Source organism: Pseudopipra pipra, chromosome 7 (assembly GCF_036250125.1).
Source record: "Pseudopipra pipra isolate bDixPip1 chromosome 7, bDixPip1.hap1, whole genome shotgun sequence".
Lineage (NCBI taxonomy): Eukaryota > Metazoa > Chordata > Aves > Passeriformes > Pipridae > Pseudopipra > Pseudopipra pipra.
The window spans coordinates 11,341,276-11,629,633 of NC_087555.1; the positions used below are offsets into that span (position 1 = coordinate 11,341,276).

Below are 288,358 nucleotides of genomic sequence, written 5' to 3' on the forward strand. Positions count from 1 at the left end.
TCAGCACGCTCCCCAGCTGGCAAAGCTCCCCATTGCCTGCACCACAGCCAAGGAGTGAGCCCACAGGTTTCCTGCCATCACAGAGAGATGGGGCTTTCACACTCCTGAGCTGTCTGTGTGTGAGCAAAAATGAAAGGGGTCTTGGCAGGGATGCCAGAGCCACCTCTTTCCACCCTTGCTTCTGTGAACTTTTCCAAAGGTTTCAAGGGAGGTCTGCATTTGCTGTTCCCTGTTGGCTTTGTCACATTGCCTGCTCCTCAAGTCTCAGGCTGCCAGTGTCTCTCCCCTGGATGACTTGGCTTGTGTTATTTTGTGTTAAAACCAGTATGTTTTTTTAATGGCTATAAATAAGTTAAAAGTGCATCTTTAATTAATCACTGCACTTTATATTGTAAGTAGAGATTTTTTGTAATTACTCGTTTATGATTTTAAGATGCCATTTGCTCACTGTCAAATGTATCCAGCCTTTATCCCTCCATGTTTAACGGGTTCAGGATAGAAATAAAATTTCATCAATGAGGATTCTAATCCCTTTAGTCTAAAACAAATAATTGGTTACTAAGTAAATGGGGAGAGATTGATGGATACTTTTATCAAAGCAATAATGAACTTGAGGCAATAGTCAATATGTTCATAATCTTAAAACATTTTAAACTAATCTTAACATGTTTATTTTTCACTCACACAGGTTTGAAATTGGAAATACATATGTCTGGATGACTAAAACATGAACAACAAATAGGAGCAGCAGCATGTAAAGTATAGAGAAGTAGAAGCATTAATAGAAATATTTCTGCTTTAGCAGCTATTAAATGTTGGGGTTTTTTTACGGTTTGGAAGAAGAACCCATATGTTTATAGGATTTTTACCCCCCAATTAAAATATGTGTGTGTGTGTGTCTTTTTTTAAATCTTATTTAGCTTCACACACACAGAGTGCATGTATAAAATTCTCTACCAGTGAAGTTGAGAGCTGCTTCTCCTTTTGTTTCTTGCCCTACTGGCAGGCAGAAAGGACACCCAGTGCAACACCATCAGCACCTCCACAGCATCTGTCTGGAGTGCAGGTGTGGTTTTGAAGGCCAGTTCATGCCCTCTGTCACCTCCCACGCCCATGAAGACCAGTGGACCCCCAGGCTGACCAGCCTGCCTCGTGCATCAGGACTGTGCCCACCGGTCAGAGCAGAGGCAGCACCACAGCCAGGCACCAGATGTGCCTGTGCCAGCTGACTGTCCCCGTGGAAGGGGCACAGGCAGCCCAGGACCCTCTCAGAGGTGAGCATAGGGAGAGCAGTTGTGCATCCCAGCAAACAGCACTCGACTAAATGCTGTTGTGCACAGCTTCCAGGTGCCCTGAGCAGACAGAAAGATGCTTGGTTTTATGTGGTCTCAAATCAAATACAAGTGGCGAGCAGGTGGCTGGGTACCCAAAGATGTGGTTATTCCCCCCTCTTCCTTATTTTTTTCTCGAGAGAGCACATAGATATTTTATATAGGATATAAATAAGCCACAAAAAAGGGAGGAACTATTGCATTGGAACTATAGAAAAAATAATAAATGCTTTTAAAAATTGCTCTACCTCGATTCCTAGACAACTCAAGTCTGATGTGCAGTATATGATTTGTCTGCTAGGATTGAATCCAGACACTTACCACTTTGTTAGCTTAAGAATTTTGAGCAATTTTTTCCATTTATCTGTATTCTCCCCAAAAACATTTCACACATTTCTCAGATACATCAATCCTTCCGGCATTCCTCTACACACTCAGTAGGATGCCCTGCTATAAATATAATAAAGCCTTTTATTATGTCCATTAACCATGGACATGTGTGCTCCAAAAGTTTCCTGACACGCAGTCATTTGTGGCTTTTTAATTATAAACAGAAAAAAAATCTACGAGCAAAAGAAGACAGCAGACTGGAAGTGGATCTTTGTGTGTGTGTTTTGAGTATATTCTCCTAAGGGCTGATGGCACCCACACCCTCCTCCTGATCCCATCAGAGACTCCCTATGTGTGCACATACATGTACACAGAAAGCCAGTAACACAACAGATCAGTCCTGGGGGGTACAGATTTGTCAGCTGTGCTGACCCCAGGGGCCTTATGCAGGTTTTCAAACCCCAATAACACCGGTCAACTCTTATTTCAACAGGCAAACACGCCCCCTCCATTTTGCAGATCTTGCTCCGCTTGAACTCGGCAGAAAAGAAAAAAGGCCCAGTAAATTACTTGACAAATTAAGTCATATTTATTGAATGCGTTTTATTTCAACAACCAAAAAATTCTAACAGCCTAACAATGCACATAAGTTAAAAATTAATTATCACTTAGTGATAACGAAGATAAAGTTGATTTACATGGAAAAAAGAACATTTACAATATGTTAATCCTTATTCACATTGTTGATACCGCAATAAAACACAATTTGTTTTTTTTATTTTTTATTTCACAAAAAAGGCGGAAAATTGTGCTTTGTTAAGAGGCACTACAAGAAAATTTTCTTTCTCCAAATAGATATTATATGATGGATATTGAATAAATAGACATATATGCATTGTAATTCGCAAAGTTCTGGCAAGACCACAGGCTAAAATGCCCACAGATTCACTTAGAACCACTGCAAAATTGGCAGTGAAATTAAAAATAAAAAGGCAAGACTCAGCATTGAAAAAATACCTAATAAAATTTTTGGTTGAAGTGTAAAAGATACCAAATGTTGATGCCATCATCAGATGAACAACCTTACTTAGCTTGGCAAAATTCAGTTTCCTTTCAAATGTATGGAGTGATTTCAGCTACAGGTTAAGAAGACAGTTTTGAAAGCGTAGCTCTGAGAGAAACATAAAGCAGCAACCACTGAAATTCTGATTAAAGCTGCAGCATACTACAGAACTAAAGGATGAAGAGCAAAAGGGGCATTAAGTAAGCAACCCACCATAATTTGCAAAGGTATATGAAATTTATGCAGAGATACTCATGTTTCAAACATTAGCTCTGAAAAAATCTCATAAAAACTCCAGAGGTTACTGAGCAGCTAGAATTAGCTTGTATTGCAACGTCTTCTCCCTGTATATTGTCTGTTCTGAGTAAATATCTACACGTAGAGGTTTGTTTTTCGTTTTTAACTCCTACCTTTTATACCTTTCAAATATATAAATAGTATTAACAGTTATATTACATTGCCTGGTGTAGTAAACAGAAAGTAACTTTCAAAGGTATATTGCATGAGGTCTTTGTCAAGGTTACGTGAAAAGCCCATGTGAAAAAAAAAAAAAGGAAGAAAAAAGCCAGAAGCCTCGTTTGTAGTGTTACGGCTGCAGTTTGAACAGGCGTCTGAAATCAATCCAGCTGCAAGGTGAGGTCTCCGTCTCGGAAATCATTGCACAGAAGTGAAAAGTAAATGCTACTTGGTGTCTCTTTCGACATGATGCCTCAGAGCGGGTGGATGCTATAGTAGATTGCAGCTTTAGTGCTCACGCCACTGGAGAGTCAGTCAGTGTTAGCTCTGCTTTATGTAACGTGGCTGCTACCGGGGCACTGCGGGACCCTTCGCCCGGGAGGTGGGCGGGGGGGTGTGCAGGGCCTGGCGGGAGGCTGGGAAGTGCCCGTGCCTCGGGAGGCTGGGAAGTGCCCGTGCCGTGGGGAGGTGGGACCTGCGGCTGAAAACACTTCATTTCACTGGCACAAAACACGCGACACAGAGGAAGCCCAGCTAAAACAGAAACACGGGGGAGGCTGGCGAGGAGGGCGAATGGGGTGTCAGCAACAGGGTGTCAGCACTGTAAACCCTCGGTCTGTCTGCAATTTACCTGGACAGGATTCTCGGGATTGTGGCATTTTGTGTCGCAATGTAACTTAACGTGTGTGTTTTTCACTTCAGTATAAACAAAAAGCATTGACAAGAAGGAAGCTTATAAATTTCAAGATCTGAAACAGAGAACAGGTAAATAAAATCCGCTGTAAAATGTGGTTGATAGTATGAATTCCATACATGAAATCTCAACACATTTATCTCTTTTCTCTTTCTATAAAGACTTCGTTAATGGACAAGTCTTCTATGCACTGAATTTCAGTTTCAGCTATTCTGAATCCCATGAAAACTCATCTGTTCACTACAGAAAGGACTATCTGGAGAGTGGAACATGCTGTATCCTTTTAAGTGTGCATTGTGTTCAAAGTACTTTTAACTTACTAGTTTTCTCTTTAAGGTGCCCTGATTTGTTTTTCCATTTTCTCTCTTTTTTTTCCTCTTTTCTTTTTTTGGCAGTGTTGATTTATGTCTTTAAATACCTCAAAAATTACCCATCAAGTTGCCAGATAGGAAGCCATATAATAATGAAAAAAAAAATCAGGGATAAACATAGAAAATAAATAGGAATTCAAAAATAGTCACCACACCCTGAGAGCAGGCGGCAGTTTATCAAAAAGCCAAAGCAACTCATTGTGAAGTGGTTTTAATACATAAACAAGTCTCATCTTTAAAGAACTCATTTCACAGTCTATACTTTTAGGTTGTAAAGTTCCGTCCCATGCAATTTTAATATATATATATTTTATGTAAATATATATATACACACACAAAGTTGTAAATTTTCCTTCATTAATTTCATAGGACTTTTTCTTCCCATTTACTTGCTAGATGTCCCTTTCATAAGTGCAAGATTGATGAAGGCATAATCCTATGTGACTACAACAATTGCTTCAGTCAAATGTAGGAAGTGTAACACTCGAGTGTCTGTGTCAAGGCAATGTCTGATCGGGCAATGCTGAATTCATTCGGTTTGCACATGGATCATGCGCAACGGAAACAAACAAACAAAAGGTAAAAAGAGAAAAAAAAAATCAAAAATAAAACCAGAAAATCCTTGGATCAATGTATTGCTTTCTGCGCCCCTATCTCACATTATCTCTGGTCGATGTCTGCTGGAGCCGCCTTGCTTTTGTCGGGGTTCTCCTCCTCAGGCTCTACTTTGTACATTTCCTCAGAGCCTTCCTCACTGTCGTTCTCCTCTGACTCTGTCAGCAGCTCCTCATCCTTGTACTCTGCCACGTCAACCACTGTTCCCAAATGCTCTTTTAGCTTCCCGTGGTGCTTTACGTGGTAACGTTGGTTCTGGAAGAATTTGATGATGGTGTGTTTGGGGAGATCCAGCTGAGCAGAGAGGGTGTGGATGGCTTCCTGATCAGGGTAGAGACCCACGTCATGAATAAAGCTTTGAAGGATACCTAGAGCTTCCAAGGAGATCTTGGTGCGGGATCTTGGCTTTTTGGCACAACTGTCCTCGGCAGGTGGAGGAGGAGCCTCTTCTCTAGGTGGGGAATTCTCCTTTGCAGGCTGGGACTGCTGTCTGTGCAGCACCTATAAGATCAAACAGACACAGACTTCACGTACATGCTGACCCCCTTGGTGCTCGAGATAAGGACACTTGTACAGGCCTTTACACAGGGTCTATTTTGTTTTGGTGAGGAAAAGCACAATTAATATCCTTTCTCCACTGCCTTTCTACCTTTGAAGACAGCTGCACCGGTAACTATAGACTGAAAGGAGAAAGTGATATAAAAGGCAAAAGATATCAAATAAATATAAAGCCACAAAATAAATAAGAAATACAAAATGCAAGTAATAAAAAGAAATATAAAATATCCAAAATAAAAGTTAAGTCAAAAGGTGTTACAGTCTCATGGTCAGGATGACTGGCCAGTTGTCCCATCTCAGACAAGTCATTCTCCTGCTTTGTTCCTCTTCTCCCCCTCCTTGATTCCTCTTGTCTTTTTAGGCTAGAAACTCTCATCATTTCTTCAAAATGCCAAGTACCACAAAGGCCTAGACACACATGGGATTGTCAGGTGCTACTTTATCATGAATAATGACTTGGCATTAAAATCCATCACAGCTGCTTTATGGAAAAAAAAATAATGGAAGTGCAGAGATTTGTTAACATTTCCCATCTATGAAGAGTGACAGCATAGTAGCTTCACATAGGTGGCTTTAATGTGTCTCCTGAACAGATTTCTCTGTATTACATCTGTAGCAATTTCACCAGTTGAGGAGTTCTGAGTTCAAATAATTATAGCCCTCCATTCTGAGAAACCCTCTGGGCAAACATGCTTTGCAGTCTTATAACAGATTTTCACCAGCAGTATCTCCTTTTCGGCAAGTTTAAAGAAAGCATATGTAGCTCTTAATCTTCCTAACAGCCACTTAAAATGACTAAAAAGGTCCTTGTGCAGCCCTTATTCCAAGGAAAAAAAATACCTGCTCTGAATTGTGCAAAACACAGAGGAGTTCCACATGCTTTCTTTAAAACCAAATCTATACAAGAGAGATTAACGGAAAAAATCCCCTACAGGATTGAGGGCTGGATTTGCCCAGAGGTTTTTTCAGATGCGGGGAAATAATTATTAGAACTCAACACTCAGAGCTAACAAAATCAATATGGATAACTATTTTCTTCCACAAATAAGAGGGAATTCTGGCTCTTCAACCAAGAAGAAAATGTCTTTGCTGCAAAGTGTACCATCCAGAAAATCAACCCTACATTAAAGCTCTCTAAAGGGAAAAAATAAGGATAAACAATGGAAACATGCTGAGAACTTGCACTGAATTTTACACACGCACTGAGCCACCAGTAAAATGCTACACTAGTCAAGTTATTACTGCAAGAGGGAAGTCCGCTGTGGAATATCAGCCCGTTATGCAAATAAATAAAAAGGCTCAATGGCAAAGAGCCCCTGATTAATTTCCTTCATCAATGCTGGTGCCACAGTAATTTGTAACATCAGTGACCTCCAGGCATGGTTTCTGAAGAGCAGCTCACAGTCCCCAGCCACTGCCCACCGCACATGTGGCCAGGGAGCTGAGCCTGGAGGAGAGGCTGTGATAGCCTGGCCAGGGCACTGCCCTTCCCCTGCTGCACCTGGTGGCACTCGGCCAGCCCTGGGGGGCTGCAGCTCCACCGAGCACAGAGGCAGGACACAGCACCACATCCCTCATTGGTGCCTCAATGAGCAGCTAAGAGCAGGTGTCCCACTGGTGACAGGCAGGGCTTGCCACACTGCAGGCAAGAGCTGCTCGTGGGCAGAAACACTGCAAACCTGTTTCAGTGCCAATACATACATTTTCCTCCCAAGCACATAAATGCTCAGGGTGTCATAGAAATGGGGCTAACCAAGGAGCGGGGGAAAGGAGAGACTCAAATGGAAATGACAGATAATCTGGTTTATGTTTTATTACATCTCTTGTAATAAAAGAGCATAATGTTCCAATGCATGGAATCACTCAGCTGGCTCTTTGAGGATTTCTTTTTTGTCTATGGATTGTTTTCAAAGAGAAGGACTGATGTTCCCAAATAGAGAGGTTACAGACAAGGGTGGGATCCATACCTATGTCAGCAGGGAGCACTGAAAGCAGCGCAGCCAGGATTGCTGACACTAGCCAAGGACCCAGCCTCATAAATTTGTCACACAGACTCTACCTACTTATCTCCCCTGTAGTGCCTTCTGGCCCTGGCCTCTGATACTGTAAGACCCAGAGCAGCCAAAAATCAAAAGGATTTAGCACTACAAATAAACTGCCAGGGAACTTACAGACAGCGTCACACAAAAAGCTGCAAAGGAGCACTGCTAATCAGAAGCTGGATTCAAGTAGCAGTAACAGAGATAGAAACACATCCAGAAAGGGTGAGAATTACTCAGTTCGTTCTTGTTGGACTTGGAAGGGGGCTTTTTTCTCTTTTCAGTTGACAAATAGCATGAGAAACAATCCAGCTTGAAAAATGTTACAAGACTTCCAATCAAATATAATGATGAAAAAATCCAACAATACAGGATCAGCAGCAGTAAAATGTTTAATTTGAAGGAGATGAAGAGATGCCTACAGCATCTATAAAGCAATCAACCAAAGAGAGGGCTGAGAGCAGGAGGAAAAGAATTATTTCAATTAACCCTTCCTTTTCTGGAGTGACCTCTCTACCCTCTCCAGAAGAGAAAACACATAACCCAGGGGTTATCAGTGCAAAATATTAGAAAAAGGTTGGATTTTATTTCACTTACTGTTATCCTAAGTAATGAAAAAGCCTAAAGATGCTCGATGTTCTTGTAACAGATAAATCTCATTATTTTGCTAGTTTCTGGGGGCTTTGCTATGGATTGCCAGTGGCATTAACAAAGGATTTCAGCCACGCTACATTTTTCAGTGACACAAGTTTACCCATATACAGAGAGGTGGATAAATGCACAGAATTTCCTTCAGGTTTAGGCTGTGGTCAGTTTTGCAATTCCTTCTCACAATATGGACTATTTAACACAAAAGAGAATGCTTTTCTATGCAAACCAGATCAACTGCTGGGGCACACAGTACAATATGAAATCTAAATTACCTTTTTGTTAAATATTTGTTTTAAACTGCATTTGTAAAGCATGCTGAAAAATTTGGGTGATTTGCTTACTTCATGTCTGGCTCTGCACGTCACAGCCTCACTGAGGAAATGGACCATTTTTGGCAGTTCCAGATTTTCAGATCTTGGGTCATTATTAAGCTCTTAAACCCACAGGTAAAATTTCAACTGGCTTCACGCACTGCTGTGCAGACCCTGCTGTAACACTTTGGTGTTTGGGTTGGTGCTGCTCTGAAGAAGGAACCATCACTGATCTTTTGTGACAAAGTACAGGGTGCAGTGCATTTTCCAGTGCAGGTAAACCCCCAACAGTGGTCTGACCTACCACCATGTATATGCTGGGCTTCTGAGAGAAGGGACAAAAACAATGGCCATGCTCAGCTTTCCTTTTCCCAGGAAAGGAAATCCCCCATGCCCTTCCCCACCTTTCCCCAGCCACAAGTGGGGCAGCCTCCTCCTCCTCCACATCCACTACCATCTGGAGCTGACTTCCCTTCCCCATCTACTTTCAAATCAAATGTGAAGATACAGATTTCCTTCCATGCCCACAGGACTTATTTTTTCCATCCCTACAACAGATTTGATTTTTAAACTCTATAGGTGCGGCTGCCAACTCAGCATTTCAGAACAGAGCAGCTTTGGAAGATGCTGCTTCATGAAGGTTCATTCAGGTAGACTTTCACCTCACACACAAACCCATTTTTTTCTAACAAATTAACCTGTCCTGGTAAAAAACTTGTAAGAAAATGACTGTGATGGAAGTTGACTTTAAATGATAAAGTGACTGGTCTTAGATCGCACTGCACTGAAATATGATTTGAAGGCCACAATGAAAACCAGCTGGAAGCCATGTGTAAAATATAATAGTACATGCCTACAGGGAAGGAAGTGAGATATTGAATGATTAAATTTAGGAGAGTATATAATGTAGTGTATCATTACGGGAGTGATCAGGATTATTTGTAATAAGCTAAGGGTTTGTGGTCTATCTAAAATCCAAAGCCAAGAATTATTTGGGGGAAGAGATCGCTGAACTGTTTTACACGAATCCATTCCCCATGTCTCAAGGATGCTTCTGCAGGAGAAACCTGACTTCAGCGTTCCCACAGAAAAGAGAGGTGAGCAAACCCAAACTGAAAGATGAATGTCATGCAATTGCAGCCTGTGTCTGTACTGCATTTAATTTTGGCTGGATTCACTATGCCACTGATGTTTGTTTCCATTTCCACCCACTTTCTGGCTAGAACTAGACATGTAAAATTGGTGAGTTGCTAAGGGGAGCCAAGCAGGATATGCTTGAGCGGGGTACGCACACGCACTCGGGCAACAACAGCAGCAAGGCACCAGCTGGCAACACTCACTCCATGACAGGCCACCTTCCATTGCCTGAGCAGCCTTTGCAGCACATCGGAATCAGGAACTGCATTTCTATGGGAAAAACCCTCGCTCTTCTGTTTCGTAGTGTGGTTCTGCCCCTCCCTTTGCAGATAGGATTACTCATGTGAGCTCCTTTCTGCTAGGATTTGCTGAGATGAAGAGCTGCCCCCTTACTAAGAGAACCACCAAAAATGTCACACTCTTGAAACACTGCATTTGCAACAGAGACTGCCCTTGTTGAACAGCCACCACCTTCCTCTGTGCACAGAGTGAGCACCAACAGGTACCTCAAGTGGCATGTGTTGGCCAATATCAATTTTCATAACCCAAACCCACAAGGAGCAAAGTTGAATGGATTTGCCTTCTCTTTGCCAGAGGAAGTTTAAATAGGATGTTGGAAAAGATTTCTTCGCTGAAAGAGTTGTCAAGCACTGGAACAGGCTACCAAGGGAAGTGGTGGAGTCACCATCCCTGGAGGTATTTAAAAGATGTATAGATGTGGCACTTAGGGACCTGGTTTAGTGGTGGGCTCGGCAGTGCTGGGTTAATGGTTGGACTCGATCTTAAAGGTCTTTGCCAAGCGAAATGGTTCTATGAATCTATTCTGCATGGTGCGAAGGGGTCTTGCCTTTTAGCTTTCCTTCACGTTTACGCTGCTCTCATAGCCAGCCATAACACTGTATCACACCAAGGATTTTTATGCCAAAGATGGCAGATTTTTAGCCTGCTTAAGGAGCCCAAAATAAAAGCCAGAGAGAACATGCACATGTTACAAACGTAGGTCCAGTACCTGCACTTGGTACACCCAACACCAGTCCTCTATTACATCCCTTAAAGCATTCACAGCTAGTCAGCAGGAGTCGCCACCAATTTGACTCCACACAAAAACAAGTCACTACATACCTCATGTAAAGGAGCCTGTTGGAAAAGTTCATTCCCAAAAGATAGCTGAAGTCAAAGGGAGGGTGGAGGACAGGCCTAAACAAGGTGTTCAGCTGCACTTTACTGAGCAACATGTGACTTCTGCAAGCTGAGAGCCCACAGGCAGTGCCTAGCTATCATGTTAAGAGTTTACTTAAGAGATAAACTTCATCACCTTGCAACAAAATCTTATACCTAGAAGGAGGCACTGTCCTTCTTAGCAGATCTTACAGGAATAATCTGGAGAAGATAATCCATTCAAATAAACAGCCTTACACTCCTTAGCTATGGTCTCACTTTCTTCATATATAGAAATGTGCAAGAAGAGAACAGAGCAAGCTGCTGCCATAAACAGGCTTGCACCCTGACAGCCTCCCAGGCCAGGGCTCACAGGGGTAAGAACATTAATTAGACACAATCACTGTGCCAAGACTCTTTATAGGTTTTTAGGAATGTCTGTCCAAGAAACTGTAGCAGAAGTTACAATTTGCACCTGTGTTCATTTCTTTCCTATTCAAAATGTGGCTCTTAGACTACTCTTTTTTTTTTTCCCCTTGCAAAAATACATTCATTTGGGTAAACACTGCAGTACTAGTTGCAGTTCCAAAGGAAGTATTTTCTCTGGACTCATTCTCAGAGTGATTTCACACCTTGACACCATAAAGCTGTGTTAAAGACTGTGGTTTAGTTTCCTTGCTTTTCTTGGATTATACAGTATCCTAAGGTCAAAACTCAGGGAAATCTAAAACTGTTATTAAAAAAGAAAAAGTATCTATGAAGTGATGACAAATTGCAGACTACAGGTGTTAGATTACATTTTGACTCCAGGCAGGTTTAATATACTTTAGTTTCCTTTTACAATTGCCCTTAGCAGGTACTGTTATCGGTAAGGGATTTAAAAAAATATATGGTACTCAATAAAAGAAGACCGTGTCAAAAGAAATCAATATGAGCGTGCAAAATGGTAGGAAGTCTGACATGGATAAATATGTTCACTTTCATCTAACTTCAATCTGAGCTTCTTTTAATTTTGTAGCTCAAATGCTGGCGCACATCTTGTGCATTTTCCAATGCACCTTAGTAATTGCTTCACAAGAGTAAACACCCTTATTAGAGATAATTATAATATATGTCTGTGATATGATGTGCCCCGTCTTGTGCAAGCCAGACCAAACCAGCCAACCAGAACTGGTGGCTACAACAGCTTTTAAGCCAGCAGCCCTGGGTCCCATTCAGCTGCAAAGACAAAGCAGTCACACAGTAAAAAAATCCCCCAAATATTCAGGCCTTTCCTATCAGCCTTCATCTGCTCCTGACCACCACTGGAGCCAGAATATTGGATCAGACAAGCCATGTGTCCTAATCTCTCAGCTCTGAGGTACAAGTCACTCTCTGAGCCACACAAAAGGGGACTGAGAGAGAACTCTGAAGAGAGAAATGTGTCCCATGAGGAACCTGAAGTCAAAGGCAAGTTTGGTTTTGAGGCCGGAATGCACGCTGGTTGAAGTAATACATTTCAACATCTTTGGAGCACACTTGCCACATGCTTCCCTTTGCTTTACGGTGGTTGCCTTGCTTAAGGGCAGGAAACAGGCAGTGATCTGAAAGCATGGCAAGACACTGAACAAACACTCAACCTCTGAAATAGCAGCCCCATCCTCCAATTCTTCTCTAGGACGAAACTGTCAAAAATGGTCAAAAAGGTGACAAAAAAGACAACAAGAATTAAAAAAATCCAAAACAACCAAACAAAACCAACCAAACAAAAAAACCAAAATCAACAAAACTTTCAGCTGTACATTGCTTTTGCCATCTCATGCAAAGTGATAAGTATAAGCAAAACACAATTAATCTTCACTTGAAGGCAGGGGGAAGGTGTCTCTCCCCCTCCCTGGCACACACTGCTCCCATTAATGCTAACAGGAGCTTAGCATGCATCAAAGAGCAAATACACCACAAAACATTTTTAAGAGCTATCATCACTGAAGATAAAATATAAATTACAGCCTGATTACACTGCACTGCAAAGAGGCCACATGTGCAGCATAGCTCACAATGACAACTGGAGATGACCAGATAACTTTGGGACAGGTCTAAGGTTACTGTAAAACATCTGTGCAGTGGAATCTTTCCTTGTCTTTGCTTTCCTTTCAAGAAGCTGTGGCACTGCTGTCTGCACAGTTGTTTGAAGAATGTTTACAAATCAGCTTGACAAAGAGAAAAAAAATTTCTGCCATCACTTGACCACAATCATGATCTTATTCTTCAGTAATGCGTGGTTTATTTCCCTTTCCTGATCTCTGTTAATAGACAGCACGTGCCTACACAATAGCCACTATTTTGTCTGTATAATGTTAAAAAAATAAATCACAAAACTCTGACAATGCAGAACAGTGTCCCGGTGTTTCCTGGGGTAACTGCTCCCCCTCGAATGCTAACTCAACTCTTCCCACAAAAGCACAGGCACAACTTTCATTGCTGTGCAAGTGCCTGAGAACTAGCTGATTTTATGGGGCAGCATAAATGAGCTCATGCTGACGAGCATTCATGTATTAGCTCTGAATTTCCCATCTTGGGCTGGTTTAAGCCAGATCCTTAGGTTTACTGCAGAGTAACTGTGGCCAGCAGTGGGCATCTCTCGAATACCTGGCTGCAGCCTGAGAGGGTTGTCAACAACTAGTCTTCAGCCCACAGGTGGAGCTGGCACATACCTACTGTGTAAATACACAACAGGCCAGATTCATTCCGGCTTCTGCTGGCACAAACCAGGGTGCTGGTGACAGAGCAGCCGATGCAGTCAGGAAGTGTTGCACAATGTCGCTGCAGACTCTCTCCTGAAGGCATCGGTGATGGATGGCTCCATTGTCTGGGGATGGGGCACAGCCAGCACAGCTGGCACGGGGGCCAGTTTGCTGCATCCCTGGCAGGCAGGCAGGACTCTGCCACCCTTGAAGAAGCCAAGCAAGCCTCTCTTGCTTGTAACCTGTGGTGGCAAGGCAGCCTCCCCCACAAGGGAAAAAACGACAGCCTTATAAAGGTTCACGCTGCCCTTCTGCATGGTGATGCTAACTGCAGTCCCACTCAAGTGGGGCTTTCAGCATCTGTGTATGCACTGAGGGCCACAAACCTTCTAGTTAAAATTTACCTTCTTCAAAACAAGACCATGAGCTTTGTGGGCCTCTGACTTTTCTCTTCTGTGCTTTCTCTCACAGCCCTAGCAAGGCTCTCCAGGGTGCTATGGCATGCAGGCTCTGCTTAGCAGTTTCCAAATAGAGCCTGACCTTGGTTGAGGCTGGATGGAGGGTTTGTCGAAGATTTCAGGTCGATTCTGAGTTTCCCCATCCCAACTCTGTTATTCCTAATGAGGAGCTGGCAGAATGCCACAAGAACTAAGGAAGCAACAAAAGGCTTTTTTTATTTGCTTTTCTGCAGACAAAATACTTCTGGTATCCTCTACACTTTTTTGTTTAATTAACACTACACATGTTCTCTGTTTCTTTTGAAAATCAGAAGAGTATTTGTGGGCAGTGTGAGCAAGATCTTCCCTGACAAGCCCCAACCTAGAGGTCAAGCTCTAAACCCCTAACTATGGTGGCACAAATGGCGCCACTATAATCATGTTGTTTTCCCGTTACTCAGACCAGGAGTAGGCACTGCATTATTTCAGGAAGAATATGTTTGGATTAGACACTGGATTCTGGTGGGGGGTAATTATTTGTCCCATCAAACTGTTTTAGGTCCTTACAGTTGGCTATTTGGGGTTTCAGGAATACCCAACTGTACTGCTAATTTTTACAATGGAAGCAGTTAGAAGTCAGGAGAACCTGACTGTTATGGTTAGTGAAAATAGCAGATTTGTGCTGATAAAACACTACTCAGCATGTTTTATGGCTTTCAAGATGTAACCACCAATGCACTTAATAACAGGACTTGTGCAAACTATACTGTGTGAATCAAACACATAAAAGTATAAATATTCCCTTTTTTAGAAAGCAAGTCTTAAAAAGTGCATTATAATCAACTACCATGGTAAAAGCAAAATATCCAGCATTACCACACATGCAACTGGCATAATGTGCTTTATTATACCCTTAGCTAGAAGCTGGGTAAATAAAAATCAAATGACCAAAGTACAGTCTCCTGCACAGATTAGGTCACTGAAGACAAGATGCCGTAGAGAATTAGATCTGAAATCCTTCATCTTCCTGATTAAGCTCTAGAAAAGGTGGCCATGTCCAGAAGAGAGAGGACGAAGCTAGACCGGCATCTCACTTTCACGCTGTTGAGCTCCATGTCTCACTACTCTGATCTGTATCTATTTTACAGATTCTGGATACTGGAAGAAAATGGCTTTATGGAAAGTAAACAGCATGTGCAGTTTATACTCAGAGGTTTTTGTTCATTTTTAATAAAATGGTTTAATATACGGCTAGTGAGGCAGCATTAGGACAAAGCAGAAGATGACACTGTTATGGCCCTGGGATCCATCCCTGGCTTTGCTGCTGGCTGCTGTGGGGAGCTCTGTGGACTGCTCAGCCCATGGCTGGCTACACACACATAATTGCTGGAGAAAAGCTCACTCTTAACACTAGCCTGCAACTACTGTATGTCTGTGTGCAAGAAGCCTCAGGGTTTTGCTAGAAATGCAAAACACCATTCTTTGCTTCCGTAAGATTAGGATTGTGTGGCATTTTTCAGTCAAAAACGTCAACTGAGTGACATCAAAGTATTGCTTAAGTGAAGTCTATCTACTTTGCCAAGATGTTTGCCTGGGGTGGCAGGGGAGTGGTGGTGAATATTCTGACAAAGTTCAAGCAGTTGTTTAGGCATTTTTCATGAAACAGCATATTCTGGTTGCTTTTATTCAGAGCAACTTTTGCTCTTCAAATTCTTCCTGTTTTCCTTCAAAGCATTATGTTGCTTGTTGCTCTAAACTGCCACAAACCTTTATTTTTTTTTTAATTTGAGCTGCGAATAATAATTTAGAAAGGACCAACATATTTTTTCTTTCAGTATTTCAGAAATGTCAGCAACCCCTTAAACTCAGCTCCAGCATTTCTATAGCTCTAGGCTGTACCACCCAAGGAGCAGCAACTCATAGCCATCTCTCTACCCACCTACCTCCTTCACCGTTGTATTTACAAAGGGTTGTACTGATGGAAGCTCTGAAAGCATGAAATGTAATGTGGTTTATAAAACAAGATAGACGTGAATCTTTTCTATCTCAAAATCCAATAAAGCTTATGATTTTTATTGCATGTGGGAGTCCTTTGGTCAATGTAATACTGATTAGCAGCTTGGCCAGTAAGTCTGATAAAACCAGAAAGTACTTTCGAATATATTCTGGCCAGAGACATCTGGGAGTGAAGCATATGTGTTGCCGCTGATGGCCCCAGGCTTACATACATACCTTGGGATTTCTTCCTTGGTTCTGTTCTGTCTCGCCTGGTTTTGTTCTATTCCCTCCAGAAAGAACTACTCCAAGCCTCTCTTACCCTCAAATCTTCACAGAAAGGGGGCATCATCTTAAAGCTATTCCCCCTCATCTTTCCAGCATGCATGAAGCCAAAAAATTTACAACCTGATTGAGCCAGGGCTCTGGGTTGGACTTTAATGGATCCCAAACAGAGTAATGCAGCATTCTTACTCCTGATCTCATTTGAACAAGGAAACATCAGGAATAACATTACTCCAAGTCAGCAGTGCTTCCCTGGTGCTAATCAGGCCATTAAAAAGGCATAAGCAGTTTGTGTGATGCAAAGGGACAAAGAGAACCACAGAAATGAATCAAAACCAGGGAAAAATTAGAGATTAAAAGTAATAATACTCCTTTCAGCAAACCACAGTCTGAATGCATGATAAGTGGCTAAAAGACATAATCACTGCAAGATCTAGAGACAAAAAAATGTCTCCTGACTGCATGAAATGTAAATTAAACTCGCCCTGGTACAGAAGCATTTCCTTCACAGAGCAGTTACTCACTTACTGGGTTTGCCGTTGGGAAATCCAGAGTTGGTGCTGCAAATGAGAGCTGCAATAGCTCACCCTCCCTGATCTCACCTATGGAAAACACACATGCTCAAAGTCAACAGCTGGAGGGAAAGGAAGAGAAACCCAAATGCAGCACACTTGTTAGAAGAGATTTCCATGGAGGTTCCCTCCCCAGATAAGCAGATGGCTTTCAGTTAGTCAGGGTTAGGGACTGCCCATGTGGTTTCCTGCCTGCTTGCCTTTTTAGCTTATCTAGACCTCATCAAGATATTCAGTCCAAAAAAATTAGAATGGCTAAGTACAGGAATTAGGGAAACTAAATAGAAATGAGCCCTGGTCTGCCCTTGTGCAGAGGAGTAGGGGAATCTGTGCCTATGGGTGGGATGGAGGCAGCGGTGCCGACCCTTCTGCCAGGGCAGCCACGTGTGGCTGCGGCACATCACATCTGCAAAGGCTGGGTCAGGTCTCCTTAATGCCACGGTGCCTTCTCCAGGCACCAAAGCCATGCCTAACTCCATCCAAAACACCCTAGGCAACAGCCCATCTGCTTGGAAAATCTCCCCTGATGTCAGTTTACAACCCTGCCTGCTTTATCCGTGGTGCTGGTGCCCGCCAGCAGCCCAGCTCTGTGGCATATTCCCAGCCCCACTGGCAGCCCAGCGTACGGCTACAAGATTTGCAAAGCTCTGGGCAGACACTGGCTTCTGCAATGCTGTGCATGGGAGCAAAGCAAAAATCCACCAGGAACGTATGCACAAGCTGCCATATGGAAAGGGCATTCTCAAATTAAACCCTGAAACCCAGATGAGATCTGAGCGAAGGACAGTTTCACTTAAAGGAAATGTCTGAGGTCAACCAGCAATTAACTGAAAGGTTCTGATTGAATACGCTATTGACTGCGCTCACATCAGACAGCTTCCTGTTTATTATACCTTATGGGCTGTCTAGGTGCCAAGACATTAAGCTGTCAATAATCTATTAATACTAAACAGCTCCTCCCTCCTTACTCCCCCCATGCAAATACTCTTAGGCTAAGAAACTGCACTAAAAAGATGGAAATTTTTGAAGTGAGATGGAAATGAGCTTTTTAGGGTATTTCTTTGCTTGCTTCCAGCTGCAAGTACAGCAACATTCTTAAACAATATAACACGCAGCCTATAACTACATGGAAAAAATTGTGTTAAAAAAAAATCAGCCATGATTGAGACCATATCCTGAAATCTGGCTTTCTTTTCCAAGCCATCTTTAAACAGTCTAAGTTAAATTTAATTAACAATTTACAACAAGGAGAGAGAAGTTATTTAAAGAGAGGCCTACAGGTCCTTAACATTCAGTGTCTGGGAAACAGTTGTATATAAAAAAAAAGTTTTAATGAATTTAATAGAGAAAAGCACTTTAATTAAATGCTGTCAAAGAGGATTGTATTAATGACTGCACACAAAGGAATTTAAAGCAAGCCAAGTATATTTAGCAAATAGGAAGTAGGCTTTCAGAGGCTGCAACTATTTATGTTTCTGCCATTGCAATGCATCTAGGAGATCGCGTTGCCAATTGAAAGCAGTTATGTTATTAGATATGATTTTATTTATTATGGATTATTAAAATTTCAAATGCTGCAGGGAATACATTTATTTCACTTCTAAAATGAAAGAACAAAGATATTTCCTGCTTGTTCGGTAAGAGGAAAAATAGAAGAGGAAATAAATAATAAATAATAATAATAACTTAGCACTTAACTAGTGAAGCGCTGTCCAGACAGATCTTTTTATGGGGCTTGTTGAGTCCTGGAATTTTAGTGTGTCTCTTTCTTTCTGCTACAACTGGATGGATTCACAGTTGCTACCCAGTTTCCCTCAACAGAGCATGGAAAGAGGAGGCAGCTCTTACTCCTTGAGGATATAAGAGACTTCTGTGATACTCTGCATGTTTCAACTCTAAAAACCACGAAAATCTCACAAAAAGAAATCTTGGTTGCCAAGCCTTCTGCAAGCAAGATTGAGGACACACAGGTTTTCCAGATCTAACCATGAGACTTAGCCACAGAACTCTCTTAAAAGCCCAGAACAATTTTAGGTCTGCATTAAGCCTTTTTGCAGAATGTGCTTACCTTCTTCAATACCCATATGATAGGACTTGTGCCAGGAATGAAGGAGGCTCTTCACAACTCTCCCTGCTCACGTGCCTTGGATTCAAGTGTGGCACATTAAATGAGCATGGCCTAATAAGTGCATAATGTAGAGGTCCAAACCATAAATTTGAGAAAAAGCAACTAGAAAATTCAAGGGTGTCAACATTGTCTTGTACTATGATGGCACAAATAGCATAAAACTAAATTTAGCCCCAACTGGAAACCAAGGAATGTTTTTTGACACAAAGTTAATGAGATGGCTGGGTCTGTAATATCCAGGATGCGTTCTGTGATTTACCACATCCTTTTTGCCATATGCAACGCTAAGTGGTTAATAATGATTTTAGATGTTTCAAAGTTCTGAATGTTCCACCAGGGGCACCTTAGGTATGCTTGTATTCCTTGGTTTCTGAACACCAAGTCTTTTTTAAGTTAGGCACCACAATGGGAGTTAGTCCCAAATTATTGGGTTTAAAATGTTTTTGTTTGTACTGAAGATTTTCACCTTCTAATTTGAAACATGAAGAAATGAGTAGAAATGGGGAAAAAAAACATTGGAAAAGAGGCACAAGGGGATACCTACTTCCTTTCACAATGTGAGTAGCATTGTAAATGGCGAAGTTCAATTCTCTAAATACATTATCTGATTTTTGTTTAAGACTTTAATAAAAGTCATGTGTGATGTGTGTTGAGAATGTAGCCTTTGTTGTTCCACAGCTAGGGATCTTGCAAACAGCTTCGCTTTGTCTGTGCCAAGATATTTTGGAATATTCTTTGAAACACTGTAAGCATAGATGACTGTGAGAAAAAATATGTGCTACTGTACTTCTGGATACTTGATGCGTGAGAATAGTGCATACACACAAAAACACTTCCCCTTTCAATCTGCAGTGCCTGTAGAAGTCCATACAAACATGGAACAACATACTAATCCTGAAAAAAACCCCATATCCCCACACATGTTACAGTCTCTGAGTATTTCCAGCTATTCGGGGGGGGGGGGAAAGAAAAAATAGAAAAAAAAGGAAAAGAAAAGAAAAAATAAAAAAAGAGCAAAAAAGGAAACTGCACACCAAAGACTCTCCAAAGACTGGCTCTGGGCAAGGAGACTGACCATCTACATCCTGCTTTGTCATAGCCTAACTCCCAGCACTGCCCAGAAGCTGCACCATTTCCTTGGGGGACACTGTGCAACATGGGAGGAAGAACAGCACACTTGGTCTCATAGATCTTTAGGGGAAAAACAGTGCAATGTGCTCTGGTAGCACAATACACAATGGTTTTCCTCCCCATGTAATTTTTACAATTGTCTATCTGCAGAGAAAGGCCAGCTGCAATGATCCAGGACTCTGACTTTATCCTAAGATTTCTGTAAGGAGCCTGAGAATAAAATGCTGCATACAACCAATAGCCTATAAACATTTACACATCTCTAAAGCCTGATATTATAATTTATGAACAAGTGTGAGGGACACAGAGTATTTAGGGAGCATTAAAATGAAATTAAAAAGAGCAATATTTTTAACTGCAAAAATTCTCAAACATAAATGGAACTCATCTAGTGGTGTTTCAGTCTTCAAGGTTTGCCTGCTGCTGGCAAGCTTCAAAGGTTATGTGAATTTAAAGAGCTTTATTTAGTGATCTTGCTCTAGATGTTTGCTCATCCTCAACCTACTATGACTTCTTACAACACTGGCAGCTTAGCATTTACAACAGGGCCAGGGCTGTAAGAAATGTGGGCTAAATCTGGTCAAATTGTGTGTGAAAGGCAAAAGGGTGAGACAACAGGGGCCAGAGCTACAGTGATGTCATTTGCTAAAATGACAACTTGTCAGAGCAACACCAACACAAACCACCACCCTGCTGCTTATTGCCAAGTCTCCACGGGGCTAAATCTACACATTCAGATTTTAAGGGAAGTTTCTGCCTGGAGCATCCTACCATGAGAGCCACAGCAGCCCAAACAGAGCTGCTCTGGGGCAGCCTCACGCAAGATGTAGCCTCAGAGACATCTTTGTTGTAAGAAGCTGCAGAAGAAAAACATCAGCCATACTCGCAGGGCTCCCTCACTTCAGTCCCACCTCATCCCTGCCCTGTCCTCACTTGATCCTGGATCAAAGGAAATCTGTCCAGGAGCAGGTGGCACTGAGGTGGCCTCACAGTTTCAGGAGTCTGAACAAATACAGAAAGGGTATTCTACTCTGAAAAGACTAAACTTGCCACCACAGAAAAACCCAAAACTATGCAGTTTACTTGATCTCCCATTTCTAGGGTTAAATGGAACAATACTAAACCTAAACTAATTTCAGAACAGAAGCAATTTGGTTTTAATTGCAAGTACACTCCCCACTATCATTCAAGGGGAATAGCAGGCCTAATGTTAAAAAAAATCAGCAGCACTTTTCAGCCACATTAGATATCCACACTAAACAGAAACAGCTGAGATGGCACAGCCACAGGTTTGGCTATAGCAGTCACACCTCAGTGGCTTTCCACTGCAATTGTGGTAGCTATCAATCAGCAGAAGATCTATTGGACACCTCAGAGTCAAATGTAAGGGGTTCATTGTCTGAGATGTGCTTCTATTTCCTTTGTCAAACTTGTGCAAGGCTCCTGAGCTACTGTGATGCATCAGAAAAATGGTGCACCAAAAGGATGGAAAACCAGAGCACACAGACACAGCTTGTGTTTCAAAATGCAGCTTCTCTGACTACAGGGCACAGGTACTGGAGCAACATGAGAAAGCAGCTCAGAAGCAGAAGCTTTCTGAGGATTTTGCCTGTACTGCTTGCTTTGAAGAGAGTCCCTTACCGTCACCCAAAAGCAGTCACACACACAATAGAGATAAATGCAGAGTAAGTGGCATTTGTAATACATATTGCCTTAAGCTTTCATGCTGCACAGAAATAGCAGTTTCATAGTTTGAGATTTTTTTCAGTGGTTTTTTAAGTTTAGACTGAAAGGAGATACCGAACTTGACTGTTATTATCTAATTTTAATAAGAGAGGATGAAACTCCAGATAACATAGCAACTAGGAAGACAGATATTCTCCACTTACAAAATTCACAGACCTCGTTCTGACATGCATTTCCCTCTGTAGTTCTAAATCAAAGAAAAAAAAATACTCCAGCTGCAGCCCTCTCAAACCAAAGCACTGAGATTTTGAGTGGAATGAATAAATCTGCAATACAAATCTCTCTTAAAGTCCATCTGGGTTTGCTGAGTACAAATTGTCTCACCAGTCTTGACCATCCCTGTTTGAGTGGACACCACACTCAGCCACGGATTAAGGAGCTCAGAAAGTCAAAAAGAAGTGGATATCCATCTACAACCTGTCTGTTGGGTGCAGAGAAATGATCAAAAAGCAAAACTATCAGGGTGTAGCCATTAAGAATGAATCACAGGGCACACCATCCCCACAAAAAATTGCCTCAATAAAACAGTAAGCACCACCGTCAGAGAGCTAGCATAGTTTGGGAAAGTAATTTTTGCCCAGTCTCACAGACAACTCAGTCCTAATTTCCAGTATGCAAAATCCTCAGCTGTAACTCACACAAACATGGCAAAACCTCACTCTGCACATCATCCTATAGATCATTAAGCACATTGTGTACCCCTGTGGAATAACACAGTTTTGCTTCACTCATCATCTATGATTTCCTAAATATTATTAATTAATATTATTTTTTAAGAAAAGAAAATTTAAGTCTCACTGTTTTTTCCATCTGCATGCTATGCATTGTGTGACCCATGAACTCCAAGACATTGTTTAGAATCCGATATTTCATTAGAAAGCACTACTGTGGTGTTCATTCCCCTTTTATTACTTCTAGAAAGAGAATATGAAATTAGTTTCATTGGACTGCCATCGCCACTTGCCTTGACCCATTTTTATGAGGGCTCCATGTTCTGTTCTTTTGTATTTCATTGTCATTTCTAAAATACTTGTTTCCTTCCATCTCTCACAAAATGACAAAATTAGTATTTAATTTACTTCTGTGGTATGTTATTTTCTGCATATTTAAAGAGAGACCACAATGTTTGCAGTGAACTCCAATACAAAAGAGCTTTCCTAGAGCTTTCTACTGTGCCTTCTTTTATTTACTAATGTTCCCCCATGATTTATGATCTGAACTATTATAAATTGCCAGATTTGTCTAAATCAAAGCTTCTGACAAAAAAAAAGGGTGGGTGGAGGGATGTTATTTTAAAAAAGTGACAAAAGTAACAGTGTATCAGAAAGCAACATTTGATTGATCTTAAAACAATATGTAGCTACCAGCTTCAGCAGACCTATCTGTCAACTCATGCAGGAAATGAAAGGTGAGGTTTCCCTGTTCTCTGAAAAGTAGATACTTTGCTGCAGTGGTGGCTCATTACTCCAAAGAACTGGCTTATACACCCCGACACTCCAGAGACAACTGTCTGATTCATACTCTTCCCAACGGAGTCAGGTTTCTCTGCCCCAGCAATTAACAATGAATTAGCACTACATTAAAGTGCCAGGCAAGATGGTTACTCTCTGGAGTGGTCACCTTGGACACAGCAGACAAATAGTGGGAGAAGGAGAGAAATTAGATTTACTGTGTCCCAGCATGTCTGTAACAAACACGGAATCCCTGGTTGGCAACGGGAAGCAGCTGTAGGCACTTGTCAGCATTAACACCCCAGAAAGGTCCAATGCCAGCAAACAGCCCAGGATCGGTGGGATTTAGCAAGGGATAGAAAGTAAGACAGGGTACCCTCACCTCCGCAGAGCAGGGAGCTAAACACAGAAGCATGAAGACTGCTTGCTGCAAAGAGAGTACTTTGCACACAGTTATAAGCCAGGCCAAGCCAGATCAAAGGCCCAGCCAGGATCCCACACCTGGTGGTGAGGGAAGAGGATAAGAACAGGGCAAAAATACAGTAATGCTTTCCAGCGTGGCCTCCCACTCTCCAGGAAATTGTGGCTCAGGCACTCCATAAATGCGAGGTGGTGTCCTTGTGGTAGCCCAGCTAGCACAACCTCACAGGTCTTCTCCTTGGTCCTACCGCAGCACTTTGCAGTTACACCACATTGAAATGGAGGGAGAGCCACTCAGCACACCTGAATTTCCTTGAAGACCAAGTGAGAGACTGTGGTGAGCTCAGCCTGCATGCACAGCAACATGTAGGTGTAGCATGAATGCTCTGCAACCAGCATGTGAAGGAAAATCCACACTCTGACACATCCATATGGTCCCACCCAGTGCTGCCAGAGAACACAGCCATGTCACAGAGCTCCACAGGGCTCACATTTTATGACTCCTCAGCACAATAACAAATAAATCAAGTGTGCAGGCAGGAATTTCTTGTGCACTAAGCTTCCATTGTAGACGTTTTGCATTTTAGAAACAGGAAAATAATTGATTAAATGGTTTAATATATGGCTGATGGGAAAAATCTAATGGAAGAGAGAAAAAATAAAAATGTTTCTTTTTTAAAACCCTGAACTTAAAGCTAAACAGTGAGGTGTAGGCTAGTAATACCAAACAGAGGGCAAGAACCTCTCACACAAAACACAACTATCCCTTAAACATCAAGAGCCAACTTGCATGCAGCTGATTTTCTAGAGCACTATAACAACTGCCCCACTGTGCACACCCCGCCTTTAGAGGACAGAAACCATACCGGGCCTTGGGGTGATTCCCTCACTGAACTGTCCTTAACCCTGTAATCAGCAAGTGAACTGCACAAAACCCATCACAATGAAATATTCACTATTTCCAAGAAGCCATACCAAGGAAAAGACTGAAATTTATCCATTATCTTTTGCCTAGTCATGTCTCTTGTGATGATAGCCAGGATCATCTTCCAAGTCTGACAGAGGGACACGCCCAGAATGTCTGAGCCCAGAGAGGGCTCACAGTGGCAGGGAGCTCTGGCAGCAGTGTGGGGCAGCTCGTTTTCAGGCTTTCCCAGTCTCACAGCTGCAGGAGCAGGAGGCTCAAGCACCAGACAGAAGTTACTGTATGCACGTCAAATCCATCAGAGCAAAGAGAAAGATGGGGTGGACAGAGAGAGAGCAGAGGTAAGAGCATCCTGCCTGCTTCGGTGCTACAGTACTGCACCTGCTGTTATTCACAGTGCTGGTGTTGTCTCTTCTTCAAAGGACTGTTGTTTTGACATCAAGGTTGCAGGTAAGGGCTCAACTTACAGCACACTTTTCACTAGCAAAGCCTGCAAAGCAAAGTAGGTCGGTGACTGCAGCTCTTGGATGTTTCCACCTGCTGCTAGAGTGTAGCCAGGAACTGAGGCAGACATTCTGCACCCGCCACTGCTTTGAGAAGGAAATGAGGGTTGCTTTCCCACTTGACTCTACAGGGGGAATTTCAGATAGGCAGAATGTAATTACTCGGCCTGGACTTCGGCCAGGAGCGGGGCCCAAGACCCCTACCCTTATGTAAAGTGTCACAAAATCTCCAGTGACTGCAAGTGCGAGGACCTCAGCTTTACATCTCTGGCCGCTGTCATTGATTCTTCATGGCTAATTACCTAATAGTGACCCTTGCAGCAAAGCCAAAAAAACAAACCTTGCTGCTTGAAACAATTCAAGTCCCAGAGACCGAAAACTACACAAAAAAATTGCTTGATGCTGAGTATCTTTTGAGTAGGGAGCAGGTGGGCAGCAAGCCTCCTGTGCCTGGCACTGCTAGTGTGTCACTCAGAAACCTACGGGGGTTTTTGGATGGGCAAGCATAACTTTAAAATGCAGCACCCCCAAAACACAAGCCTACTGTATCAACTGCCTACCAGGGTCTCCAGAGTTTTGTTGTACGTAGTTGCCAGCTGGTTCCATTTATTTTTCTTCATTTTTCATATTTTGACTGTAATAAAAAATTAATCCATGGCTTTGTAACTTGCTGACAAATACAAATGCACAGCATTCCAACACAGTGTAACATGTCACTCACAAGAGCTGACCTGCTCGATGCAGAAAAGTGATGTGCAGAAGGTTTTAGAAAGTAGGCTAATCATCAAGGTCACCCACGAGAGCCCAGGGAAACTTTTTCTTCTAACTTCCCTTAGAGGATATTCCCACTTGCTGTGAGCATCAGAACTGGGCTAATATGTTCAAATCTATGCAGGTCTAGTTGTCTTCCCACCTTAGTTTGGCTCTTTACCCTTTTGTAGCTCCTTACCTCCAAGATCCCACAAACATTTTGCAATGTTAATTATTTAGAACGCTTCCCCTACTTTATAGCTCTGAGAATCCAAACCCCAGGACACTTATTTTTTTCTTCCAGGCAAAGACCAAAATGAAAGCAAGGAGGAAGTTGTTAGCAGAAGAGACAAAGCACTAACTAGGCAATAATTAATCTGAGTGAGACCTACATGTTTCAGGTGGGGCAGGACAACAGGACAGAAAAACCTCTCGCTTTGAAAAAGAGGTAACTAGATGGCTGGCAGCAGTGATAGCAGCAGCAGCACATGAGCAACAACAAAGAATAGAGGCTCAATGCCAAGGTTCACAGCAAGAGTAGTGAAGCAGTGCAATCCACCATCAAACAACATTGAGGAGAGTGAAGGTGGGAGGAGGAACTGAGATGATCAGAGAAGAGCAGTACAGATGATACTCAGAGTGGTCACACAATGGGATCAGGTGAATGGAACCAAGCATCAGTGGCAATTCAAAGTGGAAGGTCTGATGTGGGAGGTGTCACCTCAGCTTTTTAGACTGAAAAAAAACATCTCCTGAGCCTCCCTTGACCATCTGCAGATGTTTGGTTTTGTAGCATGTGTTACTAGTTATTAGGAATACACATAAGACTGATTTTCTCTTCTGACTGAAGCTGGAACTGCAAAGATGAGAAGTCTTGCAGTATTTTCATTTTATTTTCTCTACGCATATTTGTATCTATTTATTTCTCATTCTATTAACACCCGAGACAAAGATAGGACAAGGGTGTACAAACCAAAAATTCATACTAGTCACAAATATTGTATAGAGGAGCACAACGATCCTAAGGAGGCTGTGAAATGAAGGCCCATTTCCCACAAAATGCTCACCATGGTCATTTTGGAAGTACTTTTAAGTTCCAGTCAATACAAAAAAAGCACTTCTCCATGTTACACTCTTCAAACCCCCTGTGTTACCTCCCGCACAGACACCCTGAGGAGGCAGTTGTTGCTCTGACCTGCACGGGCTCAGGAGTGAGCTGGACAACATGCTGCATACGCTCGCTGTGGTGATGTCTGGATTCTTCCTCATAGATCACATCCCTCTCGTGTTGGGGGAGGTTCAGGAAGCGACGAATGGTGCAGAGGTTCTCCCAAAGGGTGCGGTTTTCCGGACTTGGGTTTTCTTTCCAGCGAAGCAGCTCGCACAGCCAGCCCTGCAATGGTAGGGTCAGCGCAGTCAATTCACTGAACACCAAGGAACCAGGTGTGAGTGGAAGGTCAGCTACATTCTACCACTCTGTGGTGCAAGTTTTACTGGTCTCATCTCACACACAGAATTCCCCCCCCCCAGTCCTCAGCTGCCCTTTGGTCTTGACAAATCCTTGACATATTCTATTTCCTGCAGGTTGGAGAAACTGAAACAAGTAGCAGTGCTTAGCAGGAGCCAGGCAGCACAGCATCTTGTGCCCATTGTATTCACACCATGTTTAAAATGCTAGGATATAAATATTTTTCCTATAGAAACCAGAGTTGAAACATTTGGTTTCAGAGCCCCTTTATTCCTTCATTTAAGCAAGAGAAAAGGAGATATATCTCCTGAGACTTGCTAACAGCCCTCAATGCAACCTGCAGCTGCAGAACCAGAAATTCAACCACTACAGAAAATGTTTAGTAGAAGATACTATCAAGTAAAGACTTCTGATTTGCTGTCACTCTGTTGCATTGCCTACCCCAGCTCTGAGCCCCACTGAAATTTGAAAGCTTTAAATAATCAAATCTTAGAGAAGACATAGCCTCACAGAAAGGGAATCCTCTGGTATTTAGCACAAAAGCAGCAAACAGAGTCCTGCAGAAGTTACTAGAGAAATGAAGATACTAGGCAGAGGTAATTCTAAACCCAACTACAGATCATCATAATAGTAGATTTTAATCCTGCTCAATTGTTTTAAGGTTAGTTTGAAATGCCCTTAAAACATTCCTGCTGTGTGTAAGGAGCTGTAGGACCTCTTCACAGGGACTGACTGCTCAGACCCCTGAGGGGAAAGCGCCAGTGCTCCAGGAAGAAGAAAACACCCTGAATGCTAAAAGCAAGGAGACAGCCCAATGGCAAGAGCTGTTCAGGTGAGAGCAGCGATGACCCGGTGTCCCCAGAAGCTTACCCAGGGCTGGTGGCTGCTGCTGCACCTGCCCAGAGTGGGGGCACAGCCAGCCTGTCCTGCCTGCCAGCAGCCAGCCCACTTGGGGCTGGAGACAGTGACTCCCCTCCTGTGCCTGTGCAGGAGATGTGATGCAAACGACAGAAGATGAGAAGATAATGCTGAGGATGCTGTCAACGCGCCTTACTGACTCCTGTCAAAATATTTTACCTAGTAGCTTTATAACCCATCATTTTTGAGCTACAGCTCAGCATATTGACACCATTTTGACAGGCACCTTACAGTACCTACAAGATAGCTTGATCAATGTTAAAAATGTTTGGTACAGGAAGTAGCCAAAACTGTGTTTTTCTGAACAGCGACCGGAGCAAGCTGAACAGCCAGGTTCATTACCAGCCCATGGGGGGGCTTTTTGGTATTGCTTTTTTGTGTAACAACTTGTAAGCCATTGAAAACTTCTACCGTGCACTCTAAACCCCGTGTATAATATCATAAGCCCTTGTTTGTCTTACTCTCCACTGTGTCTTCTGCCTTCACCCCCCCAAAAAAGGCAAGATTTGATTATCTCCGCTGCATCAGCCAAGACAGCAACACCAGCTGTTCTCATTGTGCAGCCTCTTCCTCACGGCCTACATGTTAATAACCTGATCATTCCATTTTCTCCTTCAACTGCCGGCTGCAGCACAGCGAAGAGACAAAAACCCAGGCCCATCTGCAGCAGCTGTAGGCACTGAACTGTGAAGCCACCAGGGATTTATAAACTAATCTGTAACACAACACTGCCTTGTTTTTACAAGTGAGAGGCCACATTTGTGCAGACCTGATCTTTTCTTGCAATAAACTAGGAGGGCTGGGGGGGGCCAAGGATGAAAACAAGATATCTAGTCATTTACTTAGGGAAAGAAAACCTGTATTATATTTTCAAAGTGTTTTGATTGGTATTTGGGCAATCTTTTGGCCAGGTGAAGTCTGCATTTTAATGTGGTATGACCATAACCCCTACCCTCAGTTCTTCTCTGTCCCCTTCCACTGCTCAAAAATCCATCAAAAACTTTCTCTCTTTTAGAGAAAAGACGGGAACAAAATCTCGCCACTCCACGGTGGTTTCTCAGGGGTTCCTCCATACAAAGGAAATAATTGTTGAAATGGAAAATAAACCATCTGTGGAAAAAATAAGCTCCCGTTTCTCCCTGTTTTCAGTGAGCTGAATAAGTCTCCAACTGAATTCTTTCAAATGTCTCAAGCAGGTATGTTTAACATCTCCTGGGGGATGCTGCAGCATGAAGACTCACTGTGTAACAGAAAATACACACAAAACCCTGCACCTGGTGGAGCAGGAGCCCATGCCAGGCAGGCCCTGGGGAAGGACAGCTCCTGGGGCTCCCCGAGGGCTGCAAGGCACTGCACAGTGCCTGGCTCTGGCAGAGCCCAGGGACGGCTCAGCAGGGCCACCTCCCCTTCCCGAGGCTGGACCGGGTAGCCCGATGGCAACTGCTGCACTTTGATTTATCTGTCCCGTTATAATCAGCACTCATTACAATCACTTAGAGCAACACTACAGGCCTCATTATGGACTAGGCACTCTCTGCCATTAGTCTTTAAGAAGGATAGCGCTCAATTTGCCTGGCAACATTTGAGGTCCTGACCTTGGAGCTATTAGGGAAAAGATTAGACCGCAGTGTGACCATGTGTGCAGACATGAGCAAACCAAATTAATTTCTGGCAAAGGGAGGCACCAGGCAAAGACCCCGTCATCCTGAGGACACCTGAGAACTTCTCCATTCCCCAGAGGAGATAAGCTAATGGCACGTTTAAAGGAGCCTGGTTCTGAAGGTGAAGCACATCCGTGGTATTTAGAGAGATATTAATCCAGTTTCCCCACAAAGTATTTGCTTGGCTGATCAGATTAAGGGATCTAGCCTTCAACAGCACACCCCCACCACAGCAGGCCCCAAGAAATCTGTGATACTTCACAGCCTCAGACATATTGCACCATGTGTACCCAGCTGCTACAATAATTAGCTTATGAATGTATCAGCTGGTTCTGTGATTTTTATAAATAATAACTAACCTACAGAGCAGAAAGATTTCCATGAGCCTAATATTAGCAAGAAATTGCAAGGTGCACCTAACTGAATTGTCATTGTGCTAAATGCCCTGTCTTCTCTCACGTTGTGTGGGACTGGATCTCCCCCAACACCCATTTATAAATATTTATTTTTGCACCAGCGGCGGCGATGTATTTGTGGCAGCTTTCTTCACAACAGCCATTATTCGCTCGCCCCCGCACATACACACGCGTACCCGCTGCGTGCACGCGTACACTTATCTGCATCAAATCTGGCCTTTCATTGCTCTTTTTCTACCCTTCCCTTTCTTTATTCGGGCACTCATTCAAGACCCTATCTATCCATCTATGGGGCTGTTTATTAGGCAATAGCTTTGACTAATACGTGAGAAAACACAGCGCCGCAGCTTACTCGCACGTTCCTTATGATTGCAAGTAACCGCCTTCCCCATGCACAGATGAAAAGTCTGCATGGGCTTTTTTTAATTATTTATTTAAATAATCTTAGCACGCCATCCAAGAAAGTTTTGCAGTACCAGGCAAAAAAAAAAAAAAAAAGTGTAAATGTCAAATAAAACAGTGACAGATGACAGTATTCTCTATTGAATAGCACCGTTTCTTCGTGCATGTTCAATGAGAACTCATGAATTATTAATACACAAAATCTCCTTTTACTGTTAAAAATCTCAACTTAGGGTTTTTTGGTTACAATTTTTTTATTTTCTTTTATTTATTTCTTTGGGGTCTGTGTATGTTACACAGAGCTTTCCAGGAGAATTATTTCATTTAAGAAATGCTAACATACAGAAGTTCTTGGCGCTACAGCCATTCACAGTGAATTTTCATCTATAGCTACATTTATTGGCATGAAGAACGAGAAGTGAAGGAGACACTATCTCACCACCTTTTCTCCCACTCATCCACAGTATCTGACTCACTGTATTACAAGTAAATACAACTTCTGTGAACGTATTCTGAAAATCTAAGAAATAACACACCCTTCCTCAGACCCATAATATGCCGTGGTTTTGATCCTGCCTCCCCTGCACATCACAGGTCTTGCTCCACCGCACAAACAGCCCCCTTGGCTGTCACAGCGTTACCAGGAGAGTTTGATACACACTGGTGTCAATATGGGTGGCAGAATCCAGCCCTTAATGTCAGCTTCTAAGGTTCTCAAATGGGAATGTCTTCCATTAAAAATAAGAGGAGAAAAAACAGCACAATTAAAGGATGCTTTTGGCTCTACATTCAGGCACACCCAGTGCTTGTGGTTACAAGGAATTCTGCTCAGAACTTCCTTCATTTCACCCCAAAACTTCTAGAGGCATCGAGAATGCAGCCCAATTTAGCTCATTAAAGAGAGCTGCAGAGAAGTGCTGGCCTCTATTTTTGTTGTTCTCATGAGACAAGATAAACATTTTCTAAGCATTTTATTTGATAAAACAAATAATATCATATTAATGTCCTATTTTTAACCTCTCTCTCTGTCTTCTAATCAAATACATTTCCACATAGCTAAGCAAACAACAACAAAAATCTGCAGGAAGCCAGTCATTCACATTGTGCTTTTATGCTGTTAAAGAAACAGCATGCTTACTACACCAAAGCACGAGCCTTGGCGCACTCGAACCCCCCCGAGGACAGCTAGCTGGTGTAGCAATCCTGAACCATATTCTCTGTCACTTATCCCCGAGCCCTTTCTAGCAGCTTGACCCTTTCACTTTAGCCAGGCTTACTCTGGAGCAGGGGAGGCTGCTCCGGCAGCCGGAGGTACCAGGCTACAATAAGGTCAGTTTTTCCAGCACTCAATGAAGGTATGCACAAATATACCGGCCACAAAAACTGCCTCCTGCAGATCTGCTGACCTGCAGTCTGCCAAGGACCAAATTTCTGATTAAGGACAAGAAGGCACATGGGAAGGGTTGAGGCTCACAGCTGTGCTGGAGTGCAGGCCAGTGCTTGAGCTTTGAGCAGCATCTCTGCCAAAAGCCACCGCAGGAGGTGGCAGTTGGGTGTCCACAGTGAGTTAGTCACAGGCAGCCGTTCTGCTTTGAGCATGGATAACACTGCAGCTAAACTGACCTTGTGCTTCCCTGCATTTACATTAAAATTAACAGCACTATTAATAATAGTAATAATACAGTTAGTTTTCTGTGTTGACATTTTCTAGGGTCTCCAGTGAAAGCATGAGTAGGCAAATGAAGAGTTTTTAGTAAGAGTGATTCAGGAATAAATCTCAAAAATAAATGTAAAAGGCCATTTCCTCACCCACATCATCAGTGCAGAAAATGTCAACATATGTGACAAAAGGAAAAAAAGCAGCAATGATTGACGCAAGTCTTGAAAGATTAGTAAAGTAATGCTGCATTCCCTAGAGAAGTCTCCCTTTCTACATGGGATCGCAGGAGTCCTCTGGACAAACTTCCTCAGCCTCTCTTCCCTCTGCTCAGTTTGGGACTCTGCAGTGCAAAATGAGCCAGATAATATTCAGCTCTTGTTTCTCAGTCGCCAAACTCTCTTTCCATGAATCCAATAAGTGTCTATTAAAATAAATAAACCCCCTAATGATTCAAGATAACCTAATCAAGAAAGCTGGAATGGATAAAAGACTAACTGTAATGGAGAGTTCTGTCATGGCTTCAATGAATTCTTGATGAGGGCCGGGGGAGGGGGACTGAACCTGAGAAGCTTTACTTGGAGCATTTTGATACAGTTCAAGGTTAATCACTCAATAGCCTGGATTTTTGAAACACTTGGTACCTTTCCTCCCCCAAAAATTCAAGGCAAAATGCGAAGCACTTTCATGAGGGCCAGTTTCTCACTAGCTTTATAAAACACGAATATACCAAAGAAAAGAATGAGATACATGAGCCCTGGTGTACCTTAGATTCACGGGAACACCAAGTTTGCTTACAGCTCTTGGCCTCAGAGGGAAGGATGCTGTGCACTGAGGGTATTTCCAGCATGCCAAGTTCAAACTAGCTTCTCCCCACGCTAGAGAGGAAGTGTGGGTTTGTGGTTAGGGCAAGCATCCCACCATCAGCTCCCAGGTCTGCCAAGGACTTCCTGAGCAAAGCCCCAGATCCACAACTGTCCCTTATTCACTCAGCTGCAGAGGCAGATGCACTGCTGCAGATGCTGTCACAAAATCACAGAATAGTTTAGATTGGAAGACACCTTTAAAGGTCTCTTGTCCAACCCCTCTTCAATAAGCAGGGACATCTCCAATAGATGAGGCTGTTCAGAGCCCCGTCCAACTTGACCTTTAATGTTTCAAGGGATGGGGCATCTGCCCTCTCTGTGGGCTGCCTGTTCCAGTGTTTCACCAACAGTGCTTCTTCCTTATATCTTGTCTGAATCTACCCTATTTTAGTTTAAAACCATTACCTCTTGCCCTATCACAAGAGGCCCTGCTAAAAAGTTCATTCCCATCTTTCTTATAAGCCCTATTTTAAAGTACTGAAAAACTGCAATGAGGTCTCCCTGGAGCCTGCTCTTCTCCAGAATGAATAGCCCTAATTCTCTCTTCCTGTCTTCACAGGAAAGGTGCTCCAGCCTTCTGATCATTTTTGTGGGCCTCTTCTGGACCAACTCCATCAGGTCCATAAGTGTTGGGGACCCCAGAGCTGGATGCAGTACTCCAGGTGGGGTCTCACCACAGTGAAGCAGAGGGTCAGAATCACCTCCCTCGACCTGCATCCCATGCTGCTGCTTCTGATGCAGCTCAGGATAGAGTTGGCCTTTTGGGCTGAGAGCACACTTTCATCACTTTTGTCCAGCTTTTCATCCACCAGCACCCCCAAGTCCTTCTTGGCATGGCTGCTCTCAATCCCTTCATCCCACAGCCTGAGTTGACAGTGGGGGTTGCCCTGACTCAGATACTAGACCCTCCACTTGGCTTTGTTGAACGTCATGAGGTTCACAGGAGCCCAATTCTCGAGCTTGTCATGGATGAGAGTCACACTGTGACTTCATATAGAAGTCTGTACAGGAGAAACTTAAGTCTAAAGGTACTTCAAAGAAATTCCAAGTTCAGTCAAGGAGAGAAATGTCTTTCTGTATTTCCTCAATATGTAACAAGAATATCAGAATATCAGCACAACAGATATGCCCCAGCTGTAGAGATTCACAGCATCATAAAGGCAGTGAGATGCTACAGCAGTAAGAAGTGCCCTGTACACACACACTAGGTACACTACACATCTTCATCACCAGCTGCTTTTTCTAGCTGCTATTCATCATCACTAGAAGCTAATTAGTTTAAGGGCACAGAAAATACCCATTATAACCTAGAAAAAGGAGAGAAGGCATCCCATCACATCGAATGAATACAAGGGAATCTAAGTTGGGAAGGAAGGAGAGGGAAGGATGAAATAAAAGTTTTCTAGAGTTAACACTTCTTCGAAGTGACGCTGCTCATTCCTCTCACAGTACCTGCACTTTCTTCTTGTAGGACTGGTGGGAGGTAAGGGCATGGGAAGATGGCTATGGTGCTGAGTCCCATCTGGCATGGAGCCCTACTGTGGGCTAACACCCTCCTGGGCCAGAGAAGTGGCTCCCAGACAATCCTGGCAATGAGGCACGGATCTCAACATGAAAAGGCGAGGAGCTGTCACAGCGGTTTCCATCCATAGGCCTAGGTTTCTCTTTACCTGAAGGGCCTCAAATGAAGGGCTTTTCTACTCCCAGCTTCCAACCCTCACTCAAGTTTATTCTGTGTTTGCCCACATTTAAACAGGGCAAAGATACAAACCAGAGACTGAGCTTTGCCAGCTTAATGTTTTTTCAAATGTTGCTCCATGGGGTCTCTCTTGCTTTACTGTGGTATAACTGGAACAAATTCCAGTCCCTTGCGAAAAATTTCAGTTTCAAGGCTATAGTTTTTGTTTCACCAGACTGGTGAAGGTTCCATTTGCCCTGCCCAGGGTAGACACCCAGCAGCATGCACCCCACTTCCCCATGCTGCCCCAGCCTGATTAAGAAGAGTCTCTTGCCGTGGTAGAACTGTGGGGAGTTTGGTCTCCACGTTCATACCAGCTCTTCCCTCACTCAGACTGTCAACAAGCACTCCAGCCAGCTGTGCCCACTATTTATTTTGATAGTGACTGTTTATTACGAACAGAACTACATTCCTAAACTCATTTTGCACATACTAAGAAACAAAGGTCTGCTGAGCACAACACAGCCTCTGATGTAGCCTCTCACTAGCAGAAGTCAAAGGGGTGATGCCGCTGCACAGTATTGCAGAAGGGCTGGCACATGGTCATGGGGGAAATGGTTGTGCTATTGAGCAGTTGCAGAGCCGAATGCAGAAGCCAGCTTTGACAACCAACAGTCCAAATGTGCAGCAATCCAAGTCTCTGACTGTCCCACTGCACAGCTCTGCAGACACACAGGCCACCCAAACCTCTCTGAAATGGCACACCAAAAATCCATCTTCTTGTGAATTAAATATAACCAGGAGAGCCCAAAGTGTAGACTGGAAACCAAATCTTGTTGTTCTGGCCACACTCAGAAACACTCCCAATGGGCTGATACAGGTTCCAGGTTTAGCCACTAAAAGGACAAAGGGCACAAGCAGGCAGCAACCCCAGAGAAGCATGCTGTCCAGTGAGTACCTCCTAACAGCTGGCAACTATAATAGCAGGACAGCTTTGGAGGCTGTCCTGTGGCACTGAGCTCTCAGCTCCTGCTGGCTTCAAAAATACAAAGGGACGCACATCACTTCACAAACAAGGCTAAAAATGCCTATATACAAGTTGTAAGGAATAAAATGCATATTAAGGTAAATATGTGATGATTGAATAAGTCAATGTCTAAAATAAATGGCTTGAAATCTTTATGAAGGTGGATTCCCTTAAAGAATTCTCCCTATACTACCTTGGTACCTCCATGAGGCCCCGACATGTTGACTTGCGAGCTCTGTGATTTGCAACCTCAGTTTGTAGAAGCTGTCCTTCTCTTTAGTTGCTAGACTGAGACTCCACCATGACTTAAGAATGAAGATGGTTGCTTGTTAAATTAGAGGTCAATTAACTCCACCAGTAGATGATGCCACTTGCAATAACTGCTCTCAGTGGGTACCACTCTTCCTGTATGGAGACAGAAGATGAAATGAGGCCTCCATTGCCTCTGGATGTTCTCTGGGGTACATGACATACAGCCCTGTATATAAAATGTCAAAACAGCCCTGCTGGAGCCTCACTGCCTGCTAAAACTGTGAAGATCTCACAGCACCGTGGATTGTTGTTGACAGGACAGCAGCGCCCAACATAACACATGCCTTGTTAGCAAACTGGAAGCCTCTCAGTAGTCTGGGGTGAGGGAATAATAGAGGAAGCCAATGCAACACAAGCCAGGCCTGTGGAGAATAGCAAGTGAACGAACCTTGGCGGAGAGTCCAAGCAAAGCCTCAGACTCGCTCTTTTTTTCCCTCTCTTTCAAACTTTCTCTTCTGCAAACATGGGCAGTTTTCAATGAGTGCTTCCCACCATGTAACTCAGCTGCTGAAATCAGCAGCATCTTCACCAGCAGTAGTCATGACTGGCACAACTGGACTGTGCAAACACTGGGAACAACCAACTGCTATTTTTCAGACAAGCTAGACCTAAGGAGACATGCTGACCATGACACCATGGCTCTGCCCTACACAAGCAGATGAGTCCTTGCTTTTGGCATTTCTGTGGGCCACAGAGCACCCCATTCTGCAGCAGGGACACCAAGCCACCCAGAGAAGGCACACAGGTGGGCTTTGGGGCAGGGGAGGCCCCACACCACTATGGTTCTTGGCTATGGCTTCCCTTCCTTGCCTTCCAGTGCCCCCATAAACCACTTTCATGCTCCAGCAGAGTGCTATGACATCTCAGCATGGCAAATGCTGGGTCATCCCAGGGAGCCAGTATTGCTTTGGCAGGGCTGTGAAACAAAAGAAACATCAGCCCCAAAAACACTTCTTTATTTGCTGCTGCTGAGGAAACAAAACCTTTATGTGCAGTAACTTTGCTTTAAACAATAACATTTGTGGATCCTGTTCTTAACCTTTTGCATCTGGTGTTCAAAATCTGCCCTGTTCTTTTTCCATGTGAAAGACTACGGATCTTATTTTTGTTTTGGCGCTGGTGTGCAATGCTGCCAGAGAAGTGCACTCAAGCTGGCACAGACCAAAGCTGGTGAGCCACCCAAATTATTGTTGGGTGGTTCAGTCCCTCTCTATTTCAAGAAGCCTCTGGGTATAATGACAGGAAGCTTGCAGGCAATTTTAAGCCAAACCTCAGAGAGGCTGGCATTCGGTCTGTGTTAAACACTCCTTATTAAAAGCTGTCCAGTCCGGATTCTGGGTGGAACTTTGATATCTGCATGGAGTAAAGAATAAGGGGCACGTTTGCAAAATCAATTGTGCAGTTTTTATATTTACTGCACGTTTACCACATATGTCATTTATTACACAGTGGAAAACCGTTAAATGCACAGTAGTTGTGCCAAGTGGCATTATGCTTTTAACAGCTTTATTCGTTTAACAGCTCCAGTTCTCATTATATTTTGCCATGTGGTACATGAGATTTTTATGCATTTAACAGTTTAAGAGGGTTCCATGGTATTTTCCTTTTATGTATTTCATACTGAGCCCAGGATTTGGTTGGGGGGTAGAGGGATTGTAACCCCTGTACCCTGACAAGAGAAAGCAAAAGGCAAGGAAAATTAATGATTAAATGAGGAAGGAAAAATTATTCAGATCTCCATGTGTCAGGGCACAAATACCTGTAACAAGGACAAAGCTCCACCACGTGCTTTGATAGCCTTTGATGCTTTGTTTATAAGCCCTTCAACCACTTATTTTATATCTACTTTAATGACTACAATGTTGTTTTCCTGCACAGAGGAAAAGAATGTATCTTTCAGAGTGCATGCACCTAGATACTTCTATCCCACTCTCTCATTGTCATATACACATTTGTGCATTTCTGTGTGCATATTGATGCCCTCTCCTCAACTGAGTAATTTCATCCAGGATCAGAAGCAGCTCTTTTCACTGAGTAAACAATTCCTTCCAACAATCTCCAATCCACTTGCTGCCCTTCAAAAAAATCTGTCTGCCCGCCTTTCCATAAAATCCCTTCTGGTGCATTATATTTTTATAAAGAGTTGGATGAAATTTTTAAATTAATGGATTCTCTTCAAGAATTTCACCCAGACCTAGGTTTGCCCGCATGTATTTTTTACACCCAAGGTAGAAATTAATCCAGGAGAACTTACTGCAGTGTCTCCTCATGCCTTTTCGTAAAAATGATTGGATCTGATGTGAATTATTCACATGGCAATACTGTATGCAGCACATACAACATGCAAAAAAGGAAACACCTGCCTAATATGCCGTTTCCCATTGCCTTCCCTCAGTTAATAACTTGAGAAAACAATTTCATTACCTACCAAATGAGTAGGATACCAGCGTTTTAAAAGTTCCTTGTCCTACTAGCAGAGGTGTAAGTTATATACCACACAAGGGAAAAGACATACATGTTTGTACCAAAGGGGAGAAAAAGCTCGGTTGTGAGCTGACCCTTCCCTCAGCCTCTTTTAAAAGGGAAAAGGAAACCACTTAAGCAGGCAAAAGCCAAACACGACAGGTTCCCCAGAGATGAAGATTATTATTATTGTAGGAACAGATGTAATTTTATTGGTGTGAGGAGGAGGTGGGCCTAGTCCCAACCCCAGAGTTTGCTTTAAAAACAAAACCCCAAAAAGCCCCGCGACAATGAAATCCTCTATACCACTCACCTGACTTTTATTGGCAGCCACTTTGGCAAACAGAGCTTGAGATACCTTGGCCCTTTTCATCTCCTGTTGGATCTCGTCATAAATGGCAGCTGTGATGTTGACGTTGGCACTGTCCGCCTTAATGGGGAGGTCTGTTGTTGGTGTCGAGGTTTTGGCCTACCAAGAGACCATGAAAATAATAATTAAAAAAGTGCTGCTTTCAGCCCAGCCATCTGTGCAGAAATTATCAAAGGATTTCAGTCAGCTGATGCCAAACTGCATTAGCTACAGAGGGACACTTCCTGTCCATTATTCTAATCAGGTTAATTGTGATTGGAAATAATTGCAGTGCATTCCTATAGGAAATGCAAGGCCCTGTCAACTCTCCCCCTCTCCCTCTCCCAGCGTGTTTATTGAGCAGCTCAACAACAGGATAGGTAGCCAGGGCACTCGGCTGCAGGCAGTCGCTGAAGTTGGCTTTGCCAGCGAGCTACTGCGGCCCAGCCGCCAGGCTCTACCTTCTCCCCCCTCTCTAAAAGTGGCCTACACCTAGGAGGAAGAGCCAATTCTCCCAGAAAAAATGAGTAAATGGGTAGAGGTCTCTAAATAATAAATTATTACTCAATTTAATGCACTCCCTCAAGTCTCCCTCATCCTTTATTAAAACTATATGTATGTCACTTGAGTATGTATGGTTTCCCAGCCTTATCATCATTATGCTAGCCAGACAGTCACCTAATTTCACCTAGGAAATCAGTGAAAATGAAAAAAAAAATCATTTCATAAAGCTGGGCTTTGGCATGCCTTTGATGTGCTGCCCTCATTCTCCTAAACTCATATTGAGATTTTGCGTATTCCGCTGCACTCCTTTTAATTGAATGATTTCCCATCAGCTTCTGTGACAAATGAAGGACAATAACAGACACTGCCAGAACTTTCCCTGGGCTGGACTACCCCTACAAGGCTTCTATCAACACAGTTCAGCAGAATGCTACAAGACATTGATTTTAAAGCCCCTCGGCAGTGGGGGTGCCCAGAATGCACTGTCAGGTGAGGCAGCGAGGGCAGCGCGATGCTCACTGAGAGCTCCTGACACTAGCAGCCCCATGGAGACAGATCTCATTTGCTTTCCTGAGCTCAAAGAGGAGAGATACCAGGGCTGATCACTGTACCCCTTATGCATTTTAAAGGAAACGTGATTTACTGATATAAAATCTCTGTTTTCTCCTGAGATGTAAAGGTCTTAAGAAACAACACAACCTATGTGGCAAAGCTCACACTTCCCAATAGATCCAACCCACACAAACACCCTGGTGACACTCATATTTGGGCCCATTATGAACATTTTCAGCTGGCTTCTGTTTCTGTGTCACAGTTGAAGCCTACTAGAGCACATCCAATAATCATTTTTAACTAAGCAGACATGCCCAAATACTGGGAAGGTTAACTAGGAAAAACCAAACCTTCTGAACTTCTCTTTCTGTTTTATTGTCCCCCAAATCTTCCTCTCCCTAACATCTTTTTTTACCAAAGGCCACATAAATAATAGAGCCAAAATTCAATCAAGGCAATAAGCTAGACTAATCATTCCTTCTTACTCCTTCCAGATAAAGCTTTAACGAACCTGTATCTTCTCCCTGTCCTACTCCCCAGGCTCAGTAGGCACAGCTCTGGGCTTGTTCCCTGCCTGTCGTAGGCAGGACACACGTAGAAAGGGCGTAAGAACTTCCTGCTCCTGCTAAGTCCACCCCCCTGTGTTCAGGCAGGGGCAGCTGGGGCAGCCCACAGCCACCGGTGCCCGGGGAGCCCAGAGCTAAACTCAGTGCCATCCACAGGCCATAAGCACATGCCGGATACAGACCGATGGATGGACTGACAGGGACACCACACTCTGAAATTCAATGTTTACAGATACATGAGAGTTAGGGCAATTGTGGGAAACATAAGAAAACAACAAAGGGATCATGGGAAGGAAGGGGACTGTCCAAGTCTGTCAGGACTCATTTAATGGAGATTTGTCGGGTATAAAAAAAACCTTCCCAGACGCTGGAGCCTTTGGCTAGCGCAGCAGCCGAGGTCACCACGGCCTCAAAGGCCATTACAGTGGTCTGAGATCCTGAGAAGAACAAAATTAGCATGCAAAAGAAAGATTTAAAATATAGCTCCATCTTGCATGGGTCTCCTAAGCTTCTAGCTCCACATCTGAAAAACACAATCTCCTGCACATTCTGAAAGCTGCACCGTTTTTTATTTAACCACTGAAGTAGGCAGGGCAAGTACCAAACCAAAGTATCACAGTCACTAAAATAAAGTATTTTATGTTAGAGGTCTAGATTCAAAATTGGCCTTGATATTAAGAAGGAGTTTGTCACTATTGAAACATCTTGTTGCAAACAGTTGGGGAAAAAGAAAGAGAAGTGTTTGCAGCCACAGCACCAGAGCACCAAAATTCAGCCCTCAGTGCTGGTGTTCCACATGGACACGACAACCCCCAACAGCTTGGAGCCTCTTCCCCATGGCACTCGTACCCATTTGCTGGATCAATCTGCTGTTCTCACCTTGAGGCAAGTCCTGAGCCAGGGACATCCCATGAGGGTGGCCTGAGGCTGGCTCAGAGTCAGGGAGAGCTGAGCCAGGTTACTCTGTGTGCCCTTACACCTTCTGCATGACTTCCCCAGCACCAGCACTTCCACAGGTATCTGCCATTGCTCTCCTCCTACCCAGCACACTCAATCCCAAAAGCACTGCTGCAGGAGATCAGTATCTATGGAAACCATGTTTCCAAATGCCATTCCATCACCTTCTCCAGCTCCCTAACACAGTTCCTGAAAGGATGGTACTGCTCCAGGGTAGCTTCCTGGGGAGGTGACGCTGCTGGGAATCGCTGTGCTGCCGGCAAGGATGGCATTTGTATCACAGAACTAATACCGGGCATATGGGGAAGCACAGTAGCCGTGCTGCCTGCCCGGGATCTGGGAAGCAGCCTCATTTGCAGAGGTGTCCAAATTGTCAAAACAGCACCTGTGCTGATGGGTGCTGGCCCTCTGAGGGCTGGGGAAATGTTATCCAGCGGGCACAAGGCAATCATTGGGTACGCAAACCTTTGTGTGTTGCTTCTGCTGATTAAAAACCTCACAATATTCTGTGGGATTCTTCAAGCCGAAATAAGGCAAGGGTGGGCTGTTTTATACATCTAGAGTATGGTTTCTTGCAAAACTTAGCTCTTACAAATGCAGGCAAGATTTCCATTATTTTAAATTACATTCTAGCTGTGCCTACAGCATGGGAAAATGGCATATTTCAACACAGGGATGAGATGGGGCAACAGAACCAATTTTTTATTCTCACTGGATTGCATCTAAATGCTGAATTTTGTTTCAGTACTTGGTTCTAGTTGCAAAACCTATTGCGATAAATATAAGTAGGAGTAAGCTAATTCTTAATTGAATAAACACATGCAGAAAGTGGGTACATTATTTAAATAATAAAATAGTTCCCTGTATATTTTTATTTTCACTTAAAGGTAATTAAAAAAGATAAGGAGCATGCAATGAGTTTCCCATGTAATAAAAATTCAGCGTCAAATTTGGGTTGGCAGGATACACTTGCTTTCAGTGAGAACAGTTCTTTACATCATGTACTGATGATGTACTACTGATGGTGGTGAAGTGCACCCAAATGCCTGGGTTAAAATGAACAAGTTCAACAGTTTCTACAGAATCAACACATCTTTCTTAGGGATGATCAGTTTGCATGTGAAACCTGGCTCTCTCCACATTGCTTACTTACTTCTAGCAGCTGTGGCTACAGAATTCAAGCCCTCAGTCATACTATTTATAAGGGTTGTACGGGCTCATTTACTAAAGAACAGAGAAGTGCTAGAACTGACCCGTCATGTCTGCACTGTTAGAAAGTTCAAACTCAAGTTAGGCAAAATGTCATGACAGGGATTAATCATCATCCTTGTGCAACCACTCTCACTTTCCAAAGTATATGTCTGGGACCACAAGCAGCCTGGTACAAGAGGGGATGACTATTACAGCGTAGTATGTGGATGCTCTTTCTTAGTGCAAAGGAATAACCTACCCAGGGAAGAGTGGGCGGCAACAGCACGTTAATAAACATGTGCAATGAGATGACAGCTGCTTTGGAGCTCTAAAGCATCATCTTCCTTGCCAGCACCCTGCCCATCTCCACTTTCTGTACGTCAAATAATTACTCATGAAAACCTCTAACTCAAAGACTGTGACTTCCTATGCAGAATACGGAGAACTCTGATTTCTAACAATTTCTATCTAATCCACTATCGACCTCTGTTCCCTACACAGTTTTTATTGCAACATACATGAATCCCTCCACAAGCCCAGAAATTTTCTATGTATTCTGAAAAATGTAAAAGACATGGGTAAAAAGCTACATACACTGTTTTTCTATAATATATTCTATAATAGTCATTTAATGGACATATATCAAGAGCCTGTATGTAACGCTCATATGTACTCTTTCAGGCACTAATGTTACATACTCTTTTGCATTTATGGCATTGATTAAAGCTTGAATGATCCTCACAGTCTCTTGCTGTAATCACTAAATGTCTCTTAACAGCCACTCCAAAACCTTACAAAAATTTTCCACAACTCATCTGGGCGAGGGGAATGACAGACAGGGGAAGGGTGGAGAGAAACTCCTTCCCTGGAGTAATCCACACAACAAACAGGTAAAAAGGGATTGCATCTTACCTGGGGGGTTCTGGAGGAGCTTGGGCTGCTGGCAGCTGAAGACACCATGCTCACATTTGGGTTCATACTTCTCTCTCTCTCATCCTGATAGATACGATCCCGCTCCGAGTCAGGCAAGTTGAGGAAATTCTGCATTGCCCTCAAGTTTACCAGAAGGGACTGGGAAGCTGTCCTAGGGTCTTCTTCTTTACGCAGGATCTCTGACAACAAGCCCTGTTTTAAAAAAAAAAAAAAAAAATTAAAAAAAAAAAAGCCAGTCATGTGTTGGTGGGTTCCTTTGGTTTTTTTAAAATTTGTTTAGTGTAACCAGCTGGGTTGCAATACTGAGAACCTACATCAGAATCTCATGGGCTCTCCCTGAGGGGATATTTTGTAGGAAAATGTTTGTCTTCTGGGGGCTGAGGTTTATTTTGGGACTGTCCTATTCTGGCACTGTAATAAGCTTCTGAGTATGGAGATGCTGGATAAGAAGGTAGGTGCATTGGGTAGAAGAAATTGCAGTTATCACCAGGTGCTTGCTGCAAATATTTTAGGAGCTGTTAGATATCTCTCTTTTTACTTGAAGCTGGGAACACTTGGCAATCCTGTTCATCTTTGACAAATCTGCCAAGGTTGGTAAATTTAGTTTCGACATTTAAACAGTACAGGAGGTTTATAAAGAAAAATGTTCGGCTGGGTTTTGGTGTTACAATCCGTTCATTTCTGTTTGGACAGTCATTTCTGAAAGGAGAAAAATGGAGCAATAATAAAACCTTAGAATCTAACTTTAGGGATTTAACCCATTCTTTCATTCCTCATTTTAAAATACCACAGGCTTCACATTGCAATCATGAATGAACATATTAATCTAGTTTTTACAAAAGCCATTACACAACATTTCCAAAAAATAAGGAGAAAAAAAAAAGAGTTGGAGAGATGAAAATATCATTAAATGAGGCTTAAATATAATGATAGGATTAAATTTATGCATAACTGTATGCACTCAACAGTCCCACAGATTACCTAGACATTAAAGGCACGGCACACAAGTCTGAATTAGGGCCTACAGAAAGTAGGGGGGGACAGAGTGTGTGCCACCAGCTTCCCCCAGGCACCCCCTCATATCAGACACTTAAAAGGCTATTCTGTCAATATGTTTCCCTGAGCAATCCCACACCCTTCCTGCTTCCCTCCTGTCACAACCCAAAGGCTGTCTGCACCACTGCTCCCAGGAATGCCGGCCACAGAAGCCCTGTGAAATCCCAGTGAGAGCTTGGAGGGCTCACCTTGCCCTGCTGCTGGGAGAGGAGCAGCGTTCAGCAGCTGTGCACAGGGACCCCGCAGTACCCCGGACACGACTTCGCTGTCGCTGTTGACACGAGCATTTTGCAGTTACTTTACAGCCTCAACCAAGGCAAGCTGCCTCGCAAGTAAAGTCAAGGCTTACTCCTCTCTTGTAAGAAAAATGTTGCTAGAAAACAACCATGCACTCAGAGCCCTGTAACATTAGTTTATTTTCTTAGTTTATTTTCTTCCATGTCAGAGAGTCTCCTCCAAAAACCCTTATTAAAACACTTTCACTGCAGCTGGCCCGTTAAACAAATGCCAACATGTTTAGTATATATTGATCTTATTTACCAGGCTTCCTGACAAAACCATCTGACCAGCAAATGATATATCTGTATCTGCATTTATCTGTTTTCTGCTATTAAACACCTACACTAAAATACATACATGAAAGCTCTACCTCAGCAGCGTTTACACCAGCAGTGCTCAAAACAAGCTCCATACACAACTTGAAGATAGGCTGCACACAGCTCCATTTTTTCAGCTCCTCATCTACATAATCAAGCTAAGACACTCCCAATTACATTCTTCTGCAATTATCAGAGTGGGCACCAGAAGGACTGGAGCTGGGAATAGAACCATGGTGAGCTCCATTCAGAAATGGGATGGGAGAGAGAAGCTGGCTGTTGAAAAAGGTCTGCACTGGGAAAAAGTCTGAAGAAATTGCAGTGCTGGGCTGCTCTCTGGTATTCTGTGTGACCTCAACACAACTGCATGTTCATACTTGGCTTCTTCCTCAGGGTTTACCAGCCCTCAGAAAAGCTAAGGACATTTTGAAAACCTTTCTAGCATTTGACAGGCTTACAGGCTGGGGGAGATTAAGCAAAATAAGGACATACAGGAGATTGAAGCCATGACCTGCATGATTCCAAGATCGATACAGCAAGTCCCTATTAAAATTTTCCCTTAAAGGCATTGAAAAGTTCTCCAAATGGAGTAAATAAATGAAGCATCGGTCCAACCAATTCTCTAAATTCCTAATTCCCTGTGTCTTTTAAAGGATATATATCTTTTTTTTTTTTTTTTAAGATAATATCAACTTCAAAAAATCATGAGTTCAGGTTGAAAGAAAGGGTCCTGAAAGTTACTGGAGCTAACTCTAAGACAGCTTTTTCTCCCTCCCATCTTAGCCTGGCTAAATTTATGGTCCAATTTCAAAAATGGAGAGCAGAAACATATGTGAAAGCATGCCAGCAATTACTTTTCTGTGCAGTCATTGACTCTGTATGTAAATCAGAGGCTCACAGGTACAAGAGGCTTGGTCATGGCACTAAGAGGTATCTCACTGCCTGAGATACCAACTCTTATGCTTGAAGGCTCTGATTCATCACCAGAAACATCTTATCATGGAGTTCACTCAGTGCCTGTGCCTCTTGCTTCTATAAGGGTCTCATCTTGACCTGCTACAAGGATGTAGCAACATTTTGCAGTGCTGCTGTTCAACCAGCAGGCTGAGGGAGCCTCATGTCCTAATGCAGGCACCTGCTCCAGGGACAGGGAGCTGCTCGCTCCAGTTCCCCATGCCCTGCTCGCTATGCCCTGCTGCAGGTAGGAAAACCTGCTTGCAAAGAGAGTTTTTCTGCAGCTCCTCTAAGTGCTTTGGCAGCTTAGGAACCATGTAAACAGCAGGAGAGCTAATAAGAAAACTGATTCACAGGGGAAAAATCTTATGTCCTCCTGCAACTGGAGAAAAACAACGCCAGTAAACAGAAGCAGCTAGATAGCTAAGTGATAGGGTAGGACGATAAAATAAAGTATCTTGAGAGCCATAACGTTTGCAATAATATAATTCTGAGCTACTGAAGTATATGCAAACTAACCAGTGAGCAACATTATAAAAAATAAAGTGATATTAAATAATCTGTTCAGCCTTTTTGTCACCTGCAACAAATTAGGCTTTCAATATGCAAAACATCTTCCTTCCAGAAAAACAAATGATCATGATTTCATTTAATTGTAATTTAATGAGGCATAATGTATTTTTTAAAGTGATATACTCCAGGTGTGTGGTGAGGAAACTGGCCCAGCCAGACAAACTCTACTGTTTCTATTTTTGAGAAAACCCTAAAGCCAGCCAGAGACTGTTTTCATTTCTGCAAATTATGTTTCTGCTGGAGGGGGTGAGGGAGGGAAACCCGCAGCATTCATACATTTGTTATAAAATTCCATTGGCTAAATTAGCTCATTCTGACTTACTTACATCTTGCATATTAAAAAATAAAAATAAAAAATTGGCAGTTTGCAGCGTAACCAACTCTGCAAACCTAAAAGAAGATCTTCAGGGACTAGAAAGTCTCAATATGATTTTAAATAGCCAAACAGATCTTCTACACTGAACACAGCTCCCAGGATGCATTTTAGGACATGTAGCTTGATAATATCTTTGCTTTTCCACTCCTCTGAATCATTTTTAAACAGGCTGCTGAAGAGGCAACTGATGAAGCTTAATGTTCACACAGGCTGTGCTTGCAAACGAGGTGTGTGCTCACCCCGAGACAAGGGCTCTGCACAGTCTGGTTTACCCTTGGAACTTGCACAATTTTTAAAATTACACACTGGATCCATAATTGACTTTAAAAAAATAATACCTGTGGTGGAGAAAGAAGCACATGTCCAATCAAAATAAAAAAGTTACTGAATCTATTTAAGGTAGGAGTAATTTTGACAGTGTTTTTTCAAACTAGCTGAAATGTAGTCCCTTCAAGACAGCAAAGTCACAGCCATGGGGGTTTGCTTTGCATTATTTCTATGAAACCCCATTTATGAACTTCTTTTATTTTTATTAACTACGGGATTTCCAGGACAAACAACCCACACCTCATTAGTAAAAAAAAAAAAAATTTAAGCAAATTCTGAAAGATGATGCAGTACAACATAGAGAGAATGTTATTCAAACTAACTCCGACATCCAGTGGACCAACTGACCAGCCCTTGAGGTAAACAAAGGCTTGACCAAAGCCCACAGAAGGTGAGTGAAGCCTTTCTGCCCTTCTCCCAAAGGGCTCCTGTTCAGGCCTGGAAAGGGTGTAAACGAGATCTCAGTGGGGCAGCAGACTGCACTACCAGAGACTGAACACAGGACAATTTTGCAACCAGAACTTTTGAAAAGCAATCCGGATGGAGGCGAGGCAGTGATGCTGGAGTGCAGCCCAGACACCAGTGTCATGGGGACAGAGGAGGATGAGGGCCATCAGGCAGCAGGAGACTCCCAAGCACTGGCCAAGACCTCACACACATCAGGTCCGACAACTTGGATAGGAGCTGTGCTCCCTCTTGTACAGACCTAAGCCATTTGACTACAAAAGCAGACACTGGGGTTAAAGAGGTTCAGAACAGACTATGGACAACCAAAATACTGGCCAAGACAAAAACTTAAATAAACCCAACTAATGCGCTAAACCTCAGTTTTTATGTTCTGTATAAGGAGATTATATATATGAAGGACTAAAAAAGCATAAACACTTTTTTCAGACTTTTGGTTTGTTTGTGCCTCTCCATACTTCAGCTATGGCCAAGAGCAACAGAGAAAATGCTGAAATACTAGAAAAATGTTGTTTCTGTAGTACTTAAAGTTCCAAGTATTTCCAAGTACTGTACTTGTAACTGACAGTCTCAATAGAAAAGCTATTCTGCTTTCTATCCGAGATAGATGCTACTCTGAGCAGGATCAGAAAATGTAGGGATTTATTCAAATTCAACATCTGAATCTTAAAGGTCAATAATGTCAAACTGTCCCCCCTCAGCACACAAGGCCTATTTCCAGCATGGAAGGCAGCACTCAGGGAATCCTTTGGTGGCTATTCATTGCTACTGAACTACACTGTACCTTCAGCATACAACAACAAACTTGATTTTGCCCAGCTAAAACGACCACTTACGTTTACAGTTGTCTGCTACTGCAACTGAAAGCTGGAGGCAGCAGGTCAGCCCAGGAAGCTCTGCAGCAGAAACACCAACTTCTCATAACCCTTCAAGGAATAAAGCACCTGCTGTGTTTTTCTCACATCAAGACAGGCTTTTACCATGACATCTCTTTGACTCTCTGCATTTACTCCAGGTCCCACCTTCAATATTGTCTTCTGGGCTGAACAAGATACACTTAACAACCCTGAAAATACTTCTCTTTGCCTTTAAGTATACAGCATTCAACAAGAAGCTCTATATGAAGTACTTCAGTAGGCTTTTTAGGACTCAAGCTCATTTTCAAATGCTCACTGCTTTGTTTCCATTCCCTTGCATCTCTTTCTAATTCCAACTAGGATATGAAGCAGAAGTGCTGGAAGTCTCTCAGAAATGCTTATCCTGGCAATGTGTCCAGTCCAATTTTGCTGAGCAAAATTGCTTTAGATAATCAGTGGAAATTTTCAAGTGGTTAGCCAAACCAAGCACCTTCATATCCATTCTGTCACAGTTTCCATCAGACAAAACTGTGTTTATACCCTGTTCCCTGACCAACTCTTCTGTCTCAATGGGTAAAATCTGTGGTGCCACGTTTGTGTCAGTTCATATGAACTTCAGAACTTAAAGGACTCTGACTGACTCCACAAATGGGAGACCAGCAGTCTCCCAGTACCCTTCAGTGTAGCTGAACACATCATACCAGTCCTTCATTTAGAAGAAATCTCCTGATCTCTAGATTCATTGCCTACAGCCTGAGTATGAGCCTTGTTCTTAAACTCATTTAGCTAATGCTAAAATACATACATCTCAGGAGAGAGCTGCTTAGGCACAAAGCATTTAGAGCCTGATTTGAATAAAACTTATACAGGGTGCAACAATGACAATTTGATTTTTATTATTAAAAATGAAGTGTTTAAATCCTCAAAGAAAACGCCTTTATTGCATTAGTTTAATAAAGCCTCTTTTTTATTATGGTATCTCTTTTTATGAGGGAAGACAGGATGTGCATGTGGAGCTGAATAGGGATGCGTGGGGAAAAGCAGGCAGAGAAAGACCGACCAACTGCAGCCACAAAGTGCCACTGTTTATATGACACACATGTCAGACCTTTATACTGAAATATGCTGGAAAATGAGCAAAGACACACAGCTCGTGCACACTCTGTACATCCGTGCCTTTGCTTCCAAGGCTCAGGACTCCTGTGCATCAGCTGAGCAGGCAGCAGCCGTCTCCTACAAGCACACATTCTGAAAGCCTGACTCACATGCTACTTAAGATTTTTCATTCAGCCTATTGAATACAATTAAGTTAATTGAAACTGAAATTTTGGGCAGTGCAAAACCCACTGTTGGAACAAATATCCCATGTACCAAAAATCTGCAATTTATTAAATTAAGCACTTCCCTTAGAGACTGCCTTCTTTCCTGTGAGTACAACAGAACGCTGCTTGTGCCACATTACACCCAAGAATAAAACAAGCAGGAAGCATGAAAGGGTTTCATGCAATAAGAGAGAGTTCTCTACGAGGGTAAAAACCAACAAAAAATTCCCCCCCAAAACCAAACCAGAAGCCTTGCTAATTGAAAATCTGTGCACAATGGGGCAGACACCATAGCGATGAATGCAGCATGACTGTCTCACTAGATACCAGGCAGAGAATTAAAGCTCCTTGTGTTCGTCTCGTGTGAGTTAAAGAGAAAATTATTTGCAAAAGGAATTCTGTCCAGGATTTGGCTCACAAGCAAATAGAGGTGGAAGAGTTAACTATTTCAACAAACCATATTTCTGATCTTAATGCCTCTTAGAGAACTCTTTTCTGAACCCACTTCATTTTGGGGAATTTTGCCAAAGAAAGCAGAATTAGACATAAATGAGGAGTCACCGCCCACCTCCCTCCTTGCCTGCCTCCATAGCCTTTATCTGGAGCTTCCTTACTAGCCACATTCCTGCTCTGAGGGTCCTCAACCCTTCTTTAGGTGACTGGTGACACCTTTGCATGCCACAGAAGTGTTATTTCCCTCTTTCTTATTGCAGAATCCTGGACTTGCTTGAAGTTGCACCAGAAGTTGGGGCCTCATCCAGCATCAATCCTATGTTTCCCTATGCTTCAACTCACTTCTGCAGCCAAGGGGCAACCAAATCCCTTGAAAAAGAAGGATCAGTTTAGTTCATTTCTTCATAAATTTCACTGCCTCTGAGGCTGGTGGAGTTTTCTCCTCCTTGGGCTGTTACTTCCTTTAATCCAAAAAGACGCGGTTGGCACCAGCTGAGCTGGGTAAGCGCTGCTTTTCCATCTGTGGGCTGGGAAGCCAGTGCTCTCACACAGAGCTACTCAGGGCAGCAGGAAGGGAGCAGTGCTCTTTGGGAAGAAAGTTACAAGCAGCCTGAACATGCCGGGTGTTTTTACCCAGCTCTCTTTGTATCTGGCACCACAATGGTTTCATTTACAACGCCTCAGGTTCAGGGATATTTCCAGTTTTGGAGGCTGTTCAGGGAAACAAGCACTGGCCACTCGCCCAAACATTTTACTAGTTTTGGCTATTATGTCAAAACATTGGCAAAAAAGGATACTTAAAAAAAAAAGAGGAAGATAGAAATACTCCTTCAGTCTATAGGGCTTGCAGTCCACTGGGCACTCCCAAGGAGGGAAGTGCCCATTGATCCAGTGATTGAGACTGTCTGGACTCTTACAAAGAGCCTCATAAACTGTCCTGACTGCAACTCCATGAGCCTGCAGCAAAGAGGGATGCTGCAAGTGGGGAGAGGAGGAAGAGTATGTTAATTTTCCTTATGCAGAACAGGATTCAAATGACCTATTTTTCAGCTTGGATTTTTGAAAAGCACAGATCACTTCAGCAACTCCAGATTTGCTAAAAAAACTTTACAGAGGAGTACAAGGTAAATCCAAGAGAGCATTTTCATGCATTTCCTTTAAAATACTTTTCTTAGTCCTATTTTTTCTGTAACCACCCATACCTAACCATTTATCAAAACACTACAACCTGTAATAAGTAAGCTCTGGTTCTTACAACTTTTTGGTTGCAATCTGAATGCTGTATTAGTAGACATCATACTGCAAGAGGGATATAGTACAAGGACACTGCCCTGCAGAGAGCCTAAGAGGGTGTTATTCCAACAGACACCATTCTTATCATCACTGAGCAAGTTGTAGGCAACACCATCTCAGACAAACATGGTAATGTGCACCACCATTTCAAATATTTTGAAGGTTGTGCAGGAATTTCTTACTCATTGGAAAGTGTCATTAAAACCACCTTCAATAACTATATTGGCTCTGTGGGTGTGCTTCTACCTGTCCCCTATGCTGAATAAATAGGCATTTAGATTCCACAGTAGCATGAGTCAAAATTACGACACTGAATCTCTAAAGATAAAATAAGAAGAGGCAGAGATTAGCCCTGGGCACTTACTAAAAATCAGGTGTATACACTTTGAGGGTCCTTCAGACCAAGTTTCAAATAAATAGGAAAATGTTCACTTTGGAACTTTCTGTTTCAAAGAAACCCTCTTCATGGCTAACACGGCCTGGGCCAGCTCCTAGCCAAGCACCCCATGCAGCTCTCCTGTGCACACAGCAGGTACTAAACCGCCTGATGTTCAGTCCCCATCTCAGAGTGGGACCTCAGTGGGAGCACTGTGCCCCAGGAAGTGCACAGAACTTGTCACAGAGCCTGGAGTGCTTTGTTTCCTTGTGTGCAGAGCACCTGGCCACAGGTATAAGCTGATATGTGGTGTAGTCTTCAGTTATATATTTCCATCTTGAAGAGAAAGATTTGGATGTTTCACGAACCATACAATTGGCTCTCTCTTTCTTCTGATCCTCCTCACATTCTCCTTCCCACACACACGTGCATACATACAAGTGTCAGCCATTTGTTCCAATGGATTTAGCCTAGTTTGGATCAAAGCGTCCTCTACTTCATTTAACAGATTTGCTCAGATGGAAGGTCTCAGGGGAGAAATAATGTTAGTAAGAGGGGTTTTTTCAGCATTGAGTATGTAGGTCATTGGACTTTAAAATAAATTAGAGAATAGTTTATCTATTAAACAAGCCTCACAGTACATATTTCATGAAGCTATACTTAATTATAGGCTAATGTGCACCACAGAGCTACCACGAAGAGAGATTAAGCAGTGGCCCATAATGTGGTGATTAATACAATTATTAGCTGGCTGGCATACAGCATCTATTATTTGGTACCATCACGAGAAACAACAGACCTCCAGTTCCTAATGCTGGCACTTCTGTGAAATGCAACAAACCCAAACATTTCCAGGGAGAAACACACACCTCCCTGTACCTCGCAGGCAGCAGGAGGGATGCAGGAAGGTGAGAGCAGACTTGAACTTCCACTTCAAGTGCATTTTACAGAGTTTGCTTCTCCACCATGGATGCGTGGGAATATCCCACACCTTCTATGCTGCAGTGCAACACTGATTGTCTGAGCACCTTTTCTTAATACCCTGAACAGCCCCTGATGTGAGGGGAGCTTGTTCTGAGTTGGAATTAAAAGCTGTGGACAAGGAAACATAAGCTAGTATCTATACTCTCTTGCTACAGTGGTGGCTGCTAAGGACATGATGAACTCACTGTATGTAAGATCATTGGTCTTCTATATTAAAGCCCTGTAGACTAACGAAACACAGTTGTGAGATGAGCAAATCTTTTATGATGCTGTAAGACTTGCCTGCTCTGGAATCAGTGTCGTGAACCGTTCAGTACATCATATTACTTACGACTGAGGGCTAAGAAGCAGGTAATTTCTTTCTTGTTGGGGAATGAGCTTTTGGTTTAACAGCAGACTTGGGCATTACCAACCTGGCTCTCCCAGTCTGAGTGAAGGAGAGCTTCATGTTCAGTGACAGTGGCAAAACCCTCAACGGCAATGTTACTGTTGACCTCTCACTCAAGTTCAGAATATGTCATTCTGTCAATACCATCTACCTTGATTATACCAGGCTTTATATACAATGGGTTATGATCCCAGAGGGATGAAAAGCTTTTCCAAATTAAAAGCAGCATTTTAAAGAGGAAATACTCATACATTCCTATGTAGTTTTCATTTGATATCCTCAAGGCTAACCCCAGAACTCAAAGTCACGTTGATTGGAAGTGAATGTTTTTTCTGACTGCAGCCATCTTATGATTTTAATGGAAGAAGGGAAGTCATAAAATGTGCTCCATACTTTAATTAGTTCCCTCATAACATGGCATTTCCAAAATGGCAGTGCCAAAGAAAATCATTAATCTAGCAGAACAGACAAAGGCACTGTATGGGGCAAGGGACAGACCTCCAAGAGACACACACACACACTTTTTTTTTTCTTGCTGGTAATTCTTACCTCAAAGAACAACTCCAACTAAACAAAAGGAATTTGTACCAACATTAAATATTAAGTCACTTTCCATTTCTTAAGCCCTGCTACAGAGTATCACAACTGAGAGATCATGTGTTGTATGCCTTGAACAGCAGCAGGATAAATGTAAATGGCCTGTCTTTCTGAACACACACCCTGGGTACTCCAGATGCCAGGCTTAAGCTCATGTTATCATGCAATCTCTTCAACATCTGCATTTCACTAGGCAAGTGAGAAAACCTGTGTCAGATGCATGGAAGCAAACAAATGGCAGATACCTTTCCCAGCAGTCAGTCTTTAGGCCTATGCACACTTGCCTTACAGGCTTCTTATGGGAGCAGCCTCTGGCACTAGTTGTGGCATCAGTTGTACCACAGGAAGGAATTGAGGAAGTGACAGAAGCCCAAAGACACCTCTGACTCTCAGAGTCTCTTGTTACCTCTTCCTGACCATCAGGCAGGGGCAGATGTGGAAGTTTATAACCGCAGAGAGGAACTCGGGGAAGAACTCACATGAGCGGAATGACTGCTAGAGAACAAAGCTCAGGTAACAGCACAGGAGTGGCCAAACGCAAACAAACAGCTGCTCCAGGAAGAAACAGCCTTGTTCGATACCGACAAAGAGACTGGGGGAAAAAAAGGAGAGTGGTTTGATCTGTTTCTATGGCACAACCCCTGCCTTGATCTGCAACAACCATACAGCCCCACAAGAGCCACAATTTTGCCCCTTCAGCACTTCTTGGTTATAGAATAGAAATTGATACCTGTGTGCGGTTGAATGCTACTCTTGCAAAGACAGCTTGAGACACACTGGCTCTCTTCAGCTCATCTCTGACTTGCTGGTAAATATCTGGAGAGACTTCCACCGATGAATTTGATGGCTCTGGTTTGACAGCTCTAGGGATGGGCGGATGATTCAAGAACTGCTGGTTGATAGCCTGTGGGTGCTGGTGAGCCAACAGCCGGCTGACAGCAATCTGTTGGTTTATCAGATGGGCCATTGCTATCTGCTGCCTCACCAGTTGTGGACTGAGCTGAGGAGACAGGAGCCCAGGATTTATCATTGTTTGCATCGTTGGCACTTGGTTTCGTATTGGAGTACTGTGGTGAATTTGGCCATGAGGAGATTGTTCGTTAGTTTTTCCCAAAGTTGCCAGCTGGTTGATATTTGGTAAGTGCATGGGACGTTGACCAAGAACACAATAGTCTGAAAGGTTTTCTCTTTCCACTCTTTCCACTGTTAAAAGAGAAAAATTTGCTTGCTGTCATTTCAGTTTGCACTTAGGGCAAGGATTATTGCAGGTGACTACACAACAGCACCTGCTTTACTTTGTAAGTCTACACTTGCACAGAAGTTTCACAGAAACATAAGCAAAGGCAACACAAAGTAAAAGTCACAACATTAATTAACATTCTTTTGGACTTCTCAGGCTTCATTAACTCCTCAGGAAGCCTCCTTATAAATCAGTAGCAGGTATCCTCTCCAGCCTCATTTCCTAAAGAAGCAAGCTTGGACGCTTCCACTGATACTGTCACTAACATTTGAATCTGTCACAGAAAATTGAGTAACTTTTAAAAGTGATCAATGTTTCAGAATCACTGGCATCTAGGTAAAGGAAAGAAACTCAAATTAGCATCCACTCACACAAACCCCATGGAAACTGGCCATTCCCTGAGCAGATCATGGAACAGCTTCTCATTATAAACTCTGCAACTTTTATCTTTTCCAACAAAAACTCGACGTTGCACTGTGTGTGGATAAAGCTATCTGGTAGTCTCAGTTCACCCAGGTGCACTACATCAGACTCATGTTGGTTAGGTGAAAGCATATTACAAAACCTTGCAATTCACACATGAGAAATATCTAAAGCAATGGTTCCTAGAGCCAAAGCTTCATCACTGTGAGTCTGTCCAGAAACCTTAAGGCACCTTTGCATGAATGCCCACTCAAGAGGAAGCGGCTTCACTCTCTTCAAAAAAACTTTGTTTAGCACAACAGAGACCTGCAATCCCTAAGTGGCACAACGATAAAACAAATGAAACAGTACACACAAAATGCATATACTGTAATGTTATATACTGATATGTATTGTCTCTGTTAAATGTGTTATGTCCGCAATATCACAGTATCTTTTCATGTTACTGCAAAACTAAATGCACATATTACAAACACAAATTTCCTCTAGAAGTACTATTTAAAATAGGAAACGAAGATTATAAAGTACATAACTCCTACTTAGATAATTTTAAGTAATCAGAAGTCATTTTACAGTTGGTTGCAGATTCCATGAGCCTCACTACATGCAATTGGATAGGCACTTACATATTGATGTGATATAAAAGTGTTCAGGGATGTATATCATACAACTAGAAAACAGTTACCTCATCTCTGTATTGCTCTCAGCAAATAATAAGATAGGATTTTCTTCCATAAATGCCATAATACTATTATGACTTGTGTAATTATTAACAACTGTACCAAGCTTTGAACCCTTTTAAAAAACTTAATCTATATAAAGCTTTGAAGCTTTACACAGTTAATACTGAGAACAACAGTTTACTGATGACTTGCTCTGTTTCCTTCTAAATAGAAAGACAGCTCTTTTCACGATCCAGAGTTAATCTGAGACAGAGAGGGAGTAATGCCTTGAGCACACACAAACACACAGTTACTATCTTTAGAACCGTCACTCCGGAACATCACAAGTACTGAATTTTACAACTAGGTGAATTATGCCCAGGATTTCCTTGTAAGAAATTTTAGCTCACTCGTCTCATTCTGTTAAAGGAAAACCCCATAACATCTTTAATCTTCTATAAAATAATTGCTTTTAAAAAACTTCTAAAATAAAAATTAATTTGTAAGAAAACTATTAATTCAATTTTTTCACAAAAGCCAATGCTTCAAGCTGACTAAATTTCTAAGTGCGTGCTTACTTGTGCAGTGTATTTCAACTATGAAATGCAATGCAATACGTGTGATACACAAACACTATAGTCAGCAAATGACTATTTTGCTGTGTTACTCACAGGCTGTCAGATACATAATGCAGTATTTCAGTTTGCTGAAAATACTGAAAATCCCTATTCAGAAGCTGCTCCTCTCGATATTCTGTAGGCATCCCTGCAATCAGGTACAGAAAGCTCTATACCTCTAGTCTCTGGCATCAGGAACAGACATGAACTCAATGTCAAGTATGAAATACAAGCAGTGCTAATTCCTGGGATCGTCATTGACCCGGCGTCGATACAGAGATGTCACGTGTGGGCAGGGGAGTGGGGTAGAGGGCTGCTTTTTCACAGCCCCAGACCACATTCTGTGACACAGACAACTCAGAACCCACATGGCCATACTATTGTCTCCTCAGCCTCTCTGTAGTAAGCCTGCACCTGAGTAATTACATACATTACATACACACAGTTCACAGCAAAACCAAATGTAACTATTCCAAAGGTGTACTTGGCAGGTGTAAGTACAATAAAGATGTTGCTCAGTGTACATGAAATAGTTGGAGCACCATGCTATATCACTTACACCTCTAGAAATCTAGAGTCCTTCCGCTAGGAGTTTTAGAAGAGCTGAAATAAATTCTGAACTATTTGTAGTTTAAGAAGCACACAGAGGACAAGTTACCGAAACCAACAAATTACTACTTGTTAGAACACAAAAACAGTAACCAAGTGTTTTTGAAAACTTGGTGAGAAATAAATATAAATAACATTCACTTTCTGGGCTGAACCATATTTGCCAAGTTTCCACCCACTCCTGACTTCAGTGCCAAGTTATAAACCCCTAAAAAATAAAGTTTAAGATGAAAAGGCTGCCAGGCTGTTAATCTCTGAAGTGCTACTTGGAATTACACAGAGATATCACCTGACTTGCTTCCATTTTTCCCTTATTATCAGTTTCCTTTTTTGATCACATTAGACTATGCAGCCATGCATGTACTCCCTATAAACAAACCAGATTCTAGTCACTCCAACCACTTCAATAATAAAAGGTTACCATTAGCAGTTACGCTGGACGGAAAAAATGTGCATTACTCAATTCCTCAAGACTCTTTCCTTCTCTAACACATTGCCCATATCTGATTCCCTGTTGTTCTTTGGTAACTATGGATTGGTAGGGTTCTACAGAGCTGAACAGGAGCAAGACTGAGACAACCTCAAGATGAAGACTGGCACTGTCCTGTGAGACAGGCCAGCTTGACAGCAACACTCTAAGAAAAAAGGGATGTAGGGGCCACAAAGCTGCTGTGACATCAACATTCTGCCTCAGATCTTCCTGAGACAGGACTTTTCCATTTGCATCCTCCATTTTCCAATTCATACCTGATTAGAGCCTTTTCCTTCCCTTGTTTACTATTGTTCCACTTAAACTAGGGATATATTTATAGCTCTTGTAGTCCTGCATGAACTGGCTGGTACTTGAATATATTGATTGGAATATAAAGCAGTGAGAACAGACCAAAAGGACCTTAAACTGGGAAGGTAGACATCCATGGATGTCTACATTCAAGTACTGCTGATAAACTACTTCTGCTAGTGATGCCTGTGCTAGTTAAACAAAAGCTGGTTCAGGAGGCTGTTACCTACCTCCATCTGTGGTGTGACCACAGCAAAAGACATTGCAGTGTTTTCTCATTGCATCGCATGCTTGGTATACAGTTCTGCAGTTCTTTGCTTGAAGAGCTCATGTACACCAAGTACAACAGTACTGTCATATTGCAGAGCCCCCCACCCTTCTGAAGCAAATCATTGGGTAGGCAGAGACCTGTGTCTGAATAACAGGTACTGTGCTAAGCTCAGCAATCAGCTCCCAGAGCACCCCAGGATAGCATCTGCCCTTCATTTTTCTATACCTCCCTGCAACGTCACTACCTCTACAAGACAGTCAGAAACCAACATAATCCCCAGAATGGGAGCAGCAAATTGTTGTATTTCAATGTTCCGTTCTGGTCCTGTAATGATTACCATGTGCGTCAATGTATTTCAACTCCATACTGAGTTAAAACTTCCTGAATACAGCACAAAAGGAATTCAGTACACCCTTCCCCTGTGTGATGCTCTTAACCTCTACCCCAATCTTCCTTGCATAGTCAAGCAGCTGACGCAGTCCACAGCACAATAGCTTGGGGTGGTCTGCATGCAACTTTCCATTTAAAATAAAACCAGCTCAAAAGATTTAAAATAAGATTTATTTCTCCACCTTCCCTTCCCCTCACACTTTATTTGCACTGAGTTGTTAATAGGAACATTCTGACAAACAGCCCGTGGGGCATTTAGGGCTTAAGAGTGGCACTGAATTGACTGACAGCACTGGAAACCAAATTCCTGTGCACAATAAGGGATGCAGCAGGGAGAGCAAGAGCGTAACGTGTCTCCCAGTACTGCACTGCAGAGGCGACACAGAGGACCCGCCAGCGTTCATGACCCAGCACGGCCGGAACTTTTCAGTCCTGCAGGCATACAGGCACTTTGCCCCAGAGTAGGAAGAAGCTGGTAAAGAAACATTTTGTAATAAGTTACTAGCCGGCAGAATTGCCATGCCTCAATTGTGACAGGATGTCACCACCCAGGGCTGTTCTCCAGTGCTTCAGAGTCTGCTTCTTTGTTTTATTTATTATTTAAAACCTGGTGATCATAAAAGCCATTTCTAGTAGTGGTCATGGCTGAGCTGGGAGAGCTCTGTGAACTCTGGTATACCCTACTAAGTCTGAGACAAAAAGGTTCTCACAATTTCTTCTGGCTTAGCATCATCCTGCTCACTGGAGCAAGACCTGGACTTTGGAGCCGTGCCTGGGGGGCGAAGCGTTCTCCAGCACAGTACCACCCTCTGCCTTGGAGAGACAGGGCTCTGCACTATACCCAGAGGGTGCCCTCTTGCTTATGCTACACAATAATGAACTACCACTTTGTAAATAACAGAAACACTCCAGAGCACAGGAGGTGCTTTTAAAGTCGTAATTCTGTATCTTTTCATCTATAATTAGGATAATTACTTATTTCTTTTAATCACAGCTCACTTAACCACTTCAGTGCAGAGGGCTGGTCTGAGGAGTCTCATTTTCATTCAACATCTAATCTTCATATTTACCCGAAGTCATTCACTGACTTCACTGCCTGATCCCTGCCCGGGCCGTTTGTTCCTGCAGTCAAAACTGGAGAAAAAGCAGGTTGACGGGAGAGGCAGACTTGACAAGAAGTTGTAACTTTTAAAACCTTTCCCTTCCTCTACTCCTGAGGGATAGCACATAACCTCAAAATAGCTATAGAGCACATACAGAAATTGTTTGGCTGCTGGCTGTGGGTAGCAAAGGCCTTTATCCAAGCCTAATGGAAAACAGACAGGAAAGGCCATTGTCTGTTCTTTGTTCTGTTGCAAATTGTTCAGTTCCCACCAAAGCACAAATCACTATTTTTTTACTTAGAACTATCATTAAAAGTGGGCCTTTAACTAGCACCAGTCTCAGGTGAATGGAGCAGAGCATGCTAACATTGCTGACTCTCTCTTTGCAGCTGATCTTCTCATTCCTTTATCCTCAAGACTAGATCCAAGTCACCCTTTGGGACATAGAGATGCTAAGATGTCTTCTGTCACTTATGCTTAAACATAATAAGTCACACTCTTCCCATGGGCTGTCCCTGGACTGCACTGCTTCCAAAGATGCTTGTCAGAAGACAAGCATCATCATCTTATTTTTAGATTTATTTTGGGGTTACTGTGCAGGCTCAAGAGGGCACACCGAAGTATGAACTTCTTCATAATTCTTCATACTCACATTAACATTGTTTGTCAATAGGACATGCCAGATCCATCTAGCAGAGAAAAGAAGTACTTTGAAGGTGCTTTAGTGACCACCGAGTCTAATGCAAGAATATTGGCCAGGTGAAATGGAAAATGAGAAGCAGGGAAAACATTACTTAGAGCTGTCTGACAGAAACACAGGCAGTACTGGTTACATGGATTGAAGTTCTCATCTGATATAAAAATATCTCCTTTCCTGTTAAACTGCTGCAACAGAAGTACTCACCTTTTGTGGGCATCCCAAAAGGGGGGTGCAAACCTCCTAGAATACCCAGTCATTTGTGCAATCCCTATGGGAAATATATATACATGTCTTCCTGACTCATAATATCAGAGATGGTGAAAGGAAGGAAACAGAAAGCAAATGTCACTAAGGCAGAGATACAAACTCTTCAGATACTTCAAGTGAAGAGAATGCAATTCTGCTCTCAGTGTTATATACTCTATGAAATCCATGGGAACATAGACAGCCACACTGCAGCTTTCCCACAAGGAAAGTTTATGCCTGTACCTAAACTTCAAGTTATCTTCCTGTTTCAAACTAATCTCCACTTAAGCTTACTTTGTAAAAATTTCTTTACCTTTGAGCTACCATGTTTGGAAGCACACAAATAATTTTTTAAAATACGAAATAAAATGAATTTTGAGATTCTGCAGATTAAAACCAAAACATGTTTGCTTTTTAGAAAATGAAGATGACCATTCTTGCTACCATGTCACTGTTTGGAAGCACACAAATAATTGTTTTTAAATATGAAATAAAATGAATTTTGAGATTCTGCAGATTAAAACCAAAACATGTTTGCTTTTTAGAAAATGAATATGAGCATTCTTTACTAAGCTGTGGGCAGAAGACCCAGGCTCTGCACACAACTGGTCCTCACTGAGAAAATCACTGTACTGGTAACAGGAGACATTTTAAAAACATAAAGTTGAGTGACATTTTTTGAGCAGGTTTGGTCAGCATGGCATGGACAAGACACAGGACAAGTGGCTAGGCAGTTTCTCCACAGAAGGGTTTCCAACCTTTATTGTCTCACCTATGTTCCCTAAAGCAGCACTGGCTGAGGCTCCAGTCACACACAGGCAAGGGAGAAGGCATTCAGCTAACTGCACATATCCCTCTGCCACAGCACAGACACTGCTCCAAAACAGCCAGAAGCCATGAAAGACATTCTGCAAAGTTGAAATTCATATATGCATTTACTTTAGATAAAAGTTATGCCTAACTAAAAAAAAATAAACCCAAAGGGTGTGTTTTAATTCTCTTTACAGAGAGGAATAGCCAAGAGGGCCACAACTCATACACCCCTGGAATGCACGGCAGCGGGTAAATTGTTTCTTAACAATGCACATGCACAAATCCCCCAAACTGGCACTTAACATCAGGGACACTGCTGAAATCCAAAATGCTCTTGTGGGTGGGAAAAACAGCAGTCAAGGGGTCTGTAATTCTTGCTGAATCTTGACACTGTTAACTTATATTTAAAGACAGATGCCACTTTTTCCTCATCATCAGTGCTAACTGATGAACTATTCTTCTTATAAAATAGCACAGCAGGCCATAGACTAAGAGGATGTCTCTGAGTCAGAAATGATCCTCAGGTCATGTGTGTTACCTAGATGCTGACAACCTTGCCTGGGATTGATGTTATTTTCCTCCTTTTTATTTAAGAAAGTGTGGAAAGTCGTATTTTTAGTGAAATGAATACACAGACAGAAGTGTAAAAGCAAGCAAAGGAAAAATTACAGTAATGTCAAGAGCCTCACAGCTGACCTGAATGACCCTAACAGGTTTAGTGCCACAGCCACAGCTAATATCCAAACAAGTCATGAAATGTATTCTCTTAAAAAACTCAACATTTTTCCAAAAGGTAAAGGTCTATATATGCATGCATCTATCTATCTATCTATCTATCTATCTATCTATCTATCTATCTATCTATCTATCTATCTATCTATCTATCTATCTATCTATCTATCTATCTATATCATACATATAAACCACTCTGTATACACACAGAGAGAGAAATAAATGCACATGTATCAATAAAGAGGATCTTTTTAAAAGTCAAAAACACTGTTTGGGAAAGATCTGGTGTGCCTTTTCATGAAGCTTCCACAACATCTGCTTCAGAGGAACAATTAAAAACTATTCCTCAAAGCATATAATGACAGTTTTCCCCAGACTCGCACTGGCATTATCACTGTGCCACAATCCTCAGTTCCTTCAGCCTGGAAATAAGAAAGCTGGGAGCCCTTCTGAATCCTGTTTCTAACCTCTCTCAACCCACAATGGCCTCTAGGAACACATTAAAAGAGAAACAGATTGCTCTGTCTATCCATTATGGGAAGTAAGCAAACATACTTTCAAGAATAAAACAGCACACAAACAACAAATCAGTATCGGAAAAATCAAAGAGCAGCCAAAGCAGATTCTCAATTTAAGGAAGCTATGAAAGCTTTTTCTTAAGTTCTTGGTCTGTTGGATAGAAATAATTGAGCCCTCCTCCTTCAAACTGAAAAGCCTCATCATTCCACAAAAATTTTGAGACATCCACAGCCTCAAAACTCACATCCACAGAAAGCTATATTTTGACAGACATTGATGGCAGGAGCAAAGATGAAATGTTCTTCAAATGCAGACAAAAAAAATATGTCTTTTTATTTTTAAGTTCACAATGTATTTATTTCTTCCCGCTGCCTTCCTAACTTCCTCCCACCAAGCTAAGTTGTGTCATCAGGCAAAAACAAAATATTCACACCAGCTAAGATTTTCAGTTGTGAAAAAATTCTGATACAGTGATAGTCCTTCTGGTAAAAATAGAAAGCATGACACTTAAAAGTGAAATATCTATTGAGAAATACAGCTAAAAAATATTCTAAATGCTACAGACCCAAAACACTGGGCAACAAGTAGGGTAACTGGTACAAGTTTGATCCCTTGACAATTATCTGAATTGCACAGCTAAGTTCTGAAAATCATCTTTTCATACATACATATATAAACATGTATATAGCTACTTACAAAGTGTTATTTTTATTTCTGTATCTATCTGTTAATCAAACTTAGAAGCGATGCAAGCCTTTTAAGCAGTTATTAAAATCGTGCATTTCTAGGTTTAAACATACTTAAAACCTGTCATGTATGCACAACTCTGTACTAAAAGGCCTTGTATTCCACAAAAAGAAGAATGAAATAAAGAGTTTTAAAAAGGCTTCACATAGTAATATTAAATTAATACACAGTGCATATTCTGAACAAGATTACAATACAAACTAGATAGCTTAATTACCACCTCAAGTGATTACAGACATCCATGAGGGAAAGAGAAAATCCACAGAAGCTTTTTGATTCCCACCTACTGTCCATGTTCCATTAGAACCGTGTTAATATAAGCTCTCCTTCAAATATATATGTGTATCCCAAGGAGACTAGAAAGAGTGGACATCCTGTTATAAACTCCAACATGCCCTCACACATATCCCAAGTGGTAGACTCAGAGCCAGGAGGAGACAAAAAGCCTCCATCCTCACACCAGCCAATTCCCAAGTGTGTCTGTGCACTAACCCTCGTGCTGCTGAGTAAACTGTGAATGTCTTAAAACCTTAAGGGGCTGAGGCAGGGTGGGAGAAAAATATTCCAGCAGAATTTTGTTCTAGCATCATCCTGACACAAGACAAAATTGCCATGCTGAGCTGAACTAACTGAAAACTTTTTTAAAATTACAAGCATAAATAGTTTAGCTGTCTTTTTGGTGAGTTCAATGGAATGCACACTGAGAATGTTTACTTGAGATTTGATACAATTACATTTGTGTACAGCTTTTACATCTGTTGCTAATGATATCAAATTATTGATTATTCACTTTCTTATATTTATTTAAACATTAACTATACACTCAGCAACTTGATGCTTTTCTTTTTTTTCTTTTTTTTTTTTTCTTATTTTCCAGAGAACTTTTTATTTTTGCCTGGCTTCGGTTGTAATTACTTTGATCTTCCAGAGAGTATAATTAATTTACTGTTTATTTATTTCTATGAGAAAGGAAAAAAGTTTGACCTAGGAGATCTATATGTGGCAATTTGTAACAGAATCACATAGCTTATGTTTAGGAAATCATGGTTTTGATTAAGAAGCAACCATTTAGTTCCCACTGTTTTATTAAAACAGACATTAGCAGATAATAGGAAACACATTTAACACTGTAGGCTGCATTTAGTTTGAAACGTCAATAATGTTATTTTGAAGCCCCTTCCTATTTTGTATTTACCACAGCTCATGTGAATTGTTTTTTGTTTTTACTTTCTAATAACCAGCTCTAGAGTTACACAAGGATATGGGTGCTGGTTCCAAAGACACCAAATTATAGTTTTACCCAATCTATCCAGATACAACCCAAAAAACAGACTGCTGCATCATCCATTCACCTTCATGGAAGTCCTTTTTAAAAATTATTATTAAAGGAATATATGATGACTGAAGCATGTCAACTCAAGTCACTGATTTTGCACACTTACTGAGCTGTCCTGCAGGAATATCTGGCTACAGAAATGAAACAAAACATCATGAAAACAGAGATTAAGAGAAATTGAAACCACACGAAGAAGTGCAAAAGTCTTCCTGTTTGCAAGGTGTTTAGATTACTGCTCTGAAGTTGCATGACTGTTTATTCTCCATGCACCACTGTACCTGCCACAGACTCTTTGTTTTCTCTCCCACTCATATGGTTGATGAATCAACACTACTTGAACTGCTTTATAGCAGCTTGTGTTTACTTCACACATACCTTAACCTTCCTTTTTCTCCTCCTACTAACACACACATACACTTCCAAACAGCAACGCCTGGCTGTGCCTCTGAATAGCACAGATACAGAGTTATCTTGAAAACTCTTCAGGTTTGGATCCTTGACCTTTTGATTGAGGTTTCATTCTGCTTTTACTGCACTTAACAATTTAACTGTGCACTTACTAAGTAAAAAAAAAAGTAAGAGCATAAAGAATTCAATGCTCTAAGAATGAAAGAAAGTGGAAGACAGCACTGTGCTAGAAACACTCAGAAGCTGTAGTAGCATCTCCGCAGTTAAGAACACTACAGTTAAGGGCTTCCAGTGCCTCTGCAACTGGCACCCTTGCCCAGTTTTGAAAAAAAAAAAAAAAAAAAAGAAAAAAGGGAAAGAAAAGCCCATTTCTGTTCTTCCAGCACAGCAAGTAAAAGTGAATGGTGATGACCTCGAAGTTGTTTGATTCCTTTGACTGTTTTTTAACCAAGAGGATATGTTAAAACACTTGGAATAAATTCTTTTATTAAGAGACACCATTTAGAGAAAAGAAACACTTCTGAGTCACACAATGGCAATTTAGAGAGAAAAGAAACTATCCAGTTTATTTGGCATGAGGGTAACCACACACTAAAATATCCAATCAACATTTTTACTTCTAGTCTAAACCTTTTAGGAGGTGAAAAACAACATCTCCATTTCCTTGCCTGCATTGTTACTCCACTTCTGCCTGAACAAACTTCCTTCTAGACACAAATAATTTTTCCATAGAACATTCCTTTTTTGTTCCCCCTAGTGAAAATCTAATCACTGCACAGCCCAGTCAAGAGCATCTTACAGGTATGCTCTGCACAAGCCAGATGTGCAGAGGAAAACCAGATGCCTCAGAACTTGTTCTGATGTTTTATGCAATTTTGTTTCATGTGTTCCTAACTCAAGCAGCAGACTCTTTATGGTATTATTATGCAGATTTCTAGTCTGTCCTAAGGAAACTAAACAAGTAACCCTTCATAGCTCATGTATGCCAGCCTTTTAAGAGAAAAGACAGCAGACTCTTTTTGAAAGATGCTAATCTTCATGCAACTAAAAATACAATGGTTTCTCAAGAAGGACATGACATTACCCCATTTCTGCATAATGTTTGTGAATTCTGTTATGATTTTCCTGGCTACTGAAAGCATCACAGACAGAAACAACAATAACAGTCTATGCCTTCTTTCAGACAATGAATCTTCCTTCAGTGGTGTAACAGAGAGAAAAACTGTGAAAAAACCTATCACAAGACACAGCTAATTTCCAAGGCTGATGGACATTTAGGGAGAGAGGAGCCAGTTGGAATTATGGAAAAGCTTCTGACTATCCTCAAACTCCTGCTCAAAGCACATGAGTGTTTAGAAAAAATCCTACTAAAATAAATGGTCCAGTGCACACCTAAGTCCCTTCCCAAAGGAAAGAAAGAATAAAAGAACGAACTACACATGACAGAAACTTGTCACATCATTTCTTACACTATTAGAAGGTGATCAGACAGTTCAGTGGTGAGAATGGGATGAACTTAGAACAATTTTGCTGCCCAGGCATTTGCTATTAAACAACTAATACAATCTCACTGTAGAAAAAAAACAAACAATGGGCCATTTTTATCTTAACTTCAGTGGGTGCAGCACCTTGTTATTTAGAGGTGTCTCCTAACAATCAGGTATTAAATCCTCCACTGGTAATCCAGATTCCACATGATAAAACACGGCAGGAATGCCAGTACACTTTGTGGTATTGAAAACAGAGAACAAGGGCACACGTACCTTAGAAAGTCAGTTTTTTAACTTTCAGGAATCACACGCAATTAAGGTAACTTACATTGCAATTTAACTTTTAAATCCTGAGATACTAGAACTTTTTTTTTGCCAAAATGTTTTAGCTTAATTCAAAACACAGTTCATCTTTCAGCACAGCTAAATAGGATATTTTAAGCACGTTTTAAGTGGCCTGTGTTTTCATGCCAGGCTTGTTTGTAAACTATCAGATTTAATTTCAAATGTGCTGTGACTGTGCCCGCTTTGTAGACAAATTCACTAATATTATTATAGCTTATTATCACTTTCACTTAAAGCACATAATCTCAAACAGTCAGAAGAAGTTCAAGAACTTGGAAAGTAACAAAAAATTCAATTTACCTTTAATCTTCTTGTACTTTTTGTACCATCTTCCAAATTCCTGGCACTTGGTTGCTGACACATTGGCATAGTATGTACTATTTACAATGGATGAAATCATACTCTGGAAGTACAGAAAGAAAAACAAAAAGTGATTTAAAATATCTTCCACAATTAGAAATCTTTTCCAGGGAAAGTGAATGACATGAAAGTGCACAATGATTACCCATTTGTGACTTCAAAACCAAAATAACAGTTTGGTAAGTAAAAAAAAAAATTGGTTTTATTCTCTACTCTATATTCCAAGCCATAAATAAAATTACAAAATAATAGTTATTATTTTGCGTTACGTAAAAATTATGTAAAAATTAGTACGGACCTAGACTGAGACCTGCAGCTCAGGCTGGGGGAGGGAAGTTCTATTTTACTTTGTACTTGTGATATTAGAATATCTAAACTTTAGTTGCATAATAACAGGCAGTGCCATGCTGGGGAACACATGCTCACTGCACCCGGGTGAGAACAAGCGTGATTTAGGAACCAGATCCTAAAGGTAAGATTAGATGCTCCAGCATGCATAATCCCAATAATGCTTTTCAGATGTCTCTGTTCTGCTTCCAAATGCAGCAAGACCACATAGCCAAGAATTGGAGAACATCCGTGCTACTCGCTGCAGAACAACAGTTAGGCAAATAAGTTAAATTAATATAATTTATAGAAACGTGTGATTAGCCCTCATGTGAAAAATCACCCAGAAGAGAAATTAGCAGTGCCATTCAGAGTGAAGGGAACTACACATATTACAACATAGAGTAGTCAAAACCCACAAAAAAGTTCAACAAAAATGAAGTATCACTTGCCTAACCAGCACTCCTCCCTCCTCTGCAAATTCCCCCGAGCGACTCAGTACAAGCAACTGAAGCAGAGAGGTGCAGACTGGTTTTGCAGAACCCAGTGCCAATAAAAAGCATATTTTATATCTAGGATGCTTCTGCCCATCAGTGGCAAACAGCCTGAGGACTAGCAATTCTTCCTTTCTCTTTTTTCCCTCCCTTCATCCATGCTATAGAGGAGGCATCTTTTTGACAACATTTTGCTCTCCTTTTCCCCCCTCTGAACTCTTCCAGGGTTAAATCATTCCCAGCACAAGTATGCTGCCAGCAAGGAAATGCAATCTAACACCACTAACACATAGCAGCCAATGCACCTTCCCCAGAAAACACATTTTCCTTCTGCCCTCCTTCCTCACGTCAAAGCTCAGAAAAAGCCCTGGCACATTGCATGACCTTTCTGCTTGGAGATGAAAGAGCAAGGATGATCTCACAGCTCCAACAAGCTATTTACCATAGGTTCAACCTCTGGCCCATGAGCTGCTGGAGGCTCCTGTGCAAAATGGGATCTTGGCCATCTCTGGAAAGCTACAAGGCTTACACATTGGCTTACAATTTTAACAATGCTCTAAAAGCAAAAACATCCCTGCCCTCTTCCAGATTTATCCAGCCTTCTGCCCAATTCAGTGCAATATCACAGGACTCTGGCTCTTCCTAACTCCTGAGTTTTAAGGACTTAAAAATGTAAACAAAACTGAGAGACTGTAGATAACTGGATAGTACAGATTACTTTCAGTCTTCAACAGGTAATTTCACTTTCAGTAAAGAGGCTCTTTCGGCTTTTCACTTTTAACTTGTCCACTCAAAGAGTGCTATGGTGCACTGCAGTAAAGTCTGAAGGCTATGAAGTAAGAGCCTTGTTAAGTAGCAGCTTCAATTTCTAAAACTGAGGCTCAATTTTCTAATTAAAATCAATATTTTGAGACATAAACCTAGCATTGTGGCAGTCAGCAGCAATTCCCTGCCCATAAATCCTCCCTTGCTCTACAGCATTTTAACAAGCAGTAGAATTCTGAAAGCCTGACATGGTGATAGCCTCTGCTGAGGAAGGATTTTGAACAAAGTCGAGCTTGAGATAATGTGGGGTTTTTTAACAACACTTTAGTTAAATTTCCAGTCACTAAGGAAGGGTGAGGAAATTGTTTAACTCTGTCTACATATCAGTTTGGGGTTTCCTGGTTTTTTTTCTTTCCCTCAAATCCTCTGGTTCTACAAGAAATCAACATTCCTGACATAGTGGGCCTATTAAATATCATAGATTATATTAACCCATTAACCTTTATTTGAGAAAGCAAAGCTTAAACTAAACAGTAAAATCAAACGGTAAATCAACCATTGGTGAAAAATCCCAGAACAGATTCTCTTCAACTACTTGAAAGCAGAGCAGGCAAAAGAACCATAACAACTTCAAACCACATATCCTCACTATTAAATGCAAAGCAACCCTAGGGGTATTTCTGCTAGGAATCTTGATAAGTCTGCATAAAGGAAATATCCATTTAGAAGAGAATGGCAAAAACCACCACTGACTAATTGCAAATTTCTAAATAATGCACATTATACCTGGGAAAATCCTTAAGGAAGAAACCGATTGTATTAAACAGCAGATACACTAGGTATGTGTGTGGCCGTGACAGCCATGTGGAATGAAAACTGCTTAGACCAGGAGCTAAGAAATATCCACACAAAGAAAATCCAGTGCAGTAAGTTCAAGGAGAAAAACACGGGACGTGCTCACATCCCAAGAAAGCTTGCTCCAGCAGAGACAAAATGCATGGTCAGCGCTGAAATGAGTTATATGATACACAGGAAAGACAGAAATCTCTATGAAAAGATGGAAATGCTGAAATAATTGGATTTCTTTCTGCCACACGCACTCCCCCCACTGAACCCTCCTTCCCCCCAGCTTGGTTAACTGGGATTTATTTGTTTGAACAGGAGCTGTATGCTACGGGTAGCTAAACTGCAGACATGTAATACACCTATCAGAAAAAAAACAGAACAATTTTAAATCAAAGTGAATGATTACATTTCCCATTAGCAGCAATCAGAATCCCCGTCTGGGCTTCATGGAGAGCTTGGGCACCGAGAACCAGAGACGGAGCACCATCGCTGGTGGGAGTGGGGGCTCCCCATGCTGCCCCTCTCCACTTCTGTACCTGAGACACTGTGAACACATTAATAAACAGCAGCATTTACTCTGCAGTTTGACTCCTAAGAGACCACTCTGCAATTTGCTGCTGTCAATAATATATTAACCACAAGGGGGTTGTAATGACATTTCACATTTGGCACGATATTTTTTTAAAACTGATTTGGGAGAAGTAATTGTATTAGAGGCATATTCAGATGATGGTAATAGACAGATCCTATACAACCTTCCATTGTATATTCCGCATTTTGTGAGCCAAACCAAAAGAGACTGAAATTTCTTATGGCAATAATAATAATAATAATAATAGTAATAATATTAGCTGCATTCTGCAGTCTCAGTTCAAGGGTTAGTCACTACCCAAGGTCACTTAGATCTGTGCTTAAAAGAAAGCAAGCTCAATTTTCTACAGAAGGATCTCCTTTCAGTTTTGTCCGCTAAATAAATAATTGGGCAAGGATTTTTGCTGCTACAGTTCTGCCATCAGTAATTTTGTAAATACCTTTCAGACTGAGGCTATAGAAGGAGTAAATCAACTGCAGCATTTCCACCTGGTAGGTTTTGAAACTGAAGTGGGAGGAAAAGGACCCAGAAAACAAATGAATTCTGCATATGAAATGATGCATAGTTCAGTTATATGGGATACTCAGGAAGACTGGGCAGAGACAACCATATGCTGCAATCATCATTAGCTCACCAGATTCCACAGATAATTCTATTTCAAGAAATTAAACTTAAACTATGTGAAAAAAAAACAACTTTCATATTCAATGCGTATTCAGTGGTCTGTGCATATCTGGAGTCAGTTACTCCTTTGGTAAATAAGGCAAGTTACATGGCTTTTCCTTATACAGCCTTTCCCCCCCTGTTACTTCTGCAGATCCCACATGGCTAAGGAAGATGAGGAATGTAATTCCTGGCAATTGCAGAGATCTAAATTCTGCTCTGTATCTCACCTCTACGCTTTCCCTGGAGTTGTAACCATAACACAGCAAGGCAAATTTGTGGGGAATAAAAGGAATTCTCTTGGTTCATGCAGACTTTGAATCATGAATCACAGGATGAACACAGAGTGCAATGAAAGACAGGCAACCACGGGAGGAAAAACGTTGGATGCAGTTTAGCAAAGCAACAGATTTTTAGCAAGCAGGGATTACTGATGTTTTGACTTTTGAAAGATACAATCAACAGATTAACCTATGATTTTAATACAGGTTTTAGAAGGCAATGTATTTTTCACACCTAGCAAAGTTACCTGGTCTGGGTGCTGAAGTGTTATTCTGTTTTTTCTGAGAGGCAAGGAGGACTTGGTCATGAAAATTTTATGAATCTCTCATTATGACAATCTGAAGTACAAATAGAGCTCACGACATCTGTAAGAACCTGTGTCTTAGTGTCTTAGACATGACATCACTGCTGATTATAAAGCAGTCATGGAGAATGAGACTGAGTTTTTGTTCTTTTTTTAACATAATTACATATACATTTTTTTGTTGCTGTTTCCTAGAAATTGGGGCACAACTGTTAAAACTGCATACTTTTTGTCGTGGTTGGAGGCTGATGAGAGCTACCTATGGGTTAGTGGGGAAGGCAAGCCTCTGCTAGTGGGAAGAAGCCACTCAAATCTTGCACTTGAGGATCATTAGCCCTATTACAAAAGGTTCAGATAAAAATCTAAATAAAGAATTTACATCTCTCTGAAAACCAACCAATTCATTCACGATTTTCACCTGGCAACCCACTGAGAAAACATGGTATAAAGATACTCTTTATCATATTAATTAGAATTTCTCCTTTCTAAAAAACACAAGGAATTTATTTGGTACTTATGAAACTGTTTAGTCTAGGCTCTTTACTGAACAAATATGAGCTTCAGTTCTTGCAAGTCTTTCTTTTCCTAAGCCTGTTAAAAGCACTGACCTGTGAGAGAGGGCATTCTTTGGCTAATGTGCTCTGATTCATCTCTTTGAGCAGTTCCTTTAAGGCATTGCGAACTGTGGCATGGTTCCACTGCTCTGCTGGCAAGTCTTCCAACTTTGAACAACTGTTAAAACAGAAAGCAAAAGTAGATAGAGACATCACCTTCACAGATGCTTACTTTTTGCATACAAGCGCTATAGAACTTTAAGCAACAAACACAACCTTGCAATTTCCTGCTTGGCCAGCCCACCAAGGTGTTTCTCCCCTCTATCACCTTCCCATCAAGCATGGCTACCCAAAGATGTGCAGTTCAACATACAGCAGCTAATCTTCCTACAGTATTATATGTGTGTATAAGCATTCCCTCTGGGGCCTGACGGAGAGCAAAGAAACTGCATAAAGCAAGCCCCAGAAATGGCTGGATAAAGCCATACTGTCCAGACAAAGGTCCTCCTGCTGGAGTAGAAAAATAAACATATATGCTGTGCTGCCACTAACAAAATCCCTAAACAGTATGGGCCCTCATTGTATGGAAGCGAGACTTCGAAAAATTAGTTTAATTTCATACAGGTTCTTATACTGCCCTTATCACTGAAGTATCCAAGAGCCTTTCAGAAACACATAAACCATATGTCCAACATCTGTCACGTGTAGTTGATTCTCACTTTCATTCTACAAGAACTGCATATGTAGTGAAGCTTTTGTCTTCGTGCGACTTGTGCCTCTTTTAATTTAACAAGCTTATGGTTTGTGTCTACATGCACAGGGACAGACCCGAGAAGCACATCAAAAAGCTGGGAGAAGGTTGTCACTGCCATTTCTACCAAAGAGAATTAATGGATGTTCTCCAATCAACCTCTGAGGGGGTTCTGCCTTCTGCCCTTACAGCCTGGTTTGTCCCTCAGAGCTGGATGTTCAGTTGTGCTTGAGGAGTTCAAGTAGTCAGTGATCATCTTTATCTCAAAGTCATGGGCTATCTTTTACTTACATTGCATCCAGGCATTCAGGCATTTTGAAGAAAAAGAATGAGATCCTAATCTTGGATTGATACCCTTTGCTAATACAGAAGTGACAATAGGCTAGATGGACTCCTGGTAGCTCACACTTCTGACAAAATGCGTTACTGCACTCCAGTTTCATAGCAGCTATAGAGTCTAGATGCTCTTTTACAAATATGTAGCAGAGATGCAGTCTAGCTGAAAAATGATAACAGTATATAAAACTGAGGAAAGACCTGTTCATGGGAATTGAAAACCTCAAGCACCATCAGAGACATAACAGGAAAGAAATGTTCTTGTCTGGGAGTTTAATGTCAGTGAGGCACCAACTGCTTGCAAATTCTAAATTGAATTGAACAGTTGGAGGGTATGTACCTGCCACCAAAAGGACACACATGTGTCCCTGTGGACCCTTCTTCTGTTCAAGCCAGACCTTCAAAGAACTGTTGGCAATTTATTCCAGACTTATTTTTTACTCTTCCCTCTGGCATGTCCTGGCCATACAGCTCCAGCAGGCTGTACAATGTAGGCTTACCAGCATGACCAGAGTACGCCATGCACTGCAAGGGACCTGTCACACCTCCTTACATCAGTAACTGTTTGAGAACTCTTCTGAAGGCCAACAGAAAGAAAGGGGAAGAAGAAAGGGGGGGTGGGGGGAAAGCAGGAAGAAGGGAGGGCAAATAAGTGTAAAAGTGGAGTGAGCTTTTGCTTTGCTAATCAGCACTAGTATTCAGGGAAGGAAAATATTTGCCAAATGCCAAATGCAGCTGCAGTGACATTTTCCTTCCTTGTCTTCTTTTTGCTGGGAAGACCACTGGAGAAAAAAAAGAAAAGTCAAAAAAGCTCCCCTCCTCCCCATCTCAGCAACTGGCAGTAGAAGGCTTGGATTCTCACAATGTAGCCCCTAGAAAAAGGCAAGGAGTTTATTATTTGATACAATTAGACCTTAAGAATCCATTAAATTAGGGACTGTCGAAAGGTCTGCCTTTAAAAGCCCCATAAACTTGATTGAGTTTCTGCCCTTCCCCTCTCTGCTACCATATTGCTACTTCAGAACATATACAATATCAGTTGGAACATGCACCAAAAAGCTGCCAGGTGACCCACCCTTCTCTTCATTTTCTTTTCATTTCATCAAAAGACCCGAAATTAATGAAGACAGGATGTGCTAATCTCTGTAGTAATGCTGTAACCGACAGAGCAGCTCAGAGAATAGAGAAGGACAGATGTTCAGAAACACCCACCTTTGTAATTGGATTTTCAATGTCACAACATGATAGACATCTTGTAGCATGTCGGCTACTGTCGCATCTGGTGCATCAGTCACATAACTGAGAGGCAGGGGATTCCACCTCCCAAGCTTGATTATTCCTGAAAAGAAAACAAAAAATTCATACTTTATATTTTACCAGCCATTTACTAAACCCTTTGATAACATTGCTTGTTCCCAAGATTCAAGATCTGCCTTGAGATTTATTGCACTCTTGCCCAGAAAGAAGCGTTCTGCTGAATCCTGAAACAAACAATGGAGAAGAGCAGGAATAGATTTTAAATTCTTAACAGACAGTGGTTGACATGGTCCTGGCTCTTAAATTACTTTAAGGAAGCACAGGAAACTTCCTCCCTTCACATCTTCCATCATCCCACTAGAGCCTAGTTCTCTAATTTAGAATAAGCTTTAAATACTCTCTAGCCCTGATTTTTCAGTCTAGAAAAACCTTTCAGTAAATAAATGCATTACTTTTGACTTGGACAGGAAAATTCCTATGTGTGGGCTTTCAGCACACAGTTACAATCTAAGCATGGTACAATTCCCAGTGGATGGATGCCACTGCAAACCCACCAAGTAGGAAGAGTTCACTCCCAGATACAAGTTGCACTATGCAGACAGTTGCTTTTTTTTGTGAAAAAAAAAACCACCCAAAACCAAATGACTGCGAGCTGCTGACCGCAGATCTAAAATAGAATTTTGGGGGCGAGGGAGAATGCTGTAAGTTCTATTTCTACTTCTGCTCATTCTTTAATAGGGATCATCACCTCTTTTGGATGAGCTTGTCACAAAGACTGTAAACTTGGATGGTAAACCATTTGGTGCAGAGGTATTATTTCTGTTTAGACAATTGCAGAGGGCCCACCCACACCAAAAACAATGACTAACACCCAGGAATGACTTCCAGGAAGACACCAAACAAAGAAAGCCACAGTGCCATTTTACATGACAGCAAAGCAGTTCAACCTTGTTCTGCACTATTGCCACTACTGCTTTTATTCCCTCCTTCATCATGTTCCCATTGCCCTGTCGTTCTGCTCACTTAATTTTCCTCAGCTCAGCCCTACAAGACACCATTCTCCCACTTAAACTGATGCCTTTTGAGGTTTCCTTATATACTGTTGGATTTTGGAAAAGACATCCATAAACTCAACTGCCAGAAAGACACTAACACCCTAATACAGGAGAAAACTACTTCTTCTGCAATAACAGGTGCACCAAGAGCTCTTCTTGAGTATCTAGAAGGATGCTGTGATGCCAAGAAACTTCAGCTTTCTCCTCCTCACTTTCTACTCCCAGTTCTTCACCATCTCTGGAACTATCAAACCGAAATAAATGACAACAGCTTTTTATCCTGATCTCCCAAACACGATCATAAAATAAATACCACACTGAAACAATGAAACAAAGCTTCTTGCACAGAGACAATAACAGAACAAAATGAGCCCGTGGAGTACCTGCAGTGGAATATTTTTTCCCCATTCCTACGCAGATCGAAGAGGAAATAATTTTAGTACAACTCCTTTTCCATAGCACTTAAATCTTTGCATTTACCACTGATGTACTGCTTTGCAAGGCATTCTGTCAGCACATACTGAAAGAAGCTGGAAGTGACCTAGTTCATCCTCAGTGGTACAAAGTTTCACTGTAACATATTGGTACAGACAGGCTAATATTTTGAGAGCAGATTAGAAAGCTTTTGTCAAGGAGAGATATTGTCCAAATGAAACAAAAAGTTACTAAGTGTTGCTTGATATCCAATGCTTGAAAATGGGACATAAACAGAACAAAAACATTTAAATGATGCACTGTTTCAGTATTAAGATTTAACAATCTGGTGCTGAATATGCTGCAGTATAAATAGTGCCTGGACTCAGATCCAGTAGAGTAACACACAGCACTCATTCACAGCACCGTATGTCTCCATTGCTGGTTCCTTGAGTCACATTCCACTTGCCAAGAAAAGCTGTTTTTCTTAAGGGGATAGTTTACTTAATGTTATCTCTGGTGACAACAAGAAATGCATATAGTACAGCATATATTAGTCATGAAATGAGCATCAAGGGTCCACTGAGTGAAATACATGCTGGGAAAACACAGTTTAGCTGCTGACTTCCTTCACCCCCTTCTGCTATATAATAATTTAAAGCAAAATCACCTAAAAATCCAGAAATCTATACTGGCTTCACAGAACACTTGGCTTCCTATGTTTAACCACGCCAAGTTTTCATGTAATTGAAAAAATAAGCATCATATGTGCCCCATAAGTCACATCTAAATTGTTAATATTTTACAAGAGGCTTTATTTTTCATTCAATTAAGGAAAGCACTCAGAGAGCACACCATCTGCAACTGCTCAGGCCTGGCAACGCTGGCAAGGGACAAAGAGATGGCTGGGGGGGCACTGAAGCAACTAAAGGTGTCCCCAGACAAAAAAAGTTTAAAGAGAAAAACCCCAGCGCATCCAGAGCGCACCACGGGAAATACTATGCAAATTGCTTTACAGGAATGTCTGCTACTACTGGAAGGTAGGTAGTTTCGTTTTTTTTTTTTTTCTTAATCCTCCTCTACAACTGGAGAGGAAATTGTTTTGGCTGGATTTAAGCAAACACAGGTGTTACCATAATGCTCGGTGCCTCTGCACGTTAACACCTGCTGCGAGTCCTTCACTCTGTGTTACAGCGCTGCTGATGTCCGCTGTTTTTTCAGCCGGTGTGATGTGACGTGTGAAATATTTTTTCCAGAGCACATTAAGCTGGTCCAAACCATAGCCAGAAGCCATGGTTTCCATTCAGCTCCTCAGCAGACTTCACAGGTGCATATTTCATGGCACCAACCCTGTACTTAAGGAAACTCTTGGGCTGTGATTGGGAAGATGATGCCAGCTTGTTGAGTAAATGTCTTCTCTGCATGCTAGAACACATCTCTGAATGACTCCTCAGCAAAAACTGAGTGGACCAAAATTTGCTCCCTAAAAAGGTCTCTTCTCATCCAGGACTGAGTGTTTTCAGTATAACAGCAACTCCAGAATGAAAACAGCCTGGTAGAAAGAGGTTACTTTGACATACACATTTTTTATTGTTCCTCACATTGACTCCAAACAGTACAGCTCAGGACTTTAAAGAAACCACTTTAACTGGCCTGGTTGAGCTTTTGTCCTACCACAACTGAGACTTGGGAGTGGGGACAGGAACGAGCAAAGATCACTGTGTTATTAATGAATATACTACTGCTCTGGGAGTATCACTCTTCTGTCAGCTCCAGACCTTCTCAAAATTATGTGTGGATAATGCAGAGCAGATCAGACTGCTCAGGAAATCCAAAAACACATCTTCCCTGAGTTTCCAAAACTTGTCTGTTAATGAATTTCATTCTCTTTCCTGTATCAGTAGGGACTTTTTCCTGTGAGAGTTGTTTGAAGGGGAAGTTCAACAAATTTCAATGCTTGCACACACTCAAAAAATGGCCATACACTAGAACAGCTCCCAAGAACTCATCTAGAAGTGGCTCAATGCAGCCCAGGCCAGTTAGGCAATTAGAGACAATAAAGAGACCAGTTTTTTCAATAGATTTTTTTTCAAAGCTATTTTAGAAGAAATTTTTTTTTATTGACACTGGCTGTTGGTTCTTGAACAGCATGTACTTCTGTAGTTAGGTCTTTTATTAAGTTTAAGCCTCAGTTTCATTAAAATGGAGGCAGGGACAAAGGGCAGAGTAACTTAGTTTGAAATTTGCAAAGTCCCTTTACCCGCAAGAAGAGCAGTGGGCAAACTTCTACAAGTTCGAGTGTCAGGTTTGCATGTAACAACCACTGCAATTCACTGCTGTCATTCCACTTAGGCCAGTGATGTGGCACCCTGACATGATGCTTTTAATTTAGTTTCATTCAAAATGCAGCTCCTTTGGAGAAGAAAGTGATAACTATGCAAGTGAGAGCAGAACAACACATTGAACAGAAGCCTTGACCTGCTACAACATGGCTGATCTCTCTACTGAGCAGAACTCAGAGCTTTTTTACAGTATCACCTGAAAGAGTGATGCATCTAAAGCAGTGGGATTATTCCTGGAACTTCATCCTAATAAGATGGGAACTGAATGGATGCAAGGCTGAGGCTAAAGAAGACTTCCAGAATAACTACTTTCATCAGGAGCATAAACATCAAAAGACAAAAAGCTGCTTTCTAGAAAAATACAGCTAAGCTGGCAATCCCTTTTCATTATTATGTAGCTTATACTGTCCCACAAAAATTATTTATCTATCTGGGCTAGAAGCCTCATTTGTCTTTGCAAACAGAAAGATAGCCACACAGTTCACTCATTCTAAGAATGCCACATCTGGAGTTTAGAACATATCATAGTCTAGCTATGACACTTGGTCATAAACACCATGGGGGCTGGGTCCTGCATCTCCCAGTCACCTGCACAGGTAACTTTTAATCTGATAGCCCCATAGTAATTACTGAGGCACCTCAGGTATCCTTCAATGCATCACTGCTGTAAAATCAAACTGTTAAAATGGGGCATTTTCCAAATTCCTTTTTGCGGCTACACAGAGCAAACAGGATGAGAACGTGCCTCATCCTGTCACTGGCTCCCTTCAAACTATTCCCTGCTCCCACCATGATTATACTCCTGATTTCACCTTTCACAAGTTATGAGCCTACCTGAGTTACATCTTAAATGGATACTTGTAGTATTAATGCAAATGCATACACAGGATTAATGCAATTTATTTAAAATGCTAATCTGCCAGGGTTAAAATTAAGTCATGGGATCAAATGAAGGACATTTGGGAAGTTCCTATTAGCATCACCATGTCCTCCTCAACATTTTTTCTGGAGACAGAAAATGAATCATGAGTAATACATGCTCAAATACATACAGAGAGGGAAAGAGAAGGAATTTTGTGTTCTTTGGCTAAAGGGGAAAAAAAAAGGATAGCAGAGAATACTGATTCCTTACCAAATATTGTTAAGAAAAACACTTATTAACACTAAACAGACAGACTATTTGAATCCCTGATGCACCACACCAAAAACTTCCATTTTCTACAGCCTAAGCAAATATAACCTGCTGAAACTCATAGAGGGTGAGGTGTTCAAGCAGGTGATTGCTCTCCTTGTGGACTGACTGACACAGGCTGGAAGCTGGGGAAGTGCAAATCCTGTTTCTTACATTACAGCTCCACGTTCACTAACGTTGCAGGCTGTAACAGAACTGCTACATCCAGCTCAGACAAGAACATGTGCCTGTACAGCCAGACTCGGCACAGCACGGTCTCTGTGCGATCTTCGGAAAGGCAGAGGGAGCAGGCAGTGCCCAACCCGGCATGAGATCTCCTGGGCTATATTTACTACTCCAAAATATACTGAGCAAGTTTGAATCTCAAGTGTTATACCAGACCACAGCCATGGTTCACGTTGCTGTGGCGTTCCAGAGCTGTACTAGGTATCCTAGAATTTGCTTCCTTGCATTCCAGGGACTCCAGGATCACAGCCCAAGAGTGCTGGACTGCAAACACAGGGCTGGATGAAGAACACAACCAACATTTCCTGCTGCCTTGTGAATTCAATCAAGTAGTTTTGACCACATCTTACTTTTTAACAACTCTTATCAAATCAACACAAAAGAAACTGCAGACTAACATTAGCACCCAAATACTTTTCATTCCTTTTACAACTCCAAATGAAAGACCTCAATGAGACATGCAATAAAAGCTCCACTTCTGGGACCATCAAGCCATTTCTGTATCAGCCAATACTGCAGGGCTTCCTACGAGATGGGAAGGCTCTTGTGACATTGATTGCATCTGGTTATCCTCTTCAGAGGCATCTTGTCCCTATGTTTTAGCATGTAATTTTCCTTTGTTCAGCTGTGCTTTGTTACAGAAATTAAAAACTGGCTGTCCTATGTAATAAGTACATAGAATTATTTATCCATAAATCAGTTTGCAGGAAATCACTACCCTGCAGTACATAATAACTCAGCCTGTGTTTCTAACCTCTACCCTGGCTGTAGTATATCATCAAACTGTAACAACATAAAGCCATAATTTGTGGTTATTATTGTTAATCCAGCAAAGGGAATGACTTTTCAAGCAGAAAGGATAAAAAAGTAACAGGAAAAATTTAAAAAAAAACCCTGACCATATTAATTTTTGTATTATATTATTGAGCTGCCTTTTCCATCTCTTTGGGAAATTTAAAAAAATATTATGCTGCCTTTGCCCATCATTATAAGGGTGCCCATATTATCGTACTGAATTTCAGTCAGTGATATATGGGGGCAATAGATGGGAAAAATAATCAGCATAACCCTCCCCTGTACTTCTAAAGCGCCTCACATCAAAGGGTCCCAACACACTTTAAAAACATTAATTAATTGAACTTTGCACATCCCTGTGAGGTAGACTGTATTATGTCAATTGACATATCGGTGATTTAGTGATTGAAAGCACACAATGCACATAATCCTGTGTTTACATCAATACAAAAGAATCCCCCTCCTTCCTCGTTTCAGTCCATAATAAATAATTCAGTGAGAGAACAGGAATAAACTATGTGATTACACTGTGATGTACACATCCACAAATCAACAGGAACACCCACACTCCCTGAATGACGAACACTCCACCCCAGCTCATGAGGCTTGTGCAACTTCAGGGCTCTGCACAAAAGGGTGACTTTCACCCAAGGGGAACGCAGAGCCCAGCTACTCGAAGCTCTGGTAGCACAAAGCCCCTTGTACTGTTGTTGCTGGAAGTCTTCACTTTTGCTGTTTTAAAATGCTGTCACAAACCCTGTGTACCATAGTTTACAGAACGAAATTTTGTGCTGCAACAACATGTCCAAGAGCTGGGCAATTCAAACACTCATATCTAGCCTTTTTGGCTTGCACAGCTGTATCAATACACAGACTTGAACACAGACATTTTCATTATTATGTATGATATTTGTATGATTATATATCAAAATGTTTATAGAAACATGGGTGTGACTATCAAGAGAAATACTGTTAGTGTTACAAGGTTTATGTATTTCAGAGTACATTCACAGATGAAAATCTCTTTGATACATGAAGCTTGGTTTGAGTTTCCAATTTTTTGAATGCTAGTATTGCCCATTCCTTTCCTCCAGCATGACTGTACTCAAGTATTTGACTTAAATAACATACACTAAACAGTTTGATGCCTTGTAATTCTACATATCAAGTTTACATTTTACAGTGAAAAGATTGTGCCTCATGTAATAGATGCTGCTTCACATTTGGGAAACGTTATGTGAGGACCCTGACTTTTATTAGATTAATTTAATATAAGCACTAAGTTACTAGACTAAATTAATAAAGATCTTCTTAAAAAAAAAAAAAAAGAGGGGAAGAGAGCAAGAGCGAACAGAATGAACCCACAAATTAAATAAAATTTTCTGGAGCTTGTTATTTTGGAAGTCTTTATTTAATTTTCCAACCCCCTATTCTGTTTGAAAAAAAAAAGTAAATAATTAGTAAGGAAACAGGAAAAAAAAAGGTTGATGTTATTTACTTCAGGGGATTATTTTTAAAATATGATAGAACAGGAATACCACAAATAAATAGAAGGGTGAGGAAGCAAAGGAAGTACTAACTATTAAAAAAAACAAAACAACAGGCCATTCATTTCAGGGTTGGACTCGATGATCCTTGTGAGTCCCTTCCAACTAAGAAAATATCCTGTGATTCTGAAGGTTTTTTTACATTTTCTGTGTTACTTTTAAAACTATCGCCTCCATTGAAGAAAACCACATTTAGTCCGGCATCACATCTCTCTTTTGTCATTTTTGGGATAAGTCTGCACTTACCTTGGACAGTAAGAATATGAATAAAGAGAGAAAAGTCCTCTTCTTTCTTTTGTCTGAGAAAGAGAACCACTCCCCTGAACATCACTTCCATGGCACGAATACAAAGTCTTTTCAGTCATGACAACTCATGACAGAAAGGCTACTGGATCCAGGATATTAAGCAGCTCTTAGGAGGTGTCTTTCATAACTCTGTAAGCTTGGACCTCAGCCTCACCCTCCACCAGGCTGCCCTCTCCTGAGAGGCACTGTCACAATGGGGCTACTGTTCTCAGCAGTACTATTCAGCAGCCCCAGCGCCCATAGGATTGCAGCACCTGCTCCGTCACTAACATCAGCCCCACATAACACCCAAAGCGTGGCACTCTCCCATTTTTGCATGAAATTACTGTCTTTTGGGCAACCTGTACTGTTATATTAAGATCATTCTCAGCTCAGTGCTGGGGCACCTGAGCTTTCTCAGCTGCACAGGAGCACAGGCTGTGTCTCCTCCCAGGGAGCAGTGGCTGCTGAATGCCTTTGAAATCCAGACCAAGAGTGTCACAACTCAGCTTATTCCCTGATCAAAGTGTTTCCTTAGCTGCTACCATGCCTGGATGTTTGCTTTTTTATCTTAAAACCATGAATGTTCCTTTTCCTTTGGACAACAGCTGTCTCTCCTCCAGTCTCAGGCTCCCTGTCAAAACATGCGGCTTCTCTGCCATCCCAGCCTGGCACCAGGACCTGTCTATAATTTAGTGCCTCCCAGAGGGCCAATATAGGCAGATACTCCTAGTGGAGACCTGTAACGTGCTTCCACCTCAGCCTTACAGACTGAGAAGTCTGTAGGGGCTTCAGTGTATTTGCCTCAGTTGCTAAGGAACATGAATGCAAGTGTACTCAACAGGTGGTGCTTTTCTCCACTGCACATGCTCTTCAACAGCCACAAACAATGCCTGAATCAGCTTGTCCCAAATTTTGGACCCAGTGACCATATTGCCACCTCACTACTTACAAGGGGCTGCACAGGAGTAAAAGGACCAGAACTTTACACCAACATTTGCTGTCCAATCTTTTTTGTCAGCTTTCTGCCAGCCCAGTGTCACCAACACAACCTGCTCCACAACACCTCCAGCAAGAAAAGGGCATTTGGGCAGACAGCCTTTGGTCTCCACCCTCCAGAAGCCTTTATCAGATTTTATAAGATGTTTTTGAATGGATAAGAGGAAAGGTAGAAGATGTTTTCCTTCTTTGGGGAAGGAAAAAAACTGGCATCTGTTTTTACAAAGATGCCAGTGCCCCAAACTCCGTCATTTCACCCAGCTTCAGTGCTTGCCTATAAGCTTCACATGGAAAGACAGTCCACTGAGCAGGAAAAACAGCACAATAACATGGAATTGCAGATGAATACATAAAACACATTTTAAAGGTTATAAAAGAGCACTGCTAACAGGACATTGTGGAGGATAATAGGCTTAGAATTAAGCCTACAGACATTGTTTGGCCTTGTATGAATCTGAATATCCTGCCTACTCACAGCAACAGTTACAGAGAGCACAGAAAGTCTGGCTCAGACTGCAGACATACAGTAGCCAACTATCTTTGTGTTGAGTCAACTACAAGTAGATTTGAAAATTCATGGGTCTCAAGTCCAAAGAAAAATAAGGGCACACAGCATGCTGTGCTGCACAAACAAACCCCTAAACTGAATGCAGATTCAGATTCTGGCCTATGTAGTTTAACAGTTTAATCTCTTTAGTTTAAGATTTGTGTCTTGGGGCTTTCCTTATGCTGTATAAAGACTAGCAGAATGTTTTTTTCTCTAAATTACTACTTTTGGCTTGCCTTCTGTCTTTTCTTTCCTCCCACCAGACATTCAGTTCTTGACTTCCATGAGAAAAAAACAACATGAACAACTGAAAAACTAGTAGGACAGCATCTAACTAGCAGGATAGAAAAGTATGTATTGCTGAAGAAACAGAGGGATTGAAGACTTTGCTGATAACCTCGAACAACTGCTTCCACTAATTCAACATGAATACAGCATGTGAAGATCCAGTTGCTGTTACCTTTGCAATTTGACTCAGTAGTCCTCTGCTCTCTGTAGCTGCATTACTACAAGAATATGTCCAGATCCCTACAATAGCCATAGGCTTGATCACAGTATCTTTAATTACATTCATTTAAGAAGTAGATTCACCATGAAGCAGTGAACAAGGGAGGTAACACTTGCATTCTAGCATTTTTATATTAAAAAATTTTATGGAAGCAAAATTATCCTTGTAAATGTGTATGCACACATATATTTAAGAATATACAATAGACCTAAGATTGAGGGTTTGTTGATATCTAGGCTCAGGTCTCACTCATAGCTCACAAACAGGTAAAAGGTAACTTTAACCTTCCCTTACAAATTGATAGACTCAAGAGAGACAGAGAATAGTATCTTTAAGGTTTCAGAATTTCTTTTCAAAATACATTTTAATAACCCTAGTTCCTAATTTGGACAGCATTGCAAATTCAGATACATTTGATTAAATTAAATGAGAAATTCTCCTTCACTGACACTTATTTCAGTTGATAATCTGATCTCAAATTTCCCATCTCCCTCTTTTCTTCCCAGGAAGAGCAAAAAAATTCTGCATTTCTGACAAGTCTAAATAAAGCTTTGCTGGTTACTGAACTATGCTACATTTCCTATCAAGAGAAAACAAAAGCGGGAAAAAAAAAGACTAGTTCACCACTAGAGGAGATGACTCAGAGCAAGCAGGAACTGTTACCAGATTCAGAAAAAAATAGTTTTCCCTTGTACTGTTGAGCCCACACTAATGCTGAGATGAACCTAGATTTGCTTTCTTAGCCCACATCTTCCTAGAACTGCACCTATTTTCTTACGAAGCCACCAGATCCTTTTTGGATCCTGCCAGCATTTTCAACTTCACGTTAGTCACTTTGTGAACAAGAGATCAAAAGACAGAAAGAACTATTTTTTTAATTTAAATGATAAATTTCTGTGAACATGGCAAAGACTGGAAAGAGTTATTCGTGTTTTGGATCTGGAGGTTTGCAGCACACACACATAATGCTTTGAAACCTTTCCAGTTTACCGCTTCTTTAGTAGCAGCTAAAAGATTCTCATGTAATCACAGCATATAGAAATTGTGGAGCTGCTACAAAGGAAAAGAAATCTATCCCAGCCAAAACCAGCAAGAGAGTTTAAGGGACACCCTCAGAGACTACAAGATTCAATAGCCTTAAGCACTGCTGGCACTGCAAACACCCTTGTGAGATGAGGGAGAGCTCTAGGACCTCCTGAGATTCATCCTCCAGAAAGCAGCTCACACTGTTTCACCACCCACCAAGCTGGAAGACAGCACACCAGCACCCTCAGGCCTCTTTTCTTTTTTGTTTTTTTTTGGTTGTGGCACTGCAGACACCTTAAGAGATAGGTTATCCCAACAGTCCCAGTGATGGGTCTTCTGGTGAAAGAAACTGTTGTTTAATACTAGTAATTGCGTACTAAATCAATTTCTGTTCCAGAACTCTATTCCTCCAGAGCTCAGCGCTCTCACCACTTCTTTCTCTTTCCTAAACTCTACCTCATGTTCAAATCAAAGAGATCAAAAATGCTGTATGGTGGTATTTCAAGAAAAAAAAGGGAGGACTCACTGTCATTTCTAATCATCTCTCAAGCCCCGGGTGTCTTGGGCCCACTAGTGCATGGCTTCTACATGTGTGTAAGCAGAAAAGGAAGCCAGAGGCCAATTCACAGTTCCAGGAAATATAATTAAATAAAGATACACTGGGATGATGCCTTACTCAGAACATGGCACCAATATTGGAAAATCTCTGGAATCTACCAGAGATGCCATTTCACCGTAAGGTACAACCTATACTGCTGCCAGCATTCTCTTCAGTATCACAAATATATAATACCTGACTGGGGATTTCAACTAATAATACTGTGATAAAGGAGAAAATAAGATATAAATAACTACTTTCACAAAGTGTTATGTTAGGAAGACAAAGATCCTGCATGCATGTGTATTCCTGAAAGAATAGGCCAAATGACCACCCAATAAATCCAGATGTATTTTCTCATCCTTACTTGCACAGTGAAGTAGAGCAGACCTCGACACTGAGAGAGCATTACTAGCACAACACAGCAAGGCAGCTTTGGGAAGTTTATCGTTTTCACAATCTGATTGATTTCAAAGGTCACCCTGGAGGAAAAGCCTCAATCTGGTTTCTGCCGACACAGTCAGTTCCCACAGCCAATAACTATTCTCTGCTCTTGGCACTCACTCAGGTGGTGGGACGTGGGTTGCACTGTGGGTATCTGCATCTTAATGAAAGTCTATTTTACTCCCCCAAAGTCTATTGTTCATTTGGAAACATGGAGTATTATTGGTTGTTTCATACTGCAGGTCTTAAGACAGGTATAAACTGCAAAGAAATACAAAGCCTTTCTGAGTAAGTAGAAACTTTATAACTAAAGTATTATCCTAAAAGTCTGAGATGCCTAAAGTAATAAAATAATTCAGACTTTAAACCATTTTAAATTTCTTCTTTTTCTAATCAGCAAAAAAACCCACAACACCCTCCTCTCTTCATTTGACACCTGAGTGTATGATGGATGAAAATCCAATCAGGGGAGCCTATCAGCACTAAAACAGCTCTTATCTTCCCCAGGTGATGGCCCTGGTTTACAGTTTACTGCAGAACAACTCATTTGAAAAGCTCACGCAACAAAGGTCCCAGTCAGTGTGACCTGTCCTCACTACAGTGCAGATGAAAAAGGTCAAAGCCACAACATTAAAATTGTAGTCTAGGAGAATAAAAATAAATATTAAATAAAATGGATAAATTATAGATTAATCTAAAAGTTTTTGTGAGAAATGGCTTCCTCTAGATACACTATTCTAGACTAAACATGTTGTTCTCATAAAATTTGAGAAGTTGTTCAATCAAGACATGCTTAAAATTAAGTTCTACCCAATCTTCCCAATCAGGAATAATTTTATTGCTGGAGGCTCAAAATAGTGGCCTCTGTTACCTCCTTCACCTACTCTGAGGTGAAATGTTTTTCATTGCATATTCAAAGAAGAGAACTGAAGATTTGGAGGCCTCTCATCTGGAGATGTCTAAAGAACACTGTTAATTTAGAGAAACTAAGATAACAGTTTGAAATGAAAATACTCTGTCTTTAGCCTAAGCTAACAAGCTCTTTACAAATTAAATGGAGGTATCAATTTCAAGACATTAAGGCCTTAAGCCAGCTTTCATCCTGGTATGTAGTGCACAAAAGGCTTCATATTCCATTAGCAGTGTCACGTGCCTGCATGTGCCCTGTATAAATAAAAGGAATGTCATACCTGAAGCATCTTCAGAGTAATTTTTACCTTGAAGGAAAATATTCGCAAATGTAACTAAATATCACAACCAAAACGTTAGAGCCATCTTGGCAGAACTACAGAATTATGCCATTATCATGGCTGAGGAGTTTTCTGCCAGTAGGGGAAAGGGAATTGGCAGTACCGTATCTCACGAGAGACAGGAAGACTTGACAGGTCGATGGGCAAGGCTGATGCAGGCTCTCCCTCGGCCTGAGTGAGACAGCAGAGTCCTCCAACAACAACTGCCCCCAGCCAGAAAATGGTCTCAACCTTGTTGCCAGCCCTTTAGGCCCTCCTTGTGTACAAAGAAAATAGTTTTGATTTTTAGCTTGCAAATCAATGAATAGGTTTTATTTCCTGCTAAAAGAGAGCTCAGATTCATCACAGCCAGTAAAATGCTTTCAGCCCTGGCTGAGTATCTCTCATGGCAAGCAGCTCTGCTGGTCAGTGCCTGCTCACCTACCCACCCAGGGCCACATCACTGTCACCTTCCTCCTCCCGCTCACGCCTCACTGCTCCCATCTCTGAATGACGGCCAGCACCTTTCAGCTCTACAGGAATAAATCTCCAGACCGCAAACCTCTAATATCCCTTCCTCCTCCTACCCCCAAGGCAACGAATTACACTCTATTTAGCTTGAGTCATGACTTTTCTTCCCATTTATAAACCATAAGAAGGGAGCACTAGAGGTGTCGTGAATCTAATCTGCTGCGATGAGCAAGGGATGTCTGCTCCACAAGAGCCATGCCCAAGGGTACCCACCCACCACCAGGCACGCTCGCTCAGCCCAGAAAACACAAAGGTGCAGGGTCCCAGGGCAGGCCAAAGCTACCATTGTAGATAAGAAAGGGACATGTTAGGTGGGCGTGACAATCACTGCCAGTCACATTCACACCTCAGCATCAGCTTCCCTCGCTGTGCACATATGGGCTGCACATCGCGCCGGCCGGCTGCACAGACCCATCTCTCACCGCAGCCAAGGAGAGAAAAAGGTTTCATTTCTCCACTAAAATGACCCACTGTACTGCCAGAACAAATCTTTTTTCATATACTCTCTTCTGGATCGGTTTTCATGTATACATTATTAAATATTCAATGAAATAACTGCTTCTAAACAACGTGTGACACCTTTTAAATGGCTGCAAATATCATGTGCATAGACACATAAAGGGAGAGGGCAGAGCAGTCAGCTTAAATCCTGCTTACCTTACTGATTTTCATGGTGAAAGTAAAATGTATTTATAAGGAACTGATACAATAAAGGCAAAGTCAATTTAAATTATAAGGAAAAAAATAAAAAAACTACTTAAGGGACTAACACTTTTCCTCCTTCCTGCATATAAAGATATGTGTATCTATACTAACTCTGGACACTACACATTTGATATGTATGTGTGTAAATTTAGACATAGGTACACAGCATGTTGTTATAACTCAGAAATAAAAACAAGAAGAAGTAAAAAAAAAAATTGAAAAAAAAAAATCAGCCAATTTTGTTCAGCTACTTTCTCCTAGCAATTGACAGAAAATTCTTTATATTTCATCTTGGGGTATTAACACTAGTCATCATTCTCTGACAATATTTATATGAGAAAACTTCAAGTTACACAAAGTTGGTAAAGTCATTATTTCTATTGCAGAAAAGTATCTTCCGTCCTTTTCTTCACTAAATAACTGCCAAAAGATGACATTATTTCAGAATATTCCCCATGTAACACAGTTCAGCAGACTGTGGACGTAACAAATATTTTGCTTTGGTGGAATAAAAATCAGGGGAGAAAAAGAGAGAGAATCAGTTCATAAAACCACAACTTGCGTAACTGGTTTTGCTTAAATGAAAAACAAATCAACTGATCATTTCCTGGCAGATGAAGCATTACATTCAAACAGAATTTAAGAATTTTATTCTTTAATTATTTAGCCATATCCTTACTCCCTATCACTCTATTCTCTTTTTATTTAAAAACTTCTTTTTAAAGCAGATGTATTTTGAGGGAGAAACTTTGTCTCAAACTAGTACAAGTTTAAAAGGGAAAACATCAAAACCGGGTACAACATATTTTTAAAACTTATGTCCATGCCTCCTCTGCTGCTTAACTTTCTCTTTTGGCAAAACTATTCAAAGAATTTGATAAAACTACTAATATATTTGCTTAATCCCGCAGTCCCAGCCCTCCACAGATGGCTTTTATATGGATTTGTTAATAAATTGTTAATAATTTGTTAATAGGCAGCGGCACAGCTCTGGCAAGAGAGTTTCCTAGGTGAGAGCTGAGCCCTCATGAATCCAAGTTCATCACTCGCCACATTGCTAATGAGACAAGTGCAGCCCAACACGAGGTTAATTGTCAGAAGCAATAATCTAAATTAAACTGGCCAACATTCAAGTAAAAAGGTACCATTTAAAATGTCCTTTTCCAATGAAAGCAATCTCAGGAGTTTATTTGCCTACTCAATATAGAATTCCAGGTTTTAAAAAAACCCTTCTTCTCCCCCTCTAAGGAACCAAAGTAATTATTTTTAATACAGTGACATATGTTAGACAAAAGTATTAAGGAGGGGGTTTCATTCCACTCCAAGTCTCCACGGAATTTTCCCTTATGTGATCACACATCTGAGCTCAGATTTTAACCAACCAATGAAGATTTTTTGTTACACAATCACTATTAGCTGACGAGAAATCTTTTCACAAACAATCCCAAAACATGGAAGATCTGCTGTGATGTTCCCAGCACTGAGAAATATAATCAAAACAACATGGGGAATTAAAGAAAAAAGCGAGAGTTCACAAAAACATTTGAGAAATGGCTCAAGTCAACTCAAAGCTCACTTGGTTTTGGCTGGGAATCCGGGCTCACAACAGCTTCAGCCTGCCAAAACAAATACAGCCACCCGTTTCTTCCTGATGCTTTCACCCAGGGAGGAACCTGCTCCTTTGCTTTCCCCTGCTACGATAATGACATGCCTGCTAGGATTTGATTGGGTTTCATATCCCTGCCTGCTTTTGAAACAATTATTATTTTGTTAATCATGAGAAGAAAAGGACTTAAGTGGCACCTCAGACTGACATAATAACCAATACCTTCCAGATAATTATTATGTGATGTAATTAAAATAATGCACATCATTTAGGCGAAAAGTTTAAAAATACCTTGGGGGAAAGTAGTTTGGGATATAATTTCACACAGGGAATCTGTTTAATTTTGGTTGTAACCATAGAGGAAAAATGTAGAATTTAACATAGATACTATTCACTTACCATACAGAGTTAGTATAAAAAAGCATATTCATCTAATAAAAATGAATGTTGTGGGTGCAGCTACAATGTTTTATACATATGTTTACCCATAAGAAATGACTGCAAGATGTATGGTAAAGTAGTTTTCAACTACTCTTTTTTGTATTTTTAAAATTATTTAATTCTTCATTTTTATTTAAAAAAGCTGATAAGTGGATACAAAACTCCTTTTCAAAGCACTCAGTCATCTATACCTAATCTCTGCCCTAGTGACAATCAGAATAACTCGGTTTTCAAAACTTCTTAATTTTAGCCTTGAACGTGAGATCATTTTAAGGCGGGTAAAGCAGTGAAAAACCTCTCAACTGAATAATGATAAATGCGACAAAAAAGAATAATGCCACACAAAATACTAGGCAAAACAGTGGATTCAAGTAAGTAGTATTAAACAAATTAAAAAAAAATGGATCAGCTTTTAATGATATTGCACAAATGCCTTTCTTTTTCTAATACAGAGTTGAACTCTTGAATCACTACAAATGCCTTAGCCTAAGAGGTAGCTGGTAAACATGTCATGAAAAGCATCTTGCATTAGACTTGGCCAGTTCCAGATGAGGATGCTGACATGACCTATTTATAAACATTTTTACATTTCTCCTTTTTTTAAATTCCCATTTGGGAAGCTGCTGGTGCCTCTTCCAAACATATAAAATTCAATCTGCAACACAGAAGCTTTGTTACATTCCATTCCTTGGATGCATTGAACAGTCTACTTGCCTACTCAGGAACCCAAAGGGGACATCCAAAACGACACTCTCAGTGTACTAAAATGAACTCTGGAAGTTCATTTACACGTATTTACCTTTGTTAACCAGCACGACCAACTGCAGCAAGCTGTACTAGTAGCACAGTTAAAGATGGCTTTTTGAAGACAAAGAGGCAGTGGCAAAACTGAGAAGATTCAAGGGCTCCTGAACTTTGATGTAGGTACTAATACCAGCCTAGTGCCATGTTCCTCCTGCCTGATTCTTAAGTGCCCACAAAAGCAAACAGCAGATGGTCAATTCATAAGACCGGCAATATTGGCATAATCAAAGCAGACTCACTGACCTGTGCCCACATTCAGACAACCAAAGGCTGATTGATCAACTGAGATCAACTGAGCAAAGACCAGAGATGTTTGAAGAGCACCTAAAGAAAGGACTTCACACACAAGGTCCCCTTAACTAAGGCTCTTCATGGTCCAAGCTAACATACTTACAAGAAAGATTTTCATTTCTCTTCCTATGGAGGGGTTTGTTCTCTTTCTCCTTTTACCTCTGAATTTCCTCTTTCAGATGCGAGGAGTGAGCATTTTAGTCTTCATTTCTCCTCAAATATTATCAAATAACACAGTCCCACTTGAAAATACTTTAATGAATAACTATCATAGATATAAAGAGATAGAACCGTTTGTTTTCAGCATTTAAAGAAAAAAAAAAGTCCAAGCAGCTTTTCTAATTGCACTAAAAAGGTGCTAGGCAGCATCCAGTTTATCAGTTCTGTTTCTGAAGCTTACTCTTCATTCTTTCATTGGAGATTTGAAGAAAGACACAACTACAGTAAGGCCGGACTGTTAAGTAGTCAGGGGACTCGAATAAGACAACCAACATAGAACAGCCTTGGCTTTTTCCTTTTTGTCTCAAATGAAGAAATGTACCATAAAAGTCTCCTACCTGCCTGACACTTTGCACCACCAGCAGCCAAGGAGCAAAAGGCCCATTAGACAGCTGTAGAACTCTTATCTGGAAGAAGTGTCACATTTCCTGCCCAAATCCAAAGACACTGATCACAAGCCAGCAAGCTATCCAGCAGTTACGTGGGCCAGATTTGTGAGGTTATAATTATTTATTTCTGTCAATTTAAAGCTTAAACTGCAAATGCTTATTCAGTCTTATTACAGCATTAAAAACTCAACCACATTGGATGATGACCACCTTTGCAAGGCTAGGCTGCTATTTATCACTAGTTAGAATTAAAGAAAAGCACAAAAACAGATTTTGAAAACCTAAAGCACGTTCAAAAAATTACACTCTGCTTCAAGACCTAACACAGTAATAGACTCTCACAGGAATAGCTATTTCCCTGGCAAGATAGTGCAATAATGCAATTACTGCCATTTAATTAATTTATATTCTCAAAATCTGTCTCCTTACACTTTTTAAGTATTTTGCTTTAACATCAAGACAGGATTTTCTGCTCTGGTTTGCCATAGCAACCCCTGCAACAAATGGCAGTTGTCTATAAAAAGGGGGGACTCTTTGAGCATGCATGCATGGTTTAGTATGGTTTGTTTTAAAGCAGGTCAGAGTACAATGGACCTTTTCTACCGTGTGGGATTGAACACCAACAAATCTCACTTCAAGGGCTGCCACGCTCCTCTGCAAAATGAAATGACACTGCTGCTAAATCTGGATGTAATTACAGATATGAAAGGATGGCTGTGAAAGTTGCTTGTATCTTCCTCTCCCTCCTCTACTATAGATGAATTTGCCATACAGCTGTTAACATCCTGAACGAGTAACATGCAGCAGGCTTAATATTTCCTTTCATTTTGTTTTAAGTGTCAGTCTACAGCGGTGGCTGTTAAAGCACATTTACCACTAAAGAATGAGACCTTTGTCTGTCTATTGCAGGCAGAGCTCTCCCCTGCCTGCCTGTGCAGCCCAGGGCAAAAGCTATACCGGGAAGCCTTGACCTCTGGCCTAACAAGGACACTTAGTAGGGCTAAGGGTAATGCTGACTCCTCCTTGCTCATTCAGTTCCTTGAGCTGTTTGGAGCAATCATTACCAACGCAGCTACATTTTGCGGTCGTATTATAAAATGAATCATTGTTCAACAGTCCAAGACTGCTAAACTTATTTTATGTGTGGTTTAGAGTCGAGTCACTGGTCGCTCATATCCCTCCGAGTTGTACTCCCTCCAGTCCAGTCGCAGTGGGGAAAGCGCTCGTCTTTGGCGCTAGTCCAACCGTAGGATGGTGTAACAGAGCAGCACTTGGCCTCTAGTACTTGTTCTCACAAGCTCCCCATGAGCTAGCCAAGATTTTTTTTCAGCCACTTCCATCTGAAGAGCCTTTACCTCAGAGAATCTCTAGCTTTTGTGCAGTTTTAACACGACGACTTCTGGGAACTGAAATATCTACCACTCCTTTTGAGGTACTCCAATTACACCCTCACAAACGTCACTTCTCACTACATGTTCCTACAGGCACAATTTCTGTTTTAAGAGTGCTTGTGGAACATTTGATGTTGGGATTTGGTAGGAGTGAATGAATGCTCCATTATTCACCCTGGTGGTGCAGCAGTGGCTGCTCTGAAGTTTTACAATGCAGCATATTGCTGTAATGACATCATATGACATCATAAATCTCCTACAATATCTAAAGCTTCTGATGAATGTTCCTACATAAGCACCTTGTTAATAAATGAAGAAAAAGGAGTTAATCAAATAAAAATCTTTTGCATTTGTACACTATTTAGAAGTTTACAGACAAGTACTAACCACTTTATGCTTTAAAATTAAAACTCTTTGCCTTTAAGTTCCACAGGAAAGAAGGCACCATCTTGATTAATGGATGCAGTTAGACAGGTTACCGTGCTTTTCACCCTATGTGAAAACCTCACAAAGGAAGCTTCTCTGCAAAATATATGAATCTTAACTTGAATTAATATTTCTAAAAAGTCCTCTGGAAACAAAAAGTTACTGTATTTCTCTTATTACACCCAAGTGTTTATGATATTTTGACCACAAGTAGTCTAAATTAACAAATATTTTCCCCTTCTTTTAAAACCTTCCTACATACACACATATATTAGTCAAGTTAAACACCAGCTTCTCAGCCCTTGCCAAAAAGGTGGATATTTGCCATCTCTACCTTCAATTAAACACACACAACTAAAGCAACACCATAGCCTACTTGTAAGGCTCTTAACCCCAGGCTTCATGTCTTCCTACTTTCTACAGCTTTCTCCTTCCTCCAGCCTTAAGAAAATTACTTGAAAACAAGTCAAATCTTTTATATATTAAAACAAACGTGCCTCCCTACTTTCAGTCTTAGAGCTCCCATACTTCTGTCCTCTGAGGACATAGTTGTCTTTCTCCATGATTCTGCAGAGGCAGGAGGATTCCTACAGGTAATTCCTCTTTTGTTTTCCCAGTCTAAGTCACTGTGTCTCAGGTATTTGCACAAGCAAGCAAGAACCTAAACCCAAGCTTCTATGATATATTATAAATAACAATGAAATTACTCTGAAGATCATTAAACAAAAAATATCCTGCAAATGGATGCTTTCATATAAGGAAAAATATTCTGTAGTGAAATGGCTTTGGCCTATCCCTCCTGTAGCTAAACAGCTCACTCTAGAATACCTGTATTGAGTTTGGCCTTCTGTATCAGGACATAGTTGAAAAATTATATGGATGAAACACCCCAAACAAGCTCTTTGCAAAGCTTCAAGTATAGGATCAGGAACCACAGACATATATAAATTTACCTGAACCTATGTTACCTATGCTCCTAAAATGCCTCCCAACATACTACTTCTTCATACAAATTTCAAATATAGCTTGAGATACATCTGGAAAAAAAAAATCACGTTTCAAACTCTGCCCTCAATTGCATCAGTGGAAATCAAAAACTCCACTGACTTCAGAAGCATTTGACTTTATTTACAGTGCTGTAACTGAAAACATGACTTAATTTTCTTGCAAAGAATTCCTTATTGAAACTACAGCACAAGCAATTATGAACACTAACAGCATTGTGTGAGCTGATTTTGGACCCTACATCACAGCATTGGATGCCTGTCTAATTTTTCTATTTCATTTAGCCTTCGCACCAAGACAAACCTTTCTAGTTCCATTTCTGGCCTTACTACAGCAGTACCAGAACATTGCATTTCAGTTTCCACCATTGCAAGGAATATTTGACTCTGAGATATGCACCATGTTAAAGTTTTAAGATTCAGGACATTTCTCTACTACTACCAGTTTTTTCATTTCTGTTCATAACTCTTCCTACTGGGGATGCAAAGTCCCAAATGAAAATTGTCAGCTTGGACTTGTCCTGTCTGAAAAAAATTATGTTCATGGCGAGGAGTTCTCACTTTGGGTCCTTTCCCATCTCTTTCTTTATCGGACATCTGATTGAAAGCACTGCTTTTCATAACCTTTGCTAAGCTCCATTAGCTCCCTTAAGTCACTTCCAGCCCCAGTCTCTCTCAATCCCTACACTGTTCTGCCAGAACATCAGTAAGATGCTAAATAGTACATGTAGTTTCAGGGAAATATCTAATCTCCTATTTCTGAAAGTTCAAATTGCTGTGCTACCAACAGTAAGAATAGGCTAACAAGGTATTATTCAGTACTGAAATCCTCTTTTTTTCTGGGAAGAATTAGAAAACGTATGAACTGTCCTATAACATTCAGTGATTTGCTGAGTGTGACTACAGTCCAGCCACACGCCATAGTGTACTACAGCCTTACGAGTTTGTAACGTACTGAGGTTTCTGCTTAATTTAAATCTGCTACCGAATTCTAATATCTACTCTCATTTCCCCATCTCCACACATCCCCCACTGGCACTCAGTGCCAAAGGCTGAGAAATAACAAAAGGGCTGGGGGGAGGCCCCGGGTGTGTTTGAAACCAACACAGACCCACGTACGGTCACAACGTCGCGTGACTGCGCGCCCGCCAAGCAGTGTGCCTCAGAGAGCAGCGCTGCATCCCAAAGTTACCAACCAGCTTCTTTTTGTTCCCAGCAAATTAAAATGCTTGGATTCTGTTCTGTTCCATGTTCTCGTGCCAAAGACAGGATCATGCTAACAAGCTCGTGATGGAACCCTCTAAGAATTTTTTTTATCTCTACGAATTAAATTTTTATAGAGAAGTTGAAGCTCCCCTCGTCAAGAGCCTCAGAAGTATGGGAAACAAAATGTCAAGAATTAATGTTAGATACTACACTCCCACATAGGGTTAATTTTTTTTCCAAACAGCACGCAGAAATCTGTCCCACCCATCAGATGAGCTACTATACTTCTATTAGTGTTCTGGCACCTCCTTCTGTACAAACATAGCCCTTTTTCTATAAAGCATGTTATATAAAAGACTTAATCCGGCAAGCACGGAAATAAGGGATTTTTTTTGCTTCCAGACTTGAACTGATTACTCCTTGCATCAGACAGCATCTTCTTTCTCCTAAATACTACATCACACAACCAGCTGGATCTAAAAAGACATTTAGTAGGTGTATGAGATAGGGGAAACCAGGACCAGCCTCCCTTTATAAAGAAATTGCTACAACACAAGATCTGACTCAATGGGCCAGTGATCCACAACAAAACTAGAACATATTCCATCTTTCTTCCTGTTTATCTACAAACTGCACCTTGCAACTGCTCTGGGAAAATAACTGCACGTTTTGTAAAAGACAATTGCTATGCTGATATAAGAAGTTATTTTGTCATAAACTGATTAAATTTTGTATCTAAAAATACCTAGATTAGGGGCTGCCCACCTACTACAGGACACACATACTGTGGCTACATTACTGCAAATGTAAATTTAGATACATGTCTTGCCATACTGCACATACCATGGTTTACATAGTTCTAAATACAGTTCAATTAACAGCAGCTTGCATCCATTCCCAGTTCCTGGATACGTGGCCAGATAAAATCTTGACAAAATGCTAAGCAAAGGAAAACAAAGTACACACTGTCTATTAATTGCACTGGAGTTAGCACTGCCATCATGTAATCCTTGCTGAAAACATGATTTTTTTTTAATTTATTTTTTTAATTTATTGCGATCTGTTAAAAGCCATTCCGTTTAAACAGCATTGCACAATTTCCAGACAACCGAATCTGTGAAAAAAGCCTTATGGCTTTGTCAGGACTTGCCATATTATTATGGAGCAAAGGCTACATAAATTTATCTCCTTCTAATTCTGTAATTTTTTACATATGAAGACACTGGGGTTTTTTTTCCATCTGCAGCTAAGATTTCTCCATCTCCCTTACATTTACGTGCAAAACAAGAGCTTATGCACAGGAGACACATATAAAAAAAAAAGAAAAGGATTCAGGAGAATCCTTGAAGATGTTTGATGGTAATTTTGTTCTGTAACAGCCACTCCTTCCGCAAAATCCACATTGTGACCATGGGGCATCACAGTGCCACATCAGTACTACAGCTGTACCTGCAAATACATCCCAACCTTGTTCAACAAGTAGGAGGACAGGAGGTGACAAGGGATTTGCTGTACCTCAATGAGACAGTGTAGGTGCTTACTAGACTACCAAAAATCACACTGCTGTTCCTCACAAAGTCATGACATTGCTATTGCAAACGGCATAGAAATGCTTGGCTGACTCTCTTCTCTTTTGCTTTCCCTCTCCCTACTTTCCTGTACAGACACACACTCAACATTGTGAAGCATAAGAAGTTCTTGCAAAAAAAAATTTTAAAACAGAGCTACAGAAAGCTGAGGGAAAACAAATCTCATGTTTTTATAGTAACAAAAGTATTCCTTAACCTTGTTATTGAAATGACTTTGGATTATTAGGCATATCATTTTTTAAAAGGGTAATCCACATTTTACCATAAATGCTGAAATTTTTGTCTCATATCACTCAAACCAGACCATGGAAGCTCTGTAGCTAAAAATCATTACTTTTCTTTCCTACTTGCCTTTGTGAAGTGCCATACTACCTTTTGGTCCCCTTCTAGAAAAATTCATAAATGCATACAATACATTGAGATTTAAACAATTTGGCATCGGTATTTTAGTATCTGGAAATAACAATCAGCTTACCAGAAGCAGCTTTGTATCAGTAAACTTCATAATAAAAGTACTTCTGGATAAATAAATAAAAGAACATCTCTATTATACAATACCAAATTAATCCTTGTGATAAATTTATTAATTCAACCCTCCAAAGGTCAATAGAATATTAATTTGTTCCTTGCACTATATAATGTATTAGGGTTTAATCTAATCTGGTTAAGCAGATGTTCAGCAACATTCAAACAGCCTTGGCACCAACACTGACACAGTTCAGCACAAAGTGGTAAATTTACTATAAAATATTTCAAACTTTCAATGCCAGCGTACAATTCCTTAAGGAGTTACAAAATACAAATTTTTAATAATTGCCAGTTTCTACTGAATTCTGCCATAAAGTCAATATTCAATTCTCAGATTACTATGTCTCTTTGCAGTGACAAACACCCAGTTGTTTCTGAAGGAGAATGCCTACTGGTTGTGCTTTCAGGGCAGGGAGGCAGATTTGTTCAAGATTCCACCAGAAGTCCCCGAGAGGGCAGGAACCCCTAACTCTGCAGCAGCAGGGCACCCCCTTGGGTTATGCAGCACTAATCGGGCCACAGCAGGACCTACATTTCCCTTTACCTGAGGGAAATGCCCACATCCAGTACACTGTACTATACATCATCCCCGACAGAAACCAGCCCTGAAATCCCTCGCTGTGTGCCCCAGTCTGTACTGCAGCACCTCTTACCTAGCTGGAAACTACCATTTTACATGCAGCAAGTCACCTTTCTTCTGAGCTAAAGCACACTTCTGGAATCAACAGGTCTTTCCTCTATGAATAAAAGAAAAGTTGCATGTTTGATCCAAGAGGCAGTTCCTGCTGCTTCTATGAATGCACATAAAGCATATTTCCCTTGGAACAGATTTATCCCATTCTGCATAAGGTTTTATTTGATGGGTGGGGCTGGTTTTTGTTGATCTGGGTTTCTTCATTTCATGGCAATTAGTTGCAAAACACCTTAAGATGCATTGCTAGAATGACTGCTCCACAAAGAGCACTTTGTATCTTATTGTAAAATATTCAGACACTCAACCCAAACAAATGGTGTCTGTAATAAAAATACTGCCATATATCTTCATTTGTACTAGAACAAATCAGTTTTATTTGTTCATTCTGTGGTTTAGTGTCACAGGTCTCTTAGAAAAGATAATTTATAATTCCTTATGCAATTAGATATGAAATTAAGTTGTCTTTACTCTGGAGAAGAATTTATAATAAAGAGACCAGGTTCAACCAGTTCCATGGAAAATATTTTGATAGCATCAAAAAAGACAGCATAAAGATCTTTAGGGTTTTAACAAATTAACACATGCCTTTTGGGTAAATTACTGTACATGCTGTTAATCCTTTAATTAGGTTCTCAATTTCACATACACATTTGTGGTAGGGGAGATTTTTAGTGATCAGAAAATGCAAATGTATGGTGTTGCTATGCTCTTTGTTAAAAGAGATTTCAGAAAAGTTTGAAAAACCAAACCCCTCCCCCCCAAAAAAAACATTATGTGTGATCCTTTATTTAAAAGCTCCACAATAAAATATTAATAAATCTTTATAACTATTACTAACAAAATACCACTCTCCATTTTTTTATTCAAACAAATACAGCTTTCAAACTGAGAAAAATAAGACTTGTTCTCCACAGTTAAGCCACAGCAAAGGAAACTTTTATGTTCGTAATGCATGTAGTTTTTAGACCCATCATGTCAACATTTAAAAATATGTAATTGATGCTATCTATACAAATGGATACATAAATAGTGATGTTTGAAACACATTCTACGGTACCATTTCACAAAATGACAATTTTCTCATGCTGACTGCCGCACAATACTGCCTAAACATCTCCTTCCAGGATCTTGAAAAGATGCAGTATTATCTATAGCTCATTATTTGATACTTTTTTTTTTTCCCCTCAAGCATTTGGTGCATCCTCAGTTTCAACACAATATAAACACTTTTTCCCCCCACAGACTATTTCATAGATTCTGTAGCTGGTGCCGAAGAAAAACCTACTCAGAAAGGCAGACAAATTGCCATCAGTTAACGATCCCTATGCCAAGGGACATTTTTAGCATGGAGTTGTCGCTGTGAAAGTAGGAACTATCTACTAGCTATCCCACATAATGATTTTTGTTAGAAAAAGGAAAAAGGCCAAAATGTGGCTAAGCAGCAAATATATTGTAAAAACAAAGTATGAAAGCAATTTAGCTAAGAATCCTGACTGGCACACACATCCTCCTCCCAGCCTGCTTGTATAAATTTAACTCTTTGTTGGTAATGTGGAAACAGCTAGGTGAAGACAAAGATGCTGCACCTACAAAACTGGCGAATAAAAACAGAGCAAAATACAGACCCCCACATCTCAGGACTACTTTAGCTTTATTGTTTAATTGACAGTTACTTCATTCTAGAAGAATTATTTTTCAGCTGGAATAAAGTTGAAAGCAAAATTGCCTATAAATACACTTAAAATGCCCCGACCTCATGTCATTCAGTCTGATGAAATGCCTTTTTTTAATCACACCTGTATAAACATATATTATTTTAAGTTGTCTGGATAAATCAAAGGTATTCACTGGCTGAAAGGAAGACAGAGTATGAGCAATTCTCCACAAGCCCTCCACCGGTACGGAGAGGAAGAGAGAGACACCCAGCCAGAATAACCAAGTAGCTCAGTGGATAGGAGCAGGACACATAGACCCACTTCTCTCAAACACAGCTTGAATTTGAACCTTCACTGGTACTCTCTGAGTGGGTTTCCAGTGAGCAGGATAGTAGGCAAAAGGAGGTCACTAATAGCATTGTCTTTTGCTCATCCTTTTCCATTCCATTTCATTAAATGTAGCCATTTAATCTGCTGCAGACCCCCGATGACAAACAATGCAGGAGGGCAGATTGCCCTTGTAAAATTCAACCAGTAGGAAAGGACGCAAACATCAAATGCAGTTGCTGATTGACAGCTTCATTTTTATTCCAATAAGGACCAGGAGAATTAAAGCCAGGTCCCTTCTAAAATGCTCACGTACAGCACTGAAAAACCCTCTGAACTGATCCTTTGCTGTCACTGGCAGAAGGATCTTACCTGAAGAGATGATCAGACACAGAACAGGGATCAGTGTGTTTGCCTCTCTCTTTTGTTTTTTAAAACCAGGGAACACTTTCTGTTTAACCCCTTTAGATTTTCTACCCTTACTTTGTTAGGTTCTCAGTTTAAAAACAAACCGGTTTTCATGCTTAGCTTGTCTACGTGGTTAAAGGGGACTGAGAACTACTGCCTTACACCATGAGCCTGCAAGAGTTCCTGCAGCCAGCACCTTTGCTCTCCACATGCTCAAACCAATTCCCGGTCACACGTGCAGCAAGATCCGGATAAACAGATTTCAGGCAGATCGACCAGCAGAAAGAGCTCTGCTTTCTCCCCAGCAGCACATCCATTATAAATGCTGCACAGGGAACCTACACTCAAGGCAAAACACAGATTCTAAAGGTTGTGCTTCCTAAGAAGCAGAAGCCAATCTGAGGGATGTGCCCTACCTCTGTCAGGTTAAAGAAAGAAGCAGCTGGGGGTGGGCTCAGCTTTGTGCCCCAGTGGGGAACACAGATGGGGCAAGGCAATCTGCAGCTGGAACAAAAAGCCAAGCTCCTTATGCCACTGGGTTAAAACGTAGCTTCCCTTATCTAGAGTAGGGAATGGAAAAAAAAAAAATTCAGCAGACAAGAATGTCTAAAAAACTTAAAAAAAAAAAAGGAAAAAAAATGGGGAAAAAAAAAGCTACGCTAACATGTTTACCAGCACCAGGTTTCTCTCTGCTCATACTACTGAATGCTTAAATATTAGCTTGTTAGCTAAGAGACTGTTACCTGCACCTCTTTTTCCTTCTCTGGACAAGGAAGACCTACTCTAATCTAATTTATTCCCATTTTAAAATACTGCACTGCTTCATTATCAGATTCATTAAAAAAAAAAAAAGACAACAAATTTTTATTTTTAATTAAACTAATAAATAATAATTTCTCAATTTTCCTTCAAGAATACCAGTAGTTCTTGGGCTTGTGAGTTTACCTGAAAAGTTGGGAAGGGAGACAAGAAACATCTGAATTTATCATATGCTGATGCTGGTCTGCGTTTTTAATTGAGTACACACAGGCCTTTCAGAGTGAACTTGTTTTTTACTTTACCCCAAACTGCTGTAACGGTTGCAGTGACATAAAAGAGCCTGTGGCTCCATTTCCCCAGCATTTTTTCATTAGTTTATACAACTGGCAGAATATATGAAAATCTTTCCCTGAAGAGTGCAAAGCTTCAAGAAACTTCTGTCCTGCGGTGTTACCTTTCTGCACACAGCCTGCGACATAAAGTGGATGGACGGCACTAAAGAATGTGGCCCTCCTCAAACTAAAGCACAGATTTGCTGTTACAGCCTGAGCAATACTGCTCAGCAACAAAGAGGGAGACGGGAACAAAAGATTCAATGATTTCTACCCATAGCACAGTCCGAGTGTGATCCATTATGACCGAGGAACAATCAAATGACACACACGCCACTGCAACAAGTTCATTGGAGCCCGCGGAGCTGTCATCAAAACATAAAACATCTCAAAGCACTTGAGCTCGAAGTCCCACTGCAGGTATGTGGGGTCTCACAGAGGGAAGGACAACAAGGTGCCTCACTGGGACAGCCAAAGCCTGCTCTGTCCACTCTGCTCCCCCCTTTCCCCTCTGCCTCCTCTCCTGCTTACAAGCCGTGCTCAGTCACACACCACAAATGAGATGGAAAGCGGCTGTCAGAAGTGCTGAGCTGTTCAGGACTACCTTTACTTACCCTCCTTTAAGCTGTTCAAACACTAATAAATTACCCATTTACTTATACTACCCAGATGTTTGCCATCTAGAAAAATAGATTGTTATTTGTAGAAGGTTTTCTCCCATCACAAGAATCCTGTAAATAATATATTGGGATCAGAACGCCAATACCACATGCTAACTTTTACACGCCAGCATGGGGAGGTGGCAAGGAAGATAAGGAAAGAGAGACACTTCCTGACCACTGGTCAGAAGTTAAGAACTTTCACAGTGAGCTTATCAAAATATAAAGTATTCGTTAGAAATCATGTTGTTGGGCTAACAAGGTTAATTAAAATAACAGCACAAATGAAGAACTGGGATGACAAATAACGTGAAAGATTAATCTCTTAACTGAATTTTGAGATTTTGTTTCCATATATATATACCTTTATATAAATATATATTTGTATGCATGTATATGTATAATATGTGTGTTTCTATACTAAACTATAAATATATTTCATATATATAAACCAAAGTAAAACTTAAAATATATTCAATTTATATATATATAAATATGACTTTCTAACATTTCTTTACATGCCACATTTGCCATAAAAAAAGCCACACTAATTTTAGCAAACCCTACAAATATAAGGAGCCTCATTCTCTGCTTCTTCTTTTATTTTTTTATGTAAGATTTCTTAAGAGTTCCAAGGAACGCTTAAAGAGAACTCTAGGGCTTTAATTGAAATGGCATGAGATGCTGAACCTTTAACAACAGTGTCTTTCAAACCCTGTGTCCATTATGCACTGAAATGCCTATCAAAAACCACAAAGAACGAAGAGGTTTTCAATATTCTCATTAAATTCTGACTTTCTCTCATGGTTCTGTTAATTGAATTTCATTTACAGTTGTCTGAAGTTTTGTAGGGTAGACAAAACAGTGATTTGCTGGTAAATGTCTGTAAACAGGGAGGGAAATAAATATTTGAGAAGTACTCAGTCCTCTTTCTTGAAACATGAGGGAGAAAGACAAAGAATACAACTCAAGCAACGAACAGTTCAAGAAGGAGCAGATTTTACAAGGAGAACTTTGATCTGGATGGCTGAGTATCGCTGCAAGAAATCCAGCCTGCTTAGCAATCCCAGACAAGTTGTCATGGAATTGCATGTCAGAGTTTACTGTAAGATGTCGGTTTTAGTCGTACCCCTCACACTTATTACTGTTAAATGATTTGATTTGGGCCATTTACAATGGCACCCGCAAAACTGGAGAGAAGAAAGCCTAATTTACCCATTTAAAGTGTCCCCAGTAGAAGCAAGGAGGATAAAGGGGATTATTACTCAAGGTAAGGAGATGTTAATTAGAGATGGAGTAAGACCAAACTGCTGAAAAGAGGTGCGAAGAGGGCTGGGTGAGTTTCTTTCATTTGTTTTGGGGTGTTTTGTTTTAAGAGGCATTGGTTTAGCAGGCTGAGAATACTCCTGGCAAAGGAGTTTGAGCACAGAGAAATACAGCAGCTTTACATGGACTGACAACTCTGTTAGGTGAGACCACTACACTGCCTCTGTGAAAATGAAAAAAGTAGCAGCAAAGAGTGACAGAGTCAGGAAGTGACCCAACATTTAGCTTGTTGATCGCTGCATTGTCTTGTTATTTAAATCATTATATTACTAGTGCCTCTCCTATTCATTAAAGTCACTATAATACTTACTAGGAGGCCTTTGATCACATAAAAAGGGAGCCACGACTCAGGTATACAAATGACACTGGCACTTGGCTGAGGGGTCAGATGAACCCAGATTATAGCACCCTTGTAATTTATTGTATATTATTCACAGGAAAAACCTGAGCTTAGGTTTCCTCTCATTTTTTCCATACTGCTACCTTGCACTTGAGTTGAAAATAGCATACCTGATCTTCCCAGCTACAGTAAACTTGACTGTATACATCAAGCACAGTTCAGCAGGGTTTCACCACACTTTTACTGTACCTTTCTTGTAAACAAATATAAAACCAGCTTGTGCGTGTGTGTTCAATACAGCCCCCAGCTGGTATGTTCTGCCTTTACCTTCAGTTGGAAGCTATTGTGGTTCTGGAGTCAGCACAGATGGGAATATTTCACAGGATCTTTCCCTACTAATCATCTGCTCAGGTCCTTCCAGTTGTCCCAGAGCCCTACCCTCTTGTACCAGCTTAGGCAAATCCATTCCCTCATCGGTATTTACACCCTTCAAATATTTGTACACATGGTTATAATCCCCTAAGGGGCAAGATGGCCATGCTGCTCTCACGAAGGCTAGTCTGAGTGGAGCCCAGCATTCCAGCTGCTGCATTCTTACACACAGCACCCTGGAGTTCGGACTGATTTGCTAAACAGCATCATATCACACAGATCTGGTCCATGCTTTGAAATAACACTAAAACTCAGGCTACAAGTCCAAGGAGCTTCCAGTTAACAGCAGAGAGCTGGGTTGAGCTCACATATTTAAGCCCTTGAAGAAAATGAACATACTTGCAGTCTGGGTTGCTTCCTGCCCCAGCCATGTGCACTATGGATCCAAAGCTCTTATGTGTCTGTGCTTTGGTTTCCTTCCTCTACAGTCAGGAGAGCCACCTTTCTCTCTTGCTGCAGCTCACTGCAAGGACACTTCCACCACTGCTGCAGAACACAGTGCTCTGCAGAAGCACCAAAACCAAGCTGTCCCCTGACTGCAAGCAATATCAGAGCTTCACAAGCAAGGTAGCTGAAGTAGGACCATTAGTCCTGAGATACATTTCTGGGTGTCATGAAATTTGGGCAGAGGTACCCCCTCAGCTACTCTGGCCAGGCACCGACCAGCAGCAACAAAATTCTCCTCTTTCCCACTCCAGTGATGCAAGGCTGACGGGGCTGAGCTGTCTGATCTGAGCTTACTAAACCACAATCCCCACAGAGTATGACTCTCGTCCCTGTGCACTATCGCAATTCCACATGGCAAGGCAAGATACTTAAACTTTTGTCATTTCTTGTTCTTCTACACCTTCCCCACCAACCACTGCCAGCCTCTCCTTCCAGCCCTCCACTCTGACCCACAGCTGTTTGCAGCCACAAGTCTTCCCTCTCTGTAGTCCGTACACAGCACTAGAAGAAACTGGGCACATGAAGAGAGGCCTCCAAGACGCTGCCTTGGAGCAGTGACAATAACAGACACTGCCTCTTGCAATGGCTCTGCTCAAGGCAATACATTGCTTAAGAACCCTGGCTTGGCAATCTCTACAGTGGCAGGGATGGGAAAGATCTAATGTTTCCCTTGCTCTGTGTTAACTTCCCTCCGCTGTTTTCTCCTTCCTTCTGCTCCACTTGGCATCTGAGCACCATTTCACTCTCCTCTAGGCCCCTTTCCTTGTTGTGGCTACACACAGCAACTAACCCAAGCAACTATCTTGTCAGTACCCCACTAAAGCTGCCCCCAGGCAGCAGTCAGGGCAGGCACCCCATGCTGCCATGCCAACACATCCAGCTGAAGGACCTGGGGGAAGGCAATCCACATTTCAACAGTCCATTCACCTTGGATAACTTCTGCAGACAACGCATACCAGTCTGTGTACACACTCACAACAGCTAACAAGGAACTGGTCAAAAGAAAAAACATGTATCCACAAGAAAGCACACTATTTTCTTTGTCATGTGGGTTTTAAGAAAGTAGACACTAAAAGCATCAAACTAGCTCTGCCCTTCTTCCACCCCGCACTGAGGAGGGAATCAGCTTTCACAGCAGGTCCCAAAGCTGCAGGACTGTACACAGGGTACACTAGATTTTGGTTACTTTCATACTACTTTTCTCCTAGCACTCAGCACTCTGTACCTCCTACGAGTTCCCTTCTCTTGCACAGACCAGTTAGAATAGCTCACTCATGGGAAAAAAAAAAATTCATCCAGGCATGGAAATTTTAATAAACTACATATAGAACAGGTGCCCCTTTAAAGCATGACTCTTTTCCTCTCTGAAAGGCACATGTAGCAGGTTCCCTACTGTCAGGTGTAGACTCAAGTGATGAAAGAAAAATACATAAATGTTTATTAAACCTTTGTTGCCATTCACACCACCAACTTTCACACCCCAGTGCCAAGCTGTTAACGAATTCCCATGCTGTTCCACAAGATATTTCACAGCTCCTGTCAGAAAAGGGAAGTTTCACGAGGGCAGCACTCGCTGGAAAAGTCTCTGCTCCCACCACCATCAACAAAAAACATTCACAACCAGCTGTTTGTGGAATAAATGTGTCCTGGCCAAACTGTGTGGGAATAAAGAGCTTCTTACAGTGAGGCATGGGCCACCTTCATGTAAACCTCGTGATACATATTTGTCTCAAGATTGTTTATGCTAAAGCTTATGTATTCACCTAATGACCAGGAATAAAAATTATCCATGGTCAGCCAAGTGACCACAAGCCAGTACATGAAGCTCAGGCCAGGTGGCAGCTGTGTGTGTGCAGATTACAGCTCATATGTTCAGACACAGCGTCACCTCCTCGGAGAACTCTGCAGCTCCAGGCTGCAGCCCTGGCTAGCAGCCCCATGGCAGTGCCCCTTTGGGTACACAGACCCCTCAGGGAGGCAACATGCCACCTACCACTCTGTGCCATGTTCCCTTTCTAGCAGCCAGGCTCTGCCGTGCAGCCAGGCATCGCGAGGCACGGCCCTGCACGCCGGGCACGCACCGCCTGCTCGAGCCTCGGTAGCTCTGCAGGACTGCCATGGGGAACCACAGCAAAGGCAGCGTGAACTTGTACAGCAGTTCTCTCTACTGCCACAGCTCCTCTTTCCCCCCAGCCTGGAAGACTCTGTTCTAAAAAGAACAGGTGAAAGCACGCTGTTTCTCACAAGATGAAATGAAATTGCTGCTCCTCTCGGAGTCATCCAAAAGAAGAGGGGGGCGAAATGAAACACTTTCCCAACTCAAAAGGTGATAATTACGACATACTATGTTACAGCTTTCACAATACCAAAGCTTTGATAAACTCATTTATTTTGTCTCTGGAGGACATGGGGACACCTACTCACATCACCATTTTGCACAGCATGTTGCTCAAAGCTTTGAAAAACGCACCTGAGGATCTTCAGCTTCTCATGCAGATCCTGTAATTCAGCTGATCATGAAGAAGAACTAAGTGACCGTTTATTAATGTGTATTGCTAATGGAAATCAATCCCAAGCACTAGAATAGAAGCAGACTTTTCTTCCTACAGCCAGAATGAATAAAGCAAACAGCTTTATTTTTCTTCCGTTTTTAATATCAGAAAATTGTGTTCCCTTAATAAGTCCTTATAGCAGCAATTTAGCAGCATGCTTCTGTCAACTCTAGTTAACAGATTAGAACCCAATATTCCATTAATTTTCAAATTAAACAAAACAATCTCAGAAATCTATTGGCACTCTGTCTCTGTCTGTACCTCATCCCTCAGCTTACAGACAGCTAGCAAAGAGGCAAGATGCTACAGAACATGCTGCATACTTCAGCTTCATATAATAAAATCAGCATGGCCAGCAGTATTTGCTCAGGATGTCTAAAAGACTTTGGTGGATTGGTCCTTCCGTGTGAAGGTAAATAACCTGATCAAGAGATTTGTTAGCTATGGATCTTTAAGACATTTATATATATTTGTATACATATATGCCATCTGATATTGTCTAGTGGAAGGTAATTGCTGCCTCAAAGATGAAAATATTGAAGTATTTTCTTTTAGACTAATTACAACAATTAGATATTTTATTTTCTAGTCAATACATCAAGCGAGAGATCAGTAGCTGAACCTGCTCATTGTCAAAGCCTGTAGTTCAAAAACGCAGTGGCCATTTCCTCCCTGCACAGTGACTAATTTCCTTCGTGAGTCAATCTGTCTCTCCTCCTCACTATTCTCACAACAGAGAGATGCTGCAAAAGCAAGGTTCCCCCCAGTGAGATGCTGAGCCAGTGTGGATCACTGCACTGCATGGCATGCCTCCGTGGAGCAGGTTTTCTGCAATGCCCATTCCCCTCCGTAAGTGCCAAGAATCAAATTTTGGCCACCTAATGCAGCATGTTCCACATGTTAGCTCGCAACATGTTGAGCAACTGTGTTAACTGAGATGGATAGTGCTGTCAAACAGAAAGCTGGCTCACCAGGATGGAAACAGTGGGATACGCTGACCTTTTACATTCAGAAAAAAAAGAGTTCCTAAGATGACATGAAACATTTAATATTAAAACCCAAAACAACTACCTTCTTGCAGAGCTTTTATTACCATATTATGTAAATAAACACATGTTCACGAGCTTTGCCTGTATAAAGAACCTGAGCCTCTCTCACAGAGCAGAGTCTGACAGAGGAAATGAATCACTATCACCCCGTTTGGAAAGAAGTTTGTACAAGGAGTCCATGCTATTAACCACTGCCTGGAACTCCTGGATTCAACACCACCAATGTTCCCTCTGTTCCCACGTTCAAATACCCAGCTATACAAAATAACTAAAACCAACAGACAAAATCCAAATCCCCAGGCAAAGTTGCTATTAAACTACTCTAAATGTGCACAGGTTTTATTGCTGATATGGAGATGAAACAAACCTAAAGGCTTCTCATCCAAAAGAATAAGCACTGAAATAACCTGTTTAGTATAAAAAAGCCTCTTGAAATGCAAGGTTCATTCTGGAAAGATTTCTCCCAGCCCACCACCTCCTGCCCATCTCCCTCAAGATTAGGATTTTCAGTTTGTTTTTCTTCAAGCTGATATTTTGGGTAGGGAAGGAAAGCTTTGTTTATTTTAGGATTTTGCTGCTAACAGAGAATCATCTCTAAGTGGAAGGAACTGTAGAGCTTTACACAGAGCTTTGTAGCAATATAGTAGGTAAGTGAAAAAAGAGAAATTAGCCTGCACATTTAGCCCTACAACTATTTGCCATAAAGAAAGCATGTATACATATGTAACCATTCTCTACAATGTATAATTTAAAAAATGAAAGGCTACAATACTCTGTTCAAAATAGCCCTGAGACAAAGAAGAACACTAGATACCATCTAGCTGTACACCTACAGGTTCTACCCAGTTCTTCTGGGCTGACTTCCTGGGAGCAGCAACCTGCCTTGTGGTACAGAACAAGTGTGACATGAATATGCTGACGATCATTATCACCATGTTGCACACTTCAGCAAGACCTACCTAGTGCTTTCTAGGCAGGTTAACAAGGTAGGGCTTGTTGTACACCTAGTTTAAGATTAAACAATTAACACACTGATATAACCACTTCCAAGATTTGCCACTAATTTTCTTGCTTTCTCCTTACATTGAACAACCTCAGGTGCTGTCTTCTGCAGTGCAGAGAAGGGGGGAAAAGAACTTTACTGAATACCTTGTGCCTGAGCTGCAGAACTGTGGGAATACCCCAGAGCCAGGAGCGCTGTCTCCACCAGCTGGCTAAAGAGCACATCTTTGCGAACCAGAACGAACTCGGCATGCTCTTCTCGATTATCGTATTCAAGAGAGGCGTCCGACTGCTCCACCACACAAAAGACGGGAATCATCAAACCTGGATGGGAAAAAAACCCCAAAAACAACAAAGCATCAATAAGAGAGGAACAAGAAGTGTGTCATACATCTCTGATTAAAGCTGTAAACTAAAACACCTCCTAGAAGGCTCATCATAAGTGGAAATCTGCCTTTCTTCCCTGTGGAATAGCTTTTGTTTTCTTTCCAAGGGAAATACTGAAGTCTCATCACTTGACTCATTTAAAAACCACACTAAAAGCTCAAGAGAATACAGTTCAGGAACAGAATCAGAGTCAGCATTAGGATGAACACGATTTCCTAATAAGATTTTTTCAACATAGCAGAAGTTTTCTACAGTTCCATGGATGTCTCTATTCTTTCAGGTCAGAGCTTCTCCACTTTCAGCTATACAAAAACCCAACACACAAATGCCACTTCTGCTTCTCTCTACACAGCGAACGCATGGAGGAATCAGCAGAGGCAGGTCCCCTTGGGGGACACTGAGGTCTATGTGCATTTTTAGACCATGGCCAGTCTTCTCACTGTACATGGAAAATATTCTTCCATTTATTTTGCTGAAAATTATAACCTTGTGTTGGCAGCTGATGGTCACACAGACCTGGAGAGACCTGTGGCTGTCCTCTTGCTGCATGCATGAAGAGAGTGAGAACGGCTCTCTTCGAAAGAGCATCAAGGATGAGGAGGAACCACAGAAGTGGAAAACTCAGGGGGTGGTCTGGATTTAATTTTGTTCTGGTTTATTGTAAATTTACTTTTGTGGTTACAGGATCAAGTCATCTATGGCAAAAAATTGTGGGGCACGAACTTAAAGGGATTCAATACAACAGGCAGTAGAGAAATATGCCAATTTGCAGGGAACAACCCTACAGTGCATGCACAGAGGGAAGAGAGAACAGACAGAAAACCTACAGAACTGCACAACCATTTCCATCACCTGCTACAGGCCTGGCTGTAGTCAGGGTGCCAAAGGAAAAACCATTACTTGCAGTCACAGAAATTTATTAATCGGTTACAACTTCTTAGTCCCTAGATAAACTAGGAAATACTGGGGCAGAGACCAACCTCAGCCTATAGCAGTTTTCCAGATGTGTCACCCAAGGCTTGTAATACCACCAGAAAGCTCTCCTCTAAATCTTATTTTTCAGAATGAAACATAACCATTTCCAGTAGAAAATAACTACAAAAAAATATATGTTTATGAAAGACCGAACACAAATCACTGCATTCTTGGACCAGGCATTTCTTTAAGGGAAAAAGAAGAGAAAGCCACATTTCAGGTCTCCTGCATGAAGTCCATTAAATATCTTCGAGATATTCTACTATCTGTAGCGTCAGTATCTACAAACCAATAGTTACATACCCCTTCAGAGGAGTCATCCTGCCCTGAAATAAATACAGTCACACCAACAACTGCTAAGGGACTTAAATACTCCTTGTCTTGAATTTCCAGAGACTAAATTACTTTAAAAGATATTTTAGATATACAATTCTCACTTTGTGAGAGGCCCACAACAGGAGTTACAGGCTATGATATCCAGTTGATGTGTTTTAGTTATTTGTTTTGAAACACATCCTGAAGTAATTTGCAAGAAGGTTACAGCATCACACAGATACTGCTCCCTCTTCACTGCTTGATTCTGAGTTAAATTGATGCATTTTGCAAGTTCGAGCAGCCAAATTCTAACACACCGTGCTAAAAAAAGTCTCAGTGAAAAAAATCTCCAGGTGCTTTCCTGAAAAGACAGCACATGGCTGATCACGTTCCACTGAAATCAGTGACAAAATTTCTCTTCCTATCAAAGGTTAAAACTTGAATTCTATTTGTTCATAAACCATTTAACTAGCTAAAATGAAACTAAGTCTCTTTAAGTGACAAACTTCCAGTCCTGTCGAACATACAGGCTGTCACAGCACTTTTGATGGGGCTATTAATGTCTTGGCAAAAGATTAGGATAATTGGCCAAATGCTGAGGCTGTAATATCAGTTGTGTAAATTACAATTTGGCAAGACAGGAAAAGTGATGAAGCAAACTGATGAGAGGGAGGCCATAGTGTTTTTTATCCTCCTGCTGGATGCTTTCCTTGTCAAACAACAGTCTCTCCTTTTCAGCACAGAAGTTGCACCTGTTCTCCACTCTCGTCCCTTGCTGTCTGAGTACAAACAGGATCTCAAAAGCTAGAAGTGATGCCATTCACGATATCACTTTATGGATGGCACAAAGGACCCTCAGGACCCCTGCCCATGATGATTTTCCTGCCCCATCCTGCTGTCCGTGCTTGCAGGGACCCTGCTACAGAAACAGCTTATGAAAAAGAAATCTCTGAACTCAGGGACTCAGTGACCCAGTGTAACTGATGATAAACTGCTATTAGTATCTTAAAAGCAGAGAGCAAAGGGCAGGTTACCACATCTGTCATTGCTAACCTATTCTCATGCCTCTCACTATGGCATCTGGAATCTTAATACCAATTTTATTTTAGTAAAAAACAACAGTAATCCAACCTATTTCCAAGTAAATATTACTCCAAGGAAGTTTCAACCGCTTTGCCCTCTATTTTGCATTGGAGAGTTAAACTGTCATATCTCCAATGGATTTTTTACCCCAAGCTTCTCAGTTACCTGATGTTATCTGAAAATAAATTAACATACTTTCAGTATGTTGGAATTAGAAGGAAAAATACCTGCAGTCAGAGGCCAACATGCTCTTTACACACTGATACACACCATGCCTCACTCCTACATGCATATGTTACACCTCCAGCTCACTACAGGGCCCTTAGAGAAGAGCTATACAAGTTAGTCATTGCTCACTGTCATTCCAGTTGAAGAACCTAGAGCAATACTCAGAGAGCAGGAGACCGAGCATCCACAATGAAGTCTCACATGCAGTGCTACTGCAGTGCAAGCCAGCCTTACTCAGAAATCCTGAAACTCCTCAGCTCTTTCCCTAACCACCGATCAGCCAGAGCTCCTGTCATGCTCTCTTGCCCATGCACATGCACGGAAAGGGCTGAGGCTCCCTCGGCACTGGAACTGTGTGCACTCGCTCTCCCAGCTCCAGAAAGATGCTGCAGTGAGTGATGCTGTACAGCTCATGGTGGATGACACACGGCATGGATTTTCACACATGGAGAAAAACGGGGGTAATCGGAGGGCTAAAAAAGGAAACAGTTTGTTTCCTTAAAGGATGAACACAACGTTGGTATGCACACAAAACATTAACAGCAATCTCAAATCATAAAAAAGACTTTTTCTCCTTGATTTTGATTCACTTAACTGACTTAGAAGCAGCTCTTTCATACTTCTCACAGAGCTTTGACCCCATGTAGATGGCATCTGCATAAAATGTCAGGGGAGCGTAAACTAAGACCTACATAAAGGCTTTTATAAGGACATCCATACACAGTAAGAATTACATATAACCCATGAAAGAGACCCCTGAAAAACTGTTCCCACTATTACCCGGAAGATCAGAATGGTTAGTAGTGACCAGTACATTTATATAACATATATATTTAAAACAAATCAGAGATGAAATTTAAGCTCCACTGCTGCTTTCATGGAAAAGTTGCAATGTACAGAAAAGACTTTGTAAACACAGTTGCATTTTTTACTGAGACTCTTCTAAGGGTCAGAGAAATCAAGAAGAAATTAAATATGTATCAGAGACCAGCATCCAAATACACATTTTCTCCTCCTTGCCCATTTTAATCTATAGTTTTATTTCACTGGGGAGCAATCAATTCTTTAAAACGAAGGAAAGAGAAATAGGTATTTCATTCAAGAAGTGAAAACCTGGGAGACTCTGCTGCATAAAGCATTCATTTTTCCAAAAACAACCTTAAAGCCAGTTAAAAGTATTATCAAACTGCAGTCATACAGCTCCCTGGAAAACATTTTCATTTTTAAGACTTCCGAGTAAAAGCTGCGAATTTCTAATGACCAACTAGAAGGATGAGAGAGAACAGATATTAAGAAGTCCTGCACTGTTTCTTTTGTTCATTTGCAAATCATACTTTGTGCAGTACATGCTTTAAACAAGTAATAAATGTGATATTATTGGCACTAAACTTCTATGTATTGTCCACTTCCACATAACCATCATAGACTTGGCAATCACAACAAAGAAGAAAAGGACACAGAAAGCTGAGGAGCAGGTTGCTCTTTCAGCCACCCACCTCTCCGGGCATTAAACAGAGAGCAGTGCTTGCATGTCCTAATAAGTGTAAAATTAAGATCAACCAACAAGAAGAGACACCAATAAAATTTGTCTTTTTAGATTAAAATCTCTTTCCATCAGCACAGTTTTGAGGCCCATCTAGGTGTTATTTAATTTAATATAATTTGAACAATTTCCAAACATCAGTTTGATTAATTTCAACAGCATGGTGTTACAGTAAGATTTACTGTACAGGGGTTGTCTAGCAGGGAATTAATAAAGAAGCCAGTTCTTTGCCCTGAGTAACAGGAGGTTTTAAGACTTCCCAGCTTTCTAGTGGGAATACTTCACAGCACAAGCATGTTTTCTTCTGGGAGCAAAACCCACCAAAATTATTAAAAACTGAGATCAAATGGTAGTGTCAAACCCAAAGGAAATCATTCTACAGTGGAGAGATTTTTATCAAATGAAGAAAGTGGAAAATAAAGTTTTTGTTGTTGCTGTTGTGCTTTGGATTTTTAGATTTTGTTTGTTGGCTGGGTTTTTGTTGTTTTGGGTTTTTTTTTTTAAACAGAACACAGACACACACACACAGAGTAATCTCCCATGAAGACAAAGCAAATTTCTATGGTTTGTCATTCAGAAAACAGGACATCTTCTTTAAAATTCATAAACTACTGAAAACTCTTCATTAGGGTATGCAGAAAACATTTTCCCTAACAGAGATTGTAACATGGGCCGTTCTCTAAGCTGGTCTTTCCAATACAGAGAAGAGAAGAGAAAAGAAAAAAGAAGAAATCTAGACAACAGCAAGAGCAGAATTCACAAATATTTATTCCCATGCACATCTCAAAACACTGAATTACAAGCAACTTCAGCTGGACTTCTAAGATCAGACCCTTACCCTGTGACAGAGACAAGGAAGCCCAAATAGCAAAGCATGGATTGTCTAGAGGAAATTATCTAGATAAAGATCCCATATATTTAACAATAAAGCATGCTTTCACAACTGGCAGTAACCACAGGAAGGAATCACACTACAAGCATTTCCTAAACCTGCTTCTGTTTTTTTCTTTAGGAGAGAGACCTTTATCCAGCAAAGGCAGTGAAGGGAAAGCAGCCCACTTATTTATTTCTCTTTGCATTGCAATAGAGTTGACCTTACATAAACCAGTCTGGTATTTAACTGTCTTTCCCTTTCTTTTAAACAAATTCGAAAAATGAACCTAAACTGAGAAAACAGCTTTAAAAGGCAGGAATCAGCATCCATGAGGCACGGGAGAGGTTTGCCAGTTCTCCTTTTCACATACTACAGCTCTAATTGAAAAGGCAGAAACCAATTAAGTTTGAGAGCTTTCAGTTACAGAAATACCTGAATTTCTGCAGCAAAGACGCCATCCTGCATCCTAGCGCAACATAAATCCATAATTTCCTTTCTGAAAAACTTAACACTATCACCAAGTTAAAAAAAAAAAAAGAAAAAAAAAGGAAAGAAAATTAAAAGGGAAGCTTTAAAGCTCAGTGTGTCACTTCAGAACGATGCAAACTGCAAATACTGAAGTGATCAGAAGTTAAAACCTAGTGCTCATGCTAATAACCAGGAGTTTTCTATTCAAGACTCAACTAGCTGAACAAACATTGAATCACAGAATCATTGTAGTTGAAAAAGACCTTTGAGATCACATGTAACAAGAGAAGATAAATTCATAATTGGAAAAGATGAACTGCATTCCAAAATGAGCTTTTTTGTTCGGTTGGTTGGGTTTTTTTCTAAGAGGAAAGGCATCAAATAGTATTGGAAAAAAAGGGGGTTGTTCTGGTCTCACCACCACTTTTACTTAAATCACAGCGTAGCTGTAGCTGGTGGTGATGTGAGATCTTCCCCAGAAAATCCTGCAGAGTCCAGTTGAGGGCTGCAGATGCAGGAGACAGGCTGAACAGGCACAACCGTACCATTTCCACAGTGCCACACGCATTCACACTCAGGAAGGATCTGGCTTGAAGTAGATCCCAAGTTCAGCCCATGCCAGTGCAATTCAGTGATGAGGTGGAAGAGACAGAGCTCACACATTTCAGCAAGTGTTAGGAATGTCCATTAAGGCTCACTTTCAAGTTACCCCATAAATTATGAATATAATTAAATCGGACAGAATATAAGCTGTTGGCACTTAACTTATTTACAATAAATGCTTGGTTTGGGTAAATGGACTGTGTTTCAGCCTTTTATGCATCAAGCACCAGCTTACAACAGTCTCATTATGAGGCTGAGAATTCTCTCACTGTAAATCTTTTTTAATGGGGACTGGAGGAATGACTTTGCAGTTGTTTGTCACTAACCACTCGGAACCACGTGAAGAAAGCTGTGTGCACACACTGACAGTCGGCCAGCAGGACATCTCTGTCACATACAGGAGATCGTATCAGGATCTTTGCAACTGTACAATCCTATGCAAAACAAAAGCGCCAAATACCTCCTTACAGCAAAAGGTTTTGTTTAAAAACTTTCTGCTAATCCTCTGCTCTCCAGTGTGTTCCAGACAAAATGAGAGATATCTGATTTTGCATATAACCAGTAACGCGATGCTGTTAAACTCCTACTCTTCATGGGTTTATAAGCCCGCTGCAAATAATTTGTTCCAGGATGCAATTTGGTAAAGAAAAGCTCAGTCCACAGATGATTTTAATACAATGTTTGCCAAAGAAACAAAATCACGTTAAATAACATTACATTGTAGAATTTTTCTTCTTAGGAGGGCCAGAGGAAGTAAAACTAAGGACAATATCTTTCTCCTTGTCCTCAGTTATTTTTTCTGGCTTTACATATTCAATAAATCTGCAGGCAGGAAATGCATTTCTACATAATATATTTTAGCCAATGGCGAATGCAAACCACAAGATATTATTTACATCCTTCTTCAGCTTCCAGACCTTTCTGTGGCTTCCGTCTCCCAGCCATCACAGCTATCCCAAATCTCAGGAAGTCTTATAAATAAGTCACTACCGTCTCTGCAGATGTCCCCTGTTTCTGACAGCTTAACTAGCCAGACAACCCTTCTCCTAGCTGAAATAACAGCCTTACTTGTTTAACACAAAATATTTCAGGCCACTATCCCACCACAGAAACATATTATGAAACTCATAACTTGATTTGATAATACTTGAATTTCTCAAAAGACAAAATAAAAGAAAAGCCGTATTCAGAGCATGAGAAACAGAAGGATACAAAGCGTTTACCTCTAGCACAGCCTCTCCTGCTGCGTGCCTGGGACAGAAATGTCACTCATGGGAGATGAGGCCTTTTGTTAGTTCAAGTGGATCAGCTGCTTCTGGTAACTAACCCCCCTTACTAAACTAGTTGCACTGACTCAACCCAACCTTCAAATCTGTGGCACCGGTTGGGTTCAAAGGGCAAGAATGGGAGCAGCTCCACTGGGGTTAGCCCAGGGACAGCCACGGATGGGGCAGCCAGGAGGCTGGAGGAATTAAACAGCACAACAAAGCACTTCCACCTCTCCACCTAAGTGAGCGAAACATGAGAGCGATGATAAGCCAGACCTCAAAACACGGTTTTGAGGGAGGCTGAGTCAGAAGGCAGCACAAACAGCTCAGCTCCCCGGAGCCAGCCAGCACCCCCCAGCATGCCTGAATGCCTGTGGGGTACCACCAGTGCCACACACTCCACCAGAACCACACACAGGCCTTCCAACACATAGAACAGAATCATAGAATCAGTTAGATTGGAAAAAAAACTTAAAATCATCAAGTCCAACATCAAAAAGGGCAGAGGTGAAGACACTGTAGCTACGCTTTTCCTAAATAAAACGGTTCAGTTTTTTCAACTTGTTTCCCAGTTAAAAAAGAAGAAAAAATACCCCACAGCCATGCATCATAATATGAACTCATGGAAAGTATACTCATTTCACACAAAACCAGTGGAGTAAACACTTCTAAATCAAACTCACTTTAAAAAAAAAAAATTCATCTTAAGCCATTAGTTTCCCATAAAGTTTTAGGTTTTGGTTTCTGTAAGTTAAAAATGAGTTTAGGGTTTGTGAGGGGTTTTTAGTTTGGAGGACTACTTTCTGTTGTTTTTCTCTTGACAATATAGCAAAATTCGCCTAAGGGGCTAAGACTCTCTATGCCAAGTTCCACCCAAAATTAATTTTAATGACCGACATTTTTAAACACTGAAAACTGGAACCGTTAATAAGCCCTTAAATTTGGTGGTGCTAGTAGATGCCACCATATTATGTAATTTTTAAAGCAAAAAAACATCTTCTAGCAAAAGCATTTTAATGAAGGTTGTATTAACTAGTCTGCTGGTACTGGGGTAAATCCCCTGGAATGCAACAGAAAAGCTTTCGTAGCTGGTTTGAGGTTTTATTTCTGAAAAAGTGCTGCATACCGCACTCGGGCCTATTTTGGGGTCTCCACTGGGACCCACCAGCAAGTTCTTTTCTCCTTTAGGTCCAACCCTCTGTGAACCATCCCCTGCCAAAAAGAAATTGTATCACCCCTCCTTCATGTTACCAGATAATTGTCTGACAGAGAATCTAATGTAACTACTGCACCTACACCTCTGCCTTCGAACCCAAGTGCAGGCTCCAGCAGGGGGACGAGATGAATCGATCTGCAACTGCTGTAATCACTGCCTCCTTCCCTCGTGTCTAACAGATACTGGCAGCATTATAAAACCTCATTTCTAAGTGACAATTTCAACAGATATGGTAGAACTGGTTAGGGACAAAAGTCACGAGTACACATGCAAGAGGATGAGCCTCATTAAACTCTCTCTCTGAATAAATACCATCAAACTCATGGTTACTGACGGAGTTATTCATCCTGCTGCACTTTCAGCAAGGGTAAGGCTACTGCTGCAGCAATATCATTACTAGATGGTATTTTTCTGGTAGAAGGAGACCACAGAAATCTTCATCAGATCTTCAACAGGAAATTCAACAGAGGTGATAGTCACCATCAAGAAAGAGCAGAAGCCGCTCCACCATTCTGTTCTCTAGAAAGCAGCCAACTTCCCCCTGTGCCTCCCTTTTCACCAGTCAACAACACAGAGTCTTCAGCCAGCCTGCACCTACTGCCCATTCCGGGTCAGGAACCAGCATCTGGGGCTTGGCCTTTACTTACAACTCCAATCTTTCACACCCCAACTTACAACCCACACTTACAACCACCCACACTTACAACTCCAATCTTTGCCCTGCGGAGAGAGGGCAACTTCTGAGTGGCATTCTCTTGTTTTCTTTCTTTTTTGAGAAAAGAAGACCAAGAGTTGCAGGGGGAACACTCTACATTTCACAAAGATGAGATCACACATTTGACAACTATGGGTTTGAATACTGCTCTTTTAGGAATATTTACTTTTATCAGCCAGAAGGTCACATTAATCTAACAGTTTTTAATAACTACCAGATCTTTATCAAACAGGTCATGAGGTCAAGGAACAAGAGTTAACAGGTACATTCTCCTCCTCAGGTGTGCCCAGTACAATTCATCCAGTTAGTGATATTTTCAGGCAAGGGTAGAAAAGACCTACCTAGAGGCTGACATACTGTGTATGGATTCAGTCAGCAACCCATGCTTTTGGGGCTCAACAAGCTGAATTGCTACATTATTACGCACACAGAGGTACAGCGGAGAATCAGATACTTCTGTTAGTGCAAATGCATGTGCACACCGAGAGGTGTTAGCCAAAGAAAGCAGATTACATCTGCACTCCAAAGGCTGAACTGGCTCCTAGTTCACTTTCGGATGCCATTCCAAATGTTGATTTATAAAGCTGTATGATACAAGGCTAGAGCCAAGGCTACTGTAGAGAGGATATCTCTTTCCATCTATGGTACAGCAGAAAGGACATGTCTGCTCAACAGCTCTAGGATTCACCTTCAGAGAAAATGGAGAGTCAGGATCCCTCAGTCTCAGGCCTTCAGCCACAGTCAAACTCCTCTGCCAGAGACACAAAGGTACATGGTCACCCAGCAAGGGGCCTTTCTGCCTGTTGGGTTTTAGTCTGAAGGCTGAGGTGGTGAGGTAACTAAAGGACCATAGAAGAGCCGGTCCCAGGTGGCAATGGCCTAAGAGACCAAGTACTCTCAGGGGCATTTATGTCCACAAAAACAATATGAAAAAAAGAGAGAGGCAAAAACAATATGAAAAAACCCCACCAACTCCCCCCTCAACCCACAAAACAAACAAACGAGAGAAAACCATTATAAAGTAGTACAGCTTTTTATTTTGAAAGACAAAGAAGTAATTTTTACTGCTTTCTACCTGTCCATGACATTCTCCAAGCTCATCTAAATGGCAGGTCAGTACGACACTGTGATCATATTGATGTAATCAGGAAGGCTCAATACATTCATCACTATGCCAGATCCAGATACTCAGATAATGCCTAACTTGAGCATTACTGTCAAGCAATACACCTACTTACTGCATACTTGCTCATAGGAGCCTGTATGAAATCTACTACCCAGACTTCTAGCTTGAGTAACAAACTCTACTTTAAAAAAAAGGAAAATAAAAAAGAAACCATACTTCTGTTACTCTGCATTTTCTCTAAGTCTAAAAATTGGTAGAGTGTATGACAGGTCCACCTCATTTTTCTTAATGATGTTTTTATTATTCTTTCACTCAATTAAAACAGAAATGGATATTGCATCTTCTGACTGTATAATTGTTATTGTAATCTGTTTTCGATCACTGCTTGGGAAATGGGTCCAAAACAACATAAACTATCCACAGCCTCAGAATACAAGCCATTTTCTTTTACTACGATACTTAAAGACACATCTATCATGTTGCTCTGCTAACATGTTTGCGTTATGGCAAAGAAGTTATTTGTAAGTTGGGAAAAGACATTATGAAAATCACCTTTTACTCCAAAGTATTGTATAACTCATATTTTATAACTACATTTCTTAATAACCATTCAAAATAATAAGGCTGGAAATTGTGCACATCTAATTTTAATATATAAATAATGGAAATGCATATAAACTAAAATATGCTCAAAATATGAATATATATTACTCTCAAAAAATAGTCTGGTTATAGTTTTGAAAATGACATGCTTCATTTCCAATATATGCCTGTCAGTTAAATTTATGACAAAATACTCTTTGTGAGTTTAGATTACCAGAATGGTAAATACTTCTATGTGAGTTTCCTCACTTATTTGAAGTTTCTGTCCAAACGCTGACAGTGTCAGCAACTTCTCAAGAATGAAGTGGTATTGGTGATACACAAGTAGAGACAGACTAATCCAGCCGCTTCTCAACATTATACAAATAGAATGATACAACTGAGAAAGAGAAAAAGTAACCTTGTGGCTATATGCAGCAATACAAATCATGCTTCTGATATAAGAAACTCCCCTTGCAACATTTCTTGCCAGATTTAGTATCTTTGAAAAGATTTGCTGTCAATAGTGTGCCTTTTCATCTCTGTGTGTCTTTGGGGAACAAATAAGGAGGGAGCATATTTAAGTGGGAGACATTTCTACTGCACTCTGAAAATGGTTATCTCAAGAGATGCTGCAGCTTCATATAAAATATAGTCTGATGGATTATTTTTATTAAGCTTTTTCTTAGCTTCTTTACCTTGCTGTCGTTGCTATTAACAAGGTACCATTGTGCTCAAATTTTTTAATATTGCATGTCCCTCTGATACAAGGACATCACTTAGAGCAAAATGCCTGAACGTTTTTACTATTAGCCAGATAATTTTCTATTTAGAACACAACTCATATGCTTAAACTCTTATCTAGAGCTACCTGTCTCTTTTCTTCAAATTCTTTCTGTTCCCTTCATACAGCTTCTACAAATAGTGACAATCTTCTCTTTTTCCTAACATTGCTGCATGAAACATTTGATAAGAAATTTAAAATATATCTTGAGTTCAGGCAGTATTTCTGCCCTAGCATCCAGTTTAGGATAGCAGCAATGCAGGGTTCACACTTCATTTTTTAATCAATCTGTAAATTATTTGTGTAGCCTTATTGCAAGTAGAAGTGCCTCCTGGAAGGAGGTTTTATGTAAGTCCTCAGATACTAGCAACATCGGCGTTCACATCTTTAAAAATCAGATTAAGACTTACGCTTTAAAAAAAACCAAAGCAAAATAAAAACTAACCAAACAAACAATCCCCCCCACCTTTGAAATATTTTTATAAGGGTTTCTCAATGTCAGCAACCTTAAATTGCTAGTAGACAAATGCCAACATCTTGTCTATTCGTAAATCTCCAGGGGATACCAGCAGAGCTACTACATATGTTTAAAAAGAAAAAAAAATCAACTAAAAATACCATTTCAAGTTTTTTTAAAAGTTCCCTAAAATAAAGGAAATAGCACTGGAAATATGAAATATTTTTCCCCTTACCAATATCTGGATCAATGCAAACGAATATGGGGACAAAGTACACTCAACAGCTGCAGTACATGCTTTTCGTATAAAGCACATGAACTCTGGATTAAAAAAAAAATTCCTAACTGCAGAACTGTGGCAATATTGACAACATGACTTGATGGCTGCAAACGCACCACACATTTAAGGAGCCAACACTCGTGAATGGCCACCAGAGCCTCAGCTAGACGGGCTAACAACTGCCCCCAAATTAAACGGCAGAGAGTATTTTCTGTCTCCCGTACCACTAATCAATGTAAACTCATTTGTGTGTAGCCCCGCAGCAGAGAAGCTGCCGCGGAACATTCTGCAACAAGTACAAAGCTTGTTGGAGGGCAATTTTTTTTTAGTATGGCTAGAGGCTAGAAAACATTTCTCAAAAGCTATCACTCAGCTGCCTTTTGTCTGCCGTGACTGTTTCTTACATCTGCATTAGTGACACATGCCACCGTGGGGACCAGTGCATCTGACCCAGGACATTTCGTACAGTAGGAACCAATTACAACAAGGCAATTTTTTTTTCCAAAGCTAGAGAGGGCATCGGTTCCTTGTTCAGCACAGCGGGCTTGTTTCAAAACCACTTTGAGCTTCAAAAGGAGAGCACACTTGTTCAGTAGTTACAGAGCCTGAATCAAGCACAGGTTATCTTGAACAAATCCCCATCATATCAATTCAAAGGGACTTGGTAATACTTTATACCTTGAAAAACTGGGCCTTTAATCCTAAAAACACAGCAGTAGTTACTAATTTAACTAAATTATGAGGGGCAGTAATTAAAGGCCTAACTTAGCTATGCCTTCCAATTTGGGATTCAAAAGAAAGTCTTCTCAAGTTTTACAGATTTTCAGTTATTTTGAAAAGTTTAAAAATAAGATTTAAAAGCAGGTTAGGGACTGCTCAACCACAGAAATAAAAATTTTCCTAAACAGGTCACACAGATGTTTGGTAAATATAAAGACATGACTGCAATAACTCTCTTCATTTTACAACATCATAGATGCCATATTGTATTACCATGTTCTGTGTCAACGGGAGTGACAAAAATCGTACCGGTTCAAGTATTTTTCATAAGCTCCAAATGACTGTTGTGACCCTTTTTCTCCCCATTCCAAACAGACAGTTTTAAAGAAAACAGTAGTAATAGAAAGTAACTGCAAAAATAAATATTTAGGCTAGCATCTCCATCAAGAGTACTAAATTCAAATACTTTTAAAGAAATTTTAAAGTAAATTATATCATCTGAATGTCTATGCTACAAACTAGAAAGTTTCAATATAATGTAGCTGTCTGCTGAAATGATGACCTGATAACAATTACATTATGCCAGATTTTTTCTACTTTTAAATCTAGATAAAATATTCAGCTCAGTAAAAGTATTTAAATAGAACATAAAGACTCCACAAAATTAATTATTTGGGAAAAGAGTCTTCAAACTTCACCTTTACATGTTTATTCATAACAATGAAAGTCTAATACTGTTTGTCTTCCTTCAATGTCCGAATTCTTCATTTAAATTCTGAGTGGGAAATATGTCGCTATTTAATTTCTTGAGAATATGTTTCCTGATTGGCATCTTTATAGTTTTTAATATGATTTTGTCATCTTCCTTAGGCATAAGAATAATTCTGGGGAGCAACTGACAAACTCACCTTAGCAGGAGTTTTCAAAGGATTGCTCTATAAATAAATGACAATAAATATACTATGTTCTATACCAGTGAAACTAAGAAAAGGTAGGACTCAACTTGTAAAGGGAGGGAGAAACAGAGAATTAACATGGACTATTTCAAAGATGTTGGTTTCTTTTCCTTTCCTTTGGTTCATGATAAGAATAACAGCATGCAGTTAACTAACATGGCCATGGGTGTGGGGCGGGGAGGAAGTGGGGAGATGACTTGAAACATTTAGGAACTGTTGCAGGGCAAAAAAAAAGGTTTACTACCACTAATCTTAAATCTTGAATTCAAAATTGTCAGTGGCTTTCTGCAGATGCAACTTAAGAGTTCCAAAATTACTCTAAACATCAAATTATGTCTAGGTCACTGAATGGGTGGATACCCTATATTCTGTTTAATGCATATGTTCAATTGCACATATTTTAACCAACTGTGTCTTTATTTTAATAACAGACCAAGTACTGAAAACACATAAAGAAAGACTATTTTTCTACCTCAGCAAAAATACAGCTGATACACTGCATGACCCTTCAGGAGTGACTGCTCTGTTTATTCTATTTACATGACATGATCTGATTGGAAAAGGGAGAGAGGGGTGGAAATCAGCAAAAAGACCAGAAATTCATTTTTAACTATCAATCCTGAAAAAAAAATCACCATCTTGCTTTTCTTGCTGTTCCTGTTAAATTAGAGGTCTCTTCATCATTATGTATCAGAAACACGTAAAATCCAAGATTTCGCATTTCTTCCTAATCTCTACTGAACTATATCAAAATACAAAGCAACATTTTCCAACTATTCTGCCATGGATAAAACAAAATGTATACACACACTGCTGGTTCCTGAACTAACAAGGATTTGCGGCTTTCAAGCTTCCGTATCTCAGTGCGCTTAATTCTTTCAAATAGCTACATACTTCTTTCAGGCAGCAGGAAGATATTCTTCATCTAGGATCTGGGCAGGAATCTAAAACTTAACCTTTCACTTCACTCAGTTCCTAAGGACAAGAGAAACATGCTTCCTTACTCTGTTCAGGGTGCCATTTAGAGCTCAATGTCAACTAACCATTTAGAACAGAGGAGCAAATTTGATCAAGCTGTACTCTTCTGTTGGCACAGAAGTGGATTTTCTCTCTAGTAAAGTACTTTAAATCCTTCTAAAAAATATAAAAGGTAGCACAAACCCTACGATATTTTTGCAGAAATCTGCAGAATGGATTTTGACAAGCAGCTCTTTAGCCATTCTCAGTCGGTGTTTCTGTCACTCCAGAGATATATTAAAACTGATTTCTGACTCCACCTAAGCACACACGACCATGATATATCACAACTTCAGGGGGCTTACAGCAATTAGTAGCAGCACTCCGAAGAGTCACTGCATCCACATTTCTGGTACATCTGACTTTGTACAAGCACAGCAACCACAGCTACTGATTAACAACCCAATCATACACTTTGGTTTGAATTGCCTGAAAGCTTTCCCCTCATTAATATTCTGTAAATTGAATCACAGTTTTTAACAGTTAAATGAATAAGAACATATTACTATCAGACTGCGTCAAACTAATTTAACCAGAAAATGTTTTGCAATCATTTCCTGCTCCAAATTTGAACATGTTCCCTTGGCTGTATTTTGGTTCTACATTTCTATTTCAGCAAAACCAAACTTCAGAACAGCTCATTCTGCATACTGGCATTTTAAGTTGCATTCAGAGGCTTTTGATGCTTATTTTCTACACTCTTCAAAATCAGCATATACGTATATACATGCACATCCACTCTTACACAAACAGGTTCATGAACTGCAATCAACAATTTTGTAAATATAAGTTTCCTCGTCATTAATCATCCCTTTTTTTTTTAATCCTTATGGAGTGAATTACCAACTGAGAGGAGACGCCAATTCTAGTAAGTGAATGTTACCCAACAGGGATATAAAGCTGTCAACACCATAGTGCTCTTGCTTGCTCTAAACTCTCTCCCAGACTTCATATGTTTTTTAAAGCGATATTAGCCTTTTTTCCCAGGGACCTTTCTAAAACCTGCCTCTCCTGAAAATTTGAGCACTTGTGCTTTATTACATACAGCTTTTAAAACAGACAGGTTAGGTAACTGTTGGAAACATTTTAGAAAGCACTGGGTTAGTCAAGCAAACCAAAACCGGACTCTAACACATTGGACTGACGCTAACAACATTGTAAACAGCACCAAAACTTTTAAATCCTCAATTAAACACAACCTTTAAGACCTCGTTTATCTTTTTAGTGACCTTCACTAGTTTATTATAGCTGCTGTAATGGCCCTTGGAATTAAGTACATTCATGTTAGGAATAAAAAAAAAAACAAAACAGGAGAGTCATAAGGCAAAATTTCTCATGAGAACAATTGATTTTCTGTCTGCACTACAAAAGCTTATTTGAAAACACTTTTTCACTCATAAAACCAGAGAGAAAGCTAAAAACACCTACAGCACTATAGTATTTCTCTATTTCTCAGGGAAGTCACTAGAAAAATAATTGCAGCAAATACTACGATTATAAAACTGGTTACCAAAGGTCATCAGGCTCATCTTAGCACCAGTTAGTTTAGAGCTTATTGCTCTGCTCTCAGGAATTAACTTCAGAAACAGATATTATTACACCAAAAAGCCACCTGACAAATAAGAAGGAATTTCAGCATTTACAAATCTAAGGCCCAAAATGAGACGAAAAACAGAATTGCTAGCATTTGTCTTTGCTTTCAAAACCTTTAGATACACTTTATAGAATTAAAAATAAAACAAAAACTAAAGTGGTCTCTAGTTTTCAGTAAAGTATTTCCACTTTTGTCCCAAGCGAAATTCACATTCAATAAATATTAGCACTTTTTAAAGCTTGAGAAATAAGAATAAACTGAAAGTCTGACAACTGAAGTCTTAGACGTCATTTCACTATGACTTTCAATAGTTTCCTTTTTGTCAAATTCTACACACAATACTAGGAGAGCCTTCATTAATATTTATTTGAAAGAAGTTTTATACTAATTTGCCAGTATATTAAAAGTAAGCCTTTCCACAAACGTCTACAGCTACATTTTACAACTCAAGTGAAAAAATTACTAACACCACAGCGATCACTGCAAAGATACAGACTTCCAAAAATACCCAAAACAGGTGAGATCTGCATTCAGGAAAAGATCACTTGGTCACACCAGTTCTTAAACATCAAACTTGAAAAACAGCAGAAGACAAAATATCTGGAAATTAGCTATGTTGATTTATTGTGAGAGTATTTCCAGGAGAAAAAAAAAAATTAAATCAATTTTAAACAGCACCATTATCTTATTAAAAAAGTCTGCCTTAACTAATTTAGTATTGAGTATTATAGAACCTAGATAGGTATTCAGACAAGAATAATTTTCTTCTTGCTTTCAGTATCAATAAAGAATAATGAATAATCTTTATTATGAACAGCCTAAATGCAAAGAGATTGAGACCGTTTAAAGAACACCAGTTAAGAAAAAGAAAATATATTACTCCTGCATTTCTTAATCCCCCAGACTGTTACACTCCAGTCTATAACATCTTTACAAATGAGCTGAAGACTAATGAATGAAAACTTAAGCTCTTAAAAGTTTGCTTTCAGAAATGAAAGTCTCTTTCTGGAGTGGAAGAAATCTTCCATACCTTAACAGGCCAGATTCATGCTGAGCCACCAATATAACTATAAAATTTCTCTTGGGTAACACAGCTGCAACTAGAAAGCAACATATATGTTCCAAAACATTTAAAAACATTCTTTAAAAGTATATTTCTATAAATGCCCCAAGGAAAATAATTTCATCTTTTGTTCTAACATTTTCTTTAAGATCAAGCAGCTGCAATGCCTGAGTCTCAAGAAAGGCATCCAAAACTACACATATTACTTTTTATATGATTATCTAGTTAATTTTTACAATTATTCAACAAATTATTTCTCCATCAATTTGTAAGTGGAATAGTACTACAAGTCTTTCACTGCAAAGCTGTTTCTTCATTTTCCATACATTGGAAGAACACAGAGGAGAGATTTAAAAAATAGATATATAGTCATCCAAGAAACAGAAAAAAATGGTGAGCTTTCTTACCCTTCATTAGGTATATAAATGAATCCTACGTTTTTAAAATAAAATATGCAGCTCCTTAGCAAACTTCAGCAATTAGGAAGCCTATTGAGCCAAAGAGGTCTAAAACAGGCATCTAATGGTAAAATCGCTAAATAAACCTTCACGTAATAGAGAGTCATGTGACAACTGTATCAAAGTATCTCTTGAAACGCCATTTACACAAACTCTTTATGTATAAACAACTACAATTGTGTGTTACCACTCTGCTCATTTTAAAACATGAATACAGAGGTTTTTTGGGGGGTTGTGGGGTTTTTTTGAGGTAAAGGTAAAATTTGTGGCCTTTCCTGCAGTATTCTGCTCACAACATCTGACTAATTTCAAGATTTTTAAATATATTTTTCCTAACACAAGGTTGCACTGTGTTAAACACGACAGCATCAGAGTTAAGAGGAAAAAAGAGGGCATTTAGGAAAGGTGACTGTAAAGTTTATCCTGCCTGGAACAAAAGGGGGAAAAAAGCAACCATGAGTGTCACTTAAAACATGCTTTAAACACAAAACTGAGCAGCAACTTAGAAGCAAATTATGAAAGATTAAGTATTCTAAAGAATTGAGGGAAAGCTGAAAAACTAATTTCAGTTTATTTGCTGAATATATTCAGCACATGAATATATGTGCTGAAGCTCGCACACGCTTTGCCCTGTCCTCTTTTACAACAATTGCCACAAAATGCTACTTACAGAAAGAAAAATAAAATCCCTAAATGCAAACATAAACGCTGCCGTTTTTCCCACCCTGGAGACCCCATTCTCAGCGCTGTGACAGTGGGTGTAACACACCTAACTCGTGTCACCCGCACCCGTGAAGGCAGCCGGGCTGCCCGCACCTAACCCGGGGGCGATGCCCTCTCCCCGCCGTGCCCTCCGGGAACGCCGGCGGGGCAGGGGGATGCCGGCGGCTGCCCCGGGGCAATCCGCACGAAGGAAACGCCGAGCGCAGGACACGCTCCCAGCCCGTCACCCTCCGACAGGATCAGGCCTGGCCCTTTGTGAGCCGCCCGGCCCGGGGTGGCCTCTTTCGGCAGGCGGCCTCCTAACGCGGGAGGGTTGCGCGCCGCACACCCGGTCCGAGCCCTCCCGCGGACCCTCGCCACCGCAGCAGTGCCGAGCAGCCGAACGCTTTCCTGGGAAAGCGGGCAACGGCCCTCCAGCTGCCGCACGGACCCGCCGGTCCCTCCGGCCCTGCCGACCCGCCCGCCACACGGTGCCCCGGGCCCGCCGCCCCGCGCGCCCCGGCCGGCGGGGCCGCCGTGAGCGCGGCCGCACGGTTACCTCCCACGGGCTTGGTGACGGCGCCGTTGGGCCTCCCGCGGGTGCCCATGGGGCTGCCGTTCTGCTCCAGCCTGGCCACCTTCCCGGGGGGGGGCCCTTTGACATCGGGGCTGCCGCTGCCTCTGTCGGGGCTGTCCCGCAGGCAGGGGCTCTCGCTCCTCCGCTCCATGCTCGGAGACGCGGCTCCCGCTGGCAGGTCGCAGTAGAAGGAGCACGGACCTAGGGGTGAGAGAAACAAGGGGCGCTTCAGTGGCCGCCGGCCCGCGCCGCCGCCGCCCGGCACCGGGCCCCGCTCGCCTGCCCGGGCCCCCGCAGCGCGTCCCCCGGGCGGCCCACCTCAGCCAAGCCGGGCGCAGTGCCGCCCCGCTCCCGCCGCCGGAGCCGGCCCCGCTGGAAGCGAGCGGTTCGCCTCACCCGCCCGGCCCCAACCTGCCGCGGGCGAGGGCAGCGCTGCGCCACGGTGCCCATCGCGCCCGACAGGCCAGCGGGCAGGAGCACCCCCGCCCGCCGCAGCCAGGTGCTGCGCCCCGGGTCCGGCCGCGGCCCTGGCCCGCCCCCGGGGGCCGCGGGGAAGAGGCTGCCAGTCCAGGCGGCCCCGCTGGCACGGCCCCCCCGCGCCAGCCAGCTGTGCAGCCACAGAGTAGCCGGCTGCCGGCGAGGAAGCCTCTAGCGAGCGGCTCCCGCGAGCTGCCGCTGTACTTACTGCTTATAGCCTGTCTGTAAGTTGGCTGAGTTGGGCTCTGTCCATGGATCAGAAGTAGAGAATCCAGGGTGGAAAGTTTTCTTGTTTCCTCCTCTTACGCCGCGTTCTTCCCTTCTACTCCTTCCCCCACCCCCAGCCCCCTCCTCGCCCTCCTCCGGGGGTGCCGGGGCGGCGGGGCCGGGGCGGTTGCCCGCGGGGCGGCAGGGGCAGAGCCCCTTCCCGGAGGGTCCCGGGTGGCGAGCGGAGCGGAGCGGGGAGGTCGGGACGAGGGGGCGGGGAGCCGCGGGGACGCTGGCTGCGGCGCGGAGGAGAGGGGAGAGGGAGACGACTTCTCACACCTTCAGCGGAGAAAATCAATACCGGGGGAGACGGGGGGAGGAGAAGAGGGAGCGCCGCTCTCCCGGGCTCCGCGGCGGCGGCGGGTGCCTGGCGGCGCGGGGAAGCGGCGGCGGCGGCCCCCGGTGTGTCACTTTCAATCGCTCCCTCCTCTGCCAGCCACAGCAGCGGCAGGAGGGACTCGCCACAGAGAGCGGAGAAACGATTATTAGTTGCGTTGAGTCATCAAGGCAAAGTGAGTCCTTTTTGGGGTTGTCCTTGGTTTCGGGTTTGGTGTGTGTGCACGCCTGTGTGTGTGTGTCTGCCTGTCTGTCTGCGCGGCGTTCCCGTCCCAGGGCTGTGCATCCCAAACATCGCCACCCCTCCTCGCCTTCGACACCCCTCCCCCTCCCCGCCCCCCCCCGCAAAAATCAAGTCTCGGTGCTATCTCCGGATCGGGCGCAGACGGGCGCGCAGCAGCCCACCTCCTCCCGGCCCGGCCCGCCCCGCGGAGCCCCAGCCCCGGCCCCGCTGCGCGCAGGGGTGGGAGGCAGAGACCCACCTGGCAGGAAATTAAACACCAATAAATAAATAATACATCTCGCACGCGAAAAGGGAGCGCGGTGCCGCGCGAAGGGAGGGCGTAGGGCGGGCTGGGTGGGGAAGGGGAAGCGTGGCAGGACGAGGCATTGGTGACAGGAGAGATCCAGGGCAGAAAGGCGCAAGGACAGGGGCAGTCGGGCTGGGGGAGGGCCGAGGGGAAAGGAGAGGAGGAGGAGCCGGGAGAAGAAGGGGAAGGGAGGGGGGGGGGATAGTGGGGAAGCCGGAGTTGGGGACACCGGACCGACCGAGGAGGAGCAAAGCTGCCACCGACATTCAGTCCCGGCGCCCGGGTCGGTCCGACGCAGCCGGTGCGGCCTCGCAACCTCCTGCCACCCTCCCTCGTCCCCCCGGGAGCCGAGCAGCGGAGGGGACCCTCCCGCAGCCGCTCCTCGCCGGGCCAAGGCGACAGTAACTTTTCGCGGTGCGGCGGGTCCTGCCGCCCCGCGGGCCGGTCGCGCTTCCTCCGGGCCGCCGGGCGGCCCCAGGTAGGGCCGCGCCGCCGCCCTGCTCTCCGCGCCCGGCTCCAGGCAGTTACCGGGGTGGTCCTGAATAATTGATGGCGGGGACCGGGAGGAAGTGACAAGCGGGCAGGGAAGCGCTGCTGCTGCCGCCGCTAAATTATTTAATAGCTGAGCTCCGGGTAGGGCATGACAGCGCTACCGAAGTGCAGCCAGCGGGGCGGGCAGAGCTCTGGCCGGGAAGTCGCATGGGGCGGGATCGAGCCCCTCACCGGTGCCGAGAGGCGAGCGGTCGCCCGGCAGGCAGGCAGGCAGGCAGGCAGGCAGTCCCCTCTGTCTCCGATGCAAGGTGCACCGCGCCGCTCCCCGGGGCCGGCGGCGGCGCGGGCGCGTCCCCGGGCGGGGGCCATGCCCGGCGGGCGCCCCGAGGGCCCGCAGCGCCCCCTGCCCGGCCCGGGGGGCGCGGGGGAATGAGCGGCGGCCCCGCGCCGCCGAGCCCTCCCCGCCCGCCCGGCGGCGGAGCGAGACCCGCGTTAAGGTGGACCGAGGGAATCCCTTCTGGTGCGGGGGGCGGGCGGCGGACGGGCGGCGGAGGAGGAGGGGGTGGCGGCGGGCACCGGAGTGCCCCGACGCCCCCCTACTCCGCCTCCCCCGCCGCCCGTCCGCCGCTGGCTCCCGGCGGGGCGCCGCCCTCCCCGCCGTGCCCCCTTAAGAGCTCTGCTTTTTACGGTGGCGCCGGAGGGTCAAAAAAAAGGGGGCTTCGGGGGGGGGTTGATGGGGACCGGAGCCCCCCCGCCCTGGGCACGGCGGGAGTGGGGACCGACGGGAGCATCACGGCCACTGGACAGCCCTGGAGACAGGGTTTCGTTCGCCCCACAAACGCCTGGGGAGGGTCGGGTGGGCAGCAGCGGCTGTCCTGAGCCCGCACGCAGCCGTCCCGGTGCTGCCCCGGGACTAGGAGGAGGGTCAGGTTCCCGCGGGAGAGCGGCCGCCGCCGACCCCGCAGCGCCCCTCCTTCCCTACGGGCGGCACTGACAGCCCGCCGAGCGCTCTGATGTCCCGGTGGGCTCCAGGCCGCCCCTGAAAGCGGTGCCGGGAGAAGCAGAGGATCCCAGGGCAGGGTAAGAGAAATCATCCCTTCGTCCCACACCCGACCTCCGGCCCGGCCCCGAAAAGCAGTCCTGCGGCTTCCCTCGCCTCGGCCGAAGGACTCGTGTCTCCCCGCCTCGGCAGGGGCAGGGGGACCCGCCGCCAAAGTGCCAGCCTTGCCCCGGGACAGCAAGCCTTGAACGCGGGTGGGAACTGGGTCCCACCGCCGGCTGAAGTCTGGGGAGCAGGAGAAGATGCGGGGGCCAGCGAAGGCCGGGGGCGGGGGGGCCGCCGCCAGGGTTAGGGTTCCGGGAGCGCTCGGAGGAGCGAGCGCCGGTGCCGGGAACACTCAGGCTGCGGAGCAGAGAGCCAGCGGCTGCCGCCAGCCGCGTCTCCCGCCGTTCCTCTCAGAAAGGAGCCTCAAAGTTTGGAGAACTCTCGGTTTTCTTTTTAAATAACTCCATCTAACTTTTCTCCTTTTTTTCCCCCCCCGTCTAAATCTGATAAAGCTCAGCAGCAGCTCTTACATGGAAGTTAGCGTTTTCCACCAGCTATCGAATAATTGAATAATGTTTTGTTCTTACCTTTGATGCTGAACTACGAATTCCCGCGGATCAATGGCCAGAAAGTTAGAAGAATTGGTGATTTAGGACTTCAGTACTTCTGGAAAAAAAAATGCCAATGGTTTAGCCAGGATCTTCCCTGTCTGATTCGTTACTATTATTATATCTGATGATGTGGATGGATGGATGGAGAGATTCAATCCAAGCCCATTAATGAGCTATTTTATAAACACCACCGTCTGAAGATCTTCATTTACATTTTGTCAGTGATCCTTTCCTTAACAGCGGAGACGTGTGGCGACAGCGCGATTACAGGACTTTAGTAAAGCTCCTATAAGAGTACGACTGGCTTGTTAATCGATTAATATTTTATTACGTGTAAATATTTTATAAAGTTTTTAGGAAAGCTATCGATTCTAAATTATTAAACTAGTCAGAAGGGCATTTGAATAATACATACAATTAAATACATTTAAATATATATGTAGCGATTGCTTCATTTGCAATGAATCCCCTGCACCTTTCTCTTGCTTTCGTTTTTTTTTCTCCACGGGCAGCTAGTTTCTCATTTGCGCGTTCACTGGAGTATCAGGATGGTCATATATATGTTTATTCCGTATTTATAAACTGAATGTTTACATAAAATACTCTTTGAAAAAATAACATTAAGATCGAGAGCGGTAATAATTTGAAAATTTTGCCGCAGAAGCAAAGGGGGTTGTTAGTGAAACAAGGAAACTGAACCGAGTTTGTATAAATTTTGCTGGTTGGTAACTTCTGTTTTGTAAACATCACTTAATTTAGACAGATTTTATGAAGCACGATGCTTATTTTTCTTTTACATATTTTTCCCAATAAAAGCCTTTTCTTTCTGTTTTAAATTACAAACACTTTTTTTTCCCTCGTTGCATGATTTTCACATGTTGTCCTTATTTCCACTGGAAAAAAAAGGGCGATTATTTCCCATCGCTTTCCTCATCCGTCTTCAATGTCGCAATTAAAAAAAAAAAGATATTTTTACTATTATTAATAACCTATTTTTTTCCTTACACGAACTCCAGTACGAGAATTTTTTGCTCTCGCACTCTGTTGAGAGCAGGAGTGGATGCGTTCCGAGCACCCAGCTCTCCTTGTTGCTGAAGTTCATGGACGCCTTAAGTGGTTGATTGCCAAAAAAAATTTGAACAAAAACACCTCCTTGGAAAGGTTTGGTTTTCATTAACTACGGCTTTTAAAGCCAGAACGCATGGAAGCGATCGCAGCTCCGTGCCCGCACAGGCTCCAGTGGCGGGCGGCTACAACCGGGGCTGCCGCGGGCCCCCGGGCCGGGGCGGCCCTCGCCCCGCGCAGCCGGCCCGAGAGCTGCCCGCCGTGTCTGGCAGGATCCGCCGGGCCCCCGGGCGCTCTTTCTCGCCTCCTACTTTGTCTCCCTCCTGCCCAGTGACTTCCCGGGGCCACGGCGCCCGCGGGACGGCAGCCTTCCCACGGGGCACTTGGCCCGGGCCGAACACTACAGTCCTGGGGGACGCCGGCCCGCTGCCCGCCGGCACCGCCTCGGAGCGCGGAGATCCCGGGATGCCGCGACGGCACAGTGGCCGGTGGGATCGGAGCGGGGCGGCCCCGCAGCACCGGCGGGGCAGCGCAGGATCCCCCCGCGGGGGCGGCGGCCGCAGCAGGCACCGCCAGGGCGCCGGGGCAGGCGGAAAGGGGCAGGCGGCTCCCGCAGGCGAGGGCTCCCGCCTCGCCCCTCGGGCCGGGCTTCATCGCGGCGGGACCCGAGCCCGCGGCCGCTCCTGGGGGCCGGGACCACCCGCCTGACCCGTCCCGGCGCCTTCGCCTTCGCACAGCGCCATCGCGCGGGCACCGGCGCCGGCGCAGCCCGAGGCGCCGCTGCTCTCGCCCGCCCGCGGCCCCGGCGGTGCGGGAAGGGCGCAGCACCTGCCGCGGGGCCGGGCGGGCCCTGCCGCCACCCTCCGCTGCACCCTCAGCCCCGCTGCGGCGCTCCGCCCTGCCCGCCACGTGCCGTCGAGGCTCCGGCACCTGGACGGGGCAGAGCGGTGGCACGGGCAAACCCGCGGCGGGCAGCGCCTGGGGACCGACCTCCTACCCGGCCGCGTTTTTTTCGCGCTCTCCTCGCGGGCTGGGAAAGGCGCTGGGCAGCCGAGGAGCTGAGCTCCTCTGCGCCTCTGCGGGGCGGCTCTGGCATCAAGAGCCCATCAAGTCCCCTGTCGGGGACGAGCCGTCTAACCTTGCTGCCGTAGGAGGGATTCCCACCCCTCTATACTACCGCGATCCCTCGCTCAGCGCCAGGTTCAGGAGGTGAAGCCAAAACGAAACGAAAATGTCCCTGAGCCCAAGGGCTGGAGGAGCCCGGCCCTGCCCGCAGCACTTCGAGGGGGGAGCTGTGCCTCCAGCCGACAGTGCCGGCGGGACCACGGCGCCGGCCATCGTCCTTTCCCAGCCGCAAGCCGCTGCTTTCCCCCGGCAGCCCAAGACTAAACGGGTGGCTGTCCGGAGGGGAGCGCGGTGGCTGCCGGGGCTCCTGGCGAGTCTCCCGGCTCGGCGGCACAGCGCCTCGGCCCCGCGGGAGCCCGCTCTGCCTCCCCTGCGCACCGTCGCCTGCCTCCAGCCCCATCGGGGTCCACGCGTCTCGTTCGTGCTGTGCCAATGGAATAAGTAAAATTAAAAACAACAAACCAAAAGCGTCTTTACGGCGCCTGAGCTCCGACCAAAGCTTTTCGGGACAGCAGTATCCCTGCAGACCTACCCTCGCCTCTATCCTTCCCCTCACTGGTTTTATTAGTAAGTCTTTTGCCGCTAACGCTGGTCGTACGGAGAAAGAGCTGTGGACAATAGAGAGACAATCTCTACAGCCAGACGTATACAGGGAAGGGAACGAGTCGGCCGGAGCTGTTATTGCAACGTATTTCGATGCCCAGAAGGCAGCGCAGCGCTGGCCGAGGCGGGCGCAGGGAGCGGGGCTCACCGGCAGGCCAGGCCGGCTGGGTGCCTGGTGAAGGGCTGAGCTGGCCGCTGCCGGGGTCCTGCTAGGCTCTTTCCTGCCCTCCGGCTCCCCACTGAGTTCTGCCGCTTCCCCGTGTTCCTCACGCAAGTCTCCAGATCTTGGCTTTCCCCCTAGCCACGGGTTGCCTTTTCCCGCAATCACACGCTGCAGTGCTAAACGCAAGGGATTTCCTCCGTGAGATATCATGCTCATCGATCCGCCTCACCTTAACAGACCTGCGAGACTCTTCGGTATTGTATGGCTTCTCTAAAACAGTTCCGTTTAGATTTGTAAACTGTCAGGAGCAGGGAGCACAGACCGAAGCGCCTGTGCCCTGTGGCTCTTTTCCTTCGAATTAACAGCTTATGGCTGGAAATGAAGGAAGAGTTTTGCCACCTTCGTTGCAACTAAGGAAAATTCCCTAAATCCGAGGAAGAAGTGACTAACAAGTCCCGAGGTGAAACCCACCACCCGAGAACCAGCTGCAGCTGCTCCTTCACCTCAGCCCACGGCCACTCCAGCGCCGTTTGCCCCGGTCCGGGAGGCGCCCCCCGCTTCCACTCGAGCTGGCCGCGCCGAGTGGGAAACGAGCGTCCTGCCTGCCGCGCACTGCCTGAGTTGCGGTGTGAACGAATGCGGGAGGGGGTTGCAGCAGCGAGTCGCCCCCCTCGGCCCGGGAGCCAGCCCAGCGCCTGCCTTTACATCCCAAACGTGTCTACGGGGCGCGGGATGCCGGGGCAGCCCGCTCTTCCTTTCCAACCGCGCTCTCGCCTAGGGTGAGAGCGAGTGACGGCGGAGCTCAGCAGGACATGCCGAGCATGTAAGGCTGAGGACTCGTACCCCGAGGCATGGATCGTTTTAATTACAACGATTTATGTAAATTAGCAAGATATCAGCCCTTCTGCCCTGCCAGGCTCCGACCTGGAAGCACAGCATCATCCGCCCACGTTGGACACCATCCCCTCCCAAGCGCTCTCCAAGTTCCTATGGCCGGCGGAGACCAGATGGGAGTAAAGACCCCAACAGAACGGGGAGGACAGAGCCTATTCCGAGCGCCCGCCCCGTGAGCTTCCCAACGAGCAGCTCTCAACCTCAGCTCCCCCGCGCTCATTGCCCAGGATGGCAGTGCTCATTAGCGAGCACTGTGCCACGAAGATGCCATTTTCGTCCTAAATCCAAACTTTGCCTCTTAACACACACTCTCATCTTCGTACGTAAACCACCCGTGTTAATTAAACCTCCAGTAAATGTGTAGGGAGAACCCTCCCCTCTGCCCCACAAGGCAGCAGATGCCGCCGGCTCCTGCCACGAGAAATGGTGCTCAGGGAGCAGAGCCGTGGCAGGATCTCATGGGGGCCCGGTGCCGGCCCCCACCTCACGCCCTCGCTGAAGGCAGAGGCAGGTCAGCCTGTGACAGAACTGAGCCCGGTCGGCAGCTGGGGGTGCCCGGCTGGGGATCCATAGTTTTCGTTGCAAATAACCGAAGGCTGCTGATCTGCCCAGAGAAAAGGGACAGATAGCGCAGGGGATTTCGAGTGAAGATAAACAAGAGTAGTTTTATTAAACTGTGAAGGCTGAAAACGCCGTTGAACAGAACGAGGAAACGCACCCTAATACACATGAGTCACAAACATCCCACAGCCCGACTCCAGCAAGCAGAGGCAGCTCAGAGCCTCCCGGCCGCGCTACGAACAGGGCTTGTCCCTGGCGAAATCATCGCAGTTGGAAAGCTGCGAGAGGCTGACCGGGTAATGCTCAGGGTTTTTAGGCTTTCGCAAGCCCTGTACTGGTACCGAAGGGGCTCAGCAGGGAGCTTTTTGCAGAGGAGTCACACATGGAGCCGCAGGGCAGGAAAAGGCCAAATCCTGTCGCTTTTCCTCCTGCAAACAATCCTATCGTCTTTTTCCCGCGATTTCCAAACTTTGACAGCCGATATGCACAAACACAAAGAATTTCGGAGCTTGAGTTGGTACTTGGCCCGTGAAAGGGCCCCTACCGGGTCCAGGTCTGTCTGCCCGCTCTCAGCACCTTCAAGAGTGGCCAAAAGGTGACCCGCTGCCCGAGGCAGCCCCGGTAGCCTTGCGGAGGCGGCGTCCTTCAACCTGGACGTGGCTTGACCGAACTAGGCAGATGCCTACCCGGGAGATGCCGGGGCACTGGGGACCTGGGGGCACTGCCCTGAGCCTGCTCGCCCTCTGCCCGCTGGGCTCCGCAGAGTTGGCCCCCCTCTGCTTCCACAGCCTCCGACGACGCTGTCTCCGTACCACCCCCGCTCCGCTCCCAAGCGGCAAGCAGGGCGCGGAGCGGGCCGGCAGCAAGTGCCCGGTCGCCGGCGGGGCTGCCACCTCCCAGCCCCGCAGTGCGGGCGCAGCCGCCGCCGCCGCGGCCCCGGTGGCTGCGCGGCCGCCGTGCCCGGGCACAGCAGCGGCGCCCACGGCCCCACGCACCGCTGTCACGCAGCGAGCGCGACTCCTCCTAAAGCCTCGTCTTCCTCCAACCCTTGCGTCTCCCCTGACCGCCCTCGCTCCCCCCGGAGGGGCCGCCGGCCTGCGCGCAGCCAGCGCGCTGCCGTGACAAATTTCACGTTTGTAAAGGGACGGGTGAAAGGTATCCGCCGTTTGAAATCCCATTACAAAACCAGAGCAGACGCAGTGCTCGTCTGCTCCCCGTCACGGAATCGCTCCAACTAAATCATCATCTATCAAGCGAGTTTGTCCCCAGCGGGGACGGCAGCTCTCGCTTACTCTGCTCCGTGAACCGCTGCACTTCTGCCCCGGGAAGAGCCCTTCAGCCACACCGCCCCTGCGGTGTGACACGGTTAGTTCCTCCTGGCCAGCGTTTCGCTGGGAGCCAGAGGCACTCCCGTCTCTCAGCCGAACGGGCCCGGACCGCTACCCCACGCCCCCGCAGCCTCCCCACCCCACGAAAGACGAAACGCTCGAAGATCTCTGCTCTTCGTCAACGCAACGGAGTATCTGACAGTCACAATTACCTGTAAATATTCTGACCGTTTTTGTATACGGGACACTTTTAGCCTTAAGCCTGGCAAGCCTCACACGAGCAGAACTGCACCACTACCGCAACTTCATCGCGGCAGACGGCAAAAATCCGCGCTCCGCTTTCGGCACTAAGTGCGATCCTCCCTGGCACCACAGAGCCCAGGAGTGGGAGAGATAGCTACCGCTTCCTTTTCTCGGCACTCTGAAGAGCAACAGCTAAACACTCGATTTAAACATTTAGGCAAGAATTCAAATCAGTCACAGAAAAAAAGGGTTATCTGTTAACAAGTCACCCTTTCGGTTCACACACGGGCAGATAAGGTGCCAGATTTTCTAAAATATTTGCAGCAGCAGTTTAAGAAATAATCACGAGGTCTGAGATGGTCACTACTAGATAAGACTCCACGATTTCATAATCGGTCTTCCCATTTTTTTACGTCAACCTTTCCCTTCCCGACCCATCACATCACAAAAATTAGCGGCGTGGAATTACCTGTCTGCTTCTTTGTGCCTCCTTCAAGTAAAGAAGGTAAAAGTCACTTCACCTATTAGCTCGTATAAGTAATAAAGAGGTGGCAACTTGGAGCTACCACATTTTGAAGATTGTGTCACATGCTTTAGCATAAGTAAGGGTGTTAGAGCCCTAGCGAGCACAGGATCAATTCGTTTGTGCAACAACTTGTGGCGCGTTTGGTTCTTAGCAGGTATTTTTTCTGTCCCTGGGAACAGCTCTGTACATCCTGCCTCGCTAAGACGGACATAACAACAGCCTCTCAGTTTCTGCGGCGTTTCTGCGCGCGTTTACCGAGAGGAAAGGCAGTTTGTCAGCGCCTTGACTCTGTATCAACCTATTATGAACCAGATACGACAGGATTTCTCGGGCTGCAGCATCTTCCTCGGCAGCGAGGATAAGTCGGAGGTGCAGCGGCTCCCGTGACTGCGCTCACTCACTCAGGGTCGTGGCATGCGGCTTCAGTCTCCCCTACACAACAGGGAGGAATTTGCCCCACTTTCTCAAAGTTTCTGAGCCCTGGACTTTTTCTAAGCCTCTTGTAAGAGAGGGGCTGTTCAAGACCTCGGCCACCCTGCCGGCCAGCTCACAGAGCTGCCTCGATCCCACTGAGGGGCCGCGAGCGGAGCGCACGCCTCGGAGGGGCGAGCTGACGGCTCCCCGCACCCCGGCGGCTCCAGCCTCCACCCCTGCTTGATCCGCTCCCAGGAGCTCTGGCACTCGGTCGGGCGAGTCCCAAGCCGAACGGGCTCCTTGCCAGCCCGGCGGCGAGACAGGCAGCGGTACCTCTCCGGGCAGTCACTGATGCCCGTGCTGGTGGTAGCCCACAGCCCTGCTGGCTTGCCGCACTGAAAAGGGAGGGGGCACTGAGCTTCCTCAGTCACTGACAGGGAAGCCCCCATGCAGGTGGAGCCGAGCTCCAACTTCTACGGGATGGGGAGAGAACGGACCTGCTCCTGCTACCCCGGGAGGGAAGTGTCAGCAACATCCAGGCTTTGAGACTTTTGGTCTCAGCGACTCTCGGCGCCACTGCCGTGACACGACTGTCCGCGGGAGGCCGGCGAGGGCAGGGTGGCAGGTGCTGCGGGCCAGCACGACGGGGCACAGGGCTGGAGGTGACTCCCGTCCCCTCGGTGCCGGCGCTGACCCTCCGCCTCGCTCGCTTTTCGGCAGGACTAGAGAGTCGGGTGTGGCCCAAGGATGCGGGCGGGGGCGCGGACAGCAGAATACCCCTTCCCGGCCCGCTGAACGCCGCCTGTCCCCTCCGTCGTTTCCCTTGGATGTCACGAAGGCCAGCCGGCCCTCCCGCCCCCTTCCCCTCGCAACACCGCCACAGGGCAGGGCGATAGGAGAGAGTTCGATCCCAGCCCCCGCAGATAGGCAACCGCCGCATCGCCTGTGCTTGGCCAGAGGGCTGAGCCCGGAGACCAAGGCAGCCTCCCCCTGGAACTCCTCAGATCACGACCACCGAGCTGCAACACCATCAGGCCGGTGGCACGACCCAGCAAGTGCCCAGGGCACGGGGCCTTCCCACTCTTCCGGTGTGCTCTCCCTGGAGTGGACTCTTCCTGGCCTCCCCAAACGCTGCCGCCGCTATCACAGCTGTCGGCTCTCCCTGCAGAGGCCGGTCCTTGTAACCTGGATGGGAGAGCGTGAGCAGCATCGCTAACTCCGTCAATTACCCTCGGCCTCCTCAGGGTGCCTCTGGCAGGTTATGGCAGCATCTGCACCCCTACAGGTGGAAGTGGTTATCCAAGGTTTTCACCAATGGGGGTTTTCCTCCGATCTGCAGCACATGCAGCTGTGCTAGCTGGAGAAAGGGGTGCAAGGTCCAGGGGGACCGCACTGCCAGCCTACCTTTAGGATGGAGGCATGGATGTCTCTGCTACACAACCCGCCGTGGCCCACCATTTCTCGCCGACTTGTGCTCTCCCTGCCCACACCGGAGCTCGCCGGGCCCCAGCCCATGCCTGTGGCAGGCAGTTGTCAGCAGCCCGAGAGCTGGCACCGGGGCACGCCAGCCTCCACTCTCACTGCCCCGGTGCACAGCAGGGCTCCGTGTCGGAGGGGAGCTCTGTGGCTCACAGGCTGCCAGGACCCACCAGGGCTGTGAACTGAGAGCCCTGGCAGCACCTCCTGGCACATCTGCCTCTCAGGCGACCACAAACAATTATTTTCAGACTACTTCGAAGCCTATGAACCAAATTAGACCTCCGGCTGTCCCTGAACGCCGGTAGAAGCCCGTCTTGCTGCCCACCAGTCCCACAGCAGCACAGAGGCTGCCGCCCCAGCTACTGCCGGGAGAAGCCAAGAGCCGGACGGCAGGAGGACGAGAACCAAATAAACCACTTTCTCAATTTTCACCTTGCTTGTATGGTCCTGCTTTTATAGGCCTGCCAGGCAGCCTGTGCACACACATTTACACCTCTTTCGAAAGCTTCGACAGTAAAATCCCAACGAATTCCCAGCACCTGTCCACTCCCACAAAGCAAACAGGGGAATGCAGCGCTGGGCCAGGCCAGCCCGACCCCACGGGGCTGCGCCCTGAACACCACCAGGTGTTCAGCCTGGAAAAAGATAGAGGAGAGGAAGTCTGAGGTCTATTTATATTAATATATTTTCGATTAAGTAATTTAAGCAACCTGCACAATGCAGCAGATTGTGTGGCATTTTTAACATTTTCCTCATTTCTGCCAAGACAATTTGCTCACTGCGGCTAAAACAAGCTTCCTGATCCCTTCACAAAAATTAGAAGCAACAGCTAATAAAGAAGCAAAATATGACGTAAGCTTCATGGGAAACCAGGCACGTAAAGTAACTGTACAACTGCCAGGCTGGATTTCTCTGTCATGTATTCATGATTGATGAACAATACACAACTCACTTCCCCAGGTTCTTAAAGATTAGGCCTGGGTTGCAGCTGGCCATCTGAGTGAATAAATATAGCAGGATAAAGCAGACAAGTGGCAGTGGGGTCACTTTTCTCTTGGAAGTGGCAGTGGGAACCACTGGTGGCTCACAAGTCAGTCCCTGCCTCCCAGTTCTGTACAACCAAGGATTTCCTAGGAAGACAATAAAGGATCTGAAGAGATCTGGGCTGTGTGCCTTGTCAGGGGCCTCCTTGGAATAAGACTCCTACATTTTTTAATCTCCAAGCATAAAAATGGTAGAATATACAAAGAAACATATTTGTTTTGAAACCTTTGGTGATTCACATCGCAACTAAGAAAAACGATGTTAGTGCCCACGAATTAACACATTTCCTTTTGAGATAATCTCCACCAATGCCTGCAAACAGTGCCAGTGATTTTTTCCACCCCCTCAGTTTCCTGTAAATCAAATCATACACAGTCATGATACATTCACAACTTCCTCTAAAAACTTGTAGATGATGGTTGAAACAAGCCATTGTTTAAAAGTTACAAGGAGGACCTGAAGTATAGAGGTGAGAGAGATCAGTAAGTTCCTGCCAGCGCTGAACAACTGGGAGAAGGGTAGAGGAGGGCAGTCCTGTCATTTCTCCCGGGTATGATCTGCCTTAAGAAAAGTTGGAAGACAAACTGCCTTATTAGACAAGAAAGAATCAACTGAGGAGGAAAGCAGATATAAATGGGCTACCTGTGGCAAAAAAACTCTGTCATGACTCATAGTCAGACACCAGACACAAAGCCAGGAGAAACCTGGCTATTGCTGGTGTTCATGAACTTTAGTGTTCAAGATGCAGAAGGTGATTATTTGTGATTATAAGTGATATCAGGGGATACTTGAGATACCCTAATTTAACTGTATTCAGGATCCTATCTCAATACTACTAACTTATGTCCTCCATAAGAACCTCTCTTATGGTTCTTCATAAGAGATGGATTTTTGGTTTTTTGTTTGGTTTGTTGTGGGGTTTTTTTGGGGTTTTGTTTTTTTTATTTTCCTGCCTTAAGCAACAGCTAACAAAGACAATATTAGGTAGTTTGCTCTCCTTTCTTTCAGTAGTTCCTGTTCAGCACAAGCTGAAGTGACCACAGTGAATAATTTGTCTTTGGGTGAAGGTCATGACCCTGTGTCAGCCTGAACACAGCACTGCCTGAACAATGCCTTTGAAGCCAACAGGAGTCTTACACAGGCACAGCTAAGGGATCATGCCACTAGTTTGTAATGCAATCTGGAATGTTTTAAAATGAGAAATCATTATAAGATCTGAAGTGATTGTCCTGATACAGCCTATTTGTAAGTGGCAAATGTGAGTGGTACCATGCATGCTGTTCTCTCTGTAGTCTCATGAGACCTCTGTTCTAGAAATAGTGCCAGGATTTCCTAAAAGTTCTGGGTAATGACTGCTTTTATGCAGTTTCTATTGTGCTCACTGTTGCTCCTAGAAAAGTAGAGTTGCTCAGATATGCATTTGGTTTTCCTTACTGTTTCGTAAAAGGCTTTTGTTTGGTTGTTGGGTTTTTTCATAAACAATTAAAAATAGCTTGTTCTCTAAAAAGATGTCTTTTCAAAGCACTAGAATGAGCATAAGCGGGGGAAACAGCCTTTGAAAGAAAAATTACTTCGGACAAGTTTTGAATTTCAAACATAGTCTTTGTTTATATTTCACTGACAAAATGCCTCTCAAATATTCTTTGAAAGGTGATTACATTAGGCAGGGGCTATTTTAGCAATTTCACATCTCATAGCACTGTTGTATACAGGGATCTGTCCACCCACTTCCCTCACTGCAGTCACAGCTCTTTGAGCCTTTACTCAGCTATCTTTCACCACTTCTAAAAATCACACAGACTTTTTCTTTTCTTGCAAATTAAAGTCAACCTTTTCTGTACCACCAGGTCTCTTCTCTAGGAATTCTGGTGGGCTGCAGAATCACTTTTGACCTGTTAGTGAGGTTTGTTGCAATACTTTGCTTAGAGTTGGGCAGAAGAGGTTTTCCTGGTTTAACAAAATTGTAGGACAACAAAACCCAATTCCCACTTCAAATCACAACAGAAAGTTGATATTTTGAGTGTTTCATAATTTAAAGAGAAAAAAAGAAATAGGTGGCACTGTGAGTCCTTTCCAAATTATGTATCCTTCCTTCTCCATTTTATTTTTCCTGTAATTTAGGTAAAGAGCACAAAGCCCCTCCTGCAAAGTACTGCACAGCCATGAAAAAGCAGCACATCTAATTACTCCTATCACCAACTCAGCTGGTGAAAGCTTCAATACCCATTCAAGTTCTTGGAGTGGCAGGAAAGCTCTCACTGTTTTTACTTTCTGCATAATCTCAATACCGTCCTATTTAGATGTCCTTGTTACACTTATGCACCTCCACTGCAATAAAAACTACATTTGTTCACACCTTTAAATTTTTTTTAATACTCTTTAAATATTTTTAATAGACATTTATCAAAACAATTTCTGTACCAGCTTTGGATCCATTAATACTAGGAAATATCTTGCAATTTTAGGAATGTTCCTGGGCCCCAGAGCATAATGGCCTGTGTCACCAGACTTTGAGACTGATTCTTACCATGGGTTTGGCCTAAGCCAACTAGCACTGTCTGAAGCAGCTCTTGGGCATATCTCAGGAATTAGCCCAGGCAGACTGCAACACCTAAAGACAATTCACATTAGGCTTCCTTGTTTTGGTGGGCAAGACAGTGGAACAGTGTCAGTGGAGGCTGTTGCAGGCAAGAGAGCCTCAGTGACAGAACCCTTCTGACACACCAGTACAGACAGTGCTTCTGTCAGTCCCGCATGAGAAAGGTGGAGTAGCATGAGGCAAACATCAGTGCAGGCTCTGGAACTCCAGGCTCCTCCATAGTGCTATAAAAATGCACAGGACAGTGCAATGCACATAAACTGGCTGAAGATGAACAAAAAACGCTCTCAGTGTTGCTGTGATGTGCCTCTGTACAGTTGCACCAAAGCAAATGAAGTCTGAATTCTGTTGTGTTGTGCTATCAATATTTAATTCTTTATGTCATCACAACATCTGTCCTTTCTCAGGTACAGCAGAGTTACACATTTAGTGAAAACATACTACATTCCTATGTTAGTAGTTTTGTGAATACAGGTAAAACTCCAAAACTTTTTTCTATCAAACAGACAAGAACACCTCATTGTTCTTTACTCCTTAGTCAATGCTCTTCTCATGCAGCTAAACACTGGGTACCACTTACATAATTAGATATTTTTAATAAACTGATTAATTCTAAAATTATCTCAGACTTATGATCTGTTATTTCTCCTGTCATATGAGACAAGACAGATTAGTGTGGCTTTTTGGGGCCTGATTGCAAAGGCTGCAGAAACTTTGCTAAGGGTCCTCCCCACATTCAATTCATTCTCTATTCCATTTTACGGTTCATTAGAAAGATTTCAGAGTTTGTTGGAAGAGGAGGGAGTTGGAAATAGAGGTGTTAGGTAACTCTTAGATTCTTAAAAGCACATAAAGCAAGATTTGCTAAGAATTATGAACAGTACATATGACACATTTCAATGTTATAAAAGCGGATGAAATGCACTCTGCACATCCAAGTTTGGACCTATGTTTCCCCTCTACAGCACAAGTCACCAAGGATAGCAAGCTCCTACCAGCTGAAATCTGGCCTTAAGTTATCAAGAATGACCCAGACTCAGCAGTGATATGAAGGGTTATATATGCCCCATACAACAAGAGGCAGAGTGGCCTGGGAACAGTTTGCCAGATATAGGTTAAGGCTTAGTAGGGATGAAGCTACAAAACAAGTAACAGAACTTATCCTCTGCGATGTAGTAGTGTTATTTGACAACTTTCACATGAGCACTTACTTATTACTATCTGGTGGAGCTCAAATGTCATTAGCTCCCGTATTAAGAGATGGTCTAAAGGTTAGTGCACTCAGAGGCTTGGGCTACAGATGTCCTTTTGCTCCAGTTCTCTTTCTACAGAGATTTCTTGGGTGGGGTTCTCCAAAGGAGAACTTTATTGACCCAGGAGAACAAGTCTGACAGTCTGCCAGACTCATCCTGCTACATCATGAAAGCACAACTGAGAACCTCTCAAGTCACCTCTTACTTCCTACATTTGTAAAAGGAAACAAATCCAACCCACTTGGCAATCAGAGAGATCTGTAAAGATCTGGTTGCTGCAGTTGTAAAGTTTTAACACTGAACTTGCCAAGGCAGCTCTTGCTCTTTCCATGGCTCAGGAGGAGCCAAGTGCCTGCAAAGAGTTCCATTTCTGTTCTGCATGAAGGCAGACTTGAGAAAGACAAAAAGGATCCTGCCCTGCTGCTTCCCAGCTTCTTACCCTCCACATGCACTGAGGGTCAATTAGTGCAAGAAGGAAAAGAGACAAGGAGCTGAATGATTGCCCAAGGCTACACAGCCGGTCATGGCAGGTTCCCCAGTCATTCCTGATTCCCTATTCTGTGCATTCTTCCAGACCAGTCTGCTTCCCAATTTGGAAAAACATTTCCAAAATGCAAGGCAGAATTCAGACTCTCAGAACATTCTGAAAGATCTGCAAACTTATTGTCTTTTCTTTCACGCATTTAAAACATTTGAAAACCTCTTTTGGCCCATCACCTGGTCTGAATCAGTGATCAACTCAACATGGCAAAGAAGCTTCAGAAACAGAATCTTAGGCGTACCAATGGGAAAAGTCCCATTTCTGCAGTGGCATCAGGAATAGCTTCTGCACTCTTACACAAGTAACTAAGCTAAACATTGCCTTTCAATAATTATAAGGACCAATTTACTGAAGGCTTATGTACGGTAAATACAGTCATGTTTCCTTTTCTATGCTGACAGTTGTTGCTGTAGAGAACATTCAAATATTGAATAAGCCTTCAGATGATTCCCTTTTCATCTATTCTGTTTCTGAAATATGGGATTTTTTTTCAGCCTTATACAAATTGAAACAAACTTGTTGATAAAGTCAACTAGAATTTAGAGTAAGTAACACTATAAAGTAAGTTTTGCCCAGTCCTTCTGCCTTCTGTTGTTCTTCAGGCTACTCCATCAGGCCTCCTTTTCTCACACTAAGTCATTTCTGTCTCATAGAAACTACTTATACTGTTACTAAATCAAAGCAGTTAATGAGCTGTAGGTATCACTGTATCAATAAAATAATGCAGCCCCTTCTGCACAGGGAAAATCAGTAGCCAATATCAAAGAGAAAAGATTTTAAGCAAACTTTGCCCAGCAGGCACATTTATTGCTCCTTCCTTCCTTCCCTCAGGTCATAAACTCCAAAACCACCAAACAAAGATTATCACTGATGAATAAAAAAGAAATCAGATAACCCTGACTAGATACAAAGTATCTTCAAAACACCAACAAAAGGCGCTTTACATACAGTAAAGAAACTTCAACTTGTTTACCAGTATCTACGGCAGGATGAATAATGTTCAGTCATTAATAAATTCAGAAAGCCTGGAAAAACATAGGAGCCTAGCCTGGGATCCAAGAATTCCAAAGGGGGGCTCTTTGACAGACATGCAGAGTTTTATTCCCCTGGAACATTCAGTAGGGTAATAAATGAAGCCACTCAGCTGCCATTCAGACAGCACCACACCACTGAGGTACCTGTCTTGAAAACATCATCAGTTTTCATTTCTGTGTCACTGGCCAAAGTCTTGGATAAACTCCTCAGCATTTGCTAGTTTCCAGCTAATGTTCACCTTGACTTTAGATGGATACTATTGTTTTTGGTGAATTATTCTCTTGCAGATCCTGCTGCCTTAGGGTCTTGAGACATTCAGTTAAGCAGGTGGCTATAATTAATTATTCAAAATGATTTTTAGGAATTCGGATTTTTTTTTACTGACAGTGCATTAGTTATAAGCATTTTACAAAAATAAGGCAATTGCATGCTGTTTGGGGTATTTGTGATTAAAAAAACATGTTCTAGCTCATTGTAATGTTTCTGTAGACTGGCATTCTTTGTGAGAAATTTATTTCTTGTAGCTGCTTTGGGTTTATGTTAGTTGTATATTTTAAGAACAACATCCGCTAAAATGGTTTCATGTGAAAAATGGAAATACACTTACTTCAAGAAAGTATTTCTACTCTTATCTTCCTTTCATTCTCAGTGGGTCTTTAGCAAACACTTGGTTGCTAATGAAAAAAGTTCAGAACCGTCAGCCTAGGAAATTATTAAAAAACAACCAGGGAGGCAGCAGATGAGGATGCTGCAAAGTACTGTTCTGAAAAGCAACAGTATGAAGAAATTGGAAGAATACCAGAAGCTAAAACACACACACAGACACCATTATTCAGAATGTACCATACACTGTATTCTTGAACTTGTAAAGAAGTAGAGTGAATCTAGCCTTCAGTTAAAAAAATACATGAAGAGCTGACAGTGACCTGCAGAGTGCAGGTCAGGAGCCATCAAGTTTCCATAGAGCTCCTGCTGTAGGTAGGAACAACGGGGAAGGTAAAGAGATCTTGGCACTACCAGCCTCTTCCCCATATTCCTCCAGCAGATGAGGTATTTGGAGACAAACACCATTCTTGACACAATCGTTTCTTCACAGCATTTTCTAGACATCGTGATTTTTTTCAGTTAAAATGTAAACAAATTAAAAACCAAATTATTTAAAGGTGAGGCCCATAGCTCCAAACAAATAAACAAACAAACAAAAAAGAAAGGAAAAAAAAAGCACCAAAAAAACCAAACAAAAAAAAATCCAGAAATATTTACTCTTTGATTTTTATATATATATATATATGTATATTTGGAATATATTAGGTTAACTTTCTCCATAATTTAATTCTATTTCTTTAACCACAAGAATCTTTTAGTCTGACCTTAAGTGCTTCTTTCCCACGTGGATTGTTTGTTTCCTGATTTACAAAATCTATTATTTTCAAGAAGCAACCTAGGCTAGCCAGGGCTGAGCTTAAATAGAACTCCTGGGCCTATGCTATGCCTCTATGACTTTATGGGCAGGGCATGTAGGGGAAGCCTCAGGTGAAGCTGATCAGGGCCATTAAGGCCTCAGCACTCAGAAGCCTTACAATTGTTAATCTAGCTCTAAACTGTGGAAAGAAATTGAAAAGATTTTGGTGTTAAAACAGAAGTTTTGATGTTCTGGAAGCAATGTGTACTTTCCCGCTCATCCAATTCTTAGATCAGGTGAGATGTGGAGCACTCGTGCATGTGCATGTTCTGCTTGAGTGGAAAGGCACCAAATGATTGGTTTTTAGTCTCAATGTTAATAAACCAAACGGAAGGATTTTCTGTGGTAGTGAGAGCACTGGAACTTCATCCCAATAGATAACAATTGTAAAGACTATGGAGGCTGAGACAGACTTTGGTCAGCGGTGCATGATGCCCACTGTAATACTGAAAATCTGAGATGAAATCCTGTGTCACTACACTCATGCAAGATTTTCCACTGCTTTCTTGCAGGAGCCAGGATCTTGCTTCAGGCAAAAGCAAAACTGCAGAGGTTACAATATATGCTCTTCCACTCCAGCTCCCAGGAACAAGACCTGAAACGGCAGATGTATTATTATTTATTGATATGCAAACTTGCACAAACCTTATAATCTCAAATGATAGCTGAGTGCTTTCCTGGTTGATAAACTATATTTGAAGAGCTTTTTCAAATAAAGCTTAAACTCTTTTTTTTCCCCCCTGAGTAAGATGAGATGTCAAAATATTAACTCTAAGTAGCAAGAACTGCTCTTTTCAGATATACTGGACACACACAAGTTTCAGTTGGCGAAATCTGGTCATTGTTACAAAGCAAACTTTACCTGGACTTGTACAATGAGTTTGGATCTTCCGCCCAAATAGATGTGTTTATTGGTTTCTTTATATAGAAAAACAAGATATAGGAAAGAATTATCCAAAAGAGAGTATTAAGGATCTGTTGTGGCACAGGAGACAGGGTTACATAACATAAGAACTGTCGAATAATTAAAAGAAGAATCAAATATGTCAGTAGAAACAGATTTCATTCACTGATGAAACTGCCAGTAAAACATAATTCTACCTTCTGTTCTTCCATCCTGAAAGATAGAAAATCAATTTATACCTTGCCTTGGCTAGCACCTGACAACAGTTTTACCAAGGGGAAGATGAGGCTTTTGCCCCTGCTGAGAACTGGCCAGCCTGGGACATGCCTCTGTGTTATGCAATGCAGTCAGGACAGTCTTGTCCTGCTCTCCCCACCCTCAATTGGACTGATTTGCGTTCATCCTCGAAGTGCTGGTCAATTGTTAATCGTAATGCTGCCTCTTGCTATGTTTGAAAGACCATGATTAAACCTGACAGTAGTCTCTCATGCACTTACATTTTGCAGGAAACAAAAAGTAGATCTTACCAATGCTCTGGGAAACCAACATTCCTGTCACAAACAGGAACTGGGGGAACTGAGTCAACTACCAATTTCAAGGAGGAGATGAATGTCCTCATCTCATGGTGACACACCTACTTCAGTTCAGAGATGTAAATGCCACTGACAGCAATGTCCTCTGGAGAACCAGTACAGCAGAATTAGAAGGTCATTGAAACAGATGACTTTTCCCATCCTTTTTCACAGTTCTTTTTTTTTTTTTTTTTAACCTGGCATCTGTTCTCCCATGTGTGCATACATATAAAGGCCACTAACTCTAGCAGTCTCTCTAGGTCCATTTCTATGATGGGGATGAAGAAGACTCTTTCTTTAGAGAAAAGGAAATCAAGATCTGAAGCACCAAACCTTCTCGTGCTTTCAAATGCCTTGACCTGGTGCAGTTATGTGACACAGCCAGACACTGGCTTAGCTGACTCGTCACACTCCTTCACAAGTGAAAGGGTAATAGCTTAAAAGAGAGAATCAAGTTCACAACTTGCAAAGCACCTCTGGGCCCTTTCAATATACTGTGTACATCATTTGTACACATGTGTTGGTGAGATGGGGGAGGCAGGCCTGGGAGAGGTATAGAACAAGTAGGAATATAATTAAACCTAAAAACTAATAAGAAAAAGGATCTATAGGAAGCTAATATCACCTTGTGGTTTTGCAGGTTATTTTTAAGTACTATATAAAATCAGCGAGAATTTGATTGTGGCATTCACAGTTGTGATACTAATCACTGGGCTCAGCAGCAACACATATCTGGCCTCAGGTTTATATTGATTGGACATTTTTCAATCAATAAAAAGCATAACCCATTCCTTTATTTCATCTAGTCTCAGAGTGCTGTCCCATACATTACATCTGAATTGAAGCACTGCAGTACATGTTGTTCGCAGCAGGAACGGCTCAATGCACAAAGAATCATGTAGTGCTACTACCTTTTTCACACTGAGAGCTGAGACACTGCTCCTGCTGTACTAACCAGCAGGGACAGATGCCAAATGAGAAATTCTTCTGATAGAGCTTCTGACAGCATTTTGCACCTGGTCAAAACTTGCAATGAAAGGGGGTGGGCGGAAACAAAGGATCAAGGAGGAGTATTTGCATAGCAGCAAGCACTCACAGTCTGTGGCTTTTGGACCTTGGGACCAGGAATTTACCACCTGGGCTGCTTTTGGATTGCATGATGAGGGTGTGAGTTTGGATCTAGTCCTAGCAGGCTAATCAGACATGGATGATAATCCCAACAGATATGGAAAAGAGACTTCATCGAATTAGGCGAACAGAGTATTCATTCTTTTAACCTTCAACTCACATAAGTGGCCAAAGAGCTTGTTCTCTTATAAAACTAACACAGAAAAAAGCAGAGAATGCTTTTACAAAAAAAATACTTGATCTGAACAAAATGAATGAAGATACAAAGTGAAAGAAGATACAAAGGACAGAAAAACAGAATTAAAGGCTGCTATTCCTCCTTCTCTTTTGTGAATATAGCTCATAGTTTATTATCCAAGTCAGTCTTGTGCCCATCATGAAATTAAAATAAAATTGGCAGAATATAGGGAATGAAGAACATAATAGCTTCACTTTCCTGTGGAGGCACATGCACACACATGCACATGTGTGCATTCCCACACACAGGAACCCTCACAGTGAAGGAGCAGAAGCAAGGGCTGGGAGCAGGACTGCTGCTGGGCAGGGCCCGCCCTTGTCCCTGTGTTACCAAAATTCAAGGATTTATTTACAGGCTGATTCTTTGAGACACCCTTCTTTAATGCTACAATAGAGTTCACAAGCTTGAAGTTTTTATACCCGAAGAAATGACACACAGAGAACAGGGGCAGGTTTCAATTGAAAGATCAGGTTCAATCAGAATGCAAGAATGTTCTTTTCTAACTGCCAGGAGTTTGGTCAGCTTAGCAAATATTTTAAGGGGCTATTACTAAAAGCAAGTGAAAAATACCTTCAGTTCTGGAAAATACAATAGGGCAAAAAACCCAGACAATTTGGATTTCCTTTCAGAACTAAGATACACAGGGTATCTCCCTACAGAAACAAACAAATAATGGATAAGTATTTTTATGGGTGCACTGCCTATATAGCACTGATGAAGCCCTACATTTTACATCTCAATAACAAGGATGCATTCTGGAGGAAGGTAGTTTAGAGACTGCTGTTGACTCTGCCCTGGAATGTCTGCGTGTAGCAAAGCAAATGATTGCCCTGAGGGGATTTTCCCACTGCTCATAAAAAATGTCACAGCCTAGCCTTGCCCCATCTGTACTGTGCTTTCTCAGGGCAACATCAATGCAACTCATTTGGAGAAGCCTATGCTGTAAATAGTGATGTTTCAAATGTTACACAGAACAGTGGCAATTTTTTTTTTCATTTAAACACTGAGCATATTAAAAAACTCCATATTACCAATGCAGCTTTGTAATTTGTGGTGGTACGTACACAACAAACCAAACATGCCCACAGCTATCAGAGGAACAACTCACTAGAGCCCCAATCACTATTCTAATATTTACTATTAAATACTTGCTATAACTGCATGGTGGCTGCCAGGAGGCTTTGAGAGGTGGCAAGAGCAAGGCAATAGTCATAAGTCAAAATATCTGTAAGGGAGATAATGAGGGATTCTTTGTTTTATACCCTTGAACTTATATCCTTTCACTCCCTCCTTCCCATACAACATAACGCTGCCCATGAATCTCCCCATAGACATCTTGTCAGAGATTTCCACTGCACTTCTACCAACATTTCTTTGTTGTGGTATGTCTATTTAGATATGAAATTGGTTAAGTGGAATGTGACATACAAAATGGGCTTGTGCTTTTGACAAACTAGAGGTAAGCCTGTTCCTTTTGCCCAAATTCACTCTTTCAACAAGCTTCTTGTTAGTAGGCAAATCAATCTGGATTTGCCAGACTCGGTCATTGCAGATGTGAATCTTTTTCCTCCAAGGTAAAAATTCTCGATTCAGCAATCTAAAACCTCAGGGAACAGAGAGACCATTATACAAAATCTCTGATTCTTGGGGCCCTTTTTGCCTGGTCTGAAATCTGTGCTTGCCTCTTACTGTCCGCATAAGACGATGGAACTCCCCGTAGAAATAGAAAATGGGCGGGACTGGAAACAATGGATGCCAACAAGCACACTATCATTATAGGTATTTATGTGCTGAGTATCAAATTGATAGTACCTTCATTTGTAACTTTTGCTCATCTGTTCACTATTATTAAATGAGCTCAGAAACCAGAGGAGATTTGAGAGTGACAGAGGGTAATTATATACTTTAGAATAAGATATTTTTCATTGTGGTTTTAGAACATAATAACCTATTAAAAAAAAAAAAAGCAGAAGAATGTGAGTATTTCAATTCAGCTATATTGCTCTTCTCAGAGAGCAGACTCATTAAAAAATCTGCTTTTCACTTTAGTTCTAACTAAATGTATAAACGAAGGCTACAAAAAGCTTTTCCTTAAATACTAAATTCTGCTTAATGTATAATTTTGAAAATCCTGTATTTAAATAGTGAATTTTTGTTGTTGATCAACAGTCTTAATATTTTTAATTTTGTTAAGTGATTTATCTGTTTACTTTCATAACATCCATCTGTACAAGAATTTGTCTAGTCTAGCTGTAAAGTAACTGTGGTTTATTTTTTTATTTGATCTAGCATCAAAAAGCTAAATATTTTATAACATTGAAGTCAGCACTGAAAAATGGGTATATTGAGGAGGAGGATCAGCAACAATGGATAAGAAAAGTTGTGGGGGAAAACTAGTGACTTGTCCTGTCCATATTACTACATGAAATTACGAGCTCCAGCTTAAAGAGGAAGGTGTCAGAAACTACTTCTTTAGGAAAAATGTAGCATATTGTTATTCTTGGTTTGGTACTGTGAGGTCCTCCAGTGGCAGCTCACCTTTAGTTTGATGTTTCCATGTCATATGCTGAGCAAGGTTTTACCCTTTGAAGGGATCTTGCAGTTCCATTCTGCAACAGAGAGCCAGTATCATCTGGGTACTGCTTTTCCATACAGAGGTTCAAGTCATTGAGCTGTTCCTCCACACACCATGCTTGCAGTCTATCCAAAACTCACAAGAAAATATGTGTCATTCTGCCTGAAAAAAAGCCACCCAGAAAGCAGAAAAGTCCCTGGCCAAGGGGAATTTCACTTAATGTTTTTTGCCACCCTTATCAAAAGCTTACTGCTTTCATCTCAGTGTAGGATGTGTCAGCAAAAGCAACATAGTACAGAACCACAGCCTGAAAAATACTAACATTTGCCTCACACCATAAGGAAAAAAGAAGAAAGCAGCCTCAACAGCAACATGGACTTCCTAAACTGATTCAACCAGCACATAAGTATCCCGAGGTGATGGTCATTTGTACACAAGTATGCTCCTGTTTCAAAGTGAGGCCAAAAGGACTATGTTTTTGGTCTTTTCTTGGTTATCGCTAATCCACTGCAAATGGAATAGTTCATCTTTTTCTATCTCCTCATCCTCTGAACTCTCTAACCCAACCTGATACTGGTGGCAAAATAACTTAATAAGATGGTGTATATATGTTTCTGGATCAAGATAAAGTAAAATGTTAAAAGCATTTATTGTGTTGAAATTTTCTGTGCCAATTTTCTGCTAAGAAAAAGAGATTCAAAAGGTCAGGGCTCTTGCAGTACAGAGTTAGTGGTATATTAGTTACAGTAATTCAGCCTGAAAATTCCAGGAGAAACAAACACAATGGAATGCCATGAATTACAGGAGGAGACCACAGCTTTAATCAGCTCTTGGGAAAAGAGAAACATGCGTTTGGTTATTGACAGTTGATAAACTCAATTATGAGGTTTGAAGAAACTAGGAGTTCTAGGATTTTTTTTTCTTTAAGTAAATAACCTTTTGTTTTCTTAGTTGGTTTTTTTTCCTGATTACAGAGACTTTTTTTCCCCCTGTTTATTGTACTCATACACTTTAAAAACTGGTACCACTGTTCCTGGCATTCAGGATTTTCAGACCCTAACTGGATTGTAAAGGCCTAGAAGAGCATGCCTCTAAGTGATGTCTTGAAATAAAACCCAGGAAGCAGAGGAGATTCTGAGGTGCTTGATTCTGTGAAGTGAAACTGTACTGATTACACAAAGGTCTTAAAATCCAAAGTCTGACTGAAGTTTTCAAAAGACAATTCAGTCAAGGCTGCCAAGCTTACCACATCTCTTTTCAGGAGACATTGGTTTCCACAATTCTGTCACTGAGGAACTTGACATGGAATTTTACTCTTTGTAAAAAATTCTGCCTCAAAATTTAAGTCTTTATTGAGAACTGAAGATCAGCCATGACAGTGTGTGCCCATTCCTCCTCTTTCTCCATTATTATCAACATATTAAGTAAATACAAAATAATCACCAAAAACACAAGCAATACCTTAATTAATGTAGTATTTGAGTTTGCATAGAGCCTGAAACATGAGCTTGGAGAGGCATAAAATGCCCCATTCATTTCCAAGGTTTGATTACTCTGCAACTTTAAAGCTAGCATGTTGACATTACATTAAATTGCTGCTAATTATATCAGGGAATTTCGCAATGTTCAACAACCTCCTATGAATGTCCAGAGTAAAATATGAGAGGTCTAAACAGAGAGAGCAGGCAAAACCAACTTATTTATAGGTGGTTTTTTTAAAAATCTCATTATTTTCAAGCCAATATAGTAATATTTTTTTCCATTTGCTATTGACTAGTATTTCCAAACATTTCATCAACATTTTCTGCCTTGGCCTGAAGCATTAGAAACTCACACACAACACCAGAAAAATGTGTGAATGCCAGAAAATTAAGTAAATAAAAATTCAGGAACATCACAAAGAGATGAAATGAGGAAAACAAGTCAGTTTGACCATCTTTGTTTTTTGGTATCATCTTATGGCAATTAATTCCACAGGACAGGTATTTTTGTTTTGAATAATGGTTTTTTACATTGCCTTGCAAAATACCAGCTTCTGACAGCTGTCAGGTTTTCTCCTCTTTAAGCAACGCTGCCACAATTTCATATCAAGTAATTGCCCTCACAAGCAGGTAACATGGGACAAAGAGTTTTGCTGTGTTCCTTTGAAAGACATTTGAGTCAGAGGTTAAAGAAATCACTGCTCCAGAGGCTCTTAAACATGTCATTGTCATAATATAAAAACTGACTTACTAACTTAGATTATTTGGAGAGTTAAGTGCTTGTGTTATTGCAAATTAAACTAATTAGTATCATTTCCTGACAGCTGCAGTGAGCGATAGCAATTCCATGATTTTTTCTTCAGCTGCTCATGTGGGATGGGGAGAAGAGTGGAGACAGCTTTGTGATTTAATGGAATGGGATCAGTTTATCATTGTACGGGCACATTGTTCCATTCTTAGCACAACTCTGCTGCTTCCTCTGCTCCCTCCCCGTTCATCAGCCATTATTGCACTATTATCTTATTACATGGAAGCCAGGGTAGACAGATGGAAGTTGCTGGGAACTTCACAAATAACCAGATAAAGAACTGCGCTGGAATTTGCTTGCAGTACTTCCCCCTTTTGGAACCGTTGTAGATTATATTCACCGTCCTTTTAACCAAAATTGTAGCTGCCAGTAGAAGATACAAGAACTCATTTCAATACCACAACTGGTTTAATTGTTATAAAGGCAGAATCATGAACTAGCACTGATTGGAGTCTCCAGCGTATGAATAATTGCGTAAAAAGGGAAAGTTACAGTATGTAATTGGCAGGCATTTAGCAAATCACTTGCATTTATCATGTGTAGAAAATGTGTACCAATCGTGGTGGTAAAACCATTGTGCTTACTGCTACCCAGAATTTCCATAAGATTACGTGAGGAACAATAGCAGACAGTCCCAACAAACTCTTATAAAATGTTATACAGAAAACTAAGTGTAATCTGATCAGTAGGGAAAAGTCTAAGATTTCTTTAGATGAGCCAGAATGAAATAAAACTCTTGTCCATCTCCCACTTCACAGAAGCCCACACAAATGGATGAAATTACTCTGAATTCAATTATTCTGGAATTCTAACTTTCTAGAGACCATTGGGTTGTGCTTGAACTTTTTCATTAGATCGCTTTGGTCAGATTTATGCTCTACTTATATTACTAAACTGGCTCCAAAGGTTTGCTCTATCTTGGAGCCATTGGAATAGACTGTAGCTTTGTGGTTCACAGACTGGATTAATGTTTTCAGCTACTAATTAATTGCTAATCACCAGCATGGAAATTGAATTATCTATAATCATATTAAAATATGGGGTTTTCTTCCCCTCCTCCATGAATCATTTAGCGTAGAAAATCTTGATGGAAAGAAATGCATATTTTTGAGACAATACAATACTTAAGTAAAAAGCTAAAAGGGTTGGAGAAATAAATCCTCTTAGTCATTGTTGAGCAGAAATTAATGCATAATGCCATCTATCTAATGTCTCGGTATGGTCACTGTTAGCACAGGGTCTGAGTACCTTCCACTTTTTATAAATTTATTTTGAGAACACTCCACAATTTGGGAATTTTTATGGTTCCTAATGACCATTTGTCAAGAGAAGAAGCAAAGAGCAAAGGACTGAGAAGTCGTCAAGGCAGCACTGGAAATATGTGAGGAAAGAGGGAGTTAAAACTGCTTCTTCCATGTGCCAGATTTGTATCTGTAACTACATAGTTTTTCATATCTATAATCAAGATGTCAATAACAAAGACCATCAAGAGAGAATTAGCTGTGGATCCAGTTTCCATTCCCTGGTTTCTAGTTTTAGGGACCTTACACATTCTGAACCAGCAAGTATCTTCCATGGGCACATAGGAAACCCTTCTTCCTCAGCATCTTAATGCTTCCAGTCATTATTTTTCATTATTTTAGCAAAACTGGCCAGCACACAGATGAACCACAAAGAAAGCAAAATCACTTACAACTCTGTCCAGAAGAGAGCGTGAGGGGAGTCCAACAATTGTTTCTGGATTCAGTTCTTTTCTCTCAGTGAAAATTCTCACCACAGCATGCAAAACACATCACATCTTTTAGAAACCTTGCATGGTTTTGAGTTCACTTTCGAATTGGCAGTCTAAATAAAGTTTATCAGAGGCCGTTTGGAAATGGGTCAGTTTGGGTCCAAAAAATGTGAATGGGCCTGGGATAGTTATCAGTTGAACAAATGTTTGTGTGTAATAAAATACAAAAACACATTCAAAAGCCAAACTCCCACTACTGTTGTTTAATTGCCCAGATCTAAACAAGAACTTGAGGCAGCAGATGGAAGGAAAGAACTAATCTTTTGACATTTACACTTTGCCCCCTGTCCTGACACTAGACATCCCTTCCAGAATGGTGCAATCACTTTTTCCATACTGTCAGCATCAAACTAATCTGTTTTCTTTAATTTTAGTATTAGAAACCATTTAATTTCTTTTCCAAATATATTACACCTGCATTAACAATACAGCAATCTTATGAGCTACTTCACACTGTTCTTTCCCTTTCTTCTCACGTACACAACACAAAGGTTTGTGCATTTCATCTTCCATGCTCTGTCACTTCCCACTTTTCCACTTCCACCAGCAGCCAGGTTTGTGCAGATGCACAGCTGGAATAGCACCAGCCATCTCCGCACCTTTGTTGCTTCTCTCCAAGTCCAAATATAATTGAATTTCTAGAACTTGATACCAATTATTACTAAGGGTCCCTCTCAGTTTGGGTTCCTCTGACTATTCAGGAGGCAAGTCCTCCTCAGTCTCTGTTACACCCAAGTAATCCAAGTATCTGTCTGAATCCAAAATACACATGAATAACTTGTACCAGAATAAAATAGAAAATAAAAATCCTTCTTCCGAAGTCAGATTTCACAGTGCCATCAGCTAGGCCACTCTAGTGTGTGAGGGAAAACCCCCCACTCTCATTAATTTTCTTAGTCATTCATTAAAGGGTATGATACAAAGCAAGAAACCAAATAGGTCTTTCAGGGAAATTCCCTTTAAAAGACTAGAAGCTTTTGCTGTGACATCAGATCTCAATATATACATGGCACCACTAAAACTTTTCTTGGGCAATAGAAACATTTGTGGGGCCTTAGTGATAGTACTGATTAAAAACATCAATTATTTTCAAGGGAAGAGCTTACTTAGGATTAAAGAAAGCAATAAACAGTAATAGTAATTTTTTCTAAGGTAGTACAGTTCTTCTCTCTACATAAATTGCTACAGGGTTGCTTGAAAAACAGCTGTTTCTTTCCTTCATGAGTTAAATGATTGGTTCAGTTAAAGCAAAAGCATTTTAGATAAAACAGCTACACCTACCATGAAGGCCTTCAGGATGAGTATCAAAAATGAGGGAACCTCCTCAAAATGTTTCTTAACACTTCTCTGATGTTATTTCCTAATCTCTGTTGCTTTATAAGAGGCATGTGAATACACAGGCTGTAGCTATTGCTACTAGTATGTACACTTTTCAGATACACCAAATGGGAGAGGTTACACACTTTCAAATTTGCATTCATTTAACTGAGTGGTCCAGCTATGAACAGGATAGAAATAATCAGTACATTCTAGACATATTTCAAGCTAATTATTTTAACTGAATATTCAAGGTCTTTAGCCAACTCTTTCTTAAGAAAAATGGTATGTCTCAAAAATAGAGGATATAAAACATGCAGTGTTAGGATGGGTTGTGTATTGTCATCTAGTAAAGCTCTCTCTCTGAAAGCTCAATTTGTCAGCCAGGGCACAAGCCACCAGAAACAATACTCAGCTTTGGACAAACCAGAGCTTTAATATTAGAGATAGGTGAACCTCTCAAAGTCTGTGATTTTAGGAAATTCTTATTACTCATTTTGCAGAGTTGATCCAATTATATGGCAGTGTGATTTTCTCCTTCTGTATTTTAAAAGTCATGCACTGCAGGGGGTTTTTTCCCCTTAAAACCATACTGAAATACCTACATCAAAACTTTCCTCTGTTAGACACACCATGAAAGCAGAAATGAGAGTACCTTATATCCAGTAGAACAATATCCATTAGGGACAATCTTTCATACTGGCTTCTTTTCCCACTCCAGTTTTCCTGTTCTGGCTCTTCTCTGCCCATTTATCTCCATAGTGTCAACTTCTCACTATGCTTTCCTTCCATTCTCTACTTCACTGTTCTTAATGTACCATTTTTCCTTTTTCCCCAGTAAGTGTGTCTTAAGAAGTAAACCCAAAGCTTTGGGTTTACTAGAACAAAAAAGTTTGTTCTAGTTTTTTACTAGAACAAAAAAGTTTTGGCTGTTCTAGAACAAAAAAGTTCTAGAATCAGCCATCTGCAAGCAAGTCTGGATTTTAACTGGAGGCGTTTGCCCTCATTGTCTCCAGCAATGTGATTTTAACTTTCTATTTTTATTTCTATTTTAACTTTATTGTCATCAAACTTTACTTAAAGTGCAGAAATTACTGAGGCACTGTCAGAAATGGGGACTTTGCCCCACACATTTTCTCCTGAATGAAACTGTGACAATGTCTGTGAAGTTTGAGCAAGATCTTCCTGCTGTAGGCAAAGCTTACCCAACTCTGGCATTTTGCTTTCTGTCTCCTCACAGGTCCTCAGAACTCTGCCTGTGTGCCCATTTGTTTTAGAAACCTACTAGCTTGTTAGAAGTTTGCTACTGGAGCCAAACAAAGTATTTTTTAATGGGAATATTAAACACACCTTAGTGTTTCCAGACTGCAAATAGGAAGTTAACATCAAAATCAACTCATTTACTCATATTTACTCATACATTGGTATATTTGGTATAATACTTTTAAAATGTATCCAGAAGCAAGAGTAGTCTGATTTTAATTTAAATTTAACTTTTAAAAATACATTTTTATGAACTATAGCTGATATAATTCTAGATGTCTTAAATTACTGTGAACTTTAGAAAACAAGTAACATTTCAACATGATACACCATGGAAAAGCACTCAGTGAGGGTCTCTGCCTTTCAAAACTGACTAGTGATTTCAAGTATCTGATATGATATATCAGAAAAGACACTGATTTTGGTAAGTTCTACTATCTATCATCAGAGAGGCAAATTTGCTTAAGATGTTTCAAGAGAGTCTTTTGCAATATAATTTCCAAAAGTTCTCGAAGATTGGTGAATTGATATCCTAGATGGAGACAGGCACTAAAAACATACAATAATAACTTTGAGATCACGTGAATATTCAGACAGAGCAACCCTTCATAGGATTTTTGAGGGGCACAATCTCAAGACTGTAGTCTCAAAATTATTGCAGAAGCAAGATTTGGTGAGCACAATGTTTCTTTACGGACTGGAAAAAAATAAACAGAATTGGGTTTCTTTACCAGAAGCACATTGCCATTTCTGTATTATAAGATAAATTAAACTAAAAAAGTCAGCTATTGACTTCTTAGGTTACAAGGGTTACCACAATAACAAAACAAAGCTCACACTGCTGATCTATTCCAGGGGTTATGGCCAGTCCTGTCTGGAACAATAGCCACAACAGAACCCACACAGTGTAGCAGGGATGTGCTACTTAAAAAAAATATTACTTTGCAGAACTTGTCATGATTCAGTGGCAGACATCCCTGAGACATATAGTTCCCTCATGACAAATATTGTCCATTACTCAATTAACACATCTTTAAACTGAGAAGACAGGCTTTTGGCAAGAGGCACTTGCATTGTGCAGTTTAACAGATAAAATAGTTGCTTGCCTCGTTACAGAAAAATACTCAGTGGTGGAAGCTTGCATACCTCCCAGCTGACAGCATCTCTACACCAGGGTGCTACTCCAGCACCTCTAGCACCAAATGCTCCACACCAATATGGAACATGCCTTGCAGTGGCCTTACACAACTGGGTACAAGTTTGCCCTGTTGCACTAGTGCACTGCAAGAGCCATAAAGCTACACTCTTATTGGCTGTAGTAAAGGCCATCTACTTTCCCTCCACTGTCCTACCAGCAGCCAACACTGCACCTTCAGAGAGTTACACAGCACATTGCCACAGACCCTTCCTCTGCCCTGAGCAATGAGTGTGTCAAAAGCTCATCCAACACAGTTGGTTTGGCACCCCTGGCTTTTACTTTCAAGATCAGAGCTCCACAACATCACAACAGTGCTTTAAGCTGCACACACTAAAAGTACATGTCAGCATTCAAGAAAGGAAGAAAGGAAAACCAAGGAAGTAACAGTAGTGAAGCTGCTGCCTGTTAGTCATCCCAGTCAGTAATTTACAAACAATAAGAAAACACTTGACCAAAGAATTACAGTGTGGTTGTCTGATCCTTAGTGAGCATCCCAGTGCCAAAGGCTTCCTTACCATCAGAGAGAGTCTTCAGAATCCCTTCTAGGGAAGCGTACTTCTGTTAGGTCCCACCCAAATCCTTCTGGAAGTCCTTCATTTAACATCTTTGGCTCAGTCAAGAATAAGTCTTCCTCATTTGCTTCTTATTCCTTACATCTTCCCTTATAAGCACTGGAGCAAACAGAATCTGCACATTACTGTTTGAAGCAGGCAAGCCTCAGCCCAAACACAGTCTGTGGCCTCCATGAAATGCCATCTGTGGCTCCCAGGGAGGTTGTTCCCATCAAGTCAGTTTGGCAGTAACGGTCTGATTTTACTTTGACACTGCAGGTGTGTGGACTAATTGCCAAAGTCCACAAGCTTAGATTCAGCATCTTATAACTGTTTTGTAGTCTTGGGCTAAGAAGCCAGTCCTGCAGACATCCTTTCAAACCCACAGTCACATGCTTTCTCTATTCTCCAACTCATTCTCTCCTCCTCTCTCAGGAAGGAGATATTGATGTACCAGAGCAAATCCCACAGTGCTCTGTTCCTGGTCACTCCCTTTTTAACCTCTTCCCATCAGCACCAGATGTTACCAGCCAACAGCCTTTCTGACTAGGCTGGAATGGGGTCTTGAACACCTCTCTACTTGAACAGTCAAACAGGCCAAGGCAATTGCCATGAATGTAGAACTACAACACAGAACTACCATATGAATATGCTCTTCGATGCATCACACTTTTTCTCATGCTCATTTGCAGATTTTCAATTGCTTCCTATTTTAACCTAATATCCTGGAGCTTCTAAATAATTTTGCTGTTAGCTAACTTGCATATTTTTTAATATAAACAAAGTAGTAATACACTCCCCTCTAACACAGTGGGTTGGAAGTGTGATCGTGTATAAGGACTAAAGACTACAAATATAAAGCCTCCAGACTTGACAACAGTGCCTCCTTCTCCTGAAATAGCAGACATGGGGGTTTTTGAAGGCAGGATATCAAGTGCTAGTTACCAGCATTATCAGTGAATACATGTGTATTTCTAAAAATGTTAGCCCTTTGTTTAGGCACACAGATCCAGAAAGGGTTACTACTCATAGGCAAATAAATCTTCTGTACTGTTTGCCACAGGAAACATTTTCTATGTCATTAATTCAGGTGTCTCTTTGTCTTAACTAGCCACTAACCAGCCAAATGCAAAATTTTCTGTAGTTACTTCACAATGCAGTCTTCTGTTCAAAAATTCAAAAAAATTACATGTTACTTTATTAAGAAAATTTAGGTTTGCATACATACTATTTGCATACATACATGGCTATTTTTGAAATGAGAATCCTTCTGCACAGAAGCTATTTTTCTATGCTACAGTTGGTCAAAAATCCAGAGAATAAAATTCCTGATGTTTCAACAAACTAAATCAAGCAGAATAATTTTAAATTCTATTCCAATTCTGAAAAATTCTCTAAACAATCTTCAGTCTGGAGAAAAGATAAACTTCTACCAATATCTTTCTTCTAAGGATCTATAATCTTACATATTGGAGTTAAAAGAATCAGAAAAGAACAGATTTCTTCTAGATTTCTATGACTCATTTTCTATCTGTTAGCTACTGAATTTCCATATTTAAAGAGTTCAAGGTTTTCAAATCAGGTGGCTGGTCTGTTCTCTTCCTTTCAGTGCTCTATACTTACATATAATTCTACCATTTTAAAAGAGAGTTAGAGAAAGTGATGAGAAGGTCAGATATTTATGAATCTCTGGATTGTGATCTTCATCAGCCATTCAGCTGGCTTTCATATTAGTTACATTCTGCTTACAGGACCTCAATTTGCTGTTTTAACGATTCAAGTAAGAGTAAATGCTCTGAGAAGAGAAATGGACTAAAAGGTAATGGTAGGGTTATTTTCTGCTCCTATTCCTACTGCTGATCAGATAAGATTCAGTAACCATTTGTTCCAGCAGAAGTGGCAGCTAATATAGGAGAAATGCAATGTATTCTCAAAGTGTACTCCACTAATGTTCAAGTAGCACACGTGGGAAATGCCATGTTATTTTTAGAACAACAACAACAACAATAATAACAACTATACAGAATATGCAGTCATGCAACCTGAATAAAACAATGCTAGCCCTGAATTAGTGAGGCTTGACTCCTGTTAAGTTTACTCTTTGTTGTGGCAGAAAGCACTTCTTTTTATATCTTATCCCTTCAGCATGGCATGCCTTAGGCAGACACAGCCCAGGTCAGGAAGGAGGGTTTGCTGCTGCTGCAGAACTCTGCAGTTTGGTAGCATGGCAGCTCAACGCATGTAAAGCAGATTACTGTGATTTGCCACTGTGCAATTCACAGATATGATTGCATCTCATTTCAGAACTAAGTGGAACCGTCTGCCCCTTTGTATTCAATCAAAAGCCATGCAGCCACTCTCAAATTACATCTGCATTTACCACCTAAAACATGAAAGGAAGCCAGCTTGTGTCCCAGCAGTAACTTCACTCTTTGTGCACCAAATTCAGCAACCCACCTGCTCTGGTGTGCACAGCAGTTCCCTTCTCCCACAGACAAGATGAGCACTGATGGGATTTGTTTCAATACAAGAGTCATTCTCCCCTTTTCCCTGTTGGGCAGTTCCAGGTTCTCAGTCTTTGCCTCTGGCCAGTTCTGTAACAATACAGGTTTCTGGCCTGTGTAAGAAATCCCCTGGCAATGTGAAAAGCCTTCCTTTAATCCTAAATAATAGGGCATTTGTATTTCACAGGTACCATTATCAGCTGTGTAACAGCAAAAGAGGACTGTAATGCTCAACTGAAATGAGATTCCCTCCTACCGAATACCTTGTATCCCTGTAGGGTGAGGCAATCCCTGCTGCCAAACCTTACAAGTGAAAACTTAAATAAAAAGAGTCTTATCACTGTGCTTTTTTAGATGGGAACAGAGCTTAAAGAATTTGCTCAGGTCGCCTAGGAATTCTGCAGCAGAACACACTGAACAGATCCTCTGAGTTCTAACTCAGCAAATTAACTACAAAGCTTTTCTTCTGTTTAAGGGATCAGAAGCAATTCAACCAGCATGACTTGTTACTCTCTTATGGACTAACCAAAGTGCTTATTTAAGACAATATATTTTCTGGTGGATGAAATGCCATTTCTGGGGATCTCTCTGCCACATTGTTTTGTAGAGTTTTAATCAGTTTGATGCCAGCAGTGACAGGATAGAACAGCACAGGGCTCAATCCCAAGAATCCATGGATCTGTGACTGATGTTTGAAAGATTGTAGTCAGGATTCTTTATTCCTAGCACCATCAACCAGAGCCCTGCAGGAGTCTGTGGCTTCCCTGGATTGACAGCTAACTGCTGCCAAGGGGAACAAATGCTGTGTATAGATTTGCCTATTTCCTCATGCAAGTCTCTCACCAAGACAAGGCTCCTTAGGAGGTGGGAGGGAAGGGAGGGAGGGTGATAAAGAAGATAAAAACAGCAGCACAATACCACTAATCACATGTCTGAAGGCAACATTGTTTGAAACAATGAAAACAGACAGGACAACAACCACCACTACTTATTTCCCTTTCCCAGAACATCTTACCCTGAGAATACATGAGTGACCTGGAATAAGTGTCAGGTCTGCATTGCTGTTACAGGTAGTGCTGGAACACATACAGTAGTAGAATCATAGAATCATAAAATGGCCTCGGCTGGAAAGGACCCTAAAGATCATCTAGTTCCAATGCCTCTGCCATGGGCAGGGACACTTTTTACTAGACCAGGTAGCTCCAAGCCCCATCCAACCTGGCCTTGAACACTTTCAGGGATGGGGCATTCACAACTTTTCAGGGCAACCTGTTCCAGTGCCTCATTACCCTCATAGTAAAGAATTTCACCCTAATATCTAATATAAACCTACCTAATATCTAACATAAACCTAATATCTAATATAAGACTACTTTCTTTCAGTTTGAAGCCATTCCCCCTTGTCCTGTCACCCCAAAGCCTTCTCTTTTCCAGGCTCTCAGCCTTTCCTCATAGCAGAGATTCTCCATCCCTCTAATCAACTTGGTGGTCTCCTCTGGACTCGCTCCAACAGGTCCATGTCCTTTCAGTGCTGGGGACCCCAGAGCTGGCTGCAGTGCTCTAGGTGAGGTCTCATGAGTAGCTACTACAATAGATAATTCCTTAAGAGTTTACAATGAATAAAAAGTTCTCATCTTAAAACTGAGCAAAGCGGGTCAAAATTTCCAAGACCGGAGTTTCTTGTGCCATTGCCCAACTAGTTTCAAACCTTCCTGGTGACATGTCAGTCACGAAGAATCCTCATAGCTTAGCATACTGAAAAAGACCTTGCGGCTGCTTATTAAAAACCTACAGTCTGGGCAATCTAATCAAGGAACTGGCATGTCCTTCAGTCAGCCCCAGCTTCCACCTTCCTGCCAGCCCTGCACACATGGCAGTTTGTGTGGCAGTCAGACACGGAGTGCATATACAACAACAAGCAATGTTCAAAGCAGCACATGCTCATTTGTGAATGGTGCATGTCTGAGACCTCCATCCCAGCAGACTGGTTGCTACAGTTTTCATTACTTTTTTTTCATCATCATGAAGCAACAACCTCCAGTGTTTCAGCCCAAGAAATAGTGCAGTCTCCTCTCCACATCAAAAAGCCTTCTAATATTAGTGCTTTGCAAAACAGGACATCAACTGCTATCCCAGAACTGCTTAAAAAACAAACCAAAAACAAAAGCCAAAGCCTCCTCATCCTTATACAACTGCAAATATTTTGGTCTCGCATGTCAAACAAACTTAGTTTTGACACAGACTTCTAAAGTTTCTGCTGACTTGGCAATCAACACCCCTGTCTCTCAAGCTTCTTAATATCCTAAAATTCCACAGCTGAGCAACAAGAAATGATTTGATGAGGAAGGATGGATTAATTCGTCTCACATATCTGTTTAAGGGAATGACAGGAATGGAATAATTTAAAGCTAGAAGTCTTTGCATGTCTTTCTTCTGAAAGACTCTTTGTATCAAATGCTATGAATTCATGCTACTCGGCCACCAGTGAGGCTTTTGCAACGTAGCAGTGGCAGCAAATAACATATAATAACTTGTGGGGAACTGTCATGAACATTTAATTTGATACTAAACACATTTCCAAGGAACAGACAAAGATGTTTTCTAGGTGTTAAAGTGCTTTTGTATCACTGAATTGATATCAGAAGTGTCTCACGCCTTCCAGCAGGAGGCTGTAGTATCTGCCACAAAGGGATCTTTCTTTTTTTAATCATGGGTTTTGGCACTTCCTAGAGGCCTCATATTCAGCTATGGCTCTAGCACAAGTTTACAAACCCAGAGGCAGGCTGGATGCTAGGAGAACCATGCCATTCCTCCCAGGGAGTGATTGGAGGTCTGTCAGACCAGCTAGGGGCAATGCAGACAACTTTCCAGGAATCCACAGAAGTTTGTCTTTTTCTGTAGGCTTTTAACTGTCTGGCAGGGATTGGAAACTCCAGCTTGCATCAGTCCTAAAGAGGGCTGGCCCATTCTACTGCCCTGTGAGAATGCTCTGAGGTCCCAAGAGCTTCGCATGCAGGCCGTGTGCCTTGGTGGCAGCAGCCTCCACTCCATGCAGATGTTTTAATTTGCCACTCTCAAAGTATATGTGTCAGTACTAGCAAACTTGGAGGGGGACACACTTGTCCCCCTGAGGGACCAACTGCAGAAGGAATTTAATGACCCGACTCATGCTTCTGCTATTATAACTGAGAGCATGGCAGAGATGCTTCCTTGCCTCTTCACAGGGGCTGTAACCAGCACTGTTTTGGGCAGCCAGTACTTGCTCCTGCTCATCTTAGCAATGTGATTAGAAGTGCAAAGATTTTGTCTAACACAGTCAGGAAGCCACACACATAGGTTCTACATCAAGACATTTGAGAACTATGTTAATTATAATAAGAGAAATAATCCTTTTCTGAAACATTTGTTTCTATCTACAACAAACTGGTGCAACACTTATCAAAAGAACAGTTCTTACAGCACAGGCAAGTGATGTGTATTTGCATTCACAGAACATGCTGAGATCCTTGGGTATTAAAAATACTATAACTTTTTTTTCCAAATATCATCTATTGCCTCCTTGAAATAGAGAGACTCCTGCAGAAATTTATATACTTATTTCTGTGCAGAAGTACAATTTTTCATGTAATTAAAAAGAATATTTACCATACTTTCAGATGTATAACTGTACCTCAAATAATCTATGAAAAGTCAGAGGATAGATGGAAATCTGATGGAACTTCCATAGACATGGAGGCCATGTGACCACTAAGAGAAAATACACTGCATTGTCCCAGGAAAGAGAGAAGATATAGAAATGCATTTTATTTTAACATCATGATCAGTTTGCATTGTTTAAAGGTGTCATGATCCTTAAATGCCACACATACGAAAAGCAGAAATTTTGATTTCAGATATCTAAACCTCAGCTTGGTTAAAGCAAGAAAATTATTTCAAATATTCAAAACTTAAAAAGTAACATTCATACTGACATAACAAGCTGAAGAGTCAGTCACAGAAGTCAGCCTGTGACAACAGACCAACAACAGTAGGAAAACACCAGCCCCAACATGACTACAGCCAGACATCCTAAACACAGTTTTGGCTGGCAGTCTGGAAAATGCTAGGTTTAAATGCCAATATTTGCACTTGACAGTACACTAAATGCATAAATCCTTTAACATGATACTTTGCTTGAGTCAGAATTCTATGTGTATAAAGCTATTAGCACTAAACCACAAATGTTTAAGAGATGGAAACTGAGTTACTGACATGGTTTTGGGGTTTTATGGAAGCAGGTACATTATGGAAAACTGTTCAAAGTTTCATTTTTAAAATGTTGTTTTGTGAATATCATCCAGATATAAAAACTATTTATCATTTGCTTGTAACTTTGGTTATCATACATGTGGCTGTTGATGATTTTTATGATGAAACAAAGACTTGCTCTCAGCACAGAGTAACAAGAAAAGCTCAAATATGGAAAATAACTTTCATGTTACTTGAAGAATCAGTTTTCTCATGATTTTCACTAGACCAAAGTCCCCAATTTATTTCCCTTTTTTTTCCCATGAATAGGTTTTGATATTCTGTACTCACTTGTTTTAGAAAAACATGTTTGTTTGTTTTTTTCCTTAAAACCACATCTCTTTGGTAAAAAAAGTAGATGTTTAACAGCCACTGAAAACTCTTGTTAAGAAAAAATAGACCATGCTAGATTTAAAAACCTTTTGACAGGAAACTGTTGGCCAACTCTACTCTTAGAAGCTTGTTGATCCTTTATTGGTGAAGAATTTGCTGTCTGAGAGCTGTGAGTGGTTTGTAGCGTGCTCTGTTGTATAAAGAGTATCAGTAATTTCTGCCTTGAGTTTAACATTTCAGAAGTGAGAGATTGTTTTGGTGCTTCTGATTCTATCTTCCCTTAGAACAAGGAGACACCCCTGCAAGTGTCCATGCTTCTGCAAATGAAAACAAGCTTACCTCATAAGGGGTATAGGGTATAGGAAAAAAAACTCTATTAGTTTTGTATGAATATTTCCACTACCCCATGACTATGTGCCAAACTGAGTCTCTTTCTCCCTAAAACCAAATTAAAGCCTCCTTGCTGGATGACATGACTTCTTGGTGGTTTCTGTAGCTAGCCACAGAAAAATTAAGTTATATGAATTTCAGTCAGAAAGTCTTGTTTCAGGTTCAGCAAAACTGGGAAGTGATTAATCCTCTTCTAAAATACTCCAGATGAGATGTGACACTTAAAAAAACACCAAACCTCAAATGGTTACCCTCCAGAAAGGCAGCTCCTTGTCTAATGGCTGAAACTGCACACAGGTCAGCAAATAAAGCAGCTAGATTTCTCAGTTCCAATAGAGCAGTGTGTTAATAAAAGATAAAGAGATTTAAACATGCATGTTTCCTAAAGATAAGATAGAAGCAGACACTGTTTGAAACACATCGTATTTTACAAAACTTTGCAGTTAGCTTAAGAGGTAACGAAATAAAAAATTAATTAAATTCCTAGAGGCCAGAGCTACAAATAGTAACCTTGAGGAGCAAAGGCCATGAATCCAGAGAATCCTCTTCCTCAGCACTGTATCATATAACCCTTCTGAAGAACTCCTTCCAGTGCATGTCCAGCATTAGTGTTTACATTTAGTGAGGAAAGAACATATGTGTGTATCTTCCATTTTCTCTGACTGCAAACATTGCAGTATGCCTGCCTGCAGCTTCCTTGCCACCAGCCTGCATTCCTGGGCTTCCCCTGCTGCACAGCATCAGGGGCACATTTGCAGCTCACAAGGCCACACTTCTGGTCCTCAGACCCTGCATTATGTCATGTAGACATAACTCAGATGTCTTGTAATGCAACCTCAGCCCTAGATGGAGGAGCTGTGATGATTACATTTCATCAACCGTGCTGCTCACAACAATCTAATTATGAAGAAGAAACCTAACAAGGCTCCAAAAATCACAAAGACTGAAACACACCTCAGATGTACAGCTGTAATACTTGTTCTCAGTCAACCACCATTGCTTCAGCACTGTGAATTAGCTGCTTTCATGCGTGATCCAGTCACTACTAATCAGTAAGAAAGTTCAGCCAGGGCAGTCAGGCAAAGTGGAATTGGAAAGCAGATTGCCATCTGTATGCTGAAAATATTCTTCACCTCTCAAAAGGTCTCATATACACATTCCACAGGAAAGAACAGATCTTTTGGAAAGATCTTATTGAAAGAAATCCTTGGCATCTTCATTTTTATATGTGTGTAGAATATATTGTTTTGTAATCTGAATCTGTTAAAAATGTGTAATTGAAAGAAACCTCTCAATTTTTTTCCAAAGGAAGGAAGCAGGAAAGGAAACATTAATAGTTTGCATTCAAAGATTTGACATTCACTTGGCATGCTGCTGTACTTAATGATAGCTCTACAAAGAAACACAGTTACTGTCTTTTGTGGGAAAGCATATTTGTGGCTGAGAAAGTGCTGCAAAAATTGCAGAGAGCTTTGATAATTTTATACCATATTTTCACCCCTGTTTTTACAGCCAATTCATTTAGTCAAAAGTCATGTTTTCTGCTTCTTTTTTTTTCATTTTGTATCTCCTGATTTAATGCTTTAGTTCTGGGCTGAATATCATTTTGTGTGATGAAAGGTACCAAGACACAACTAAGGCTGTAATGCTTTGTGAAGTTTAATTCCTTCAGCTCGTTCCATGCAAGGGTTCTTGAATCAAAACAGGGGTTCCACTGCATTGTTTTTATATTCTCAGCTCTCTCCTAACCCAGTCGGGCCTCCTTCACTATGCAGATGCCTTTATCATTGTCACACTATCTAACAAATCGGTTTTCTGCCAGCACATCAAAGTTCCCTTGGGATCCAAAAGGGGGTGTGTTGTCTGGCAGAAGTTCATACACAGCTTGTTCTATTGTGTTTCATTCCACTTCACTGCAGACTTTTTCCTTGCAGGAGCTAACAAAAAGGCAAGATTCCAGCTCCTAAATTTTGGGAAGAAAGACCCTAAGTGATTTTGCATCTGATTCAAGACACTGCAGATTCTGGATTTTTTTGTCTTGATTTCAGAAGGTTTTCCACTGAGTTCTAAATCTATTTCTAGAAAAAGCCAACGGATCGTGAATTATAATATCCTCCATTGTTTCAGCATTTGAGATTTCCTCATAGAAAACAGATAGTAAAGGCCAAACCCTTAAATAATAACAAACCTTTTAATAGGGACAGTTAAAAGTTGGTCATAAGCTTTTTGATTTTTGTTGTGTTTCAAATGTCATTGCTTTGTTGCTATGGCTGTCATGTTTTCTATGAGAATGATTTTTAATGTTAAACATGTTATGGTTTAATCCATATTTCCTAGGATTCCCTATTTCCTTGGATTTCCTCAGAACGTGCAGAATGAGAGCTTTTACAACTTAGCTCAACAGATATGGCTCTCCATTCTCTACCAAGGGCTTCTGTCTTCCACTGTGCTACCTACTGAATTTAAATAAATATTCAAAAACCAAACAAAACATTTGAAGGGTTCATTTTTTTTCTCTTAGATTATAGGTAATTATTTTATTCATCTATTCATTTCACAATTATAGCCTTGCCTTTCAGGCTGGGTAAAACTTTTTTTTTTTTAATATAATGAACAAACTAAGTCCTTCTGCTTTCTTTATTTTCACATCTAGCCTTTCTACAGGCCAACATATCTATATGGGAGAATAAATACTGCCTGGACTGTGGGTATGGGGAAACTGGATCTTGCTCTCTCTTCTGTTATATGTAAGGACCTGTTAAAGATAACTATTTATATTTTTTGGCTTAAACCCTAACCACATTTCTTGCCTCAGTTCGGTAGAGACTGACAAGAGAAATCCAGCTGGAAGAATCTACCAAAACCCTTCAGCTGTGTACCCCTTTTGCTGTGCTAGTGTGAAGGGTATCGACTCCCTGTCCAGCAAGTGGACAAGAGTAGTGCTGAGAACTGCTGATGTTTAAGTTACTTTGTCTTCTTTGGATAACAGCAATTGGCTCCCTCACCCACTTTCTTTATCATCAAGAGCTGCTATTGAGTTCCAGACTTTAAACATAGAGCTGATGCAGGGATTCCCTCGCCCTCATGATTTAATCCCTGCATCAGCTCTGTGCAGCCTCCAAACTAAGGAGCCCACAAACTGCTGGTGCATCTTCAGCCAATTTGTCAGGCCGGAAGGAGTCCCACATACATGCTTTCATAAGGAGTCCCACATATATGCTTTCATAAGGAGTCCCACATACATGCTTTCATAAGGAGTCCCACATACATGCTTTCATAAGGAGACCCACATATATGCTTTCATAAGGAGTCCCACATACATGCTTTCATAAGGAGTCCCACATATATGCTTTCATAAGGAGTCCCACATATATGCTTTCATAAGGAGTCCCACATATATGCTTTCGTGAGCAAAGCCCATATCATCTTGTCTTAACTCTTCATGTCTGCTGGAGTGTACGTCCAGGAGCTGGGATTGCAGTAAGACATATTTTAATACAGAATTACTTCAGTATGATCCTCAATGTGATTAGCACAGCTCAGCCTTAGTTGGGATATTATGGCTTGGATTATTCCCATTAGTTTCCAACTGATTTTGGAAAGCAAGTATTGCATCTGATTTTAATGAAACTTAAGACTTCGTTGTTTTCAGCCAGCTAATGAAACAGTTGAACCTTCTCATGACTTGCTGTAATAATACCAAAGGCTGTGCATTATCATGAACAATGCAAACCTCTTTACAAGATGTAAGGTTAATCCTCCAGTACTTGTGTACTGATATGTTTGGAAATGTAAACTGAGGAGTGAAAAGAAATCAATGCTACTCCAGTGAAATGTGAACCTACCTGGCACCGAAGCTTTCACACAGTACACTCTGGCACAGCCTCTTGGTTACATGTAACTTTATGTTAACAGGAAAAGTCACTTTAAAATCTGTTTTGTTCATGAAAGCCTCAAGCACATATACAAGTTAATCACATTTTAGAAGATCATGTTAAAGTAATTGTAAAAAAACAGAAGTTCATTACGAGGAAAAAAAATTCAAGGTGGAGACATTACCAAGGCCTTGAAAGGAACTTCTTGCTTTCAACAGCTTTTCCAAAGACTCTGGCAGAAAGCTGTACTTTCAAGACTGAAAATCATTTCCATTGGGTGGCTTGTTTGCTGGCTTCTGTAAAACAGCTTGGTGGGCTGGGACAGCTCTTACTGGACTAATGTTCTTCACACAAAAGCCACGACTCTAATTGGCATTAACTGTTCCCTGCTTTGGCAGCCTCATCTGAGAAACCAAAAATCAAATCCACAATATGGACTGAATCACCCTTAATGGCCCCTCCACACCAGGGCTAAGGGCATAGCAAGAGTAAAGAAATGCTTTAGTTTGTGGAGGCAGGTAGAGAACTGCATTTTTGTCTTCTGTTCAATCTGCAGAGATTAAAGGGCTACGGAGTGATCAATCAAGAGACAGACCACTATCAGATCCAAAGATCCTCTTTGGAGAAATGAGGCATTTTATTGACAAGCACTAGGAAACCTCTCTCTGCCATTTGGTCATATTGATCTCTGTGCTATCTGGCATACATACACCTGTTTTAAAATATCATCTCTCTGGCAAAGCATCCACAGTTGGCAAACTAGCTAACCCTGGTACATGGTTTCTCAAAATTTAGAAATACCTTATAATTCCTGGGACAGGGGTGTGGGATTAACAAGCATCATCCTGTGCAAAGTTACCCTTTACAAAGCAATACAAATTTGAAGGGGTTTACTCCTTTGCCTCTCTTTTCCCCTGTTCTTTTTTTTTTTTTTGCTTATGGGCAAATCTAGGTCTTTTTCCTAGATTTAAAGACCCCCAAAGGTCCAGTGAGAACAAAGAGGCTGTACTCTCAGTCCTCTTCCCACCCAGATAAACAGTTATATATCAATATTTAGTAAGATTTTAACCACAACCTCATAACTATTTGGTTTCCTTAAAAGAAAACCCTACATTTTTTAACAATAGGACAGCTAAGAATACTCTTTCAAATGAATTAAGAACATTTGCAGATGGAAAATAAAATACTATTATATACAAAAAGTATAGGCAAGTTTCACGTATTGTTACACCAGAAGTTTGAATATATGGCTTTGCTCAGTCCACTTACACCTTCATAGCCAAGATCATTCAAATACTATTTGCAAATGCAGTATGAACACCTTTCTGTGTTGGCTGCCCTGTATTTTTGCACAAACATAGGTACTAACTCCCCAGGCACTCAGTCTGAACTAGTAATTTCAAATGCAAGCAAACCAGCCGTTGTCAGCTGTGCATTGGCACGGCCACGTCCCCGAGGATCCCAAAGTGTGGGATCACTGTTGTGCCAGGCTTTGCACAGGTACAGAAGAAAATAATAACCTGCTTCAATGAATTTCAAGGGCATAGCTACAAACTTCCAAAACTTGACAAGCTCTAAGGTTCACAAGAAACAGAAACAATTACTCATAAGCCAAGAGTGTTTAACACAGACTCCTTAAGCTTCCACAGATGTAACCTTGTGGCTATTTTTTAAGGTCAGTTAACCAACTCCTATTTAAATCAAAATCACCACCACAACTCTATATGCCAAGCTGGATACCCTTTCACTACCTGCCATCTATATGTTTCCTGCTGTGTCATTCCATTTGGAACAAGAAGGGGAGTTAGATCATGTCCCTCTAGTATTAGAGTGTTTGGGTGTAAAACAGATAATTACGAAGGAATTCAGTACAGTGAGGACAGGACTATAGACAGAAGGAAACTTGTAAATATTGTTGATCTATCAGCACTTAGGATTGCACTCCTCACTATCAAGTTCATATTTCCCCTTCCCTGGAAATGAGGATATCGTGTTCCTGTAAATTAGTTAAAGTATTCCAGTCATTTCTGTCTTATGCAATATATTCATTTTCTCTCTTCGCAAATGTGGTGGAAGTATTTTTATTCCATAAATTTTCCATAGTCACATTTGTGCTGAGGTCTGCTACGGAAGAACATGAAACCTTCAAAGTAGAATGCTCTCAAAATCTGAAGTCCCTAAAAAATGTCCCTAAACAAATAAGTAGCTTATTACTTAGCCTTTCATAAACCATAATTACTTTCCTCTTGGGATCAAGATTTTTGCTTCTTTTTCCTCCCTTGACCTATTTTATTGTACTTTTTTTTCCCTGATTAATACACTGTAGAAATAAAAACACAGAATAAAAGGATGTGTACTTAGTTTGTAAAACCAGAAAAAAAAATTAAAAATCCTCTCATGATACCCTGCAGACTCTGGTCTACGTAATTACAGCTGTTTAGTTGGAGCTTTCTGTGGTAGCAAGTGCCAAGCACAAAAGGTGCTGGCTCACTCTTCCACATAGCTTCTACTGTACAAGGCACCATAAATAATAATGGCTGTCAGTGATGGTAGACAAGAGTTTCTGCTTTTGACTTCTAGTGCTCATGTGGCCATGAAGTTCAAGTTTTGCAAGCGTTATCTTCCCATAGAGAAAACAAAGCAACCTAAGATTGCTGTTCCTTTGGGGCTCACTTTTCTCTAGCTAACTTGATATAGGCCACTTCAAATTTAATTTAAATTTATCATTTTAAATGAGCTTCTGGCACTTCGCAGTATAAACTGAATTAAAACACCTTGCACCAGAAAACTGGTAACAAAGAGTGGAAGAACAGTAGCATTTCTGTGTGAAGAAAGGTTTCCAGTTGCATTAACTGGCAATGATGAAGGCTGCAGGCAGTAAACTAGTGTATTTGACCATATTTCTCAAGAGCCTGACAAGTGCTTGCTCGAAGAAGTTCTTGTTCTTGACTGATCAGTCCTACTCCCTGGTAAGGAATGATAGAATGGGTGAGGTTGGAAGGCATCTCAGCATATCACCTAGTCCAACAGTGCTTCTCAAAGCAGGGCCAACAGAGCAAGTTGCATAGGGGGACCTTCTCCTGAGACAGAAATACCACCTCTTCTTCTGTCACTAGTGTAAGAATCACCAGGATTCCAGAAGAAAGGAAGAAAGTCTTTGTGAGTCTTAACTTTAACCTAAGGTCTCTTTATGAGTCTGTAAGGTGGAAGAGTGACTATCCTTTTCCACTCAATCTGCTGCAGACAAATACTTTGATGTCCACTCCAAACACAGCAAGCACTACTGATAACACAAACTGTGTCAAAGTTGTTAGCAAGAAATCAATAAGCCTCCTTATGCTTAAGACCATGAGAGATACAGAAGTCAAGTGGATGAAGCAGAGCACTCAGAAGCCTGTTGATTAATGTTTTCTTCCCAGTTTGTATCAGGTTACTTCAAAAAATGTGCTGCACTGTAGAGTGTTTTGAGATCCTGTGGATACAACAGTCCTCAGTCCCATTCAGACACACAGGAATTCACAGTAGGTCAAGAAGTGCTGTTAAACTGCCTTGCACCCCTGAAAACATGATGCATGTGCCAATTTTTTTTAACTGTGCTTATTATCAGATTATACAAAATTACATGCAGAGAAAATTACACTTCATTAGTTAATTCAGCATAAATGATGCCAAAATGCTCAGGAAGATAATTCCTAAAGAATGCTACAGTTGTTATAGTCTGGAAAACTAATCCAGCCCATCTCAAGCAGATATTAGAATAAACTTAGAAAAGACCTCTTTTCGTGAATGTTGATACTTTTTACATCTGATTTATTTTCTTGTGTCTTATATATTAGGCTGTTTCACCAAAGACTCATTATAGTGCCAAATACCAACATTTAATGATCCCTAAGAGAATTGTAACTGACTGGTGACACCCTCATGCAGCATCTGCTGATAGAACTGATTTCTACATGAATAGCTGGTCTACTTTAAAAGAAACACTATAGCCAAAAATCTAGTACCAACAGCTATAAACACTGAAATTACCATGAATAAGACAAGAAGTTTAGGAAATTAACATAACAATGAGTGGAGACATTTATAATTGTTACGCTAATCAAATTATATTGGCTTTCTAAAACAACTTGTAAGGAACCTCCATTCCTCACATTTTCATTAAATACCAGCTAAGCTGTGTCCTGAGCAAGCAGTTGAGGGAAGGATCTGGCTAGGTCACTTAAAGTAGGGTAGCTAGGATTTTTTCCCTCTAGTTTTTAGGCATTTCCTTGAGTACTAAGAAAACACAGCAGCTGCTCCTGAAAGAAAGACTGAGAGGCCCTATGCCTGTCAGTGGGTTTTGAAGAAACAGAGATGTTTGACTTTTTTTTAAGGACAAAAAAAATGAAGAGGCTGATTTTAGAATTCAAGTCAGCAGCCTACAAAAATATAGGTACTGAACAGTAAACTTATCACATTTCATAAGATACAGAGTGCTTCCACATGAATTCCTCCTGTTTTCTTGGGAAATGGGGAGAGATGGAAAGTTACTTCCAACTTCCATCTAACCCATCAGCTGTTCTAAACATGCTTATGCACAGCCTCGAACTAGAGCTTACAAAACAGTTTTGAAAATTGTTTGAACTTTGGTGCCTGAGAAATGTAGCTGAGTGACAAGCAGACAGTTTTCCAGAGATCCTACTTTAATTAAGAATGGTCAAATTAAAAAATAGAATTATGAAAGTTCCCTCAGTGTCTTTTCTTCTGACAGGCAAATCCACACGGTGATACAGCATCATCTTCATGCCGAGAAAGAATGGGAGGCCATAATATTGCATGTTTGACAACAAAGCAGAGGATTAAATCTTTGCCTGTATTATGTGGAATATTTCAATATAAATAAATATGCTAGTTGTGAAACAAGAGTGCATGAGACAAGTTTGCAGGGTTCTCTGACTGGTTGGGAACTCACCTAAATTGAAATTAAAGCAGATGATCCTTTTTTCATTAGTTTGTACAGATTCATTTACACAGAGGTCTTCATTATACCATCCACTACATATATTAGCAATGACAGCACATCTTCTCAAGATCAAATATTTGGAAAACAGAAGTAAAATTATTTATTTGTGAAATGAATCAGTCATAAAGGTATGAAAAAGCATCTGATGGCCTGCTTGGTCCTTTGCTTCATAAGATTTTATTTTTTTTCTGATTTAGGATAATTTTCCATGCCAAGTGATGCATAGCCTTGTTGGACAATCACAAAATTGTCTTAATTGCAGTTATTTGTATTATCATATACTTAGAGAAGCTAAAGCTAGTCATCAGTTTCAGCCAAGAAATGTTAGTGTTTGGTTATACTTTTAAAATAGGTAACTTCATAAGGTTAAGAATCTGTTGTGAAGTGCATTATACCACCTCCAGGGTCACCATACAAGTTCCACGTGCTAGAAAGTGTTTTAATACTCACATATGACAAATGTTCATTGTGGCTGGCAAACAAGGGCACATGGATCATAAAGTTCACTCGGGAGGTGGATACAAGAGGTCAGGATATGCTGTCTTAAGGACCTTACTCAACTAATTGTTTAAAGCATTGAGCCCAGAAATGGCTCAGGTTCATTTATTTAAAAGTTTGAATAAGAAATTTCAGGTGACTGAGGTCTGATCCTGAAATGAAGTTTGTATTGGCACAGTGCATACCCTTTCCTCAAGACTGTGGTTTTGCAGCATATTTTCCAAGGATTGCAACACAGAAAAAAACACAGCAGAAATGCTATGGCTGGATTAGAAAGAAGCAGAGGGAGCTAACTACCAGTCAAGACTTAGCAGATGAAACATTTTCTCTTTTCTTACGGGAGAGACTATAAAATTTGGGAGACTTGAATCTACTGCAGCAATTTTAAAATTGAGGCATTCTCTAAGGAAGAATGTAACTCTTTCAAAAGAGCAGAGGAAGCTTTTAACAAAGGGAAAATGACAGGAAACAGACTGGTTTATTTGGTCTCTGGGGATTTAACGTATCTTTCATAAAAAGCTGATCTGCCATTACTGTCCTCTGAGCAAGAAAGCTTATTGTACTTTAATAATGACACAAATAGTGTGTTTGGATATTGTGTGTTTCCACAATTGATTGCTGACAGTGTATTATTGAATTCTGTAGCTACAAAGGGTTGCTCTGGATTACTGCTTGTAAAAACAGAACAGTGTGTGAAGCAAAAGATGGAATGACAACACTGCAACCACAAGGACATCACACGTTGAAGGCCAAATCCTACAGATGCTCACTACTGTGAGAGTGTCCCTCACCACAATAAATACTGCCCGATGCCAAGCAGTCACAGAATTAGGTTATGCAGAGTCAATGGAAGGACCAGTGATGAAGGGCAATAAAAATGAGTGCTGAAAAATGGCATGTCACTCATAAAATCCCAGTATTGAAAAAGCTTCTCTTAGCCTAGGCCATTTCTCTGCTCTTCAAAGGCAGAGAATAAAACCACTTGTGGCAACCATAAGATCATCCAGAAACACCAAATGTTTACAAGTAAGTGAGTTAGGCAGACAAATGTTATCCCAGCAGTATATGGGAAGGTGAACAAGTTATATAATATCTTGTCGGGTCTTCCTGAAGCAAGGTAAGGCAGACAAACCAAATGGCTATCACTAGAAGATCTTCTTAGAGCTTTTGATCCAGTATCATTGTAGAAACATAACAGTTCAGGACTAATAGAACAGCAGGTATGACACCAAAAGCAGAGGTGGGTTTTGCTCAAGCAGTATACATTTGAGGGGTGTCTAAAAGAGAGAGAAATGGGGTTTGCACTTTGCACAGCCTTAAAAGTGCCAGACCACTAGTGGTCTAAGCTGAGGGGGTAAATTCTGCACCAGGAAATACCTTGAGCAGCCTGCCTAGTAGAAACTTTCTGTTAACTACTCCTTTTTGTTTACAGCAAGTAGGCTCCAGCCACATGTTTTGGAAGATTTCAATTACAACACACCAAAAGCCTCAAAAGTGGGTTGCAGGTTCTTCCATTAACATCCTCCTGTGCTGTTTTTTATTATGTACTATCAGGAAGGTGCCCCCAAAAGAACAAACCAAGGGGTAATTTTTAAAATTTAATCCCATAACTTAAACTACACTGCCCTCTGATATTATGTTTTCTGCCTCCTTTCTCATAGCATCTTTACAAGATTTGTAGACTTGTCTCCCCAACACACTTAATTGTTGCCTAGAAAGTTTATTATATAGTTGTTAACTTCCAATGTTTCTAGTAGTCAGTTGGAATTTAATTATAGTAACTATCCAAATAAATCTGACTCTGTAGATTAAATAACAGCTACTCTTAAGTAAATAACATTTGAATATCCTCCCCCTTTCTCTGTCAAACACAAGCATTACTTGGAATACTAACAACCTTGCAGAACATGCCATTTTCTAGCTGTTTGGTCTCATTAGATATTGCTCTAGCAGTAATTTGTTTTATTAGAACCCTGGGATCATTTGGGAGGGAAAGGACCTCAGGAGGTTCCTGGTCCAACTGCCTGCTCAAAGCAGGCCTAGATATGACGAAATCAGATCTAGTTGGAATAGATACACAATCACCCCCTTTTTAAATCATGATGCCTGGAGCCTTGATACAGGGCAGGAACAGGGTGATTAATGGCTGGTGGCAGTGAGCATTGTGCCTTTAAGCAGAGTGGGTGTTCTAACTCTGACCACCGTGGACTAAGGAAACTGGTGTTATAGAACGATCATTTGGGGTTAACGCATGATATTTGGAACATCTGAAACCTGTTATTTTCCCTAGCTGAGGTTTATCCTGAAGCTTCATAAACTTTCCATTTTAAATTACAGAGCTTCCTTTTTTAACTATAATAAACTTTTATCTTAAAATGGTGTATGCCTTTTAATCATTCCAAAGTATTTACTTTAATTAGGTTTTAAAAATCCTGCAGAAGACAGCACTGTTCTTAATTTTGGCTGTGAGACTTTGCTCTGCATTCAGCTAGCAGCAGTTCCTAATACCCTTGCTGAACTTCAGCCAAATAGAGCATTTGAGGCAAAGCAAGATGGCGTGAATTCAAAAAAGACAACTTGTTTTCATGAAAACATTGGTCCAGTTTCATGGCATTATCTATAATCCACTGGTTTAGCAGAATAAAAGAGTTTTCATCTTTCTTTCTCTACAGACATGCAGCATGTGGCATTCTTGGAGTGTCAATGTTTTCCTTGGTTTTTCCATGCATCATTAAAGATTTGAAGTTCAGAAATCCTGAGCATCCCCAACCCAGCAAAAACCCCTGAGAGCTGCAAACACTTACCCCTTAGCAAATCTGGTTCAAATGAATGTCTGACCAGAGGCTGGGGGAGTGGGTGGAAGGGGTTCTTATCTGGAGTTGCTGAAACTTCCTGCCTGAGGCTACAATAGCTTCCTACCTGAGACTATAACAGCAGCAAAACCAAGACCACCAAAATTTTAATGAGGTTATCAGTTAAAGAAACAGATAACTGAGGATCTCATAGCAAGTGCTATCACCAGGTAAAGTCCAAGATGCTTTTTTTCTCTAGCATTTTAAAATCAAGGTAGTTAACTTGTCTTAGCCAGTCTGAGCTAACAAAGGCTACAGCAAATTTTACCAGAGAGTAAGTCTTTGCTGTCTGAGCACCACAATTCTGGTGTGGGGTTTTGCAAACAAGACCTGAGATGGGAGAAAGACTATGGGTTGAGCTAATTTCTGTATCACTTCCTTATTTACGGTACCTCAAGTTTTCTCATACCAGACTATGTGCTGGCCACAGAGTGAGGTGCCGAGATTGGCATGAAGAGGTGTGGGATTAATGTTCTCCTGTCTATTCTGAAGTGACATTCTAGCAAATTAAAACTCCTACTGCTTTTTTTTAGGACACTTTTCAGTGGGCCAGAATAACTGGAAATCATTAACTCCTGCAGAGCCGTTTTGTAAGAACTTTCTATTACTCCAGCTGTACAAAAGTCTCTCCAGTTACAGACACCCTCTGATATGAACAAAAGAGAAGGTTGTTTCCTCAAGTTCTTTCTGTGAACATTGTAAAAAAAGGATACCAGGGCAGTGAGGCCTATTGGCACTTACCCTTCTCCCACTCAATACATCTGAAACTTCACAGGCTTTTGAAACAGATTTCTTGTAAACTGGACTGAGGAACAGAGTTATGGGTGCTCATGCACATGGAGGAGTGAATGGTTGCTTTGGCTGGGTTATAGACCTTGGCCCTTAAAAGGAGAAAATGGGAATGAAAATACCTTAATTTAAGGATCAACTTAGTATAAGGGTCATGGAGTAATTGCATTTCCCTGGAGTGCTAGTGCTTGAGAAATAAAGATGCTTGTAATATAGGTTCCTGGGTTTTAGATTGCCCTATATTCAATGGAACATAGGCTTTCTGCATTAGCATTAGTCTCTTTTTCAGCTAGTCTTTGTTCCTGTTTGTGCTCTTAGATGTCAGTTCTGCACAGGAATAATGAGGCTAATAAGCCTCACAGATGTATGCTTGCCTAGTGACATTTAAGAATTCTGGAAAGTGAATCATATTATTTATTAATCTGGCCCCTAGTCCTAATTTAGTCTCAGAACAATAGACTCTGGTTTCTCACCTAAAAAGAGATAATGCAGCCCTTAGATGATATGGCTTAAAGAAGCCTTGTAACTGAAGGGTAAGAAACAGCCGAGTAAATCACACATTCTGAAAATGCCAACCTGATTATTTTTTTTTAATTTTGCTGAGTTGGTGACATTGGGGCTAAAGATGCTCTCACTTCTACTAGTGCAAAGCCCCAGTTTGCACTAGCCTAAGCAATATAAGGACACCCTGAATTTTAAATACACCACTTTCTTCAGTATGTCTGTGTGGAACCACTGAAATACATAACACTTGTTATGTACTCAAGGATCTTGCCAGTGAAAGACCCAAAACAAAGCTGCATGACACTAAGGTCATAGTAGACTTTTAAATATATTAAATCTGATAAGTTGCAAAGTCAATTCATGGGTTCCAATTGCTTTTTATACTATGTGAATATGGGTTTCTCCGGCCATGTGCCAACACCTGAAACTAAATGTCTTACCAATGAGGTTATTTATAACAATTCCTTTTCAAACTGGTACAGCACATGGAGAGCACAGATGAGGAAGACTTTTTTTGCCAATGACCACTACCTCCTAAGTAAGTTAATTCCTGTCAACCATGCAAAGCTTGAGACAACCAATGAAAGAATATCGTCATCATGTTTTCTTCTGTGGTAGTTTTTTTTTTTAAACTCAAAATTTGGACCAGTCCTGAGTTACTCAACAGAAGGAAAACAAAGAGGAGATGCTGACAACATAGTGGAAAGAGGCTGAGAGGACAGTACTGGAGGGTCCTTTGTTTTTGTCCTATGCCTCTGACCATTTTCAACAGAAGATTCTCAGCTGCAGAAATTATATCCTTTTTCCTCTTTATTATCTAAACAATCTTGGATTGACCTTCAGACTACTCTTTTAGTTCTTTTTTTCTTTGTTTTCTACTGATCTTTCCTGTAGGAAGCAACTGAAACCAGAATTGGGTCCTCACTACAAAAAGAATGCACAGATTTTTGCCTGACAAAAGTGATGGTTTACTGGCATTACAGCACCTTTCACTTTTATCTTGCAAACATTTAAAAGAATAAAACTGTGTTCATGAGAACACATAGAAAGGAGCAGGACTGGGAATGCTGTCATGGAAGTGTCAGGGTTCAGCAGGTAGACTGTCAGGAAGAAGGAACCTTGCCACATGACTTAAGTTGTGAGGTACAGCATGAAAATCAACTACTTTTAGCAGTAGCCATCACAGGAAAATCACAAGTGATTCACAGGCTGAAACAATTGAAAAACATCAGAGAAGTTCAAGTAATTAAAATAGAAAAATCTGCTCTTGGAAACTTCATGGCTGAAGTTTCAGTGACTGATGTTTCATTTATTCCAATGGAAAATTCAAAGGGTGAAGTGTCATCTGCAGAGTCCTTTTGGAGGATTCTTAACAACTAGAAATTTTCTTAGCCCCAGTGGCTTCAGGGAACTCACAGACTTGTCTTGGCTTCCATAGAACCACACTGACTCAGTCCAGCTAATCACCTGGTCTTATGCAGTGGTTGATTCACTGCCAATTTTTGTTGTGCTTTTATGAATTATGTATAAGCACCTTGAGTTGCAAGTAGGCACTATTTTTTACACAAAAATAAATAGAAATAATAAGAGCAATTTGGCACTTGTTCTTTTACTAACAAGTACTATATAATTGTAAGTCATTGAGAAATTCCAAGAGAAGCAATTTGGAACAAATGTTGCTTATACTAATGTTTAATATTTAGACTGCTGGGTCAACAGAAAGAGTTACAAGAGTCATTTATGGTGGCTAATTGAAGCCTATGAAAAAAATATTTTTACTCAGTGGGCTCCCCTTTTTCATCTAATGGGCTTACTGATCTATAGATTCACTATTTGATCAGTGCATCTGGCCCCACAGGCTTCATGGTTTGCAAACCACAACCTACTAATAAGCACCCTGCTGCCTGTTTGCTAAACAGATCAGTGCTGGCAGGCACCCAAAACTCTAGCCTTTGAAACTTGGAGCTTTTTTAACTTGCCCAGCCTATTGTGTGGCAAGAAAGACAATAAACTAGGAACCTCATAAATGCTGAGCAATTAAACATAAGTTAGCAATACAGTTGTGGTAATAGAGGCTGCTTACCTCAATCCAATATATGTCTCATTTGTTCTTTGTGTCATCCCTGCTAAAAGCTGGCCATAAGCAGTTTGCACAAACCCTAATGGTCGAGATTTCCTTGTAAACAAGATGGTGTCTGCCTATTGAGGGAAATCCCTCATCCAAGTAGCAATATGATTTTGCTTTCATGATCAACAACAAAAGCATCCACTCAAGCTCCTAGCCCTTATGATTTAGCACACTGAGAGAACTTCCACTGTAGATGGAAGTTCGACTCTGTGATCTGAACACCTCCCTTTGCTTCTCTAGAGAAAAAGTGATTTACTTTTGGAAACACGTTTTCAGAAGCAGCAGCTTTCCTTTAAGATTGAAGAACATCGAATCAGCTTGGTTAATGACCCATTCCAAGTTTGTTTTTTGAAAGAACCTTTGTTTTGCTTATGCCTCTATTATGTTCCTAGATATTCTAAACTAGGCAATTCTGGTAGCACGTGAAATATCCATAGCACCTGGATATACTGATATCTGCTTGAGAACTGATCATACATGAATCAGATTCTGGTTTCATGACTAGGCACTGCCCTAGCACCGAGGAGTGAAATATTTATTTCTACATGAGTCAATTCTGCCTTGGTCTGGCCACTGTACAACCTAGTTAAAAAGTAATGCAAAAAATTATCCACAGGTACTCCAGGGAGTGCAAAGCTGCTTAGGGAAAAGCACTCATGGAAAAATTTAACTCATCCTTCATACTTTCCAGGATTTCCAACTCAGCAATAATTGTGACCCATAAAGTAAATTCAGCATACACATTTTGGAGGAACTGCTAGAGGACAGAAAAAGGTAGGAAAAATTTCCTGAACTGCCATCTTTCCAAATGCACTTTGTGCTTGACAGAAACAAAAATTGAAGAATGGGATATACAGGACAGAGGCAAGTCTCCCATACCTAACAGCTCCATTTCTAAGTGTCGAAGTGATTAGTTTTCAGCTGGATACTGGGTCACATGGTTTTCATATACTTATGAATGACATTTGGTGCCCAGGGAACACCTTTTGAGGGAGGAGTGAGATGTAATCTGTGTTAGTCTTACTTTTTAAAATGAAACCAGTTGAAAATTCTGCTTTCTTCAGACAGTGCCAATACAACATGATCTTTGCAAAAAAGCAATTATTCTTCATCCAGTCCAAAGTCTCCTTTTGAAGCTAAATGACTACCTTTGTAAAGTACAAAGGCAATCTAAATTCTTATTTATAACCATTTGAATCATTAGGTTGATTTTTCTAACTGAATTACTAAAATATTTTCAGTATCTGTTTATTAGAGTGTGGCTAAAGGAGAGACCTCTATCACAAGAGACCTTTATTTAGTATGTTCTCTGGCCTGGGTTTGTAGGTCCTTGTATACAACATACATGTCTGTTACTGTACACAGCAAACCTGTCACTCCAGGTCAAGTGGCTGTTTTGTTTCAGAATGGCCCTCTACGGGAAAGTAAGGGGCACAGGTACTTTCTGATAGCTTAGATTGAAAATCCTTCTAGCTGAAAAGTTACAAGGAGTCGATGATTTATATACATCCCCAAAGTACACATCACCTGGGGAGCTCCTGGACTGGAATAGGAAGGATGATCATGCCTGTGTGCGTGGGCAGAACAACAGCTTATCACTTAAGCTTACAGCTCCACAGAGATCATTCCTTCCACCACTTTATTTCAAATGCTAACCCAGAGAGGCCCCTGCAGGGATGGGGAGGCTGGTGCACATCCCAAATCACTATCTCACTGCCTGTATTAGAAAGGTCAACAGTGCCATTTGTAAGGAGGTTTTAAGAGTATATACATGACTGCTAAAAACCAGACAGAAGCTATCCAACAACAAGTAGCTAACAACCAGTTCTAGCTAGTACTAAGTGTGGTTGGAAGCAAAGTTGTAACTTACAGGGGAAAGTCATACTACACAATATCAACCTCCAGAGTCTTCAGACCTTCTCTGAAATCTCTGTTTGGATATTGCTGATTTAAGTTTTCTCCACAGTACTAGTATCCTTGTTTTGATAGAAACCAAAATTATCTGTACTGCTTTCATATTTCACATGAAGCAATCTATCCATAATGTTAATTGCTTGGATTTTACTCTGCCAGCAGTCCAGTCACCAGAGAAAAACAAGTAATCAATTTCCTTATTTGAAAGCTAGAAGCACATAATGTTTATTAATAGAGAGCATGGTTTACATAGATTTTACTGTTATTGACCATAAAATGGTGTATACTATAAGCAAGGGTAAAATTTCTAACTAATTAGCCTGTGAAGATCATATTTAATGGAGAATATAAACTTAGGCTCTTCACAAATCTTTAGAGTCTAATTCATTAAGCACATGCACATGTAGTCTTTATGCTGAAACAGGATTTTGACACATAATTCAAGGTTAAATAACCCACCTTGAGATTCACAAAATAGAACAGCTCACATGTTCCAGTGCTTTTAGCCTGTAAGAAAGGAATTGAGGAAATTATGATACACCTTCTTCAGCCAAAGAAGTCTAAATACACCCAGGGGAAAAAGCTGTAATCACCCAGATACTTAAAAAGTGTCATCAGCAGGAGAACAATAGTGTTTGCAATGCATAGTTTTATCTCCCGGTGCCCTGATTCAGAATACAGTTTGTTAACTCTCACAAGAAGAGCTCCTACACTTGTTTTGCCTCAATCACCTATAGTCATTGTGCAGCCTGATAGTCTTGCTGTACTGAGGACCTAAGGATTTGGACCTCCTTTCATAGTTCTCCTCTCAGCAAAGCCCTTCAGCACACACATAATCATCACTGACATCAGTGGGACTTGTGCACAAATTTGCAGACATTTTGTTAAAGTTAAATCATGTAGTAAAATATCTAAAAACTCACATGGGCCCATTCAATTGGAACAGAATTTAACTCAACATATGGAGCATTACTAGTCATGGGCAGCTAGGTGAGGAGTGGCTAACCTGATAACTCTGTGCTCAGTGCAATCCTTGTTCAGTCAAAACTTCAGGCAAATTCCCTTAAGTCTGTCACCATAATGTAATTACACATGTATTTGCCTGGTTTAGTCCAAATCTTGTGTCTGACTCAATCCCAGATCCACAGCCCAACCGATATCCTTGAGAGTCTTCCTATCAACTGAGATCCTCAGGACCACTGTTACCACCTGTATTTATACACCTAGTTTGCATTAGCTGTGCCTGTGACTTCAGTAGCATTTCAGTCACAGAATGCTCAGAATTTTTGTCCTTTTTTTTCATTTTGTTCCATTTTTGTTTTGAAACACCTTTAAGTAGAAGGCTGTAGGTATCATAACTAAGGTGCAGTAACCATTATTCTGAGGAATGTGTTACTATTGGAAGAAAACAAATATGTCATTGCAGAGACACTATAATGCTCCTGTAATTCTGGATAATATTTGCTTTGTCATAATATCACAATATAAACTAAATTCTGATTTTAACAGACTTAACAATTGTATTTGTGTCACTTTTTGGAGCCTCTCCCGTTTAGATTGAAATCCTTAAATTAAACGTGTCCCCACTTGTTTAGGTTGATGCTGCCCTCTTCTGAATATACTGGATTATGACATTCACTACCCAGAAACTTCAGGACACTCAGAAAGCAGGCAATTAGTTATACAGCAATCACCAAATGAGAAAACAAATAATATTTTCTTTTTAACCTCACATAACTTTGATCAGCTTGTATTAGAAAGGACTTGGGTAAGAAACTATTTTTATTTCAAGGCCTTCAAGACCAAGTCTTACTCTAGTTTTATCCTCTCTTATTCTGTCATAACAACAGCTTTCTGTCCCCCATTTTGCAATGCAAACGTTCATTACCCACTTGCTATGTTTCCAGAAAAGCTCCTCATGCTTGATCCCACATGGCTTTGTGTGTATGACAGGAGGTAACTGTAACACTTTCATCCATCACTTCCATGTCACTCCATACCCTCTGCTGTAACACAAGATATCTCTGTTCAGAACTGACTGGATTGTGCTTTCCTGCCCATGCACTGCAGCTTCTACACTGACTGTAAGTCTTTTGGGGCAGGGACTATCCTTTTTTCCCGATTGTGGTCAGCACTTACTACAGTATAATCTTTGCTGGAGTTCTTCTCTGTTGCCACTATGCAATTATTAAACCTTTATCAGAAAGAAATTAAACTAGTCATTGATTAATAATATATTTCACAATTAAATCACTGTGGACATATCAGTGAATCTTGTGCTGGGGATGATGAATCAGTATGACTGAGTTTATTGATTCTTCATGAAACTAGTTTACATCCATCTCCACTGGAGTCTGCAATTTGGTCCTAAATATGTATGAATATTGGATAAATACAAATTACTAATGAATTAGGGAGATGAGTGAAGAAGAGAAGGGAAAAGGGACTGTAATATTCCCTTCTTAAAAAAAAAAATTGAGGGTATTCGGTGGAAATGGACTCTTATTTCACTAATTGAGGGATCTACAGTAGAAAATTAATCCTTAGTGTTTCTCATTCACCCACTGCAAGAAACCAAACTGAAGCAGACTAGTATGAATGTGAATCATAATTCAAGTGGTAGGGGCCCCAAGCTTGATGCTATTTCTTCCTTAGTGGTCCTATTGACCACTCAAAGCAGATCATTACATTTTTAAAAGTAATTGTTAATGTCTATCATTCTTCACTAAGATGATGCTATGAAGGTTTTATTTCTGTGTTCACAGCCACCAAAGGTTGCTTTGAGTTTCACATGCAAACAAACTGATAATACAACAAAATCACCAAGGATCTTATGCCCTGGGCCACATTAGCATGGGAGCTATTCATAAAGCACACAAAGGTTTTTATTTTGTGTGCTCCCACACAATCCCAATGCTTACTGATCTCTTTGGAGCAGTTTCTTCACAGTGAGCACTTGGAGGAGCAGACCTCTAGATTGCCAGCATTGGAATACTGTATTTTTAGGGCAGGAAAACAGCAAAGTGCAGTTCACATGACCAAACACCTGCCCAGATCAGTAAGAAGTTGTACGTGTGGCAACAGCAGTTACTTCAATGTTCCCTCCTGGTAATCAAAGTAAAATGACAGTTTCAAGCCATGAAACATGTTCAAATAACCTAAAAATTATCATCATCTAGAAATATGCTGACATGATACAAATGCCTTTTAATACACAGCCTAGATTATCTTACAAGTTGTGTATCATCTGCAGCACTGAACTTTGAGGTTATTTGTAACAAGGAGTGTTTAAACCTGCATAGATGTGCAAACCTTACCACAGTCCTCCAAAGAACACTTCTGTGTGTGCATCTGAAGCAGAACCTGAAGAGTTAGGGCAAATAAATGCTCCAAATACAATATGTCTGAAAAGGGAATGGAACAGCAGAGTGAGCAGGACAGTTTAGGGACACATTTGGTGCTGAGTTCCCTGGCACCTTCTGGCACTGCCGTGCAAAACTGGAGTGGATGCATGGAGTCATTTGAAGAAATAGACAATTAAAGAAGAAACTTAAATTAAGCCAGAACTTACCATGTTCATTGAAAAGGAAACTGCTACACTAGCTAGCCCCTAACACTACAGGAAACATAAAAACATTCCTCAGGATGTTAATTTCTTTTTCCTCCCCCTCAGTTTAGAAAACTAAAGTCGTCATTTTGAAGTCTGGAATTTGGTAGCTTGGTAACTAGGCACCTTCCACATGCATTTTTGAGATTAATTTAGTTTACTTGGAGAACTGGACTCTCTTCTTAAGGAAAAATTAAATTCTCATGCAACTCTATGAGTAAAAATAATTAGGGGAAAATAGTCTTGCTAAAAATGCTCTTACTTTACAAGTACTAAACTTTTATCACGTTAAACTACTACTAAGTTATCATGTTAAATGTTTTAATATCCCCTGTTTACCCCACATCACAAAATTGGTTCTTGAGCAATGCAGACAAAAATGTCAGCAGTTTCTGTTGTTCTGCATTAATTTAAAAACTAAACTTTACCTCTAATTTTGTTTTATATTTTTCCCAAGAAAATATTATTTTAAGAGAAGAGATTGTCTGCTTCATTCAGGATATAAATTCATCGTTATATATGTAGTGATAACTGATGTAATTCTTGTAATCCACTCCAGTGCTAACAGGCACTAAAACCACACAGTGCAAAGTTGCTTGTGGGGATTTAAAAAAAAAAAAGAAAATAAAGACAGAATGATTCCAATTGCTTTGATGCTAACAACAGGATTGTCTGTATGCAAATAGTTAACCATTTCTGGCCAGAAATCTCTTTCTTTTTTTGTTGAAATAAAGCAGAAGGGAACTGCTTAGCAAAAGCAGTGGAGCGCAGATCTGGAAGATGTTTGTTCAGCTATCTGATAGGAGAAATAAATGAAGGTGACAGGAGTTTCTCTACTTCTATACCCACGGAGTCGAATGTGGGACCACACAGACTGCCATAATAAAAGCCAGCTGATACCTGGCCTAAGGCACTGATTATTAATATATTAAAGCTCCTTGCCCAAGCAGTAACTTTGTAATAAAGACAGTACATCACTGGAAGACAAATAGGCTGACCCATTAGGCAGAGTACGTGGATGTGCCTGCAATCCTGCACACGTGTTTTGGCATAGCTTGTCTTAACAAAGATGCCAGACTTGGGTCAGAGCCCCTGTTTATACTTCATATTATAAGTTTCAGTAGGACTGAAAGATCACTGTTAAAATTCAAGACTGATTTGCAAGCCACCTGCAGTGTTCGATGCCCAGCTTCTGTTCATCTCAGTGGGATTTGAATTCGCAAATACTTCAAGTAGCACTGGAAATCTCAGCCCAAATCTCAGGCCTTATTTTGGGATCATTTGAAACTTGCCTTGTCTCCAAAGAGAGTTTGATTGGAACTTATAATTAATCCTACTATACATGTCAAATTACACTGGTAATGTCTCAGCCAATTCCCTATAGTTCCTCAGGTTCATCAAATCAGCTCTTTAATCTGACGGTGAATTATTTAACCACTGCACCAGAGTCAGAATATCACAGGGGCTTCAATAACTTCTATTTATGTTCTGAATATGTCCATAGCATCTATTAAAGTGTGAATAATGATTTCCATTCTTTGCATTCCTGTACTAAGCAAAACTGGAAGAATTCAAACACACTAGGTGTTCTATGATTTACAAATCTCAAGCTGAAGAGCAATAAGAGTCATCAACAGAACAATTGCTTCACCAGGGAAAGCCATGACCTTAAAATCCCTGTGAGGAACTACACCACCCATCTAAAAAGGTGTCAAACTAAGCACCTTGGCACGCTACAGTGAACAGGATTTTCCATGAAAAGAGCAGTGTTGGTCAGTATTTTCAAGATAATTTTTAGTCAAACATATTTTAGTATCATAAAAATTGCTTGATGTAGAATTGTTATTTTTCATATATTACATGGAAACTGAATAAATTTGGTACAAAAATATTCTTTCACTGCTAACAGAATTCAAGAACTGAAAAGTAGTTTTAAATAAATTTGAAATATATTCTAAATGCCTACAGTAGTTAAGGAACAACATATAAAAATAATAAACTTCAAAGTAATAAAAACATAAAATTAAAATAGTGCAAAATTTTAGCAAATGTATTTTAGAAAGTGTGAAGTCAACTTTTAAATACTTTAAAAACTTTGATTTATTTTTGCAACATACTGTGATGAACAGAGAGACTGAGGAAAAGAGTAGGTAATCTTGAGGTAATATAAAAATTCACTAATTTGATTAATGGTCCTTTTGGAGTTTGAGGAAAATTCCCCAGTGCAAACAACGTGACATCTTCAACCTACTGATTGCTGAGAATGTTGCAGCACAACTGTTTCCTGGGAACTACATACATACTGTTCCATTTTGCATGTGATGCAGGCAGAGATTAGGCAAATTGACAAATGGTACAAACACTGCATGAACTAAAGATGAAGCCTTGGCTCTACAGAGATGAAGAGCCAGTTTCAACAATGATTGTACTAAAGCCAAAGTTTCCTCAAATTGATATATAATTCTCATGATCATCTCTGCTCCTATTGCCACACAGGCCTAGATCCAAAAATTAGCAGTGAAAAATACACGCTTTCTTCTCCCCTGCTCACTAAGAATAACTTTGTAAAAGTCATTTCACCAAGTCATAAAAAGGAAGCCTCCTGCAGCCCCCAAAGCTATTCCCCACTTTGCCAGTGTCTGCCAGTTCTTCTACCTCCTTGTTTTATGAAAGTGGACCAGCAGTGAGAGTCAATGGGAATTTACCACTTCCTTTCATGGAAGCAAAGTTCTGTCTCCAATCCCCTCATTGCCTGTCAGCTTTTCAAAGAAGTGTGGCTAGAGGCAGGAACACTTTGAAAAAGCCCAGCAGATTTCTCAAGTCAGTTTTAAAAGTGCCCTTTAAGAGCTTCCCTGAGGTGTTTATGGCTTATATTGCTCAATTAGCTACTTTATATTGCAGTATTTCCTTCAAAAGCAATCTTTGACTAATTGTAAATTCTTAGAAATATGCTTCATATTTTAAAAGTCCTCTTTTTACAGCTGCAATAAAGTCCTCTAGGGCACATATTAGAGGCAACAATGGCACATTTTGGCCATCAAATACCATGACTGGACTTCAACACTCACTCCGTCATCATAATGGGTGTCTCCGACTCATTAGCTGTACCCAGTAACAAGCTGATATTAGCACCTGTTCTCACAAAATGGATTTTAATAGAAACAGGGCCAAGCTGAATGAGTCTGGGGAACTTCAGTTCTGAAGGCCGACTGAGTCCATCGTAAACATGGAAAGGCTTTATAAAATCTCAGTGTGCACAAATCCCAGGGTTTAGTGGCTTTGTCACTGGACTTCAACTCCTTGAATGACCAGCCCAAAGCATGTTTCATTCTCCATATACACTGGACAGCCAAACGTGAAAGCCATAAAACTGGGGGCAGATGAAGTTCTGAATCTTTAAAGGCAGTTAGCTCTAGCACCTAGGTCTGGGGATAAATATTTCCAGCTTGAGTTCAGTTTTGAAAGAATTCTGTTGATTTTCTATATGGTGTTTCTACTTGACTCAAAGTAATTGTAATAGAACTAAAATTTTAAAAGGTCTTAATTATAAAGTAACATTCTTCCCAGAGTCCAATGTTACAGTGATAGGTAAATATAATACATATTGCAGGAGACTTATGTTCATCTAAAAGAGTCTAATTTATTCTGCACTAAGAAAACTTTTCTACCTTCCTTTTTTCTACTCACATAAATAAGCATTACAGCAATGCTCATTGTGAGTTAATGAAAGACGTGCCTTCACTGAAACTACTTAAATGCTTGGGACATCACTATCAATTTTGTTATGGATTTTAGTAGCTTGAGCTGATTCACTAACTGATAGAATTCTCTTGTCTCCAAGAATATCTGTAAAAAAGCAACTTGAAATCACTATTCGTAATGCTTTCCTTTAGAAAAAGATAAATGGCACTAGATAACTCAATATTTCACAGTATGTGTGGGCCCTCTTCCCGAAGGAATAACAGTCCCATTCCAAAGACACTTGGAAAGAAGCTCCCAAAGGAAACACATGTATGAAGAAGATAAGCAGAGGCTGACAATCTCTATGAGGAAGGTAATCTTTAATAGCTCTTTGTTTCAGACTGAACATGGAATCTGTCATCACAGCATTTTTTTTTAGTGAATCTGACACCAGCCAGGAAACAGATCATCCTTACATAGGCAGCCCCAAAAAGCAACCTTGAGTGAATTTGGACATCAGAAAAGGCCAGAGCAGGACTAGCAAGGCTGTGTCACACATGCACATGTTCCAATACCTGGTAAGCCTTTGTACTGGCTTTCAGCTCTGCCTCATAGCTCTTCAAATAGAGCTAATCCTTCCAGCATATGTCTCTTCAGAATAGGACATCCTAAGAATGAGTCCAGAAATGTTCATTTAGTGGTTGGGGAAGGCAGGTTTCACTGCTGTGCTGACTGGGCTCACATAAATGCTTAGGGGGCTAAACTCCCCTGGGTTTTTTATCCTTCTCTTCATTAGGAACGGTCATAACTTTGGAGTAACATTAGTATTTATCTGTTCAGTTTCAAGATTAACTTGGAGTACTGTAATGAGTTTGTGAATATGAGGCAATGATCTGTAATTCATGAAGTCTAGGACTCAGGGTAGCCCCAATAACCAGTGTATGAAAACCCAGAGCACTGCAACTGAGCACTGAACACAGAACCTGAAATGTCCAGAGCTTTATGCTAGCTTAGCCTAGTTCTCCTCATAAAATCCCTCTTTTCATGAAATATAATGTGACTGACATTAAGAAAAATTGTGACTAACTCACCAAAAAATATACTAACCTCCCAGAACCAGGACTTTTAGAAAAGTTTAGTGCTGAAGAGTGTAATTAGCATTTCAAAGTTAAGTATACACATTTATGCAAGCCTCCCCACTAAGGTACTATGATGCTGTTTTCTGTAGCAGAGAAGACTGATTCCCACCACACCATGTACTGTGGTCTGGAAGAAGACAGAATAAATAATCAAGATGCTTGGTCCTCCAGCTCTTGAAAACTCCCAAGTGCAGTGCTAGTGTTTCTGAATAACATGAACAGAGCAACACATAATCACCCAGACACACACCCCCCAAGACAACAAAGTAATGCCTGGCTTCTCAGCTCATGTTAACTTGCATAGATCCAATACAGTAAGAAAAGCTGACATTGATTTTTGCCAGCTGAAAACCTGCCCTGAAACTTAAAGCAGCTGGAGAACATGGCTGAATATCAGATGCCTTCAATTTAAGGACAAACCTTTGCTAAACTGTTTATTAGAAAGTTATATTCCTTTTGTAACTGAACACTGCTTTATAAAGCTAATATATAAAGTGAGAGTCCAGAGCATGGGCTTTGTGTTTGGAGAAATCTAAATATACTAGCCAATTTAATATCAATGGTCAAAAGGCATGGACTCTCCCTGAAGGTAAAGAACATCCTCTTAATGAAAAAAAACTAGCAATAATCTTAGATCCATCTTCAATTTAGACCTTGCATTTTCCCCTGTCGTCAGAGTTTCAATCGCCTTTGCTATGAGCTCTGGATTTCAATTTACAGAGCATTAGCCCTAGGCTGCTCATCAGCATCTTCAGGTCCACTGGGACATGCATTCCAAAATACTGAGCAGTTGGAAGAATGTCAACAAAATCCTGAGTTACAAACAAAACCGACCAGTTGCTCAAGGAAATGGAGGGTATCCCCAATATTTAAGAGCGCCAAGTAGACCCAAAATCATAGGGGCCAAAACAGCCTGAAGATGTTGACAGGAAACTGTCCCTAAGGAAGGATGTCTACCATTTCAAGCAGATAAGCAACCTACAAGCCAAGGATGACTAAACAAACTGAAAAACAAAAGCATTCAAATGGAGACATCAAAACCATAGGTACATAGAGATTCCATGCATTTTTTTAGCTCTTATTACTACAACATACCACATAAAGTGCACATAATATGCACTACAATAGGAAACAGGAATCATGAGGGCCACTGCAAACAAAGGTGATCAGATCTCAGCTGGCTTCTCTCTGCAAGCAGCTGTCTTAAAGAAAGGTGTGTGCCCATATATAAGCCCTTACTTTCCCTGTTTGATGTTCAGTCCTTGTTAATCTGTTTTCCAGCACAGCACACCAGTGCAAGCACTCTGCTCCTCCTTGGCGCTGACTGCACGTAGCAGCTGCAAAGCTTGTAGCCAGTGAATTTTGCAGCTGGTCTGGTAGCAGTTGGCAAAAACCTAGTGTCCAGATGGACATTAAATTTGCATTATTTATAATACATCATGAATAGACCTCTATGAAAGTGACTTATAAGGACATTTATTTAGGGACTTATTTCTGACAATTCTGAAGCCACTTTCATCCAAGCTCTGCTTAGATGCTGGATGTTTTACTCACCCGCAGGAAAACGTTCCTCAGCTCCTGATCACTGTTGACCCTTACATAACTCATACATGTGGAAGAACAGGTAAATCTTGTACTTTCTATAGATTATGACCCACAACTTAGTAGTAGACCTATTTACAACTATAGCACTTGTGTCCAAGAGCACAGACTGTACAAGGATCTGACCTGCTGAAGTTTTCCTACTTGCAACGTGAAAGAATGGCAAAGAAGCAGGTCACAAACTGAAGTTTTCAAATTAAAAAGGAAACAGTCACCAGAAAGGCAAGCCATTAGGAAAGGTGTTCTGGTTTTGTCTGGGAGAGAGTTAATTTTCTTCTTAGTAGCTGGCACAGTGTTGTGTTTTGGATTCAATATGAGAATAACTTTGATAACACACTGATGTTTTGGTTGTTGCTAGGTAGTGCTCACCCAAATCAAGGACACTTCTGTTCCCCATGCTCTGCCTGTGAGGAGCTGCACAAGAAGCTGGGAGGAAGCATGGCTGACTGGAATGGGCCTAAGGGATATTCCACACTGTAGAACATTGGGCCCAGTATATAAATTACAGGGAGTTGGCAGGAAGGGTCTGATCACTTCTCGGGGATGGGCTGAGCATCAGTCAGCAGGTGGTGAGCACTTTGGGACTGCCATTATAAAACCCATTTTGCTAATATGGGCTTTCAAAAGCTTAACTAAAACTTTCTGAAAAGAAAACAGGTCACTGGAAGATTACTTCTGTTCCTATAGAATGAGAGAAATTGCGATTTCTTTAGGTTCAAGCAGTAGAACAACAGAGCACTTCATCACTTCCTGAAGCTACTGTCAGATCAGCCCACAATGCTTCAGTCCCTTCTCAATACCAGCTGTGAGTACACCATGATTTTTATCATTTTTATTCTCTCCTCACTCTGTTCTGGAGTTTAAGCATACTAATAAGACTTTCAAGTATGTGAACCAATCACCAGTACACCACCACCACAAAACTCCCTAGTATTTCAACAGCATAAGTGGACTGCACAGCCCGTGGTGTTTCAGCAATCCAAGGTCACTTGCCTTACAAATTATTCATTTCTTGATTCCACATCATTAAACACCTGATTCTGTTCACTGAAAACAGCACAGGCTTCACTGGGAGAAAAATTATTAAATCAGCCATGACAGCTTTGCTATGGATTTGCTAATCCAGTATAAATAGTCCGACAAAAGTCCAATAGGATATAGTTGAACAACATATCTCAAACAGTGGCTGTTAATCACAGTTAAATAGCTATTCAATGGAAATGACAGTTTCAGTCTAACAATCAGGCACTTCAGAGGCACGTGGTGCTGAAAGCTTGCTGTCTGTACCCCACCACTGATTCTCCAGCTCGTTCCGTGCTGGGGGCAGCCATGGGAAAACACCCTGCGAGACAGCACAGCATCCAGGGGTAGCACAAAAGGAACAAACTGGCAACCAGGTATCAAGTTTTCATTTCCTTATTTAGATATCCCAGGTAATGAGAGAAAATAGTTATGAAGAATGAAACTGAAGTCATCGTGGAGCAGGGAAACTAATAGATTCCACTACTAAATCACCACAGTGTCAGATCTGCCATGTCACTGCTGCACTTGGGAACATTCAGAGCCAAAACGTTGTTAGATTCAAGTCAAGTCCTTTGCTGATGTCCTCACCATTTTCTTTTACAAATGTTTAAAATTTGAGGTGAGTCTGTTGCCAAAGTACTTTTGATCAATAAGAGCAAACGTGTGTGAGTGAGGGAATTTTCCTAAGTGATTTAACATCAGCTGGCCTTATTCTGCTGTATTTAGTGTGTATACAAGCCTGTGCCAAGTGAAGGAGTTAAAAGTGCTTTGCTCCTCTATTCCTTCTTAACTCTCTTATTTCCCTCTCCACTATACCAGCAGAACTGCTATCAAAGTGCCCCTGTTACAAAGTTAGGTGGCTTAACTTTGTTTCAAGTATAGATCTCTCTGAATAAGACTTTGTGGTGATATATTTGAATATGCTGCCTTCAGCAGCTTCCATGGCAAGGGTGGCCTTAAACACTGGGCTGGGAAGGCTGGTGGCAACGACCTCTAGCCAGCAAAGCAAGATATGGAAAGGGACATCAAACTAAAGCAATGCTAAGAGTAGTCACGTTGAAGTTTGCAAAAACTAAATTAATCTGAAATGACACCCACTGTAGAATCAGTAAAACATCTGTGCTTAAATGGCTTGTCTAGTTTAACACAGATGGAACACAATCATGAACCAGGGAATCAGATGTCCAAAAGAATAGGCTCTAGTCTGCAAACAGAAATGATCTATTTAATTTTCTACATCTGAGTAGTCCCATGGAAGACTTAAGTGCATAATGGTCACACCACTCAATTTTGAGCTCCAGCTATTTGCAGCACTACAGTGTTATGGGCTGAGGTTTTCCACATCCTCCCCCCCCAAAAAAGGTTAAAAAAAACCCTCAAAGACAAAGCTTCTCTTCCAGTAAACAGTCAGATTTCTTTCCTTGTAATTAATATGGTATGGTTGATATAGATTTTAAAGAACAGAAGTTTCTGTTTTGCAGTAATTTAATTCTACTTAATTATTCTAATACCAAATACAAATCCCAGAAAATATTTAGCTTGCAACAAGTGTTTCTACCTTCATGTTACTGAACTGTTCAGTAACATCAAAAGAGCCTTAAAATGCTTAATAATTATGGTTATTGTGCATGGAAGAATGCAACTCTGGCTTGATGCTAAGCTTCCATTTGGAAAAATTATGCTATAAATACAAAATGGGCACTAAAAAGCACAACTTAGTTACAGTAGCACAAAAGAAGGACCAAAGGAGATTTTAAGATGCCATTAAAACTAGATGTCCCAAATTGAGAATTTGCATCAGGTTTCTAACCCTTCCAAGATACTAAAGTGTGTGAGCCAAAGCATCTTGCAGAAAAGTGTTACTTCTTCAACCTTTGGATCAGGCCTGAGATCACAAAACAACTCAAGAAGGCTTTCTCCTAAAGCACATCTTCACCTTCATACACAGAAGGGCATTGCAGTCTAATACGAGTAAAGGCAAATCCCTCAAAAATACCAAATCTCCCATTCTGTTGTCACACCATTACTGAGAAATTCCTGCAAAGATACACTGCCATTGTGGGTGATGTGCAACAGGTTGAGGCTGCTGCCCTCATGCTATGAAGTCATAATATTTCTTTGCAAAATGAAAATTGTTTTCAAACTTTTGTGTATGTAGCAATAGGCTTTTTTTGTTGGATTTTTTTGTCTCTGTCCTATCCATGAGAGAGTTATTTGGAAGCAGTTCAGTGTTCATGGTCACTTCCAAGACACTGAATATTGGTGTTTTCTGTACAGTGCAGAGAAGAGGGGAAGAGTAGCATATTATATCCAATTCCCTCTATAAACTATATAATTTGAAAACAAATAAAATAATGTAAGCTTAGCTCTGGATACTTCTTAGTAATTCAAAAGAAAGTACATAAGATTATTACAGAACAGAAGATCATTACATTTGGGACATTTCTTGGAGCAAACAACACAATCATTTGGCATGACATTGAACTGTTTGTTCTGAGACCATGAGACAAGGTCTTCAATCACTATAAAATGCTCCATCAGCTTTGTATTACAGTATCAGCTGCACTTTGACAGTTTGTATAAAGAGACGAGTACATCTCATTTGGATGAAGAAAATGATACTGGATGACTACAGATACATTGTCTTTTGCTTCAAAATTAAGCAGGAAGCAGAGTTTATGCATAAGAACACCCTTACTGTAAATGCATAGATTGTCACTTGCTTAACACATGTTTTACATTTGGCACAGCAACAATACAAACGTTTACAAAATGGGTTGGAGCCAAGAGATGGCTCCTCCAAGCCATCAGTCTCAGAATCCTACCCAGTTCCTATTCCTTCCCAGAAAAACCTGGGAAAACAGATTGGGAAGATGCAGGAGTACACACAGATGTTTTATATCTGGTTTGTATGTATGTGCATATATAGACACATGTTAAGTGTATGTATAAACATATACACATGCAGTATGTTCTACAAGTGCAATAGACAGTGCTCAGGTATCTGGGCTCTTCAGCTCTCTGAGATCCTCCCAAACCCAAACTTTATGCAAAGAACTTTTTCTCTGTTTGGTAGAGATATATCATTAAAAGACAAAGTTATTTTGGAGGACATCTTGTAACTAAATGTTCTGACTTCTGCTAACAGGGTATTCCACATTTACAGACCAGTTTCTCCATTCCACATCCTGGCTGAAGACCTGTCACAGCAGGGACTGCAACAGCAGCTATGCCTAGGTCAAGCTAGGGGTAGCTCTTAATCCCTTCTCTGAAAAAGTCAGGAGTAGGAGTTTCAGAGATGCATGGCAAAAGCAGAGGCCACATGATGCAATCACTGTTTTGGAGCTAGTGACTGCCACTTTCCACATTTCAGAAAGGAATTTCTCTCTGGCAACGCCATGGGCAAATTGCCTTATTTTGACAGAAAAGAGCAGCTTTTATTCTTCAAAAATTTCAGTAGCTGAATTACCTCTTTTTTTGTGCTGATCACCATCACTCTTAATGCTAAAAGAGAAGTGTGTACCTGTAAGGCAAATATTGTAAGATGTGACTTGTTGAGATGACTAGTCACATGCTTCCAGCTGGAGCTCATTTCTCTCCTAAATGCCATCCATAAGAACATAAGAACAATTCTATGCATGTGACTCTTGCTGAAGAAATGTACATATGGTTCTCTTGAAATTGTTCCTTGCCTACTTATTTTTATATCACTTTGATATTTACAACACTCGATATCTGTACTGCAATCCTCTAGAAAACAGATAACAGGTAACTCTAGAAAACAGGTAACTCTTACAGGCAAAATTCATATTAACGCCAAAAAATCCCCAACAATACCCAAGTTTAGAAATAGGAGAATATGAAGGATTTCCATTCAAGATCAGTAATTTTTAATCTTAGAAAGGTCCACCACATCTCACCAACAGACTTTTACTTCTATAGCTTAGTCTCCAAGAATCCCAGCTGGAGCTGAAGGCCTTGCAAGAAGGCCCTCCAAAGGCAATAACCTTGTGCCTTTCCCCATCTGTTCTCCCAGGCAGGGCAAGGGCATGATACTCTCTCTTTCTTAGGATTTGAGGTTTGGACAAGTCACCCTTCCTCCTAAGGGCATCACCCAGGAAACAAACATTGGTTAGGACAACAGCTTCCTAGTCTATTGCCCTGTTAACACGACTGATCAGCAAAGGCCCACACCCAAAAGTATTTGTGCCAGAAACTACACAGCCACTCAGGTCAAGCTCCTGAGATTCATAACAGAAAAATAATTGAAAAAATATTATTTCTGACTGGCCTGGGAACACAGCAAAGTGCAGCCATTTTTCCAGAGCCAAAAAAGTGTCCACAGACACATTGGAATAACTAGGCTGATATCAGCTGACAAGCTGCTTCATCAGACAGGCTCTCGTTTCAATGGGAAGAAATATTTCTGAATCAAAATTCAAAACATGAAGTACTTTCTATTTTCCAGAAGAAAAACATCAACCTATGACTAACACATAGTAGCTTATTAGAAAACAAGATTAGAGCTCTGCTATCTATAGGGAAATAATCTTTCAACCAAAAACCTACGGAATAAAAAAATAAGAAGCTTTTGAGGAGCCATCATAGGTGACTGGTGAATGGAACCTAATATAAAGTAAATTACTGAAAAAAACTAATATTGTTTTCTTACCACTTTCCTACCTTGTAAGATTGAGAAGGCTTTCTATTAAACATGGGTTTTCTAGCAAAGTTCATCACCAATCACCTTACTAATACAAAAGGAAGCAGCTATTTACTCATCTCCTGCAGTTTGGGATCAGTCTTGTCAATAAGGCAAGGACCCCAGAAAGGCTTTCTTTCAGTTCTTAACCATGACAGAGACTTCTTAGATAGTCTTCAGGAAAAGTTCTAATTACAACTGGGAATTAATTATAGCTGGAAATTTTCTCATTGAATGGATTTTCATTGGAGAATACTGATTCATAAAAACAATTTCCCTCAAACATAACTGCATGTTCAACGAAGTTCTGCTGTAAAACTGGCAACTCTCCTGCCAGCTCCTCTGGCAAGAATGGGGTCTTCATATTCAGTTTTGCTATGAGGAGCTGTTTATGTAAGGAGGTTTCACAGGATGTCTCTCAGGGGTTGAGGGCAACTGTCTGCTCCAGTTCAGTAATAAGAGAAAAACAAATTATATTTTCAGGACTTTCAAGAAAGTTAATTTTCTAGACTTTACTTGCTGTGGGAAGCTTTAGAATTTGTATGTTTTTCTTCCAATCAGCATAACTTCCTGCAGCTTTCTGAAGTTCTTGTGGATTTTTCCATGGAACAAAAAGTCTGAATTCCCAATAACTCTGCCTTCAGTCTCCCCAGGCCATGCTTAGTTGTAGCTTGTGTCCCCTTCACACCACAATAACTCTCTCCTCATGAACACAGGCTCCATATCTCCATGAACAAGGGTGCGATGACACAGGATAGAAGGCAGCTTGAACTGTCTAAGAAAGCCTTTCTCCACCTTGGTCACTACAGCAGAAACACCAAATACAGGCCGGGGGGTTTCAGCAAACCCTCTGTCACGTGGCGCTTATCACTCTCTCTTCTCCTTCCCTCAGTCTGTCTTGGATGATTTGAAAACACTCCAGGAGAGAAGTTATCTTTTATTGTGTGCTCATTTGTGGCCTCTGGGAGAAGCTACAGTAAGTGAAGATCTAAGCAGAGCCTTGTTAGTAAATTCTTCCTGAGTTTATAATTGCTAGGATCAACAGCAAGGCAGGGGAAAGAAAGACCTGTCAATTATTATTTTTAATTAGAAATATGTCCTAGTTAGAACAGCTGGGCCCAGTTCATCACTGGATGGGTGTAACCCAAAACTGTGTATTCTATAGCCTTCCATGCCATTTCCCAAAAACTGTTGTCAATAGACTATTAACACCCTCTGCCCAGAGCAGCCTGACTCATCAGGCTACAAACTAGGCGTTAAGAGGCCTTCGAGATAGAAGGGTGTTTTTGTCCTCACGCTCTGAGGGAAGTACTGAGCATTCCTGCCTGAACTGGAGAATATATAATCTTGGAGTCTTGGGACTTTTTTAACCACTCATGGGATCCAGAGGAAGACTGCAGATCACCGCTCTCAACCAGACTGCAGACCACCGCTCTCGACTGGACTGCAATCACCACTTTTGACCAGACTGCAACAGCACTCTCACCAACAGGTTTTCCCCCTCTCCCTTTACTTTAGACTCAGGGGGCCCAAAGAACACCACTCTGTTCATGCCCCAGGGTGCTGGGTTATACATTTGGGTTTTGTGAGTTAAAACCAATTGTTTGTCTGTATAATCATACTTATTGTATTATTTTATTAAATTGTTATTCTGACTTATAATCTCTCTTTTGGGTTGAGTTCATTTTCCCCTGCTGGTTTACCTTTAAACCAGCACAAAATACAGCTTAGAAATGTTGCCAAATGGAGCCACACTGAGGGACAATATTTAAAGCACAAGAACATCCCAAGGTCTCAGAGATCTTTTGAAATCATTGGCCCTGCCCTGTGCTGTTCATGATGTACATAAACAATATATGCAGACAGAAAGAATCCAAAGTATGGGTAAATTAAAACAGTTGATATATTTAAGCACATTTAGGGCAAGGAACATAAGAATTCAAAAATATCTGGATCTAATCTCTAACAAGCCAGAAAAATATGAATACAATGTGAAATATCGGTTTGTTGTTTTAAAAATCATAAACAGAATTAAGACACAAGAAAGGAACACCATGGAACTCTGATTTAATTGCTATGGCAACTTGCACAGCAGTTTTTCAGAGTGGTTCTAGCAGTTCTCTCATACTAGCAAAACAAACGTGTTGAACAATAAAATGTAAAGAAAAATATTCATTTAAATATGTGGTATCAACACATATGAGAGTGATACCATATATAATTTGAATTTAATACTACATCCACATCATATTGAAGCACTTGAAGTTATTCATTTTGGGATATGGGACTGGGGGGAGGGCCTTCTAGGTTACAGGTCCAATCTGCAGCTGATTCAATCTTATCTACTCAAATTTATCATTTATCAAGTTCTGAATCAAAACTAGTAGGGTTTTCTTACTCCCGCTACTCTAACAAAATCATTCTACAGCCTAACTCTAATGAGAGCTTGTTACCTTCTGGAAAATTCCTGACAGAACTTACTTGTGTCCCTATCATGTCTTTTTACTCTTTACCAACAGTTTTTTTCAGTTTAATCAACTTTTCCTCTTTGGTAATTATTCCACTTTGAGTTTCTTCATATAGAAAGCTACCACATTCTCTCTTCATTTTTCCTTTGCTATGCTAAACAAGCCAGAAATAAGCATATAAATATACACATATACATAAAAATATATAGGCACTACAAACACACACAAATATATTAACAAATATAAGTGTATATTTATGCACATATGTACATAATTATGAAGGAATGGGATTGTGTCAGATCAGATTATATAACTAAAGAAAAATGTGAACTTTCAAATAAGAAAAATATGTTTATATATAATATACATATTTGTATCCCTCCCCATTGCAATGGAGCAATAATTCTTATGGCCACAAAACAGCCTCAAATTATTCAGACTCAAGTTGTTCAGTATCTTGTAACAGAATTCCATGAATTAATTAGGAATTTGCTCTTATACATTTTAAAAGCATCACTTAACACTAACTGGATTCTTCTACTCTACCTTCTCAATCTATGCTAGTTATTATTTCTTTTCAGGCTGCCAAGGACTTTCTTATTCATCCACGTTTGAAACTAAACACAAAATTTTCAGTCTACTCTCCTGTGAAAAACTAAGTGGTTTCTAACTATTTTGTCTCCAAACCCACTAATTTTCTCTTGCAAAACAGTAACCAGATCACAGCAATTCAAATAAATTCAAGTCTTGGTTTTCTACAATGGCATTTTAAACTTCCCATGCTATTCTCCTTCTCTGTACGATCTAACACCTTTATTCTTTGGGATACAGCTCAACAATGAGAAGCTCTCAGCTCCCTTTTCAAATTTATTCTAGGATACAACTGGACTGACTTGCAGGAACGTTTCAAACATATTCAGAGCTGGAGGTTTGCTGCATTGTAAGCCATAGAAAGCACAATTAGCAGTTCATACTGGCACGAAAAATTCAACATTCTTCAGCCAATCACAGTGAAAATCAACAATAGAGATATTCCTGTAAGTAACAGGTATTCAATTCCATTGAACTAGACAGTTTTGTCACTTGATTGGTATTAGATCAGAGTTTTCATTACTCAAAAGGATATTGGAAAAATATGGCCAATGAAAGTACAATACACAGTGCTTGCAGTGTACCATGTATGTTTGTTTTCACCCCACCCCAGCAAATAAGAGAAAACCAGAACTCCCATTTGCTTTTGTGCATTACAGAGGTCAAGAAAAATTTAATTTTGCTAGAAAGGAGTAATTACATGATTAAGGTAACAGAGCTTAACACATGCCTTCAAGGGGCTGTCCTAGCAAAATTAAGAAGTTACAGTGTTAAATTGAATTGTCAGCTATCGTATGCATTTTGTCTAATACATGTCTCCTTAAGAGTAGCATGGGTACAGTTTTATCATCATACCATGTTCTTAGGAGGTTGTTGATTACACAAAGGACTCAATTTGGCCATATCACTGTCTTCACATGATGATGAAATCAACTCATTCAGTTCTAATGTCTCCAGCTTCATTTATACTGGGATCAGCCAGTTCACTCTTTCTAAAGACAGTTCTCTCTGAACTGGTTTACTATGTGCATAAACACCTGAGTAGGAATAGAGGAAGGGAGAGTGAAATGATTGGAATGACCAACTGGTTGGAATTATCGCTGAGCAGCAGCATTGCTTCCTTTCAGCTTAAGCAGTTTGTGGAATTACAAAGCTAGTTTGCAAGCTGAAGATATTTCTAGTATTTTGAGAAGCTACTGTAGCCTTGTCCAAATAAATGTAACAGATTAACAGCCTGACTATATGCTTTGGAAGAATGAATGTCCTTCTGGTAGTAATTGCTGGTAATTAGAAAACCTATCTGATAATTGTTATCCAGTTATCTGATCTTGGACATAATAATTCTACAAAGCCAATGTCCAGGTTTCACCACACAACTGGGGATTCCAATTCATATACTCAGACTGATTAACTGGCATGAATCCCACCAGCCCCACACCAAGGTTACCTCAGTGAAACCTACATTGTGAGTGGTTCACTGTGTTCCATTCAATAACTCATCTTAAATTATATCAGCATCTTCTTATTCAGAAACCAAACATTAAAAATTGAAAAGCTCTCAGGTCTACAGTTTAAATGGCCACCTTATTTAAACTGTCATGGGCTTTGAACCCTCAATGACTGCAAAATGTGCATGATCTGAAAAATAACACTAATGCAAACCTAATGTTGCCCTTGCATATTTCCTTGAGGAATTCAATGTGAAATGGTCCAAGAATAAAGAAAGCTACATTTTAATTTCATTAAAAATTAAGCATCATAACAGAACCAACAGCAAAACAGCATTAACTGAAGGCAGCATTTCTGAGCATATGATGAAGTAATAGTTTTCACTGAAGGAGGTATGTTTGAATGTTTGTGTGCATACCTATATGCTTTACATTTATACATATGCATAAAAACAAAAGTTCAACTTGTATCACACTACACATTTCATTATATTACAAATCTCAAAGAATATAGCCTTGCTTATGGGAAAATATCAAAAAGTTGTATCATGCTTTACTTTTAATTTGAATCAGATAAGTATATATTTACTACTGGTAGTCATTAAAACATGTACTATAACTGCCTCAATAATGGCATCCTTAGCGAAGTGGTAAGGCCTGTGTTAGTCAAATAGTATAGCAAAGAGATTATTAAAATAAAATATCTTATTTCACTGTACAAACAGGAGCTAAAAATTACATCAAAGTAGGATCCCATAATAAGAAAAATCAGGAAAACAACCCAAAGTAGCAAAATATTGCAAACATTAAGTTTTTAAATGTCACAAAAGTCACTGGAGCAGTTGTCTGACATTTACAGAATTCCTGTCTCAGTTGTATAGTAGCTTTTATTCATTAACTTTGAAGGCACTGATTCACTAGTATACTCTAAAGAACTGAAGGCTGCATTTAAAAGTAGTTTAGAAACGGTTATAAGAACTTAAAAGTTACAGTGGTTGCCATTAAAGAGGAACTCTGCAAACTCACCAGGTACTATCCTACACACAAGCCCTGTTTTCTGTTTCAATTCGGAGAAACTGTTTCAATGTGTTTCAGATGCTGAGGTGTGGTAACTGTTTAAAAAAATTAACAGAAAAAATTTCATGTGACCACTTTACAACACAACATTGAAATTGTTAGAAGTAAACTTTGTATTTACTTCTAATACACACAAATTTAACGAAGCTGTAAATCAACATAAGTTTTACTGTTTATTTTAGCAAAAGGAGACTCACCCCTCAGAAATGAAGCACAAAATCATTTTAAGCTGGATATTGAGAAAAGAGCTAGGAAAGCTCTTTTTTTTGTCTTTCAAGCTGAATGTTTAGCACACCTGGACCCCTCTGAAAATTCTTGTGGTATTTTAAGCAAAGAGCTCCACTTCGAGACATAAAGAGCCGAGATTTGTTGGGAAACAGGTGGGACTCGGTCCACTGTGTACACTGAAAGCAGGAGAAAGTCTTTCCCTAAAAGCAGGAAGTCTGATTTCCACATACTGCAGCCTTGCACCTCTTGCCAGCAGGTGGCAAGATGACAGACAGCGAAAGGGATGATGCTAAGCCCGTATGAGTCACTCGAGGAGCCAGCCGCAGCCCCGTAATGTAACCACTTAAAAAAGGGACAGCTCCGTAAATGCTGAGACCCCCGAATAACGACACCTGCATTTTCTGCATTTACTAAATGTCGAGAAGCTGAAAGTAAATACTGTTCCACGTAGCTCTACAAACTAATTTATAAAATGACCAACAAAGCAAGCAAGGGTTTTGTACTGCAGCCTGCATTGCAACTGAAGTTACAGGCTACTCATCTTCCCACACACCTGCTAAGTACTCAGTGCTACTCAGTTCCAGGGTGAGCAGAATGAGAAGGAGTAGACCTTGATTTTTAGGATTTTAATTAAGTCTAGCATACATAAAAATAACCCAAAGTCTGACCCAACATTCATTTGCACAGACAAATGAGGAGGCACTGAAGTAAATTCAATTGCCCGAAAGAAACAAGGACAGGTAAATGGAAACACAGGTGACAAAACAGAAGCCAAAATTCGAGGTAAAGGAGAAAGTTATCAATGAGTCCTTGCTGAGCTTTTCTAAATGTCTACTCCTACAATGAGGAATTTGATATGAAACTCATGTCCATGGGGTGGGATGGACTCCTATTTTAAGTCAAATACAAGAAAGGATTCAATGTAATTGTAAAGGAAAGTGTCTTTTCTAAAACAAAACAAACAAAAAAGAATAAAAACCCAAACAAAAACCCCAAACAAAACCCCCCAAAAAAACAAACCCAAAAAAACCCTCATGTTATTGAAAACTTGAAGATATTTCTCCTAAAGAATAATTTGGGGGAATTACTTCAATTAAAAATTCCGTAATACAAACTTTCTGCTCTGGAGGGCCACCTCCCCACCTATTCTTCCACTTCCCAGAACCACACAGTGTATTGTACCAAAAGACTAACTCAAAGACCCCTGTTACCAGCATTGGTCTGTAAAATACAACTAATCGAGGTTACAAAACCAAAAACGCCTTTACAACAAGTAAATTCTATTATTTCTCAGATGTTTTCATCTAATCTTACCTGCAAGTAGAATGGAAGAACAAGGAGAGGGTGAATTGATGCACCTCCCTCCAAATTGATGCTAGAGGGCTACTGGCAGTATCTTGTTGTTTACTGAGTGACACAGCATAGTGAGAACAACACTTGGAGAAGTGACCCTGGTCTGATCTCACTTTTCACACCCATAAGCAGAAGTCAGTTGAGTTGCACTACTGTAACACTGGAATCAGGTCTACAATGACATTTTCTGTCGCAGTGCAAAATGCATGGATAATGTTTAAACACCTAGAAAAGAAAAGAAAGAGGATTCAGCAGAGAAAATACGAAAAACCATTAAGCTGAGTAACAATAAAAGGAGTATCTAAACACAAAGTCTTCTCATTACAATTCAGAGTTAAAATCAGATGTTTAAGCTGGGCGTATGTTTTTCTTCTTCCACTGCTTCCTCTTTAGAAAAACTTTTCATTTTTGCATTTCAGGCTAGATGCACTACCCTCACAGGCTATAGCATTCACAGTAACCAGCATATAGAATATGAACATGACTGGGAACTCCTAACTGTTGAGTACAAATTTAATAGAGTCTTTTTCAGTGAGAGTGAAAGATGATGTCATAAAACTTTATAAGTTTGAGCCATACCATGCAACAGACAGAAAGTAGTTTCTCCCATGATTATAACCTTGGTCTGTTCTCAGGGAGAGGCCCCATAGCAGTTCAATCTCATCTGAACTGTAGCTGCTGCTGCCCCACACATTTCTCCATCCCAAGCAATTTATTCTGTTCTAATAGAGAAGCACTTCAAAGAAAACTAACCACCAAAAGAGTGACTAATCTCAAGTAGAATCAGGCCCTAATCACACAACGGACAGGACCATCGTGAAGGGTGAAGGACCATCACCAAGGGTGAAACAATGGAAATAGGAGCACAGTACTATACCAGCTTAAACTGTTATATATTGCTAAGGAACCACACCCTGCAGCAGAAACTGCAAAAGTAGAAGCAATTTTTGGGGACTTGAACTCTGACAATGGAGCTTTAGAAAAAAACACACAGGCCAGGGTACAGGGAAAAGTCTTGGTGCAGTTAGCAGCATACACTTAGGTCTTCCTTTGTATATTTGATTAAGCTAGGGAATAAGAGGGTAAAAGCCAGGCTCTGCTCCTCTTACCAAAGAGGTAGGAAAGCTCAAGTGTTCAGGAGATGACAGTAACAAATTATGCTTCTGGTCAGGTTAGTTTTAGAAGGGGTTAATAACAAATAGAGATATCCATGCTGCAAGCATTAAACTGAAAGATGACAAACTAATATGACCTGCAAACAGGACAATTTTTATTCATGAAATAAAGCTTCAGAACATGCAGTACTATCAGAAGGTGCTAGCACTTTAACAAAGTGTATCACTAGAAATTTCAGTCATACATCACAAACTTAATAAACAGAAAAAAATCCTCTGCTCTACCCCCACTCACACTTTAATTTCATTTCTTCTGAGAAAAATGCAACTATGCTGTATGTTACTTCTAGAATAAGACTGCCTGACACAAAATGCATCCAGCCCTTGAAGTCAGGGTGATATAACTCTTGAGATCAGCTGAGTGGTAACAGCTATGATAACACGCAAAGCCTCCCTGTAAGCTGTTCATATGAATTATGCTGCTTTTCACTCTCTTCATCCCAAGTTGTCAAAAACCACATATCAGCCTTTGTTCATCTGTGTTAGCTTGTTAACTATTAAACACACGGAGATGAAAACCACGAAGTACATGAAGCTGCATAATATTGTTCAAGGCAACGCTTTTCTAAAAAGCATGATTTCACTAAGAGGTTTATTTGTCCTGAGAAGATTATGTTTGCCTCAATGAATTTTGAATTCTGAAGTAAAACTTAGATTCCATAACTCAGATCCATTTTAACAACCACACCTTTCCAATTTTTCTGATCCTTTTTCATGGATTAATTTTGGAGTGAACATATCATGTTATATTAAAAGTGCCTGAGTTACCAGACAATACAGTAATATTTGGAAATCAGGCTCCTCAATTGATGCTAGTTAAGTACTCAAGATCACTCCTGAAGTTTAAAATTGTTGGTCTAAGATTTTGCCATTAAACCCACATTTTTTGTGGCTTGTTCCAAAGTGACTATCCAAGTTTCCAGTGGAAAATATCTGAGTAATGACAACACTACAACAGAATGGACTTCAGGAAAAATACTTGTATCAGATCTGACAAAGCAACAACAAACTGCAAGACAAAATGAGGTCAGAAAACATGCCTCTTATTTTGGCCTTTATATGGCTCTTATTTCAAACAACCAGACAAGAAAAAAAAAACATAGGAGTTAGTACCTGTGGCACAGAAACAATACTAAAGCAGGTAAAATCAGCTGTTGTGAAACAGTAAGGAATTGGAGTGAACTGTGAGGTGCCTCATCCCAGAGATCAGCATAATTAGGATCAATGAATTCTGTATGTTGGGAGGTTTATTGTGTGGCTGTTAAAAGGACTAGTTTCCCTTGGTGTTTATTTGCACTGCTGAATGTTTGCTACAAAGCAGTTGAAAAGGAATGTGCTTAACAGCAAAAAACCATAACAAGTAAACAAAAATAAGTTAAGCATGCACAAACAAAAGAGACTAAACTAATCTATAGTAATAATACTTAAAGGTATAAGAGTCAGGTATTCAAAGGGAAAAATAAGCAGAATTCCCAGCCATGCTGCATACTGTATTTTTGTCCTACTGGAATCAGTGGCAAAATTACCTATAAATGCAATGAGTTCAAAGTTTACTGTACAGATGAAAACAGAGTAATCTGTAACATTATTATATTTTCAACAGAAAATATAATTTGGGTCATTGTATCCTTGCTAATACAGCATCCAGCTCATCTGACTAACTGTAATCCCTCTCTGGTTTAGAGGACTCCTAAACACTGGATTATTTATAATGAATTTTTATTCTTTAGTACATTTCGTAACATCCCCTGCAATAGCTGAATGCCAGCAACACAGCATAGATTCTCCAAAGTAAACTATATTCTTACATGTCATTCTAGGCAAATAAGATTTTTTTGAAAGAACATACAAAGCCTACTTTCACAAATATTCATCCAGGATTCAAAGCTTAATTTTTAGACAGCAACCCAAATTTGCTGTGCAGCAGAGAAATCAGTACTGCTATATAAACTAAAATTAAAAAGGGGTCAAAAACGTCTCCATAAAGCATGGACTGACAATCTTACATCCCACAAAGTAAATCATCAAATGAGTTTATTTGAAGGAAGCGTAACATACGATCTCTTGCTTTATGCACCCAGAAGAAATAATAAATTTCTTACAAATCTCTTACAAGAACTCTTCCTGGCCACTGACCCCAATTCCAAGACCTGTAACCAATTATTGTTAGTTAATGGCATTCTATTCAAGACAAGAATAACAAAAACCTCCTTTTAATATACATACATTTCCATTTCGTTAACTGACGGTGATGTCCATTTCCATCTGAAGTATCAATAAGAAATGTACAAGTTTTCTCTCAGATTTACCTTGCCTTCCTTTTTATCTACTTCATTCCTTTCTCTTCCTGTCATCTAAAAAACCAAACCAGAAAATCCTAAAAGGGGTAAATTACTTACAAGAAGAAAACTCATTGTAGGAAAAATAGATACACAGTATTTCAGTTCTGTTGACTGCCTCAATCACGGGTGAGAGCACCATTCTGTAGACTGATCTGGAAAAAATTATTTCAAGGAGGGACACAGAGTCAGGAGTTTAAACACTGTATAAATATTGTATTTTTGTCCTACTGGAATCAGTGGCAAAATTACCTACAAATGCAATGAGTTCAAAGTTTACTGTACAGATGAAAACAGAGTAATCTGTAACATTATTATATTTTCAACAGAAAATATAATTTGGGTCATTGTATCCTTGCTAATACAGCATCCAGCTCATCTGATACTGACTGATGCTGATCTGACTACTGATACACTTTTTTAATATATCTTGAGCAGGTCAGTTAACTTCACTGTGCGTATTTCCAAACAGATATATTATTTTTATCCATCTTTGAATAAAATTTTCACCTCATGCCTTCAAAGCCATTCTGAAAAGGACTACGCTCTTATTTGTTACTAAAGCCAAAAGTCATCAGATAGGGGCAGGTAAATTGTGATATTCTATGGCAATATGTGACACCATTTCCCAGTTAAACCATTGGAATAAAACACAGTAATTAACAGGAAATTATTCTAGATTCACTGTGTTCATTTGTGCTTCCACGAACGCAGCACTTCAGGATTATTTATGTTCATATACTTCACCAATTCAATTAAGGAAAGTTTTTCAATGCCAAGATTTAAAATCTTTGTTTGAGATATATGATTACACATATATGCATCTTATCAAATAATATGGAAATTGCTTTCTCTTTGCAAAATTACCCAGTGCCTTTCATCAATGCACACAATGCTTACAGTCCTCCAGAGTGATTCCAGCTAGTGCCATCCAAGCAGTCTTCTTTCCATGGTCGTGGGCCAATCCTTTGAAGCATTCCTCTGCTGGCTGAGGACAGACACCCAGGAAGCATTCTCTAGAACACAGTATTAAATATATTCAGTGTATATATTCATGCAAAGTCAGAGTATTGTCATTTTATCTTTAAAGTTTTTTTCACATCGTGGGGAAAAGTGATCATTCCCATGTCCTTCCAACCACCTGTGCTGCTGCCTTGGGTGGCACTTGCTCTTTCTCTTTGTGTAGCCAATTCTTGAGTGTCCATAGCCATATTGCACCTCATTACTTATGAGTTGGCTCCAATACCCATAATCATTAGAAAAACAGATTTGTCAGAACAAAATTTCTCACCACTTCTACATTCTCTTACATATCTATAAAATAAATTTAGATCAGGTTCTAGCTTTTCTAAAGCTGTGCTGTTGGCAACACATCTGACTCGTTTAAAAGTTTCTGGACTGATAATGCCTCCACTTGCCCCATTAGTATTTAAGTTCAGTTTATATTTCTTTCTCAAAGTTCCTAGTCTCCAGGTGACTTCTTAATCAAAATATCTAATATGTACCCACTTAATTTCCTTTAACATTGCTATTTTTTCCGTTCCTTTATTTCAGGGTGCTAAAAATAAAGGTCTTTGCATACACAAAGGTATTTACTGAAAACAGACTAGATGTGTTTCATTACTTGTGTTTCATCCCCTTTTATCCACCCACATCAGCTTCATTGTCCATACTATAAAGTAACACCTAAATAATAATTCATGTTCCAAAGATGGGCCTCTTGGTCTTCTTGCTGAGTGTTCTGCATGAAAGAGCAAGGAAAAAAATGAGCTGATTTCATAAAGACTAAACTTCCTTCCACTACTCAAAAATGCTTTAGACTGACCAGCAATCCAAAGCCTGAAAGACCTATGTACATTTTTCAAGTTTTGAAACTTATCATGAGAAATGTGCCTAAAAATGCCAGGAAGACAGTCCTACAGTGACAGACAAAAACTCAGTCCATGCTCCAAAGAGCTGACAAGCCACTTATCATCTTTCTGCTCAGAAACAGAAGCACAAGCAGAGGTTGTAGTGCAGGTCCCAGCAATGAAGACAGGACTGCCCAATTCTGATCTGTGCTCTAATGCTCAGCCTGCTCAATCATACTAAATCCAATAAAGAAACCCAAATCTGTTTGAAAACAGTCTACAAATAAATTATTTTCGTTAAGCATTCAATAAAAAAATCTCTCCTAGCAATTTTCTTATGGATAAAGGAATCCTAAAGCTTCAAGTTTCCCTGGCAATTCTGCCATTTAAAAACAACAAGCAAAAAATGGGACAAAAACGCCACCAAGGCAAATCATACAGCTGGTGATCCTGATAGATACAGACTACAGTTAACCAATAGTGATGTAAACTCCTTATGCCAGATTGTTTAAGCACAGAAGAAAGCACAAATGCACATAATTAAGATCTGATGTTTGCTTTTTCCTCCGAACACAAATGCAGTATTTGTGTTTGAGCACTGGCAGTAACAACTGTGAACTATGCTATTAATGTCTGATTTAAAAATGCTTGTGGCAGGATCCTGTCTGGAGGAACAAAAATAAAAATGTATGGAGACAAAACAACAGTGAAAATTGCACTAAGAAAATTAAAAGCAGTGATTACAGACAAAAAACATGTATTCTCCTCTCAGAAAGTTATTCATGTATAACTTTTCTTAAAATGGATCCAAACATTGCCATTCTCAATAAAAACTAAGTTTCTGAGTGGATGTATTTTTAAAGTACATGCAAATCCTTGGTTTATTTAAGGGAGAAATATAGCTCAGTACCATTTTTGCTTATTTTCCACAAACATTTTTCAGGTGAAATAAATTGTTACTAAATTGGCCAGGAGTCCAGCTGCAATAATGGCTTCATTTATTAACTTGAGTTTTTAAGAACTTATATCTTCAAAAGTACGTAACAAAACTGAGGCTTCTGGATTTCAGTAAGGGACGCAATGAAAATTGCCTGCAGTTTCAAGAAGCATTTCACACCAAATCAAGGCATTCATTTGCTAGACAGTCTCCTAAAATGATCTCTGGCTCTAAATCAGTATCTGAAGGTGCATCCGTTCACTGATTATCCATGAAATTTAGCTGTCCATCATAAGTGGCTAAAGTAGACACCAAATTATAAACATTAAATTGTTTCTTTGCCTGTTCCTATCTAAACATTCTGTAGTGTCTGCTAATGGTAAATAAAATCAGTCCTTTTCTGTGAGATATGCACTTTGAAATATGCTTGTGATTATTTTCTGAATTTTTAAGGACACACAAGACTGAACACAGCCAAAACAGAGGCTTTGGAAAACCATGATCCAGGTAAGCAGAAAACATCCATCCTGTCATCTTCTTGCTGTGTGTGGGTTTCTGGCAGCCATTTCAGCCAAAGCATCCTGCCAAAATTTGTCAATTCACATTGCTATCAGTCACATTGCTTCCACTGTTAGGTTTAACAAAAACAAAACTTCACAAGATGGCACCAAATTAAATCTTGAAAAGCAACAGCTCTGTTGAACCTGTAATCAATTACAGATTTTTGTTTAGTGTTTTGGGGTTTTTTTTGTAGGTTTCTTTGATTTGGGGTATTTGTTTTTTGGTTTTGTTTTTTGGGGGGGGGGGGGGGTTGTTGTTTTTTTTTTAGAAAAACATAAAGGGGCAAACCTATACCAGCTAGAAACAGTGAATGTCACCAGGTATTCTGAAGATGGACTTTCATTATAAAAGTAGCTGAGTGAAGCCTGTTAACAAACCTCCTCACAGAACAAAACATCATTCTGCATGGCTTCTGGAGATGAATTAGGGAATCACAGAATGGCTAAAGTTGGAAGGGGTGTCCAGAGACATCCAGACCAACCCACCTGCTGAAAGCAGGATCAGCTTGTGCAGGTTACTCAAGACATCTGAATATTCCAAGTATGAAGACCTCACAACCTCTCTAGGGAACCTGTCCTGATGTTTCATCACCCTTATAGAAAAGAAGTTTTCCCTTATATTTAAAAGTACTTCAGTGTATCTCCACTACCTCTTGTCGTGTCACTGGGCACCTCCAAGAGGAGTTGGGTTTCACTGTCTCCAAGAGGAGTTGGGTTTCACTGTCTTTAGTCACTTCAACAGGTGTTTATACACCTTGTTAACACCCCCCTGAGCTTTCTTTCTTCTAGGCTAAACAGTCCCAGCTCTCTCAGCCTCAATTTGTATGAAAGATGCTCCTGCCCCTTAATCATATTGCCAGCTCTTGACCAGACTTGCTCTGGTGTGTTCATGTCCTGTGTAGTGGAAAGTGCTGAACTGGACATGGTTCTGCAGACGTGGCCTCACCAGCGCCGATTAGAGGGGAAAGGACCACCTCCCTCAACCTGCTGGCAACACTTGTCCTTGCACAGCCCAAAGTATCAGTGCCCCCTGCCATAATGGTGCACTGCTGGAACATGGTCAGCTCAGTGCCCACAGAACCTTTTTGGCAGAGCTGCTTTCTGGCTACCAGACTCCTCCTCCACAGGTGCAGACTTTGCTTACCCTTTTTCTGAAGTAAAACAGAAAACACAGTAGCTTCAAGTGAGTTGCATCTGGAGAACTGTCTTTCCTCCCAGCCCCTTTCCTCTAACCTCTTTCCTCACTCCTCCCCAAAATTTGTTTGTTTGGAAAAACCTTTAAATTCAAAGCAAATCTTGGAAGACAAACCAAAAGCTACTTAGTTTTGACAGGACTTTAGCTGTAAGTCCTAGAGCAGAGCAGAATGACTGTCAACAGGCGTTTTCAACCCTCTGCAGGTGCACAAACCTGAACCAGAACTATCCTTTGGAATCCAGTGTGGTATCAAACATTACTGATAGAATTTCACTCACAATGAAGCTGTAACTCAAGTTTATAACAGAGCCTTATGAAGGGACTACTATGTCATCTTTGCTCATTGTTTATTCTCATGTATAACATTGCCCAGAGAAACTGTGGATGCTCTATCCCTGGAAGTGTTCAAGGCCAGGCTGAATGGGGCTTTGAACAACCTGATCTAGTTAAAGGTGTCCCTGCTTATGGTGTGGGGATGGAAGGAAAGTCCCTTCCAATCCAAGCCATTCTAAGGTTCTACGACTTTTGGAATCATAGACATGAAACCTATTTTCTGAATTTTTATCTTCAAATACAGTGATACAGCTCAACTTCTTATTGTCCTGCAGTGAATACAGCCTGTAAGAATTAGGTTGCCATTTCCTTAATTACTCAGATTCATGAAAAGCTTACTTGTGTTTGTTATTGAATGAAAGAAACTTACCTTCCTTCAAGTTCCTTTGCAAACATTAGACCTGCAGTATTAAAACATCAGTTTATCAGACCTTCATTGAATACTTCAGATCTGAAAATAAGGAGCACTGTTGATTTTACTTGTTTGTCCTAAAGCTCTAGTGATAGTTAATTAAATCTTTTCCAGATAAAAGTTTCCTTATTGTTATATTTTAACATTAAAAAAGAACCTTCTGCAGAATTTCTAAGTGGTATGTCTTTTAGAACAGATTTGTAGTGTATTTGGGAGAAAGCATATCTGCATTTTACTAAAACTATTCAGGATGAAATTAAGAATGAGAAGTTTTGCATTGAAAATGAAAATAAAACCAAAGCCAACAGCAATGCTTCAGCCAGAATTCTTTGCATATTTATACATGACCATTGGGAAAATAAACGCCTAGAGAATCTTTTCTCTCAGTGCTTTCTTCTCAGGAGCTGCTGGCTGAGAAAATAATGATAAATGCCAATCTGGAACAAGAATTTTCAATTCTAAGCAGCCTTACTTGCAAAGCAGGGAATGATGCCTGCCTGCTCCCCTACAAAACACATGGAAGATTCAGTTCCTTTTCCATAATGGCCCAACTGCTACTAAGCGAGTTATTTCTCATAACTCAGACCAGGCACCACCTTCCTCCCAGAAACATTTTTGTTTTACTTAAAAAAAAACCCAAAAAACACCTACCAAAAAACAAACCAAACAAAAAGCAACAACAAAATACCCACCCAAACAACTTTAAGTCTTTCTCCTTGGTAGAGAGACTAAAATGTTGGTATGCTGCTCTTTTTTGTATTTAACAAAACTGAGTAACAGTTTATTTTATTTGGGTACTGAATGTTAGAATGTTAATATTTGAAGGTTTGACATTCAAATATTGCTTTATTATCAGTATCCCCACCTTTGTGCATATCAAATATCAAAACAACGCCCTTTAATGAAAAAAATGCAAGTCTTATTTTTCTATCAAATAGAAGAATTTAAAAAGCAACTTTGAGCTGGTATGACAAAAAAACCCCACTTACAAGAGCTGCAAATCTCAAGTACTTCAACAAAAAGAAATTAATAGTAAATACAAAAGCTTTATAGTGCCTCCATAATAAAAACCTTATCCACAAGGAGAAATCTGAATTCTACTGATTGGCTTTGTGTCACTTTAATATTTGACCTAATTCAAAACTCACATGCATCTGAGAACAGTTATGTCACTGTCCTGCACGTGTTTATTTTAATATAAGGGACAATGTTCTGGCTCTTTTTGCATAGAAGAGCTGTTCTGATGCTGGCACTGTAAAAACTCATATCAGTCTATTGGCTTTTTAAATAAATAATGCCCATACAATTGAAACTTCTTTTTATAATGTCTAGCTCTATGAAAGTACCACTCTCAGACAATCCTGCTGGGATGTGAGCATTCTTAGATGTACTTCCACTATCTAAAGATACAGCTGTGTCTTTTTTGGCAGAAAACTGTCTTTCACCTCACTGGCAATATTCAAACCCTACATATGAATCAGTTGGCTACTTTCTGCTGGTAGATGTACGAATGTCCCCATTCACATAAACACTTTCCTCCAAGTTTAATGTTATCATTAACTAGAATCCATTTAAATTAAAGCCCATGTGTTTAATACTTCTTGCAAAACTATCACAGGAAGGACTCCTAACTCCCAAATTGTTCAGTAAATTTCTAGTCAGGATAATGTGAAATGTGTCCAAGGAAGATAAGAAAAAAATAAACCTATTATGGGTAGGTTTGAATTCAGCCTAGAACAGCTGGTATTTGCAATAGCAAAGCTCTGCAAACAGAAGAAGGAAAAAGCAATGGCAGATACATCAGACAAGTGGGAAATAAGCCTCATCTTTCTTCCAATCAGACAGAAGTTTCTTTTGGGAGAAGAGTTAAAAATGCTTTAGGAACATGAAAAACAAGATTCCTTCTTAAGTAACATACCAACAGGAGTTGCTTTAATTAAATGAGATTGTTATAGGCATAAGTATTTAGCATTGCTAGTTGACTATATTCATGCCCTAGGGGAGGATAAAAATTTGAGATTTCAAGTATGCAGTAAATAGCAAAAACCTCAATTCTCCATATCACACATATATATATAATTTTCTGCCTACACTTGAAGACAAGTCCTTTGATAAAGCTGGAGAGAAGTTCACACTTAAATACTTTGAATGGTAATAATTTCAGTTATTAGATATACTTTTATTTACAGTATCATATATATTACTATTGCTAAAATCTTCCAAATCTATCTACAAACAAAAGGGATATTCCCCATCCACATTATGCACTGACTGCAACAGGATTATTTGCATAGAGAATGAAGAATCACCTGATACTGTAAAGTGACAAACGTTGCCTGTTGCACTTTCCACTGTCATTACCTATTGGAAAATATAACTGGAAGCTGAAGAATTCCTGTATCCACTAGAAGTCCTATAGTTAAATCTGTCCCTCATTTAACACTGCCATATTTGACGTGAATAATACTTTTTTAAAATCAGCGTCCCATAAACAAATGAACTGTAACAGTCCTGAGCTTTTGCAGTGCTCTACCCAAGAAAATACTGTTCTCTGACAAACAGCTTATTTCAAGTTGAGGACCTATTTGCCTTCTGTTTGTGTAATGTACCATGTAAGCAATGTCTCAAACCACTTTTGGAAAAAAAAACTAGACCAGTCAATGTGGTATCAGTTCCAGAAATCCATGGTGCAAAGATACCATCTGAGGCCAAATTCTGACCTCGTTTTTGTGGATGCAGCGATCAAAGTTAAAATATGGGATGGTAGAAGTTAATTGCATGCTCAGTACAGTGTGGTACCCATCCACAAAGTCAGAATATTCTAAGGAAGAGAATAAGAGAGAAGGGAAATTGAGATACAAGCACACAAGCCAGAATTTCATAATTTCACTGCCAAACCTCAGACTGCAGAAATAGTTAGGGGGCTGAGTTTTGTCCATTTCTTTAAGCAAGAAAATCCCCTTCTATTATACTTCTTGGGCCACTGTATGTTCTCTTAAATCCCAAATATATTTCCTAATTTATACTGACTTATACCAGACAGCATAAAGCTTCCTTAAGCCACAAGATTTTCTTGTATGCTTAAACAAACTGCAAAGCACAGAAACTTTGTTTGTCATTTAACCATGTGCTCCATGAACAGCAGAACTACCAAAGCTTTTTTATGGACTTGTGTCTTTTGCTCTTAAATTTTCTGTCAGAGTAATTCCAGCCCTTCCTACCCACCATGTTTTCTGTGCACTGGACCAGGACAAAGACAGCACACGCTGGTTCCAATGTGCATATCCAACACATAGTGAATTTTCAGTGTATTGCTTTCAAACATGCTGTACAGAGGCTGAATTCCCCCCAGCTTTCCTCCAGCAGGGGCATTCATTTGAGTCATCCTAATCTATTAATTCAGCAGTTTTCCCAATATTCCCAGGTTATCTGCAACTCCTGCTCTCCACTTACAGCAGCCCATAGAGGCAATGGAAAGGACTGACAGAAAGGTATTAGAAAGATACACAGATGCATGATTAAACAAAACCAATTTCCACAGGAAAACAGAACATGAGAAAGAGGTGTTTTAAGCAGTAGCAGTGGTTCCAACTACTTTGTACATTCTTAATTTTTTCAGCATTGAAAAAAAACCAGAAATGAGATCCTATATCCTGTTATTTTAGCAGCATCTCCACACAGCTGACATAAAAGGAACACGGATTTATTTTTCATGCTGAAAAGCTTTTATTCTCACTTTCATACAACTCAGTAAATTGCCCAGAGAGTGATTTATTCTCCCCTATGATCTCCTGAATATCCATACACACACAAAAGATGGATGCTGGCAGGCAGAGCTGTCAGTAGGAATTTCAGTAGAAGTAAATTGTTTAGTACTTATAATGGAGCATAATAGCTGTAATTTCATTTGAACTGTTGCCACTATTAAAATTACAAGCCAAGACCCTGCCATTCATCACTGTGCAGCCACTGGGAATTTCTCTGTGCACACCACCACAGAGACAGGTAACTGAGTCCTTAAAGTGTTACTATACCCAAAAGAATGATGAGCCAGGCCCAGCACTTTCTTTCAATAGTGAAAGACACAGCTGCATATCAACTGCAAAGGAGTTTCCTACCAGGTTTTACCAGGTGTTTTCACAGTTATTCCAATCCTCTGCCAAAATGCAAACTGGCAATTTCAATGCATATGCAGTTAAAAAATGTTTAAAAGGAAACTAGAATACAAAATATAATACACAGATATGCAAATATGTATATATGCACACTGCACATGAGTTGGGCAGGAAGCATGTTCTTCTGAAGATCACTGAAATACCATGAAATATTACAGTTGCTACATATGAACAGATATAAATTCAAATACATGGAATACTTGGCTAAAGTTATTATTGTCACATCAGGAGACAGTTGTTCTTCACTTAGAATTTCAGTAAAGCACCTATTAAAATGCTTTAGTCTAAGTGCTATGATTAAAACAAACCACAACACATTTTCTTGATCTACAAAAATGATACAACCAGAATGCTATTCTGTGCTGTTTATGTGGGCTCCAAATGAAAGCACAGGATTAGCATACATGCTATAGAGGCAATGAAACAGAGACAATTCCAGAAAAAGTTCTTTGAGTGTCATAAAGATGACTTTTGCTGTGGTACTCTTTCTAGTTAGAAACTGCAGATGTAGTTGCCTCTGCCAGGTTAGACTAATTAACCCCTCTGCAGGAACCACAAAAGGCCTGTATGGGAACTCAGAGAGACTGAAGAGGTGAGTAAGCCCTTCGTTCTCTCTCTCCAGAGCAATTAATGTTCACACATTAATTCACGTCTCTCATCACTGCTAATCAACCATAATATACATTATTTCTGCCAAACTCCCTGAGATGTATTGGTAGATTTCTGCAAAGTCATGAAAAAACATTATGCACTTTACTTCCCTGTCCCACCTACAGAAGGAAGGAAAAATGAGCAGTGAGCTGCACATGCTGGACAGGCTGTTCTGCTGCAAATCAGCGGTCAGCTCATGGCTGATCTCGTGTATAAATACTGTGAGGGCTGCTGTGGGGAAAGAAGAGCAGATGTAGTAAGACCAGCAACACGTAAAAAGAAAACATCTTTCTTTTTACGATAATAGAGAATAGAGCAAGAAAAAATTGTAAATTTATAAAGAAGAAGAAAGCAGAAGAGGAATGAGGCATCACAGAAAAAAGAACAAACATGAAGGCAGACAAAGGCCCCTCAAAATACAGTATATCATGGGTAATATTTTTAAGGACTGATACACACAATTATTGAATCTGCTTACTTATTTCAGTAGCCACATGACAAAGTTTGGAAGCAAACTCAGAGTGATCAGTCTCCATTAAAATTTATATTATGCCATGGAAGATTTTTTGGATCTTCTTAAGAGTAGGAATAGGTTGGTGCTTTCTATTTTAAGGGGGGGAAATCATGTCATGTACACCATTATTTCCTATAACCAAAAGAGAGCCATTTTCATTATTTGGTAATTGTGTGTATCTGCATTCTGATGAAGATACAGACTAATGTTCATGTTCTCCCACAAGGCTCATGTAGCATTTGGGATGAAGCTGAAAGCCTGTATGCCACCCTGTATATTAGCTTTAATTACCTGTTAACAGTTGCATAATGAACACACTGTAAAAGGATTTCTGGGCAGAAGTACCAGCATCAACTTTGGTTACCAGAATTGTCACCACAACACTAATAATATCTGTAAACTGTTCTGGGCAAGTTAATCTTTCATCTGGAGAAACCACAGGAGGAAATATAGGCCACAGGAGGATAAGAGCACAGATTTATTTTTTCCATGCTACTGATAGTAATTATTCACATTTCTCAACAATAATTACTACATTGGAAACTTTCACTCTCCTTACCACTTCCCTTTGATGGATCCTTACTACTTCATCAGGTATCATAACAGAGCTCTGCCTTTGCAAGCAAACCTTACCAACTTAGGTCCAAGTAACAGATTTTCAGAGCACAGGCATTATTTTTCCTCAGTTTCTCTGGGCTTTTTTTTCTAAATTATCATCTTCCTATGAGAAAAGCAGACCACTGGGTTTTTTCTTACATGTATACATTTAGTAGGTCTCACCTAGTATTGCTTTAGCACAGGACCTAATGGGGAACAGAAGTGATAAGGCTTCACTGGCCCTTCTAATTAAAAGTTTTAGCATCAGCATGAACCAGAACTGCTCAAAATTGGATTAAGAAAATCTGCCTCTATGAACTGAAATAGACAGTTCTATAGGTGTATGAAGGAGCTACAGCTCTTTTCCTAAATAATTTTGCTTCATTAGCAGAGGCATTAAGAAAGTTTCCAGTCAGATTATACTCTTTGGGCATGGTCACAGGGAAAACTCCTAGGAGCACGGGCAGGAATTCCCAGAAGAACTCTAGTTTCAAAGACTGAATTTGGAACTGACTGCTAGCTTTATAGTAAAGGCATTAGAAATATTGTCTATATTAATAATCTGCTAACAAAAAAAAAAAAAAAAAAGCATTGTTGAAATGCACCTCTGATATCAGTCTTCTAAGACATGAAGGGTGTTATAACACCTATAAGGGTGTTATAACCAGATAAAGTGTTCTGATACAGATTTTTCAAACTGAACCACACAGCACCATCTTCTGGTGATCAGAAGCTGGATTTGCTTTTTCAGGCTTTGAGAAACAAGCTTTAAACATATCAAAGACAGTTTTCATTTAAAAAAAAAAAGTAGTGTTAAGTTTAAAAATAAGCAGTTTAAGACAAACATCTATAAAACACAAGTCAACAAAAATTTGAATTAATCACTGTTATTCCTAGAAACACAAAGAGAAAAAATATCCTTTAAAATGTCTTACTCCATCAAGAGGGCCAGGCATCAACTTTGTTCTGGTTTCTACAAATAAAGAAAAATATGTATTGCTCACATACTAAACAATGGAATCCCAAGTATATATCACAACGTGACGTCCTTCTGAGCATCTGTGTGGACCCTCAGTGACAAAGGTTCAGGTCTGCTTTCTGGAAGAGCCTTTGGATGAGCTTCAGAACACAGAAACTGAGAACTGTTTAGCTGGTTCTGTAACGAGCCCAAAGACATACTCACAAAAACTAGAAGTGTGCCAAGGAGATCATGAACACATCATTGCTCAAACTGAATCTCTGTGAGCAGGCTGCACAAAAACATGCAGGCTAGAATTTATACCTGGAAAACAAGCCAATCTAAAGCATTCTGCTTGTTTCTAGCCTGCTACACGAACAAATAATCTTAGTATCACCGTATTTCCTTTCATTTGTTGAGTTTTCCAACAAGAAGAAACCAGTCAACAGTTTGATTACTTGATTACACAATCACTGGTCAGTTAACGCTGCTTCCTTCACAACTGACTCAACTAGTGAGAGTCAGACTTGGCGTCTGGTGGCTTCCCAGGTTTCCATACAAGTGCTTTTAAGCAGACTAGGAAAACACGGCAAAGGAACGAATACGTGAAATACCAAAATTCCAGAGAAAGCAACCGGGTACGGTCAGGAGTAAAGGACAGACTGTTTCCTTGCTTTGTTTGCCGCGTAGAACGCACAGTTTCGCACAACACACCAAACCCTCCCTCCCCGCGTCCATCCCGCAGGACAGAGACGCCCCCTCACGGCCCCCGCCGCTGCCCTTATAACGGCTCCGTGACGTCACGGCGGGGGCGGGGCACCGGCCCGGCGCGCGGCGCGCACGTGCGGCGCCCCCTGCCTGCTCCCTCCCGAGGGCTCCGGGGGCGGGGCCGGCGGGCGGGGCCGGGGGCGTTGCGCAGGCGCGGAGCGCGGCGGGCGCGCGGCGCGCGGGCGTTCCCATGAGCCGGCGGTGTCCCGCGCCCGCCGCTGCCGCCGCCGCCGCGCTCCTGCTGCGGGGGCTCGGCGGCCCCGCCGCGCTCCACCTGGGCAACGCCATGAGCCTCTGCGGGGCGCCGGCCGCCTGCGCTGCGGGGCCTGCGGGCGGCGGCGGCAGCGGCGGCAGCGCGGGGCTCTCGGCGGCGCGGCTGAGCCCGCCGTGGCTGCGGCTGCCCGAGGTGCCGGGCGCGGAGCCGCACCGCGCTAACGAGCTGCTGCTGCTGCCGCCGCCCGCCCCGCGCGGCCCGGCCCCGCTGCCGCAGCACCACGTCGTGTACTTCCCGGGGGACGTGCAGGTACGGCGGCAGGGCTGCGGGAGGGAGCGGGGCAGCGGCGCTGCAGGGGCGGTGCGGGTGGGCTTTGCGGGCTGCCGGGGCCATCAGAGCTCTGCCCCCGGGGAGCATCTCGCTGCCCGTCACCGGAGGGCACAGCGAGCGGGAACGGGCCCTCCGGAAACCTGAGCTGGAGCAGCAGTGCAGGGGAGTTGAGTCGTCTTCACGGAATGAACCAGGTTGGAAAAGACCTCTGAAGATCATCGAGTCCAATCCAACACGACCGTGTCAACTAGACCATGGCACTGAGTGCCACGTCCAGTCTTTCCTTAAACACCTTCAGGGGCAGTGACTCCACCACCTCCCTGGGCAGCCCATTCCAATGTCTAATCACCCTTTCTATGAAGAAATTTTTCCTAATGTCCAACCTGAACCTCCCCTGGTGCAGCTTAAGACTCTGTCCTCTTGTCCTGCCACTAGTTGCCTGAGAGAAGAGACCAACCCCCACCTGGCTACAACCTCCTTTCAGGTAGTTGCAATAAGGTCTCCCCTGTGCTTCCTTCGTTCCAGGCTAGACAACCCCAGCTCCTTCAGCTGCTTCTCACAGGACTGGTGCTCCAGACCCTTCACGAGCTTTGTTGCCCATCTCTGGACACGCTCCAGCACTGAAGCACTGCCCAGTGCTATAGTGGGGATGGCAGTGTCTGAAAGCGTGTCAGGGAGTGTCAGTGGAGACAAGATGATGAAACCCTAAGATGGCAAGTTGTCCTCACCAGGCAGAACACCACGTCACCGTGCAGGTGTACGGATAGGCCAGACGCTGTCCTGGAGGAATTTGACAGGCACAGGAATCTGATGCTTTCTCAGCCTGCCCTGAGAAGGAAGTTGTGGTCTCTGAGCTGGCAAGAAATTGCAGAGACCCTGAAGTGCTGTCCCTGCGCACATGGTCGAGCTCTGTAACATTGCATGCTCTGGCACTTTGCATAGCCAGCTAATCTCAAATGTCATTACTATTTCTCAAAAGCAGGAGTGGTGGCTTTTTCTTCTAAGGAAAAGACTTTCCTTTTCTGTAAGGTAAAGATGCAGAACTTTTTATTTTAAGGATTGAGATGGCCTAAGAACCACTGCCTGATTGCCATTTCTGGGTATGGCTTCATTATATCTTAATAAAATAAATGAAGTAGTATTCTTTGCCATTATGACTTCAGACATAAAGATCATTCATGACTTGGGGTAGGTTTTTTCCATCTATACCCTTTATGGATGTGAACAAGGGCAATAAAGAATTCCTACAGCTGAATGAGAGGGATTTTTTTTTCTGTATATAAGATAGAAAACTTATTACAAAGTTTTAAGTCTGTTGTCGATTTGAAATAAGATAATTGGTATTTCCGTAGATGGACATAATACAGTAAAATTATGTATTCTGTGTCATACTAAGTTGAATAATACTTTAATCTTCTTTTGGCATGAAGTCAACAAGAATTATTAATACTTTCATGTGCTTATTTTTATTGTATTAATTTTGAGGGTATTAAAAAGTGTGGTAAAAATATTAAAGTAGAATAAGTAAATCTAAATGCATCTGTTTTTTTTAATGTGTTTCTTGTCCTGCAAGCCTAGCAAGTGAGCACCTATAATGCATGTTTCTCTCTTACAGTCCTTTCTTAAAAATATGAGTACATTGGAGCTGAAGTCTTTTCAGAATGAAGTAATGCATCTTTTGTGTTTTATTTTTTTTTTAATTTTTCAGAACTATCATGACATCATGTCTTGCCATCCAGAAAACTTTCAGTGGGAGCACTGGAGTTTTGAAAATGTTGCTACCATACTTGCTCGCCGGTTCCCCAATAGCTTTATTTGGGTCATAAAGTGTTCTCGAATGCACCTGCACAAATTCAGTTGTTATGACAACTTTGTGGCCAGTAACATGTTTGGAGCACCAGAGCACAGCACTGACTTTGGAGCTTTCAAGCATCTCCATGCTTTGCTAGTTAATGCATTCAGACTCTCTCAGAATATTCTGCTGTCCCAGAAAAGTGTGCATGGTGTCAGCAAGGATGCAAAAATAGCTGCTTGTAAATCACAGCCGCAGTCTGTTCCTACAACAAATGGCTGCTCATCCACGGAAAGGGAGAGAGATTGTGAATGCTCCAATAATTCTGCTGTGAACTTCATGATACCGTCTGCTGTAGGTGCAGTGTCGTTTACTTTGATTGGCTTCAGTAAAGGTTGTGTGGTTTTGAACCAGCTGCTTTATGAGCTGAAGGAAGCTAAAAAAGACAAGAACACGGATGCCTTCTTAAAAAACATAAAAGCAATGTACTGGTTGGATGGTGGTCACTCGGGAGGAAGCAATACTTGGGTTACTTACCCTGAAATGCTGAAAGAACTTGCAGAGACAGGAATTGAAGTTCATGCTCATGTTACACCGTACCAAGTGTTTGACACAATGAGGTCATGGATTGGAAGAGAGCATGAGAAATTTGTACAGATACTTGAAGAATTTGGTGTGGAAATAAATGATCAACTGCATTTTGCTGATGACGTTCCCTCCTTAGATAACCATTTCAGAGTTCACGAAGTATTCTGAGACTGTGTATCTGAACAGTATATTCATTGTAGAAGCACTTTTAACACTGTAAATGTTGTCATCTAGATTTTCAACTTTGAGCAGATGCTTTCTGAAGAGAATACTAAATCAGTTCTGTGTTGCTAATAGATACTATATATAAATTTCAGTAGCTTACAAAGGAGTATTTGGGACACCGTAACTATAACAGATGTAATTTGATTCCTGGAAAAAAGTGTTATGAAGAACTATCCTGTACATGTTCTTTTGTTAAATGTGAATGTTTATTTTAAACTGTTGGTAGACTTTTTAGTCCTGGATATCTAATGTGATATACTGCATTTAATGGGAGTTTAAAGTACTTGATAATTTCAGATGTCTGGATATTTCAGTTTAGTGGCTTCCAGAGCTAAAAGCATTGGTCTTTGTCAATAACAGATTTATGGTTAGTTTTTTGTTTTGAGGAAATTGATTGTTAGAAGAACCTTAGTTATGTATTTTGGTGAAAAGTGTTCTATTTAGTTAATTAAATCTTCCAGTTTTGTAACATTTCTCCTAATTGAAACCAAGTTACAAATATTCACCTTTGGAATAATAGTGCCAATGCATTTTTCTTCCTTATGTGCGCCTTGCCATTTCTGTCACTATAAAGTTCCATTAATTAATTGTGTAGTATCTGCCAGTGAATAGCCATTTCAGCTGGGGGCTTGAAAATTTTGGCATAGCTATGTTAAGTAACCAAGAATGTTGATGAGCGTGTAGCTTATTCCTGTTTCAACATACCTTGCTATTGCTTTGACTAACTTCTATAAGGACCAGCAGTAATATCTGTATTAACATGTGAAGAGGTGTCTTTGTCCCTGCCTTGGAGTGGTAAGGTTTTTCTTGGTAACTGCTGCATTGATGTTGATCTAAATTGAGCCATAAGTACATTACGTGTTACAAATTGCATAAAAATTTTAGACTGTGTTGACTGCTTCCAAAATGCCTCCGTTTTAAAATCTGTTATGTATTACAGTAGTTGCTTCTAGAGCTATCCAAAAATCTATTTTCAGAGCCTAATCTGGTTCAGGCCCCAAACCTGAATGTTCTTGAGAAAGAAATACCGAAAGATGGACAGTTATCGTATTAGTGGAACTTTTCTACTGTCATAAGTAACTTTCCATTTATCTACAAAACTTAGAATCATTCTTAAAGACAACTGCAGTTATTAACAATGAACCAGTAGCTGCAAATGGTTTTGGATTTCCTGGAAGTATAGGAATACAAAAGCAAGTTAGCAAAACACTGTGAAGATTACACAAACAATTGTGGCTAAGTTCTGAAAAAAGGCATTTTATTCAACTTTGGTCCTATGTTTGATGGCTTAGTGACATCTTTGCCCTGCTTCTTGTTTCCCATGACTCTTACACTGGGAGGAAGGTCCTGAGTCATCTTTCTTATGGTGGCATCATTAAAAGTTACAGGTTTCACTGCAGACAGCTCTTGGCAGAGGTTATGCATATCAGTGATTACTGAACAATGAGAAAAGTGTGTTGAACTCCTAAGAAAATTTTCTTAATACTCAAAATATTGAGGGTGGTAGAAAGGATTATATGTGCACCTTAAAATTTGAAAGCGAACTCTATTGCTAAAAATAATGTACCTAGTTGATCAAAAGGAGAAATTATTTATTTAATTGATGGAGAAAAGTGCAACATGCAAACCAACTCCTAACACTGTATAAAGGAATCTGAAATCTAGTTCCCTCAGCTTTTTTTAATTTTAGACTCTTGGAGATATTGTTCAACCCTATTTGTTGATTACCATCTTAGTAGTCTTATAATAACTTGTTTATGTGTTTCAAGGAACATTATTTCCCCTTTTTGCTCCTTTTGATAACGCAGCATATGCGAGGACTTTTTTCTGTAAAAAAAAAATGGGTCACCTAAAGAAGTGGCTTTAATAGAAAGCCTACAAATGTGCTGAAATATATTTAACTATCCACTTATAAAACAAAACTTTAAAAAATAAACCAACAAAAACCCCAAAACACTCTACTCATTTTGCTCCCTCTCAGTTTCAGACTGACCAGGCTAACACTAACACTTGCCCTATCCAGTAACTGCAGATCAGAGATCAATTTTTAAACAATTTGGTGCCTGCCAAAACAACGGGACTTGCAAGCTTTTGGAAACAGCTATTAAAATATTGACATTGTCTTCAAAAGTTTCTGGATGGCTGTCCTATCAAAATACTACTAACTTGTTTGATGGAGGCTGCCTACAATAACTCTTAAATAGGCTCAAGTGTTGCTGCATTACTTTGAAGAATAAGCACTTTGTTGTAAAACTAATCTTGTTATGAGACCTCATGTTGTGGAGGGAAAACTGACTGGTTGTTTTTCATTCTTTAAACAGCTGTAGTACTCTGTTGGAATGTGCCTCTGTCATTCATTACAATGCATGCTAAAAATAAATTTTGCAAACAATGTAGAAAATAAACTATTTCTAATGGGTGAAACCACTTTGATGTGAATGTAAAACCATTAAACAGGGAATGTGCAGTTAAGTTTTGTGGATTAAACTTTATCAGGTGTTTGTGGAGACCTAGTTTAAAAAATCAGATTTGATAACTTTTCTTCAAGGAAGCTTTATATTTGTGCCGTAAGCATGTGTAATTCTAAAACAGCTTACTGGCATCTCACATGCATGGGAAAGCTGGCACGAAGTGTGCAAGGGTGTGAACATTTCTGTGTTAGGATGAAATGGGTTTGTATATGCCTGGTTTTCAATGTTATCTATAAAGGCAGATTCAAATAAGCTCAGATGTAAATGCCTAAAGTTAAGTGGTTCTTATAGTGGTTTAATTCAAGACACTTCTGGTTTTGAATGGAGTGAGCAATGTTACACAGTCCTTAGTTCCACCTAGTAATGACTGGTGTTCTTTATACTCCATGCTTGTTTCTTGGACAGTAGACAAGACATTCTTCATACTTTGAGAAACGCTAACATGTTTTAAACTGTGCCTGCTAAATTCCTTTAAAGCAAGACTTGGTTCTGTGAAACTGTCTGGATGACTTAAATGATTTCGTGTGCATCTAAAATGCTAGAAACTTTGGTAACTTTCTTCCTATCTAGGACTGATTTAATCACATCTCTGTAAATGCTGATGCATTAATCAGTATTGGCCCCTAATTCTGAAAGACGATTAAGGGTCCAATCTTTAACATGGGGCTGAAAGGAGCAATTTTCTCTGTCCTCCCATTGATAACATCCTGCTGCCTCCCTTATGTTAGCACAAGCACTTTATGGTAAGCTGTTCTATATTTCTAAATTAACATAACTGCTGATAGAGATAACTAACAGGAATCCTATGTATTTAAAAAGTCACCAAAATTATTTTAAATAAGACTGCTATGTCAGTTCAGGAGTTAGGCTGTTACAACTGTGAATATGCTCAGATAAAAATGATTGTGCATGAACAGGTAGTCAGATTTTCCCCACAGGTTCTTTTTGAGTTATTTGCAGAAAGGAAATATCACCTGTGTTTTCTTCCCTCTTACAGTGCTTCTTACCATGCAGTTTTTCCAAAGCTAACACTTACTTCATCCCACCAGATAATCAGCATTTGTTGTCTTGTACAGACTGGAACTTGAAGCACTGAGGTTAAAGTCTACCCATTCATTTACCTTGAATGCTTATTTTAAATTACACGTGTATTACATCAGTTAATACAAGAATTTAAAGAACAGTAAACGTTCTGGGATGTGTGTGCTCAGTTGTGAGCCACATTTTAGGTACATCAGAGCCTGGTAGAATCCACAAATATGAATGTGTCCTTGTGCAATACAAAAGCAAAGATGGATGTCTCAGACTACAACCCATAAGAGACAGCCTATTTAAATCACCTTCAAACTTACTTCTTCACAATCTTTTTAAACTTATATTGAAATCTCATTTCATTTTTGTAAGGGTGGTAGATTAAATTTAAAAAAAATTACTTCTGATGGTCATAACCTCATGAAAATTTAGACACATTTGAATATTGCAGATGGAGATTCTAAGACCAAAGCTGGTTTTCTGTTGGTGTTGTTGATCTCTTAACCCTGTTCAGATGCAGGGTGACTGTTTTTAAGTTGAATAAAGTAACATGAAGTCATTAAGCCAGTAATGCAAGATCATATAACACCTATGTGGCAGATAGGCACTGCTTCTTCCAGTGCCAGACATACTGTTCCTGACTAAAATCATCGTATTGGTATTAACAGCATAATTCTCTCTTCCTGCTGACAAAAAACACTTGCACAGGATTAGCTGTTCCACGTCACTGTGGAAACCATGGAGGACTGATTCAGGCAGTCATTTTGCAGTTAGTGTAATGTGGGTTATAAAGTAGTGATGGCTTTGTCGTCCCTTCCTGTCATTAGGGCTTCATTACATGTTTTCAAGTGACCCAAGAAGTGTCAAATTCTACTTAAGCAAATGACCAGAAAATCATCTGGTAGAAAAAAAAGGAAAAAATAAATTATTATCTGTTTTTAATTGATGTGTATAAACATCTTATACACTTGAAAAGGAACAGAGTGCTATTACTTCAAAGTTCAAAATAAATTTTCTTTCTTTTAGTAAGCTCTCAAGAGAGCACTTTCAGTCATGACTGTTAGTTTCCTTTGTCAAACCTGGCACTTCAGAGCTGAATTGTTTCCAAAGAAAGCACTGCTGCAAGACACAGAAAGCAGTCAAGAGACATACCGGTGCTGAAGGGCAGAACCAGGCTCTTTGCATCTCCCACACCGAGTTTACCCTCTGAGCAATACTCCAAAGCCTGGGTGTCAGACAAAGCCATTGCATCCTTACAAACTGTGTGCCTAGCTCTTTCCCATTCCCTGTCACGAGAAATACGTTGATTTTGTGTGATGGAAGTTTAAAGCAATTGATGTACTGCTTGACGGCTGAAGTATAAATGTTTTCACAGCAAAAATTGTCCATTGCTATGATCTGTGTTATTATTGCAAGCAGTAGCTTCAGAGCATTTTTGTATGAATGTGGCATCGCACGTGGAGCTGCGTGTTTTGCATGGTTGAGCAGTTCTTTTAACGTTTTCAATCTGCTCTTAAAAGTGTTGACTAGGAACTGATCTGAAGAACTGGAAAGAAAGTAATCTGCTCTTGTTGATCTCAGAAATGGCCACTTAAAAGAGATCCTTGCTCCCAGGACAATTATTGCCACATACAGAACTCAGAATCTATCCCCATTCCTGGAGTCTGACCCAAAGTAAAGTAGGAAATCTTAACATGCAACTTTACTGCAGACTTAGGTAACTGCTTAAAAAATGTAACATTTCATCTGTCCTTCTAGCAACACCAGAATCTTTGATTATTGAGAGATACCGATCTACAGAGCATCTCTTGTAAAAGTTACTGTCTCAGAACGTGTATCTTCAACACATGTATCATCTACATGAAAACATCAGGTTTGGGAAGATAAATTTTGGTCAGAGGAAAAAAAGAATCAAGTTTGTACAGGAATTTCCCTGAAGCTGGGAAGTAATGCATACTGGGATCACATCATATGTAATATAACCTCTAGTATGATAAAATCATCTTCATCTTAGTCAAGTTTGTCCTGTTGTGGGACCAACAGCATGAATGAGGCGAATAGTTTTATATTTAAAAAGAATTGCAAATATATTTCTGATCCTTCATGATGAAGTCAAACCCTTTCACATGAGGCATTTAATGTAACACTTGTATTAAGAACCTAGACCCTGCGTAGCTCCTGGAAAGAAAGAAGTTCTTAAGTTGGGTACATCAAATTGTCAGCACATACATAACAGGCAGATTTTTAATGATCTGTTTAATAGTTTGACCAAAAAATGTTTTGACATAAATTTTTTTCATTTGGCTCTTTCCACAGAAAGCACATTAAGAAAAATGAAATCTGAAACATTTGTCGTCCTTTATATTTCATATAGCCAAGAATAAATAATTCTTTCCAGGTCTTGACTTCCATTTTAAAGGTCTCAGTCACCAAATTTTTAGAGTAATTCAAAGTTTGGGGTATATAGACCAAGTTCAAACTGCTGATTTCAGACATTGTCTTTATGTAAGTATCTTAACTTATCTTTCAGTGCTGGGCAGTCTGCATTACCCAGCTCCTCTGCTGAAGACAGAAGACAGCTGAAGTGGCTGCTTTGAATGCTTAAGATGGTCAGTGTTTATTTTCTAATACCTGTTACCACAACTTCATCTGTTTTATTGTGGCATGATCCCATTTTGGTTTAGGTCTCTAAAGGACAAACTTCCACAAAATGTCAGTGGCTCTAATTCTTTGTTATTTCAGTAGTGGCTACTTATATTCTCTCACTATGTTAGCTGGAAGTTATTCCTTTAATGCTTTCACCATTCATTCATCACTTTATTGCCTGTTTCACACCATGCAGCACAGTGGTTAGAAAGCACCAAATAATTTCATTTTTTTTAACACAGTAACTTCCAGATCTTTATCACTAGTCACATTATGTTCAAATTAAGAAAATGCATTTTTAAGCTGCTTGTTTTCTCCTTTTATAGGATTTCAGAACAACTGTTTTATAGACGTTACTAAATAAGAAATTTAAGAAACTCTTTCAAAGTGAAATAAAAGCTTCATTTAAAACTTGGTAGCATGAAACTGAGTAGCTGCATTTGCTGTATAGCCAGATATACACTTTCCAATCCAGACTTCATGCTAGCCTAAACAAATGTACTGTTGCAGCTTTCCTGCAGGGTTACTTCAGCACTAACTGCAGCTGAGGGATGCAAGGGTTTCATTTGGCCTAAGGTGTTTAGACTAATAATTTAATAGCTTCCCTTACAAAATTAAAAGGGGATTGAAAAATATTCAAAATAGCATTCTGAATACTTGTGGCTTGACAGGTCTTATTTATGCTTTTTACATACATACTATGAAACCAGTATTATTGAAAATCTTAATATCACCATTAGGAGGCACAGCAGTGAAGGTATTTGACCCACAGGGTTTTCCTCCTTTACTTTCCCTCTCTCCAAGAGCCTCAAGCCCTCCCACCCTCTCTGAACCACAGCAGGCACTTCCCACAAGTGAGGCAGCAGCAGGTCACTCACACCCCAATTGCTGGTCCACAAAGCTTCCCTTATTTCCTACTGAGTGTTGAGGGGGCCTGAGAACACCAGGCTATCATGTCCCTTTTGTGACTGGAGAATCAAGCAATGGCAGGATGCAGGAGCAGCACAGGACTTCTCTGTACCAGTATATTGAGGCAGTTATAGTTAAAAGAGATGGCTGTGCAGGCACAATGCTGGAACACAGCTTTGTCTAGCCCTGCAGGCTCTCTGAGCCTCTCCATTTAGTCCCGACACACAAAGAATATGCTCTGTTCACCTCTGCAATTCAGATGGGGCCCTCGACATCACCGATCTAACAAAGCCAAGAGGTTACCCCAGCCTAACAGTCTGTCTCAGCAGTATGCACAAGCAATCCTTGTTCCTTTCTGAACAAAAATTTTGGGAGACCTATTTGTGATCCCAAATTTAAATTCTACCCTCAGAATGTACAATGATGCCCATCAGAATCGCTTGGCTGGTTCCATTCATGCTTATTCATTGAGGTGGCCGGGTGCCCATTCACATGGTACCAGACTATTTTCACTGTGTTGAATTGCCAAGAAGAACAGGTTTAGAAGAATAATCTGCACAGTGTTCAAGCTCCTGCTCTTCTGGAGAAAGCTTTTTTTTTCCAGCACTTTATTAACACTACATATCTATTTAGTCTAAGAGTTTTTGACAAGTCACAGTTCTCAAAAAACATTGCTAGAAACTACAGACTGACCTTAGTCACAGAAATGCTGCATTGCCCAAATAGCACAAGTAATAACATCAGAGGGATTTCAGAGACAATGACAAGCCTATCCTTTTTGTGAGATCCCCACCTTTATTTCACAAGGCTTTTGTAAGCACTGCAATCTGAAAAAGTAACCTACAATGCCTGAACAACAGGCTCCATCCCCAAAAGTCCAATGCAAACTCCCTCTCATATGGTAACAAAGAGCACCTCAAGTACAGCTCCCAGTAGATTCTATGTCTACTCCAGAACTATGAACTTCACTGCAGATTCTAGGACTGTAGCTGAATGCATTTATGGGCACATTAGTTGCAAGTGTTTCACAGCTACAGAAACAGCAGTGGTGCCTGACTGCACTGGGGCAGTGACCAACAAGGTTTTCTCCACAATACATTATGCAGGTAGGAAAAGGGTAAATCATTTGCCTTGCAGTCAAGCTGTTGCACAATTCTAAGCTTAACTGGCATGATTAGCTTTTGCGCTTTTTCCTCATACCCACTCTGTCTCACTACAAGGGGGAGAAGAAACTCCCCACACTTATTCTCAGGTTATTACTCAAAAAGAAACCTTGACCATTACAGCCACCAACAATGGCTTTCCTAGACTTCCTCAGAAACCACTGTGGCTTTCCTAAACTTTCATGAGGTCAGACTCAAGAAGACATGCAGTTAGTTGTAAGCATACATGCTGTCAGCCCAGACACCAGGACTTCTGTTCAGAAAAATTTAAGTAGAACATTCCAAACCACTACAGTTATAAATGCAGGCACTGCAAATGTGTATATCACTGTAGAAAAGAGACCATTGCCAGATCAAGCAAACTCTGTACTCACTACACATGATAAAAACAAGAAAAAAAAGCTACAAGATCAACTTTGTTATAGATGAATATTTACCAACAGTTTTTATTGGTCTCAAAATGTATGTACACATGGACAGTTTCCACATTGACATACAATTTTCTACTTGCACAGAAGCTTGCTGAATTACAATGTGTTATTTTATCCATAATCATTCCTATAGGCTTTTTCTTGGATGCGTAACACCATTCTCCGAGCATAAAAATCCCTGTATTCCTCAGGTAGTTCTTCAAGTGTTTTCAAGGCCCTGTCCAAGATCTGTATAGCTCTAGAGGCTGCCATGGGATCTTTATTTCCATAAGTGTCTGTCTTATCATAGGATTCAGCAGGAAGGTGTTTCCAAAAGACATTCAGTGCCACTCCAAATTCCTCAGAAATTACATTGTGGAACCACAAAGCTGCAGAAAGAAGAATGTCTAAAATAAAAATTACGATCCAAAACTTCCGTGTGACTCATAACAAGTGTCAGAATCGCCCAAACTAAACCTAGTTGAGGAAGAGCCTCAAATACCATATTTTTTGTTTATTTATTAATATTCACCCCTGAATATATTGCATTGTACCAAAGTTAAGAAGTTCCTCAAGATGTTTACGTCAATCCATAACTTCGCATGAAAGCAACACTTGCTGAAGTATAGAGATGCTCAAAGGTAAGCAAATGATAAGCATGTGTGGGATGAAGGTAAGACTTTGTCAGCAACCTGGAATGCGTATCACTGAAAAAAGATGCTTTTTGAGAAATGTGTGTGGTTATTATGGAGAAGACAGGAGCAGCCCCTCTTCCACACCTGCTAACACAGCAACAGTGTGACACACCATTATCTAAGTGTAACCAAAAGTTTCTTTAGTTAGAGGAAACAAATGGTAAGTTCAAAACTAAGTAACAAGTCCGAGGCTAAGAAACTGTTTTAAAATAACTTCCTAAAAACCTACTGCCTTTTTGTTTACTGACCTGTTTATATTGCCCAGATAATATAAAAGCGACAAAGTATCTGCCGCAAACTCATGAAGAGTTAAAATAAAATCAGAAACAAGTAGGAGTAGTTCAATAGGAGTAATTCAAATGCTTTTCCCTGATTACCAGAATTTGTCATCTCAGCCCAGGAAGGAGCTTTCTGTTTTCTCCTTGTTCAGAAAAGTGATAAGGACTTGTCTTTCCACTCCTCAGAGAGGATTAGAAATTTCTAGAAGGTCCAGTAACTCTACCATCCAAAATTCTCAGCAGATCACACCCCTCACAGTGCCAGAGCTACAGAAGAACAGAAATGGTGCTTTACTCAAATCTTGTCACTGGGAAACTCTAGTCACTTAAGTAATTTCAGATTTCACAAGGTGAGTTTATTTTATTAATCTACTAAGACACAAATTCATAAGCACAAAGTTTAAACTTGAGGAACAGTAAGATTTGTAGGTAGATATAATAATAGCTTTCATCAGAGTAATTGTGCAGTGGGAAGTAGAAAAGTTTTGCCAACACTTCTCACAGAACACTTAAACACAGAAATGCTTTAGTAACCTCTTACCATCTCTAGAAATGAAAATGCCATGTTCAGGAACCATTTGTTACTTACCTGGAATAAATAACACATCTCCAGCTTCCAGAAGACATTGATAGCGCTTGGCTTTCACAAAAAGGGGATATTTCTCCATGTCTGGGTTATCCACATCCAGAACCTCTGATTTAGTACCTAGGAAAATTTTCAGTGAATAAATATTCCTACTCTTCCAACAGTAACAAAGCATCATCACATTGCTAGAAATGGCAGTTCTTGAATCAAATTTAATACTGGTTTATTGTGCTGTAAGTCTTCTAAAAAACAGGGAAACCTGATGGCAGTGTTGTCTACATTTGTCTTGTGACTGCAACCTTATTAACGTTAAAAAACACTTCTCCTGACATTTAAAACACTATTTTGAGCCCAGACAGAACACTGTACTCCTCCAGTTACCTGCTGAAAACAATCATGCAAAGCTGCTGTTCTCAGCTTTGACTAAAGCCAACAGGATTAGAGTTAAGGGAACAAATTACTTTTTTTATATCAAGTCCTATGTTAGTGACTATTTTCTACAGTGCAACACCTGTAGAAAGGCAGCTAAGATCACCAAACTCTGACCTAGATACCTATGACAATGCATACCTGATAAATATAAATATGGTGCATCTCGAGGACTGTACAAAACAACTCGTTTTTTCCCTGTGACTTGGATTAAGAAGTTATCCATTACCTGGAATAACCATAATAAGAGAGATGTCAGCCAAAAGTTAAGAGTGATTATAGGATTAAGCTAATTAATTATTAGCTTAAAAGAGGGAATTATTAAAACCTTCCCATGTTAAGAGTTAGCTACAAGAGCTTCCACATACGGTTAATTAAAAAAACTTAAAATTTTGAGTAACTTTATCCCCTTGACTGCACATTCTTGACAAATAGTGTGTCTGGAGACACAGTATTGCTTTCCAACTATCTTGTGTTTTTCCTGAAACCAAGAATCAAGTTCTTCCATCTTAAAACACAAAGCCATACCATACTTTAGACACATAAACCACCAAGATATAATACAAAATATATTATGGATTCCTTTTCTCTTTCAATGTTACCCTTACTTCATTTTTTTTGACTGACTTTTATTGATAAGGATCCTTTTTCCTAATTATAAGGCAAAAACTATTTTTCTTATAAGTAAATTTATTCAGAATTCACTGCACAATGTTATAAGAAAATCTTATTTGGAATCTATTGCATTGCAGCCACAAATTACTACAATCACTGTACAACTGGCAATGTTTTGTACAATTGGATTTTATTCTAATATGGCCATTAGAATAAAAAAAAAAAGAATGTAATGTTGAAGACAAAAATGTTGAAAGTTACTGTGTTTCAGATTTTTAACTGAAACTCAAAACAGTAAAAAAAAGAACACAATAAAACGTCATTTAATCTCACAAATATGGAATTAGACATAAACCCAGTTAAGATATTATGCCCACGCAATACATCTATTTAAAATTCACTGTACCACTGAATGTGATTCATTTCACTATTTCAAAATATGTGAAGTCTGTTATGATTCTCTGATCTTTGTCAGAGATTTGCACCTTATTATCTCAACTCTGTAATGCCATCTGCAACATTTGATGCTAAACCCGTGTATTACCTACATCATAATGTGTCCATAACTGTAATCCAGCTGAGCTGATGCGGAAGACACTAGAGAAGAACTGTTCCTTCTCAAAATACTCTGGAATTTGAACATCTTTTGCCAAAACAGGAAACTGCTTCCTGATATCTGCAATGTCCTGAAACAGAAAGACAATAACTCTTAGAGAACCACATATGCACATTTAAATGAGGGAGCACTTCACTATCTTTTCCCATCATATGAAACATGGGGCTGGAACTTCAGCATTGGTGAATACCTGAACACAGCAACGCTCTTCAGCAATGACTTGCTCAATGACACTAACAAGAACAGCCAGAGAGCTGCTTTGAACTGCTAGAAATCACACTGAAGAAACAAGAGATCAGCAAAAATCCTTTTATATTAGTTTACAACAAAAGCTAAAGAAAGGGAGGTTAGCCATGTATTCTTCAGTGATCAGCTAAGCTCTCATATAACAGCAACTAGTTCAGACACTTAGATTTAAATATTCTGACTTAAATCCAGTCAGATTCACAAACCAAGTGACCCTAAGTAAGTTGTGTGTCTGTGTTACAGACCCAGCAGATGACAATGGGCTTTAAAAAAATATTCCTCAACTGCAACTTTACAATATAGGAACTGTAATCTCAAATAACTCACCTTCCTAGCATCTTCACCCACTGATCGCAAATAGTACTTTTCATCCTGAAGAGAACACAAAAAGAGAATTGGTTTTGGTTTTTTTAGTAAGAAATGCAAACACTTAAACAAAGAGCCTGTATTTTCTCATTAATTAATGCAGAGCTTCATTAAAATACGGTACAAATAAATGGCATCTACAAATTCAGCTGCTTTGTTATACTGCCTTTACTCTACTGATCCCTACTGTTCATCTCAAGAAATGGGAAAATACATTAACTGAGAGCAGAAGAGTAAAAGGGGGGAGACTTGTCAACTGCTTCAGCATTGCTGTTACTGAACAGCCTCAAAGCAAATGCAGATTATATTTTAAGTTCCTCAGAACACTGATGCAGGCAGCTATTTTAATTGGCTTCAAAACTTACAGCATTCTATGTAGCACAGAAGGTAAAAAGCATGTCTACATTCAAAACTGTTTGCTTCCTAATCACAGCTACCTGAAAAATCCCTAGCTTGAACATTGATATGTAAAGATAGCCACACATGTGCTACTTACAAATCATGTCACAAAAAAATCTGGATTTGTATTTTGATAGCAGATGTAATCAAACTCTAAAATATCTTCATGACATTTTCTTGTGAAACACGCAAATGATACAGTTGTTATTTTAAAACAAGGTTTGATTTCTAAATTTTAGACTGGAATTTTTACTCATGTATGCAGTTTTTGTTAACAGAAACTGGCTGGTTGAAGTTAACCACAGCATGCACATACAAAACAACTCACATTTTTTCCCTTGGTTCCAAGCCACAAAAAAGTTACATCTAAGATCAAGTAAACTTTTAAATTACAATTCATCATTTTCCTTTCCATATACTGGCAAAATAACTGACAGAAGAAACTGTGACACCAAAGAAATTACCTCAGAAAGAAAGTACTCCTGGTGGTTGACTTCAGCTGCTCTTCGTACAAATACATCAAAAGGCAGAGTTCTGAAATAGAAATATCTAAATTTATACAATGAATCAATGTAACAACTCATGGTGTAAATGCTTGGTTTATAATAAGCTCCATATAAAAGTAAGACCATGTAAAGTAAGACAAAAGATGGAATGTGCTGCTCTTTTACTTTTTTAACTTAACATGGTGACTAATCAGTGTTTGCAGCAGATATTTGAAGAGTTCTATTGAGATAGAAATCCTACACTTAAAAACTTCTCCACTTCAGTAAATTGTAAATATCCAAACAGAATCCTGTAATTGCTGAGGCTGGAAGGCACCTCTGGAGATCCTCCATTCCAACCCCCTTGCCAAAAGCAGGATCAACTACAGCAGCTTGCCCAGGACAGCATCCAGTGTGGTTTTGCACATTTCCAAGGATGGACCCTCCATAAGCTCTCTAGGCAACCTGTTTTATTTGTTCCATTGTTTGACCACCCTTGCAGTAAAAGATGGGGAAAGTGTGTTCAATAGATTAACAGAATTTGCTGTATTTCATCTCGTGCCCATTGCCCCTTGTCCTGTCACCACGAACCAGGAGAATAATAGAGCTCCATCTTTACTCTCTCCATCAACTATTTATACACTTTGGAAAGATCCCCTCTTGAGCTTAGGAGTTCTGAATGGTTTGAGTCACAGCCGAAATTTCTTTCCAGTCAAATTAAGACTCAAACTGTGACCAAAGCCTGGCAATACTTGCTTAGACTGTTTCTATAAGTGTGTAATTTTTAGACTTGTTTACTGTACATTTTCATAAATTTGCAGAAAAGTTCAGCATCAAGAAAACTACTGCAGGGAACATACACATGTTTATATCTATGCATTTTCTGCTAAGAATTTGTGCATGAACACAGATAACTATCTTCATTTGCATATCTATAAAATTTATTTCAGTTATCTGAGGTTTTTTTAAATATGTGCTTCTCCAGCTAAGCAAAACACAGCATTTTTTATATTTTCAAGTGTTTCTTTAAACTTTTACTAAACCTAACTTAAGAAGATTCAAAAGGAATCACTGGGCATCAGAGCTGGTCCCTCTGAGGTCAATACAAGTGTTACATATTTATTTAGATAATGGAAGCTTTTCATACAGATTACAGATTTTGGTATCAGTTGACAGCTGAATGGCAAACCAAGCACAAGCAGTAACAGGACATGTATTCACTGTTATGAATATTATGAGTTCAATGTTACATTTACTCAGCTCAGCATCTCACATTAGGTATTATTGGATAATAAATAATTGAATATAAATACCACATTTCAGAACAACCTCCCAGTACCCAAGGTAAAGAAGAAACTACCCTCAAGCAAAATTTTTCTTGATCCTGTTATCCCTTCTACCAGAATGTGAACATTCATCAGACAGTACTTGGACCAATTCTCTAAACTTTAGGCTTCTTTGTAACAGGCAAATACAGCCACTGAAGTCAAAGGAAAACCAAACAAGAACCAATGCTCTGACTTCAGCTAGACTGTTGTATCATGCCCATTTACATTTGCTACTGAAGAAAGTGAGAGCACAGCTCCACGACAGCTTAAACTGATGCATGCTGGTGCTGCCACAGCTCTGTCCTTGCTGTCTACCCTTATCACCCCATCTCCTCCCCTACGGCAGCAGTGGCACTCATCTGACCTCACAGTGAACCTGCTTGCAAAGCTAAAACAGCAGAAAAACATTCAGACTTCTGCAGCACATCACAACCTAGCTGAATGAGTTCCAGAACCAACACAAAGACAGGGGTAGGAGCATGCAAGTTACAACAGGACTGCAGTACTACTCACATGCATCAGTTTAAACTCATGGAACTGCATGTTAAGTCCTCAGTGTTTCTGTTGTTTTGGTACTACTTATTCTCCCTTCAGATTAGAATGAGGGGCTTGCTATGGAAAGGGTCAAAGCTTCCTGAATTTCAAGTGAATTGGTGGAAGTCCTGACACTTGCTATACTGAAGCACCATCAGAGACTCCATATGGCTGTCTACAAACCTGCTAAAACTAGCACACCAGGTTAACTAGATGTGAACTCACAGCAAGAGAGATTAATTAAAAAAAAAAAACACAACAAAACAAAATAGAGCATGGAAAATAAAATACAGAGATAAGGCAAAGTCATTCAAGTACAACCTAAACTTTAAGATTCAAAAGTTCATTATGCAGGGAACAGAATGTACCATAATTGCTATGTGCTTTTTCCCCTAGAACAACAGGCTCCACTCAAAGACTTGTAGCTTGTTTACACTTATAGTGTATGCTTCCACCTGCTTAAAAGTTTAACAGACTGAACACATCCTGTTCCCACCTGGGGTAAACAAACAAGAGCTAAAATAAAGGCATTTGCCCTTGAAAACCAAGAGGAACTTCAGAGGAGAGCAAGGTGTTTTGTGACCTGCATCAAGATTAAAGAGCTGGTGAAACATGCGGTATCCAGTAGTTCTAACACTCTGAGAACTGCACATCCTAACTTTGAAAGGAGCTTGGCTCTAATTAGCTACACCCCTCCTAGAGTGGAATACCCTGCCTGCCACACACCAGCATTCAAAGAGGTCCAGGCACATGTTGAGGCAGAAACTACCACTATTCAGTAACACTGAAAACAGACCATGTAAGTAGAATAAAATAGCATATCATCCAGTATCAAGGGTGTCTTGGTTTGCTTTTTTCATTAATGGCAGCAACTGCCAGGCTCAAATTTCTTAGAGGAATGCTCTGTCAAAATACCTTTATAACACTACTCCATGACATCTCTTTTAAGGTGCTGTTTGGGCCCTCATTTCATCCTTATAGTGTTAAATTCAGGGCATAAAGATATTTGTAGAATGAGCAGAAGAGGGAGAAATCAAGGACAGCACTTCGATACATAATTTAATGTTTTCACTATCTTCATATTCTCACCCTCAGCTTCAGGCAGATGCACTGTATGTCTGCAAGTTACAAGCACATGCCTTTAAAACACAAGAGGCCTTGGAGTGCAGTACCTATACACAAAGTTCTTACTGAGGAAATCCATCTGTGGCACTGTGGAAACATGAATCTTTACTTCTTTAGATCCTTCAGCTTGGCTCAAGTAATCTACTGTCCATTTGGTTGTGCAAGGGCCCAGTTCCATTCCTGTCAGAACTACTGGCTTTCTCTAAGGAACAAAACAAAAAGAAATGTCAATGGTGAAACGATCATAGCATCCAGTGGAAAAAATTCAGAATTAATTTTTCAAGGTACGTCCGTGCAAACAAGTCAGTTGAATGCTAGGACCCACTACTCAAGGTCACAACTTATCTGTTCACAAGCAATGTGAATCAGAACGATGCATGTTGAAACAAAATGCAGTAAATTATAGGACTGTGTCTCTATTAACTAAATCCTTTTTCCTAGTGGGGTAAGGAAAGATACGGAGAGGCAAAAACAATTTTAACCTGCACTTTGCGCTGGGGCCAACGAGGAATCTAGCCAGACTAAGAAACAGATTTAATCATTCTAGCCAGAGCTTAGCAGAAAAGTTGCAAAAGACCACAGAGTTAAGGTGCAGACTGTGAGCTGTGGTGGTGCTCTGCGTTCTCATGAGAAAAGCTCTTGCCACCACTATACGGGTTCCTTGCTGCTGACAACCACGAACAGGTTTGATCCAGGGCACATAAAAAAAGTCAGCAGAAAGACACTTCTGCTTTGAATTGGGACCTCGGGAGGGGGAAAAAAATGGAACAGAGACGACAAAGCAACAAAACCAGCGATCACACTTTTTTTAACCACTGCCAAAGGAAACGGACTCACAGAGATCGGCCGTCGGAGCTTGCCAGCAGCTCAGACAGGATTTGCCTGTAGAAGCTCCTTACTCCTAAACTCCCACTCAACTCGCTGGATCACAGCACCTCTCCGGGAGCACAGAAACCCAAACCCTGCGGTTTGCCTGCACCAGATGTGCCCGTAGGGAGTCACCGGACACCTCCTGCCTTGCCCGGTGTGCCCGGGCAGCCCCAGCCCGCTCCGTACCCGCGGGTAGATGTCCCGCAGGAACCGCTCCCGCGTCACCCCGTCCAGCCGCTCCACCGCCACCGCCGGCTGCTCCCGCCGCTCCATGGCCGGCTGCTCCCGCCGCTCCATGGCCGGCTGCTCCCGCTGCTCCCGCCGCTCCAGCTCCAGCGCCTCCCGCTCCCGCCGCTCCACGACCGCCGGTGACCCGGGTCCGTCCCGCCGCTTCCCCCGGAAAGCAGAGCCCGCGCAGGAGCGTTCCCGGCTTCTCCCTCTGAGCAAGGGATGGGAGCCCGCGGGTCACAGAATCACGGAATTTTCGGGGTTGGAAGGGACCTGTGGAGATCATTTAGTCCAACCCCCTTGCCAAGGCAGGGTCACCGGAGCAGGTGGCACAGGAACTCGTCCAGGTGGGTTTTGAACGTCTCCAGACAGGCTGCTCCCTGGGCAGCTTGTTCCAGTTCTCTGCCACCCCCAGCGTAAGGAAGTTCTTCCTCACGTTGAGGCGAAACTTCTTGTGTGTTAGTTTGTGTTTAAGTTTATGGCCATTGCTTCTTGTCCTGTCACTGGGCACCACAGGAAAGTCCGGCACTATCCTCTCGGCACCCACCTTTGAGATATTTATATGCATTAATGAATCCCCTCTCAGTCTTCTGTAGACTAAACAAGCCCAGCTCACGCATTCTCTCCTCATATGAGAGATGGTCCAGACCCCTCATCGTCTTTGGCACCTCCGCTGGACCCTCTCCAGTAGGTCCTTGACCCTCTAGTACCGAGGAGCCCAGGACCGGACACCGCACTCCAGCCGTGGTCTCGCTAGGGCCGAGCGGAGGGGACGCCCCCCTTCTCCCGAGGTGTCCCGCGGTGACGGGGTGACCGCAACCCCCGCCCCAGCGCGGCCGGAGCCGCCGTTCGCCTCGGGAGGTCCCCGCGCGGCGCCGGAACCGGCGGCGGGCTGTGTTTCCGCGGGGCGGGGCAGGCGCAGCATGGCGCTGCGCTGCGCGGCCCCGGCCCGTGTCCGCTGGCTGGCGCGGGCACTGGCGGGCCCCGCTCGGCTCCTGCCGCCGCCCGCCGCCGCCACGGCCCCGCTGGGGCCCGCCCGGCTCCCCCCGCCCCGGCCCAGCGCCCGGTTCGCCAGCACCGCCGGGCCCGGCCCCGAGGGCCCGCAACGGCGCGTTGTGGTGGTGAGGATCACCAGCCCCATCGCCTGGCTCCGCACCCGCTTCTACTACCTGCTCATCCGCCTCTACTTCGATCAGGAGTTCAGCGTCGAGGAGTTCACGCGGGGGGCCAAGCAGGTGAGCGGGGCCCCGGGAGGGCAGAGCGGCCGGCCTGGGGGGAAAGGACCCGCTGAGCCTCCCCGGGGCCTGGCGGTGCCCGCGTTTTGTTTCATGGAATCACAGAATCCATTAGGTTGGAAAAGACCTCTGAGATCATCACAGAATGGGTCAGGGTGGAAGGGACCAAAGTGGATCATCTCGTCCAACCTCCCTCCTCTTGCAGGGTCCTCTCAGAGCACCTTGCTCAGAATTGCGTCCAGACGGTCCTTGAATATCCCCAGCGAGGGAGACTCCACAACCTCTCCTGGCAGGCTGTTCCAGTGCTCAGTCACCTGTACAGTAAAGAAGTTCTTCCTTGTGTTCTGGTGGAACTTCTGGGCATCAGTTTCTGCCTGTTGCCTCTTGTCCTATTTCTTGGCACCACCAAGAAGAGCCTGGAACCATCCTCTTGGCACCCCCCTTTAGATATTTATACACATTAATGAGGTCCCCTCTCGGTCATCTCTTCATGAGGCTGAACAGGCCCAGTTCCATCAGCCTTTCCTTGTAAGAGATCCTCGAGTCCATCCTCAGTGGGTCCATCCTCACTGTTGGACCCACTCCAGGAGCTCCATGTCTCTCTTGTACGTTGAATCCAACCTGTGACCGATCACAACCTTGTCAACTAGGCCATGGCACCAACTGCCACATCCAGTCTTTCCCTGAACACCCCCAGGGACAGTGACTCCACCACCTCCCTGGGCAGCCCATTCCAATGTCTAACAACCCTTTCTGTGAAGAAATTTCTCCTGATGTCCAACCTGATGTCATGTGTGGATATTGTAGTACCTGTGTGCTCCAAAATGTAAAATAGATGGAGTTACCCACTGCTGGCTCCAAGCACCACATTTGGGGGGGGATAATATAAGCTAAGATGTGCTTTTCTTTAGGAATTTCTTGTTTTCTTTTCCCAGATTCCACAATTAAAATGAGCTGATTTAGCAATTCCCCGAAATAGCATGAAGGAAGATGCTTCCAAACATTACAGAGACTTTAAGGGGAAATGTATATCACCAGGTTTTCCTGAAATGATAAAGCTTAGGGAGACACAAAGCTGGTGTATATGCTTGTTTCTCCAAATTTTGAACCAAGTAAGCTTTGTCAACAGAATGTGTCAAAGAGGTAATGATCTCAAAGCTCATCATGTAAAAATGACAGTTATCTGCTGTGAAACTTCCAGTTTTTATATTTACTTTGAACAAAAAAAAAAAAGCTCAAAACAACACATAATGTTAAAATTATTAATATCAATTCAAGAGAGAAAAAACCATCACAACCTGTACCAAATTATTTGCCATGTGTGCAGAACCCCCTGTTTTATCTTGTCCTAGTTTGGTTTTACTTGCTGTAGAGTCCTAAACACAACGTCCTTTGCAAGACCACTAATTGAATATGTAGAGACATTATTGTATGTAAATATACCTGCAAAATTGAGAGGGAAAAGGGGGGTTTGCTTCCTGAAGTTGAGACACTAAACTAGATTTCTAAAGAAAATTTCTAAATTGAAGCTTCAGTTTTGACTGAAACCAGGAGATGAGTTGAAAAAGAGGGCAGGGGAACAAAATACTTACAGGGCAAGACACAGACTGAATTATCAAAAAGAGTAAATACCAATACAGGTACTGCAATGCTTTTTTTGTTTTAGTAAGCTATGCATTCTGTTACCTAATATGAAAAGATTTGATGCTTTAAATGAGAGATTGGAAAGAAACCTTACGATTTTATCTGTTCATGAAATCACTTTTTTAATGCTGGAGGGCTTACATTTCAATGGTGATACCCTCTGCAGATACTGAAATCTTAAATCATGGAATATTTGGGTACCTTGTCACGTAATGGTGGATTAGTCTGAAAAATAAGCCAATCTAGTGTTACTTGTTCATGCATATACTTTTTTTTTGGTAGGCCTTTTCTGTTGTTTCAAAGCTGCTGTCTCAGCGTAAACTTGACCTGCTGGATGAACTTGTGTCACCAGAGGTAAGTGCTTTCCATCTCCTGTTCTAGCAACTGATTTTCCATTGTGAAGGAACATGCATTCGACCTGTCATTACCTATAAGTACTGCCAGTGGTTTAATTTGGGAAAACCAATGTATCACGGAACAGGCCAATTGTTTGTCCTGCAGCTTTTTTTATGTTTAATTTCAAGGCATGAAACTTAATTTAAATTTACTGTATTTAAAGTACATTTTGGCCATTGAGCATAAGGACCAAATGGCAAAAAGATTGCTGGTGTGCCAGGAAGGACTGAAAGGCAGCGGGTTCTGGATGGCAGGCGGAATTGCGAGTCTCCAGGTGTAGGCAGGCAGCTGAAGCTTCTGTGCACCAGAATTCAGATGAAGAAAGGAAGGGGTTTGTGCTCATCCCTGCTGCACTGATGTGTTCCCACCCACACAGATCATACAGCCAATTACTGGTTTGGGCTGAAAGGCCTCAGTCTTATGTCGTGGTGTCAGGGGTATGACTGACCTGGTTAAATATCAGTGCTGTGTTTTCTGTGTTTTTATGAATTTTTAATTGCTGAAGTTGTCTTGGCCTTCCCAGGGCATGGAGGTGGCAGATGCATCAGAGTGAAGTGGAGGAGATACTCCAGGTCTCTGTCTGCCGTGTTACAGGATGTCAGCGTGGCCTGCCCTATTGCCACCCATGCCTTTGCAGCAAAAACTCTGGTGCTGTTCTAGTGCATCCCCTCTGAACAATCTTGCCTCCTCTCTCTGAACAGAGATAGCAATAAAATGTGAGTTTGTTTCTTGCTGTTGTTTTCAAAGAGCATCTCCTCTGCTTCCTCTTGAAAGAACTCCCGCTGGTCATCTTAACTTTTTCATGTTTTACCTGGATCCAGAGACCTCATGTAACCTGATGATGTAGCAGATGAGGCTGTGATACCATGCTACTTCATTGTTTCTTTGACCAATGAATTTTGTATCTGAAAAATGGACTAGAAACCAACATCTTCTAGTGAAGATTGCCTCTTGCTTCTGTGTAACCTCTGTATTTGTTTGTTGTTCAGAAATGGCAAATCAAGTTGGGGTAAAAACTGAATATTATTGAAAAATACATGCTGCACAGCTTCATCTTTTCTTGTGACTTGACTTTCTCTGTGCAGTTTGTGCACCACACCATTTTTCTACTTAGCACAGTAATGTAGGTTGTAGGACACTCAGATACTGTGAGTGTGAATGTGGGATGGAACTTAATTCCCAGAGCAATGATTTTGCAGTCTTTTCTGTTTTGCAAGTGTTTAAACTTTTTTTGAAGGCAGTGTGGATCACAAAATGGCAAAGATAAACTTAGTGGTAATGAAGCTGATTTTCAAAGAAATTTGTGAAAGATAACTAAGAAATAATTGAACCAAAAGCTTAGGAACCTACACATAGCGAGAAATCATCGGTGAGAAGGCAGAGCGTGTGACTGTGGAAGCTTAACTGGTGTTTTCTGGGGTTATGTGCCTTGCAATGCAGCTACTATTTTGACAGTACCTTTTCTAAGCATTTTTTAAGATACTTGTTTTCCATTGGTTTTGAGCAGTAAATGAATCTTCTTCAGTGCTGCTGAATGAGGGTTAGGAGTGCCCAGACCTCCCAGTGCTTTTCACTTCCGCTGTGGTGTTTGCTGCACAAATATTTTAGCAATACAGCTCATTTTATTAACTGCAGTAGAAAAAGATTGTTACTTCAATTTCCTAATGAAAAACTAAGTGACAGTTTTTCTGAATTTAGGTACTTCAGGTGCTGAAGGAAAAGATTTCTTTGCTCCCTGACAGCCACAGGGATGCTTTAGCAGCTGACATTGATTCAATCATGTACACAACAGAAGGAGATGTTCGCATTTACTATGATGATGATGGTATGTTTAGAATCCTAAAACATTTCAGCAATGAGCAGTTTTATTTCCTGGTGTCCCACTAAGCAGGTGTTTTCCTTGCAGATGTGTTTTTGAGTACTGTTTCCCTTTCCTTGTTTTTTTGTTTGTAGCTCATCTGTATGTAATTTCTTGATTTCCTTTTAAACCAGAAACAAGAGTTTATTGTTAATATGTCATGGTACTGTTTGTTTAGGTTTTGCTTATTCCTCTTCTTTTGTACAGAATTTTATGTTGTTAGTCCTCAGCAATCTGAAACCACTCAGAAACAATTTTTCTACTATATACTGAAAGCTGTTTGCTTCAACAACGAAAATACATCCTTCAAGAAGAATAATGAAGGCTGGATAATGAAATCAATTTTACTCTTCTGGTCTTTTTTTCATATAATGTATTTTGTTCTACGGCTCCCTGACTGTTTTTATAAGCTAGTGATGAGCTCAAACAAGTTTTTCTTTTGGTTGGATGCCAACATTAAGTGTTCTGTTCCTTATCAGACACAGTTGAGATTATTTGTATTCTAACCATGGGGCTTCCATTGAGCACTTCAAGTTGAAATCAAAAGTCAGACCCAATGAGCTTTTTTACTGATTTGGGAGATAGGCATTATTATTTTCCTCTTAGATTGTTCCTGAGTTTGTACTACTCTATGTGCTTTTGTCATATCAGTAGTTAGTTCTGGACCTTGTGGGAACCAGCTTTTTGTCATACAATTTCATAATATACAATGTCACACCACACTCATGCTAAAATACATACTTTTCTACTGAGTATTTTTATTGTTGCCAAACAGCATGAATATGGCACTAAATAGCTTTATCACTTATTATTCTATCCTGTATTCTTTATGGCTGAAGTCAGCTGCCCTTCTAGAGTCTCACTAGAATATATGCTAGGTAGCAAATAGGAGTATTTGACCAATGAGAAACATGAGATCTAACTCGTGCTTTGATTTATTTCCAACAGGAAGAAAGTTTGTTAGCATCCTGATGTGTTTCTGGTATCTGAATGGTGCTAATCTACCTGATGAAGTACCAGGTGGAGCCAAAGTTTTTCAGATTGTGTTTGGAGATGAAAGCACAAAAGAAAAAAAACATCTTTTAACAGCAAACTATGAGTAAGTTTACTTGTCCTTTTTTTTCCCCACGTACGTGTGCTGGCTGTGTGGTGAGCAGTTGGGGAACTGTAGGCATTCACACTGTGCCAGTGCAGAACCTGGTGTGGTTTAATTTACCCTGATTCTAAAGTAAGTTCATTCTCATCCAGCTTTCCAGTTTTGATTTTAGGGCCAAATTTTTTAAATACCCCTCAAAGTCATTATGTTATTACCTTGTTTCTGAGTTGACATTAATGGGAACTCTTTCTCTATCAGGAAGAGAAGCATTTGGAGCATTGAGTGAGGTTTCCGATCCTTTCCTATACTGCTCCTGCAGCTTTCAGGAAATAGGCCAGTTCTTGTTTTGCATTTCTTGTAGCTCAGCTAACAGCAGTGCAGTCAAGCCAAGCAGTAAAGTGTAGTGCTGTCGATTTGTCACTTCCCCACAGAAGTCAGAACTGCAATTAGCTGAAAAAGTAGCTCATGAAAGAGGAAATTATTTAGCCAAATACTTTCTGCAGAAAGGCAGAACAAAGGAAGCATCACCTGGTATTCAAATAATTCATGCCACTGATCCAAGCCTTCAAAGCACACATTAGGTAGATGGATTTTTCACGGGAATGCTTGTAAGTAATGTCTGTGTTGGTGTACTGATGTCAGAGCAGTGCAGAAAATAGTTGGCAAAATGTACTGAAAATAAGATTCTCAGAAGTTGGGAGAAGCGACGATTTTTGTGTGAGAAATGCAATATGGTCAATGATTTACTTCTACATTTGAAATTGAAAGTATGGGGGCTACTTGATGAGGAGCTCTGAAGCAAAGGTAACACTCATGAGGACACCAATGCTTTTTGCCTGAATGGATTTTTGTGGATCCATCCCTTAGCTGAATTCAGCACCTTCCTTAGAGTTAGAGGCTTCTGAGGTTCTGTTAACCTTAAGAGCCTTCCCTTAAAGCCTAAATATCTTCCCAATCCCCAGCAGAGAGATCTTTGCAAGTATGTGTTCCTTAACCTAAACACAAATGGGCAAAGACACTACAGGCCTTGGAAGCCCAGTGTTAAGTATTTGGATGTCTGAAGAAGGCAGTTTGCAGGCGTGGATTTGCATGTAATTGCAAAGCAATGATGTTATACTGCTCTTATCTGTGATATGCAAGTTATTTAGGAGCATGAATATTCAGCTTGAAGCTTAGGCTTATCTTTAGATGACAAGCAGTCAAAGCTGACATGCTCAAAGAGGAAGTCATTAATGACTAAAAATAGGAGTGGATATTTTCATTTTCTTGTTGACAACTCTGGAGTTTTCGTTCAGGGAGATTCAGTACTACTGTTAACTTGATCTTTGATGTAGTTCTCAAAATACATTACTTTTTAGAGTATAGTTCAGTAAAAATGAAAATTTTCAAGTAGAATGTGTAGCATGTGATTTCCTTTCTCAATGCAATTACCATCCCATTAAATGAAACCCTTTATTGACAGATGAAGATCTGCCACAAAGCTTTATTCATAGTTACTGCTGTGAAAACCCTTGATATCTGGGCCTCTACTGTGGCTGATCCTGTATGTGGGATCTGAACCAAAACACTCTGAAGTCAGGGATTTTGTTTCTTGTCATAGAAATAATTTTAATCTTCCATTTTGGGGAGTAAGCACTAGAGTCTTAAGTAGCTGTTACAGGAATAACTCTGAAGTAAAATCTTTTGTCATGATTTCTTGTTGTATTAGTAGTTCTATAAGATTAGTAAGTTTTAACAGCCCTTCATTTACTTTCTTTCCTTTTCCAGGTTCCAAAGAGAATTTACAGAAGGAGCAAAACCAGACTGGACAATTACACGGATTGAACATCCAAGGCTATTAGAATAAATGCTTTCTACAGCCTTTTTATGTACCACTGTAAATGTTCTGATGTAACAAGTATCAGGGGGTTTGGGGTCTCTTTTTTTCCTTTCTTGCCCTTTCCTCCAAAAGATAGATGAATTTTGTATGTTTGATTCTCAAAATTTTTTTCTGAAACATTCATTGTGCTGCAGTATTCCAATAAAGCCTTTTCCCTGGAACAGGCTAGTACAAATTTAATTGGCTCCAATGCTCATCCAAGACATTTAGGCAGAGCAGTTTCACCCTGGCAGGTGTTATGGGTATGTTGACTTACATTCTGAGAAGAGATGGTACTGTTTGAAGATAAACAACGCTTTAACGACTGATGGCCCTTCTGAGTTACTTTCCTATGTTTCTTTTTTCCCTTAGGGACTGTACAATATATAACTGAATAATATGCAAGATGAAATAGAGGTAGATGGACTTCTTAGATTGTCTAGCCTCAGCAGTTCATTTTGAGGTAATCTTGCTTTTGAATATATTTTGAGATTAAGAAAGTTAGAGCCATTATCAGTATTTGCTACAGGATTGGAGTAAAAAAAAAAGCTTCTAGCATTGCACTGGGAAAATACTACCGAGATATGTGTGTTTTGAAAAATTAAAAAAAAGAAATCCTTTCAATTTAATAACATATAGGCAATTCCAAGTTTAGAGGTTTATGAAACAAAAATCAGTTAAACCCATGAATTTAAGAGAGGACCTGACAGTTAAGGTAAATGAAGTCCTCTGTTTGAAATGCGTGTTAAAGAAATGAACAAATCCTTAAAATTGGATGTTGCAACTGAACAACTCAGTTTATCTCTGGTTTCTGGAACACGAGAATCCTGGTGTAAGTAGCTTGAGGCTTTTTTATGTGAATCAACAGGAGAACATTGTAACAGGTTTTTTCATCCCTTATATCAACTTCAAATATAAAGCTAACTTTCTACACAGGCATGCTGTAGACATTAGTGTAGTGTTTTGAAAATATAAAGTATAATTACTGTGATTCACAGTAGTTGTGATTGAAAGGTATAAATTAAATTTTCCATAGTTCAGCTCTTTTGATCCAGTGATTTAATGAGGGGGACATTTAAATCTTATCAAAAAGTTTTTAATGTCAAATCTTGGAAAAATAATTATGCTACTTTGTTCTGCCTTAGCAGCAGCAGACTGGCCTTATAATGCAGAATTTGTGATTTGTCCTCTGGACAAAGTTCACTGATGACAGAGTGCCTTGTCCTCAGGGGAGGAGCAGAATTCTGTATATATAGCCATTGTGTTTGCAGTCAGCCTGGAAAAGTTTGAGACAAAGCAAAAAATGTTTATTATTCTGTGGGCCATTTGCTCCATGGTGGGATGTCCAGTTTGGCCACTGAATGATGTGCTGCAAGAAGCTGCAATCAGACTTATTTGGGTCTGTAACAGACCCAAATAACAAGTAACAAGAGAAAAAGCAGAACACTAGTGAAATGTGCAGATGCACTTCTGAAAGAAGTCATTATGATGGAGCAAAATAAGAAAAAAACCACTGAAGCAGTCTTTATATTCAGGAGTGTCTGCTTTCGTGTTTAAATAACATAGATCTATTCAGAAATACTGGTATATCTTAGATTTTAATTCAGGTTACTTTATTAGTGTCTTTTTTGTGTGATTGGATGTATCAAAATGAGAGTCTGTGTCATGACTGATGAAGAATTACCCTTTTACTACTGAGTGCTCCATTTTTGGTTGCAAAGGCAAAGTAGACCCTTCTGTATGACTGATAATGAAATTTGTTTGTTTTGTTCACTATAAAATTTTGACTTGATACAAACATGCTCCAAGTTGATAACACAGTTTTGCTGCAGAAGATATAACTGAAAATTTACGTGCACTGCTTTGTTATTTTGAAGTTGTGTATCTTGTGCATCGGGGCCAGAGAGGGGAGCACTTGGATGTTTGTGGGTTTTTCCACCTCTGAGCTTCATCTAGAAAATAGTCCTGGAGACTGCAAATCTCCATCAGATGCAGAACTACTTGTGGCCTTATTGCACCGTAAATGAATCTGAAAGGCACATAAATTACTAAGCTTACTGTATTGGAAAGTGATCTTCTCCCACAGTGAATAAAACTGGTGGAATCAAACTGAATTTAGAGTCTAATACTGGTTCAGAAGAAAAAACACCACCATCACTCCACCCCAAAAACCACCACATACTACCCCAACCCCAACTTGTAAGTAACAGACAAATGTACAGCTTGGACGACATTGAAGTTTATAGGAAGGTTTGACTCCTTTTTACCTGCCATCCATAAATTCTCTGTCATATGTGTGATCTTCATAGCAATGAATCAGACTGAAGTGGATGTCCCTGAAGGGCTATTGTCATCTTATGGCATCCGTGTTTTCCCTCATGGAAGTACTTTTCTTCTGTGTCATCTGTTCAGGCAAAATGGGAACTTCTGGTTTCCATGTTGCCATCCAAAAGTAGCAATAAAAAATGTATTTAGTTTCTTCAAGTGAATATATTTCTATATGCTGTCAAGGCTGTCCCGAATTCCTATGGCAAAAGGGATGAATAAAAGGTTAAGTTTGCTTCATCTCAGTTTAGACAAAGATAGAGAGAATATTGTCTTGTAATTTTGGGATTTCCAGTCCTGCCATTCAAACACTTTACCCTAAAAATCATAATGATAACTTTAATGTTCAGAATTATGAAAATGAACTAAAGGAATTGTTTCATGATTTGGGAATAATGATGCCCAGCAGGGAACAGTAGAATGGTGTGGAGATCCCAGATTTTCCGATTATTTGTCTCAGACATCACCTGGGAAATCACAGTGTGTAAGGATTTATGTGTGCCTGATTTCGCTCTCATCTCATTGCCTCGCTTGCATTTCTGTTGCTTTATGTGGGAGGACAAGTACAATTGTAATTATGGTGTGTAGCCTGTAAATCCCCATACATGACCATCTAAAATATTTGCAGTTTTAGCCTACAAATGTCTTCATTCAGACCCCATTAATTCTTGAAAACAGTGTTACCAGGTTTGGTAGTGATTTTTAAGGTAAAATTCATATCTGTTAGCAACACTGATATTTCTCATTCATTTTACACAGAACTGTAAGGTCACACAAGGTGTCTGGACTGCACTTCAACTGGGGATGGAAATTCAAAGTACCACATTCTTCTCCCCTGTGAGAAATCATGTTTGTTTAGGTTCATGTGGAGCTTGGGAAGCCTTAATTTTTTATTTGTTCATCTGAAACTGTGGTCATGTTTAATGATTCCTGACAGCTGCCTAGCACAATTTCAATGCATGTGCCTAAATCTTAACAAGCACTAATTAAATCTGGCCAACAAAATCCCTATTAATTTGCACACCCCACTCACCAGTAGATGGCCTTGGCCACAAAGCAATTGTGGCTGGAAAGAGACTGGCATTAATGAGAGTGCTAGCGAGGTAAAAAATAAAATGGTAGAGACATTGAGTGCTATTTAAATTATTTAGACTTGTCTTACTGAAAAGTCTTGATATTTTTACTGGGTTTCATCCTGAGTCAACGATAGTGTCTTGTGTTCTCTCTGCAGCGCCTGCCCATTTTAAAGTGGCAATTTATCGGTGTTCTTAATATGGGAAAGATTCATTGTCTGTGTGAATTCACACAGGCACCTCAGTGCCTGACAGTAGCAAAGCTTATTTTTATATTCCTATTTTAAAATATATTTATCATGTTGATTGTGGCTCCTTTCTCTCCTGTCCCAGCATTGCCTGATTACTTCAGGGGGGCACATTCAACTTTTTCCAGGGTTTAAGGTGTGTTCAAGCCTGACCTTACCATCACTTCAGGTCATATTTAGTAGTAAAAGTTGTGTTTGTCACAGTAGCCATCATCCTCTTTCAAAACTTCACAACTCCTGGTTTTTTTTTTTTGTCCTGTGGTTAAACTTGATCTCTGTCCTGTGTGCTTCATTGGCTGCCTTTGAGATTCCTTGCAGGCTGTAGTCACATGATGGCTCACAGCTTAAAATAAGGTGGGATACAAGTGTGTATAGTGGGAAGTGTTTCTAGTTTCATTCTTCCCTCCTCCATGGGTGTGATAGTTGATCTCTAAGCACTGGACCAGGTGTGGCCACAGGAAGAGGTATTTAGCGGTTAAAAAAGAAAGCATTGGCTACACAGCTGTGCTTTTGTTCTTCTAAGGGAAAGGCAGCTGGGGCAAATGGAGTTGCACAGTGAGTAATAGGGGTTCCCCTCCTTGTCTTTTATCTTCATTTTCCATTGCTAATGTACTAGGATTTTTGGATTTTTACAGTCCTGCCATTTAGGATGGAGGTTAAGTAAGTCTTATGTGAATCTACGGCACTGTTGAAAACACCCCGTTAATCACAATGCTTTCTCTCAGGTGTATTTTGTCTGATTTCAGTGATGTGTCCTTTTCCTGAAATATGGTTCTCCTATTGAAGTTGATAGGGAAACTGTCATGCATTTTAATGGGAGCAGACTGCAACTTTTTTGCTGCCTTTGAAGTTACCCCATCAGAAATAGAGGGAAGCTAAAATTAGACATGCTGTAGCTTCTTGAGTGCCATTTCATCCCTCCTGTGGCTGTCACAGAACAAGGCTTTTGATAGTGAGCTTGGTACTGTAGTGCTAAGGGAGGCACTAAGATGGAAAGGAGCAGGACAGCAAAGCAAAGTGCAGAGAAGATGGCATTTCACCAAGGATGCAGCTCTTTGCCTTAAGGACATGGGCTGTTTGGAAACAAGTGGTGATGTGACTTGAATGTTCCTCTAAACTATATTTTGCAGTTGACAGTAACCTTTTACATAAAACACTCTACTTCTGCTCAGGTTTGTGTATGGGGAAAAAAAATCTGAGTTTCCAGGATTAGAAGTGAAGTCCCACCTTAAATTTGCAGAGATTTCATAATCTGACTGGGAAGGGATGGAAGAGGCTGCCTGGGTAAATCAGAGCAACTAACAGGCTGTTTCTGTCTTACACTAATTAGCAACTGGCACTTCCCTAGAAATTGGGAATGAAAAAAGGAGAGGGGGAAATGCCTTGATAATCCCTCTCTTCTGAACTTTCTGGAACCACTTGGCAAGTGCAGCATCCATAATGTAAGTCCCAGCTGCCAAGTCTGGGAGCAGAAGTTTCAGTGGTGCAATTAGATTAAGTGGGTACCTCCTTACAGCCCAGGATCTGTCAGAACATTGGTTTCTGTGCTTGCTGGTGATGTTGATGTTGTTTGAGGACCTTCATATTTCTTATCTGCAGTACAGCCAAACAAGGTCATTACTAGTGATGTTATTTTTTTGTAATGTTTGTTTCGTGAGAACTGATGAATATAAATAATGCTTTTGGGGGATATTTTTTATATACTTTTGGGGGGAACAAGATTGAGGGTCTGCAATATAAAGTGACACACAAGCTCGTGAAAATGAATTTTTGTAGTCTAGAACTCATGTCATGCAAGATGTTGACCACTTAAACTTCTACCCTAATCACACCAGCAGTGATTAGATCTTCACCTAAGTCATGAAGAGGTCTCCTTGGATTGGCAGCTGCCTGAAATCTCTCATTTCTGTATGCTTGAAGTACATATATTATTAAAATCTGTAATGAGCTTAGTCACGTACTTTGTCCTTTTTAATTATCAGTGGGGTCATTGTCCCTTAGGTCTACCTCAGGCTCAGCTCCTTATAGCAGAATCTTCTGAGCTGTTAGCATATTTCCTACTTTTTTGTCATTAGTGTCATTTAGTCACTTTTTTTTTTCTGAGATAAGAGATGCTTTTCATAAGGTAGAACAATAGAGGGATTGCTGATCCTCTGGGTGTGGTGTGCCTTGTTGGTTGGTATAGGAATCCTTTATGGACTTTCTGCTGAGGTGTGCTCTCAGAAGGCATCGTTTCTGCTGTTATAGTTCAGTCTCTGTGTGATTTCCATCTTTCTGTCCAGCCCTCTGTCTAAGAAAGTAGTAAAACATTGGTAGGAGTACTTGGAAAGATGGTAGAATTAGCTTTGCTTGAATTGTAAACTATTAGGTGGTGTATCTACTTAAAAGTTTCAGAAGCAAATCTACAGATCATATGTTGAGTCTGAATTTGTATCACCTGCATTAAAACAGTAATTATAAGAAAATCTTAGGCAGCATGATTTCTTCTGTGAGTAAGGGAGGGCTTTTTCTGTTCATGTTGTTCTGTGGTAGTTTTGTTTGTATTTTGTTTTTTTATTCTATCTTAAACACCAGCAGTTAGTCAAGGATAAAGAAAGTGTTCCATTGCTAAGAGATAGTATAGACATCTAAGGAAAAAATGGGTTCTTTATCTGGGTGGTCATTTTTGCATATTTCATGTTCTACTTTCAGATTCTGTGTTGGAAAGAAGTGAATTTTTTAATGCCAAATTGGTAATGTTCGCTGACTTTCTCTACTGCAGGGGCTGTTGTCTCCTAATGGAATCATTTGCATGTATTTTGCCCAGTTCTCTGCCAGTACAGCTCATGCTCCAGGGTCTCCTGCAGTGTACAATTTAATCTCTGACTTTCATTTCACTGAAGTATATAGGTTTCAGCAGGGGTAGCTGGGTGAAGGTTAGTGCCTGCATTATACTGGAGATCTGCTTAAGTGATCTAATGGCTCCTTCTAGCAAACTCTGTGAAATTATAATAGCAGAAGCAGGGAGAGGAAGGGGATCAAAGGTGGATGGTAATGCAAGATTTGTATAAAGAGAAAGCTGTATGTATTCTGTCTCTAGAGCGGAAGTTGTAACAGTCCTGAAATGAAAATAAGTTTAGAAAAACTGAGAAAAATAAAAACATGGTGAGAAAGTCAGTGTTCTGACTGCATGTTGTTCTCTCAGCTAAAAAGGCCGGAAACTTCCCTCAAAACTGAGGCCAGGAGAATTTCTTGTAGGATTCTGAGGTGGTGTCCTGGTTATCAGGAAGAAGCGAAGTCTAGAGGATTTACAGTGACTTGCCTCTGTTGTGAGGGAGATCTTCAGAACACTTTATGAAGACACGTGTGCTGAAGCTTTCATTTGCAAGAACCCAGGATTACTTCTCTCTAACAGTAACCAGTGCCTTCTCATGAGAGTGTCTGATATGTTCAGTCTGCAGTCAAATGGCCTTTGTGCTTTTCTATTTATTTACTATCACACAACTCTCTTCTTTCCTAGCCTTCTGACAGATCTAGCAGTGGCTATTTGAGGAGAGTAGCTGGTGATACAGATGCATTTATCCCACTGGAGTCTCAGAATCATTTGGTTGTCTTTCCTCAAAACTCTAGGTGTCTCTAATAGTTTGACCAGAGCTGAGCACACTGCTGCAGATGAGCCTGCTGTATTTATCTGGTATTGGAATAATTTCCTCTAATTTCATACTTATATTTATGAATTCTCAAGGTTAATTTGCAGGATCTTATTTCTCCTGTTAAGCACAGTAGCAAAGCACACTTGACATTTCTCCCAAGCATTATTTTCTGACCGTGTGTGTGACCAGTAGGGATTTCTTTCCTTGTTTCAGTTGAGTTTTTTGTCTAATCACACATTGCCAACATAGTGAAAAACATAGTCTGTTTTTCCCTTGTTTTTAACCTTGTGTGTTCCTAGTCTTTCTTTTATATTCGGTATCCTCTTCCCTTCTTTCTTGTTCATTTTGCTTTCTTTATGGTGCATTATGTGATTATTTCTTTCATCCTGTGCCTAGAAAAAAGATAAAATCTATGTTTCAAAGATTATGCCCAAAGCTACTTAAAGAAAAAAAAAAGTTTGCTGCTTCAGACATTCAAAAAATGCCAGAGGAAGGCCAGCATTAGTTTCCTGTACTCAGATTTTCATGAGCTCTTATCTTGCTGCCTGTCTGCATGTCTCTGCTGGGACAGGCACAGCTGTGTCCCTTGAAGTCAAGGCCTGTCTAGATGCAAGTGATTCTGAAAATTGACCAGTGTACATGTCACAGTGTGTACCCCCTCCTACACACATCTCTAGTCATATTCTTATGTAAATCGATACCCTAACTCTCAACACAGTTTATTTGATACGTAAAATTTCTGTGTCTGTTCAAGCACTGAAGCACTAATTCAGCCAATTGTTTGAGCACAAAAGACCTAATTGTTTGCTTTAGCTTCCCTGCTGCTTGACTAAGACAGTGCCCCTGTAACTTATATTTACATGATCTTTCCTTATTGCTTAAATTTTTCTTGAACTTTCACTAGACATTTACTTAAAGAACCCTCCCTGTACCATTTGCGTGTAGAATGAGCTACAAAACAAAGAGGACTTTGAAAGGATTCATTTAGATACATAGTGTTGCTTGCTTGCTTCTTAGCTGGTTTGCTGGGCTTTGTGGTTTGTGAGAGCTGTTGTGGGGGAGTTTTGAATTGCTTTCTCATCTCTCTTAATTTCTTGTTTGCATTCACAACAGGCTGCCTGTTTTAGTAGTCTTCTATATTTCTCCCCAGTGGACTATATTTCCTGTTTTCTTTGTGAACAGCACCATATGTAATTGCTTTACCATTCTTGCTTTCTTCCTGAATGATTTGGGAACTATTTTGGAGCTTTTATCCAGATATACATCCCACTCCCAAGTGTATGAGCTCTTTATGTTCCCAAGTTAGTCCTGAAGAAGACTGTTTCGAAATCCACATACGCACTTTAACATATTTTGTTTTTACTCGCCTGCACTTCTTTGGGGAGCCTTGACAGCACTTTGCTGATGCCACAGCAGTTTGGAACACACAGGTATCTGAGGAAAGTGGCTTGACACTGTCACTTCAGTTATTCTTAAACTGGTAATCCTGATTATTAATGAAGACCACATCTAAATACATGATCTTTGTGGGTTTGCTTGTGTCACTGTTTTTTATGTTTTGGTTTGGGTTTGCTGGTTGTGGGTTGTTTTGTTTTCTTTTTCTCTTGGTTCGTTTTTTTTCTCCCCAAGTGCTGCATCCGACTTAATGTTTCATAAAGCAAATCACTGAGTAAATTTGTAACTTCTGTCATCAGGGCCTTAAATGCCTGAGGTGCTTCCTGTTTCATATTCACAAGGCTGAAGTTGCACATTATTAAAATCCTGTCATTTCAGCATGAATTATTTTATTGAGTCATATTTTATTCACATGTCTTTTCTCTTTCAAGGTTCTCTCTGGTATGCATCAAACACTTGCCTGTTAGTCCTACAGTCTGCTGTAACAGCTTAGCTTGGATTAATTTCTTATGCTTGTTAGTTTGTGAAACAGCTCTGGGTTTGAGTTTTAGCTTCTGTGTTTTCCACACTTCATTTTTTCTTCTTCTGATTTTTTTCTTTCTGCTAGAAATTGTCCAGAAGGGTTGTATTTTCAGTGGGTATTTTGAATGTCTGACCCTAAATGCAGAACAAAGTTCCCAAAAAAGGATACACTCAATGTATTTAGAAGATTTAAATGAAGCATGGTTATTATCACTTCTTTGAATAGCTTTTTATAATTCAATCCTATTATTCTCAATACCATATTCCATCCTAGTATTCTTAATGGTTATTTCTACCAAGAGCAACACCAAACAAATCAAGAAAAAAGGTCACTTTGGAAATAAAGAACTACTGTCCTCACTGTTGAGAGATATGGATTTGTCATTCTTCCTGTTTTGTTTTGGCTTCGCAGGCAAGAGCAGACTGTGCTCCATGGAGTTTCTTCAGGCATTGTGCAAGCTACTGCACAGTTAGTGTTATACTGGAATGAGTCTGCCAGAATTCTTAAACCATTCACTGTAGAGGTTTTTAAATAAAAGGCGCCAAAGTAAGACCCCATGTGGCATAAGGCATAAACACTTCAAAGGGGTCAGAAAGCATGTGTAAATACAACACATGATGGCAAAATAATCGTGATGTTTAAAGTATTGTTTCAATTTTGCTTATCTTCCTTATGCTTGATTCTCAGATGTAATGAAATTCCTAAAGAACAGTTGTCCTTTTTGCTTGCTTTGTTTTCCTAGATATATGGCTGCTTAACCAGCTCACAGCAAATAGTTTACCAGTACATGTCATGCACTAACTCCTTAGTGTATTTGTGGTGAGGATAAGGTACAGAAACCTAACATATGTATCACTCCCTAAAAAGGTGTTGTGTTCATACAGAAATGTTAATGTGTGTCTGCCCTATAAGCCAGCCATTGTAACTGATCTTTCTGCACCACTGAGAAATGAAAAACCTGTTTTTCATGCAGCTTTCAGAGCATTTTATTCAGTCTGTTCATTTACAGATGGAAATGGGGTTCAGCTATGCGGGTTTGCTTGCTGAGCCAGTGGGAGAATGCAGTTCTCCAGCCTCAGCCTGGTGCAGTTTCTGTTGGGTCACAGTCTACCTCCAGTATTTGCGCTTCATTAGCTGTGCTTTTAAAACATGCATTTTGCTTGTTTGAGGCCTGATGGCTCTGTTTCCAAAGGCCTGAGTACCTAGGGTTCCTCAATGACTTTGGCAGTGCAACTGTCCAATACCATTCACTGAAGTCAGCTCATATGAGACATGACTCAAAACTTATTCAGTCTTATAAATGACTGCCTTTGATTTCAGCGTGTTTCAGAATAGGCTGCAATTCACTGAGGAGCCTGGGCACCCAACAAGTTAAGGTGCTGCTGAGTGTACTAACCCCAGTGCTACCCAATATTCTATAGAAGCACCATGAATTACATAGTTTCACTCTTGCTTTTTGAGTTTTGTGTATTTCTAGGAATTTTTGGTTTGTTGGTTGTTTAGCATTTGGTTAATTGTTTCTTTGGGTTTTTAGAGTCAAAATTATGACTCAAAAATTTATTTTATAAATCTGAGCTTTATTTTATCAGTTTGATAAGTTTGCTTAAGAACTTCTTGGAACATGTTTTAGGATCTTACTGTCCATGTGGCTTTGTCTCAGAACAGAAGCAATGACTTTCATCTTTTCCCTGAGTGCAGTCCAAGCCCAGTTTTGTATGAAACTAGGCCTGTTCTACTCTGGTGTGGTCTTGGAGCAGTAAAATAATCTCTGTGGTGTTACGTGGGGGACAGCCTAGAACCAAGCTGCACATACAGTCCAGAGCAGCTGTATGCTGCTTTCCTCAGAGCAGTGGAGCTCTCTGAGTCATCCCTCTCCACGAGCCAAATTGCCCAGTGTTTGTGCTTCAAATACTTCCCTGACCGATATACCAGACTGAAGCTTCCTGTTCTAATATTGATTTAAGACTTGAGTATCAGTGGCTTATTTTTCCACATTATAATTCTCTTTCCTATTTAACATTCCTCTGGGATATGCAGAGGGACAAAGTCAGACCTCTCTAGCAGTCAAAATGAGGGGAGGGGAAAAGCATATGAAGGACATCGATGGAAAGAGGCAGAGCTTGAATCGCAGTGCAGTGTAGAGAGAATTTTGGTTCAGCAATCAAATTGTGTACTGTACTATTTGCCAAAATAGAGGAAAAACAGCACTCATTCTCTTGAAAGCTCTCTCCTACAGGAATTTGTTAGATTACTTTAAGTTTCATATTATTTGTAAGCTCTGACCCAGACTTCTCATTAACTGTTCCCAAAACATTAGAAAAGGAAAGTAGAAGTACTTCCTGCTTCATGTATCTCTCTGGTTAACAGCTGTGCCTCTTAGAAGAAAGAGAAAATAGCCAGTGGTGATAAAAACTCACCCTGCTCACCCTCATGAGTAAGGTGTATTGCTGCAGCATGTGTTGCTTCTCTTCAGGATCCTCATGTAGCAGCAGTCACCAAATTGCCCTGAAGTGCTCCACCCTGCAAACAATTTAATTGTGGGCAGAGAAAGGTTCACTCATCTCCTTCCTCACCTTTGGCTGCCTATTCCTTCTGTTAAGTCTTCGCTGTTTTTAATTTTTAAAAAACTGTCCTAGACTGGGCTCCTGAAGGAGTGCAGATGCTCAGAAATTATTGAGTTCTTTGCTCAGGTATTGGCCTGGTCCAGCAGTCATGAGCTTTGTGACAGTGTGAGGAACCATTTATATTCCATCTCTGCATGTGATCAGCCCTGCAATACTGGGTTGCAGGTTTGTGCCTTCTTTCAACCAGAAGTTCTCCCTCGTGGAGCCTAGTCTCTGCCATTGAACCAGTGCTAGGGCAGCCTGCTGTCCCCAAATGAATCTTGTTACATCAGACCATCATCTACGTAGCTGTTGGTGTCGTGGTATTACCTACTCCTCTTCCCTCTTAGTTTTTGTGTTTGTTCCAGTCCAATATTTCTGAATAAAAGCAGTCAAAAATGACAGCAGTGGCTTAATATTTGTAAAATTAACTAAACTCTGAGACCTGACTGCTTTTGGTTTGTTTTATTCTGGCTTTCTGAGTTTATATGCTCATCAAAGGCACGTTTTTGGAAGCTTTTCTCTGTGATATTGAAGAGAAAGAGTGTGTAACTTCCAGTGCCACCAAGACTGTCCCCAGTTCGCATGCTTGTGTGAAATGGGGGTTTAGGATCATGTGAGGCACGATAACAATCACAGGAGTCAATAACAGTGCTTACTCATGTTTGCAGGTGGGGTTGATACACAAACATGAGCCAGTTGACCAGCCCTGCCTGTGAAAAAAAAAAAAAAAGATCCTCAGATCTCTTCATCTCTGCATTGGCATTTGAGATTCTCTTTTCCGAAGTGGCACATACATTACTTTAAGGAGTCAATGACTTTCTTGTCCAAACTGTACTTTGTAAGTCAAAGCCATCTAAATGCAGTTCTACTAGTTGCTGTCTCCTAAAGCTTAAACTTTTCCACCTTTTCTGGTTAAGGGAGATATTACAGTACTGCAGGTAGTTTACCCTGTGTGCATTCCTAAGTCCTACTTAGGAAGGCAAACCATTTCTAATCCTCCCAGCCCAGTGGAATTTTAGTGCACTGGGAACACTGACAGTCTCTCAGTATTCTCTTTTGATATATGTTTACATATAGAACTATTAACAAATCTCCCCACTATTTACTAAAACTACATCATCCATAAGGTAAGGCCAGAATTCATAGTAGTCCCTTGGGTGTAAGCAAGATCAGCACCCAATCATTACTTTTTCTAATAGGAAGCTCGGAGTGCAGAAGGATGTTCTTGTGTGGCAGACTGTTCCTTATAATATTTGGTGTGTGTCTAAGTGAAAAAAAGATGCCTTTGTATTTATATTACTCAGTTTGTATTCCCCTAGCTAGAATATTACAGACACATTTTATAATGATCAGAGAATTTACTTCTCACTGGATAAAGAAGTAGGCTACACAATGAAACTGGATCATTTTTTTTGATGAGCAGGAAATCCTCTTGACCTCAGTTCCTGCCTCAGAATGTAATCTGCATGCTTTACCTCTGCTCATATGTGTATATATGCTTGCATACATCTGTGGAAAGTTGGAGGAATGAACAAGTAATATAAGGAATTTTTAAGAATAAATTCCTAACCCTCAACCTGTCTGTTACCTGGGATTTGTTACTGCTTCTAGAGATTTGACTGAAAGAGCCAGGCCCCAAACTGAAAAAGCTGTCTATTTAGAATAGCTTAAGGTAACTGGGATCAATTGTTAAGAATGTTATTACCAGTTAATGTGACTGCTAGAAGATCTGTAAGGGAGTTATCTCAATGACCATGAAGCTGTGCTCCTGGCTGCCTCAATAAGTAAACATCCCTCTGTGGAGGTCCATCTGCCAGGGTTTTAGTTACAATTGAACTTTCAATTGGTAAATCTGTCTGGTGTCTCTCTTCAAAAGCCATCTTAATGTCTTTATTCCCTTAAAAAAATAAAACCTCCTATTTTCTACAAGGCAGCCTCAGGGGTTTTTTATGGATACTAATTACCTGGACTTTATCCATTTAAGGTGCTTTGGGGTAGGATATTGCAGAGAAGCAGTAGATGGAAGTGTTGGTTTGAAGCTATCAGTGAGCTTCAGTCCGAGGTTTGAGATGTGGTTTCAAGCTATGCAAAACTCAGACTCTCTCCTGACCTCTCTACCAGCTGGGCTTATCTAGTTTGTAATAAAGGGGGTCAGAACAGCCACGGTGTATCTCTGCTCCCTGAAGTGACTGTACTTCATTCACATGATGAGGCAGCAGAGGAAAGGAATGGAGCAATAGTGTTTCAGAGAAACTCATTTGTGCCAGGGAACCTTTCCTGGAAAAATAAATGAAGAACAGGATGTGATAAGCATAGCTCATGGAAAAGGAAACTGCTCCAGAATGCTGCAAGGAACAATGCAGCATCAGTTGAGGCAGACATTTTTGCATGATTCTCCCAAATTACTCCCTGGGATTAGAATGCAGTGGCTCAGGCTGAAGAAGGAGAATCTCGAAAGACAGTTTTGGAAAGTTTTTATTGTTTCTATATGGAAAGCACATGTTTTTCCTTAGCAGTTGCATTCTGTGAGTCTGCATGCACTAGCTGGAATTGACTGTTTATGAAGAATATGAAATGCTCCCTGGTGGTAGCATTTATCCATTCCCTGTTTCCTTCCAGGGAAATTAATTGCTTTGCTAGTAAACATTGTTCCTGGAGCTGGAAGTATCAAGGAAGAGGGGTTGTGGGTGGCCTCTTTGATATTCCCTGAATCTGCAAAATACCTTTGTGCCACATGTCTAAAAAATTACACTTGCATTTTTGCTCCGAAAGGAAAAGGGAAATTTTACTGAGGGGCAAGGAAAAGCTCTGTTGTGGTCTAACCAGAACAAGCTCTCACAAGGATGAGAGCAATATCACTGTGTAAAATGTCTCTAAAATTACAAGATCTGGCAGTGAAACGTTGAGGTATTTGCCCTTCACAATGTCACAATTAATTGTGCAGGATTATGACGTAAAGCTGAAGTCTATCCTTCTGCCAAGGTTTTTGCCTAAACTAGTGCATTTGATGTTCACAGTACAAGCTATTGCTATGAATGCAGTACGGTCACCCATCACTTAGAAGACTAAGGAACACCAAAGTCTCTAGTTGCAGATGTGAACAATGGTGCTAACATTATGAACTGTCCAATGTTAAGTTGCTTTGTTCACTTGCTTGCTTACTTGCATTATGAGCTCAGTGAAGTTAACATCCTTAATAAAACATTTCTTTGAATCGGGCAGAAGGCTCCAATACAGTTGTTGAAATTTCAAAAATATTGAATGGATGTGCACGACTCTTTCATTATTTTGCATTAAAATTCAGGTGGTTTTAATTTAGACCAAAATAACCTTTGCTGTACCTTAGAGATAACTTTGGCTTTGTGTATTTATGAAATAAGCCTGTAGTTAATCCACGCTGATGCTGGGAAGAAGAATGCAAGCACTGAAGTAGTTTAACCAAAACCAGGGAACATGGTTTGCTGTTCTGATAACCACCATCTTTTTCTGTCACAGTGAAAGTCACCTTATGAACCTCTGATGTTTGATTATCATTATATCAAAAGCCTTATGGGGTAAGTAAAGCAGACAAATAAACTTTGTAGTGCTTGCTCAATTCTCAGCATATACTGAAAATGGAAAAAATGTAACTTGGATAATATTTTGAAGTTTAACTCTTTATATGCATAGCTCTGCTTCCATTACAGAAAGTTGTAGATACCCTGAAAACAGAAACATATCCTCTGCATTATCAAGTGATATGTCACAGATGACAGATAATTTTTAGGGATCTTGTTACCATGAACAATGTTGATAATATATTTATAGAAAGCATATTTAATTAAGAGAGAATGCATAAGCAAAAAACCCCTTCTGCCTGTTTTTTTTTGTTTTGTTCCAAAACACCTATCTACACTCATCAGAGGTGTAGACATTTACAAAAGTGTTTATAAGTTACTATAAACTGGTACTACATTTCATACAAAATTTGATGAGGATAATCTTTCTTTGTTCTTGGAAAGTTTTGTAATCACTAAAGTTGATAGGGATTATTTCACCCTTCTGTGAATAACATCATAAATCATTACAAAAAGTACTGAAACTGTTTAGAAAAGGAAATGCTGTGTAATCATAGAAATCATAGGCAAAATTTAAGTTGGCAGGCATCTCTCGATGCAGGTTGAAATGTTACAAGGTCACTATGTCCTTCCTGCCTATTATTTGCTGAAAGAAGAATTCCTGGAATTCTTGATTGTGGTCAGAAACATGAACTTCTTATCTGAAAGCCAACATGTCTAATGCCTTTAACATTATGTTTTAGAATTAGATCTTGATGAAAAGTAAGAGAGACCTGAAGACTGCTCTTAATAAAAAAGGTTTCATGCACTTTCATTTCCCTGATATATGGTCAAATGCATTTCAAAATGTCTCTTTAAGTAAAACTCCTATTTTCTTATAATAATGTATTGTATATAATTTTTAAAAATGCAAACACTAGGGAAGGAGACTTGGCCAAGTGTCCTTTCCTTTTTTCTGAGTTTATGTGGAAGAATCATGTCTGTGGATCCGGATCCATATACCTGAGACCAGTGTATGATGTTTTCTAGGAATCTCCTTCAGAATGATATGTGTTACACACTAGTCCTACTGTATTCTAAGCTTCACAAGCATATGAAATAAAACTTCCACCACTCTTTGGATTATGGTTTCCATCACAAGCCAGGGAGCAGTTCCAGAGGCAGGCTCTGAGAGGAGGCTCAAGTGTTGCCAGCAAGCTTGGAACACATGGTGCCTCTTTAAAATCCCTTCTCAGAGAAGAAGGATACTTAAAATAGACTCCTTTTCTATAACACCATATGTAAGTTATTATCAATCAAAACTTTTCCGAACTCATTGTTCAACATTCTATAAAGGGAACCTTCCCAAGCAACAGGGAGCCCCCACCTTATGAAATACAGAGGAAATGTGCTCAAAACAAAGGAGGAGTCTTCCATTTTAAAACTCAGAGAAAGGTTTAGAGATACAAACAAACAAGGTTTTTATGATTGTGTTTATGTATTTTATATCTCTATCAATGTGTCTCTTTAATCTGAAAGTATAAAATCATGCCACGTTATTCTGAAGAAAAGGGTTCTCTTGTTTTGGTTATATTTTTTGCTGTGTTTTATAAGAAGCTAGACAGTGACTTATTATTGAAGGCACAGTTAACAGTAGTAACTTAGTAACACCAAATTTTGTTGTTTCTTTAAGCACAAAGCAAGCTTTTCCTCTGCCTGTTCAATATGAAAGCAGACAGTTTATGAAGCTCCAATTCTCTTGTCTTTCACTCTTTATGTAGTGTAAGCAGCACAGAGCAACTAGGCCATACTGGGCTGTGGGCAGAGTCTGAAGTAACAGTTCTGGCTTAGCCAGCAGTTCTGGGCACAGAGCAGACCTGGGAATGGCAGCTGTGCTGCCAGCTGTGTCCTGAGGACCTTAGGACCTTCAAAGGGATCTTCAGGCCTCTATAACTATTGCTGCAACATTTTTTTTCTTCATGCTTGTGGTGACAGTGTTTATTTCTATCTTGAAGGTTGGCTGCAGAGGAAGCAATTTTAAAGGCATCAGGTAGATTACAACTGTTTCTCACACTGTATTGCCTAACCACCATTATCTCTTCTTGACAAATCTTGCAGTGCCAACATAATACTACCTTCCTCACAGAAATGGTAGCTGAGTTGCAGGTTTAGAGTTTGGAAAAAAATACAAGTGTTTTGGACCATCATTCCTTCTTTCTGCTTTCAGTCCTGGCTTTTTTTGGAGGTACAGAAGTCCCTGATACATTAATTAGTTATCCTTTAAAGCTGTGTTGCTACAAACACGTAGCATGTCCTTAGGTAATCTGCTGTTCCAGTACTGGGTAGAGCTCCCACAAAGTGAGTCTTTTGAAGTTACCAGGAGCAGTCTGTTTGGTGAGACCATTTCCTGAAAGGGTGCTCTGATCACATCTTTGAGGTTTCTAGGGTAAGTACAGGGGTTTGAGTGTATATTGCTTCTGACATGCATTTGTTCTTCAATATGATCTCTATCCATGTTACACACTGTGAAAATCAAGAAAGAGTAACAGACATAATTTCTCTGCACCAAAAAGTAGGTGCTCAGATGCTCAGACTCTACAGGGCTGGACCATGCTGGAAAGTACAATGTAGTTTTCTACCACCTTCTTGGGATAGAAACATATTAAATGTTCAGTTCAGCTTTTAGCTGTGAGATCAGAAATTGGTCTTACACAGTACTTGGTCACTGAATGAAGCTGATATTTGCTTAGCAAAATTTTCAGATGTGCTCAAACAAGGTAGGTACCTGAAATGCAATTTTTTTTTTCAGTTAAATGCCAAACTTGGCTAGGTGCTCTTGAAAATCTCTGTAGATATCTGAACAACTTTGTGTGTCCAAGCCCCTGATCTTTGGGTGAAGGCAGAAAGGACTTGTGCTTCTGTATTTCATAATCCTGGGCTTGGCCTTGAAATGATGTCACCTTCAGTATTTAGCTCCCGTGAAGTGGCTTTGTTTTGTTTTGGCTTTTTTGAAGTTGTTATATTGAGAATTGATGTACCACTGTTCAGCACTTTGATACACTGTGTGAAGGTGTAGTTTCATTAGTTCAGTTTTCTAAATACTACATTAGCTTCAAAAAGCCACATGTAACTCTTCAGGATGTATTTTTTGTAACTGCTCAGCTGGTCTGATCTATGGAGTAATCTGTGCATGTCAAATAACTTAATTCTTTCAGTTCTTGATAGATGATTACTGAGGTCAGCTATATGTGCCTAATGATCATCCAGGAAATATGCCTAATCCAGGAAGAGGGTGAGACATGTGAGAGGCTCTGTGCTAAAAAGCTTCTGGCTAAATTCTACCATACTTCCAATGCAATGTCCCATAACACACTAAAAACTGCATACACTGCAATTAGGAACAGCATTTTAAAAATAAAATTCTTAGGTTTTCAGGTTCACATGAATGACTGATTGATTTAATCATAACCACATAATAGTGAACTGAGAACTGAACCCCTTAAATGAATAACATGTGATTACTTTTGGAAATAGTGAATAACCAAAATAACAAATTTGGTCAGTGGAGAGCATCCACTTCCAGAAAGCTAAAATGGGAAAATAATTTGAAGTGAGGAAGTTCTTTAATACATTACTTTGAACAGCAGCCCAGTTAAAAAAATTGGATCAGATTCACAAAGCTGGATCCCTGCAAGGAAAAGCAGTGACAGCTTGGGAGTACCTGTTTTCTCTCAAACTCTGAGAGAGTCTTCTGAAAACTCCAGGACATCCTTTATTTTATTGCAGATTTTTTGAGTCCTTGCAGAATGTCACTGAATTAGTAATACTCCCTACAGGAAATTTTTCCTTTCTGATCTCTGTTATAAGCAGTTAAATAAAATAGAGGTTAGTAATGGGAGCTCAAGACTGATGGTGGAGCACATTATGGAGATGGGCTAGCAAGGGGGAAGTACAGGTGTTTAGGATATGGTTCTGACCATCCTGATTGTAGTGTCTGTACTCTAAACATCGGTGCAAGTTAGCCAGGCTGACTGGTGTGGTTGTGGCAGCTGCAGGAAGCCTGACTGACTCCAGTCATGCTCTATAGCACTGGAGAGTGCTGTGTGGGCATATCCCAGTTTCAGTGACAGCCTTTGTACACAACCTGTGCTAAGTGATTTGGCAAATCTGTTCCTCCTAGTTAATTCTCTTGGTCCCAGAGACATTCAAGACTATTGACCTGGAGCTGGAAGTTGTCACCTGAATAATCACATTTAGTCCCAGACACTGCCTAAGGGTGCATCTCCTAAGCTTATAGGACTCTTCTATTAAACTAGTTATGGTTGTTTTGGCAGGGGGTAGGGGGTGTGTTCAGTAATACTAAGAGAAGACTGTTTCAGCTCTTTAGCAGGTGCCTAACTCAAGCATAAGTGTTGCTTGACTGATATTTTTGTGACATCGCTTTCTTTTCACTGTGTATTGCAACTTGAGCCCACAGCACCAGAGTGGCTGTCTTTTTGAGATGTATTTGTGCACTTTTATGGGAACACAGATGTTTATGGGTCACAGATGGTATGAATAGGTTGGGTATAACTGGGACACTTGTTTAATGTGCACCAGAGAGTAGTTAAAAAAATCAAGCTCCTGTCTTTTTGTCTTCTAGTCCTGTCCCCATTGGAGTTGCCAGACAAAAGTGTGTACTTAGCTGAATCTTGGTAGGCAATGTGGGCAGCTGTAGTTGTAGAATCATGGATTCAGACTAATTAGCCAATTTTGGACAAAGCCAGTATCCTGACTTTCAAATGTCAACATGAGTGACCTCCTCCCCACTCTAGGCATAGTTTTTTTATGCTGGACAAAATGATAATTTTGTCTATGGATTATATAATTGTTTTCTGGAAGCTTTTTGAATCCTTCTCATTAATCTGCATTTTGCTTGCCGAGCAACTGAAGCCTGTGTTTTGCTGCAATATCAGGAGCAGCTGATAATGATGGTCCATTTTTGCCATTTCAGCCCCTGTACCTGTTCCCCTTTCTCAACCAATTTTAGAATTTCTACCAAACTTGCAATTACACAGGAGTAAACAGAATAAGAAGTATTTCTACAGAGGTGATGGATCTTATCCGAAGTCCTGCAAAGATAAAATGGTTATAGATGACTTTTGGATGTGTTTATTAGTGTTCACTAACATGTAAACCATTTGGTTTTTTAGTTCATTGAGCATCTCTTGGTTTATGGCTGACTCATGCCTGTATTCAGTTACATGGCCACATGCCCAAAACTGTTGTTTTGCAGAATAAGTGGTTTAACAGTAGTGTTCTGACACTGTGTGGGCCTGTCTGCCCACATGTACCTACAAGTATGTAAAAAGCCATCTGGTTTGCAAACTTCTCTGTGTCACATGGCCTGTTTTACAGAGAGTGTCCCATTGACATGCCACTTCCACTCAGGGCCACCTGTTTTTCTGGATGGATTGTAGTTCCTCCCAGTAATGATCTCAATTGGTATTTATGTAGAAAAATAATTAAGTGTTTGATGTGGCTTTGGATGTCTTTAGGACAAATTGTTTGCTGCACTCCTTGAAAAAATTCCATGTTTCCCCCCCCTTTTTTTAACTGCATTTGTCAAGACTGTTTCCAGACAATTTGCAGCTTTTCCTACTGTTTATATCTGCAAAAATCACAAGTAGCACCATGGGGAGCAATGATGTCATATGAGAATGTTAGGAAAAACGTGAGTAAGATCTGTACTGTGATGTGTTCTCTTCTTGCCAAAGCAACCTGTATGGGCACTGATTTCTCTTTGTACCTTTCACTCTGATCCTATGAAGTGCTTTTGCTGCACTGGTAGGAAGTGAAATTCTTTGGATGTGAATTTAGGTTGTGCAAGGCCCCTGCGTATCAGAAATATAAACTAAAGTGGTGTGTGCCTAGTCCATCACAAACACTAAGTAGTAAAATAGCTTAGGTTAATTCACCATGAAGGCACTCATGCAGAATGTAATAGTACCCAATTTATGAACTGTCATTCTTTTGCCATCATGGAATCAATCATACTTCTATGGTTTCTCTGAAAACTAAATATTTCATTCTTCAAAATAAAACCCATGGAAATAATATAGGGGTTGAGCTACATAGCTGTAGCTGTTTGCTGTTTGTTATTGATCAGTTTTTTAATATGGAGAACAATGAGGAAGACATTAACTCAGATCATGTCTCCATGCTTATCTGCCCAGATTCCACCTTCTTGATTGCAATTGATTTTGCTCTTTTTCTTTCAGCTGTTAGATTTAGATCTCCTCTAAGGAGTGAGAAAAATGTCCACAACTGGACATACATTCACACTTACTTTGGCAGTCAAATTATAGTAAAATATAGCCATTACTGAGATATGAGAGAGCAGACAAAACAGAAAGGATGCCTTCACTTTTTCAATCCCTTGATAAAGGCTTGAGGGCAGTACAACCCATGTATCATGGTTGTCCTGAGACTTAATAGTGGAGCCTCCAGACTGTAATTGCTGAAGATTGTGTGGCAAGAAGTCACAGCCTTTTTTTGCTCACATGATCCTCAAGCCAGCTGGGATTTTTTTTACTAGCTTTCCTTCATCCCTGCTTCTACCACTGTAAATTAGAGCAGGTCTGAGGCTGGTTTGAAGATACATGTACTACATGTCTGGCTGTGGTTGACAGGAACACTTGTCCTCTGGACTTGATGGGAAGTGCTTTGAGTTGAAGAGCATAGGCTGTGTAAATCTGGATCTAAAAATATGTTGATAACTTTCAACGAAGTAGAAACTACAGAGATCACCCGACTCTTCTGACAAGAGGTGTCACCAACGAGGAGCGAGCTTGTGGTCTCTGTTGATGTGAATGTCAGAAATACCAATATAACTTGTAGCCTACCAAATTAAAGTACTCCTTCCAAGTAGACACATTTTCTGTGTTTCAGAGGGGGCTGTTACTGGATTTTTATGTGCACTGAAAATTTAGAGCAACTTTTCTGCTCATAAAAAAAATTTATAAAGGGACTGGCAGCAATAGCCAAGAAGTGCATAATGCAGACTGCTTGTCCAAACACATTCCTCCTAACTTACACCACATCCTCTTAGTCCCTTAATAGAGCTTGTATGAATGGATAAAGCAGGTTAGAGGTCACCAACGCCCTAAGCTTTTTTCAAAAAGATCTCAAACTGCAGTTCTACCACCAGGCTATTCGTTGGAGTTGGCTGTAATGAGAGTGTGAATGCAATCCAACTTTGGACATTTTTCTAGTTCCTTAGAGAACCAAAGTAAGTGTGAAATTAACTTCAAAGCAAAACAGACAAAAAGGACTCCCTTGGGTATGTCGAAATAATACTTACATTGAAGTGATTGATTTGGGATTGCTAGTAAGGCTAATTCTTGTGATTAAAATCAGCATCTGAGAAGAAGTCCTGTCCAGTGTGTGAGAGGGAATAAGCCCTTAGTTCAGGCTGGAGTCAGACATTGGGTCATGAGTAGACAAGGTCTGTGCTGGAATGAGTCTGCCCAAAATGAGCTTTCCTCTGGGGGGGTTATGATGAAGTCAGTAATGGCAACTGTGTGATAAGCAAGCTCATTTCCACTTCCCATCTGTCTGAATGTATTTCCATTGGCTATGCCTACGCAATATGAATGTGGCAGGAGTAACTTTCCTTAAGATAAGGAGAGCAAAACTAAGTTCCACTCAAGTCCTTAGAAGTACATTTTGGTCGTCTTCGTCTTCTTTTCATTGCCACCCTTCCCCAAATTCAGCCTAAGCAATTCATCTTACTCCTTTTTCGAATGCTTTCTCTTCATTCACTTTCAGACATAACCATAAGATGGTTGCAGAGCTGTATTTGTTTATCATTGCACATATGAAAGTATGTAAATGACTTGCAGATGCTCTACCGGACTGTAACCAAACTTGGCTGTGTCAGTTTTAACATACACATGACAAAACCGCACTGGCTCTGAACAGGCCTCGGTGTAATAAACTCTCTAGGTTCTCCTTCTACATAAACACTTTTATGTCCTTATTAATTAGAAACAGGAGTCTGTTTCTTGCAAAGTTCATGTGATAGCAATCAGGCCAAAGAAAGAGGCACATGCAATATCTGAATGGTTTTATGATAATACTGCCAGGGATTAGAAGTTTATTTTTTTGGGAATATATGTTTATGAGTGTGTTTGTATATAGATGTGTGTGTGTATATATATATATACACAGATATATGTAAAAGTTAAACAAGCATAACCAGTAAAGCTTCCTGGAATATTTGATGTGGTACATTTGCAGTTCATGGATTTCAGTATATATTTCACATGGCATATCGTTGACCTTAAACTTTGGTGAATATTTTCATGCCCTTACATCTTAATGTCTTTCAGCACAAAAAGATCTTGAAGCTGCTTTTTGAATTGGCAACAGCACTGTGGTTCACTGAAATAAAAATACAAGAAAAATCTGTTAATAATTATATAAATCTCCACACAAAAAGGCCTTTAGGTTGGCTGTAATTAGGAGTATATATATTAGTAATTTTTATAGCACTGTTTCATAATATGACAATATTTGAACATGGAGTATTTAAAATAGCTGTGGCCAATTTAACTCTGGACAAATGGGGAATAACTTTGTTATTGATCATCTATTGGCATATAAACTGGCACAAGTGAGTGAGGACGTGGTTTGACTACAACAGTCCGATTACTTGATTAATTTTCGTCAATTGAAATTCATATCTGCTCTGCCAATCAACAAATAATTTTCGAAATTTCCTTTGGTTATAAGTCATTACAAACTGTAACTTTCCGTGTACTGATGTCACATAAGTTGCTGACTGGTGCTGGTCCATAAGGCAGGAAAGAGGATGGAGAGAAGGCAGCTGGAATGAAGAAAGCTCTCTCTTGCATGAAAGGGTGTGTTTGCAAGTTGCAGGGATGATGGGGCTAATGAAAAAGCAGAGATTTGGGGCCCTTAGTAGGCCTATCTTTTGGGGCTGTAGCATTACTGGAGAATAGTGGGAAATTCAGATAAATGTTGACAAAAATTCCCTAGGCTGACTGAAGAAGCCAGAAATGTTGATGAATTGCACACTAGTTAATGAAGATAAAGATGTGGCCTGGCTTAGTACATGTGGTCAAATCTGCTTCCCTTCAATAACTCAGCATCTATTTCAGTCCTGATCACTTTCCATCTCCAATTTATACCAATTTAAACTCCTCCAGAAGACCAGATAAATATTTTCTTGTTTAAGTTTCCCTTCCAGCAGAATCCCACAAATTCTGCTGCTTTTGTCCTGCTCTGTGTGAAAGGGGCAGTAACATTTTTCTCTGGTGAACTTTCCATTTAATTTTTTTTAATGACTTTGTATCTGAAAGGTATGCGTGAATTTTCCCAAAGTCTTTAGAATTCAAGCTCTTTTGTTTTTCCTGAATATTGTGTTTTGTGATTCACCTCTATGCTTCTTCAGGAAGATGGTAAAATGTCTCTTTCAAGTAGTTGCTTCAGTCCATCCGTGGGAGCTCCTTTTAGAATCGTGGTTTACTGCACTGTGCCCACCACTGATGTGAAGTCGATGATTCTGTCAATGACCTGCCTCTCTCTTGACTGTAATCATATACATGAAAAAATATGTCTGAAGTTGTTGTTGTCTTTTCTTTTCTCTTTAGAGAGTAAGTATTTCCAGTGTGCTCTGGAAACTAGGACTGTATTTTTCTCTCCCGTTTTGTCTGTGTAATTAAGAAATGCTAGCTGTGTTATCACAACTCAGCTTAAGGTTTCCTTAGTCTAGATTGGGGCAGGGATGAAAAGCAAATGCTTTGAAAGGGAGCTGTTTGTGAAGTGGCAAACCTGGATCAGAAGATTCTGAGTTCAGTTTCTGCTGCTTCTGAAATTTTGTATTATTCTGGATGAAATGTTCTCATATGTGTGCCCCTCCTCTCTTCAGACAGTGAGGCCTGACTGGTCTGCTTTTTGTCCAATACTTTCTGTGCACTTGTGCTTAGATCCAAGCAACAGAGCACTTAACTGTGAACATGGCTTTATTGATACTGAAGTGCTGAAGATAATTATGTGTTTCTACAGCACCTAGCAGATGAAAAGCAGAGCATCATTTGGGACATCTAAAGTACTGTGATGATACAAATAATGATGGTACAGTTTGCCATGTAACAGAGGGAACATGTATACTCTGGCAGTGAAGTCTGTTTTAGATAATTATCTGCATAGGAGATTAGGAAGAATTGCAATTAGCTAAAACTATTAGTGAAAAAGCATGATGCTTTGACAAAAAAACAATTTAGAAGATTAATCTGAAGGATAGATGTTGATTGATTTCTGAAGGAAGCAAAAAGGTCAATACTTTATACTAGAGTTGGTATGGCATTAAGATAATTAGATTGAGGTATCTTTTTATTTTGAAAAGGTCTTTTAATAGCAAGATAATATTAGTTATACAAAAACTGTTTTACACTGAGGCTACAATATCATAATTAATGCTGTGAGTTTAAAAGCTCATGCTGGATAGAAATCGTTTGACAGGAGTTTTATATATTGTGCTGGTGTTGAGACATTGAACTGTAACTGCTGTAGAATTTAATCTTTTAAAATATCAAGCTTTGTTTTCCCAGTCAGCTTCTATACTGTAGCTCCACTGTTATTTAAATAAACATCCGTTCTGTACAAGCTACAAGGAGATTAAGCATTTCCTGAAGTTGCTGGTTAAAGCAAAATAATGGCTGCATTTTTTTTCTTGGATTGATTCTGTTTGCCATTTGTCCTTGGCTCTAATGGAAAACTGGAGAGAGAGGCTCATGTGTCTAATGCTAGACAGCAAAGTAAAGCCTGTGTGTCATGAGTGATGTTTTTTTAATTCTACCTTCATAGATGGAGCCAAAGAAATTGTATTGTTCAAATAGAACCTAGAATAACATGTATCATTTTCCAGCTGTACTCTTTTTTTTCTAAATTGATATACTGACTTTTTTTGTTAGTGTCTGTTACTTGAACAATAGAAGACAAACATGGATTTTCAGAAATTCAACAGCGTTGTTAACTTCTTTGGCATTTGCAGTGGAATTAGTATCATCATTGCTTCAGGGTTGAAGCTGGAATACAGTTAAGGCTCAAACACACAAGTGAGTCACTTTATACCAGCTTAGCCACAGCAAATGAGAATAGGCACAGACACAGGGTAAAAATCATGGCCCTAAAAATCAGTAAAAGTGGTTTTAAATGTTGTCTTTGTGCTTTTTGATCTACTCATGACTCCTGCTGCCCTTCAGCATGTGTCTGGTTGTATCAGCTGTGACAGTAATAGTGTTGCACTTCGCTCCTTAGCGTGGCTGTTTCCTTTGCTGGACTGTTGTTGTCCAGGGCAGCGCTGACACTTGGTATGCCAGAGTGAAGGTTCTACTGCAGTGTGCCCCAATGCAGCATTCATAGATTGCTTGCTCTTGGTCTAGTGATGTGTATTCCTAGCGTTGGATGCTCATGATATATCGTCCCTCTTTTGAACTCTCTCTTACTGAAGAGAGCTCTCATGTGTGAACTTCAATCGTGTTTTGATCACTACTTGCTGTGGGGCTTTTAAGAATCCATTCAACTTTCTCTCTTTCACTTCTTTTTTGGCTAGTCAAACTGAAAGTCCTCACTCAGATAGACTTTGTCTCTCATTTGTACAACCTTGGGAACTCTTCTCCCCAGGTGACTTGTTTGGATTCTGTGGAGGAGATTTATGCTCTCGCTTGGCCCTCAAACATGCTTCTCTTCCCTGATGGTAGACACCAGTCAGGTAAGGTGATATAAAGTGCAGGGCAGTCTTTTACATCATCTGGTGTTAATTTTGGTACCCGCAGCAAAAATCCCCGCAGCCTAATTCCCTTTGCAATTACGTATCTTTTTCATTCCCGTCAGTATATTTATGTTAGTGCAAATTACAATGTTTTACCTGAGAGCCAGCATCTAATCTGTGTGAAGGTGCTAGTAACAGAAAGTGTTTAGAGAGCCATGGATGCCTGGATTTACAGGTGAGGTTTTCTATTCAAGTTTGATCAGACCACTTATATTGCTGCATTTGTAACGTAGCATGGTCTAGTCACAGGTCGGGTAGCAAAGAAGGTTACCGTACTATCATTTATTTTAATACAGATGGGTAACTTAAAAGGAAAACAAAGCTGATTCCCTGTGCTTCCTTACACAGGTTATAAAAATATTCTTACACAGTAATTAGATACCTCCGCTCAATTTTCAGATAAGCAGTAAAAATGACAAAAAATCCTACTACTTTTTGAAGTTTCCTTTCCATATTAGCAGTGCAGATAGGCAAAATGAAATTAACATTTTGATAAACAGCAGAGAACATTATTTTAAAATTCTCAGCTGAGTCAGTGTGTGAACAGCTACATATCCATGCTCAGTCCTCTCTGCATCAAAGCAAAGTCTTGTCAACAAAGCATCTGATTCGTGAGACAACCATAGAGGAGTTTAATTAGCAAAGGAGTGTGCAATATGTGATCATGTTGGATTCATCGGATGTTTGTAGAAGGAAAGATAGCAGGTGTTTAATTCAAATCTGTCCAGTAGAAAAACATCACAGCTCACATACTTTCTCATACTGGGATAAACTTGGGTGAAAAAAAGCCTATTTGTCTTCTTTAGTGACCTGCTTTACTGTGTATCCTGTTTCATCTTGTTAAATATGTGCAGAACACAGATTCTGCAAAGGCAGCGTCTTTGCACTCAGTCAGGACCCACCAGAGCACACAGGCAGGCACCCTTTCCTCACACAAAATTCTCCAGAGTGACTCTGTAAGGCCTGGAGTTGCAACTGGCATCTTCTGACTTAGAGGAGAGTGGAGATTCATGAGTACGAGAAGGAATAATATTTTTGCTTTTCAGCATCATCTTTAAGCTTTATCCCTGATACTAGAAGAATGACAGTAAAGCATACATCAGATCCATAAACTCTAGTTTGAGACCTGAAAGTCTTTCCCCAAAATTATTTTATAATGCTGAAATTAAATTTAAAAATATTACATTATTAAGAGTGTAGAATGACAAGCTTTCCCATCAGGGGACAGATGTCTTGTCTCACCACAGTATTCTGAGCACTTCAGTCAGACAGAAGGCCATCAGGGCTCTGACATGTTTTCAGCCAACCTTGAGGTGCATAATCCCAGTCTGAAGAGTACATGGCACTTTAAGCACTGAAAATGCACAGCATCAAATGAAAATGGGCAAAATAACACTTACTCAGCCCATCATGAAATGCTCCTGTTTTCCTCTTGCTTGTAGAACTCTATTATTTCTATAAAACACACAGCCCTCTTTCATAATTAGATGTCTTTGTATGATCCCAGGGTCACACATTTATGCAACACAATTCTAGCTGTACTGACAGTGATATCTGCTGTCATGCTGGCAGCAAGTTCTTCTGTTGGTGACACACCCACATCTCCAAGTGAGCAAAGCCAACAGGTTTCATTACCACAGGCAGCAAAGAAAACACTTTATTATGTATTAATTCAATGAAATTCCATAAAGGTGAAGGGCAAGGTTAAAGTGAAAACTGAGTTAAAACAAGAATTCAAGGGAGAAAGGAAGCTGGTGCCAAGAATGCTTAAATAACCTTTATCTGCCCCAGTGTTTGTACCAAAGTAACCTCTTAGTTTCTTAAGAAAAAGGCTGTATTTGTTGCCTACCATTCAATCACTTAGCGGAAGCATGTAGTCCCACATTTTATACATGCTGTGGTACAGTAACAGGATTTGTGTACCACTGATAAATCAATATGGGAACAGTATCCCATCAAGAAAAGCTTTGAACTTTTCCTTCAGAACGAAAAGAACTGAAGTAACAAATCTGGTTTCTATAGATTTCTTCTTTGTGATTTATGCAAACTTTGACTTTTTTACAGTTGCAAAATTTATAAGAGTAGCATTCCAACTATGTTCTCTGATGTCAAAAGCTTTTCCTTCAGCCAGATGCTGAAGATAGTGTCCTCTGTCTAGCTGTTTCTTCTTAACTCTGAATTGCCCATTCCTCTGTCAACTTTGTTTGAAATCTGCTAATTAATTTGTAAGTCACACAGGATGTGGGTCTATGTGCCCAAAAATTACTCCTACATTGTGACTGTTTCAGCGCAATATCCTTTGGGAACCAGCTGATTAACCCAAAACAGAGAACTCCTTGAGCTGTCAGGAGGTGCTTTGTAGCCGAAGGCTAAACTTTGTCACACAGCTTGGCAAATTAGTGCTCTCATAACATATCAGTGACTGAGTCAGGTCAATCTTCTTTTACTTGTCTGAAGGCTACGTTGTGAAATGTGTGGTGGTGTATGGAAAAGACCTTTGTGTTTGTTGTGGAAATAGGTCCATATCCTGTAACACAGACTCATTG

General features: G+C 40.9%; 4 protein-coding genes and 1 long non-coding RNA gene across 12 annotated transcripts; 2 read left to right on the forward strand and 3 right to left on the reverse strand.

Annotated features, from left to right (window-relative positions):
* Positions 1-2,227: 2,227 nt before the first annotated feature.
* Positions 2,228-136,171, reverse strand: SATB2 (SATB homeobox 2). 6 transcript variants are annotated; one of them, XM_064661988.1, is made up of 11 exons: positions 135,324-136,171; positions 131,572-131,790; positions 111,746-111,922; positions 75,236-75,362; positions 72,991-73,114; positions 68,050-68,152; positions 55,048-55,520; positions 43,680-43,892; positions 38,962-39,117; positions 26,976-27,173; positions 2,228-5,361 (listed from the first exon to the last, which is right to left on the reverse strand). In XM_064661988.1, the coding sequence occupies exons 2-11, from the start codon at positions 131,738-131,740 to the stop codon at positions 4,906-4,908; spliced, it is 2,196 nt and encodes a 731-aa protein (XP_064518058.1). In that variant the 5' UTR covers positions 131,741-131,790; positions 135,324-136,171; the 3' UTR covers positions 2,228-4,905. The 6 variants fall into 6 exon arrangements, with proteins under 6 accessions (XP_064518058.1, XP_064518060.1, XP_064518056.1 ...); XM_064661990.1 differs by lacking the exon at positions 135,324-136,171 and adding an exon at positions 133,923-134,102; XM_064661986.1 differs by lacking the exon at positions 135,324-136,171 and adding an exon at positions 132,275-132,937.
* Positions 136,172-211,795: 75,624 nt separating this feature from the next.
* LOC135417587 (uncharacterized) lies at positions 211,796-220,549 on the reverse strand. The gene is made up of 5 exons (XR_010432118.1): positions 218,160-220,549; positions 217,919-218,034; positions 217,079-217,173; positions 213,466-213,729; positions 211,796-211,958 (listed from the first exon to the last, which is right to left on the reverse strand). It is a non-coding gene; the product is annotated as an uncharacterized LOC135417587 (long non-coding RNA).
* A 9,573-nt stretch (positions 220,550-230,122) lies between these two features.
* On the forward strand, positions 230,123-235,541 carry C7H2orf69 (chromosome 7 C2orf69 homolog). Its single transcript, XM_064660549.1, has 2 exons — positions 230,123-230,491; positions 232,221-235,541. Exons 1-2 carry the CDS (start codon positions 230,159-230,161, stop codon positions 233,058-233,060), a joined length of 1,173 nt encoding a protein of 390 aa, XP_064516619.1. The 5' UTR covers positions 230,123-230,158; the 3' UTR covers positions 233,061-235,541.
* Positions 235,542-241,753: 6,212 nt separating this feature from the next.
* On the reverse strand, positions 241,754-251,800 carry TYW5 (tRNA-yW synthesizing protein 5). 3 transcript variants are annotated; one of them, XM_064660550.1, is made up of 9 exons: positions 251,718-251,800; positions 250,507-250,821; positions 249,498-249,652; positions 246,443-246,512; positions 245,541-245,585; positions 244,900-245,037; positions 243,878-243,965; positions 243,311-243,427; positions 241,754-242,137 (listed from the first exon to the last, which is right to left on the reverse strand). In XM_064660550.1, the coding sequence occupies exons 2-9, from the start codon at positions 250,615-250,617 to the stop codon at positions 241,881-241,883; spliced, it is 981 nt and encodes a 326-aa protein (XP_064516620.1). In that variant the 5' UTR covers positions 250,618-250,821; positions 251,718-251,800; the 3' UTR covers positions 241,754-241,880. The 3 variants fall into 3 exon arrangements, with proteins under 3 accessions (XP_064516620.1, XP_064516623.1, XP_064516622.1); XM_064660553.1 differs by lacking the exon at positions 250,507-250,821 and having other exon boundaries at positions 251,718-251,798; XM_064660552.1 differs by lacking the exons at positions 250,507-250,821; positions 251,718-251,800 and adding an exon at positions 250,288-250,482.
* On the forward strand, positions 251,447-260,749 carry MAIP1 (matrix AAA peptidase interacting protein 1). The gene is made up of 5 exons (XM_064660554.1): positions 251,447-251,783; positions 253,710-253,781; positions 255,522-255,648; positions 256,630-256,780; positions 258,545-260,749. Exons 1-5 carry the CDS (start codon positions 251,472-251,474, stop codon positions 258,621-258,623), a joined length of 741 nt encoding a protein of 246 aa, XP_064516624.1. The 5' UTR covers positions 251,447-251,471; the 3' UTR covers positions 258,624-260,749.
* Positions 260,750-288,358: the final 27,609 nt, after the last annotated feature.

Bases quoted from the DNA above. Each gene is read 5' to 3' on its own strand.
- SATB2 (XM_064661988.1), bottom strand. From the start codon at position 131,740: ATGGAGCGGAGGAGCGAGAGCCCCTGCCTGCGGGACAGCCCCGACAGA. The intron at 111,923-131,571 runs GTAACCGTGCGG...TTTCCCATCCAG, and splicing joins CGTCACCAAGCCCGTGGGAG to GTTTGATGATTCCCGTCTTT. The intron at 39,118-43,679 runs GTAAGATGCAAT...GTCTCTTGGTAG, and splicing joins GCTCCTCCAGAACCCCCCAG to GCCAAAACCTCGACACCAAC.
- C7H2orf69 (XM_064660549.1), top strand. From the start codon at position 230,159: ATGAGCCGGCGGTGTCCCGCGCCCGCCGCTGCCGCCGCCGCCGCGCTC. The intron at 230,492-232,220 runs GTACGGCGGCAG...TTAATTTTTCAG, and splicing joins ACTTCCCGGGGGACGTGCAG to AACTATCATGACATCATGTC.
- TYW5 (XM_064660550.1), bottom strand. From the start codon at position 250,617: ATGGAGCGGCGGGAGCAGCCGGCCATGGAGCGGCGGGAGCAGCCGGCG. The intron at 243,966-244,899 runs GTAGGTAATACA...TGGTTATTCCAG, and splicing joins AGTTATGGACACATTATGAT to GTAATGGATAACTTCTTAAT. The intron at 243,428-243,877 runs GTATGCATTGTC...AAATTTTCCTAG, and splicing joins ACCATATTTATATTTATCAG to GTACTAAATCAGAGGTTCTG.
- MAIP1 (XM_064660554.1), top strand. From the start codon at position 251,472: ATGGCGCTGCGCTGCGCGGCCCCGGCCCGTGTCCGCTGGCTGGCGCGG. The intron at 251,784-253,709 runs GTGAGCGGGGCC...TTTTTTTGGTAG, and splicing joins TCACGCGGGGGGCCAAGCAG to GCCTTTTCTGTTGTTTCAAA. The intron at 253,782-255,521 runs GTAAGTGCTTTC...TTCTGAATTTAG, and splicing joins ATGAACTTGTGTCACCAGAG to GTACTTCAGGTGCTGAAGGA.